The sequence below is a fragment of the Hyla sarda genome, chromosome 7 (genome assembly GCF_029499605.1).
Source record: "Hyla sarda isolate aHylSar1 chromosome 7, aHylSar1.hap1, whole genome shotgun sequence".
NCBI classification, from domain to species: Eukaryota; Metazoa; Chordata; class Amphibia; order Anura; family Hylidae; genus Hyla; species Hyla sarda.
Genome location: NC_079195.1, coordinates 214,918,521 through 215,206,878, shown reverse-complemented (window position 1 = coordinate 215,206,878; position 288,358 = coordinate 214,918,521). Strand labels below are relative to the sequence as shown.

Genomic DNA, 288,358 nt, shown 5'->3' with positions numbered 1-288,358 from the left:
ACATTAGATGGTGAATTCAGCTCTGCTACATCTGTTTGTTGTTTGGAGCTTCTAAAATGAATGCAAATCAGCCAGGCTGCGGGGGGAAGCAGCAGAGAAGGCATTGCTGCGGCGGAGAGAAGGCATTGCTGCGGCAGAGAGAAGGCATTTCTGCGGAGGAGAGGAGGCATTGCTGCGGCGGAGAGAAGGCATTACTGCAGCGGAGAGAAGGCATTGCTGCGGCGGAGAGAGGGCATTGCTGCGGCGGAGAGAAGGCATTGCTGCGGCGGAGAGAGGGCATTGCTGCGGCGGAGAGAAGGCATTGCTGTGGTGGAGTAGAGGAAGAATGTAGTAGTTGTAGGAGTAGTTGCACTGTGAATGTAACAGGTGAGGACAAACACAGAAGCACACTTTGACAGTTTTTACATGTATGTATTTATTGGTTACACCACAGTGTATGAAGGAACCACATTTAACAAGCATTGTTTATTTTTTATACCCTACTAGCAGAGGCGGTGCCCTCTCTTCATATCTAAATCTTGTGGGAGAGGATAAGCAAGAATTATATTCTTGTTCTCATATCCCAACCTCATATCCCATCCTTTTATGCTACCCTGACTTCATATCCCCACATTATATCCCGTCCTCTTATCCCGAATTTATATCCTTTCCTCATATCCCATCCTCATATTTCCACTTTTTATCCCATCCTCTTATCCCATCCTCATCTCCATTCCTCATATCCCGACCTCATATCCTGGCCTCATACCCAGTCCTCATATCCTGTCCTCACCTCCTCTCCTCATATCCCAACCTCATATCCCGACCTTATATCCCGTCCTCATATCCCGACCTTATATTCCATCCTCATATCCCGACCTTATATCCCGTCCTCATATCCCATCCTCATATCCCGACCTTATATCCCGTCCTCATATCCCATCCTCATATCCCGACCTTATATCCCGTCCTCATATCCCATCCTCATATCCCATCCTCATATCCCAACCTCATATCCCATCCTCATATCCCGTCCTTATATCCTGTCCTCATCTCCTTTTCTCATATTTTTCCACTTTATATTCTGGCCTCATATCCCGTCCTCATATCCCATCCTCATATCCCGACCTTATATCCCGTCCTCATATCCCGACCTTATATCCCATTCTCATCTCCTTTCCTCATATCCTGACATCAAGAGGCACCTCTTAGTAGTTGACTGATAGGAAACGTGCATGGGGGGTGGGGAGGGGGCTGGGGTAGCAATAAAGTGTACTTCTCTAGCCTTGTTGAATTATAGGTAGGGAGACACAGTCCTAGTACATTTTTCTAAATACATTTTCACCAGTTGGCTTCCATTTGGGTCATTTCCAGAAGTTGGGGTACTCATGGATGACAAGCTGCAGTGTCCTATGGAAGGATGCAGTTCTGCAGGACATGTTAGCCAAAAAGCTCTGGTCTTGGCCGGAGGCCTATACTAGGCACTAAAACAAGCAAAGAGGCCCTTGTGAAAGCTTCTCCCCTCTGATTAGATTCACTCCCACTCAGAGGTGGAAAATGTAGATCACTCCTTTGCAGAGCTGGCGGGATATTTTGTATTCTTTCAGCAAGGACTAGATTCGTGTCTGGGAGGATTAAGCTCCTTACAGGAGTCCATGATGTCTTTGTGCACTTCCAGATAAAATAATATGGAAGGTTTTGGGCCTAGTTGTGTAGTGAGCTAAGCTTGGCCCATATACACAGCCTGGAGACTGGCAGCAGATTTCTGCACACCGCGGGTGCTGGCCGCTTACTACATCGGGTACATGAACTTAACATCTACACAGCATGAAGGGCTGGAAAGTTTGGACTAAACTAGAAAAGCTCTGATAAGGCTGGGTTCACACTACGGTTTGTAACTACGGTTCCCGTATACGGCTGGGAGGAGGGGTGGGCGGGGCTTAATCGCGGCGCCCGCACTCAGCCGTATTCGGGAACCGTAGTTAATGTATGTCTATGAGCCGACCGGTCGATCACGTTTTTGTCTGCTGTCGGCAAACCGCATACGGCCGAAAACGCAGCCGACCGGAGACTGCGGTTCACTCCGGTCGGCTCATAGACATACTTTAACTACGGTTCCTGAATACGGCTGAGTGCGGGCGCCGCAATTAAGCCCCCTCCACCCCTCCTCCCAGCCGTATACGGGAACCGTAGTTACAAACCGTAGTGTGTACCCAGCCTAAGAAGGAGACTGGGCCCAGCACTCCAGCCATATGTTTTAGTACATTCTGTCATTAAAGTTATCAGGATCATTATAGCCTATAGTGTTGCTCGCGAATATTCGCAATGCAAATTTTATTTGTGAATATCGCATATTCGCGAATTCGCGAATATTCGCGAATATAGCACTATATATTCATAATTACGAATATTCGTTGTTTTTTTTTTATTATTATTATTTTTTTTTTTTTATACTTTATTTATTTATTTTTTTTTTTACAGATCACATCACAGTGATCATCCCTTCCTGCTTCCAGCTTGTGTGGTGTAACGAAGGCTCCTAATACTACTGTGTGAGACCGGTGTGCGTATTTTCGCATATACGAAAATTTGCATATGCTAACTTTCGCATATGCGAATTTCCGCATATGTTAATTTTCGTATATGCGAATGTACGCATATACGAAAATAAATCGCGAATATTACGAATATGCGAATATTTGCGAATATATGACGAATATTCGTCCATATATTCGCGAATATTCGCGAATTCGAATATGGCCTATGCCGCTCAACACTAATAGCCTATAGCAGTGTTTCCCAACCAGTGTGCCTCCAGCTGTTGCAAAACTACAACTCCCAGCATGCCTGTCCCAACGGCTGTCAACGGCTGTCCAGGCATGCTGGGAGTTGTAGTTTTGCAACAGCTGGAGGCACACTGGTTGGGAAACACTGGCCTATAGGACCTCATCTCTCAAGCACTTTACAGCTTTGCCACTAAGTGACGGCAAATAGAAGAAGAAATGTCCAGCACAAAATAGTGCAGAACGGAGCTATGTATTGCAAAATATAACCTCGGTACAAGGACATAGTAGACACCAGGGATGCGTTTTGGCCCTACTACTGGACCTTAGTCATGGTATGACTAAGGCCCAGTTGTAGGGCCAAAACGGATAGGGAATAAGATATCTGATCAAGAGGGTCCTGCTGCTGGGGACCCCCTGCGATCCTGGTTGCGGCATCCCAGACATCCGGTGCACGGAGCTAAACGTTGCTCCATGTCGGATGACTGGCGATGCGGTACAGAGGCTCGTGACATCATGGCCACACCCCGCTCGTGACATCACAGCCACGCCCCCTCAATGCAAGTCTATGGGAGGGGGCAAGATGGTTGTCATGCCCACTCCCATAAACTTGCATTGAGGGGGCGTGGCCATGGCGTCACCAGCCTCTGGCGCTGCACCCGATTCTCTAAACAAACACCGGGTGCAGCAGGGAGATCGCGGGATAAGGGGATAAGATGTCTAGGGGTACCTCTTTAAAGGAGAACTCCATCATCAGGTGCTTCCCCGAGGACATTGTGCTAAAACTGTAGATACCTGTTGGACTTAAAAAGATGGAGATTACAAGATAGAGAAATGTGCAACAATACCTGGAAGGGTTACCCTTTATTCATAGGGCCCCACGGTCCTCCTATCATGGCCCACTCTAGTAATATCCTGAATATCCTCTGACCTGTCACTATGACCCGTTAGCAGACAATAAAGGGTGGATCCCTCCTCCGGCCCTTGTGTTTTTGTCTTGTTTACATGGACAGATCTCATGATATCTCACATTACAATCTGTCAAGGTCACAAATAGTCTCTGGATACAAGAAATTCCTCATTATCCGAACACCTGCAGCCGGAGCCGGAGATCATGGATCCAGTTCATTCTGTGCTGGAAACAAGTAATAGATTTATCTGTCACACGGCAATAGATATAATCCACAGGGATAAGACGCAGACACTTAGTACCTGTTATTTCTTTGCACAATACTAACAGTTTCCAAGACATCCCGAGACATTGTGTATGGAACTTTATACAAGATCATTCTACAAGAAAAACACAATAATATTTTTGTACTACATAATATTGGTCTAAGGCCAACACTGCTTTTTTTTCTCACATGACGTTTAAGTTATCTTTCTATCTCTTTGTCTGTCTATCTAATGTATCTATCTATATCTATCTGTCTATCTATATCTATCTATATCTATCTATTGTCTATCTATCTGTCTGTCTATCCATTATCTATCTATCTCTCTATCTCATATCTACCGTATATACTCGAGTATAAGCCGACCCGAGTATAAGCCGAGACCCCTAATTTCAACCCAAAATCCCAGGAAAAGTTATTGACTTAGCCTAGGGTGGGAAATACCTCATCCCCCCCTGTCATCATCCAGACCCGTCAATAACATCCTCATCATCATCCCCTTGTCATCATCCCACACATCCCCCCTTCATCATCCCCTTATCATCCCACACATCCCCCCTTCATCATCCCCTTGTCATCATCCCCTTATCATCCCGCACATCCCCCCTTCATCATCCCCTTATCATCCCACACATCCCCCCTTCATCATCCCCTTGTAATCATCCCACACCCCCCCCTTCATCATCCCACACCCCCCCCTTCATCATCCCCACCCCCCTTCATCATCCCCACACCCCCCCCCCCCCCTTCATCATCCTCTTCTCATCATTCGCCCTCAGTGGTCTTCAACCTGCGGACCTCCAGAGGTTTCAAAACTACAACTCCCAGCAAGCCCGGGCAGCCATCGGCTGTCCGGGCTTGCTGGGAGTTGTAGTTTTGAAACCTCCGGAGGTCCGCAGGTTGAAGACCACTGCGGCCTTCAACATCATCCAGCCCCCTCTCACCCCCTTTAGTTCTGAGTACTCACCTCCGCTCGGCGCTGGTCCGGTCCTGCAGGGCTGTCCGGTGAGGAGGTGGTCCGGTGAGGAGGTGGTCCGGGCTGCTATCTTCACCGGGGGCGCCTCTTCTCCGCGCTTCCGGCCCGGAATAGAGGCGTTGCCTTGACAATGACGCAGAAGTACGTTGGCAATGAACGCACCTCTGCGTCGTTGTCACGGCAACGTGACTATTCTGAGGCCGGGCCCGAAGCGCTTAGAAGAGGCGCCCCCGGTGAAGATAGCAGCCCGGAACCACTATGCCACCGGACCACCTCCTCTCCGGACAGCCCTGCAGGACCGGACCAGCGCCGAGCGGAGGTGAGTACTCAGAACTAAAGGGGGTGAGAGGGGGCTGGATGATGTTGAAGGCCGCAGTGGTCTTCAACCTGCGGACCTCCGGAGGTTTCAAAACTACAACTCCCAGCAAGCCCGGACAGCCGATGGCTGCCCGGGCTTGCTGGGAGTTGTAGTTTTGAAACCTCTGGAGGTCCGCAGGTTGAAGACCACTGCGGGTGGGGGAGTTCACTCGAGTATAAGCCGAGGGGGGTGTTTTCAGCACGAAAAATCGTGCTGAAAAACTCGGCTTATACTCGAGTATATACGGTATCTATCTCATATCTATCTCATATCTATCTATCTATCTCATATCTATTTATCTATCTCATATCTATCTATCTATCTATCGCATATCTATCTATTTATCTATCTCATATCTATCTATCTTTCTCATATCTATCGATCTATCTATCTATCTCATATCTATCTATCTATCTCATATCTATCTATATATCTCATATCTATCTATCTATCTCATATCTATCTATCTCATATCTATCTATCTTTCTCATATCTATCTATCTCATATCTATCTATATATGTTCTATCTGTCCATATCTATCTATCTATTTATAAAAGAAAGGTGGACTGCAGCACACAGAGTATGGTGAAGTCAAGTAGTTTTATTCCATTCCAGAAAGAGCAACGTTTCAGCCGCCCATGCAGCCTTTTTCAAGCACAAACGCTGCATGGGCGGCTGAAACGTTGCTCTTTCTGGAATGGAATAAAACTACTTGACTTCACCATACTCTGTGTGCTGCAGTCCACCTTTCTTTTGCAGATATTTCAAGGCTCCTGACTTGGGCTTTAGACTACTTACACCAACCTTTTACTTTGACAGATGTGCTGCTCACCTTGGACTGTTTTTTCCATCTATCTACCTATCTATCATCTATCTATCTATCTCATATCTATCTATCTATCTATCTCATATCTATCTATCTATCTATCTATCTATCTCATATCTATCTATCTATCTCATATCTATCTATCTCATATCTATATATCTCACATCTATCTATCTCATATCTATCTATCTATCTATCTCATATCTATCTATCTCATATCTATCTATCTATCTATCTATCTCATATCTATCTATCTCATATCTATCTATCATCTCTCTCTCTCTCATATCTATCTATCTATCTATCTCATATCTATCTATCTCATATCTATCTATCTATCTATTTATCTCATATCTATCTATCTTATATCTATCTATCTCATATCTATCTATCTCATATCTATCTATCTATCTATCTATCTATCTATCATCTATCTCTCTCATATCTATCTATCTATCTCATATCTATCTATCACATATCTATCTATCTCATATCTATCTCATATCGATCTATCTATCTATCTATCTATTTATTTATCTCATATCTATCTTTCTATCTATCTCATATCTATCCCATATATATCTTTCTATCTATCTCATATCTATCTCATATCTATCTATCTCATATCTATCTATCTCATATCTATCTATTTATCTATCTATCTCATATCTATCTATTTATCTATCTATCTCATATCTATCTATCTCATATCTATCTATCTCATATCTATCTCATATCTATCTATCTATTTATCTCATATCTATCTTTCTATCTATCTCATATCTATCTATCTATCTCATATCTATCTATCTATCTATTTATCTCATAACTTTTTTCTATCTATCTCATATCTATCCCATATCTATTTTTCTATCTATCTCATATCTATCTATCAGCGGACGGCTGTTCGGGCATACTGGGAGTTGTAGTTGTGCAACAGCTGGAGGCACACTGGTTGGAAAACACTGATCTAAGGGCTCCATAAGATGTGCCATTTGTTTATCCTTCCCCTTCTGGTAGAAATACCAAATTAACAGGTACTAATCTTGTAGGTCATTTTCGTATGGAGAATAAATCACAGCTTGTATCCAGACCACATCACCTAATAAACAAATAGAAGATTTGTCATGAACTTTAATGTGTATGAGCTTCTACCCTGGAATACCTCCACAAAAACCATTCAAAGAAATAAACCCTGCTTGTAGTCTTCGGTCATAGACGGAGTTACATTAATATTGAATTTTTCTCAATCCTTTTGGTATAATACAAGTAATACAGAATACATACATTGTGGCTCGCTGTTTACCCTAATACACAAAATCCATTCCCCTCCTATTACAATTCTCCATCAGTGACTGGGCCTGGATCTCTTCCACCATAAATCCTCCTGCTCCCTTTATATTCTTAATAACCCTTTTATATGTCATAGTTTTCCTTCTGTTGTTAGAAATGTATCAATAATTCAACAAGTTTCTTTCTTGTACTGAAACCATTCAGCGATTTTGTAACAACCACCATATTCTTTAACTGCAAATATATTCAAAACACATTTCCTTGGTACCCATCATTCACACATAAGTCTCTAAATACACTTGAAGGGGTACTCCGCTGGCCCAGCGTTCAGGACATTTTGTTCCGAACGCTTCGAGCAGGCGGTGGGGGTGGGGGGTGTATGGGGGGCATGATGTCACGTCACACCCCCTCAATGCACGCCCCCTCCCATAGACTTGCATTGAAGGGGCGTGAGGTAACATCATGAGGGGCGTGGCCGTGCCGCCTGCCGCCCGCACCCAGTGTTCTAAACGAACAGATATCTGCGATCAGATATCTTATGCCCTATGCTTTGGATAGGGGATAAGATGTCTAGGGGCGGAGTATCCCTGTAAAAGAGTACTCCAGGATCTGAAAACTTATCTCTTATCCTAAGGATAGGGGATAAGTTTCAGGGCCCCTGCCAATTTAAAGGAGTACTCCTTTAAATTGGCACTGCCAGAATCAAAAACTTTTTATATGTTTTAAATCTTGGCAACATATTAACCTTTTTAGTATACTTCTCTAAAATCTCTTTTATATATAAAAAAAAAATAATGGCTTTTAATAAAAAGACCACTAGGGGTCTCCATACCATCCAGAACATAATCCTGTACGGCTGCAGCATGAACTTTGTCCCAGTAGAAGCACAGACAGAATCAAAGTCCAGGAAGTGTGGGTAGGACTAGCACTTCTCTATGCTCACTCCTGTCCTATCAGACTGCAGCATGAAACTGAGGGGAGGGGATTACAGAGCAGCCTGCAGTGATTGGATGAAGAGACACAACACAGCAGACTCAGGGAGGAAGTGAATGCATGGTGAGTGAGGGCGGGCTTAGTGCTTGCCTCGGACACGCCCCTTCCTGAGCAGTGGATGTCAGAATGAGGGAGCAGCAGAACAGAGGGATTTGTAAGCCAAATACAGACGCTTGAAACATACAAAAGACATGGAAAGCATCTGCATGACGTAGAGAGTAAATAGCATTAGCATGGAAGCATTATTTTTTCTGTGATATGACAGGTACGCGTAAACATCCCCTTATTAGAAATAATGAACTGACCTCAGCCCATATTGAGTCAAAATGTCCCCTTTTGTAATTTCTCCATCGCTTTCAAGGGAATGTTGTAAAATAGGTGCAAAAAGGATAGTGCTGTAATGTAATTTAGTGAGGTATCCAATAAAAAAGTATACTAAGGGGCTTCCATTAATCCTAACTGAATTGTGTCCGGTTCCCACATTACAGTTACTACAATTAAATGACACCAAGCGGTGGACAAGGAAGCAAAGTTCTGCTGGTAACAAGGCAGTGACCCTATAAACAATTGGTCCCTGCAGTAGCTGGAACCTGGGACTCTACCCTAAAAGTTCAAAGATAACAGAAAATTAGCTGTGGTCACATATAATTCTTCCCCTATTTTGGGGCAATTTTACTATTCAAAAAATGGTCAGAAAAACTGAAGACAAGAAATTCCTCATTATCCGAACACCTGCAGCCGGAGCCGGAGATCATGGATCCAGTTCATTCTGTGCTGGAAACAAGTAATAGATTTATCTGTCACACGGCAATAGATATAATCCACAGGGATAAGACGCAGACACTTAGTACCTGTTATTTCTTTGCACAATACTAACAGTTTCCAAGACATCCCGAGACATTGTGCATGGAACTTTATACAAGATCATTCTACAAGAAAAACACAATAATATTTTGTACTACATAAAATTGGTCTAAGGCCAACACTGCTTTTTTTGTTTCCTGTCTTATCAATTTATCTCATATTATCTATCTCATCTATCTATCTCATATCTATCTATCTATCTCTCATATTTATCTATTATCTATCTCATCTATCTATCTCATATCTATCTATCTATTTATCTCATATCTATCTATCTCATATCTATCTATCTATCTCATATCTATCTATCTCTCATATTTATCTATTATCTATTTCATCTATCTATCTCTTATCTATCTATCTATCTATCTATCTATCTCATATCTATCTATCTATATATCTATCTATTTATCTCATATCTATCTATTATCTATCTCATCTATCTATCCCATATCTATCTATCTATCTCTCATATTTATTTATTATCTATCTCATCTATCTATCTCATCTATCTATCTATGTATCTATCTCATATCTATCTATTTCATATCTATCTATCTATCTATCTATCTATCTCATATCTATCTATCTATCTCATATCTATCTATCTATCTCATATCTATCTATCTCATATCTATCTATCTATCTATCTATCTATCTCATATCTATCTATCTATCTATCTCATATCTTTTTTTATATAACTGTTTTTTTATTAAATAATTTTTCTTTAAAACAGATATTTGAGAATAAGAAAATAAAAGTACATAGAATAATAAACAGCGTCATTACATATTAAAAAGACCGGGTTACAATATGGTAACAAGGGGGGAGATTTATCAAAACCTGTGCAGAGGAAGAGTGGTGCAGTTGCCCATAGCAACCAATCGGATTTCTTCTTTCATTTTCCACAGGCCTCTTTAGAGGCCTGTGGAAAATGAAAGAAGCAATCTGATTGGTTGCTATGGGCAACTGCACCACTCTTCCTCTGCACAGGTTTTGATAAATCTCCCCCATAGATCCGGCTGTAAGGATGTTGTAAAGTGCAGATTATTTCAGGTCGGCTCTGTGAGTATCCGGGGAAGACCCCACATCAGAGACATGAAGCTTAGATAAAAGCCGTTATCTAACAGATAATAAAGAATGAAGCGAGGATAATATGAAGTGCTATTAGAGTCTATCTCTCATATCTATCTATCTATCTCATCTCTAACTATTTATCTATCTTTCTATCTCATATCTATCTATCTATCTCATATCTATCTATCTATCTATCTATCTATCTATCTATCTCATATCTATCTATCTATCTATCTATCTATCTATCTATCATCTATCTATCATTTATCTATCTCTTATCTATCTAATCTTAATCAGATCCTAAAGGGGTACTCCAGAGGGGGGAAAAAACCTTCAAATCAACTGGTGCCAGTTAATTATACAGATTTGTAAATTATTTCTATTTAAACATCTTAACCCTTCCAGTACTTATCAGCTGCTGTATGCACCAGAGGAAGTTGTGTAGTTCTTTAAGTCTGACCACAGTGTTCTCTGCTGCCACCTCTGTCCGAGTCATAAACTGTCCAGAGCAGGAGCAAATCTCATAGCAAACCTCTTGTGTTCTGGACAGTTCCTGACAGTGACAGAAATGTCAGCAGAGAGCACTGTGGTCAGACTGGAAAGAACTACACAACTTCCTCTGGAGCATACAGCAGCTGATAAGTACTGGAAGGATTAAGATTTTAAAAAAGAAGTAATTTACAAATCTGTGTAACTTTCTGGCACCAGTGGATTTAAAAACATTTTTTTTTCTACTGGAGTACCCCTGTGAGGTCTTACATCGGTATGCGAGTTCAGGGTGCCTTGTTATAGAGCAGGAAAGAAAGGTTTCAGGTTAACCCTCTCATAGGATGTAAATCACGTCAGTCCAGCTTCAAGTTCCCTTCACTGCTCACGTAGGCTTTCCTGCTACCAGCACTGGATCTTGTTCAACCTGCTGGCAGATTCCTCTCAGCTGCTGCGGACACTCTTTGAACACGGATCTCTCACAGATTGTCCCTCTCTTTCTCTGCTTGCTCTGTTGAAACTGAAAAAAAAAAAAAAAAACAAGATGGCTACTAGCACATGTCCACAAAACTCCTCCTTCCCCAGCTTTGGTCACTGCTCAGGTCTTTTGATTGTGCAGTTCGCCATCTACTGGACACTTCACGTAATTGCAAGATAATATAAGTCATGTTAGATAAATTTTAATGAAGATCAATACAAGCTAAATGGCTCCATCCTGTAAACCTCTATACCAGTGTTTCTCAACCCATGCGCCTCCAGCTGTTGCAAATCTACAACTCCCAGCATGCCTGGACAGCCAACGGCTGTCCGGGCATGCTGGGAATTGTAGTTTTGCAACAGCTGGAGGCACACTGGTTGGGAAACACTGCTCTGTAAATCAGGGCAATGATGTAAAAGCAAAGTATCAATGACTAAACTGGTAAAGCAATTAAATTTCTTTACCAGAAAGAAATTGACATATTCCTAATTATGGTTAATTCGCGTGTCGGGGAAGATGCGGTCATGCTGCGCTTCCCTGTGCAACGCGTTTTATGAATTCCAAGAAATTAAAGGAATTACAGGCTTAGGACAACTTTCTCACTTAATCTGGGAATAGTCCAAAACCAAAAAAAGCGAGCCAGTGTCCCCAGGAGAGACGTTTCCTGACAAGTCACTGGAAAACTGACAGAACAAAGTCCCAAAATATGTTATTCCCTTCATGCCGAATATTATACAGGGTAGGTTCATACACCAGTTCCCAGCAGGAGATTGTGGCTTCTTAGTATCATATTTGCACATGGATAAGGCTTCCACAATGTACCAGTCACACGGTTACACGTAGTGCTCCATTGGCTGGCTATTATCCTAATGGTGGTGTCCATATCATTAGATTAGGCGGACTGCCAGCACCTTAAGTGGGGCGTAATTGAGTTTCTGGGAACTGTATAAATGCATTCAGTAATCTCTTTCCAGAGGTGACTGCTGACATGTAACGCTATGTCTATGTCGTCACTGGGAGCCCGTTTTTGGAAAACCTTTCCACCCTATAGACAAAATTTTTATAGAAATTTACCCATTCTAAAGCAACTCTACGAGTCCTGTTTTCCAACTGCATGTGAAGCACCAAAGGGATTTGCATTTCCAGTATTTTTAATATAAAAAATACTGGCAGGGCGGCCAAAATACTGGCTGTGCCGGTGAAATACCGGCCAGGTTACAACCCTACCCCTGAGTAGGACCTCCGTACAGTAGTATAATAATACCCTCATCTGAGTGCATCCTCCATACAGCAGTATAATAAGACCCTCTCCTGAGCATATCCTCCATACAGTAGTATAATAAGACCCTCCCCTGAGCATATCCTCTGCACAGCTGTATAATAAGCCCCTCCCCTGAGTACATCCTCCATACAGTAGTATAATAAGACCCTCTCCTGAGCATATCCTCTGCACAGCTGTATAATAAGCCCCTCCCCTGAGTACATCCTCCATACAGTAGTATAAGACCATCTCTTGAGTATATCCTCCATATAGCAGTATAATAAGCCCCTCCTCTGAGTACAACCTCCATACAGTAGTATAATAAGACCATCCCCTAAATATATCCTCCATGCAGCAGTGTAAGACCATCACCTGAGTATATCCTCCATACAGCAGTATAATAAGACCATCCCTTGAGTATATCCTCTGCACATCTGTATAATAAGCCCCTCCTCTGAGTACAACCTCCATACAGTAGTATAATAAGACCATCCCCTAAATATATCCTCCATACAGCAGTGTAAGACCATCACCTGAGTATATCCTCCATACAGCAGTATAATAAGACTGTCCCCCGAGTACATCCTCCATACAGTAGTATAATAAGACCCTCCCCTGAGTATATCCTCCATCTAGCAGTATACTAAGCCTCTTTTCCTGAGTATATCCTCAATACAGTAGGATAATAAGACCATCCCCTAAATATATCCTCCATACAGCAGTATAATAAGAATCCTTTTAAAGGGGTACTCCGCTGCTCAGCGTCTGGAACAAGCTGTTCCAAATGCTGGAGCCGGCACCAGGAGCTTGTGATGTCATAGCCCCGCCCCCTCATGACATCCCGCCCGCCCCCTCAATGCAAGTCTATGGGCTTGCATTGAGGGGGCGAGGTGTGAGGTGGTGAGGGGGCGGGGCTATGACATCACAAGCTCCCGGCCCCAGTGTTCGGAACAGTTTTTTCCAAATGCTGAGCAGCGGAGTACCCCTTTAAGTCCAGTGATATTGCCTGACTGGGGGGGATTCAAGATACAGTTTCCAAATTAATGTACCACCTCTCCATCTTGATCCTGGTCCTTTTTCATAAACCATTACCCAAATGACCATAAACACAGGAGATATGGTTTTCAAAAGGCCACAGCAGCCATTTTATTGTGAACACAAATAAATACATAAATAAATAAATACATAAATAAATACATAAATAAATAAATACATAAATAAATACATAAATAAATAAAAATAAATAAAGGAACTATGTCACAAATAACCTTCAATACCACAAAACATCTGTATATATCATTTAATTGACATTTTAATAACATTTGATAAAACTTTTTTAGGAAGGATCCCAGGAGGTCACCATCATCTCCCAACACTACTCCACCATTTTACTCCATGCACTTAAGAACTCTTAACACTTGGTCCATCCAACTGACCCAAGGGCCCCCGTAAACTAGACCTAGTTCATGGCCACCAGTATTGTAACAGCCTGGGACTCCGGGCCGTATTTACAGCTTATACTGCCCTAGGTGCTGCCTAAATACACCCTATTAATAATGCAGTCACACAATCCAGTTGCCCATAGAAGTTCGTGTGACAAGTCCTCTTAATCGTTTATTCACACGTACAGTATTATGCGCAGATTTGATCATACTGTACGTGTGAATAGACCCTAAAAGATGTCATCTGATTGGTTGCTATGGGCAACTGCACTATTCTTCCTCTACACATGTATTGATAAATGTTCCCCTTGGTCTTTTCTTTATACACGTCCTTCATTTATTATTTACTTCTACCACACAACACACTACATATACTATGCATACAGCATATACCACAAACATATACCACACACTACATATAATACATACAGCATATACCACAAACATATACCACACACTACATATACTATACATACAGCATATACCACAAACATATACCACACACTACATATACTATGCATACAGCATACACCACAAGCATATACCACACACTACATATACTATACATACAGCATATACCACAAACATGTACCACACACTACATATACTATACATACAGCATATACCACAAACATATACCACACACTACATATACAATGCATACAGCATATACCACAAACATATACCACACACTACATATAATACATACAGCATATACCACAAACATATACCACACACTACATATAATACATACAGCATATACCACAATCATACACCACACACTACATATACTATACATACAGCATATACCACAATCATACACCACACACTACATATACTATACATACAGCATATACCACACACTACATATACTATACATACAGCATGCACCACAAACATATACCACACACTACATATACTATACATACAGCATATACCACAAACATATACCACACACTACATATACTATGCATACAGCATACACCACAAGCATATACCACACACTACATATACTATACATACAGCATATACCACAAACATGTACCACACACTACATATACTATACATACAGCATATACCACAAACACATACCACACACTACATATACAATGCATACAGCATATACCACAAACATATACCACACAACATATAATACATACAGCATATACCACAATCATACACCACACACTACATATACTATACATACAGCATATATCACAATCATACACCACACACTACATATAGTATACATACAGCATATACCACACACTACATATACTATACATACAGCATGCACCACAAACATATACCACACACTACATATACTATACATACAGCATATACCACAATCATACACCACACACTACATATACTATACATACAGCATATACCACACACTACATATACTATACATACAGCATGCACCACAAACATATACCACACACTACATATAATACATACAGCATGCACCACAATCATACACCACACACTACATATACAATGCATACAGCATATACCACAAACATATACCACACACTACATATAATACATACAGCATATACCACAATCATACACCACACACTACATTTACTATACATACAGCATATACCACAATCATACACCACACACTACATATAGTATACATACAGCATATACCACACACTACATATACTATACATACAGCATGCACCACAAACATATACCACACACTACATATACTATACATACAGCATATACCACAATCATACACCACACACTACATATACTATACATACAGCATATACCACAAACATATACCACACACTACATATACTATACATACATCATTCATCACAAACATATACCACACACTACATATACTATACATACAGCATATACCACAAACATATACCACACACTACATATAATACATACAGCATGCACCACAATCATACACCACACACTACATATACTATACATACAGCATGCACCACAAACATATACCACACACTACATATACTATACATACAGCATATACCACAAACATATACCACACACTACATATACTATACATACAGCATATACCACAAACATACACCACACACTACATATACTATACATACAGCATATAACACACACTACATATAATACATACACCACACACTACATATAATACATACAGCATGCACCACAAACATATACCACACACTACATATAATACATACAGCATTCACCACAAACATATACCACACACTACATATACTATACATACAGCATGCACCACAAACATATACCACACACTACATATACTATACATACAGCATGCACCACAAACATACACCACACACTACATATACTATACATACAGCATGCACCACAAACATACACTGCACACTACATATACTATACATACATCATACATAGTGTTGAGCGGCATAGGCCATATTCGAATTCGCGAATATTCGCGAATATATGGACGAATATTCGGCATATATTCGCGAATATTCGCATATTCCCGTTTTATTTTCGCATATGCGGAAATTCGCGTATGCGAACATTAGCATAAGTGAATATTGGCATATGCAAAATTAACACGCACGAAAATTCGCATATGCGAAAATTAGCACATGCTAATTTTCGCATATGCGAATGTTCGCACGCCAGTCTCACACAGTAGTATTACAGCCTTCTTTACACCACACAAGCTGGAAACAGAGAGGGGTGATCACTGTGATGTGTACTGTGAAGAAAAAAAAATAATAATAAAAAAAAAAAAGCGAATATTCGTAATTACGAATATATAGCGCTATATTCGCAAAATTCGCGAATTCGCGAATATGCGATATTCGCGAATAATATTCGAATTGCGAATATTCGCGAGCAACACTAATCATACACCACAAACATACACCGCACACTACATATACTATACATACAGCATACACCACAAACATATACCACACACTACATATACTATACATACAGCATGCACCACAAACATATACCACACACTATATATACTATACATACAGCATATACCACAAACATACACCACACACTACATATACTATACATACACCACCCACTACATATAATACATATACCACACACTACATATAATACATACAGCATGCACCACAATCATACACCACACACTACATATACTATACATACAGCATGCACCACAAACATATACCACACACTACATATACTATACATACAGCATGCACCACAAACATACACCGCACACTACATATAATACATACACCACACACTACATATAATACATACACCACAAACATACACCACACACTACATATAATGCATACAGCATGCACCACAAACATATACCACACACTACATATAATACATACACCACACACTACATATAATACATACACCACAAACATACACCGCACACTACATATAATACATACAGCATGCACCACACACATACACCGCACACTACATATAATACATACAGCATGCACCACAAACATACACCGCACACTACATATAATACATACAGCATGCACCACAAACATATACTGCACACTACATATAATACACACAGCATGCACCACAATCATACACAGCACACTACATATAATACATACAGCATACACCACAAACATACACCGCACACTACATATAATACATACATACAGCATATACCACAAACATATACTGCACACTACATATAATACACACAGCATGCACCACAAACATACACCGCACACTACATATACTATACATACAGCATACACCACAAGCATATACCGCACACTACTTATACTATACATACAGCATATACCACAAACATACACCGCACACTACATATACTGTACATACAGCATATACCACAAACATATACCACACACTACATATAATACATACAGCATATACCACAAACATACACCGCACACTACATATAATACATACAGCATGCACCACAAACATATACCACACACTACATATAATACATACAGCATACACCACAAACATACACCGCACACTACATATAATACATACAGCATACACCACAAACATATACCGCACACTACATATAATACATACAGCATACACCACAAACATATACCGCACACTACATATAATACATACAGCATACACCACAAACATATACAGCACACTACATATAATACATACATACAGCATGCACCACAAACATATACCGCACACTACATATAATACATAAAGCATACACCACAAACATACACCGCACACTACATATACTGTACATACAGCATGCACCACAAACATATACCACACACTACATATAATACATACAGCATACACCACAAACATATACCGCACATTACATATAATACATACAGCATACACCACAAACATATACCGCACACTACATATAATACATACAGCATACACCACAAACATATACCGCACACTACATATAATACATACAGCATACACCACAAACATATACAGCACACTACATATAATACATACATACAGCATGCACCACAAACATATACCGCACACTACATATAATACATACAGCATACACCACAAACATACACTGCACACTAAATATAATACATACAGCATGCACCACAATCATACACAGCACACTACATATAATACATACAGCATACACCACAAACATATACCGCACACTACATATAATACATACAGCATGCACCACAAACATGTACCGCACACTACATATAATACATACAGCATATACCACAAACATACACCGCACACTACATATACTATACATACAGCATATACCACAAACATACACCGCACACTACATATAATACATACAGCATATACCACAAACATACACCGCACACTACATATAATACATACAGCATATACCACAAACATACACCGCACACTACATATAATACATACAGCATACACCACATATAATACATACAGCGTGCACCACAAACATACACCGCACACTACATATACGCTGCTCAAAAAAATAAGGGGAACACTTAAACAACACAATGTAACTCCAAGTCAATGACACTTCTGTGAAATCCCACTGTCCACTCAGGAAGAACACTGATTGACAATCAATTTCACATGATGTTGTGCTACAACAGGTGGAAATTATGGGCAATTAGCAAGACACCCCCAATAAAGGAGTGGTTCTGCAGGTGGTGACCACAGACCACTTCTCAGTTCCTATGCTTCCTGACTGATGTTTTGGTCACTTTTTAATGCTGGCGGTGCTTTCATTTTAGTGGTAGCGTGAGATGGAGTCTACAACCCCCACAAGTGGCTCAGGTAGTGCAGCTCATCCAGGATGGCACATCAATGCGAGCTGTGGCAAGAAGGTTTGCTGTGTCTGGCAGCATAGTGTCCTGAGCATGGAGGCGCTACCAGGAGACAGGCCAGTACATCAGGAGACGTGGAGGAGACCGTAGGAGGGCATTAACCCAGCAACAGGACCGCTACCTCCACCTTTGTGCAAGGAGGAGCAGGAGGAGCACTGCCAGAGCCCTGCAAAATGACCTCCAGCAGGCCACATATGTGCATGTGTCCACTCAAACAGTCAGAAACACAGTGCAGAATGTTTGGCATTTGCCAGGGAACACCAAGATTGGCAAATTCGCCACTGGCGCCCTGTGCTCTTCACAGATGAAAGCAGGTTCACACTGAGCACATGTGACAGCCATGACAGAGTCTGGAGATGCCGTGTAGAACGTTCTGCTGTCTGCAACATCTTGTCTGCAATGGTGTGGCGTGGCATTTCTTTGGGGGGATGCACAGCCCTCCATGTGCTTGCCAGAGGTAGCCTGACTGCCATTAGGTACCGAGATGAGAACCTCAGACCCCTTGTGAGACCATACGCTGGTGCGGTTGACCCTGGGTTCCTCCTAGTACAAGACAATGCTAGACCTCATGTGGCTGGAGTGTGTCAGCAGTTCCTGCAAGAGGAAGGCATTGATGCTATGGACTGGCCGCCCGTTCCCCAGACCTGAATCCGATTGAGCAAATCTGGGACGTCTCGCTCCATCCACCACAGACTGTCCAGGAGTTGGCGGATGCTTAGTTCAGGTCTGGGAGGACATCCCTCAGGAGACCATCCTCATCAGGAGCATGCCCAGGCATTGTAGGGAGGTCATACGGGCACGTGGAGGCCACACACACTACTGAGCCTCATTGTGATGTTGAGTGTGACTCCATATCCAGACCTCCATGGGTTGATACATTTGATTTCCATTGATAATTTTTGTGTGATTTTGTTGTCAGCGCATTCAACTATGTAAAGACGAAAGTATTTCATACGATAAGTTCATTCATATCTAGGATGTGTTATCTTAGTGTTCCCTCCATATACTATAAATACAGCATGCACCACAAACATATACCACACACTACATATACTATACATACAGCATATACCACAAACATATACCACACACTACATATAATACATACAGCATATACCACAAACATACACCGCACACTACATATAATACATACAGTGTTTCTCCATTCCTGGATAACCCCTTTAACCTCATGAACAGATGTCAGGATGGTCATAGGTCGTCTTTTTGTAGTTTTGTAGCTTACTTTGGCCCTGGGTCCTGAATTTAAAATAAAATATATGAAATACATAAATAATCAGTAGAATTTAGCAAGCAAAAAAGACAAATATGGAAATAAAAATTTAGATGGTTAAAAGTTATGCAAAAAGTAAAATATATATGTATATATATATATATATATATATATATATATATATATATATATATATAGGATATTTATTTTTCTACTCTCCGAGAGATCATCTCTTTGAGAAAACCACTCTATCCTTAACAAAATGTTGGTTGTATGATTTTCTGTCTACTATACACTAGGCATAGTGATAATTTTCTTTGAGAAATTCACCCCCAAAATAATTTAGGTTTAACTTGCTTATAAATGTATTGTGCAGCTTGATCTACCTGCATTGCAGTCCAAGTCTCTTGATATTTTCCTTCTGTTTCAATTGAAACAATGGCGCCTGCACAAGGGGCATCTGGGGCTGGTACGGAGCCATGGTGCTAGACAACCCCAATGGTATATATGATTACAAGGAAGAGAGGTTACTTGCTCTCCAATGACATATGGCTCCATACAGATAGGACAAGATGTTAATTCATCATTATGTGTGAAAGGGTGAGAAGGGAGGCCTTCTATTCTCTTAATTCTCTTGGCCACCCTTGGTGGTAGTCGGTGGTTTGGCAATGGCTCACTAGACCTGGGCTCAGGGGCAGCAGGCACTGGGATAGAAGCTTCCCCCTCTGATGGTCCATGTTTGGTCCGGGAAGCTTCATGGACAGTATTCCTGCTGCTTCTCCTATCATTGCCCATTCCTGATGGTTGGGAGGGTCTAGCTGAAGATCGTGGAGATCGACTCCGTTGCCTGCTTTCCTCAGCTCTTCCACACGGCGGAGGATCATGGCATCGTCTTTCTCTTCTTTCCCGGAGAGGCATTGGGGATTCATTTTTGTCTTCTCTTTGACCAGGTCCACTTATTCCTCTTTCTATAACCCGTGACCTAAGTCTCAAAGGACCGAGGTACTGATCTAAAAGAAAATCATTGATATAGTCATTTAACTGAGTTTAAAGAAAGAGACTTGTACATGAAACTAAACACTATTCCCAAATGTCGTGGTCCACTGTAGATCCCATAACAATAATAATGAAACCAGAAAATTGTAAGACAATAAAGTGACAGGTTATAACATTTTCCTCAGGGAACCTCTGTCCTACTGCATAGAAGAGCTGGTATAAATACATTTTCTTACCTTGGTTTTGGGCTTCACTCATGGTCCAAAAAGAGGTGGAAGCTATGGAACAATGATATGTGTTATAGTGCCGTAGGACTCCAATGATCCCAATACAAGTGTCAGTGTAAGCACCAACTCAACAATGGCAGGGATATCAGCCTCTACAGGATAGTAATACCTTCAAATCGATGATGTCACGTAGAATGACTGGACCCCCGTTGTATCACTGTGACATCACCGCATTGTAGAAGCCATGTTACCTGTACATGTATGAACAAACTGTTCTCCTCACTTTGTGACATCGCTGCGCTCGAGAGGCCCTGCCACCTGCTGAAGTGTGAGCAACCTGTTTCTCCTCATAATGTTACACCGCTGCATTCTAGAGGCCACGCTGCCAGCACGTGTACGAACAATCTGTTCCTCCGCCTACTATGACATCACCGCATTCTTGAAGCCACATTGTGAGAACATGTATGAACAACCTGCTCCTTCTTCTATTATTATGTCCCTACTTTATAGTTGTCATATTTCTTTTTGGTGTATCACAGTCAGAAATGCATAGCCGGGCACTGCCTCCATTATAGTAGCCTAGGATATTCCTGTCAGGGACAGGATCCGAGAAACTGAACTATCGTGTATGTGTCTGGCTGCGGTGCTCACAGGGAAGAAACAGCATTAAGCATGTACACTGCAAGAAGCGGATTCTGGAGCACTCACCTCGGACACCAGTAGATGTTACCAAATACTTATTTTATTGACGGTGCAGATAATACAGCATAGCAGTGAGGTGGATGGATAACACCAAAACAGGTGGGTTCTGCCGGTGGGCGACGGTCTGTAACGCGCGGCGCTCTAAAGGAACCCCTGGTGCAGCATGAATGTCACGCCCCTTCCCATAGACTTGCATTGAGGGGGTGTGGTCGTGACGTCACGAGCGTGGTGTGGCCATGACGTCACTAGCTTCTGGCGCTGCACCCGGTGCTCTAAAGGAACCCCTGGTGCAGCAGGGTGATCGCAGGGGTCCCCAGCAGTGGGACCCCGCAATCAGACATCTTATCCCCTATCCTTTGAATCAGGGCAGATTGACAGCTTTAACACTCCCCACTTTTTTTAGAGGGGAGGTAAAAAAAAAAAAGGAAAATTAGCTTGGAAAAAGCAGCCTACAAGAAAAAAAATCTTACTTCAATTGTAAATTAAAACATTTTAAAATATAATAACTACATCACATTGTGTTTGAACGTTGCCATCATACAGAGATTGAGGAACTTGAAGCACCTGGGCACCTCCGAAAAAATTCTTAAAAAGGACCCCCAACTTTCCATGGGCCATTTGTAATACTGATGTCTTCTATAATAGCGAAGCTTTTAGGGGAATTTACAGTTAATGTCTGAGAATGATCAAAAGGGTCTGACCGATCTCAGTACCCCTTTAAGATATTTCCAATTCGGGAGCACAGGGATCCCAAGTGACCTAAGTGCATCAGAACGTGACTTGTAGCGACTGCAAAAGGGGCAAAGCTAGAATTCTCCATTTGTGGCCTGATGATGGGGGGAGCCCCAACTATCATACATTTACGGTATATAAAATGTCAATACTATTATATTATAGACATGTTGCAACTGTAACCTGCGTCATAATATGACCTACCCACTGCAAAAACTCCACAGTTAAAGGGGTACTCCGGTGGAAATTTTTTATTTTTTTTTAAATCAACTGGTGCCAGAAAGTTAAACAGATTTGTAAATTACTTCTATTAAAATAATCTTTACCCTTCCAGTACATTTTAGCAGCTGTATGCTACAGAGGAAATTCTTTACTTTTTGAATTTCTTTTTTGTCTTGTCCACAGTGCTCTCTGCTGACACCTGATGCCCGTATCAGGAACTGTCCAGAGCAGGAGAAAATCCCCAAGGTAAACCTATGCTGCTCTGGACAGTTCCTGACACGGACAGAGGTGTCAGCAGAGAGCAAGACCAAAGTGCTCTCTGCTGACATCTCTGTCCATTTTAGGAACTGTCCAGAGCAGCATATGTTTGCTATGGGGATTTTCTCCTGCCATGGACAGTTCCTAAAATGGACAGCAGAGGTCAGCAGAGAGCACTGTGGTTGTGAATCCAAAAAAGAAAATAATTTCCTCTGTAGCATACAGCTGCTAATAAGTACTGAAAGGATTAAGATTTTTTAATAGAAGTTATTTACAAATCTGTTTAACTTTCTGGCACTAGTTGATTTTTAAAAAAAAAGTTTTCCACCGGAGTACCCCTTTAATAAATAGAACTTCATCGTCTACCTTAGGAAACCTTTCTGCACACACAGCACACTTGTGCAATACCGACTATAAATTGCACAGGAAAAAATAATTATTTTCACCTTTCAGAGACACAAAGTCGCCTTTCATGTATAAATCTGGAATATGCTTGGATAATATAATACAATGTGATAAGCTCTAAATCAAATGCAATTTCTAAGTAATGAACTGTTCCCTTATGATTCTGAACCTTGACTTCCCATAGATAGAATTACCCGATGCTTAGAAAAGCTGGTTCTAAAGTCCGGATCTACGCGGTAGACAACAAGCTCCAAGGCACCTCAATGGTCACCCTAAATACTAACCGATAAAGGGAACCAGGGGTCTCTTGCTGACGCTCTCCTTTGACCCTCCAAATGTACCAGCTGGGCTAGGTTCACACTGTTTATCAGGGATTCGGCGGCCTCTGTTAAACACAAGCTCCAGGATAGTCCCTGTGCATGCTTTAAATGACATCTGTTTAACCCCTTAAGGACCGGAGGTTTTTCCGTTTTTGCATTTTCGTTTTTTGCTCCTTGCCTTTAAAAAATCATAACTCTTTCAAATTTACACCTAAAAATCCATATGATGGCTTATTTTTTGCGCCACCAATTCTACTTTGTAATGACGTCAGTCATTTTGCCCAAAAATCTATGGTGAAGCGGGAAAAAAAATCATTGTGCGACAAAATTGAAAAAAAAACGCTGTTTTGTAACTTTTGGGGGCTTCCGTTTCTACGTAGTACATTTTTCGGTAAAAATGACACCTGATATGTATTCTGTAGGTCCATACGATTAAAATGATACCCTACTTATATAGGTTTGATTTTGTCGGACTTCTGGAAAAAATCATAACTACATGCAGGAAAATTAATACGTTTAAAATTGTCATCTTCTGACCCCTATAACTTTTTTATTTTTCCGTGTATGGGGCGGTATGGGGGCTCATTTTTTGTTCCGTGATCTGAAGTTTTTAACGGTACCATTTTTGCATTGATAGGACTTATTGATCACTTTTTATTCATTTTTAAATGATATAAAAAGTGACCAAAAATGCACTATTTTGGACTTTGGAATTTTTTTGCGCGCACGCCATTGACCGAGCGGTTTAATTAATGATATATTTTTATAATTCGGACATTTCCGCACGCGGTGATACCACATATGTTTATTTTTATTTTTATTTACACTGTGTTTTTTTTTTATTGGAAAAGGGGGGTGATTCAAACTTTTAATAGGGGAGGAGTTAAATGATCTTTATTCACTTTTTTTTTTCACTTTTTTTTTGCAGTGTTATAGGTCCCATAGGGACCTATAACACTGCGCACACTGATCTTCTATGCTGATCACTGGTTTCTCATAAGAAACCAGTGATCAACGATTCTGCCGGATGACTGCTCATGCCTGGATCTCAGGCACTGAGCAGTCATTCGGCGATCGGACAGCGAGGAGGCAGGAAGGGGCCCTCCCGCTGTCCTGTCAGCTGTTCGGGATGCCGCGATTAGCCGCGGCTATCCCGAACAGCCCGACTGAGCTAGCCGGGAACTTTCACTTTCACTTTTAGCTGCGCGGCTCAGCTTTGAGCGCGCGGCTAAAGGGTTAATATCGCGCGGCGCCGCGATCGGCGCTGCGCGCTATTAGAGGCGGGTCCCGGCTTCACTATGACGCCGCGCCCGCCATGATATGACGCGGGGTTACTGTGTAACCCCGCGTTATATCGGAAGAGCAGGACCAAGGACGTACCGGTACGTCCTTGGTCCTTAAGGGGTTAAAGGGGTACCCCGGTGGAAAACATTTTATTTTAAATCAACTGGTGCCAGTAAGTTAAACAGATTTGTAAATGTATTTTATTTAAAAATCTTAATCCTTCCAGTACTTATCAGCTGCTGTATAATACGGAGGAAGTTCTTTTCTTTTTGAATTCCTTTTCTGTCTGACCAAAGTGCTCTCTGCTGACACCTCTGTCCATGTCAGGGAACTGTCCAGAGCAGAAGCAAATCCCCATTGCAAACCTATCCTGCTCTGGACAGTTCCTGACATGGACAGAAGTGTCACCAGAGAGCACTTGTGGTCAGACAGAAAATAAATTCAAAAAGAAAAGAACTTCCTCTGTATTATACAGCAGCTGATAAGTACTGGAAGGATTGAGATTTTTAAATAGAAGTCATTTATAAATCTGCTTAACTTTCTGGCACCAGTTGATTAAAAATTTTTTTTTTCTACCAGAGTACCCCTTTAAATGGCATTGGTCATGGCTATATGTTTGACGTATACATCTGGGACTCCCCCCCCCCCCCCCATGTATATGTCTTACGGACACTTGTGTAACCCTAGATTTACAGTGGACATTTATCAAAGTTATTTCATATGATAGGGGTTTCTCTTTTCATTTAAATTACTCTAGGAGGACCTAGAAGAAATTTATCCTGTTGCCTAAAAAATTATGTTTTGCACAAGTAAATTTTTTGGGGCTTCTCCAACTGTAAGGTGCTCAGATGGAGGATACCTTTGGATAGGGGATAAGATGTCTAGGGGCAGAGTACCCCTTTAAGAACATAGGGTTTGGAGGTCCTGTAAATTGTCCCTTTTATTATAGGCAAAGACTGGTCATATTTAGTGTGGAAATTATTTTTTCCCCCGGTAGTTGCTAGACCATTTCTCGATAAAGTGAGCTATGTTTTCATTTGTTGACCCGTTACCATTTTTACATTTAAGATAAAACGTTGTTTGAAATTGTATTTTTAAATGACAAATTGAAAATTTTGCTCAAAACCAATTTCACCAATTTACCTTTGGTCCAAGGGAATGGATTAGCCCCCTAAATTATGTTTCTAATTAGGATACCCAACAATACTTTCCAGGGCCGCAGTAATGCAGAAAGGCTAAAAATACACACGGGGCCATCAGCCATGCGGCTTTTATCAACAATACCCAGGTAATAGGAACTGAATGAAGACAATTACGCATGGTGAGAATTTGTCTCGCCCATTATTTCTGACCTGAGATTGGATGTAGTTTTGGCTGATTACAAGCAAAACAGACAATCTGATGTCACGCTCCGTCTAAATGGCGAACAAATGTGTCTGGATCTAATCATTTGGCCGTTTTATTTAGCAGATGACAAAAAAAAACTTTTTTCACCTTTTTGCACCAGATGCTTCAAAAGCATTTCTCTAAAAAAGAAGAGAAAATCACGAATCCTCCGATAAGTAAAGGAACCTTTGATAGCTTTTCAGATTTCGGTAAATAACGTTTTGCAAGACATTGTTCCGCCCCGCGCCTTTTCTGAACATTTTACACAACTGTTAAATGGGAAATGAATCAGGATTTAAATTGATATAAATATTATTATTATAATGATTGCAGCAATTTTGTTTTGTATGTCATTTAACAACATGATCTGATGTATTACTGTTTATTAGTGAGGAGCGGCATTGCCCATTTTCGAATTCGCGATATTTCGCGAATATATAGACGAATAGTCGTCCTATATTCACGAATTTCGCTTATTCGTTATATTTGCACATTCGAGGAAGAAAACAGTGAGGGGGGGTGAGCAACTTTACTATTGGTTGCTAGGGATGTTGTTGATAACCTTTCATTCTAATTGGCCCACAAGGGAAAAGAAGGAATATGCGAATATGTGGGAAAAAAGGGAATATTGTTAATTTTGAATATATAGCGAATATATTCGCAATATTTGCGAATTCGTGAATTTGCGATATTCACAATAAAAGTTCAAAATGTGAATATTCGAGCCCATCACTACTGTTTATATATTAAACCTAATAATAAAAGCATATACAATGAGCTCATGCAGGAATTTTCTAAAGCAAACGTGCACTTTACGGTAACTTTTCAGGATAAGCTATTGTGTGTACATGAAAAGTAGCACCATATCTGGCCATTATATAGCTTGTAAATGGCGTTTTTCAGCCTCTTAACTTTCTGCAGGCTCCATCTCTAATTTTCAGTTGTTCCTGAGCTACTGGGTGAAGCCTAGCTGCTATGATGTCTCCCATACACAGTACACACGGAAAAGGGGGTCCTGCTCTCCTATATCTCTATAGCACCTACAGAGGCAGCAGCATAGAGGACAGTATAGAGCAATATACTTTGTGAATCCATTGATGGGGTGAAGAGGCATAACACGTTTTTCAGCAGCTTTTCTGTGTGTCTCTCTTTTCTGGTCTCACTCTGCAGCTACCGCTTCCTCCCCTCTCCATAGACCCAGTGGTGTTACTGAAAGGGCATCTGTCATAAAATCTTACACCCTTAACCTAATACCAGTAAGTGAAAGATGTTTGCAATTGTAATGCAGTCATACATTTGGCTGCTTTATAGCAGTTTTGATTATTCTAAAACATATTTGACAAACAGGTCCTCAGCGCATGCGCCCTAAATCTGCGCATGCGTAGAAGCATCACATGTACCAGGAAGCATCGGAATGGGCATTTGTAGAGGAAGCGAGCACTCGCTTAGAGAACTCGCACGCACGTAGAGCAGATGGAGGGCGCATGTGCTGAGGACCTGTGTGTCAATCACACAGTGGTCTCAGCGCTGACGTAAAGGAGCGCTGGGGCATTGCGAACCCCTGACAACTCCACATAAAGGCAACTTTTAGGATGATCAAAACTGCTATTAAGTAGCCAAATGCATGGCTGAATTACAATTGTAAACATCTTTCACTTACTGGTATTAGGATGGGGGGTAAAATCTCATGATATTTACACTTTAAAGGATATCTGCAGCGGACAAAACTTACCTCCTTTCCACAGAATAGGGGATAAGTGTTTGATCACGGGGGGTCTGGCCACTGGTACCCCCCACAATCTCCCAAAAGGGGCCCCGCATTGCCGCTCTATGTGAGTGGCTAATGCGCATAGCGTCAACCTCTCAGAGGTCGACGGTACTCCCCCTCCATGCCCACTCCCCATACAGCTCTATGGGAGAGGTAGGTGTGGTGAACAACGGTGTATGGAGGGACCACGGGGTGTATCAGTGTAGGTGGAGGAGCAAGATGGTATTAACCCCCAGGGCAAGGAGTTGTTAACCCCTAATGTTCGTGATGCCAGAGTGGCTTTTGGTACCGGAACCACATGAACGGTATCTCCACTATCCCAATGGCTAGGCAGTGAAAATGAGAGTCCACAACCAGTTATGGTTTAACTGAGGCTTTACTGAGGTCAGATAAGTGTTATTATCTTCACAGCTAGGCCAGATTCTAAGAGGAAGTGGCCAGGAACACAGAAAGACCTTGCAGCTTGCTGGGACCAATTAGACTGGTAATAGACTTCAGATAATTATCTTGAGGCTTGACTTTAGACTGGACTTGACTATGGGTAGTGACACCAGACATAGACTTTTGACTTACTGGAATGACTGTTGTTTTGCAGCCTTCCAGGTGCTAGTCACTAGCACTGAGGTATCTGGTGTTTGCTGGTCTCAGTAAAGTGGTGGAAGAGAGAGAATTGTAATGGCCACCCCCTTATATAGAGGGGGTCTGAGCCAAAGCTTATTGGTCAAGCTGCGGGTCATAGGTTAAGCTGGGGCTCTCTGGGTAACATCATGTGACAACATAACAAAACGTGACATTCCACGGGTCCTTCCGACATCTCACAGGTCTTTTATACTATCTATACATTAATGCACTGACTATAATCCAATGACAATAAATGACACTTATAATAACAGCAGGGGAGACACTGCAGGAGAGCCTCCAGGTCACTGAGGGACTCAACCTGACAGGGCCTAAGGGTAGTACAGAACCATGTCCTGTACTGGGACATTACACAGGGAGACATGAGCACTACCTCCCCGCCTCTCCCATAGAGATACATGGAGGAGGCATGTAGGCCGCAACATCATGCTGCGGCCTAAACGCCTCCTGCACGGGAGAGCTGTGGCCCCGTCCAGGAGATCACGGGGGGTCATAGCGTTCGGACCCTCCACGATCATACACTTGTCCCCTATCCTGTGGCTAGGGGATAAGTTTTGTATGCTGCATATTTCCTTTAAAGATGGTAGGCCCCATTGCAAAAACTTTTACAGGGTCACCAGCTATAATGCTTTATTTATGGCACTGGTCTACTCCTATAAGAAAGAAAGACCTCAGAGGCCCCACAGACTTCTGGGACCATGTGCAACCGCACCTTCTGCACCCCATATAGTTACCCACCTGCATAGAACTCTATGGACAGCATGTAATCTAATTTCTCAGCTAGCTGATCAGTTTGGAGAGGGATGTGAGCAGTTAGGAAAGGGGGAAGAGAGGGAGCAGGAAAGGACCCCATGTGTGGAGAAAGATGTATTTTTCCTTGATAAGATACATTACAAGGCTTATTATATTTACTTTTACTATTGATTTATGCCAAGTTTTGTTTTATCCAAATTTATCATTTGACTTGCGTCAGTTTTATTGTGTACACAAACCAGAAAGGAAAGAAAGATATCTTGTACAACACACAATGTTTGCTTTTTCTGTGTACATGACGTAAAAGTCGCGTTATTATTTTTCTTTTAATAAGGTCAATTTGTATTTGATATATAATAGCTGCTCCGATCTTCAGAGGTCTCTTAGACTTGAACAACAAAGAAAACTCAATTTGCTTCTATTTAAGCTGCTGGTTATACATTTCGGCATCGATATTACAATGTCATGTTGATTTTTTTGCTGTTTACATTGATTTGCACTAAATGCAGACTGAGCCGTATATGTAACGAGTTTACATGGAAGCTGCAGAACAGAGTGTTGTTTTAATTATTGGCATTACTAAGATAAAGCTGCGCCGCCTGGTAAATCCCGCATTTGGAATGCATGTCGTGAAGCGACAATTACTCGTCCCGGGTCTTCTGTCGTGAACTGGCAGCGAAGGTTACAGACAGTGATGGTAATAATCAACTCCCAGACGTGTCTAATAAACAGCAATAATTTCCAGCAGCTGCATCATCAGTGTTAGAAAGTCAATAGCCATATATATATATATATATATATATATTTATTTATTTATATCAAACGGTGTTACAGTTATTTGGCCTCATGGCTCCTGACAACCAATCAGAATCCGGAATCTTTTTAATAAAAAAAAAACCTGTTTCAATCATTTCTAATTTCAATAAAGTCTCAATTGGCCAGATACCTCTGTAGGGCCCATAAGGACAGGACATAAAACAACAAGCACTCTGTAAAACATAAAAATGCTGAATATTAAAGGAAGGGACGTCTCCTTGTGCAAAGAGTTGACTTCATCCACAAAGAAACGGACAAAATGGACCCAAAAATAAGGCTTAAAGGGATAAAAAAAAATGTTTTCCACTGGTGACGAAAAGTCAAACAGATTTGTAAATTACTTTTATGTAAATTGCTTTTATTTAAAAATCTTAACCCTTTCAGCAATCAGCGGCTGTATGCTCCAGAGGAAGTTGAGTAGTTCTTTCCAGTCTGACCACAGTGCTCTCTGCTGTCATCTCTGAGTGTTAAGAAATGTCCAGAGCAGGAGAGGATTGCTATGGGGATTTGAACCTGCTCCGGACAATTCCTGACATGGACAGTGGTGTCAGCAGAGAGCACTGTGGTCAGACTAGAAAGAACTACACAACTTCCTCTGGAGCATACAGCATTCCTACTGGAAGGATTACGATTTTTAAACATAATTAATTTACAAATCTGCATAACTTAGGCCTTGTATGTATTCTGTTCCTAGGTGAAGCTGCCCTGACTTGCCAGTGTATCTACATTCAGTTCTAAGTGCTTAAAGTCAAACCTGAGTCAGCTCTGGGTCCGTCATGAGGATCATGGCACCGTGTGGCATTTCTGGAGGTTTCACCCAAGACTGACCCCAGTCCATGTTGAGAGGTCATTCATCTCTAAAATTATGCTCCAAGAGAGAGAATTTTCTAGTCAGAAGAGGAAATAGCTGAGCAAGGACTCCTCTACCAACACTTAACACTTTGTAAGCTTCCAGCCAGATTAAGTGCTGCGCGGCTTATACATCTTGATCATCTTTAGTGCAAAACCTGCAATAGGGAATCATGCAGAATTTACCTGTGATTAAAGTCTTTTCAATAGTGTTGAGCGGCATAGGCCATATTCGAATTCGCGAATATTCGCGAATATATGGACGAATATTCGTCATATATTCGCGAATATTCGTATATTCGTTATATTCCCGTTTTATTTTCGCATATGCGAAATTCACGTATGCGAAAATTAACATATGTGAATTTTAGCGTATGCAAAATTAGCATGTTCGAAAATTCGCATATGCGAAAATTAGCATATGCTAATTTTCGTATATGCGAATTTACGCACGCCAGTCTCACACAGTAGTATTAGAGCCTTTTTTACACCACACAAGCTGGAAGCAGAGAGGGGTGATCACTGTGATGTGTACTGTGAATAAAAAAAACAAAAAAAAACAAACAAAAAAAAAACGAATATTCGTAATTATGAATATATAGCGCTATATTCGCGAAATTCGCGAATATGCGATATTCGCGAATAATATTCGAATTGCGAATATTCGTGAGCAACACTACTTTTCAAGTGTCTTCACCACAGTCAACCAATTTGTATAAGCCCTTCTCAGTAGACAATCTTCTATTTAGATTGGACCTGCTTCTTCACTAGCAACACTAAACTGTGTAAAGACCGTATTCAGAGACCTTCTATCAGTATCACTGCTAACAAAACAATTAAAAAGGAACTGAGATAAATTTTCTATTACTTAAAGGGGTATTCCAGGCCAAAACTTTTTTTTTTTATATATATATATATATCAACTGGCTCCGGAAAGTTAAACAGATTTGTAAATTATTTCTATAAAAAAATCGTAATCCTTCCAATAGTTATTAGCTTCTGAAGTTGAGTTGTTGTTTTCTGTCTAACTGCTCTCTGATGACTCACGTCCCGGGACGTGACATCATCTTTTAGCAATCAGACAGAAAACTTCAGAATCTAGTAACTATTGGAAGGATTAAGATTTTTTTATAGAAGTAATTTACAAATCAGTTTAACTTTCCGGAGCCAGTTGATATATATATATATATATATATATATATATATATATATATATATATATATATATATAAAAGGTTTTTGCCTGGATAACCCCTTTAACTTTGCAACCCTGTTTACCGTCTGGATTTAGCACAACTCATTTTAATAGAGATACCTCTGTTTGCAATTTAGATCCGTGATCCTTTTCTGGATCATTGTAACTTGAAACAAGACTCAACATACAATGTACAGACAGTCCAGATCTGGAAAACATGTCAATGGCCGGAAGAACTGACCAATCAGAATGGACATTTACACCTGTACTACTGAAGCGCATGCACTGACTGGTGTCTGGTAGTGCCCCCTACAGTACATGGAGGTATTACATGTTCTGTACTCTTTACCTGTGCCAGGGTTAGCTGTTCCTTTGGACACCAGGTGAGGGCAGCTACATTTTGCGTGTACTGTACAGGACCCTGAAGAAGCTCCTGTCCTCTATATAGACAAGTCTTTCCCAACCAGAGTGCCGCCAGCTGTTGCAAAACTACAACTCCCAGCATGCCTGGAGAGCAGAAGGCTGTCCAGGCATGCTGGGAGTTGTAGTTTTGCAACAGCTAGAAGCGCCCTGGATGGGAAACACTGACATAGACAGTGATTACAGCTTCCAGCAGATCTTTATTACTTTTATATGTAAGGATTTGCTTTATCTATATTAGTTATCTACTTATTTTTCTTTAATCCTCACTTTTTCCTATTTTTGGATGACATTTTTGGGGCTTCAGAACCAATTACCAGGTTTCCATAGAGTTATGGTCTCAACATACAATGGTTTCAACATACAATGGTCGTCCTGGAACCAATTAATATTGTAACTTGAGGGACCACTGTACATAGATAGAAAGATATGAGGGACAGATAGATAGATATGAGATAGATAGATGGATAGATATGAAATAGATATAAATAGATAGATAGATTTAACCAGAAGGTTGAGTACAATTTTAATGCCCTAGTACCACTGTTCCACCTTCTTTCCAAAGGAAGTTGTCGTGTTAATGCATAGATGTGTATAAGGTATTGGAAATTGATTTGCAAATGCCTTTATTTGCATTAGACCACTTTAATAGCTTACACTGATGTCTTACAAATGTGCAAAGGATAAATATTTCTGCATATACTATATACAGATGAATGATGCTTTGGTCACATGACACTTCTGACCAATGGTTGTAGGAGAAGTCCCTAGTCCAACCTTCCTCTCCCAGGAGATGGCATGGACCTGTAATAATCATTCTAGGCCTGGATTTTACCAGAGCTGCCGCCTCCAAAAGCTTTTCTATTACTGGACATACCTACAACTAGACCACGTGCCCTTCCTGGGTACAATCCTGTCTGTGGTCAGGTCACAGTTCCTGTTCCTATTACACAGTGGTTTCAAACTGTAACCCTCCAGATGTTGCAAAACTTCAACTCCCTGCATGCCCGGACAGCCAACGGCTGTCCGGGCATGCAGGAAGTTGACGTTTTGCAACATCTGGAGGGCCACAGTTTGAGACCACAACTATTACACAATTTTCACCTTTATAAACTGAAGGAATGCTTTCATGAAAAAAATAAAATAAAAAATAAAAAAGGAATAAAATTCTCTATTCTGCTCCTACGCAGTATAGTACATTTTTTTTTCATACATCTTTAGGGGAAACATCTGCAGATAATTACAGCTACTTAATAAGAACCTCTTTATAGAATCTTCTATGATCACTCAGCTTCTGTTTTGTTCTTCAGTCTAATAAACGTCCAATTATTGACCATTAAACTCTACTGTTTATAATACAGCAAGGAACATTTTCATCTTGCGACATTCTGATACATTATCACTTAAGATCTTCTCTGGCGCACAGTCAAGAATGGTCAGATAATTAACGGACTGCGAGGTAACCCGCGATGGAGAGCGCAGATTATAGAGAGTCCACATAAATGATGTGTCCTCTGGTCATCTCTGCCCGGTGTTTCCTCATTCAGTTAGTGGTAGAAAATTAAATAGAATTGGTTCTACAATTTTAAAGCAACACGATATATAGGGCTCAAGTCCTGCAGGGACACGTGGGAACTGAGTTCCTGCACTTTTTCCACAGCAGGAACACAGTTCCCCTTAACAGGAGTCCTGCAGGAAATCAGCCCTTGAGTGGAAATCTTGGGTGAGTTCCCAAACTTTGTTTTCCCAGGACTTGTACCCTGAATAATGTTACATCCTGCGCTCCGACACGCTGGCCGTGAGCGCTCCCCTCCTCTGTCCACCTCTGCCGACGGGGCTGGGATTCGCATTGCAGGACGCTCCCACCTGTGAACCTCAGCCCGTCACTTACCTCCCATGTCTGCTGTCCTCTTGCAGTGTCGGCGCATGTGCCCCCGTCTCCTAGGGTGCGCGGCACTGGTGCTCAATGATTTAAAGGTCCAGTGCGCCTTTAATTATTAGTTACACCTGCACCTTTTCTATATGCATCTGCACCTCCCACTAATCCCTGCCGGATCTTTGTTTGCAATTTGTGCCTTAGAGAAAGGGTTTTGTCCTTGCCTTGCCGTATTCCTGTGCCCCCTGCCCTTTGACCTTCTGCCATGTTCCTGACCTTGCACCTGTGCCATCAGCGCTGACCTACTGCTATCCTGACCACGACTTACTGTATTCCTTCTGTGCTTCGTACCTCCTCAGCCACCTGTGTGGTCGAGTCATTCCAGAGGTAATGACCTGGGTGCCACCTGCTGCAGCAAGTACAATCCCAATTTGCATTGGGCTCTGGTCAAAACCAGCAGCACCATAGACTCCGCTCCCTGGCACGGCCCATGTCATCTACCACACAGGTTCAGCGGATCCACTACTTCCGTATAACACTGCTACTGCTGTGAGTCTGACAAATAAATTCATAACATAATTTGAGCCATAAGGAAATTCAGATGAGTAAAACTAGTGGTGCGGGTTCATACAGTAAATACAACCAAGAAAATGGCTGCTGCGCCTGGGATCAGTTCCCCCATCCACCTGATATTAGCAACCTATCACAAGGAAGGAGCATCAATATTGTGGAAGAGGGAAAACCTATAAAATAAGTGACAGCCAGAGATGAGCAAATCAATGTGACACCGATCGGATTTGATCCAAATTTGGTGAAAAATGTAGATACTTTAGAATCCAATGATACGACGATATGGGCCCCTCAATATAATACTGCTCCACACCGTGCCCTTATACAGTAAAAGTATAGTAAAATCCTGAATAAAATACTGTCACACACTGTGCCCCTGAATATAATACTGCCAGATACTTTGCCCCTAAATATAATACTGTGCCCTTTTACAATAATACTGTCCCACACTGTGCCCCTGAATATAAAACTACCCCACACTGCAGCCATGAACATAATGCTGCCACACATTGTGCCGCTGAATATAATACTGTCCTACACTGTGCCCTTATACAATAATATTGCCCTATGCTGTCTCCCTGAATATAATACTGCCCACACTGTGCACCTAAATATAATGCTGCCACACACTGTGCCCCTGAATATAAAACTACCCCACACTGCAGCCATGAACATTATGCTGCCACACACTGTGCCGTTGAATATAATACTGTCCTACACTGTGCCCTTATACAATAATATTGCCTCATGCTGTCTCCCTGAATATAATACTGCCCACACTGTGCACCTAAATATAATGCTGCCACACACTGTGCCCCTGAATATAAAACTACCCCACACTGCAGCCATGAACATTATGCTGCCACACACTGTGCCGTTGAATATAATACTGCCACACACTGTGTCCTTATACAATAATATTGCCCAATGCTGTCTCCCTGAATATAAAACTGCCCACACTGTGCCCTTATATAATACTGCCACACAATGTGCACCTAAATATAATGCTGCCATGCACGTCTTAGCCTATGAATATAATACTGCCCACACTGTGCCCATATATAATACTGCCACACACTGTGCCCCTAAATATAATGCTGCCATGCACATCTTAGCCCATGAATATAATACTGCTGTCACGATGCCGGCTGGCAGGAGGTGGATCCTCTGTGCCATAGAGGGATTGGCGTGGACCGTGCTAGTGGACCGGTTCTAAGTCACTACTGGTGTTCACCAGAGCCCGCCGCAAAGCGGGATGGTCTTGCTGCGGCGGTAGTGACCAGGTCGTATCCACTAGCAACGGCTCAACCTCTCTGATTGCTGAAGATAGGCGCGGTACAAGGGAGTAGACAGAAGCAAGGTCGGACGTAGCAGAAGGTCGGGGCAGGCAGCAAGAATCGTAGTCAATAAGGCAATAGCAGGAGGTCAAGTACACAGTATGGACAAACACAGTAACGCTTTCACTAGGCTCTAAGGCAACAAGATCCGGCAGGGGAGTGCAGGGACAGAGAACAGATATAGTCTGGGAGCAGGTGGAAGCCAATTAGACTAATTGGACCAGGCACCAATCATTGGTGCACTGGCCCTTTAAGTCTCAGGGAGCTGGCGCGCGCGCGCCCTAGAGAGCGGAGCCGCGCGCGCCAGCACATGACAGCAGGGGACCGGGACGGGTAAGTGACCTGGGATGCGATTCGCGAGTGGGCGCGTCCCACTGTGCGAATCGCATCCCCGACGGCCATGACAGTGCAGCGCTCCCGGTCAGCGGGACCGACCGGGGCGCTGCGGAGAGAGAGACGCCGTAAGCGCTCCGGGGAGGAGCGGGGACCCGGAGCGCTAGGCGTAACAGTACCCCCCCCCTTAGGTCTCCCCTTCTCTTTGTCCGGTAACTGCCTCCCCTGGGATGAGGACACCGGGAAAGAATGGAGGGTTTCCTCAACGGCAGGCAGTACAGCAGGAGTGGGAATGGGGAGGGAGGGCAGAGGGCGAGACCTGGCACGGGGCAGTGTGACACCAGGACGGGGGCCATGGGGAGGCACCGAGGCTTGCCTGACTGGACTGGGAGGGGGGGAGAGGCACTTCTTATGGCAGGCAGAGTCCATAAAGACCTTAGGGAGACCGGTTACAGGGGGAATCACAGGGTCACGGCAGGGAGTACTGGGAACCGGTTTAAGGCAGTCCTTGAAACAAGAGGAACCCCAGCTCTTGATCTCCCCTGTGGACCAATCCAGGGTTGGGGAATGGTGTTGAAGCCAGGGTAGTCCAAGGAGAATTTCGGAAGTGCAATTGGAGAGGACCAAAAACTAAATTTTTTCGTGATGAGGTCCGATGCACATTAGGAGGGGCTCCGTGCGGGAACGCACGGTGCAATTCAACCTGACTCCGTTGACCGCGGAAATGTAGAGTGGCTTGACGAGACGGGTCACCGGGATGCGGAATTTATTCACCAAGGAATCCAGAATGAAATTCCCAGAGGCACCGGAGTCCAAGCAGGCCACGGCTGAGAGGGAGGAGTTGGCTGCAGGAGAAATCCGTACGGGCATCGTGAGACGTGGAGAAGCCGACTTAGCATCAAGAGACGCCACACCCACGAGAGCTGGGTGCGAGCGTGCGTTTCCCAGACGTGGAGGACGGATGGGGCAGTCCACCAAGAAATGTTCGGTACTGGCACAGTACAGACAAAGATTCTCTTCCCTACGGCGATTCCTCTCTTCCTGGGTCAGGCGAGACCAATCCACTTGCATGGCCTCCTCGGCGGGAGGCCTAAGCGTAGATTGCAACGGAGACTGTGGGAGAGGTGCCCAGAGATCTAAGTCTTTTTCCTGGCGGAGCTCTTGATGTCTCTCAGAAAAACGCATGTCAATGCGAGTGGCAAGATGAATGAGTTCATGTAGATTAGCAGGAATTTCTCGTGCGGCCAGAACATCTTTAATGTTGCTGGATAGGCCTTTTTTAAAGGTCGCGCAGAGGGCCTCATTATTCCAGGATAGTTCAAAAGCAAGAGTACGGAATTGTATGGCGTACTCGCCAACGGAAGAATTACCCTGGACCAGGTTCAGCAAGGCAGTCTCAGCAGAAGAGGCTCGGGCAGGTTCCTCAAAGACACTTCGAATTTCCGAGAAGAAGGAGTGTACAGAGGCAGTGACGGGGTCATTGCGGTCCCAGAGCGGTGTGGCCCAAGACAGAGCTTTCCCAGACAGAAGGCTGACTACGAAAGCCACCTTATACCTTTCAGTAGGAAACTGGTCCGACATCATCTCCAAGTGCAGGGAACATTGTGAAAGAAAGCCACGGCAAAACTTAGAGTCCCCATCAAATTTGTCCGGCAGGGACAAGCGGAGGCTAGGAGTGGCCACTCGCTGCGGAAGAGGTGCAGGAGCTGGCGGAGGAGATGGTTGTTGCTGCTGTAGCTGAGACTGAAATTGCTGTAGCTGTGACTGAAGCTGCTGTAGCTGCGACTGGAGTTGCTGTGTCATGGTGGTCAAGTACGACAGCTGGTGATCTTGTTGGGCGATCTGTCGGGCTTGCTGGGCGACCAGTGTAGGGAGGTCGGCGACAACTGGCAGAGGAACTTCAGCGGGATCCATGGCCGGATCTACTGTCACAATGCCGGCTGGCAGGAGGTGGATCCTCTGTGCCAGAGAGGGATTGGCGTGGACCGTGCTAGTGGACCGGTTCTAAGTCACTACTGGTGTTCACCAGAGCCCGCCGCAAAGCGGGATGGTCTTGCTGCGGCGGTAGTGACCAGGTCGTATCCACTAGCAACGGCTCAACCTCTCTGACTGCTGAAGATAGGCGTGGTACAAGGGATAAGGCAAGAGCAAGGTCGGACGTAGCAGGAGGTCGGGGCAGGCAGCAAGAATCGTAGTCAATAAGGAATAGCAGGAGGTCAAATACACAGTATGGACAAACACAGTAACGCTTTCACTAGGCTCTAAGGCAACAAGATCCGGCAGGGGAGTGCAGGGACAGAGAACAGATATAGTCTGGGAGCAGGTGGAAGCCAATTAGGCTAATTGGGCCAGGCACCAATCATTGGTGCACTGGCCCTTTAAGTCTCAGGGAGCTGGCGCGCGCGCGCCCTAGAGAGCGGAGCCGCGCGCGCCAGCACATGACAGCAGGGGACCGGGACGGGTAAGTGACCTGGGATGCGATTCGTGAGCGGGCGCGTCCCGCTGTGCGAATCGCATCCCCGACGGCCATGACAGTGCAGCGCTCCCGGTCAGCGGGACCGACCGGGGCGCTGCGGAGAGAGAGACGCCGTAAGCACTCCGGGGAGGAGCGGGGACCCGGAGCGCTAGGCGTAACAACTGCCCACACTGTGCCCATATATAATACTGCCACACACTGTGCCCCTAAATATAATGCTGCCATGCACATCTTAGCCCATGAATATAATACTGCCCACACTGTGCCCTTATATAATACTGCCCCACACTCTGCCCCTAAATATAATGCTGCCACCCACTTAGCCTGTGAATATAATACTGCCCACACATGATGATCCTAAACATAATGCTGTCACACACAGTGCCCCTAAATATAATGCTGCCACCCACTTAGCCTATGAATATAATACTGCCCACACATGATGATCCTAAACAAAATGCTGTCACATGCTGTGCCCTTGAAAATAATACTGCAACACACTATTCTCCTGAATATAATACTGCCACACATTAAAAAGAAAAGTATTTTATTGCCATAAAGGAAGGACATTCTTTTTTCGGTGGCAGTTTCCCATAGCAACCAATCAGATGGCTTCTTTCATTTTTCAGGGGACTTTTCAAAACTGAAAGAAGCGATCTGATTGGTTACTATGGGCAACTGCTCCCCTTTTCCTCTGCACAGGTTTTGATAAATCTCCCCCTGTATGTTTACCTGATTATTTGCTCAGATGGATGGAGTTTAGAACTTCATTGCTACATATTGTCGCTTCTGTTCCTCGAAAGGAAAAGCGCCATAATCTGATTTATGGAGGAACATAAAAGATGCGGAGATCTTCTCGTTCAACTTTTCGTTTCATTTCCCATATAAAGCTAAAATTGTCATCCTTCATGAGTCATAGATAAAAGTGTTCCTGGTAAAAGAAATATGAGAAGAGTCGCCAGAAATAAAGAAATAAGAAAAGTAACAACAAAAACACAGTAAAGTACAGTAAAGCCGAGAGACATTGGCAGACAAAGGAGGAAAATGACGGCAATTTACACGAAAATGGTTCCTAACAGTATGAGCTATCATAGGCCCTCTGTGCGCCGGCTTGTAACTACTAGATAGATCAATGTAAAATAAGGCTTCCATAATACATACACAGTCTCCACATAGAGCACAAAATGTTCACGCTGATCCCTGAAAAGAATTAACCTCAAAATAATATGTTCTTACATAAACACGACCAAGCAATAGCAATTAACCCCTAGAGGATGCTGCAATTTTTCATTCTTGCATATCTGTTTTTTCTTCTCGCCTTTTAATAGCCGTAACTCAATTTTCAACCTACAGGGTCATATGAGGGTCTCGCTTTATGGGTTTTAAAGGGGCATTCCAGCCATAGCATAGGGGATAAGATGTCTGATCGCAGGGGGGGGGCCCCCGCAATCTCCGTGCAGCCCCCAGAATCCTCTGCCGGAATAATCTAGGGTACTATGTGCAAGTACTATTTGAAAGGGAATCCTCCCTATTATTTTTGTTCCGAGATAGCTGCTAGCGATGGGCGACAGCAATAATACTACCCTCGGAGGAGCCGAGGTGTCCCATATTGGGTTACTACTAAACACCTTTGATTTACAATACATTTGTGTGTACGAGAATTTGATTCAATTGTAGTATTGAGTGTGCACGTGCAGTAGGTCGATATTTTCCATGCACAACTCTAAGCTATTTTAATGTACATGGACATTTGACTATATTTTTCTATGTACAGACCTTACTGACTATTTATGTACACAGACACAAGGACATCTTTCTGTGTACAAAACCATATACATATTTACTATATATTTATGAACAGTCCAACATATTTCAGGTGCATTCACCCGATAAATGTGACATTTTTCATAAGAGTTCTTATGAAGCTGCTATTATATACATGAAGCAGGTGTGTAAGGATCAAGAGTCCACCTACACTAGGAATTCAATAGAAAGTGAACACGGCCTTAACCACAACTCGGCCGGGTACAGTCCTTGATGAATCTCCTACAGGCTAGGAGTCTCTTGACTTAATAGTCAGGCACAAGCTTAGGGGTTACATTGCTGAACTTTAAACTGGAACAACTTAGCACAGTCCTGCTAGGCACTTTTCTTGAACTTGGTTACTGTAAGACAAAATGGTTAGACAGAGAAAAAAAAACAATAAGACATTATTTTAGAGTCTCTTTAGAAGATGTTCTTCTTTACTCTTGTAGTGACTTTCTTGGTTCCCCTATATCTGCCAACATCAAGGGCAGGGTCAGACTTGACATAGCTTTGCCACACCACATTGGTGAGAATGGAGTTGTGGAAGGCATCACAGCCGGGATCACAGTGGGACAATAGGGCTTGAGCACCATCTCCAAATTAGGAGCAACCCATGACCCTTTCGTTGGTACCGTAGGAATTGGCAAACTCTCACTGCTCCGAGAGGGCCTTGGTACATCTGTGGGTACCCCAGGGTTAGACAAACTCTCACTGCTCCGAGAGGGTCTATGTACTGACTTGGGTGGCCACAATTTTGGCCTGTTTTCTTCACCCTGTGTAGAACTTGACTCTCGACGGTATGAAGAAGATGAGGAACTTGACTCTTTGCTGTACGTAGAGGATGATGCACTTGACTCTTTGCTGTACATAGAAGATGATGAACTTGGTTCTTTGCTGTACACAGAAAATGATGAACTTGACTCTTTAGGCTCCTCCTCCTTGGGTACGCTGGTGGAGGCTTTAGGAGCAGACCTTGCCGGCCCCAAGTTGAAGGGATTGGACTCCCAATCTGTTGACGGGAAATATTTGAAAGGAAGCTGTGTTGGGGCTGCTGGTCTGGTGACTGCTGCAGCCCATTCTCCACAAAGGCTCTGGACGGGGATGTACTCCCCAATTTCACCCACCTCCAAGGTATTGAACTTCTTATGGAGATATGGCCTTTGCACTGCTCACCGGTTTAAGAGGATGGTCTGCCCAGTGTGGCAGTCAAGGAGTGTCCCATAACCTCTGACCTTGTCGAACTTGGCCACAGTTGCTCTTCTCCTTTCTAATGGCTCCTCCCCTTCTCGGGGGTGATCCCATTAGGGATGTACAATGCCTGCATTTCTTTGGTATTTTCTTGATACCGCACTCTTTCTTCGTAAGGCAAATGTACGTGCTTTGGAGCATAGAGTTCTTTGTATTGGGCCTTTAACTTTTCAATCAATTCGGCCAGCTCGGCTTCTTGACGGGCCCTTTCCCTTTCTGCAGTTGGGATTGGTGGGAGTGTCTTCCCAGGTAACGGTTGAAGTACTCTGTGCATGTACTTGATCAGCTCCGGCTCATCTCCGAACACCCATTGCGGCAATTTTGGTGAGCACGGTCGTGCACTTGGCAAGCTTGATCAAGGAGTGACCTCAGGGCTGAAGGAGGAGGAATAGGCCGCCTCTGGCGGGGTACTCACTGCAGACTCCTCCGATGGGATCTCGGCCCACAAGCCCCAGGTCCTGTGGTGAGGGGAAAATCTCACTGGTGACGCTGGGCCTCATTTACTAAGGCTTTTCCAAGTAGGTTTTGCAGGGGTTTTTTCTGTCGTATGTGTCGTGCACCAGAATTTCCAACAAAAAATCCAAAACCAGGGACCAGGGAGGCTCACATTATAGGGATATGAATATAGGGATATGATTTTACATTTCATGGCTGCTTCCATGGGGACAAATTTGCCGTAAGTCCCAAAGATTTGCACAAGACTTGCAGGAAATGTTTCTCCAGGTTGTGATAGTTTCAAAGCAGGTCACAGGATCGAACCCATTTTCCATCCCCCCTTCCTTTTACCAGTGAAATGCAACCTCCAGAGTTAGACTGGGACTGCTAGAGTATTCAAGAATCCTTAAAGGGGTATTCCAGGATATTTTTTTTTTGACTATGCTACAGGGGCTGTAAAGTTAGTATAGTTCATAATATAGTGTCTGTACCTGTGTGTGACGGTTTTCTCACAATTCTTCTGTTATTTTCATTTTTAACAGCATACAAAATGACTGTTGTCTCGGATTTTTCCCAGGTTGCAATGCGGCCGAGACCCGACTCACAAGTCAGCTGATGAGAGGGAGCTGGTCTGATTCAATGGGTGGAGCGATCGCTTGGTGGGAGAGAGATCAATCTGCAACTAATGCAACAGCTGTAGGCACCCTGATTGAAAAACACAGGTCTTTTGAATGGATGCAGCTCATTTATGTTTCAGTGGTTGGGGTGGCTGATGTGTGGGAGGGATGAAAAAGAAATGATGAGATTTGTAGCCAAAAGAAGAAAACTCAAACAGGAAATACCAGTTCACAAAAAGCTAGCCACAGTGTTATGGTAATCTCACAACATAGCCATTTAGCCCCAAGACAAGCGCAGATCCTTCCTAAGCATCCCCATTACTGCCTGCCAGGTATGTACTAAAATTACCTTATGGTGGAGAACCCCTTTAACTGGGTCTTACAGAAGACAACCCAGTTGGGAACTTACTTTGGAGCCAATCATTTGCAACCAATTATTTCTTAATGTAGATGGGATCCCAGAATTTTGTTTTTTGGTGGGTCATACAAGGCTTAATCTGATACTGTCTGCCTTTGTGGTAAATATTCCATTTGGTCATTTGAAGGAATTAGAGGGCACAATACAAAGAAGATGACAAGTCAAAATAAACAATCCACTATACTTCAAAAATGGCACAAATAGAAAGAGCAGTGTATCGGCGGCACCAGTGCACCTGAAGAAGGAGGGATCAAAAGAGCAGGGGCTCAAGCCCCCTTTCTAGCAGAGTCCAATAGGGATTGACCGATATTGATTTTTTAGGGCCGATACCGATGATCTATGACCGATAGTTGATAACTTATACCGGTATTCCGGTATACGTTATCGGCTATAAGCCCCTGCAGAAGCCGCTGCAGATCAGTGATTTAAAGTGGGCGCTTTAAATTAATGAACTGCAGTGGCTTTTGCAGGGCCAGAGACCGCCGCCGCCACCACCCGCTACTCTCCCCCTGCCAATCCTGGGGTCCTCCCTAGTCCAACCACCACCGCTGCCGCTGCCCTATTGCCTACACCATCCCCGGTTTTTAATTACCTGTTCCCGGGTCCCGGGGTTCGCGCTAGTTCTGGCTACGGCGGCGTCCTGAGCTGTCACTGTGCGCACTGAGGGTGACATGGCGTTGAGGACGTCACTCGTCATTGCGCTGCTCAGCGCAGTGCACAGCAATAGCGCAGGACATTGCAGGAGCCAGAAGTAGCGCGGGCCCCGGGAACAGGTAAATATAAAACCGGGGATGGGGGAGGCAATGGGGCAGCGGTGGCAGTCTCTGGCCGGGGAGGCAAGGCGAGGCTGGGCGGGGCATTATCGACATATTGGCAAGGTAATAGTCCAAAATCGTGAATATAATATCAGCCGATAATATCGTCCAAACCGATAATCGGTCGATCCCTAGAGTCCAGCCGCACCAGGAGATAGGCAGAAGGTCAGGGCCCGGCAGGAGAATTGTCAGCAAACAAGCTGGGCCAGGACCTTGAAAACACTTCACGAGGAATACATTGCTGTTTATTCAGAACAAAAAAAACTTTATTGGACAGGCAATGGATTTTAGGGGAAAAGGCTGGGAATGGTAACCTCTCACAAGTAATTACCATAGGACGCTATGTTTAAATATTTTGACAGTCCGCTTCTGATCTAAGCACCATCTGCGAGTCCAGATCCTTACAATATCCAGAATAATTCATTTACGATATAATCATTTGCATACCATTGTACACTGCACCCGGATCGTCTATCGCTGGTTGAGGGACCGGACTGGGAATGTTTATCTCCTACTGATGAGAGTTTTGGCTCAGACCAAAATTCTCTGTCATTATCACTTTTTCTCATACGATAAAGCGAATTTTTATTATTCATTGAGCATCTGGATTATTTCTTTCCTGTAAACTCAAATCTTCCAGTGAAAATATACATTCTCATTGACCTACTCATCTGCCATCAACTGGCTGCAGAAAGTTAAACAGATTTGTAAATTACTTCTATTAAAAAATCTTAATCCTTTCAGTACTTATGAGCTTCTGAAGTTAAGGTTGTTCTTTTCTGTCTAAGTGCTCTCTGATGACACACGTATCTCGGGAACTGCCCAGTTTAGAAGAGGTTTGCTATGGGGATTTGCTTCTAAACTGGGCGGTTCCCGAGACACGTGTAATCAGAGAGCACTTAGACAGAAAAGAACAACCTTAACTTCAGAGGCTCATAAGTACTGAAAGGATTAAGATTTTTTAATAGAAGTCCTTTAAAAATCTGTTTAACTTTCTGGAGCCAGTTGATATATAAAAAAAATTTTTTTTCCTGGATAACCCCTTTAAACAGATTTGTAAATTACTTCTGTGGTAGGGTATATTGGTGTTAACCCTGAATTGTCGTGATGCCAGGGTGAGGTTTCCTCAATGTAATGGTCCTGCCCCCAACCGTCCGACAAACGGCAGAGAGAAATAACGGAATGCCCACAGCAGATTTTATGAAGTAAACTTGAAGTAACTTTACTGTATATTTTATGCAATGGCATGTAACACAACAGTCTTTGAGAGAGAACCGTGATACAGGTTCCTCACAGGTTTGCTGGGACTCCGGGATCAATGAGCTTTGATGTTAGCCACTGTGCTACTATTTTTAGGAGATTTGAGTTTCTAGTAGTCACACAGAATTTAGTAGTTTGAGCTTGGATAACTCACGGTTTTGTGGCTGCTAGGTATTAGGCTTCAGGCCTAGCTTGAATTGATGCTGATGAGATGATGAGATGTGCTTGCTTTCATGTACAGGTCTCAAGAGAGTGAATTTAGTGGCTGCAGACCCTTATATATTAAGGGGGTGGCGCAAAGCTCATTGGTCAGTAGAACCTGTCAGTCCTGACCCAGTGAACTCTGGGTATCATATGACCTAAAAGTCGTTAAACCATTGTACAATTTAATGAAAGGCACGTGACCTCTAAGGTCCTATACAGAGGTATTCCTATATAACATATATATATATATATATATATATATATATATATATACATTAAGTACCATTTATATGAGGAGACTAGGGGTTAGTCCTACAGGAGAGCCCTATTGACATGGAGCATGGAGGGACTCTGGCTGAGGGGACTTTAGACAAAGGGACAGGACCAGGTCCTGTACCGGGACACCACACTTCTATTTAAAAAAAAATCTTAATCCTTCCAGTACTTATCAGCTGCTGTATACTACAGAGGAAGTTCTTTTCTTTTTGAATTTCTTTTCTGTCTGACCACAGTGCTCTCTGCTGAAACCTCTGTCCATGTCAGGAACTGTCCAGAACAGGAGCAAATCCCCATAGCAAATCTCTCCTGCTCTCGACAGTTCCTGACACGGACAAAGATGTCAGCAGAGAGCACTGTGGACAGACAGAAAAGAAATTTGAAAAGAAAAGAACTTCCTCTATAGTATACAGCAGCTGATAAGTACAGGAAGGAGTAAGATTTTTTAATAGAAGTCATTTACAAATCTGTTTAACTTTCTAGCAACAGTTAAATAAAATAAAAATAAAAAGAAAGAAAAGTTTTCTAGCGGAGTACCCCTAGGAATAGATGACAAGGGGATCCATAATGCTCGAACCTGTACTGAATATTGTGAAGGCATAATATATGCCCTGATGGTATATACTGTATATCATGTAGTTGCGGACAAATCATGTACTTGCGGCCCAGTACAGAATCTGCAGCTGCTACCCATAGGATTAGTCGGGTGGCTGAGTTTAAACAAGGTTTACTGGATGCAAAGTGTACTTCTCACATCTTGTATGATCATGCAAAGTGTGTTATTTTTCTATTATTATTTCTAATGTATTTTCTGTATGGCATTACATGTCAAATCATACAGTTCTACAGTGTGCAGGGGGTTAATTTGTTTGCTCATTGCACTGCAGTTCTTGTACAGATGAGCTGGTATCTAGTCACTAGTAGTGTTGCTCGCGAATATTCGCAATGCAAATTTTATGCGCGAATATCGCATATTCGCGAATTCGTGAATATTCGCGAATATAGCACTATATATTCGTAATTACGAATATTCGTTGTGTTTTTTTTTTCGCAGTACACATCACAGTGATCATCCCTCTCTGCTTCCAGCTTGTGTGGTGTAAAGAAGGTTCTAATACTACTGTGTGAGACTGGCGCGCGAATTTCGCATATGCGAATTTAGGTTTGTTAATTTTAGCATACGCGAATTTTCACATATGCGAAAATAAAACGTGAATATTACGAATATGCAAATATTCGCGAATATATAACGAACATTCGTCCATATTTTCGTGAATATTCGCAAATTCGAATATGGCCTATGCCGCTCAACACTAGCCACTAGTGTTGCTCGCGAATATTCGCAATGCGAATTTTATTCGCGAATATCGCATATTCGCGATTTCGCGAATATAGCGCTATATATTCACAATTAGTGTTGAGCGGCATAGGCCATATTCGAATTCGCGATATTTCACGAATATATGGACAAATATTCGTCATATATTCGCTAAATTCGCATATTCATAATATTCACGTTTTATTTTTGCATATGCGAAAATTAGCGTAAACTATAATTACCATAAACAAAAATTCGTATATACGAATATTCGCAAATATGAAGATCTATATACACCAATATTCGCATGTAAAAATTAGCAAATGCGAAAATTACATAAACCAAAATTTGCATAAGCGAAAATTCACATATGCGAAAATTAGCATATGTGAAAATTCGCACGCCAGTCTCACACAGTAGTATTAGAACCTTCTTTACACCACACAAGCTGGAAGCAGAGAGGGGTGATCACTGTGATGTGTACTCTGAAAAAAAAAAAACACGAATATTCGTAATTACGAATAGTGTTGCTCGCGAATATTCGCAATGCAAATTTTATTCGCGAATATTCGCGATTTCACGAATATGCGACATTCGCGAGCAACACTATTCGTAATTACGAATATTGTTTTTTTTTTTTTTTCACAGTACACATCACAGTGATCATCCCTCTCTGCTTCCAGCTTGTGTGGTGTAAAGAAGGCTCTAAGGCTCTAATTTTGCATATGCGAATTTTCACTTATGCTAATTTTTATATGCTAATTTTCGCATATATTAATTTTCGTATTCACGAATTTACGCATATGCGAAAATAACACTGGAATATTACGAATATGCGAATATTCGCGAATATATGACGAATATTCGTCCATATATTCGCGAATATTCGCAAATTCGAATATGGCCTATGCCGCTCAACACTACTAGTCACCTGTAGGACATCTAGCCAATGAATGCTGGAGCCAGTCCCAACTTCACCCCCTAGCCTGGAAATAGAAGTGGATCTTGATCTTTTCTAGTTGATCCAACCATGGTCATAGCTGGGTGCAAATGTTAGTCCCTCAGTTCTGTCATACCACTATCTTCCTGAGGAGACTAAATTCTAGTGAGCCTAGATACTGCATACCTCCTAAGTATGGTTAGTGTTGCTCGCGAATATTCGCAATTCGAATATTATTCGCGAATATCGCATATTCGCGAATTCGCGAATTTCGCAAATATAGCGCTATATATTCGTAATTACGAATATTCTTTTTTTTTTTTTTTCTTTTTTTTTTTTTTTCTTCACAGTACACATCACAGTGATCATCCCTCTCTGCTTCCAGCTCGTGTGGTGTAAAGAAGGCTGTAATACTACTGTGTGAGACTGACGTGCGAAAATTCGCATATGAGAAAATTCGCATATGCTAATTTTCGCATATGCGAATTTGCGCGTATGCTAATTTTGTATTTGCTAACATTCACATATGCTAATTTTCGTATACGCGAATATTCGCATATGCGAAAATAAAACGAGAATATAACGAATATGCGAATATATGACGAATATTCGTCCATATATTCGCGAATATTCGCGAATTCGAATATGGCCTATGCCGCTCAACACTAAGTATGGTCCAAATAGTCACTAGTCCTGTTTGCAACAAAGCAGTTCCTGAGCCTAGCCAAAGCCCTGCTGTGAGCTTATTTCTGCACTTTTGTATTTCTTCAAGAGGTTTAGCAAGGAAAGAGCTGAACAAGGGCCTTGCTTTCATTTAATTGGTTTCTCTAGTGGTCTCTGGTTGAAGTGACCTCTGCCCCATGATGAATTTTGTGCCGCAACTGGTTAATCCCAAGCTAGTGCAGCAGGTTTGGTGCAAAATCTGCACTCATGATGAGTCCCCCCTCCCACAGGTGTTAAAGGGGTTGTCCAGGAATCGAAAAACAGACCTATTTTCCTTCAAAGACAGCTCCCTGTCTGTCTCCACTTTAGGTGTGGTATGACAACTTGGCTCTGTTCACTTCAGTGGAACTGTGCTGCAGAACCACACCCAACCTGGAGACAGACAGGGAGTGGTCTTTAAAATAAATTATCTCTGTTTTTCGATTACTGGATAACCCCTTTAATGAGTAAAAGACACTTGGAAGAATGTATGTCTGCAGGATCAGACTACAAAGGGCATGTTTGCAGATAGTTACTATGGAAACCTATTTGTCTGCATTGCAGCTGTGTGCACAAAACAGTACAAGATTTTAATCAAGATTTTTTTCGATGCATGGGAACAATAAAAATGGTGGACATGCCCTTTAAGAAGTACAGTACAAAACAAAGTTACTGCAGACAACACCTTATCTGATGGGTTGGAATGGCTGAAACTACAATGTTTGTAACGCCAATAAACACAGTTAAAGATTCATCTGTAGACAAAATCTTCACGACCTAACATCTTCTTCTGAAAGGCCCCCTGGATGTGTCATCTTCAATGGAACAGCTCATTTTCTACAGTAAAGTATCTGATACGCTACACGCTTTGGATCAGTATTTGGCATTGTGTCCTGAGCATCAAACACCAATGTTTACATTAATTAGAGTGTGGGGTTTGATTTGTTATGACTGTCTAATTGTAATGGCGCTGGCATCCGACACTGGCGATCTCTACAGCATGTTTCACTTTACTCACTGGAAAATTCAGGGAAAATTTGTCAGTATTTTTTTTATTTTTATTATTATTAAAGGTTATGAATAAAAATAATGTTCACGGTTGGGAAGAGAGAGGGACCTGACGAGAAGGTGATGAAGGCTGGTGAGACACTTTAATCATCTCATAACAGGAATAGAAGAGGGATGGATTTTTATGGGAATTCTTGCGCGACACTCTTTCAAACAAGGCAACTATTAAATGGCAGATTATTTGTGTTTTGTGTTGGGTTCCTAATTTTAATGTACAGAATTATAGAAAATACACTCAGATAAGGCTCTGTATCTACGCCACTCACTGGTCATTAATGGAGGGGCAGTCCTCCACCGTTTCCTGGAAAATGTATTAGCCTACAGACACTTAAAGGGGTACTCCACTGGCCCAGCATCCGGAACATTTTGTTCCAAACGCTGGGTGCGGGCTGCGGGGGTCGTGGCGTCACGGCCACACTCCTTGTGATGTCAAGTCAAACCCCCTCAATGCAAGTCTATGGGAGGGGGCGTGGTGGCTAGTGTTGAGCGGCATAGGCTATATTCGAATTCGCGAATATTCGCGAATATATGGATGAATATTCGTCATATATTCGCTAATATTCGCATATTCGTAATATTCTCGTTTTATGCGTATGCGAAAATAACATATACGAAAATTAGCATATACAAAATTAGCATAAACAAAAATTCGCATATGCGAAACTTAGCATATGTTAATTTTCGCATATGCGAAAATTCGCACGCCAGTCTCACACAGTAGTATTAGAGCCTTCTTTACACCACACAAGCTGGAAGCAGAGAGGGGTGATCACTGTGATGTGTACTGTGAAAAGAAAAAACGAATATTCGTGATTACGAATATATAGCGCTATATTCGCGAATATTCGCGAATTCGCGAATATGCGATATTCGCGAATAAAATTTGTATTGCGAATATTGGCGAGCAACACTAGTGGTGGCTGCCACGCCCCCTCCCATAGACTTGCATTGAGGGGTGTGATGTGACATCACAAGGGGTGTGGCCGTGACGTCACGACCCCCGCACCCAGCATTGGAACAAAAATCGTTTGGAACAAAATGTTCCGGATGCTGGGCCAGTGGGGTACCACTTTAGAGGGGTACTCCATTGGAAACATCTTATCCCCTATCCAAAAGATGCAATCTCCGCAACGGCAAAAAGAAGCGAACTCCGCTCCGTGCCCAATGACTGGCAATGTAAGCCGCAAAGCCCCCTCCATTCACTTCTATGAGAGGAGGCATGACAGCTATATACTAGTCGTCACAAACGCGGAAGCTGCATCCTTTGGATAAGGGATAAGATGTTTCCAATGGAGTACCCCTTTAAAGGGAAAGTTTCACCACATGTTATGCCCATAGTCCACCTTCATGCCATTATGCCTGACAATAATTGGTATCTAACTCTGTATAAACCCTGTTACAGCATAAATTATAAATTGAAGTTATACAATAGCCTGCACTACATGCAAATTAGTAAGGAGTCATAGGGGTGGTGCTGCTCTCCTGAAGAGTCTCATAATGCACCATATGGCTTCATGTGCCACATGCTGGGATATATCACTACAAGCCAGTTCCAATGGCTATTCCAGAAGGCCATCAGTTAAAGGGGTACTCTTGTGGAAAACATTTATTTTATTTTGTTTGTAAACAAAACAGATTTGTAAATGACTTCTATAAGAAAAAATCTTTACCCTTCCAGTACTTTTTAGCAGCTGTATGCTGCAGAGGAAATTCTTTTCTTTTTGGATTTCTTTTTTGTCTTGTCCACAGTGCTCTATGCTGACACCTGATGCCCGTATCAGGGACTGTCCAGAGAAGGAGAAAATCCCCATAGCAAACCTATGCTGCTCTGGACAGTTTCTCACACGGACAGAGGTGTCAGCAGAGAGCACTGTGGACAAGACAAAAAAAGAAATTCAAAAAGAAAATAATTTCCTCCTGTAGCATAAAGCTGCTAAAAAGTACTGGAAGAGTAAAGAATTTTTAATAGAAGTAATTTACAAATCTGTTTAACTTTCTGGCACCAGTTGATTTAAAAAAAAAAAAAAATAATGTTTTCCACCGGAGTACCGCTTTAACTGATTACCTTCTGGAATAGCCATTGGAACTGGCTTGTAGTGATATCTTCCAGCCTGTGGCACATCAAGCCATATTGTGCATTATTGGAAACCAGCTAATTAGACTCTTAAGGAGAGCAGCACCACCCCTATGACTCCTAAGTCATTTACAAATCTGTTTAACTTTCTGGCACCAGTTGATTTAAAAAAAAAAAAAAAAATTCCACCGGAGTACCCCTTTAAGCCGCAAATGAACTGGCCAGTGGAAACACTTCAAGAGAAAGGTACTTCCCCCATGACTCTTTAGGCTGCTTTCACACTATAAGGACACTTCCGCTATGAACGCCCATTAGGAAATCGGCAGTTATACGGACGGTACAAAATCACTAAAGGCCGTTAGAAAATCCCATTATAGTCTATGGGATTTTTCTTATAGCCGTTTTAACACGTTATCGCCCGTTATTAATAACGGACGTTATTTTGTGACTGGCGAATGAATGGGAGAAATAGAGCATGCACTAAATCTCCCGTTACTATCGCCCGTCACAAAATAACGGCCATTATTAATAACGGGCGATAACATGTTAAAACGGCTATAAGAAAAATCCCATAGACTATAATGGGATTTTCTAACGGCCTTTAGTGATTTTGTACCGTCCGTATAACTGCCGATTTCCTAATGGGCGTTCATTACGGAAGGGTTTTTTTTATAGTGTGAGAGCAGCCTTACAGATAATTTGCATGTGGCATGTGTTAGATGAAAACTGCATTTACAAGTGATTTCAACAAGAAAGAATAGAGAGGGGAATGTGTTAATAAACATATTGTTGGTGATGTAGGGGAGGAAAATATTGCCACAGGTTCCCTTTAATTCCCATTTATTGCAGCTGCCATAAAGCACTTACAGCGTGCCCAGAAAATACAGAAAAGATGCATATGTCTCCATATGGCCGCCCCTGGCAAACAGTTTATTACCATGTATATCTGTGTCTATGCAGGAGGTTTAGAGTTCTGTATCACAAAGCTCTGACCACCATAAAGATACATTAAGAAAACATTATTTTTTTTTCATTTTTTTCAATTTCAGAAGTCATAACATGACTGTGTAATGTCCCAGTACAGGACATGGTCCTGTACTACCTTTAGGCCCTGTCAGGAGGAGACCCTCAGTGACCTGGGGGCTCCCCTGCAAGGTCTCCCCCTGTTATTCCATAATGTTGTGTATATCACTTTAATGCCTAGACTGCATCCTTATGTATAGGTAGTACAAAGGACCTGTGGGAGGTCTAAAGGACCTGTGTAAGTCTGTCACATGTTATGTTATGCAGTCACATGATTTGTTGTCAGATGTCCTCCTAGAGAGCACCAGCTTAACCTATGACCCGCAGCTTGACCAATGGGCTTTAATCCAGACCCCCCACTATATAAAGGGGCGGCCATTACAATTCTCTCTCTGCTCTTACCACCTGCTACCTGACTGAGCACAGCAAACACCAGAGATCTCAGTGCAAGTGATCAGCATCTGGAAGACCCCAAAAGCTACAGTCATTCCAGTAAGTCTCAAGTCTGTCTCTGCTGTCACTGAAACTAGTCAAGTCAAGTCCAATCTCGAGTCAAGTTAAAGGATATCTGTAGTGCAATATAACTTCGGATAGGGGATAAGTTATAAATCTCGGGGGTCCGAGCGATGGGGCCCCCCAGGATCTCCTGGATGGGGCTGCGGCAGTATGCTGGAAAGGGGGCATTCCGTCCCTGCATGACGCAGCGGCCGACATGCCCCCTCCATGTACCCCATAGAGATACATGGAGGGGGCTTATCTGCCACAGCTTTCTGCTTGGGACGAAACTGCACTTCCTGCAGACTGTCACAGCCCCATCCAGGAGATCCCGGGGGGCCCTAGTGCTCCGACCCCGCTGCGAAGTATAACTTATCCCCTATCTTTTGGATAGGGGATAAGTTATGTTGCGCTGGAATACTTCTTTAATTACAAGTATATTGGTCCAGCAAGCTGCGAGGTCCTTCCGGGTCCTGGCCACCTCTCTGGGAAATCTGGCCTTAGCTGTGAAGATAATTCCATCTGTCTTATACTCAGTAAAGCCCCCGTTTGACCATAACTGGTTGTGGATAGAGATGAGCGAACTTACAGTAAATTCGATTCGTCACAAACTTCTCGGCTCGGCAGTTGATGACTTATCCTGCATAAATTAGTTCAGCTTTCAGGTGCTCCCGTGGGCTGGAAAAGGTGGATACAGTCTGTATCCATCTTTTACAGCCCACTGGAACTCCTGAAAGCTGAACTAATTTATGCAGGATAAGTCATCAACTGCCGAGCCGAAAAGTTCGTGACGAATCGAATTTACTGTAAGTTCGCTCATCTCTAGTTATGGACTCTCATTTCACTACTAGCAACTGGGATAACGGAGAAACCGGGCGTGTGGTGTTCCGGAACCCTAAAACCACACTGGCGTCACGAACACTAGTGGTTAACAACATCTTTCCCCCGGGGTTAATACCATCTGATCCCAAAACTCATACCGCTACCCCCGTGGTCCCGCCATACACCCGTGGGTCCCCACAATTGTGCGTTTTCACTTTCTGACTCTTCAGATTTTTATTGTTCATGAAGTAATCACAATATTTCGACTGGGAATTCTCTTAATTTAAGCCAACCCTGTAGAGAGTGTTTCCGTGCTGTGTGTTATATGTAAAGTGATACATATGTATGACGGGCACATAAAGAACGCAAACCGCATGTGAAATTATATTTCAGAGAGAAAAAAAAAAAAAAACTCATCTATCCGGGATCTCATAGAAGATTTACAATTAACTCCAGAAAGTCTGAATGTTATGCAATGGTCATTACGTTACTTCAAAGGACAGAATGTGGTCAACGTGGCTCAGTCTATTTTAAATGCTCGGCCTTGACAGCACCATCGTGTTCAAGGGTCAGGAGGACATCTGGGACGAAGGCTAAATATGGTTCAGATAATGAAATCCGCACTCACAAAGATCAAGAGACGTTGGCAATAGTTGCGTAAACTTCTTCTGAGACTATTTAAAGGGGTACTCCACCCCTAGACATCTTATCGGAAGTCCGTGACGTCACGACTCCGCCCCCATGTGACATCACGCCCCGTCCCCTCAATGCAAGTCTATGGGAGGGGGCGTGACGGCCGTCACGCCCCCTCCCATAGACTTGCATTGAGGGGACGGGGCTTGATGTCACACGAGGGCGGAGTCGTGATGTCACAAACTTCCGATCCCATGGACGGGACCCAGACCCTCCAGCGCTTCCGGACAAGAAACAGGTGGTTGCCGCATGCTATATTGTGAGGGTGCCCAGCGGCGGGAACCCCGCGATCAGACATCTTATCCCCTATCCTTTGGACAGGGGATAAGATGTCTAGGGGTGGAGTACCCCTTTAAAGAGTTGTACAGGAGTAGAAAAACATGGCTGCTTTCCCTTAGAAACAGTGACCCACCTGTCCACAGGTTGTGTCTGGTATTGCAGATTTGCCCTATTGAAATCAATTTGTCGCCATGTTTGTCTAATCTGACAGGGCATAAATGGAATGACTGAGACTGAAACTGAAACGAATTTGAGCCCCCATATGAAAAGGCCGTAATCTTAAAGGGGTACTCCAGTGGAAAACTTTTTTTTTTTTTTTAATCAACTGGTGCCAGAAAGTTAAACAGATTTGTAAATTACTTCTATTAAAAAATCTTAATCCTTCCAGTACTTATTAGCTGCTGAATACTACAGAGGAAATTATTTTCTTTTTGGAACACAGTGCTCTCTGCTGACATCTCTGTCCATTTTAGGAACTGTCCAGTATAGGAGAAAATCTTCATAGAAAACATATGCTGATCTGGACAGTTTCTAAAATGGACAGAGGTGTCAGCAGAGAGCACTGTGCTCGTGATGTCAGCCGAGAGCTCTGTGTTCCAAAAAGAAAAGAATTTCCTCTGTAGTATTCAGCAGCTAATAAGTACTGAAAGGATTAAGTTTTTTTTAATAAAAGTAATTTACAAATCTGTTTAACTTTCTGGCACCAGTTGATTTAAAAAAAAAATTTCCACCGGAGTACCCCTTTAAAGGTGGCGTCGAGGGGTTGTGACGTTACGTCACGCCCCCTCAATGCAAGTCTATGGGAGGGGGCATGGCGGCTGCCATGCCCCCTCCCATAGACTTGTATTGAGGGGGTGTGGCGTGACGTCACGAGGTAGTGTTCTAAATGAACGCCGGGTGCTGCACAGAGATCGCGGGGGTCCCAGTGGCGGCACCTCCGCAATCAGACATCTTATCTCCTATCCATTGGATAGGGGATAAGATGTCTAGGAGCCAAGTTCTCCTTTAAGGTAAAGACTTTGTGTATATGGACTTAAAGGGGTATTCCAGGAAAAAACTTTTTTTTCATATATCAACTGGCTCCGGAAAGTTAAACAGATTTGTAAATTACTTCTATTGAAAAATCCTAATTCCTTTCAGTACTTATGAGCTGCTGAAGTTGAGTTGTTCTTTTCTAAGTGCTCTCTGATGACACGTCTCGGGAACTGTCCAGAGTAGAAGCAAATCCTCATAGCAAACCTCTTCTACTCTGTGCAGTTCCCGAGACAAGCAGAGATGTCAGCAGAGAGCACTGTTGCCAGACAGAAAACAACAACTCAACTTCAGCAGCTGATAATTATTGAAAGGATTAAGATTTTTTAATAGGAGTAATTTACAAATCTGTTTAACTTTCTGGAGCCAGTTGATATAAAAAAAGAAAAAAAAAGTTTTTTTTCCTAGAATACCCCTTTAACCTACTGCAGTGTTTTCCAACCAGAGCGCCTTGAGCTGTTGCTCTGGACAGTTCCTGACACGAACAGAGGTGTCAGCAGAGAGCACTGTGGACAGACAGAAAATAACTTCAAAACGAAAAGAACTTCCTCTGTAGTATACAGCAGCTGCTAAGTACGGGAAGGATTAAGATTTTTAAATAGAAGTAATTCACAAATCTGTTTAACTTTCTGGCACCAATTGATTTAAAATGGTTTTCCACCGGAGTACCCCTTTAAATTATGGACCTCCTTGAATAAGGAAGTAGCAGGTGAACTTTGTGACATTATAAAAAGCAGTAGATCAAGTTAATCGGGTATAACCATCAAAGACACGTATGACATATCTAAGGATGGGCCATAAATGTCTGATAGAGGTGGGTGCCTGTGCCTTTGTAAAAAGAAGTCCTTATTTTCCTGGATGTAGCAGCCCATGACCCCCTCATCTAATGGGTCGGGGGTTATGAAGACCCGCATTTTCCATACAGGTGTGTGTTCAAAAGGTGAAACCTTAATTTTATAGGCTTTTATACCATATTCATTGGATGTGATGTGAGTAACCTGTTAGGCTCCGGGGCACAGAAACAAATTCCATAACAATGTTCCCCAAAAACCAAACTCCTGGTTTCCTTCTATGGGACAGAAGATCTTTTGGACCCCTTCATGTTCTAGAGCCTGGGTGGAACGCAATCCCTGCACCCCCAATGCCAATGCTGTTTTGCTGATGCCGGTTTCATGCGCTGACCTTTGTATCCTTTTTTTTCTTTTAAGAACATGTAAACTGTTATGTTCCGTGCTCCGGCCGCACACGCAAGCTCTTTGTACCCGTCCAACGGACAGGTGGAGAGGGTTAATCAAATTATTGAGACTTATCTCTGTCATTTTGTTTCAGCTCCCCAAGATGATTGGGTCGACCTTCTTCCTTGGGATAAATTCTCATATAATCAGAAGGATTCCGAGTCCACAAATTTGTATCCCTTTTTTGTTGTCTATGGACTCCATCTCCGTTCTCCTCTTCCACTCCCAGTTTCCACCGGTGTGCCAGCTGTTGAGCTGGTCCGAGACTTCTCTACCATCTGGCAACAAATTCGACAGTCATAATAAATTGGTTTTCTCAAAAGAATCTCGTCCCCACGCCAGTCTCCGGCTCTTTTGAAATCTACAAGGTTAAAGAGATTCTTGCCACAAAAACCGTGAGAGGTAAACAATTTTTTCGGGTGGACTGGGAGGGTTTCGGTTCTGAGGAGAGATCTTGACACGCCCGCATGCTAATCCCAGCCCGTCACACGCCTAGTGCTCCTTCTGCCTCCTCATCTGGTGCATGTGCCGGAGCTCAGAGATTTAAAGGGCCAGTATGCCCAATAATTAAGTGAACACCTGTGGCTCAGTTATAAGTTCCACCACCTCCCACACTTCCCTGCCAGATCTTTGTTGCCCTAGTGCCTGAGAGAAAGCATTCCTGAGAGTTGCCTTGCCATGTTTCTGACCCTTAGTTACGTGACCTGACCTTGCTCCTTTGCCGCCTGCCTACTGACCTCCTGCTACATCCCTGACTTCACATCTGTGCCACCTGCCCTGACCTTCTGCTTTCCTGACCACGAGTTGCCATATCCTACCTGTGCCTCGTATCACCTCAGCCGCCTGTGTGGTCGAGGCATGCCAGGGGTAGCAGCCTGGATGCCACCTGCCACAGCAAGACCATCCTGCTTTGCACCTTAGACTCTACTCCCTGGTACGGTCCGTGTCACCTGCCACACAGATCCAGTGGATCCACTACCACAAGTGTTCCTTTCTACTGAACCCTGAGTGTTACAGGAACTTTAGCTATCTTACGCCAAATACCATTCATACGACATGGAATGCTTTACATTGCCGAAACATAAATCATGTGGCATTAAATCTCGCAAAAGTCTTTGCAAATGGAGTCAACAAAACAATTAAAAATAATGGCAATGACATGTAGCTTTCTTCAGGTTTTTATTTAGATAACACATGGGAACCATCTGCAGATTGCAACATTTTTTTTCTTGGAATTTCAGAAAATTGGGATAGTTTCCTCTGTAGGATTCTCCAGAAATAGTTTTGAGATGAGAAGAGCTTTCATCCTGCTCACCGGTGTCTGTACAAAATTTATCTGTTAACTTCAGTCACGTTGAGGAACTGGCATGGTGCTCAATGTTCAATACCGTGCAGAAAGCAGAGCTTGTGTTCATATGCATGTGTAACGTGACTGAAGCTGGGGAAGGTGGTAGGGCTCGAGAAGGTTATGGGAGTCTGGCAGAAACCTCTCAGCAGTAGTAATGGCTCAGTAGAAATCATAGTTCGAGCTCAAGTTTGCTCAATGCAATATCACTTGTACTTCAACTTGGTGGTTTAAACATTTATGAGATTTGGCGGGTCTCAAGATAAAGTAGAGTTATGAAATAGCTCTTTCTAAGGCAGCATGTCTCCTGTCTCACATACAGCGTTTTACTCCATGGGGGAGGCTCTTCTCAACCCTCTCCGGTCTCTAACCAGCTTCCCACAGTTCACCCTTCTGGCTCTGACTCTCAACTCTTATCAAGTCCCAATACTATCTCTACTCTGGCAGGCTTTGACAGCAAATAACCATGACACCCCTTCTATGGGTCATTATAGAGACCCATGGCTCTAATGCTGGTCATGGGGACCAATACTCCGGCCCCTTTAAAGAACTTGCGGCACTTCTTTGAAAAACTAGAGGAAGCCCACCCCGCTAGTTGACATAAGTGGCGGTGTGGCTAGTCCAGAGACTCTATAGTCTGGAGTGTAACTATAGAGAGTGTAGAGGCACTTGAGTCCTGTGACTGAAAGGGCCCAAGGCACCTTTGCCCCATAAGAAGACACCAGTAGTATAAATGACACATGGTAGACATGGGGCCCTGTTACAGATATTGCTTTGGGCCCACAAGCCAAAAGTTATGCCTCTTTCTAAAGCAACATGCCAGCCCCTTTTGTATCCTGGGTGGGTACAATTATGGAAACTGGAATGAGCCAGGTGAGTAGAAGACTTACTCCAGCTGAAAGTACCCATCTCCAGGCCTGTAGTAGTGGCTGCTGCAACAGGTATTTCAAAGTAGAAAATAGTCTATCTTATAAAGTCAAGATCTGCTGTAATAATGCCAGGCAGCCCCTGGAAGTCAAAAGATAGGTGCACGATGAGAACAAGTCTCCATCTTAAATGTGAGCCAGGCATCCCCAGAAGAGAAGAAAGTGTGAGAAGAGAGTCTCATTCTCACATGAGCCAGAACAAGCAGAGGTTCCTAGGGAGGGACAGGGTTTGAAGGACACTGTGGCCAGATGTCGGTCATAGATATAACATGCAGCTGAGCATTAGTGTTGAGCGGCATAGGCCATATTCGAATTCGCGAATATTCGCGAATATATGGACGAATATTCGTCATATATTCGCATATTTGTTATATTCTCGTTTTATTTTCGCATATGCGAAAATTAGCATATGTGAATATTAGCAAATGCAAAGTTAGCACAACCGAAAATTCGCATATGCGAAAAGTAGCATACACTAATTTTCGCATATGCGAATTTTCGCACGCCAGTCTCACACAGTAGTATTAAAGCCTTCTTTACACCACACAAGCTGGAAGCAGAGAGGGGTGATCACTGTGATGTGTACTGTGAAGAAAAAAAAAAAAAAAAAAAAAAAAAACGAATATTCGTAATTACGAATATATAGCGCGAAATTCACGAAATTCGCGAATATGCGATATTCGCGAATAATATTCGAATTGCGAATATTCGCGAGCAACACTACTGAGCATGGGAGGGGAAAGGGTCTCCCTACCACAGGTGTGCCAATGAGGGAAATGGCTTCAGATGTGTCAGCTGCAATGAAGACCATTGGTGGAGCTATCTGCAAAGGAGTACCCCACCAGAGAAGTCGTTGAGAAGTTGCCTACTGGAGGGTTGAGCACATGCAAGGTCAACAGGGGAAGCATGACTGACATGCTGCAACTAGAACTGAACCACACTGGCCTAGTAGAAGCCGTAGCATCACCCCTGCAGTTGGGACGGTCCTCTTAGGATTTACAGACTATATGTGCAGTGAAGAATGGCCGCCATTCTAAATAAACTTTTTCTGTGCTGGCTGTGTGGTCTGTTGAGCTGTTTGCAGTAACTTGAAATGTTTTTACAGTCTCATTTCATTACAGAGACAACATAAGGAAGGACATGGTTATCCAATTTGCCTTTCTCTATTATTAGCCACACACAGACTTGAGCTGTATACAAGACATTCCAAGGAAATCAAGTGAATTTCTGGTTAAAAAGTAAAGTAATCATTATATCTTGGAGCATATTACTTCATTTGGGTTGTAGAAGTGGACATTTTTTTGCCTTCTTTTCACTTGCTTTAGCTAATTCATGACATCATCAGAGCATTTGGCGAGTAAGACCAAGGACTATATTTTTTTTATGGATTATTTAATATGTGGGAAGAGGTGTTTATTTTTTGCAAGAAAAAAAAAGGTCAAACGTGGTATCACATAAAACGTGCACAAGGTTGTGGCCTGCCACAAGCCCTTCCGCCCCCACAAACCTTCCTTCCCCTCCAGGCCAGAAGGCACCTACAAGGGTTCAGGATTAAAGTCCCCTTTCACCAAAGCATAGGAAGGACCAATGATGCTCTTGGCTAACATCTAGGCACCAACCAAATTGAGCCAAAGAGCTGACAATGGGGCATTCCTTATGAAGCAGGTATCTGGAGTTGCAGGGAGGTGAGGAACCTAAGTGCCACATACACTTTACACCGCATATTTACTCCTAACTAGGGATGAGTGAATCAAATCTGACAAATCCCAATTTGTTACGAATTTCAGGAAATCACTTGAATCGCTCCATTAAACTCCATTTAGTGTGGTCCAGGCTCCAGGGCATATAATATGGCAGATCCACAAGTGAGGACATGGGGCAAGGAATCCTGGGAAGGGGAGAACAAGGGTAGGTGGGATGACCCTGAATCACATGCAGCATGCAGCCTATCAGCAGCCAGCCACCCCTGTGATGTCACAGCTCTATATAATTGGCAGCCATATTGCAGCCAGTCACTTCAGCCTTTCACTGCAGAGAAATAGATAGGGACAGACAGTATGTGTTGCACAGAAAAGCTTTTTTACAGCAGCAATTTACCTCCTAGTCAAGTCAGTGTTATGTTGCACAGAGAGAGGGACAGAGAGTAGCATGTGTTTCACAGAAAAGCATTCTTACTGCAGCAATTCCCCTTCCAGTCACTATCTACAGCATTCTATTACAGAGAGGGACAGAGAGCAGTGTGTTGCACAGAACGGCAGCGATTCACCTCAAGCACAAATCCTGCCTAGAAGCACTGATAGAGAAGGGAGTGAGATTGAAAGCGAAAGTGCAATTTTGGTTGTAGTACACAGCAACTGGGTGCTGCAGCACTGATGTGTACTGCTGGTGTTGTGCACAAATACTTTTTTAAGCGTACTGTAGCACATTTTTCTCCCCTCATAAGTGCATACCACATACGTACATCTAAGTGGTGTACTATTTTGTACCTGTTAAAGTCTCAAGGGCCTAGATACTGTGAAAGGTCGGGCAAAAGTACTCACCGGATGGTGTTGTACACAAATACTGTTTTAAGCATACTGGAGCGCATTGTTCTCCCCTCATAAGTGCATAACACATACATACATCTAAGTGGTGTACTGTGTTGTTCCTGTTAAAGTCTCAAGGGCCTAGATACTGTGACATGCCAGGCAAAAGTACACACTGGTTGGTGTTGTACACATATACTGTTTAAAGCGTAGTTGAGCGTATTGTACACCCCTCATATACGCAGGCAGAGAAGTGCCAGGATGTGCACAGAGGAGTGGCAGAGGGCTAAATTCATCAGGCAGCGGTCGCAGTAAACTAGGGGTGAGTGGCAGCAGGAGTCGCAGCGAGAGGTCTGAGCTCCCGGTATCAGCTAGCGGTCGTGTCTCGACCAGCAACCCGTCTGCCATCATTAATTGGTTAACTCGGTCATCCACTTCATCCCAAGTGACATCTGACACTCACAGTCAACAGTCAGTGGTTTGTATAGCAATTATTTGTTTAAATTATGTTAAATATTATTTTAAAATGTACAAGTCATATGCAGATTACAGGCATCGCTATTAGAATCACTGCCACAGAGCATCTGGATGTGGCAGCAGGGTCGGGAGACCATATGGCGTCACAATTGAATAGATTAAAAAGATTTTTTTATTTAATTTTTATTTAATTAAGTTTTTATTTATTTTAACTTTTTTTTAATCCTTTTTTGAGGACCCATTGGAGGGCAAGTCTGGTGCCAGCAGCCACGGTTATTCCAGCTCCAAGTAGTGGAAATGTTAAGATTTTTAAGTATAAGAAAATAAAAAATCTGGATAAAATTTTTTGAAACCAACTGGTGGCAAAACATTAATCTCAGAGTTCCCCTCACTCAGGTTTATGGAACATACTGTTGTAGAAATTTCTACAACTTAAACTGCCCCCCTTTTAAATCCATCCTTGATGACCTTGTCACATATTTTTTTTTTTTTAGGGGCGTTTTAGGGGGGGGGGGGAGGCTGTGCAAAGGAAAAGTTGCCCATAGCAACCAATCAATTTTCTTATTTCATTTTGCAAAGGCCTTGTTAAAAATGGAAGAAGTGATCTGATTGGTTGCTATGGGCAACTGGGCAACTTTTCCTCTGCACAGGTTTTAATAAATCTCCCCCTTTGTGCACTGTGGGAAGGCTGGTGGCATTGTGTTTGGAAGAGGCTGGAGTAATTTGTAGGGAAAACGGGAGGATAATGCTGGAAAAGTGCATAGCCTAACACTGACATGTTTGTGTTGCAGGTTCTGCCAAAGAGTTTTGGCTGGAACAGATTATCATGATGTCCTGTGCCAGATGGGGAAGAAGAAAATAAGAGAATGACTCTGATCAGTGAATATGTAATTTGTGTCGCTGCATAAAATTGTACTGTAATCTACATAAGAAACATATTTAAAAAAAAATATTTGGTATGGGTGTCCCGCTATTTTTTTCTCTCCAAGGGGTGCCCCAAGCCAAAATTGGTTGGGGGAGGGGCACAATTTTTTGTTCTCGCCTCAGGAGCAAAAAGAGCTAGCTACAGCTCTGTCTGTAATGCACATCACATCATGTAACAATGTTTAGCACTTATCTGGTCGCTCTTATTGGGCGTTGTGGGAAGGCTGATGGCATTATGTTTGGAGGAGGCTGAAGTCAATTGTAGGGAAAAGGGGAGGATAATGCTGGAAAAGTGCAGAGCCTAATACTAATATGTTTGTGTTGCAGGTTCCATGATGTCCTGTGCCAGATGGGGAACAAAAAATATATATATAGAATGACTCTGATGGTGTCCCGCAAATTTTTTTTTTCCAAGGGGTGCCCCAAGCCAAAATGGGACAGGTGCGGGGGGGACGGGGGGAGGGGGGGCACAATTTTCTGTTCTTGCCTCAGGAGCAAAAAGAGATAGCTACAGGTCTGTCTGTAATTCACATCATGTAACAATGTTTAGCACTTATCTGATCACCTTGTAGTTTGCAGAATTTGTTTAAAGACTTTTTATAATTTATGAAGAGTGACTTGTTTAAATTTTTAAATACAATTGAATAGAATTTAAATAAATAATTTTGATCCATAAAAGCCAGGCAAGAAGTCCAGAATGGAAGGTAACTCGTGTCACTACATTCTCATGGCATGAAGGACATTTCCAAAAGAATCTGCATGTCATACTGAATAACAGTATTATTTCACTAACCCAGCACACACCCTATGCGTGTTACAGCAAGTGTTCTACACCCCTATTGCGGCTCTATGTAGGCCAGAAATAGCCGTTTTTAATAGCGACTCGCCGCAAATAAATTCAGAACAAAACACATTTTGGGGGAAAATTTGCCGAATCGGCCGAATAGAATTTTTTGAAAAATTCATAGGTAGAAAGTAGCAATAACATCGGCAACTCACCAGGTCTTCTTTCTTGGATTTTATTCAAACATACTCACACATTACATTCATATAACGGGATGGACGGGTTCTGGGGGGGTGGAGGGTACGGTAGGTGACAACGGGCCGTGTTTCGCACGAGTGTTGTGCTTCGCCTGGGAGGCCAGATGAAGCACAACACTTGTGCGAAACACGGCCCGTTGTTGCCTACCGTAACCCCCCCCCCCCTCCCGGGAACCCGTTTATGTTTGAATAAAATCCAAGAAAGAAGACCTGGTGAGTTGCCGATGTTATTTCTCCTTTCTACCTATGAACTATTGCTTGTTTGCTGACGTCAGAGCACCACCGAACTTCACAAATCAGTACTTCATTACACTCCACTGCAGTACTAAGGGTGAACAGAAGTAAGTAATGATCTTCTTTTTTTCTTAACAGAAGTAAGTAGTGCCGAACACCTTTGATTTTGCCTATAGTTTTTCAAAATTTTGCTCATATCTACTCCTAACCATAGGAATGTGTTAGTTTGAATGTTTAATTTTTATGTCCAAATGCTTCCAATGTACAGGGTGGGCAATTTATATGGATACACCTTAATAAAATGGGAATGGTTGGTGATATTAACTTCCTGTTTGTGGCACATTAGTATATGTGAGGGGGGAAACCTTTTAAGATGGGTGGTGACCATGGCGGCCATTTTGAAGTCGGCCATTTTGAATCCAACTTTTGTTTTTTCAATAGGAAGAGGTTCATGTGACACATCAAACTTATTGGGAATTTCACAAGAAAAACAATGATGTGCTTGGTTTTAACGTAACTTTAATCTTTCATGAGTTATTTACAAGTTTCTGACCACTTATAAAATGTGTTCAATGTTCTGCCCATTGTGTTGGATTGTCAATGCAACTCTCTTCTCTATATATTGCTATATACTACTATATACACCGCAGGAGAAATGCTAGAACAGGCTTCCAGTATCCGTATACACTGCTATATACTACTATATACACCGCAGGAGAAATGCTAGCACAGGCCTCCAGTATCTGTATACACTGCTATATACTACTATATACACCGCAGGAGAAATGCTAGCACAGGCTTCCAGTATCCGTATACACTGCTATATACTACTATATACACCGCAGGAGAAATGCTAGCACAGGCCTCCAGTATCCGTATACACTGCTATATACTACTATATACACCGCAGGAGAAATGCTAGCACAGGCTTCCAGTATCCGTATACACTGCTATATACTACTATATACACCGCAGGAGAAATGCTAGCACAGGCTTCCAGTATCCGTATACACTGCTATATACCACTATATACACCGCAGGAGAAATGCTAGCACAGGCTTCCAGTATCCGTATACACTGCTATATAGTACTATATACACCGCAGGAGAAATGCTAGCACAGGCTTCCAGTATCTGTATACACTGCTATATACTACTATATACACCGCAGGAGAAATGCTTGCACAGGCTTCCAGTATCTGTATACACTGCTATATACACCGCAGGAGAAATGCTAGCACAGGCTTCCAGTATCTGTATACACTGCTATATACTACTATATACACCGCAGGAGAAATGCTAGCACAGGCTTGCAGTATCCGTATACACTGCTATATACTACTATATACACCGCAGGAGAAATGCTAGCACAGGCTTCCAGTATCCGTAGTTTCAGGTGCTGCACATCTCGTATCTTCACAGCATAGACAATTGCCTTCAGATGACCCCAAAGATCTAAGGGGGTCAGATCGGGAGACCTTGGGGGCCATTCAGGAAACTTCATTTAGGAATAGTGTTGAGCGGCATAGGCCATATTCGAATTCGCGAATATTCGCGAATATATGGACGAATATTCGTCATATATTCGCGAATATTCACATATTCGTTATATTTTCGTTTTATTCTCGCGTATGCGAAAATACGCGCACGCGAAAATTATCATATGTGGAAATTCGCATATGCGAAAATTAGCATATGCTAATTTTCGCATATGCGAATTTTTGCGCGCCAGTCTCACACAGTAGTATTAGAGCCTTCTTTACACCACACAAGCTGGAAGCAGAGAGGGGTGATCACTGTGATGTGTACTGTGAAGAAAAAAAAAAAAAAAAAAAACGAATATTCGTAATTACGAATATATAGCGCTATATTCGCGAAATTCGCGAATTCGCGAATATGCGATATTCGCAAATAATATTCGAATTGCGAATATTCGCGAGCAACACTATTTAGGAATGCTCGGACCTGACACCCATAATGTGGTGGTCACCATCTTGCTGGAAAAACTCAGGGAAGGTGCCAGCTTCAGTGCATAAAGAGGGAAACACATCATCATGTAGCAATTTCGCATATCCAATGGCCTTGAGGTTTCCATTGATGAAGAATGGCCCCACTATCTTTGTACCCCATATACCACACCATACCATAAATTTTTGTGTTCCAACAGTCTCGGAGGGATCTATCCAATGTGGGTTAGTGTCAGACCAATAGCGGTGGTTTTGTTTGTTAACTTCACCATTCACATAAAAGTTTCCACATCACTGAACAAAATCTTCTGAGTAAACTGAGGGTCCTGTTCCAATTTTTGTTTTGCCCATTCTGCAGCACCTGAGACTACGGATACTGGAAGCCTGTGCTAGCATTTCTCCTGCGGTGTATATAGTAGTATATAGCAGTGTATACGGATACTGGAAGCCTGTGCTAGCATTTCTCCTGCGGTGTATATAGTAGTATATAGCAGTGTATACGGATACTGGAAGCCTGTGCTCGCATTTCTCCTGCGATGTATATAGTAGTATATAGCAGTGTATACGGATACTGGAAGCCTGTGCTAGCATTTCTCCTGCGGTGTATATAGTAGTATATAGCAGTGTATACGGATACTGGAAGCCTGTGCTAGCATTTCTCCTGCGGTGTATATAGTAGTATATAGCAGTGTATACGGATACTGGAAGCCTGTGCTAGCATTTCTCCTGCGGTGTATATAGTAGTATATAGCAGTGTATATGAATGCTGGAAGCCTGTGCTAGCATTTCTCCTGCGGTGTATATAGTAGTATATAGCAGTGTATACGAATGCTGGAAGCCTGTGCTAGCATTTCTCCTGCTGTGTATATAGTAGTATATAGCAGTGTATACGAATACTGGAAGCCTGTGCTAGCATTTCTCCTGCGGTGTATATAGTAGTATATAGCAGTGTATACGGATACTGGAAGCCTGTGCTAGCATTTCTCCTGCGGTGTATATAGTAGTATATAGCAGTGTATATGGATAAAACGTGCACAAGGTTGTGGCCTGCCACAAGCCCTTCTGCCCCCACAAACCTTCCTTCCCCTCCAGGCCAGAAGGCACCTACAAGGGTTCAGGATTAAAGTCCCCTTTCACCAAAGCATAGGAAGGACCAATGATGCTCTTGGCTAACATCTAGGCACCAACCAAATTGAGCCAAAGAGCTGACAATGGGGCATTCCTTATGAAGCAGGTATCTGGAGTTGCAGGGAGGTGAGGAACCTAAGTGCCACATACACTTTACACCGCATATTTACTCCTAACTAGGGATGAGTGAATCAAATCTGACAAATCCCAATTTGTTACGAATTTCAGGAAATCACTTGAATCGCTCCATTAAACTCCATTTAGTGTGGTCCAGGCTCCAGGGCATATAATATGGCAGATCCACAAGTGAGGACATGGGGCAAGGAATCCTGGGAAGGGGAGAACAAGGGTAGGTGGGATGACCCTGAATCACATGCAGCATGCAGCCTATCAGCAGCCAGCCACCCCTGTGATGTCACAGCTCTATATAATTGGCAGCCATATTGCAGCCAGTCACTTCAGCCTTTCACTGCAGAGAAATAGATAGGGACAGACAGTATGTGTTGCACAGAAAAGCTTTTTTACAGCAGCAATTTACCTCCTAGTCAAGTCAGTGTTATGTTGCACAGAGAGAGGGACAGAGAGTAGCATGTGTTTCACAGAAAAGCATTCTTACTGCAGCAATTCCCCTTCCAGTCACTATCTACAGCATTCTATTACAGAGAGGGACAGAGAGCAGTGTGTTGCACAGAACGGCAGCGATTCACCTCAAGCACAAATCCTGCCTAGAAGCACTGATAGAGAAGGGAGTGAGATTGAAAGCGAAAGTGCAATTTTGGTTGTAGTACACAGCAACTGGGTGCTGCAGCACTGATGTGTACTGCTGGTGTTGTGCACAAATACTTTTTTAAGCGTACTGTAGCACATTTTTCTCCCCTCATAAGTGCATACCACATACGTACATCTAAGTGGTGTACTATTTTGTACCTGTTAAAGTCTCAAGGGCCTAGATACTGTGAAAGGTCGGGCAAAAGTACTCACCGGATGGTGTTGTACACAAATACTGTTTTAAGCATACTGGAGCGCATTGTTCTCCCCTCATAAGTGCATAACACATACATACATCTAAGTGGTGTACTGTGTTGTTCCTGTTAAAGTCTCAAGGGCCTAGATACTGTGACATGCCAGGCAAAAGTACACACTGGTTGGTGTTGTACACATATACTGTTTAAAGCGTAGTTGAGCGTATTGTACACCCCTCATATACGCAGGCAGAGAAGTGCCAGGATGTGCACAGAGGAGTGGCAGAGGGCTAAATTCATCAGGCAGCGGTCGCAGTAAACTAGGGGTGAGTGGCAGCAGGAGTCGCAGCGAGAGGTCTGAGCTCCCGGTATCAGCTAGCGGTCGTGTCTCGACCAGCAACCCGTCTGCCATCATTAATTGGTTAACTCGGTCATCCACTTCATCCCAAGTGACATCTGACACTCACAGTCAACAGTCAGTGGTTTGTATAGCAATTATTTGTTTAAATTATGTTAAATATTATTTTAAAATGTACAAGTCATATGCAGATTACAGGCATCGCTATTAGAATCACTGCCACAGAGCATCTGGATGTGGCAGCAGGGTCGGGAGACCATATGGCGTCACAATTGAATAGATTAAAAAGATTTTTTTATTTAATTTTTATTTAATTAAGTTTTTATTTATTTTAACTTTTTTTTAATCCTTTTTTGAGGACCCATTGGAGGGCAAGTCTGGTGCCAGCAGCCACGGTTATTCCAGCTCCAAGTAGTGGAAATGTTAAGATTTTTAAGTATAAGAAAATAAAAAATCTGGATAAAATTTTTTGAAACCAACTGGTGGCAAAACATTAATCTCAGAGTTCCCCTCACTCAGGTTTATGGAACATACTGTTGTAGAAATTTCTACAACTTAAACTGCCCCCCTTTTAAATCCATCCTTGATGACCTTGTCACATATTTTTTTTTTTTAGGGGCGTTTTAGGGGGGGGGGGGAGGCTGTGCAAAGGAAAAGTTGCCCATAGCAACCAATCAATTTTCTTATTTCATTTTGCAAAGGCCTTGTTAAAAATGGAAGAAGTGATCTGATTGGTTGCTATGGGCAACTGGGCAACTTTTCCTCTGCACAGGTTTTAATAAATCTCCCCCTTTGTGCACTGTGGGAAGGCTGGTGGCATTGTGTTTGGAAGAGGCTGGAGTAATTTGTAGGGAAAACGGGAGGATAATGCTGGAAAAGTGCATAGCCTAACACTGACATGTTTGTGTTGCAGGTTCTGCCAAAGAGTTTTGGCTGGAACAGATTATCATGATGTCCTGTGCCAGATGGGGAAGAAGAAAATAAGAGAATGACTCTGATCAGTGAATATGTAATTTGTGTCGCTGCATAAAATTGTACTGTAATCTACATAAGAAACATATTTAAAAAAAAATATTTGGTATGGGTGTCCCGCTATTTTTTTCTCTCCAAGGGGTGCCCCAAGCCAAAATTGGTTGGGGGAGGGGCACAATTTTTTGTTCTCGCCTCAGGAGCAAAAAGAGCTAGCTACAGCTCTGTCTGTAATGCACATCACATCATGTAACAATGTTTAGCACTTATCTGGTCGCTCTTATTGGGCGTTGTGGGAAGGCTGATGGCATTATGTTTGGAGGAGGCTGAAGTCAATTGTAGGGAAAAGGGGAGGATAATGCTGGAAAAGTGCAGAGCCTAATACTAATATGTTTGTGTTGCAGGTTCCATGATGTCCTGTGCCAGATGGGGAACAAAAAATATATATATAGAATGACTCTGATGGTGTCCCGCAAATTTTTTTTTTCCAAGGGGTGCCCCAAGCCAAAATGGGACAGGTGCGGGGGGGACGGGGGGAGGGGGGGCACAATTTTCTGTTCTTGCCTCAGGAGCAAAAAGAGATAGCTACAGGTCTGTCTGTAATTCACATCATGTAACAATGTTTAGCACTTATCTGATCACCTTGTAGTTTGCAGAATTTGTTTAAAGACTTTTTATAATTTATGAAGAGTGACTTGTTTAAATTTTTAAATACAATTGAATAGAATTTAAATAAATAATTTTGATCCATAAAAGCCAGGCAAGAAGTCCAGAATGGAAGGTAACTCGTGTCACTACATTCTCATGGCATGAAGGACATTTCCAAAAGAATCTGCATGTCATACTGAATAACAGTATTATTTCACTAACCCAGCACACACCCTATGCGTGTTACAGCAAGTGTTCTACACCCCTATTGCGGCTCTATGTAGGCCAGAAATAGCCGTTTTTAATAGCGACTCGCCGCAAATAAATTCAGAACAAAACACATTTTGGGGGAAAATTTGCCGAATCGGCCGAATAGAATTTTTTGAAAAATTCATAGGTAGAAAGTAGCAATAACATCGGCAACTCACCAGGTCTTCTTTCTTGGATTTTATTCAAACATACTCACACATTACATTCATATAACGGGATGGACGGGTTCTGGGGGGGTGGAGGGTACGGTAGGTGACAACGGGCCGTGTTTCGCACGAGTGTTGTGCTTCGCCTGGGAGGCCAGATGAAGCACAACACTTGTGCGAAACACGGCCCGTTGTTGCCTACCGTAACCCCCCCCCCCCTCCCGGGAACCCGTTTATGTTTGAATAAAATCCAAGAAAGAAGACCTGGTGAGTTGCCGATGTTATTTCTCCTTTCTACCTATGAACTATTGCTTGTTTGCTGACGTCAGAGCACCACCGAACTTCACAAATCAGTACTTCATTACACTCCACTGCAGTACTAAGGGTGAACAGAAGTAAGTAATGATCTTCTTTTTTTCTTAACAGAAGTAAGTAGTGCCGAACACCTTTGATTTTGCCTATAGTTTTTCAAAATTTTGCTCATATCTACTCCTAACCATAGGAATGTGTTAGTTTGAATGTTTAATTTTTATGTCCAAATGCTTCCAATGTACAGGGTGGGCAATTTATATGGATACACCTTAATAAAATGGGAATGGTTGGTGATATTAACTTCCTGTTTGTGGCACATTAGTATATGTGAGGGGGGAAACCTTTTAAGATGGGTGGTGACCATGGCGGCCATTTTGAAGTCGGCCATTTTGAATCCAACTTTTGTTTTTTCAATAGGAAGAGGTTCATGTGACACATCAAACTTATTGGGAATTTCACAAGAAAAACAATGATGTGCTTGGTTTTAACGTAACTTTAATCTTTCATGAGTTATTTACAAGTTTCTGACCACTTATAAAATGTGTTCAATGTTCTGCCCATTGTGTTGGATTGTCAATGCAACTCTCTTCTCTATATACTGCTATATACTACTATATACACCGCAGGAGAAATGCTAGAACAGGCTTCCAGTATCCGTATACACTGCTATATACTACTATATACACCGCAGGAGAAATGCTAGCACAGGCCTCCAGTATCTGTATACACTGCTATATACTACTATATACACCGCAGGAGAAATGCTAGCACAGGCTTCCAGTATCCGTATACACTGCTATATACTACTATATACACCGCAGGAGAAATGCTAGCACAGGCCTCCAGTATCCGTATACACTGCTATATACTACTATATACACCGCAGGAGAAATGCTAGCACAGGCTTCCAGTATCCGTATACACTGCTATATACTACTATATACACCGCAGGAGAAATGCTAGCACAGGCTTCCAGTATCCGTATACACTGCTATATACCACTATATACACCGCAGGAGAAATGCTAGCACAGGCTTCCAGTATCCGTATACACTGCTATATAGTACTATATACACCGCAGGAGAAATGCTAGCACAGGCTTCCAGTATCTGTATACACTGCTATATACTACTATATACACCGCAGGAGAAATGCTTGCACAGGCTTCCAGTATCTGTATACACTGCTATATACACCGCAGGAGAAATGCTAGCACAGGCTTCCAGTATCTGTATACACTGCTATATACTACTATATACACCGCAGGAGAAATGCTAGCACAGGCTTGCAGTATCCGTATACACTGCTATATACTACTATATACACCGCAGGAGAAATGCTAGCACAGGCTTCCAGTATCCGTAGTTTCAGGTGCTGCACATCTCGTATCTTCACAGCATAGACAATTGCCTTCAGATGACCCCAAAGATCTAAGGGGGTCAGATCGGGAGACCTTGGGGGCCATTCAGGAAACTTCATTTAGGAATAGTGTTGAGCGGCATAGGCCATATTCGAATTCGCGAATATTCGCGAATATATGGACGAATATTCGTCATATATTCGCGAATATTCACATATTCGTTATATTTTCGTTTTATTCTCGCGTATGCGAAAATACGCGCACGCGAAAATTATCATATGTGGAAATTCGCATATGCGAAAATTAGCATATGCTAATTTTCGCATATGCGAATTTTTGCGCGCCAGTCTCACACAGTAGTATTAGAGCCTTCTTTACACCACACAAGCTGGAAGCAGAGAGGGGTGATCACTGTGATGTGTACTGTGAAGAAAAAAAAAAAAAAAAAAAACGAATATTCGTAATTACGAATATATAGCGCTATATTCGCGAAATTCGCGAATTCGCGAATATGCGATATTCGCAAATAATATTCGAATTGCGAATATTCGCGAGCAACACTATTTAGGAATGCTCGGACCTGACACCCATAATGTGGTGGTCACCATCTTGCTGGAAAAACTCAGGGAAGGTGCCAGCTTCAGGGCATAAAGAGGGAAACACATCATCATGTAGCAATTTCGCATATCCAATGGCCTTGAGGTTTCCATTGATGAAGAATGGCCCCACTATCTTTGTACCCCATATACCACACCATACCATAAATTTTTGTGTTCCAACAGTCTCGGAGGGATCTATCCAATGTGGGTTAGTGTCAGACCAATAGCGGTGGTTTTGTTTGTTAACTTCACCATTCACATAAAAGTTTCCTCATCACTGAACAAAATCTTCTGAGTAAACTGAGGGTCCTGTTCCAATTTTTGTTTTGCCCATTCTGCAGCACCTGAGACTACGGATACTGGAAGCCTGTGCTAGCATTTCTCCTGCGGTGTATATAGTAGTATATAGCAGTGTATACGGATACTGGAAGCCTGTGCTAGCATTTCTCCTGCGGTGTATATAGTAGTATATAGCAGTGTATACGGATACTGGAAGCCTGTGCTCGCATTTCTCCTGCGATGTATATAGTAGTATATAGCAGTGTATACGGATACTGGAAGCCTGTGCTAGCATTTCTCCTGCGGTGTATATAGTAGTATATAGCAGTGTATACGGATACTGGAAGCCTGTGCTAGCATTTCTCCTGCGGTGTATATAGTAGTATATAGCAGTGTATACGGATACTGGAAGCCTGTGCTAGCATTTCTCCTGCGGTGTATATAGTAGTATATAGCAGTGTATATGAATGCTGGAAGCCTGTGCTAGCATTTCTCCTGCGGTGTATATAGTAGTATATAGCAGTGTATACGAATGCTGGAAGCCTGTGCTAGCATTTCTCCTGCTGTGTATATAGTAGTATATAGCAGTGTATAAGGATACTGGAAGCCTGTGCTAGCATTTCTCCTGCGGTGTATATAGTAGTATATAGCAGTGTATACGGATACTGGAAGCCTGTGCTAGCATTTCTCCTGCGGTGTATATAGTAGTATATAGCAGTGTATATGGATACTGGAAGCCTGTGCTAGCATTTCTCCTGCGGTGTATATAGTAGTATATAGCAGTATATAGAGAAGAGGGTTGCATTGACAATCCAACACAATGGGCAGCACATTGAACACATTTTATAAGTGGTCAGAAACTTGTAAATAACTCATGAAAGAATACAGTTACGTTAAAACCAAGAACATCATTGTTTTCTTGTGAAATTCCCAATGAGTTTGATGTGTCACATGACCCTCTTCCTATTGAAAAAACAAAAGCTGGATTCAAAATGTCCGACTTCAAAATGGCCGCCATGGTCACCACCTATCTTGAAAAGTTTCCCCCCCCCTCACATATACTAATGTGCCACAATCAGGAAGTTATCACCAACCATTCCCATTGTATCCATATAAATGGCCCACCGTGTATTACCAGGCATATGTCTTTTAATAAGTTTGGTGCTAATTACTCTAATTTCTTTATTTAGACTGGTGTAAGATATGAGGATCTTAAAGCAATGCTGTAAATTCCAAAACTTTTGACATGTCATGCAGATATTTCAAACGTTTTGATTGGTCGGGGTCTCAGTGGGATCCTTAGATATAGCAGGGTGAAGCATGCAGCAGCCCACATCGCTCCCTGGCTCAGTGCTCTGACTCTCTATAGGTGATGGGCTCTATAGAATATAATGGAGACCGTTTCCTGAGTCGGAGCACGCGTAGATTTCTTGAGTAGGATTCTGTAGACTCATGCAGTAAATTTGCAGTTATTTTCTTTTCAGCGTAAGGTTATAAGAGCTGTATAAAGTGTAACCTCAGCCTGGTATGGCAGATTTATAGTCGGAGTGAATTTACTGCTTGGATAGAACAATCTGCTAAGGTGAAGTTTATGTAACGTGCAGTTGTGTCTGGGTAATACATTGTGTCCTATGTCTGAATATTTTTCATGCCAGAATAGGTGAAATTGATTTTGTAGACCTGCTTGGTTTCCCAAATTCACTAGTAGGATTCAGAAACAGCAAATCTCTTTGATATACTGCCATAGCGAATTCCTTTACTGCATTACACATAAAGGTTTTACATGTACAGTGGTCCCTCAAGTTACAATATTAATCGGTTCCAGGACGACCATTGTATGTTGAAACCATTGTATGTTGAGACTAGTGTTGAGCGGCATAGGCCATATTCGAATTCGCGATATTTCGGGAATATATGGACAAATATTCATCATATATTCGCTAAATTCGCATATTCGTAATATTCGCATTGTATTTTCGCATATACGAAAAATGCGCGTATACGAAAATTTACATATAAAACTACAATGAAAGAAGTTCGCATATGCGAAAATTAACATATGTAAATTTTCGCATATGCAGATTTTTCGTATATGCGAAAATTCCCTCGCCAGTCTCACACAGTAGTATTAGAACCTTCTTTACACCTCACAAGCTGGAAGCAGAGAGGGATGATCACTGTGATGTATTCAGTGAAAAAAAAACAAAAAAATAAACGAATATTCGTAATTACGAATATATCGTGCTATATTCGCGAATATTCGTGAATTCGTGAATATGCGATATTCGCGAATAAAATTCGTATTGCGAATATTCGCGAGCAACACTAGTTGAGACCAGAACTCTATGGAAACCTGGTAATTAATGATCGACCAATTATCAGTTCGGCCGATATTCACGATTTTGGACATCATCGGTATTGGTAATTACCTTGCCGATATGCCGATAATGCCCCGCCCCTCCACGCCTCCCCAGCCAGAGACCACGGCTGCCACCACTGCTGCCGCTGCCCCATTGCCTCCCCCATCTCCGGTTTTATAATTACCTGTTCCCGGGGTCCGCGCTACTGCTGGCTCCTGCAACGTCCTGCGCGCTGCGCAGCGCAATGACGAGTGAAGTCCTCAACGCGACATCACCGTCAGTGCGCACAGTGACAGCTCAGGACGCCGCCGGAACCAGAAGTAGCGCGGACCCCAGGAACAGGTAATTTTAAAACAGGGGATGTGGGGAGGCAATGGGGCAGCGGCGGTGGTGGTTGGACTAGGGAGGACCCCAGGACAGGCAGGGGGAGAGAAGCGGGAGGCGGCGGCGTTCTCCGGCCCCGAAAAAGCCGCTGCAGTTCATTCATTTAAAGCGCCCGCTTTAAATCATTGATCTGCAGCGGCTTCTGCGGGGCTGGGTGGGGGGGAAATAGCCGATAACTTATACCGGAATATAGGTATAAGTTATCGGCTATCGGCCTGAAAGGTCACAGATTATCGGTATTGGGATCGGCCCTAAAAAATCGATATCGGTCCATCCCTACTGGTAATTGGTTCTGAAGCCACCAAAATGTCATCAAAAATAGGAAAAAGTGAGGAAAAAAGAATAATAAGTAGATAACTAATAGAGATAAAAGTAAGAAAGATCTGCTGGAAGCTGTAAATCACTGTCTATTTCAGTGTTTTCCAACCAGGGTGCCTCCAGCTGTTGCAAAACTACAACTCCCAGCATGCCCGGACAGCCTTTGGCTGTCCGGGCATGCTGGGAGTTGTAGTTTTGCAACAGCTGGAGGCACCCTGGTTGGAAAACACTGAAATAGACAGAGCTTCTTCAGGGCGAGCTCAGGGAGGACAAAAACCTCCCGTGGAGCAGAAGGGCAATACACGAAATGTCCTTAAAAAAAGTAAAATGGAGCCGCCCTAACATGGCATAGGTTAAAATTAGTACAGAACATGTAATACCTCCCTGTACTGTAGGGGGCGCTACCAGACAGGAATTCAGTGCTTGCACTTTAGGAATACAGGGGTTTTACCAGTGAATGCCCATTCTGATTGGTCGGTTCTTTCAGCCATTGACATGTTTTACAGATTCCATAGCATTGTATGTTGAGTCTGATTTCAAGTTACAATGGTCCAGAAAAGACCATTGTATGTTGAAACTATTGTATGTTGAGGCCATTGTAAATTGAGGGATTACTGTATATCTATTTCATATCTATCTATCTACCTATCTATTTATATCTATTTCATATCTTTCTATCTATCCATCTATCTCATATCTATCTATCTATCTATCTATCTATCTATCTATCTATATTATCTATCTATCTATCTATCTATCCCATGTCTATCTATCTATCGATCTATCTCATGTCTATCTATCTATCTGTCTATCTATCTATCTAGATAAGCAAGAAAGCAGCACTCCTGGAGCTTAGATGTAAGGGTGCCTGCTATTGTAAACCTGGGTCAGAGGTCCGTCTTGATATATCCGAAAAGAAACAGTGGCACTCCTGTATTTTCAGTCCAAAGTGATGTCTTTATTTCACTCCACTGTGAGCTACGTTTCGGCAGCTTCACGCTGCCATTATTGATAATGGCAGCGTGAGGCTGCTGAAACGTAGCTCACGGTGGAGTGAAATAAAGACATCACTTTGCACTGAAAATACAGGAGTGCCACTGTTTCTTTTCGGATCTATCTATCTATCTCATATCTATCTATCTATCTCATCTATCTATCTATATATCTCATATTTATCTATCTCATATCTATCTATCTATCTATCTCATATCTATCTATCTATCTATCTCATCTATCTATCTCATATCTATCTATCTATCTCATATCTATCTATCTATCTCATATCTATCTATCTCATATCTATCTATCTATCTATCTCATATCTATCTATCTATCTATCTATCTATCTATCTATCTATCTCATATCTATCTATCTATCTATCTCATATCTATCTATCTCATATCTATCTATCCCATATCTATCTATCTATCTCATATCTATCTATCTATCTCATATCTATCTATCTATCTCATCTATCTAGTAATAGAAGAAGAACAGCACAGCCAAATTGAAGAAAAAAATAATAATCGTAAGGGGGTGCACGCAGCTCCTGGATCCTTGGTTAGGGGATCATCGTTCAAACAGAAGAAAAATCTTGTCCACAGCACCAAAGTTCATGAAAAAATATGTGTTTTTATTCCATAAAAGGTGTCATTACAACAGCGACGTTTCAGTCAGCTCAACCTGACCTTTCTCAAGCATCACACAACCAGTGCTAACCATATCTTTATAGAGGCACCAATTACAAATGGTACCAATTAATGTGCAAAACCAATCATTAAATAAAGTGCAAATGCATAGTGTAAACAATCCAAAAAATATATGCACATAAGTAATAAAGTACAAAACCAAAAAAAATACAAAAGTGAGACTTATACACAATACAGTGTAATAAATATATTAGGATAAACACTAATTGTGTTTAATGAATAAAGTGACACACATGTGTAATCAGACATACAGGGTTAAAAAGGTGGGGGAACACACACTCACCGGATGACAAAGTATATCCACGCTATTACAGTATTCGGCATCAGGAAGTAACAACAGCGCCTGCGCGCCTCGTTCTAAGAGCGTCTCGTGTGGCTAGTAGATCTAGGCCAATCAGCGGATGGCGTCCAGGTGTCCATGGCGACGCGCCGCGAAATCCAACGCATGCGCACATCGCCACGAGACGACCTGCGCCATCTTGAGTGTGGGAAACCAGCCTCTCATATCTCAAAAGGGAATAAACTGAGAAAACAGTAAATCTCTATCAAATACGACTACCAGGTGGCGGTATAAGGTCCTAGTCCCCTGCAGCCATCGTATCATACACACTCAGGAGGTCTGCACTTATGTGTATCGCCAGCATCCGGCTTTCGGAGGCCAGAAACGCACAGTGTGCACGCGACCCACATCTCCACACTTCGTATGAAGGTGTGCGGTCACAGCACCCGGTTACGCCGACCACCCTAGGACCCTCTTGGTCCATAAACCACACACAAGATCACACAGTCAGGGACATTTGGACCTACCTGGTGTCTAATGTCAAAAATGATAACCAAAATGAACAGAACAAAATAAAAAAATAATATAATAAAATAATATGAAAATAAAAAATAAAAGATAATAATAACAAAAAGTATTTTATAATAAAAAATATAAATTATATGATAAAAAATAAAAAACAAAAAAATAAAAAAATGTTTTAAAAAAATATAAAGAGAATTTTTAATTAGACTGGAGGCTGTACCACAACGCCACACTACATCGCCACATAAGAGACTCAAGAAACTCACATAAATAATCAATCTACAATGTTTTATTAATAAAACTATAACAATTATTATAGTCATCAGGTGAGTGTTCAGTATATCCCAAAGTCCACCTAAAAAACAAGAGAGAAGACAAGTTAAAAAGATAGAATATAGAATATACATTTTTATGCTAGCACTGATAATGTAAAGTTACCAAGTACTTATAAATCCAGATATCAAAGGAACAGGATTACTGATTAACTACTCTGTGTGGAGTTTTAAATTCTACATTCAAACCAGCCGGTTTGAGAGACCCCAATTTGAAGATCCATTTAAGTTCAAGTTTTTTCAGCATCGCCTGTCTGTCCCCACCTCGTTTGAGTGGAGGGACATGATCGACGATGATGAACCTCATCTATCTCATCTATCTATCTATATATCTCATATTTATCTATCTCATATCTATCTATCTATCTATCTATCTATCTCATATCTATCTATCTATCTATCTATCTCATCTATCTATCTCATATCTATCTATCTATCTCATATCTATCTATCTATCTCATATCTATCTATCTCATATCTATCTATCTATCTATCTATCTATCTATCTATCTATCTATCTATCTATCTATCTCATATCTATCTATCTATCTATCTCATATCTATCTATCTCATATCTATCTATCCCATATCTATCTATCTATCTCATATCTATCTATCTATCTATCTATCTCATATCTATCTATCTCATATCTATTTATCTATCTATCTCATATCTATCTATCTATCTATCTATCTATCTATCTATCTCATATCTATTTATCTATCTCATATCTATCTATCTATCTATCTCATATCTATCTATCTATCTATCTCATATCTATCTATCTATCTCATATCTATCTATCTCATATCTATCTATCCCATATCTATCTATCTATCTCATATCTATCTATCTAGCTATCTCATATCTATCTATCTATCTATCTATCTATCTATCTATCTATCTCATATCTATCTATCTATCTATCTATCTATCTATCTATCTATCTATCTATCTATCTCATATCTATCTATCTATCTATCTATCTATCTCATATCTATCCATCTCATATCTATCTATTTATCTATCTATCTATCTATCTATCTATCTATCTATCTCATATCTATTTATCTATCTCATATCTATCTATCTATCTCATATCTATTTATCTATCTCATATCTATCTATCTATCTATCTATCTCATATCTATCTGTCTACACTTCGCAGAAGAGCAGCACAACCACTATTATTGTCCGGGTGCTGGCTTTTGGACCCAGGTTAGTGGTCCTCCACTATACAAAGAACCATAAAATCAGCAGCACTCCGTTCCTTCAGATAAATCAGTGCGTGGCTTTATTCATCTAATCTTACAAGCAGCTGCATCTATCTATTAGTGTTGAGCGGCATAGGCCATATTCGAATTCGCGAATATTCGCGAATATATGGACGAATATTCGTCATATATTCGCGAATATTCGCATATTCGTCATATTCTCGTTTTATTTTCGTGTATGCGAAAATACGCACATGCGAAAATTAGCATATGTGGAAATTCGCATATGCGAATATTAGCATATGCTACTTTTCGCATATGCGAATTTTTGCACGCCAGTCTCACACAGTAGTATTACAGCCTTTTTTACACCACACAAGCTGGAGGCAGAGAGGGGTGATCACTGTGATGTGTACTGTGAAGAAAAAAAAACAAAAAAAAAAACCGAATATTCGTAATTACGAATATATAGCGCTATATTCGCGAAATTCGCGAATTCGCGAATATACGATATTCGCGAATAATATTCGAATTGCGAATATTCGCGAGCAACACTACTATCTATCTATCTATCTATCTATCTATCTTTTTATGTCCCATATATACAGGCATATATTATATACTGCATAGTTTAAAGGAGTAGTCCAGTGGTGAATAGTGTTGCTCACGAATATTCGCAATTCGAATTTTATTCGCAAATATCGCATATTCGCGAATTCGCGAATATAGTGCTATATATTCGTAATTACGAATATTCGTTTTTTTTTTTTTTTTTCTTTCACAGTACACATCACAGTGATCATTCCTTTCTTCTTCCAGCTTGTGTGGTGTAAAGAAGGTTCTAATACTACTGTGTGAGACTGGTGTGCGAATTTTCGCAAATGCGAAAATTGTGCATACGCTAATTTTCGCATATGCGCATTTTCACGTATGCTAATTTTGTAGATGCAGATTTTCGTATATGGTAATTTTAGCATGTGTAAATTTCCGCGTATGCGAAAATAATCGCGAATATTACGAATATGCGAATATTCGCGAATATATGACGAATATTCGTCCATATATTCGCGAATATTCGCGAATTCGAATATGGCCTATGCCGCTCAACACTAGTGGTGAACCCAGTGGTGAACAACTTATCCCCTATCCTAAGGATAGGGAATAAGTTTGAGATCGCGGGGGTTCAACCACTGGGGCCCCCTGCGATCTCCTGTACGGAGCCCCGACAGCCCGCGGGAAGGGGGCGTGTCGACCTCCGCACAAAGCGGTGGCCGACTCACCCCCTCAATACAACTCTATGGCAGAGCCGAAGTGCTGCCTTCGGCAATCTTCGGCTCTGCTATAGAGATGTATTGAGGGGGCGTGTCGGCCGCCGCTTTGTGCGGAGGTCGACACCCGCTATCTGACCGGAGAGCCTGGCCCCCGTACAGAGAGATGGCAGGGGGCCCCAGCGGTCGGACCCCCCGCGATCTCAAACTTATCCCCTATCCTTAGGATAGGGGATAAGTTTTTCACCACTGGACTACTCCTTTAAGCTAGAAGGAGAAGCACTTTGGTGAAGTAAATTATTCCTTGGCCTTGATCCAGAGTCCTAATAGCTATAAATTGAAGATATTGCGAAACTCCACAAATTCCAATAAATATAAGTGATATATTGACTCATGTAATCCATATGGGTGAATAAATCACTTAAATTCAATTCAACCATCTGCTGTATATACTGCCAGCCTTATCTTTGTAACATTTCAGACACTGACGGGTAAACCATTGATAGATTTCCCCATCGCCATTTATGGGGTGTGGCAAATCGTCAGTTAAATTGTACATATATATATACAGTATACACATCCATGCATCCATAACACAGATCTTATTGGATCTTATCACTGTATGTTTCAACCTGTTTAATTGCTCACAATGGGGGAGATTTATCAAAACCTGTCCAGAGGAAAAGTTGCCCATAGCAACCAATCAGATCGCTTCTTTCATTTTGCAGAGGCCTTGTTAAAAATGAAAGAAAGGATTTGATTGGCTGCTATGGGCAACTTTTCCTCTGGACAGGTTCTGATAAATCTCCACCATTGAATGATAAACAAATAGGACAAAAAAAAAAAAAAGAAATGGACAAAAAAGATTGTAAATACTTACTATATGCCTGCTGGATAACATTTTTAGACATATCCCGATTAGATTATTTTTTTTTTGCATAGTCTTTCATACAAATTTATGCCATCCATTTGACAAATGCAAGAATTGCAACAAGAATGTGGCCTTAGTGACGAGACGCGTCCAGATTTTATCAAAACCAGGCCACGTTCTTTCATTTCTTCATGGCGCAATTCTGTTGCTTATGTGTCTTTTGTACACACTTTAAAGGGGTACTCTGCTGCTCAGCGTTCGGAACAAACTGTTCCGAGCGATGGAGCCGGCGCCAGGAGCTTGTGACATCATAGCCCTGCCCCCTCATGATGACACATCCCACCCCCTCAATGCAATTCTATGGGAGGGGGTGTGACGGCCTCTGCCTGATGAATTTAGACCTCTGCCACTCCTCTGTGCACGTACTGGCATGTCTCTGCCGGACATACTTAGTGCGTATATGAGGGGAGTACAATACGCTTCACTATGCTTGAGGGTGCATTCACACGGGCATATTTGTCAGCGGATCCGCAGCTGCGGATCCGCTGACAAAGGCCCCTAGAGTGCTGCCCTCTTTGTGCCTGCTAATAGCTGCAATCCGCCGCTACCAGCAGACACACTGTGATGTGCGAGTTACTCTGCAGTGTACTCGCGGGATGTGCGGATACACAGCGACTCGCACTTCACAGTGTGTCTGCTGGTAGCGGCGGATTGACGCTATTAGCAGGCACAAAGAGGGCAGCACTTTAGGGGCCTTTGTCAGTGGATCCGCAGCTGCGGATCCGCTGACAAATACGCCCGTTTGAATGCACCCTGAAACAGTATTTGTCTAGAACAGCAGCAGGTGTGTACTTTTGTCTGGCCTTTCACAGTATCTAGGCCCTTAAGACTTTAACATGAACAAAATGGTACACCACTTAGATGTACATATGTGGTATGCACTGATGAGTGGAGGACAATGCGCTCCAGTACGCTTAAAACAGTATTTGTCTACACAACCAGCAGGTGTGTACTTTTGCCTGGCCTTTCACAGTATCTAGGCCCTTAAGACTTTAACAGGAACAAAATGGTACAACATTTAGGTGTACGTATGTGGTGTGCACTTATGAGGGGAGGACAATGCGCTCCAGTACGCTTCAAACAGTATTTGTCTACAACGCCAGTAGGTGTGTACTTTTGGCTTGCCATACTATCCACAAGTCCCAGTAAGGCAACAGGGCTCCGAAAGGGTTACACTGCATACTCTCCACTCTGCACCAGACTGTCTGTGTAATACCATCTGTACCCTGCTCAGTAAAGACAGTTATCCGTAACCTATACGTCAGTGTGTTCCTTTACTCCCTGTGTATGGCCCAGGAGAAGCTGTCTACAACCTCGGACCGTGTATAGGTTAACGGTGCCTTGGCATCACAAAGTGATAAGGTTTTTCCCTAAACCACCCGTGGTACCACATTATTATATTCTAATTCTTATGTATTGAAAAATTTACAGTCTACAAATTATTGATCGATATCCAGGAGCATGTTACTGTTTTTCCGAGCCACATCCTATAATTGTTTTCTTACTGGGACATACTAATTGAAACCATGTTGGTATTATATAGCTAGTCATGGATGGCAGAATGTCCAGAACGTACAATGCCCAGGGTTCTACTGAGGTTTTGGCTTTCATCACCGGAGCGGCTTTCCGGACCCGTTTTCTTTGGTTTTGTATTGTGCGGCTTATATGACATGGAAAAGGACAGAACTGGATGTCATTATATGACGAGATGGTTTTATGGCCTTGTGTCTAATGAACAAAACTTGCAGCCTTTAATTGTGGTTTAGACATTACAGAGAAGTCATGGATGTACTTTTCATTCTGCTTTATGAGTCTTGTAAACTTATTAGTGAAAACATTATGTAACATTAGATATAACGTTGTTTTTTGTTTTCCAACCCGTTTCTTTTCCTTCGGTCAAAAGTCGACTAATTCAAAATAAAATTTCGGATACTAAAGTAAAATATTGAAAAGTAGGGTTTAGAACAGTGGTTTCAAACTATGGCCCTCCAGATATTGCAAATCTTCAACTCCCAGCATACCCGGACAGCCAACGGCTGTCCGGGTATGCTGGGAGTTGAAGATTTGCAACATCTGGAGGGCCATAGTTTAAGACCAGTGGTTTAGAACAATGGACAATGTATAAGAGGAGGTCCCTGTCTAGCTTCATACCTGGTCAATGTAAAGTTGTCTTAGGTTCACCACCTCTGCAGGTACCACCATCACCAAACAATGACAAATGGAGCCAATGGCCTTGCCACCATTATCTCCATCGCCAATGGAAAAAATGAGAGCCTTCTGTCGCAGGACAAGGAAATCTGTATAAGCAAGTGTCCTTCTTGTAGTTACATACCTTGAATGTTGTGAAACCGTAGAAGATTCATTATGACACATCTCAATTACACTGCATAGACTAAACTCACTTGGCACTTTATTAGGTACACCTTGCTAGTCCCAGGTCGGACCCCCTTTTGTCTTCATTCTTTATAGCATACTTTCTACAAGGCGCTGGAAACATTCCTCAGATATTTCGCTCCATATAGACATGATGACATCACACGGTTCCTCCATATGGACATGATGACATCAGACAGTTCCTCCATATGGACATGATGACATCAGACAGTTACTCCATATGGACATGATGACATCACACAGTTCCCCCATATGGACATGATGACATCACACAGTTCCCCCATATAGACACGATGACATCACACAGTTCCTCCATGTGGACAGGATGACATCATACAGTTCCCCCATATGGAGACGATGACATCACACAGTTCCTCCATATGGACAAGATGACATCACACATTTCCTCCATATGGACATGATGACATCAGACAGTTACTCCATATGGACATGATGACATCACACAGTTCCTCCATATGGACATGATGACATCACACAGTTCATCCATATAGACATGATGACATCACACAGTTCCTTCATATGGACATGATGACATCACACAGTTCCTCCATATGGATATGATGACATCACACAGATCCTCCATATGGACATGATGACATCACACAGTTCCTCTATATGGACATGATGACATCACACAGTTCCTCCATATGGACATGATGACATCACACAGTTCCTCCATATGGACATGATGACCTCACACAGTTCCTTCATAAGGACATGATGACATCACACAGTTCCCCCATATGGAGACGATGACATCACACAGTTCTTCCATATGGACATGATGACATCACACAGTTCCTCCATATGGACATGATGACATCACACAGTTCCTCCATATAGACATGATGACATCACACAGTTCCTCCATATGGACATGATGACATCACACAGTTCCTCCATATAGACATGATGACATCACACAGTTCCTCCATATGGACATGATGACATCACACAGTTGCTGTAGATTTGTTGGATCCATGATGAGAATCTCCGGTTCCACCACACCCCAGCGGTGATCTATTGGATGAGATCTGGTGACTGTGGAGGCCATTGGAGTCCAGTGACCTCATTGTCCTGTATGAGATGATGTCATGTGACATGGGGCATTATCCTGCTGAAAGTATTTCATTGTCTAATATTGTTGAGCCTGTGCAAATCATAGCCTCAGATTCCTGTTCTTAGCTGACAGGAATGGCACCTGATGTGACCTTCTGCTGCTGTAGCCCATCTGCTTCAAGGTTGGATGTGTTTTGTGTACCTTGGTTGTAACAAGTGGTATTTGAGTCACTGTTATCTTTTTGTCATCTCAGTCTGCCCATTCTCCTCTGACATCAACAAGGCCGCCCACTGGATTTTTTCCATTTTTCGACCATTCTGTAAACCCTAGGGATATTGAGCATAAAAATCCCAGTATATCAGCAGTTTCTGAAATACTCAGAACAACCCACCGGGCACCAACAACGATGCCATATTCTTTCCAATTCCGACGCTCTGTTTGAGAAAGTTTCCTTGACCACATCTACATGCCTAAATACATTGAGTTACTGCCCTGTGATTGGCTGATTAGCTATTTGGGCTTACAAGCAATTGTACAGATGTGTCCAGTGAGTGTAGATCTCATTATTCAGCTTACCCCTGATAGTAACCTAGTCTGACTAATAAGGAGATTATAGCTTCATACAAGACATTGTAACTTGCTGGAAAAAACATATATACACTGCTGTCTATTCGGCTCCAAACGTTGTAGGATTTCACTACATGGGGTTGATTAAAAGAGTCTAAGTACGACAAATTTACAGCCGATTTTATGTGTTAAGGCCTTTCGGAAAGAACATAATTTATGTAAATTTATAAACATTTAGAAACTTATTTACTCAGTATTAAGAATCCCCTTAAAGGGGTACTCCGGTGGAAAACATTTTTTTAAAATCAACTGGTGCCAGAAAGTTAAGCAGATTTGTAAATTACTTCTATAAAAAAAAATCTTCATCCTTCCAGTACTTTTTAGCAGCTGTATGCTACAGAGGAAATTCTTTTCTGTTTGAATATCTTTTTTATCTTGGTGCTCTCTGCTGACACCTGATGCACCTATCAGGAACTGTTCAGAGCAGGAGAAAATCCCCATAGCAAACCTATGCTGCTCTGGACAGTTCCAGACACAGCCAGAGGTGTCAGCAGAGAGCACTGTGGACAACACAAAAAAGAAATTCCAAAAGCAAAGAATTTCCACTGTAGCATACAGCTGCTAATATGTACTGGAAGGATAAAGATTTTTTAATAGAAGTAATTTACAAATCTGTTTAACTTTCTGGCACCAGTTCATAAAAAAAAAAAAAAAAAAAACAGTTTTATATCGGAGTACCCCTTTAACCCCTACAGGACCCATGACGTACCGGTACGTCATGAGTCCGCTCCCGTTCTATAACATGGGGCCACAGCGGGTCGGGCCCGGCCTCTAACAACGGCCCGTGGCTAATAGCACATGACACTGATCGCGGTGCCGCGCGCTATTAACCCTTTAGACGCGGTGTTCAAAGTTGAACACCGCGTCTAAAGTGAATCATTGCCGGTTAGCTCAGGGGGCTCTTCGGGATGTCCATTTCGAAATAGTGGCATCCAGAACAGCTGTTACACAGCAGGAGGGTCCCTTACCTTGCCTCCTGGTGTCGGTCGCCGAATAACTGCTCAGTGCCTGAGATCCAGGCATGAGCAATCAAGCAGGAGAATCATTGATCAATGGTTTCCTATGACTGTGTAATGGTTTCCTATTACTGTGTAAATAGAAATATGTGGTATCGCCGCTTGCGGAAATGTCCGAATTATAAAAATATATCGTTAATTAAACTGCACGGTCATTGGCGTACGGGCAAAAAAAATTCCAAAGTCCAAAATAGTGTATTTTTGGTCACTTTTTATATCATGAAGTCCTATTAATACAAAAATGGTACCGCTAATAACTTCAAATCACGGCACAAAAAATGAGCCCTCATACCGCCCCATATGCAGAAACATTAAAGTTATAGGGGTCAGAAGATGACAATTTTAAACGTATAAATTTTCCTGCATGTAGTTATGATTTTTTCCAGAAGTACGACAAAATCCAACCTATATAAGTAGGGTATCATTTTAATCGTATGGACCTACAGAATAAAGAGAAGGTGTCATTTTTACCAAAAAATGTACTGCATAGAAGCGGAAGCCCCCAAAATTTACAAAATGGCGTTTTTTTTTTTCAATTTTGTCTCACAATCATTTTTTTTCCTGTTTTGCCGTAGATTGTGGGGTAAAATGACTGATGTCATTACAAAGTAGAATTGGTGGAACAAAAAATAAGCCATCATATGGATTTTAGGTGCAAAATTGAAAGAGTTATGATTTTTTTAAATGTAAGGAGGAGAAAACGAAAATGCAAAAACGGAAAAACCCTGGGTCCTTAAGGGGTTAAATCTTTTTTGAATGCAGACGGGTGTACATGATCTTCAGGGTATGTGTAACAAATAAGTAGAGTTCCCATCTGCTTTGATTTATCCTATAATTCTCCATAGCCATAAATCACTTGCTAATATGTACTGCACTCCGGGTTATTTCTCTGTGTCACCGTTTCCTAAAAATAATGAACAAAACAGATCGGGTTCCTAAAACTGAAATGAGATTTTATAGAGAAAAAACAATGGCGCCCTTGAACGTAGGGTCCCCACCCCCAATAAATAGGGACCGCTAGGCCAAGGGTTGGTGTCATGTTGACAAATTGGCCCTGGATGGAAGTTTCACACCCAACATCCTGCAACTACGGTGGACAGTCCCGTCTGGTCCTGAAGTATAATACTTGGCGTCCCGGGAGTAGAAGCACATATGGTAAAATATTCATATTCTTCATCTGACAAAACAATGGCTGTCATAGACGGTTAAAGTAGACTTTTTAGAAGGAAACAGCTGCTGCCGGTAAGTTTCCATTTTTTTTATTTTTTTTGAGGACGAAAGAAGGTGATCCTTATAGCTAAGGTCACGAAGTACAAGGGAAAATGAGAGTAACAGCTTGTATGGGCTTAAAGGGGTACTCCGGTGCTTTTGAAGCCGGAGGCCGTGATCCTGACATCACACCACGCCCCCTCCATTCATGTCTATGGGAGGGGGCGTGTCGGCAGACACGCCCCCTCCCATAGACATGAATGGAGGGGGCGTGGTGTGACATCACAAGGGCGTGGCCGTGATGTCACCACCATTGCCGCAGGAATCTGGCATTTGTTAAGAATGCCAGGTGCTGCAGGAGATTGCAGGGGGCCCCAGCGGTCAAACCCCCCGCGATCAGACATCTTATACCCTATCCTTTAGATAAGGGATAAGATGTCTAGCAGCGGAGTACCCCTTTACAGAATAGTTAAAGGGGTTCTCCTTTGGATCAGAATAAGACTATTGTTTAGTACCGTGGGGTGTGATGTACATATATATATATATGTGGTGTCCCGGTACCGTATTGCATTCAGTACCTAGTGTAAAGGTCCCCAAAATCAGAGTAACTACGTTCAGGTAGGGTTCCTCAGGTGGGACAGCCCCTAGTCGCCTCTCCTTAAGTCTAGCTTTAACGTTGATAAATGTATATATTTAATAATTATAGCTATATTGTATAGAAATGTATAGTACTTACCTTGTTTAGCGTCGCAGGACCTTCGGTCATGTGACCATGCTAGTAACCTCTATGGTATGTTGCAGGACCTTAGGAGGTCCTTGGGTCACGTGTTACCCAGAAAATTCAGTAATGGTGATTGACATCCGTATGGACCAATTAGCGTTAGTCCAGCCCCTGCCCATATAAGGGAGCTGCGTCCAATTATCGCTCTCTTGGGTTGCTGCTCTCGTGGATGCCGGACTAACAGGACGGTGTGCTACGCAACTTTCAAAGACACGCTAGGCCTCAAAAACCTACGGCCTCAGAAGAACCAAAAATCGTGAGTTTTACTCTAATTTCTGCTAATGCTAGCCTGACTACTGGACCGCAACTAATTCCCCTAAATCCAGTGGAACAGCGCAATAGACTAGAGACTCAAAGCTAAAGTCCCGACCATTGTCAATCTCCAAAAGGAAGCTGTATTGATGAGAGACTGTTATGTTAATGAAGTGTACAGAAAATCTTCAGTAAAGTTAACGCTGAAGCTTTCCGGTTGTGGACAATCCATTATTACCCTCTACTTAAACTCATTATCATCTACCTGCCTATCGTTCCTGAGAAGGGCGGCGGTAGGAAAAGCTTTATTGAGGAGCCCTCACCCTAGCGTCACAAATAGCAAGGGTTAACAAACACCCTTTAGTACCAGCACAGCTACACTCCCCATACCCTACACCCCCCAAGCTACCACATATATTTATGTATATACATTTTTAACCAAGGAATATATTAAAGGGGTTATCCAGGAAAAAACTTTTTTATATATATCAACTGGCTCCAGAAAGTTAAACAGATTTGTAAATTACTTCTATTAAAAAATCTTAATCCTTTCAGTACTTATGAGCTTCTGAAGTTAAGGTAGTTCTTTTCTGTCTAAGTGCTCTCTGATGACACCTGTCTCGGGAAACGCCCAGTTTAGAAGAGGCTTGCTATGGGAATTTGCTTCTAAACTGGGCGGTTCCCGAGACACGTGTCATCAGAGAGCTCTTAGACAGAAAAGAACAACCTTAACTTCAGAAGCTCATAAGTACTGAAAGGATTAAGATTTTTTAATAGAAGTAATTTACAAATCTGTTTAACTTTCTGGAGCCAGTTGATATATATAAAAAAGTTTTTTCCTGGAATACCCCTTTAATGATTACTGAAAATTGCACAAAGTTATGTTGAAAACTTTTTCTGCAATCCTGGAAATGAAATGTATGAAATGCTATTGTCAGCTCTGTTGTTGTAAATACCCCCAATTCATCAAGGTGTCAATTATAGATGCAAAAAAAAAAGGATCCATTTTCCCTAAAAGGCATATTCTCAGCCTGTATCCATTGAGGATATTCCAATCTATGGGGCACTAGCACTGTGGGGATACTTGACACAATACTTTCACTTTCACTTTCATCATGCTGTACTTTTAGTAGGCAGCAAAGTTAGGCCTTGTTCACACCACAATTCGTGCCTCCGAGTACAAATAGGTCAGGAAAATGATATGCCAACATATCCATGCTTGATCAGGCCCCATCCATTTCAATGGCCTGAGCATAGTCAGCTAGTGACTACATTCAGGTCTTTCCCAAATGTGTATAGAAGGTTTAGCTCGGATTGAGAAATGTGGCTTGCAGCACTTTTTAATCTGAAACAAAACTCGAATATGTTGAAAAATTAACCAGAACATAGTCACTAGCTGAGTAGATGGCTATGCTTGGATCATTGAAATGAATGGGGCCTGTGCTTGTCCGAGCACAGATATGCCAGAATGTCATTTTGACAGTTTCCCGACGTATCCGTGCCTTGGAGGCACAAAGCATGGTGTGAACCTAGCCGTAGGCTATATTCACACTACAGAATGTCCCCCTGGAGAAATTCTGGATGGACATTCCGTGCACAGCAGGTGCCGACTGATTCACTGATCAGACAAGCACCGTCACCATTGATGGTAATACATACCTGAGCGGATTCCGCCGAAAAGAGTAAGTCCGGAATTAGAAATTCCCCAGGCGAATTTCCAATTAAGCAGTGTGCACGGTGCAGTAGAATTCCATCGAAGACGATGGAGGACTACTGCACCAGGATGTTCCGCCTCGGCCGGTGATAGGTTGAGCGCACTGTCATGTAAAAAGCCCGGCTTCTTACATGACAGTGCGATCAACCTATCACCGGCCGAGGCAGAACAACGCTGCGGTGATAGGCTGACGGCTCAGGAAGCAGGTGAAAACGGTACCAAAGGGGAGTTAAAGTTTATTATGTTTATCTTTTGCAGCCCGAGCATAGGGATACAGCATACAGTACAGAGTTCCAGCGCCGGCGGCCCGCAACAAACAGGAGGACAAGGAGGGCAGTGCTTGCGGGTGACATGTGATTAGTTCCCCCCGATAGGGACAGCGCAGCGCTGGGCTAATAATTAATTGGGGGGGGGGGGGGGGAGAAGAAGCAGAACAGCGCTTGCGGGTCACATGATTTGGGGGGGGGGGGGAGGGGAAATACCTTTATATACCATGGAGCCGCCATAAGTTACAAAAATACCGTCATACACATTTTTGGTCATGTCGCCCAGCTCTACCATATGGACCTGCAGAATAAAGATAAGGTGTCATTTTTACCAAAAAGTGCACTACGTAGAAACAGAAGCTGCCAAAAATGACAAATTTTTGGGGGGTTTTTGCCATAGATTTTGTGGTGAAATGACTGATGTCATTACAAAGTAAAATAGGGAGTGCATAAAACAAGCCTCATATGGGTCTGTTGGTGCAAAACTGAAAGCGTTATGATTTTTGAAGGTGAGGAGGAAAAAACTAAATTAAAAGGGTTAAAGGGGTACTCCGCAGCTCAGCGTTTGGAATAAACTGTTCCGAACGCTGGAGCCTGCGTTGGGAGCTCGTGACATCATAGCCCCGCCCCCTCATGACGTCATGCCCTGGCCCCCTCAATGCAAGTCTATTGGAGGGGGCGTGACAGCCGTCACGCCCCCTCCCATAGACTTGCAATGAGGGGGCGGGGTGTGACATCATGAGTGGGTGGGCTATGACATCACAAGGTCCCAACACAGTTTGCTCCAAACGCTGAGCAGCGGAGTACCCCTTTAAGTCACCCTGCATACAAGAGATAGTAGTAGGTCTCCTCAATAAATAAGACTTTTTACAGATCTCAGGTGATGTAACTACAATTCCCTATTATATTGATTGGTTTCTCTCAGAATCTGCTGCCTCATCAATACCTTCTGTAATCCCTCACTGACTGTGTATTAGAATCGACTTTACAATCAGGTCAGTAAATTATCGGCACTAATAGGGTGTTATAAGACTCTATTATGAGAGAAGATAAAACTTTATCGATACATAAAACTATAATCGAAAAGCTGGACTGCTCTTCTATTCCTGCTATATTAAGGACACAATTTATCTTTGTAATTGTGATGAACACACCGAATCTTGTATCTTTAAATGTTGGAGTTTGCAGAAGCTGGAGGCATGCTGGTTGGGAAACACTCATTTATAGGTTATAGACAGAGATTAACAAATCAGTTTGATTCGCCATTGTTTCTCAGGTGGTTTGCTTCCTTATTAAGGAGTTATGTTTCCCCATACTGTATAGATAATAAAGCTGAATGGGATTTGTATTAGAGGGGTACTCCGCCCCTAGACATCTTATCCCCTATCCCCAGCGGCGGGACCCCCGCGATCTCAGCTGTGGCACCCCAGACATCCGGTGCATGGAGCAAACTTCGCTCCGTGCCGGATGACTGGCGATGTGGGGCGGAGGCTGTTGATGTCTCGGCCATGCCCTCTCAATGCAAGTCTATGGGAGGGGGCGTGACGGCAGAGTACCCCTTTAAAGCATGCTGTGGTCAGGGCCCTCTCTCTCTCTCTCTCTCTCTCTCTCTCTCTCTCTCTCTATATATATATATATATATATATATATATATAACAGTTGTAATATGCAGCACACCGAAATGTCAAGCAAAGTGCTTTATTCCATGTAGTACAAAAGTGACGTTTCGCCGGCCTCACGCGAGCATTCTCAATATATAAAATCAGTCTGTCACTCTGTTTCATGTTCATTGTACTTGCGTTTGTGTTTATGTATTTGAACCCTTATCATATGTACAATGCCCTGGAATCACAATCCTAGAATTTAATATGCATAATATGAAACAATACAGTCAGCTCTGTTGTTGTAATTATCCCAATTCCATCAAGCTGTCAATTATAGATTAAAAAAAGAGGATTTTATTTCCCTAGAATCCAGATTTTTAACCTGTACCCATTGGGAACATTCCATGTCTTTAGGGGGCACCTGCACTGTGGAGGTACATGGCATGATACTTGCACTGTGGGGTACATGGCATGATACTTGCACTGTGAGGTACATGGCATGATACTTGCACTGTGAGGTACATGGCATGATACTTGCACTGTGGGGTACATGGCATGATACTTGCACTGTGGGGTACTTGGCATGATACTTGCACTGTGCTCACACTGTTTCCTTTCCTTCCCCTTGTAGATTGTAAGCCCTCATGGGCAGGGTCCTCTCTCCCTTTATAGTAATCACTTATAGAGTTTAGCGAGCTTTCCGAATGTTCGGCTCACCGGGCTCACTGAACTTTCCGAAAGTGTTCAGTTTGCATCAAACAACTTGCTGCACAACACATTTTAACTCTTTTGTCATAGTACACCAGCGAATCTGCATCGACCTTCCAATACCTATCAGCTCCGAGATGGTAAGTATCGCTCTCTTCATTGAATACATTATGCAGCCATATGGAGTTAACTAGCGCTGCTCAGCAGCATTAATTTACTCCTTCCTTGCTAAGCTGAGCTGTTCTCAAGGACCGTCCGCTGCAAGCACAGCTTAGCCAGGTCCCGAAGTTCGTATAGAACCTGAGATTAAAGTGTGTGTGTGTGTGTGGGGGGGGGGGGGATCGGGGGAGGCTCGGCTCGTTCAACTCTAGTCATTTACTGTTTCACATTTATTGTACTTGTGTTTGTGTTACAGATGAAAAGAAAGGTCAGACATGGGATTTTTGTCAAACAATCATAGACGCTTTATTGTACACCTTGAGATACAGGTGGTGAATAGCTGTTGTTCAAATATCCATAAATACACTTTAATCACAGTGAGATTTACATTAATTCTGCATATTTGTGTGTAGGGGTTCTTATCGCTTTTCTGGAAGTATTAAAATTTATTGTACCTGAGAGAGGGAAAAAAAAATAATAATGCAGAACTGCATTCATCTCATGTATCCTTCATCTCCTGACAATTACACAACATGGATTCTAAAATAAATGATCTGTAACAAAACTATGGAAAATAAAGTATCTGTCCGTCCGTTCCTAACATTCCACATATGCAGCGCTGCGGAGATGTCTCCACTGACCTCCTTTATACTATCACTCCCTCGGACTCCTGTACGTTTATATTCCCTATAATGGTCTCATAAGGAGCCTTATATTCAGCGATCTATCTCTCTAATGGTGACTTTATGCGCACATTTTACTGTGATATTCAATGTCCCAAGTGAGATCCTGATCAAATATTCATGACCATTTATTTTTATCTCCTCCCAAAATATAAGATTGGTGCAGAAGGCCGCGCACGAGGAGCTCACTTATTCCTAATTCCAGACCCTGTGGGGTTTTTATGAGCTGAATTAACTAGATGCATAAAATCCCTCACGGTCGCACAAACTGCTTTATTGATCTGTGGGGACTATAGGTGACCCCACTATATGGAGGCACACCGACCTCAATAATGTATTAAAGGGAAACTCTGGTTGTTGCTTCATTGTACATAGAAAAAAATCTATGATGTCTCCTTGTATAAGGAAAGAGACTTAAAGGAACATGTCAGCTAAACATTATACATGGTGTAATCCCTAATGCATAGACCAGTGTTTCCCAACCAAGGTGCCTCCAGCTGTTGCAAAACTACAACTCCCAGCATGGAGGCACCCTGGTTGGGAAACACTGTCATAGACTGAAGGGATGGAGGGATTAATATAAGTTTTTCCAGATGGTTATTTTTTTAAACAATTGACAAATCTCCTGATAAAATGAAATAAGTGTCAACATTTCTATCGATCCGTATCAAATGTATTTGTGTATGCAGTTGCAAGACTCAAAAACTTCACCCGTCTAACCAGCCCAATTATCAATACCCTCACAAAGGAGCCTGTAAAGGACATTCTCACCAATGCCACATGGACTCGTCTCCAGTTATTTGTTATTCATTCCTCAGACCTAAGAAGGACATTCGGTATCAATGCCCCAGGAACTGTTTATGTTTTCTCCAGGCCCCAGTGGTCACTTTCTGTTGTCTGCCCTCCAGGACTGGGTGCCGAGGACAGCTGTTGTTAAGAGGGGGGGTTTGTGGTGGCCCAGTATAGGAGTTGCACCCCTGTACCCTAGCTGCCCTGTCCTGCAGACTCCATACAGTGACCCCTGCCCCCCCCCTCCTGCACTTATGTTCTTCCTACTCCCTTAAGTGCCTATGTTATGCAGTATGATGTACATAAAATGTGTTATGGCCTGTTGTCATGGGATTAACCTGTTGTCATGTGATTGTAACCCAGTGAGGTATTAGTGACCATGTGACCTAAGGGTGACCTATAGGACCCCTCCTAGTCTCCCCCATATAAGCCCTGGGTGGAGCTAGCTCGCTCTTTTATCCTCTTTTCTGCTTAGCTGAGTTGCAGTGAGGTCAAGTCCTAGGTGAGTGTCTGGAGTCCAGAGGAGGCCTAAAGTAAGTCCATTGCCCCACGGGTCAAGTCAGAGCCTGGTAAGCTACAGAAGAGGTGAAGTCAGTCATAGTCAGTCATAGTCAAGTCAGTCCAAGTCATCCTGTCTAAAGTCAGCGTGTCCTGCATCCAAATTGTCCAAGTGCACTATAAGTCCCAGCAAGCCCTAAGGTCTCTGAAGTTGCAGGTCACCTCCGTGGGCCTAACTAAGCTGTATAGACTGTTACACCTGTCTGACTCAGTAAAGCTGCGGTTGTTCCGTAACTTGGCGTCGGAGTCATTATTTGCCCATGTGCCTAGCCCAAGATCCAGCGGCCTATCTTCGGGTGGTGAAGCGGTTAAACCATGCCCTGGCATCACGAACACAAGGGGTGAATGCCATCTGCCCCTAGGGTAATTCCATCTGCCCTGCATCACACCCTCACCACACTGATACTGAATACTAGTATGTACTTCATAGGACAAGCAATGTTATACAGTATGTGCAATTGGCAGTACAGCGAGGAGTGTGTCACCAAACTATGCACCATTAAAAAGACAGTTGCCAAAATGAAAACTTTGGAAAGCTGTGATCTAGGGCTCTGCTTTCACTGAAAAAGATGCAAATTCACCATAATAGAACAGGAGCCGTGTAGAAGTGATGCTTATTTTAATGGATGCAATACGCTTACAGGTCTGAACGTAGGGCTGAGGTAAACGTATAGAGAAGTCCAGATGTTTGCGCTGATTAGGTTAAACAATGGCGCCCTCAAGTGGTTGAAAGCTAGATAGTCTGGTTTCAAAATAGTATTTTCACTTGCAAATCCGATGGATTAAGTGTGATGATTATTTCAGAATTTCTTTGTATCAATTTATTCATTTTAGTTTTTTTTTTGTAATATAGGAATTTAAAATAAATCCCATCCTTCCGGAAATCCCATTGACCCCAATGTTAGCTTCATGCAGTGGAATTTACGAGTGGAATTTCTAAACGGAATTCTGCTTGGAAATACCGTAGTGTGAATGGGCACTAATTAACCGACACCTTTGGCAGTCCTGGGATGCTGGGAGTTGTAGTTTTACAACAGCTGGAGGCACCCTGGTTGGGAAACACTGGTCTTAGCTAAGGAATTTATTGCAGTGATTTGCACCAAAGTTATTAAAAGGGTTATCCAGGATTAGAAAAAACTGTGTGTGTGGTATAGCAGCTCAGTTCCATTGATGTCGATGGTGCCAAGCTGTAATACCACAACAACCTGAGGAGATGTGTGGCACTCTTTAAAAACAAAAATAAGTTTATGTATTCCATGACAACCCCTTTGGCATACATGTGTTAATAAATTTGGCGCATCTGGAACTAACAGCCTGAAAATCAAATATACGTCTGTTATATCTATGTTTGATATGCCTCCTAGGGGACTAAGCACACTTTTTGTTGCAATTTTTTTGTGCAACAATTGTTGCCTGTCTAGCACAGTTTATATCAAAAACTGACATTAAAGGGGTTCTCCGGTGCTTACACATCTTATCCCCTATCCAAAGGATAGGGGATAAGATGCCTGATCTCGGGAGTCCCGCAGCTGGGGACGCCCGTGATCATGCACGCGGCACCCCGTTAGTAATCAGTCCCCGGAGCGTGTTCGCTCCGGGTCTGATTAAGATCGACCGCAGGGCCGGCGGCGTGTGATGTCACGCCCCCGCCCCCATGTGACATTAGGCTCCACCCCTCAATGCAAGCCTACGGGAGGGGGCGTGATAGCTATCACGCCTCCTCCTGTAGGCTTGCATTGAGGGGCGGATAAGATGTCTGATCGCGCGCGCGGGGGGGGGGGGGGGTCTGTCACTGGGACACCCCGTGATCTCCCTGCAGCACCCACATTCTATGCCGGAGCTGTGTCTCCAGTTTCGGAAACCTCTGGGTTTCCGGGACTTGGGATGTGACATCACGCTACACCTCCTCCGTTCATGTCTATGAGAGGGGGCCTGATGGCCGTCACGCCCCCTCCCATAGACATGAATGAAGGGGCGTGGCGTGACGTCCCCAGTCCCGGAAGCCCAGAGGTTTGCAAAGCTGGAGACGCAGTACATTTTGGGCCTAGGAGTCCATTGGGCGGCCCTAATCAGTGATTGACAGCTTCTCAGTTGTCAATCACTCGGTGAGACTGCCCTCTGGACTCCAATATCTACAAGGATTCTGACAGGTTCTCTGTAAACACCAAGGACCCTACCCCATAAAAAGATGGCCATAAAATAGGTGTAAAAAACTGCAGCATTTTAAAATCTAATAATGTGTTATATTAAAGGGATATTCCAGGGTTTCTTTTTATTTGACTACGCTACAGGGGCTGTAAAGTTAGTGCTGTTCATAAAATAATGTCTGCACCTGTGTTTCATTGTAGTCTCACAATTCTGTTTTTAACAGCATACAAAATTTGTGTTGTCTCAGGTTTTCCTAGGCTGCAGTGTGGCCCGAGACATTTCATCACTAGACAGGTGTTCAAAGAGAGTCTGTCTTTGCTTCAGTGCGTGGAGTGACCGCTGGGTGGGAGGGGGATCATTCTGCAGTGAATTGTAGGTTTGCAACAGATGGAGGCACCCTGGTTAGAAAACACTGGTCTATTGCATTAAAGGGATCACAGGTGGGTTTCAATAGGTGGGGTGGCTGATGTGTGGAAGGCAGAAAAATGACCTCACACTAACAAACAAGGAATTATGGAACTTGTAGTTCGAGGGAGGGAACACCAACAGGAAATAGCCAGTTCAGAAATAGATAGCTATAGCATTATGGTTGACTCAGAACACAGCTGTATAGCTCCAAGACGAGCGCAGATCCTTCCTAAGCATGTCCATTACTGTCTGGCAGGTATGTACTAAAATCACCTTATGGTGGAGAACCCCTTTTAAGTCTATAGGAAAGTGACACATATTATGGGGGGATTAAGTTTGTGCATCGTTTGTTGGGGATATGAAAAAGTGAAGAAACATCTTCCCCCAAATCGCACTTTGCTGCTGTTTACCTACAAACTACCTTATTTTTCGCTATAGGCATATAAGACGCACCCAATTCTAACCCCTTAAGGACCGGGGTTTTTTTCCGTTTTTGCATTTTCGTTTTTTGCTCCTTGCCTTTAAAAAATCATAACTCTTTCAATTTTGCACCTAAAAATCCATATGATGGCTTATTTTTTGCGCCACCAATTCTACTTTGTAATGATGCCCAAATCATTTTGCCCAAAAATCTACGGTGAAATGTAAAAAAAAATCATTGTGCGACAAAATTTAAAAAAAAACGTCGTTTTGTAACTTTTGGGGGCTTCCATTTCTACGTAGTACATTTTTCGGTAAAAATGACACCTTATCTTTATTCTGTAGGTCCATACGGTTAAAATGATACCCTACTTATATAGGTTTGATTTTGTCGTACTTCTGGAAAAAATCATAACTACATGCGGGAAAATTTATAGGTTTAAAATTGTCATCTTCTGATCCCTATAACTATTTTATTTTTCGGTGTATGGGGCGGTATGAGGGCAAATTTTTGGCGCCGTGATCTTAAGTTTTTAACGGTACCATTTTTGCATTGATAGGACTTATTGCACTATTTTGGACTTTGGAATTTATTTGCACGCACGCCATTGACCGAGCGGTTTAATTAATGATATATTTTTCTAATTCGGACATTTCCGCATGCGGTTTTACCATATATGTTTATTTTTATTTTTATTTACACTGTGTTTTTTTTTTCATGGGAAAAGGGGGGTGATTCAAACTTTTAATAGGGGAAGGGTTAAATGATATTCATTCACTTTTTTTTTTCACTTTTTTTTTTGCAGTGTTATAGCTCCCATAGGGACCTATAACACTGCACACACTGATCTTTATCATTGATCACTGGTTTCTCATAGGAAACCAGTGATTAGTGTTGAGCGTCATAGGCCGTATTCGAATTCGCGATATTTCTCGAATATATGGACGAATATTCATCATATATTCGCTACATTCGCATATGCGTAATAATCGTGTAAATATTCGCATATGCGAACATTCTCATATACGAAAATTTGCACACGAGAAAATGTGCATGTAATAAAATATGCACATGCGAAAATTTCTATAACAGAAAATTCGCGTATCAAAAAATTTAGAATGTGCGAAAATGCGCATATACGAAAAATATCTCACCAGAAAATGCGCATATAAGAAAATTAGAATATGCGAAATTTTACTTGGAAATTCGCATGTGAGAGAATTAGTGCATGTGAAAATTCGCATATGCGAAAATCTTCATAGGAGAAAATCCGCACATAAGAAAATTAGCATATGTAAAAATGAGCATATGCTAAAATTTGCATAAGCAAAAAAAAAAACAGAATATTCGTAATTGCGAATATATAGTGCTATATTCGCGAATGTGCGATATTCGAGACTAAAATTTGAATTGCGAATATTCGCGAGCAACCCTACCAGTGATCGATGATTCTGCCGCATGACTGCTCATGTCTGGATCTCAGGCACTGAGCAGTCATTCGGCGATCGGACAGCGAGGAGCCAGGTAGGGGCCCTCCCGCTGTCCTGTAAGCTGTTCGGGATGCCGCGATTTCGCCGCGGCTATCCCAAACAGCCCACTGAGTTAACCGGCATGGTTTCACTTTCGCTTTTAGCCAGCTCTGAGCGCGTGGCTAAAGGGTAAATAGCGCGCGGCGCCGCGATCGGCGCCGCGCACTATTAGCGGCAGGTCCCGGCTTCACTATGACGCCGGGCCCGCCGTGATATGATGCGGGGTTACCGTGTAACCCCGCGTTATATCACGGGAGCAGGACCAAGGACGTACCAGTCCTTGGTCCTTAAGGGGTTAAAGGTGCAAAATCTAGAAAAAAAAGATTCTGAACTCAACAGTGATCTTCAACCTGCGAACCTCCAGATTAGAGATGAGCGAATTTACAGTAAATTCGATTCGTCACAAATTTCTCGGCTCGGCAGTTGATGACTTTTCCTGCATAAATTAGTTCAGCTTTCAGGTGCTCCGGTGGGCTGGAGACTCTTTCCTAGGACTGTATCCACCTTTTCCAGCCCACGGGAGCACCTGAAAGCTAATTTAAGCAGGATAAGTCATCAACTGCCGAGCCGAGAGGTTCGTGACGAATCGAATTTACTGTAAGTTCGCTCATCTCTACTCCAGATGTTGCAAAACTACAACTCCCAGCATGCCCGGACAGCCAACGGCTGTCCGGGCATGCTGGGAGTTGTAGTTTTGCAACATCTGGAGGTCCGCAGGTTGAAGACCACTGGTATAGGAGGTAATACTCACGTGTCCCCGCCTCTCCGGACCCATCACCGCTGCCCTGGATGTCGCTCCATCGCTGTCGCCGCGTCCCCGACGCTCCGGACGTCTTCTTCCCCGGGATCCACGCTCTCCGTCGCCGTCATCACATCTCTACGCACGCCGCTCCTATTGGATGACAGGACGGCGTGAGCGGCGACGTGATGACGTCGAAGGAGAGCGCCGGCCATGCAGGGGATCCCGGCACGGAGCAGACCCCGAGGAGGCAGATAAGGTCCCTCCCGGTGTCCTGTAAGCTGTTCGGGACGCCGCGATTTCACCGCGGCGGTCCCGAACAGCCCGACTGAGCAGGCGGGTTAGTGTCACTTTCCCTTCAGACGCGGCGGTCAGCTTTGATCGCCGCGTCTGAAGGGTTAATACAGGGCATCACCGAGATCGATGATGACCTGTATTAGCCGCGGGTCCCGGCCATTGATGGGCGCAGGGACCACCGCGATAGGGGTGTATTCGCCATATAAGACGCACCAATTTTTTCCACCCCCAGTTTTGGGGAAGAAAAAAATGCGTCTTATACGGCGAAAAATACGGTATATCCCAGACAAACTCATCAAGGCCAAAAATCCATTTTCCCTCTTTCTATTACCCTCCAGTATTTCTACTTGTATATAAGCCTTGGAACTAAAAGGACATTATTATCAAAGTAATATATTCTTTTTGAAAACCTGAGTTCCGACCACCTGCAGCTCTATATTGTGCGTTGTTTGGGAGGCGTCTGTGATTTTAAAGCAAAGTGAAAGGATGAAAGCGCCAGGGCGATATGACAGCCGGATGAATATAATGTTATAGTGCATCTGACAAAACAGCAAAACTCTTTGACCTTATGCTTAATATATTCCAAGCTGGATATGGATTGATCGCCATGAAATCCATTCACTTTCCCGCATTATGCCGACTGTTCTGCTTTTTTCTTTTATTAGAAACTGTATCCGTGTGAGTATTTGGCAAATAAATAGCCCCCGAGCTATAATAAAAAAAATAATAAAATAAAAAAATAAAAAAATAAATAAAATTGTAAATACTTTGAAAATTAGCCCAGCTAGAGTTTGGCTTTTGCAAAGGTTTTCTATAGAAATGGCAGCGGATGAAAAAATTCCAATACATGAGAATGAGGGACACGGTCGAAACTGATTATATGCCTCCTGTGGAAAAGGGCAAAAACAACTTATACAGTCACGTCAGCAAATGACAGGTTACCTGAGGCTTGGCGGAGCGGAGAGGATGCAGAACATGCTGGAGATTTACCCAAAATGGTCACATTACTGGAGAATTCGACACTTTCACGATTGGAGCCTGTATGGAGATTAAAGGGTTACTCCGGCCCTAAGAGATCTTATCCCCCCCCTATACAAAGGATAGGGGATAAGATGTCTGATCTAGTGATGAGCAGCAGGGGCCATATTCGAATTTGCGATATTTCGAATTGGAATTTGCGATGTATTGACGATTATTCGTCCTATGTTCGCGAAATCCGCATATTCGCTATGTTCATTCACTTTTTTTTTTCCATGCGAAAATTCGCACGTGGAAAAAAAAAAAGAAAGAAAATTGACATGGAAAATTTTCATTAAAAATTTGCAAAAAAAACAAAACAAATATTCATCATTACAAATACTGTGTTTCTCCGAAAATAAGACCGGGTCTTATATTAATTTTAGTCACAAAAAACACACTAGGGCTTATTTTCAGGGTAGGGCTTATTTATTTACAGTATGTACGTTGAACAACATGGAGGGCTGTAGCAGTGTGGAGGATGCCGCACCCCCCCATCTTCCACACTGCTACAGCCCCCCATCCTTCCACATTCCCGTAGCCCCCCATCCTCCACACTGCTACAGCCCCCATCCTCCCCTCTCCCGCAGCCTCCCATCCTCCACACTGCTACAGCCCCCCATCCTCCACACTCCTACAGCCCCCCATCCTCCACACTGCCACAGCCCCCCATCCTCCCACAGCCCCCCATCCTCCACACTCCCACAGCCCCCATCCTCCACACTCCTACAGCCCCCCATCCTCCACACTGCTACAGCCCCCCATCCTCCCACAGCCCCCCATCCTCCACACTCCCACAGCCCCCATCCTCCACACTCCTACAGCCCCCCATCCTCCACACTGCTACAGCCCCCCATCCTCCCACAGCCCCCCATCCTCCACACTCCCACAGCCCCCATCCTCCACACTCCTACAGCCCCCCATCCTCCACACTGCTACAGCTCCCCATCCTCCCACAGCCCCCCATCCTCCACACTGCTACAGCTCCCCATCCTCCCACAGCCCCCCATCCTCCACACTCCCGCAGCCCCCATCCTCCACACTGCTACAGCCCCCCATCCTCCACACTGCTACAGCCCCCCATCCTCCACACTTCTACAGCCCCCCATCCTCCCCTTCCCCCTTTGTCCTCCACATTCCCCTCTGCCATAATAAACCTTACTGGCGGGCATTACTGGTGGCCGCGGTCCGGATCTGGACCGTGGTCTGCCAGTTGATCACCCCTGGCCTAGGTCTTATTTTTGGGGTAGGGCTTATATTGCAGCCCACCCTGCTAGGGCTTACTGTCGGGGTAGGGTTTATTTTCGGGGAAACACGGTATATACACTATATTCTAAATATTCACGAAATCGGGAAGTGCTGATATTCGCGATAAAAATTTGCTAGTCTGATCACGGGGGTTCCGCCGCTGGGTACCACTGCAATCTAGCACTGCAACTGTGAGCACTGCAGGAAGCGCTGGAGGCTCTAAGTCTTATGCATTTCGACCACGGGATGGAGTATCGTGATGTCACGACTCTGCCCCCGTGTGACGTCACACCCCACCCCCTCAGTGCAAGTCTATGGGAGGGGGCGTGACGGCTGTCACGCCCCCTCCCATAGACTTGCATTGAAGGGGCGGGGTGTGACGTCACACGGGGGTGGAGTCATGACTTCAAGTGGCACTTCTGCTATGAGGCCACTTGAATTAGTTGCCTCAGGCAGAAGGGGGCAGCAGAGAGGTGACAAGAAAAACCTAGCCAAGGACATGCCACCGACCGCGACACATCTGGGGCTGATTTATTTTCTGTAAGAACCTGGAGGAATGGCGGGGAGCTATTCTGATGCTGGCTGGGTCTACGCAACACCACCCACTGCCTGCTGATAAGGTAGAGGATAGACTCATAAACTTTAAGTTCATACATTCCTGATTCAGTACAATCTAAATGCCCCAGAGGTCAGATCCCCAGCGATCAGACACTGTGGAAGTGGATGCTGTGGAAGGGGGATAAGTTTCTGATTAGTTCAGTTCCCTGGAGTTTACCTTTAAAGGGGTTATCCCAAGATCACAAGTTATCCCTTATGCTCTAGCTGATCATGGGGGTTCGACTACTGGAGCCCTCACCAATCATGAGGACGGAGGTCAGTTGTCCCCTGGGAGAATGGAGAAGCGCTGGCTTGGCCACAGCTCCATTCACTGTCTATGGGTTAAATCCAGCAGTCAGCAATGTTGATGAAGATGACAGGAGCTTATAGTGAGCATAAGATATCACCCCAGTGCTTGATTCATCGCTTACACTGCTCAATACTGCTCTATAAAGTCATCCATGCTCCTGCTTCTGAGAATGTTATATAGGGAACTTGCAGAGCAGCCTACAGCCACTAGCTCAAGGATAACAGAAAATTTGAGAAGGCGCAAAATTCCATGCTGGGAGTTGTAGTTTTACAACCGCTGGAAGCACACTGGTTGGGAAACACTGCAGCGCAATATCGCAGCTGTGCAGTAAAGCGACAACCAGCAATCTCCACATTTTACAGACATGTTTGCTATATGATCAATATATTAGAATCTTCTTCTTATTAGAACTGATACTAATATAAATATATAGCAGTTGCCATCAGTACGTATACTGATTATCGCCGAGACTCACTAATATATTTGCTTATCATGCCCTTCTATGCACTTAGCAATAGAATTGCGCGCTAGTGTGACCCTGGCGCCATACTCACCTAGACTAGCGCGACGTCCGTAACACGGTGCGCCCTACATTGTATATAGGATTTTTTGAATATGACATTTTTACATCATATTTTTCCTTCCTTCCTTTTTGTCCTTTTTTTTTTTTCTTGCTCACTCTATCGGCAGTGGAGAAAACCAATTCGGAGTTCCCCTCCCCATCTTCCCCCCCTCCCCCTTCCTCCGTTAAACCTTATCTAAAAACAAATATCTTCCAAGGCCGCTAAATTATTTATCTGCCCTCTAGTATTAGAAAAACAAATATGTATATAACTCCTCTACACATTTCTCTATATCTGGAAAATAAAAAATAAAAAAAATAAAAAAAAAATTAAATAAAATAAAGAAATAAATGCACTTGGTTTCTGACAGCGAGGGGTAAAAAATAAAATAAAAAGAAATTGTCAAAACTATGATCCGCACACAAAGGCGTTTATGAAAAAATAACACATAATGCATATGGAAGCTACAGGCTCTGCTAAGCCTAAGGGTCCCCTACCACCCTCCCCTGCCCAGCTCCCCTCCCTGTCCATGTAATGCATCTGTAATTCTGTATATTCTTGAGATATGACAGCAGTATAATCCGCACCCCCTGCCGAGGCGAAGCAGCCGGGGCTGCAATGTTCTGCCTCCGAGATATACAGACACATTACACTTGTCACCGCTACGAGAGTCATTTGCAAACTGCCAGTTGTAAGAATTGAACTGTAACCAAACTGTGATCCTGCTGTGAGCTACAGATGTGTGAAAATAAAAAGAAGTCTTGTATCGGAGGTATTCTCCCGGTAAACGCTAATGTTCCGTAACAAACTTGCTGTAGCGGGTGACAGCAGGCGATGGATCGCGGCGCACAAAACTTGTAACGTATTACATCATTTGAATTTTGTTTCTCTTGCAAGGAGAGAGCCGCTAGTAAATGTTAAGTAATCACGGAGGCGCTACATGTTTTCAATTACCGACCTTCTGTCAGGTTACCTGATGTTTATTGTTCTCACGGCGCAAAACCGGTTTCCGCCATGTACGGAATGCAAAAAGAAAAAACGAAAAAAAAAAAAAAAAAACGTAGAAGGGCAAAGACCTGATTTTCCATAAATTAATTGGAGAGGATTTTCTTTTTGCATTGGAATGTAGCAGGGCTGGGGCTGAGTTTGAGGGATGCAGCAGAGAGGTGTTAGTCCCCGATGCAAGCCATTGGAATGAATGGAATGGTACAGTGAGCTTCGTGTACAGAAAGGAAATGCTTAAAGGTATACTCCCGTGCCCTAGCCTTCTGAACATCCGGTTCAGAAGGCTTAGAACAGCGGTTGTGACGTCACAGCCACGCCCCCCTTGTGACTTCATGCCACGCCCTCTCCATTGATGTCTATGGGAGGGGGCGTGACGATGTCACGCCCCCTCCCATAGACATCAATGGAGAGGGCATGGCATGACGTCACGAGGGGGGCATGACCGTGACGTCACGACCGCGGCCGCTGCTCTAAGCCCTCCGAACCGGATGTTCAGAAGGCTGGGGCACGGAAGTATCCCTTTAAATAGTCACCGTGTTATTTCAATGAACTTTGCATAGATCAGTAGTACAAGCGAATGTAAGAAACTTTGTAATAGATCTTATGAGACAAAGAAAAAAAAATTTCTCCCATTATCAGACTTCTTCCCTTTTCCCCCACCCCTCTCCTGTCAGACTGTATTCCACTCTGAAAATCAGCTCAGCTTTGTCCTGTGTCTGCAAGACAAGCAATACAAGTCTATGGAGAGGGGGAGGAGTGAGCTCTGTCCACCAGCTCTGGGAGAACTGCTAATTATAGATAAAGCCTGCAGAGAAGAAATCTACTGGAAAATACCATATGGAAGTCATATAATGGGCAGAAATAGGGCTGCTCCTTGTGTACACACATAGGGCAGCTAATCCTGAAAATATACCTGAAATGACAGTTTTTTTTAGGGTTTTGTGTTTTTTAATGCCTATGTGTATTTTTTGTTTGCTGGAAAATATAAAACAAGAGAAGTCCTACTTTAGCCTTACTCTAATTCTTTAATTGACAAACAGAGCTCTAAGATCACTAAGGGTCTATTCACACGGCAGAATTCCGCCTTTAATTTGAGGCAGAATCTGCATGCGGATTCCTCCTTAACTTAAAGGGGTACTCCACTGGAAGAAAAAAATAAACAATTTTATCAACTGGTGCCAGAAAATGAAACAGATTTGTAAATGACTTCTATAAAAAAAAAAATCTTAATCCTTCCAGTACTTATCAGCTGCTGTATGATCCACAGGAAGTTCTCTTCTTTTTAAATTTCTTTTCTGTCTGACCACAGTGCTCTCTGCTGACACCTCTGTCCATTTTATTAACTGTCCAGAGTAGGAGCAAATCCCCATAGAAAACCTATCCTGCTCTGGACAGTTCCTAAAATGGACAGAGGTGTCAGCAGAGAGCACTGTTGTCAGGCAGAAAGGAAATTCAAAAAGAAAAGAACGTCCTGTGCATCATAACAGCAGCTGATAAGTACTGGAAGGATTAAGATTTTTAAATAGAAGTAATTTACAAAACTGTTTAACTTTCTGGCACCAGTTGATTAAAAAAAAAAAAAAAAGATGTTTTACAGTGGAGTACCCCTTTAAAGCCCAATAGACTTCTATGGGTTCTGCACTCCGATTCACAATTTTTAAATTTCCGTATGCGGATTCCGCACAAGCCAGAAACCACCCCAATGAATGCAGAAGCAGAAATGCTGCCATGTTAATAGACCCTAACTGTGCACGTTGGGTGAGACAGTGAAGCTACCGCTACAGCCATCAAGCTCACTGTGGCGCCATATGGATGAACGGGCGCACGTCTGAGAGCCTTGGATATCAATCTTAGAAGGAGAGGTGCGGAAAGAATGGAGAAGCCAAGAGGTGTTGCATCCTGGGACACTGACACCCCTCTTTGACTCTTCAGACAGGCAAATAAAACATTTTTTTTTTCGATATTGGGGCCACAGGCAAGCTAATTACAGATATCTCTACTCTCATTGTCACCAGTACAGTGGTCCCTCAAGTTACAATATTAATTGGTTCCAGGACGACCATTGTATGTTGAAACCATTGTATGTTGAGACCATAATTCTATGGAAACCTAGTAATTGGTTGTGAAGCCCCAAAATGTCATCCAAAAATAGGAAAAAGTGAGAATTAAAGATAAATAAGTAGATAACTAATATAGATAAAGCAAATCCTTATATATAAAAGTAAGAAAGATCTGCTGGGAGCTGTAAATCACTGTCCATGTCAGTGTTTCCCAAGCAGGGAGCCTCCAGCTGTTGCAAAACTACAACTCCCAGCATGCCCGGACAGCCGTTGGCTGTCCGGGCATGCTGGGAGTTGCAGTTTTGCAACAGCTGGGGCCACCCTGCTTGGGAAACACTGGTCTATGTAGAGGACAGGAGCTTCTTCAGGATCCTATACAGTACACAGTGTCCTAAAAAAGTAATGGAGTCGCCCTCATCTGGTGTCCAAAGAAGCAGCTAACCCTGGTACAGGTAAAGTGTACAGGACATGTAATAACTCCCTGTACTGTAGGGGGCGCTACCAGACAGGAATTCAGTGCATACACTTCAGTAATACAGGGGTTTTACCAGTGAATGCCCATTTTGATTGGTCGGTTCGTCCAGCCATTGACACGTTTCCCAGATCTGGACTGTCTGTACATTGTATGTTGAGTCTGGTTTCAACTTAAGATGGTCCAGAAAAGACCATTGTATGTTGAAACTATTGTATGTTGAGGCCATTGTAAGTTGAGGGATCACTGTATTAAATAACCGTGCTATCAGCTGTATAGGGGATTGCTAGCTGACAGATTGCCTTTAGGAGATAATGTTTGTTAGCACCGTTCCTGGGGGGGGGGGGGAAGGCACCTAAAGGGGCACCTCTAAGGTTACTAGTAGGAGTCAGTACAAAGTTGCTGTCTCAAGTCACACCTGATTCAGAGACGGACTGGGAATTGCTCCCCCACAAGGTTAAAGGGGTACTCCGCTGTTCAGCGTTTGGAACAAAATGTTCCCAATGCTTAGAGCCGGTGTCGGGAGCTTGTGATGTCATAGCCCCGCTCCTTATGATGTCATGTCACGCCCCCTCAATGCAAGTCTATGGGAGGGGGCGTGGCAGCCATCACGCCTCCTCCTATAGACTTGCATTGAGGGGGCGGGGCGTGACATAATAAGGGGCGGGGCTATGACGTCACAAGCTCCCGGCGCCAGCTCTAAGCATTCGGAACATTTTGTTCCAAACGTTGAACAGCAGAGTACCCCTTTAAACACCCTCTGGGTGAGCTGCTCATGTGTTTTGGTTTTATGAACGCCAACCGGTTCCAGTTTTCGGAAAGAAGGCAGGCACTATAAGACCCAGCAGACTCTGGTCTAAAACCTTGATCAACCTGAATGACAGAAAACAGCGTTATAGTTGGTAGTAGATAATAAGTAATCACAGTGGGGAAATTTATCAAGACCTGTCCAGAGGAAACGTTGCTGAGTCGTCCATAGCAACCAATCAGATCGCTACTTTCATTTTTTAGAGGCCTTTTCAAAAGTGAAAGAAGCGACCTGATTGGTTGCTATGGGCAACACAACAACTTTTCCTCTGGACAGGTCTTGATAAATCTCCCCCAGTGTCCGTACATTTTCCCTGACCAACCTCAGGTACCTCACGTATCGTTCTAACAGCGCAAACCCAGAAATCAGCAAAGACTTGTTTTTTCATGAATAAATTTGTTTGAAATATATTTTTTTATTTGAATGCACATTGTGTTTGTGACGTATAGCAGAGCTGTTCTTGTCATTTTGCCATTGGGACACCACGATGGATTTTTGGTGGTAGACATGCTAGATTACCGTATCTTCTATGCCTGAAAATGAAGATTTCGGCTCTGCTACATCTGTGTTGTTATACTTTGGCGCATTCTTCTGTGCACACACAGCTGGTATGAGCCTCCACTTCTTTAATGAGGTCTTCTGGTGATGACACTTTGGGGTTAGCCTGCCAGTCCTCCAGCCTCATTGCTGATTCTAGGAAAGAAAATATAGGTCAAAATGTATCGGAAGAGATTTTTATTTTTTTTTTTTTTTTATTGCAAAAAAAAATAAAAAAAGTTATGTATGGTTTTCTATGATTTATGTGTATATACTGTGGCCGACATTTATCATTGTTTTTAGACTGTTTTTTTTGTGTCTACAAAAGGCACGAAAAGGCGCAAGCAGGGTATATTTGCACCTTTTTTGCACCTTTTTGTTTACACATTTCTGCTGATTTTGAGTTGCAATCAACTGATTTTGGCAATACACATGATATAGAAGGGATTTATGAACTGCGCCTTTTTGTAAAAAGGCGCAAAAAAGGCGCAAAGCCACTGAAAAGTCTCTAAAATGATACCATCTCAGACCTGGCGTAGCTTTTTGGTGTATGTGAAGAGAGAAATTTCAGAAAATGTTTACCTGCACAAATTTGGTGCTCCTACACATTACCAACACACAAAAAAAAAGGGTGTAAATGCTTCACTTACACCTACAATGATAAATGTGGGCCTATATGTTTATGTGTATAGGAATAACTAGATGACCAGCCGGGGTCGGAATACTGGGACTCCACTAATTATGAGAACAGAGGGCGATGGTCCCTGAGAGTGAATCATGCGGCAGAGAGCATGCTCGGCCACTGCTCCATTCATTCTCTATGGGGCTTCCGAACATTGCCAAGCGTTGAGCAGAACAATGTCCAGAAACCCCCTAGAGAAGAAATATATAGCCCTGTCACTGTGAACAAAAGGATACGGCAATTGAAATTTAACACACCTGCCCCCACACACATGAGATGGTTGGCCAATTAGCTTGTAAATAGTAGTGTTGAGCGGCATAGGCCATATTCGAATTCGCGAATATGCTAATTTTCGCATATGCGAATTGTCGCCTATGCTAATATTTGTATATGCAAATTTTCGCATATGTCAATTTTCGCACGCGCGAGCGAATATTCGCTTATGCGAATATGACGAATAATCGCGTATATATATGGGCGAATATTCGCATGTTTGTAATACTGCCGTTTTATTTTCGCGCATGCGAATATTTACATATGCGAATATTTACATATACGAAAATTTGCATATACAAATATTAACATAAACAACAATTCGTATATGCGAAATTTAGCATATGCAAATTTTCGTTTATGCGAAAATTCGCACACCGGTCTCACATAGTAGTAGTAGAGCCTTCTTACACCACATAAGCTGGAAGCAGAGAGGGATGATCACTGTGATGTGTACTGTGAAAAAAAAACAAAAAAAAAAAACGAATATTCGCAATTACGAATATATAGCGCTATATTTGCAATTCGAATTTTATTCACGAATTCGCGAATATGCGATATTCGCGAATAAAATTCGAATTGCGAATATTCGCGAGCAACACTAGTGTGGAGTAAAGAAGGTTCTAATACTACTGTGTGAGCCTGGCGTGCGAATTTTGGTCTATGTTAATTTTTAGGGGTATGTTAATTTTCGCATATGCAATTTTTATGCGAATTATGATTTCTGTTAATTTTCGTATATGTGAATTGAGGGTATACTAATTTTCGTATATGCGAATTTAGGGTTATGTTAATTTTTCGTATATGCACATTTTTGCTTATGCTAATTATGGTTTATGCTAATTTTTCGCATATGCGAAAATAAAACGCGAACATTTTGAATATGCGAATTTAGCGAATATATGACGGATATTCATCCATATATTCGCGAAATATCGCAAATTCGAATATGGCCTATCCGCTCAACACTAATTTTTATGGGATTAAAGGGGTGCTCCCATGGAAAACTTTTTTTTTTTTTTAAATCAACTGGTGCCAGAAAGTTAAACAAATTTGTAAATTACTTCTATTAAAAAAATCTTAATCCTTCCAGTACTTATAAGCTGCTGAAAACTACAGAGGAAATTGTTTTCTTTTTGGAACACAGAGCGAGCACAGTGCTCTCTACTGACATCTCTGTCCATTTTATGAACTGTCCAGAGTAGGAGAAAATCCCCATAGAAAACATATGCTGCTCTGGACAGTTCATAAAAGGGACAGAGATGTCAGCAGAGAGCATTGTGGTCATGATGCCAGCAGAGAGCTCTGTGTTCCAAAAAGAAAACCATTTCCTCTGTAGTATTCAGCAGCTAATAAGTACCGGAAGGATTAAGATTTTTTTTATAGAAGTAATTTACAAATCTGTTTAACTTTCTGGCACCAGTTGATTAAAAAAAAAGTTTTCCACCGGAGTACCCCTTTAAAGGCAGGTTTGATAGTGGGGTCTTTCATCCCCCTCCTGGGCCATTTTTTCACACCGGCCCAGATTAGCTCAGGTGCTGAAGACAGCTCATCACTTGGCTTTAAAATTAGGTAAGAGTAAATCTGCAGGGGAGGCTGTGAAAAACCTGGAGCATCATTGAGAGTACAAATCAGGAGGTTTGCAGCCTCAAAAGGGAACTTTGTAACCTGTTGGATTAACACATTTGTTGACTGTTGTGTTGGGTGACTGGTAGTAAGCCACCTGTGTAGACAGACAACAAGCAGGATTTATTTTGTGCGTTTTTTTTTTTTTGTTTTTTTTTCGGTTTGCTGGAAAATAAAAACAGGAGAAAGGGTGTGTTCACACTACGTTTGTAGAGTATGGTTGCTGGATCCGGTTGGGAGGGGCAAAAACCGGCCGCTCCCGTATCCCAGCTGGATCTGGCCCAAACCCCATTCATTTTAATGAGCCGACCGGAGTCAAACGCTGACTCTGGTTGTCTTATTTTTGCCCCGTATACGGTTTTCTTACCGGACCTAAAACCGTGGTATACCGTGGTTTTTGGTCCGGTCAGAAAACCATATACGGGGAAAAATGAGACAACCGGAGTCAGCGTTTGACTCCGGTCGGCTCATTAAAATGAATGGGGTTTGGGCCAGATCCAGCTGGGATACGGGAGCGGCCGGTTTTTGCCCCTCCCAACCGGATCCAGCAACCGTACTTTACAAAAGTACTGAGCAACTCTTCTACAATACATATAAGCCTCAGTGATACAAACCTCCCATCCACCATTTTACCAGCTGCTTGTTTACAAAGACCATAGGGGGGGTATTTATCAATTTTGCCTGTTTCTTTTTACCCTTTTTTTTTTTTCACTTTGGTTTTCGTGGACATGCACCAAATTTATCATTTGGTGCAAGTTGTTAGTAATTTTGGCTCAAATGTTGAAATCAGCCGTTCACAGCGCCTTTTACACAGAACTTACCGCCACAGAGGACGCGTATTTTACCCTGTAGAGCAGCCATTTCGGAGTCCCTCCTGCAGTATATCAGCAAGCGATGAGTTATTTTCTTTTGTGGTGTTTATAGCCGCCATGTGAAATGGATTTTATTTTCAACTTGAGTATTTATTATTATTATTTTTTTTTTGTTACTTTAGTGCAGTGGTCTTCAACCTGCGGACCTCCAGATGTTGCAAAACTACAATTCCCAGCATGCCCGGACAGCCAACGGCTGTCCGGGCATGCTGGGAGTTGTAGTTTTGCAACATCTGGAGCTCCGCAGGTTGGAGACCACTGCTTTAGTGCTTTACCTTTCCTGAACCTGTGCGGCCATGTCCAATGCTGGCTCAACGGAGGGTGAAGGTCCCTCCGAGACAACTATGTCGCAAGATATAGTATTGCGCAGCCCCTGGAGGCGTCGCTGCTTTCACAAAAAAAAAAAAAAGTTTCAATGTATTTTGACGCCTTTACATTTTCTGACATTGCTAAGTGTGTTTTCCATGTGCAACATTTCTTGGCGGGGATTTGCGCCAAAATTGCGCCAAAGATCGATTGGCGCAAATGATGAATTACTGACTAAAGTTAAAATCACACACAGAAGCGTGTGATTTTGAGAAAGTTCTAAAAATGACAGAGGAGAAGATGCGCCAAACTTTGGCGCAAAAAAGACACTGCGCCAAAGTATTGCGCCAAAGTTACGTAAAAAAACAAACAAACACATAAATCCTTTGATAAATACCCCCCAATACTATATATAGCGTGTATGTATATAGTTAAGTGCGACACATATTGTACGTCAATCATAGCCATAACAGCACAATTATTAATGTACGGCCATGGTCATTGTGGTGCCATAGTAGAACCTATCAGACGGATCTCTAATCCCCGGTGACAGCTGACCTTATTCAGTGGGCTCAGGAGGGGCTTAAGGGGAATAAATTTAGTATATGAGGTTTAGGGAGACATCTCACGGCTGGAACGGAGAACATCTATGTCATAACAAGTGCCAGCAGACCAGCTGGTGCCACCCATCATAGGGACCGTAATGGCCATCACTCCCGCTCAAGGACTGAGCGGTCATATTAATGATGCTTTATACTTTATTTATATCATGTATAAGAATGCAGAAAAGTGAATTTCCCTTCCAAATATGTAAATCTAGAATCAAACAGCCCAGCGGCAGGCGGCTGCAGCCATGTTGATGTTCCAGCAATGAATCATCCGGCACGCTTCAGCTTTCTTTACTTGTGTCCCAGTTTTTACACCTGAATACCCTTGTACGTCTATTAAGGTTGTGTATCTCTCTTTACCTCTATGGGAGAAGGATGAAAGCGCCGAGATATAGAGCCAAGATCCTCTACCTGTGTATTATGTGCACACACAACGGGAAGGTTTTATCACTTGTTGTGCCCCCAAATAGTGGCGTGATGTGCTGCCAATTTTTTGCGCAAAAAAAATTATATGAAAAATGTGAGAAATTCATCATTCATCTTGTGACAGTAGGATAAATTTGGCAGATATGATATTGGCATAAATAAAAAAGAACAAGCTAGCAAAATGGATCGAAAAATAGTTGTGTTATGGAAGTGATGTGTCTAGTTGTGTTATGGAGGTGATGTGTCTAGTTGTGTTATGGAGGTGATGTGTCTAGTTGTGTTATGGAGGTGATGTGTCTAGTTGTGTTATGGAGGTGATGTGTCTAGCTGTGTTATGGAGGTGATGTGTCTAGTTGTGTTATGGAGGTGATGTGTCTAGTTGTGTTATGGAGGTGATGTGTCTAGTGTTATGGAGGTGATGGGTCATGCTATGTTATGGAGGTGATGTGTCTAGTTGTGTTATGGAGGTGATGTGTCTAGTTGTGTTATGGAGGTGATGTGCCTAGTTGTGTTATGGAGGTGATGTGTCTAGTGTTATGGAGGTGATGTGTCTAGTTGTGTTATGGAGGTGATGTGTCTAGTTGTGTTATGGAGGTGATGTGTCTAGTTGTGTTATGGAGGTGATGTGCCTAGTTGTGTTATGGAGGTGATTTGCCTAGTTGTGTTATGGAGGTGATGTGTCTAGTTGTGTTATGGAGGTGATGTGTCTAGTGTTATGGAGGTGATGTGTCTAGCTGTGTTATGGAGGTGATGTGTCTAGCTGTGTTATGGAGGTGATGTGTCTAGTTGTGTTATGGAGGTGATGTGCCTAGTTGTGTTATGGAGGTGATGTGTCTAGTGTTATGGAGGTGATGTGTCTAGCTGTGTTATGGAGGTGATGTGTCTAGTTGTGTTATGGAGGTGATGTGCCTAGTTGTGTTATGGAGGTGATGTGTCTAGTTGTGTTATGGAGGTGATGTGTCTAGTTGTGTTATGGAGGTGATGTGTCTAGTTGTGTTATGGAGGTGATGAGTCTAGTTGTGTTTCGGAGGTACAGTATCTAGTTGTGTTATGGAGGTGATGTGTCTAGTTGTGTTATGGAAGTGATGTGTCTAGTTGTGTTATGGAAGTGATGTGTCTAGTTGTGTGATGGAAGTGATGTGTCTAGTTGTGTTATGGAGGTGATGTGTATAGTTGTGTTATGGAGGTGATGTGTCTAGTTGTGTTATGGATGTGATGTGTCTAGTTGTGTTATGGAGGTGATGTGCCTAGTTGTGTTATAGTGGTGATGTGTCTAGTTGTGTTATAGAGGTGATGTGTCTAGTTGTGTTATGGAGGTGATGTGTCTAGTTGTGTTATGGAGGTGATGTGTCTAGTGTTATGGAGGTGATGGGTCATGCTATGTTATGGAGGTGATGTGTCTAGTTGTGTTATGGAGGTGATGTGTCTAGTTGTGTTATGGAGGTGATGTGCCTAGTTGTGTTATGGAGGTGATGTGTCTAGTGTTATGGAGGTGATGTGTCTAGTTGTGTTATGGAGGTGATGTGTCTAGTTGTGTTATGGAGGTGATGTGTCTAGTTGTGTTATGGAGGTGATGTGCCTAGTTGTGTTATGGAGGTGATTTGCCTAGTTGTGTTATGGAGGTGATGTGTCTAGTTGTGTTATGGAGGTGATGTGTCTAGTGTTATGGAGGTGATGTGTCTAGCTGTGTTATGGAGGTGATGTGTCTAGCTGTGTTATGGAGGTGATGTGTCTAGTTGTGTTATGGAGGTGATGTGCCTAGTTGTGTTATGGAGGTGATGTGTCTAGTGTTATGGAGGTGATGTGTCTAGCTGTGTTATGGAGGTGATGTGTCTAGTTGTGTTATGGAGGTGATGTGCCTAGTTGTGTTATGGAGGTGATGTGTCTAGTTGTGTTATGGAGGTGATGTGTCTAGTTGTGTTATGGAGGTGATGTGTCTAGTTGTGTTATGGAGGTGATGAGTCTAGTTGTGTTTCGGAGGTACAGTATCTAGTTGTGTTATGGAGGTGATGTGTCTAGTTGTGTTATGGAAGTGATGTGTCTAGTTGTGTGATGGAAGTGATGTGTCTAGTTGTGTTATGGAGGTGATGTGTATAGTTGTGTTATGGAGGTGATGTGTCTAGTTGTGTTATGGATGTGATGTGTCTAGTTGTGTTATGGAGGTGATGTGCCTAGTTGTGTTATAGTGGTGATGTGTCTAGTTGTGTTATAGAGGTGATGTGTCTAGTTGTGTTATGGAGGTGATGTGTCTAGTTGTGTTATAGAGGTGATGTGTCTAGTTGTGTTATAGAGGTGATGTGTCTAGTTGTGTTATAGAGGTGATGTGTCTAGTTGTGTTATGGAGGTGATGTGTCTAGTTGTGTTATGGAGGTGATGTGTCTAGTTGTGTTATGGAGGTGATGTGTCTAGTTGTGTTATGGAGGTGATGTGTCTAGTGTTATGGAGATGATGTGTCTAGTTGTGTTATAGAGGTGATGTGTCTAGTTGTGTTATGGAAGTGATGTGTCTAGTTGTGTTATGGAGGTGATGTGTCTAGTTGTGTTATGGAGGTGATGTGTCTAGTTGTGTTATGGAGGTGATGTGTCTAGTTGTGTTATAGAGGTGATGTGTCTAGTTGTGTTATGGAGGTGATGTGTCTAGTTGTGTTATAGAGGTGATGTGTCTAGTTGTGTTATGGAGGTGATGTGTCTAGTTGTGTTATGGAGGTGATGTGTCTAGTTGTGTTATGGAGGTCATGTGTCTAGTTGTGTTATGAAGTTGATGTGTCTAGTTGTGTTATGGAGGTGATGTGTCTAGTTGTGTTATGGAGGTGATGTGTCTAGTGTAATGGAGGTGATGTGTCTAGTTGTGTTATGGAGGTGATGTGTCTAGTTGTGTTATGGAGGTGATGTGTCTAGTTGTGTTATGGAGGTGATGTGTATAGTTGTGTTATGGAGGTTATGTGTCTAGTTGTGTTATGGAGGTGATGAGTCTAGTTGTGTTATGGAGGTGATGTGTCTAGTTGTGTTATGAAGTTGATGTGTCTAGTTGTGTTATGGAGGTGATATGTCTAGTTGTGTTATGGAGTAGTGTTGCTCACGAATATTCGCAATTCGAATTTTATTCACGAATATCGCATATTTGCGAATTCGCGAATATTCGCGAACATAGCACTATATATTCGTAATTATGAATATTCATTTTTTATTTTTTTATTTTTTTTTTCACAGTACACATCACAGTGATCATCCCTCTCTGCTTCCAGCTTGTGTGGTGTAAAGAAGACTCTAATACTACTGTGTGATACTGGTGTGCGAATTTTCGCATATGCGAAAATCAGCATATGCTAATTTTCGCATTTGCGAATTTTCGCTTATGCTAATTTTTGTATATGCTAATTTTTGCATATGTACATTTTCGCATACGCGAAGTTTCGCATATGCGAAAATAAAACTAGAATATTACGAATATGCGAATATCCGCGAATATATGACGAATATTCATCCATAAATTCGCGAATATTCGCGAATTCGAATATGGCCTATGCCGCTCAACACTATTATGGAGGTACAGTATCTAGTTGTGTTATGGAGGGGATGTGTCTAGTTGTGTTATGGAGGTGATGTGCCTAGTTGTGTTATGGAGGTGATGTGTCTAGTTGTGTTATGTAGGTGATGTGCCTAGTTGTGTTATGGAGGTGCTGTGTCTAGTTGTGTTATGGAGGTGATGTGTCTTGCTGTGTTATGGAGGTGATGTGTATTGCTGTGTTATGGAGGTGATGTGTATAGTTGTGTTATGGAGGTGATGTCTCTAGTTGTGTTATAGAGGTGATGAGTCTAGTTGTGTTATGGAAGTGATGTGTCTAGTTGTGTTATAGAGGTGATGTGTCTAGTTGTGTTATGGAGGTGATGTGTCTAGTTGTGTTATGGAGGTGGTGTCTAGTTGTGTTATGGAGGTGATGTGTCTAGTTGTGTTATGAAGTTGATGTGTCTAGTTTTGTTATGGAGGTGATGTGTCTAGTTGTGTTATGGAGATGATGTGCCTAGTTGTGTTATGAAGTTGATGTGTCTAGTTGTGTTATGGAGGTGATGTGTCTAGTTGTGTTATGGAGATGATGTGCCTAGTTGTGTTATGGAGATGATGTGCCTAGTTGTGTTATGGAGGTGATGTGTCTAGTTGTGTTATGGAGGTGATGTGTCTAGTTGTGTTATGAAGTTGATGTGTCTAGTTGTGTTATGGAGGTGATGTGTCTAGTTGTGTTATGGAGGTGATGTGCCTAGTTGTGTTATGGAGGTGATGTGCCTAGTTGTGTTATGGAGGTGATGTGTCTAGTTGTGTTATGGAGGTGATGTGTCTAGTTGTGTTATGGAGGGGATGTGTCTAGTTGTGTTATGGAGTTGATTTGTATAGTTGTGTTATGGAGGTGATGAGTCTAGTTGTGTTATGATGGTCATGTGTCTAGTTGTTTTTCGGAGGTACAGTATCTAGTTGTGTTATGGAGGGGATGTGTCTAGTTGTGTTATGGAGTTGATTTGTATAGTTGTGTTATGGAGGTGATGAGTCTAGTTGTGTTATGATGGTCATGTGTCTAGTTGTTTTTCGGAGGTACAGTATCTAGTTGTGTTATGGAGGTGATGTGTCTAGTTGTGTTATGGAGGTGATGTGTCTAGTTGTGTTATGGAGGTGATGAGTCTAGTTGTGTTATGGAGGTGATGAGTCTAGTTGTGTTATGGAGGTGATGTGTCTAGTTGTGTTATGGAGGTGATGTGTCTAGTTGTGTTATGGAGGTGATGTGTCTAGTTGTGTTATGGAGGTGATGTGTCTAGTGTTATGGAGGTGATGTGTCTAGCTGTGTTATGGAGGTGATGTGTCTAGTTGTGTTATGAAGGTGATGTGCCTAGTTGTGTTTCGGAGGTACAGTATCTAGTTGTGTTATGGAGGTGATGTGTCTAGTTGTGTTATGAAGTTGATGTGTCTAGTTGTTTTATGGAGGTGATGTGTCTAGTTGTGTTATGGAGGTGATGTGTCTAGTTGTGTTATGGAGGTGATGTGTCTAGTTGTTTTATGGAGGTGATGTGTCTAGTTGTGTTATGGAGGTGATGTGTCTAGTTGTGTTATGGAGGGGATGTGTCTAGTTGTGTTATGGAGGTGATGTGTCTAGTTGTGTTATGGAGGTGATATGTCTAGTTGTGTTATGGAGGGGATGTGTCTAGTTGTGTTATGGAGGTGATGTGTCTAGTTATGTTATGGAGGTGATGTGTCTTGTTGTGTTATGGAGGTATTGCGTCTTGCTGTGTTATGGGGATACAGTGTCTAGTTGTGTTAAATTGGAATATAGATTTTTTTTTCTCCCTTTATTTTTTCTCCCTTTGAGAAGACTAACCTACCCTCAATGTTCACTTCCACGTATAAAGGAAAGGTGCTTAAACCCTTTATCCCTGGTCCCTGTCCTTGGTATATGAAGTACACCTGTCAATTGTAAGTACCTCCAGGTCAGGTGACAGAACTGGGAAAGGACATGCCTAACACACTTCTGTTCTGTCCTTGTGAGCGGTCAGGGTCTAAACACTCAAAACTGATCAAAATTTATGATATGCCTCTATGACATATTAAAAAATTTTAAACATTATTTTGGGTTATTATAGCCATTCCCCAGCCACATCCAGCACACAGTACCTTTAGGAAGGCAATGAAATGCCATGGTCATCTGCACTGACGTTTCGGGATGACATCCCTTTACACAGGTTAATACTGGCTCTGCCGAATAGCAAGTTGACTGCTGGTCCTCAATACGCTCATTTTCCAACATGATATATTGCTGGCCCAATGCACAACCTACAAGATAATAAAATATGAATAAATATAAAATATGATAAATATGAAATTATATCCATGTTTTATATGCAGGCTCAAGGTTGACATTTTGGTTATCATTACTCTCTGAATATTATTTTCGGTGGGCTTACACATATCAGGCTTACTGTACAGCTACAGGACATTTGTGTTTGGGGGTCTGCTCACTTACAGATGGCAGAAAATATTCCTATGCATGCAGTCGCTGTTGTCCAAAAACCCACAAAAACACGACAAGTAATGTGCAAATACAATGACAAATTCTAGTTAAAGGGGTACTCCACCCTTAGGCATCTTATCCCCTATCCAAAGGATAGGGGATAAGATGTATGATCGCGGGGGTCCCACCGCTGGGGACCCCCACAATATAGCATGCGGCACCCACCATTTTCTTGTCCGGAAGCGCTGGAGGGTCTGGGTCCCAACCACCGGAACGGAAGTTCGTGATGTCACGACTCCGCCCCCGTGTGACGTCACGCCCCGTCCCCTCAATGCAAGTCACACGGGGGCAGAGTCGTGATGTCACGCCCCCTCCCATAGACTTGCATTGAGGGGACGGGGCGTGACATCACACAGGGGGCGGAGTCGTGACATCACGAACTTCCGTTCCGATGGTCTGAACCCAGACCCTCCAGCGCTTCCGGACAAGAAACAGGTGGGTGCCGCATGCTATATTGTGGGGGTCCCCAGCGGTGGGACCCCCGCGATCAGACATCTTATCCCCTATCCTTTGGATAGGGGATAAGATATCTAGGGGTGGAGTACCCCTTTAAATGGGCACTCTCATTAAAACTAATTTCTGCCATTGCACTCCTTATGGTAAATAAAAAATCTTTCTAATGTACTTTGATTAAAAAAGAAAAAAAAAAGTTTTCTATGTTTTATTTGTGTCTAAAAAAAGCTGCCGCTAGGTGTCTCCCTATTTGTCCAGAGCACATTTCCCCCCCCCCCATCTCTTGCACAGACTTTGGACTCCTGCTGGTCTGTCAGAAGTCCAAGATCAGGAAATGCAGTCTGGAGTGCTGAGGGGTGTGTGCGCAGCCTTATCCAATCATAGCTCATCTCACACACTGAACTGCTCTGGGCTGTGTGTAGCAGAGTGAGGGAGGAAGTTCTCCCCTGTATGGCTTCAGATGATGTCACGCCTGCTGGGGAACACCCCTTCCCAGTCTGTGAATCTGACTGAGCAGAAAATACAGAGCAATATCAAGGTAGAAAAATAAAAAATAATAAAAATATAGGCAGGGGGTGGTTTATCATGATGGGGGCAGTGAACTGGAAGGATTATAAAATTTAACAAGATCATGAAAGGTACTCTTTAAAGGACACCTATAGTTTTTGAAAACTTTTGACAGGTCATAGTGACACATCAGTCAACTTGATTAGTGGGGGTCCCGCGGCCGTGACCAGGGCCGCCATCTGTACTGATCCCTTGCTGCAGGCTCTGCTCCGGCAGTATGGGGTTTAAACATTTCTGATGGTGGTCCTTACTGTGACCACCCCCCCCCCCCCCCCATGGTGCTAGAACCAAAGGGCAGAAGCCCCCAGAGTGCCGTGCCCTTTCATTTCTGATCAGAAAAGTGAGTACATGGTATATGGCCAGCATGGTAGCTCAGTGGTTAGTACTGTTGTCTTGCAGAGCTGGAGCCCTGGGTTCAAATCCCATCAAGACAACAGTTGCAAGGAGTTTGTATGTTGTCCCTACATAATGATTTTGGAATTTAGATTTTGAGCTGCAATGACAGTGTTTCCCAATCCAGGATGCCTCTAGCTTTTGCAAAACTACGACTCCTATCATGCCTTCGGCTATCCGGGCATACTGGGAGTTGTAGTTTTGCAACAGCAGGAGGCAAACTTTTTGAAAAACCCGAATTAAGGAGACAGGCAGACATGTCATTAGTATATAGAAAATACATACAGAATTGTGCAATATACTAATGCATTATGTAGAATGTATATGCAATAAGTCTTACTTGATCCACATGAATTTTCCGGCAACATCCATGAGTGAACTAGACCGACACAACTCCTGGCCACATCATGGTTTGGCTTTTGGAAATCGTTTTGTTGAAGTAGATCGGCATTCCCGCAAAGGCCACAGATTTTACCATGCATCAGTGGAGAAAGCTGAACCTGAAACATAATCGGTATAACGGCTTAAAAAAGTTTTCCAGGATTTGAAAAAAAGAGCTGATTTCTTTCAGAAACAGCGCCACCCTTGTCCTCAGGTAGTGTGTGGTATTACAGCTCAGTTCTATTGAAGTAAAGTTGTCATACCACATACAACCTAAGGACAGGGGTGGTGCTGTTTTGGAAAGAAATGAACTCAGTTAAAGGGGTACTCTGGTGGAAAACTCTTTTTTTTTTTAATCAACTGGTGCAAGAAAGTTAAACAGATTTGCAAATTACTTCTATTAAAAAACCTTAATCCTTCCATTACTTATTAGCTGCTGAATACTACAGAGGAAATTATTTTCTTTTTGGAACACAGAGCTCTCTGCTGACATCACGAGCACAGTGCTCTCTGCTGACATCTCTGTCCATTTTAGGAACTGTACAGAGCAGCATATGTTTGCTATGGGGATTTTCTCCTACTCTGGACAGTTCTTAAAATTGACAGAGATGTCAGCAGAGAGCACTGTGGTCATGATGTCAGCAGAGAGCTCTGTGTTCCAAAAAGAAAATACTTTCCTCTTTAGTATTCAGCAGCTAATAAGTACTGGAAGGATTAAGATTTTTTAATAGAAGTAATTTACAAATATGTTTAACTTTCTGGCACCAGTTGATATAAAAAACATTTTTTTTCCACCGGAGTACCCCTTTAACTGGGGACTGCTTTGTTGTGCAAAAACAAGGTTATATATAAAAAATAATAATAATAATGATATATATATATATATATATATATATATATATATATATAGTATTGGGCTGATGCAGATCCTTTCAATTGTGCTAAAAAATGATCATAAACATTTATATTTTTTGTAAATTATCTTAAAGGGGCATTGCAGCCGGGGGATAAGTGGCTGATCGTGGGGGTTGTCTGACTGCTGGGACCCCCCCGCAATCTCTGGGATGGGACTCCATCTCGCTCAATGAGGAGCATGTGTTATCTTCCGCTAGACGTCACATGCTCCCTTTATTTCTATGGGAGCCCCAATGATTGTTGAGTGCTTGACTCAGGTTTTTTCGAAGCTCCCATAGAAATCAATAGAGCTCGTGGCGTCTACTGGCACACACTCTTTAGTCAGGGCCGGGCCCCGGTGGTTGGACCCGCCATGATCAGCTACTTATCCCCTATCCTATATGGATAGAGGATAAGTTAATTTCTTCTGCAGCACCCCTCTTAAGATATATTGTAAAGTTGTAAAAACTGTAACAAGCCATCTTTCAGCAAAAGAATTTCATGGACTTATCCAGACCAGTTCCGGCGCCATCTCCAGCATCTTCTGTTGTCCTAATTGATCATGCCTTCCAGTGGCAAAATATTAAACTGCTCTATCTCTCCAGCCTGTGCCCATGATTGTAGTTAATACCCCTCACATGCATTTTAATCTCTAAACCTTTTCCCTGTATTCTGACCTGCTGTGACCTGATCTATGCCTGTATTCTGACTATTCTCCTGCATGCTGATTTTGTACTGCGTCTCTCTCTAGGTTTGAACCTTGCTTGTCCTGACTGTTTCTGACTCTGGTTCTGTACTACGCTACCCTCTAGGTTTTGACTTTCTAGCTTGTTCCTGACTAATCCCTTGTCTGCTGGGTTTTTACTTCTTTGCCCATTTGTTGCTGACACCCCTCTGCATTTATTTCAGTGTAGGGACTATCACACAGTAGGGGGGCTACCATTTAGGGCAGATTGTCAAAGTAGGCAGGGACAATGCTTTGAGCGAGCCCTGGTCTGCCCCGCTCCCTCCTGACTAACCCCTTGTCTGTTGGTTTTGTACTTCTCTGCCCAGGTATTTCTGACCTGGCCTGTCTGACTTCCCTGACACCCATATGCACTTATTTCAGTGTAAGGTGGATCGCACAGTTGGTGGGGGAAGGCACCAGTTAGGGCACATCGTCCAAACAGGTAGGGACAGTGGTTGGGGCAAGCACTACTCTGCACTGCTCCCTACCTGACGTGAAAGAAGTGCTAAATGTGGCATAGTCTTAATATAATGGACAACCATTTCGGTAATCTTAGGATTCCTTACTAGTGTTGCTCACGAATATTCGCAATTCGAATATTATTCGCGAATATCGCATAATATATGCAAATTTTCGCGTGTGCTAATTTTGTATGTTAATATTCAAATATGTTAATTTTCGCATATGCGAAAATAAAACGGGAATATAACGAATATGCAAATATTCGCGAATATATGACGAATATTCGTCCATATATTCGCGAATATTCGCGAATTCGAATATGGCCTATGCCGCTCAACACTATTCCTTACCTTGGCTGATTGTCCATCGAATGAAATCTGCTCAACACCATTCTTTGGCGCCTTTAATGTCAGAGTTGCTGCGTTCCTATGAATTCTGATACAATCTGAAACATATGCAATTTCCGTAAAGTGAAATATTTACACCCCTTTGGGAAAAATGTACAAATAGGTATCCATTTTATCCTATGTATGATAACAACTGAATCAAACTTAGATCAATAAGGAACATGTGTTACAGCCTGGGATGCTAACATTAGATTGTATTATGGCCATATGAAACCGTCCATAGACTAACTGAATATCTATTTGTAGTTTGCACAAAGTTTCTAGATAACCCTTTATAAATACTGTATTAAAGGCTTTGAAACTGTGAACAGTGTTTTTTAACCAATGTGCCATTAGGTGTTGCAAAACTACAATTCCCAGCATGCTGGAAAAGCCTTTTGCTGGAGTCCAGACCTGAAGGAGGAAGAGGCCTTAGCCTGGGAGCGGAGGGAAGGTGAGTAGGATATTATTTATCTTTTCTTGGAGGGGTCCTATATGGGTGGGGGGTGTGAGATTCCATACCTTCCTACTGAAGTATTCCCTACCTACCGAGGGGGTTCCCTGTCTACCTACCTACTGAGGGATTCCCTACCTACCTACTGGGGGCATTCCATACCTATCTGCCTACTTGGGGGATTCCCTTCTTACCTACTGGGGGCATTCCATACCTATCTGCCTACTTGGAGGATTCCCTTCTTACCTACTGGGGACATTCTCTACTTATCTACCTACTGGGGGATTCCCTACCTATCTACCTACCTACTAGGGGAGGGAGAGATAATTACCTATCTACTTATTGGAGGATTCCATACCTATCTACCTACTGGTGGTATTCCCCATCTATCTACCTACTAGGGCATTCCCTTCCTTATTACCTACCTAGGGGGATACCTACCTACCTACTGGCGTTTTTTGTTTTGAAGAATGAAGAAGATACAATTCTGTCATATATCCTAAAATATTCCCTAACATATTTTTGGTTTTCAAGGTGGGTCACCAAGATGTTGCATATGCCAGCAAGTTCACAGTCCTTTACGAAGATAACTCTTATGTCTGGCAGATAACAATTGCCATAGCTGGGGTCCTGCTATAGTGGAGATGCCATTGTGCCTTGTATAGAGGTCACCATAGAGGTCAACAACAACCTGAACTTAAAAGCTTCCTGGCTACTTGTTGCCTACTCAGAACATGCCTAGGGTTGGCAACTTTTACAATGTACTCAATGCACATGTACACCTAGTCTTAGTCAGTACCCGAAATGACAGCAGTTAGTGGGTTAACGTCTGTCTACATCCTCAGTATTCAGCTACAATTCTTTTTCTGGATTTCAGAAAGAAAGGAAAGTTAACCCTGGGAGATACAATGAATGTTTCATGAGATAAAATGGTCATGTCAATTTGCTGGTCTTCCATTCGTCACACTTTTATCCCAATATAACTGCTCGGCGATTCAATCTGCTGCTTTTATCTGAGCCGCAGTCTGCGCTAAGCTTTGTGTTCTGTTATTTTGACCCTTGTGTTACTGTTACCTTTTTCATTTGTGTACGTGTCGTTCTTTAATAGCAACCACATTCCGTTCAGCAGAACGCGGAATTCCTCTGAAGTGTCAGAATAGATTTTAATATTGCTAAGAAATAATAAAGAAATCAGGGAATTAGCCGGAGAGAAAAAATGTATTTATTAGTATTAAAACATTATATAAAGTAATAAAGAAAAAATTCAAAAACATCCTGGGTCAGAGGGTTATAGAACAAACGCAGGCCCATACCCTATGATTACCCAATAAACCCTCATTGATTATAGTGGAACTCCGGTACTTAAAGGGATCATCCAGGTTTTATTAACATTTCCCTATTGTGCCTGTGAAGCCACGTTATGTATCCAGCGATTTACTTACCTTACATTTGTGGGGTGGATCGACCTCTTTTTTGTGATTTGATGGTCCCCAACAGGTTCAGCATTTCTCAGGTGTCTGGATGACTGTTGACTTGAGCCTTTCTCAGGATCCTGTTCGGCTCTAAGTGTCTGATTGTTGGGGGTCCGAACACTGCAACCCCCGAAATCTCCTGCCCAGTCCCCCGGCTCTCTTCATGCACGGAGCAGTGTCATACACCACACAATGCGGAGATACAGCGCTCATGTATTTCCAGCTCTCACATAGAGATGCATAGAGGAGGTGTGTCGACCGATGCTCCGTGCTGTGTTCGCTCCGTGCATGGGGAGAGCCGGGGCACCAGGGATGGAAACTGGGGGGTTCCAGCAGTTGGACTGCCCGAAATCAGACACTTATCCTCTATGCTGCGAATAGGGGATAAGTTATTAAATACTAGTGTTGCTTGCGAATATTCGCAATGCGAATTTTATTCGCGAATATCACATATTCGCGAATATAGCACTATATATTCGTAATTAGGAATATTCGTTTTTTTTTTTTTTTCCATTTTTTTTTTCACAGTAAACATCACAGTGATCATCCCTCTCTGCTTCCAGTTTGTGTGGTGTAAAGAAGGCTCTACTAATAATTAATACTACTGTGTGAGACTTGCGTGCGAGTTTTCGCATATGCGAAAAGTAGCATATGCTAATGTTCGCATATATGAAAATTAGTATATGTTAATTTTCGCATATGCGAATTTTTGTCCATGACAAATTTGTTTTATGTTAATTTTCGCATATGCTAATTTGCGCATACGCGAATTTGAGCATATGTGAAAATAAAGTGCGAATATTAGGAATATGCGAATTTAGCGAATATATGACGAATATTCGTCCATATATTCGCAAAATATCACGAATTCGAATATGGCCTATGCCGCTCAGCACTATTAAATACCAGAGTTAAAATAAAGACAAAAACAGGTGTCCTGCACTCACCGCTTCAGTTCTGATTATGCGGCTCCCATCTCGGGCTGCTCCTCCGGATCAGGGGCTGACGGTCGCGTGGGGCGCTCAGAGGCTCTGCCTCTGAGCGCCCCACGCGACCGTCAGCCCCTGAACCGGAGGAGCAGCCCGAGATGGGAGCCGCATAATCAGAACTGAAGCGGGGAGTGCAGGACACCTGTTTTTGTCTTTTTTTGGTCACTACATTGATTGCTGCATATTTGTCCTAGCACCGCCGCACCTGAAGTCTCTGGTTTCTGCCCGAGTATCGCCATTGTCCATCTCGCTGTGCTGCGTGGAGAAGGTATCGGTGCCACTGGTTCCTTTTTCTTATGTGCAAATACCAGAGTTCCCCCATATTCCAGGGCCCCTAAACAAATCTGTTTCTTTGTGAACCTCTGGTTGGGCCAGAGAAACATGTCCTTTTGGGAACCAACATGACACACTTGGAGTTCTCCAAAGTCTTCAGGGATTTTACCAACTCAGGAACTGCTCAAGTCATCATCTACACTCCACATGGACCAACTCTTTTTGTCCCATCCACCATCTGCCATCATCTGCCTCAGGTACTGTGTGGTTGGAACTGTTCAACATCTGTGCCTCCACTTTGTGGGAGATATTCATTAAAAGTCACCCATTATGCTGAAACACCCTCTGAGTCCTGAAACTATAACTGGCCTTCCACACCCCACCAGCCAGAACATCATCACAGAGAAGGGCCCCAGGAGATATAGACTGTTTTAAATCAGCACAGCCCCTCACCCTTGACAATCACCATCACCCCTCTCACCACTAGTGACTTAAAGGGGTACTCCGGAGGGGAAAAAAAAAACATTTTCAAACCAACTGGTAAATTACTGCTATTTAAAAATCTTAACCCTTATAGTACTTATCAGATGCTGTGTGCTCCAGAGGAAGTTGTGTAGTTTTTTCCAGTCTGACAACAAACTGTCCAGAGCAGGAAAGGTTTGTTATAGGGATTTGCTACTGCTTCGGACGGTTCCTTACACGGACAGAGGTGGCAGCAGAGAGCACTGTGGTCAGACTGGAAAGACCTACACAAATTCCTCTGGAGCATACAGCAGCTGATAAGAACTGGAAGGGTTAAGATTTTTATATTGTATAACTGTATAACTTTCTGGCACCAGTTATTTTGAAAATGTTTTTTTTTTTTCTCCGTCAGAGTACCCCTTTAACCGTGCCATTCTCTGCTCTGGGACGAGTGGGAATACAACCCTACCTCGCAACTGTATCCTTTCCAGGTCACCACATTTTCCTTAAAGGGGTATTCCGCCCATAGACATCTTATCCCCTATCCAAAGGATAGGGGATAAGATGTCAGTACGCAGCGGTCCAGCTGCTGGGGAGCCCCGGGATCCCTGCTGCGGCACCGCGCTCTCATTACAGCACAGAGCGAGATCGCTCTGCACGTAATGATGGGCAGTACAGAGGCCAGAGCATCGTTATGTCACGGCTCCGCCCCTCGTGACGTCACGGCCCGCCCCTTTCAATACAAGTCTATGGGAGGGGGCGTGGCGGTCGTCACGCCCCCTCCCATAGACTTGCATTAAGGAGACGGGCCGTGATGTCACGTGGGGCGGCGCCATGACGTCACGCTGCTCCGTCCCCCGTATCGCCCGTCATTACGCACAGAGCGAACTCGCTCTGTGCTGTAATGATAGCGCGGTGCCGCAGCGGGGATCCCGGGGGTCCCCAGCAGCGGGGCCGCGGCGTACTGACATCTTATCCCCTATCCTTTGGATAGGGGATAAGATGTCTAGGGGCGGAGTACCCCTTTAAATGTTAAGGTAAAGTATAATTGAGTCTACTTATAGAGAATAACACTTTTTAACTATTTTTATTTTGTTGTATTAAGATCCTTTCCTTCTGTCTCGCACAATATGACATAGAGCGACCAATCACTATATATCTACCCTTTAAATTTTATTAAAGGGGTACTCCGGTGAAAAACTTTTTTTTTTTTTTTAAATCAACTGGTGCCAGAAAGTTAAACAGATTTGTAAATGACTTCTATTAAAAAATCTTAATCCTTCCTGTACTTATTAGCTGCTGAATACTACAGAGGAAATTATTTTCCGTTTGAAACACAGAACTCTCTACTGAGATCACGAGCACAGTGCTCTCTGCTGACATCTCTGTCCATTTTTAGGAACTGTCCAGGGAAAAAAGGAAATCCCCATAGCAAACATATGCTGTTCTGGACAGTTCATAAAATGGACAGAGATGTCAGCAGAGAGCACTGTGCTCGTGATCTCAGCAGAGAGCTCTGTGTTTCAAAAAGAAAATAATTTCCGCTGTAGTATTCAGCAGCTAATAAGTACAGGAAGGATTAAGATTTTTTAATAGAAGTAATTTACAAATCTTTTTAACTTTCTGGCACCAGTTGATTAAAAAAAAAATTATAATAAGTTTTTCACCGGAGTACCCCTTTAAGCCTTTAAATTTCTAGGACTTAATAAATTCCTATCAGCAGAAAATAGCTCCTTAGCATCTGTTGATATCTGCACCCAGTACCTCTATTGCAATGACAGACCCCTTAATAATGACGGGGGCAGAGCGTGTTACACAGCTCCGTTCTAGTGCGCGGAGTGTCAGAATAACCTTTTCAAGCAGTTCTAGTTCATTAGTAGGTGCACTTACGAGGAGCCCAGGATGACATTCATTTCAAAGGTTGAAAATCCTTGACCCATCTTTCTCATCGCGATCAGGAACCGTAATTGATTGGTGCAGTCTTGTGCGATCACCGTGTAGCAATTTGTCGGGGACAGGGAGCAGCCCAGATCTTTTCCGTCAAATGTTACAATTTTTTCAAGGTCCACTTTACATTCGACTGCAAAATAAATGCAAATACATAAATAAAAACATATGGAAATACTAAATATTGACAACATGGCCAAAAGTGAGCAGGTGCTAGAACGCGAACTTCTCATTCTAAAACCATGGGCGTCTATGTGTAGAGGATGGTGGCCTCCATTCTTCCTGGGAGACTTTTCACCAGAGTTTGGAACATGGCTGTTGGGATTTGCATCATTAAAGGGAACCACACATCAGATTTTACCATATGTGACACATGGCATTGCATTATATATGGTAAAATAGTCTTCGTATTAGGGCTGGGCGGTATGACCAAGTGTGTGTATCACAGTATTTTTTTTAGTTTTGGCGGTTCCACGGTATATAACGACAGGGACGTGCACACATAGGAGTGAAAGGGGGCTGCCCTTTTCCTCACCTGCCCCTCTAGTGCCCTCACAAAAGGAGCTGCAGACTCAGGGTGACAGGTCCAGTAAAAAAGGATCCTCTCCCTGTGATAGCCAAACTGAGACTGCTGTGCGCGTCGATGCGTGACGGTTAAGCATGTCACGTGACAAGTGTGAGCCAATAGGATGTGATGGAGGCGGAGCGTCTCATCCAAAGGCAAATCTCATTCTATTGTAATGCACCGGCGGCGTGTGACGTCACACCTCCACCCCCGTGTGACTCCGCCCCTCAATGCAAGCCTACGGGAGGGGGCGTGATAGCTGTCACGCCCCCTCCCGTAGGCTTGCATTGAGGGGCGGAGCGCGACGTCACACAGGGGCGGAGGTGTGACGTCACACGCCGCCGGCCCTGTAGTCGCCCGTAATCAGACCTGGAGCGAACACGCTCCGGGGACTGATTACAAACGGGGTGCCGCGTGCAAGATCACAGGGGGTCCCCAACGGCCGGACTCCCGCGATCAGGCATCTTATCCCCTATCCTTTGGATAGGGGATAAGATGTCTAAGCACCGGAGAACCCCTTTAAAACATTTGCAGAGGAAAATCCTTCTGCAAAATGAAAGCAGCGATCTGATTGGTTGCTATGGACGACTGCACCGCTCTTTCTCTGCACAGATAAATCTCCTCTATAATACAGTATATTATAGGGCAGCTGTCACATGTTTTCTGTAAATAAGACTAGTTGCACAGACAAAGTGTATATACACATGGCGGACCTCAGAGAAACTGTTCTTGACTATATTTTACAAAAACACCAACTTTTATGGGGATAGGAATGTCAAGGAGGCTTGGTGGGAATCCACTGTGTCCCTGGGCCGCAGCACATCTGCCCATTAAGTCTGGCAGACGTTTTTTAAATTATGAGAAGTGCCCTCTTTTTTTACTTGAGCCCCTGCCCTTCAAAATGTCTGTGCACGTCCCTGTATAACGGTATTTCCTAGTCGCCCCCCATATTAATTTTCAGTCCACATCCCCATCGGGGTAAATACTCACATATCACCCGCAAGTGCTGCCCTCCTCGTCCTGTTTGTTGCGGCCGCCGGCGCTTGCACTGTATACTGTGCGTTATCCCTATGCCCGGGCTGCAAAAGGTGAACAAAATAAACTAAATAAACTTTAACGCACCTACGTTGGCCTATCTGACGTTCCCGTCCCCAGGAAACAAGTGAGGCCGGTACCGGGCCAAAGGGAGGTGAGTTAAAGTTTATTTTGTTTATTTTTTGCAGCCCGGGCATAGGGATACCGCACAGTATAGAGCAGTGGTCTCCAACCTGCGGACCTCCAGATGTTGCAAAACGACAACTCCCAGCATGCCCGGACAGCCAACGGCTGTCCGGGCATGCTGGGAGTTGTAGTTATGCAACATCTGGAGGTCCGCGGGTTGGAGACCACTGGTATAGAGTGTCAGCGCCGGCGGCCGCAACAAACAGGACGAGGAGGGCAGCGCATGCGGGTGACAAGTGAGTAGTACCCTGATGGGGACTGCGCTGGGCTAACAATTAATTGGGGGGGGGGGGGGCAGAACAGCGCTCGCAGGTCACATAGGATTAGTTCCCCAATGTGGGGACAGCGCAGCGCTAGGCTGATTCATTCATTAAAGAGGGGGAGGGGCCAAACCGGTATTGCGGTATGGGTTAAAATTCATATCGTGCAGCACAAAAATGTCTATATTCGGTATGAACCGATATACCGCCCAGCCCTACTTCGTGTCTTCCTCCATCCCCGTGGATGGGGAGGATATGAAGTTAGTAAGTCTCTCCCGCTTGTCTATATTTACCTGGGCGGTTAGCTATACTTACCTAGTCCTGTTGGCTGCACTGCATTCATACCCCCTTAACATGATTGAAATCCCGCTTCACCATTCTGTTCTGTCATCTTAGCGAGCAGAGCAGTGACGCGGGCTGTCCATCATTCTGAGAGATTACAACACAGCCGATAGGACTTGGTGAGTATAACTCCCTGCCCAGGGGACTACTTACAGCCGGCGGGGGGAGACTTACTAACTTCATATCCTCACCATCCCTGCGGGCAGGAACGTCCACCAGAGATGCCAAATGTTACATTTGGTAAAATCTGATGTTTGGTTCCCTTTAAAGGGGTATTCCGCTGGAAAACATTTTCTTTTAAATCAACTGGTGCCAGAAAGTTAAACAGATTTGTAAATGACTTCTATTTAAAAATCATAATCCTTTCAGTACTTATCAGCTGCTGTATGCTCCACAGGAAGTTATTTTCTTTTTGAATTTCCTTTCTGTCTTACCACAGTGCTCTCTGCTGACACCTCTGTCCATTTAAGGAACTGTGAAGAGTAGGAGCATATCCCCATAGAAAACCTCTCCTGCTCTGGACAGTTCCTAAAATGGACAAAGGTGTCAGTAGAGAGCACTGTGGTCAGACAGAAAGGAAATTAAAAAAGAAAAGAACTTCCTCTGTAGTATACAGCAGCTGATAACAGTGGCGTCGCTAGGGGGGGGGGCAGAGGGGGCCATGGCCCCCCCTAGATCAGGCTGTGCCCCCCCTTGGGCCCCCCCAATTTAAAGTAAATAGGGATGTCCCGATACATTGATGGCTCCGCCCCCAGCACAGGAGAGGACTGGCCGAGAGGTGACAGGTCACACAGCAGAGCATCCGCTTCATGTGAGGTGAGTGATGTCCCGTGTCCTCCCTCTCTCCCCCTGATCAGTATATCCTGGGGCTGGGTCCCGTGTCCTCCCTCTCTCCCCCTGATCAGCAGTATAACCCGGGGCTGAGTAATGTGTATAGTAGCAGTGCAGAGGGGTCACTTTCCCTCCTCCAGTGTCCACAGGTCACCAACAGGCCACATTATCACAAACATTTTTGGGAAAAATCGCGGCAAAAATTGCGCGCTTTTACCGCGATTTTTCGTAAATCGCGGTAAAACAGCGCAATTTTTGCCGCGATTTTTCCATAAATTGTTCTGGTAATGTGTCCTGTTGGTGACCTGTGGACACTGGAGGAGGGAAAGTGACCCCTCTGGAAGGACAAAATGTGAACACATTAACCCCTCATTAACCCCTCAAGGGTACATTCACATGTACAGGATCTGCTGCATATTTTTGCTGCATATTTTGTGCAGCTGATTTTGCAACCCATTAGCTTCAATAGGTAGCAAAATCAGCTGCAGAAAATATGCAGCAGATCCTGTATGTGTGAGCGTATCCTAAGGGCTTATTCAGGGATGGATCCACAGTGTATTTTACGCTGCGGATCCGCCGACAATGGACCCTACAGTGCTGCCTCCATCTGTGCCTGCTCATAATGGCAATCCTCCGCTACGAGCAGACACGCTTTGATGTGTATACTCGCGCACATCATGGCCGCTCCTGCTTTCTGAGCTAGGCCGAGAGCAGGCGCTATGTGTGCATTGTTGGGGGATCCGCAACGTAAAATATGCTGAGGATCCATCCGTGTAAATGAGCCCTAAGGACACAAGGCGTATGTGTACGCACGGTGCCTGCTCCCACTGTGTTGTATAAATCATTAGCTAGAACCCTCAGCTAATGCCAGACATCACCAATCAGGCTGATGTCCAACATTAACACTTTAGATGCCGCTATCAAAGTTGATGGTAGTGTCCAAAAGTTTTAACGCCTTAAGGTCCGAGCGTTTTTCCGTTTTTGTACTTTTGTTTTTTCCTCCTTACCTTTTAAAAATCATAACCCTTTCTATTTTGCACCTAAAAGTCCATATGATGGCTTATTTTTTGCGCCACCAATTCTACTTTATAATGACATCTGTCATTTACCCAAAAATCTATGGCAAAAACGGAAAAAAAATCATTGTGTGTTTATATATATCTATATATAAATATATATATATATATGTGTGTGTGTGTGTGTATATATATATATATATATATATATATATATATACACATACACACGTTTTAAAATTGCCCCCCCACTTTTGTCACTGGCCCCCCATGTGCCCCCCCTAAATTTGAATGCTGGAGACGCCACTGGCTGATAAGTACTAAAAGGATTAAGATTTTAAAATAGAAGTAATTTACTTATCTGTTTAACGTTCTGGCACCAGTGGATGAAATTTTTTTTTTCTAGTGGAGTACCCCTTTAAGAACTTTAGTGAGGTTGACTCTGATGTCAATAGCTTGACTTACAACTGAGGTTCAGGTTCTTCTCTGAACTGGGTTGAGATCAAAGCTCCTGCTACGCCGAGCGCCCCGGGTCCCTGCTCCTCCCTGGAGCGCTCACGACGTTCTCCTCTCTGCAGCGTCCCGGTCAGACCCGCTGCACTGTCACTGCCGGCGGGGATGCGATCCGCGTAGCGGGATGCGCCCGCCCGCGGGTCGCATCCCAATCTACTCACCTGTCCCGTTCCCCGGCTGTCACGTCCTGGCGCGGGCGGCTCCGCTCTCTAGGGCGAACACGCGCCGGCTCTCTAACATTTAAAGGGTTGGTGCGCCACTAATTGGTGCCTGGCCCAATCAGTGTATTAGATTCCCTGATCCTTGTATATAAACCCACTTCCCCTTCCTGTCCTTGCCGGATCTTGTTGCCTCAGTGCCTAGTGAAAGCATTTTGTGAGTGCCCTTACCAGTGTTACCAGACCTTCTGCCGTTGCCCTTGACTACGAACCTTGCCGCCTGCCCTGACCTTCTGCTACGTCTGACCTCGCCTCTGTCTAGTCCTCCTGTACCTCGCCAGTCTCAGCAGTCAGAGAGGTTGAGCCGCTACCGGTGGACACGACCTGGTTGCTACCGCCGCAGCAAGACCATCCCGCTTTGCGGCGGGCTCTGGTGAAAACCAGTAGCAACTTAGAACCGGTCCACCGGTACGGTCCACGCCAATCCCTCTCTGACACAGAGGATCCACCACCAGCCTGCCGAATCCTGACAGCTCCTCAGATCAGACAAATTACCCCACATCAAGGTCAGGATATCTTTTTTGTGATGTCCCACTACGGGATATGCTCAGGGGTCTCCTGCAGTATTCCCCCATATTGTATATAGGTTGTATATTTAGTGTAAAGGACCTTTGATATGGTCACATGATTGTTAGTCACATGATAATGGTTGTCACATGTTTAAGTCATATGTTTTGTTACCCAGAGATCACAGGTGACCAAATGACCCACAGCTAGCCTATGGGCTCCTTGCTCAGCCCCCCTTTATAAGAGGGGGAGGTACTACAATTGCTCTCTTTGATCCTGAGGTCTAGTCCAGTCCAGATGTCTCAGAGCCAGTGTCCAGCACATTTGGAGGCCTCAAGCCTGAAATGAAGCCACAAGTCAGTAAGTCAAGTCATCTTTGTCTGCTGTCACTATCTTTAGTCACAGCAAGCTGCGAGGTCCCCTGTGTTACTGGTCCCCTCTCTGAGATCCTGGCCGAGCCTAACCCTGCCAACCTAGGACTAGCAATGCTACCTTCGTTTGGTTACATAGGCAAACCACGCCCTGGCGTCACGTACACTAAGAGGTTGACACCCTCTACCCCTGGGCAACATCATCTGCCCCCACACCTCGCACCCCGACACAACAACTCTTTTGATTCGGGTGTGTGCCATATGCCACAAAGCCACAAATCCTCCCCCCCAAGTCTGAACTGTGTCTAAGAAAAATCGCAGGCCGATACGAAAAAGTTTGCACCAGAAAACTGTATGGGACTTTGCCATTGTAATGTGTTTCTATTGTGGTGCTGATAAAGTAGAGGGGGTGATGAAGAAAACTGTGCTGTCTATTGTTGAAAAGTCTGTGAAAGTTGCAGTGATAATGTGTAAAATTAGGACTGCTGCATTCTGCTAAATCGGTACCTGAAAGGGTTAAGGAGGAGCCCGAGGAGTGCCCGGAAATGTCCCGCACTGGTCAACGTCCCACCCCTGGGCATTGTAGTCAAGTCATAGTTCCTAGTCCAAAGAGGAACTTGAAAGGTCTGCCCCTTGTTACCGGGGGAAGGGGGGGGGGGGAGCGGAAGAAGAGGATGCCCCGCTGAGTCCCTTCCGGTCCTAGGCTCGGCTGATGACGCAGTTTCGTCCGGCGGCCATTTTACTGGGGCCCGTTGCTGAGAGGACGAAAACAGGAAGTTCCCGGGGCGCAGCCATACTACAAATCCCAGTGTCTGCATCCGGCTCCGCGAATTCTGTGAGAGAGACCGCTGCAGTGCAGACTCCGCAGACATCATCAATTGCAAGTAAGTCTTGCCGGTGGCGAGTCACATTAACCCCTTAGTGCCCAGCAGTGTTCCCGGGTACTTGCCGTTATGTGGGGAATCACCAACTGGGTTATGTCAGTCAGGTCAGACTAAGCCACTGCAGCACCTCCCCAAGTATCTTAAAGAGTTAGTACTCCCCAGTTTGCTGGGGGGCCCAGTTGTAAAAAAAAAAAGAAGGACCAGAATTAACGTGCAGGTGCATGGGAAGACTACAGATGGCTGCCTTCTCCGTTGGCTGTCCGGGCATGCTAGGAGTTGTCGTTTTGCAACATCTTAAGGGCCACAATTTGGGTCCTCTGATGTATATGGAGAATGGGGCACAGCTAGAATAAAGTAACTATATGTAAGCAACATAACAAAAACTATTTTGCTAGGGATGCGATAAAAATATCACATACTTACCTACCCTGGTCCTCTGCCGCTCATGGTGCGAGGACATCTGGGTCCTCATTCCTAACCGCTTCTTTCTGATTCTGAGATAGACTCATCACTGACTGAGACAGGAAAGGGCTGCAACAAGTAATGGGCTGTGCCGGTACTTTCTACTGAGATGAGTCTGTCTGGGTGCCAGGAAGAGGGGTAACGAACACTGGGAGCTGGGGGAGTAGGTAAGTATGCCTTTTTTTTATTTATCACGCCCCTAGCAAAATATGAAAAAGCAGAATGGTCCAGACAACCCCTTTAACCGTTACAGTACTTTGCTTCCATTCGGTAGAAGGGGACCAAGGGTAAGGGTGGAAGGGTAAGGCTGGACTTATTGGTGCTGCCTCAAAGTTGAAAGCAAACAAAGGTTTATCTTCTCTGGAACTAAGAAGCTTACCCCCAACTCATGAAACACAAGGGCTAGGCAATACCTCCATTGACACAATACTCCGCACTGCACGACAGGAGGTGCTCTCCCGAAAAGTGTCCGACCCAGATTCACTGACCAGTCTTCCCGATGGCGAAACATGATACATCACATCAGTCTCTATTACTTCAGAATGCAATGATGAGCTTTAGACCACTCCAACAGCCACCTGGTAGTCTCAGGTTTCTGTGATCATCCATGGAAACCAAATCTAATAGTTCTTGTGCTAATATTATTTCTCGGACAGACATACCATATCCACAGCTGCACAAGCAACGGGGCTCCACTTGTATCTACACTTATTCCCATCCATCTCCATGTTACTGGTGGATTGGGATATCACTGAGGGCTTTTTTCCAGAGAGTCCTGACTATGGTCATCTAAGGGGCCATATGCTTGCCCAACGACCCCCTGGTTATTGGTGTCCACCTTGTCCTAAGGGCAGGTTAGAGGTGTGAGTGGCCATCGTAAAAGTGATTAGAGACAGACAAGGATGTTATCTGCAAACAAAGATAGTCTGGTCCGCGTTATTCATAAGGTTGCTACAATAGCCTGGACTACATTGGGACACATACATAAAAACATCATGCCCAATTAGGTTCACATTTTCATTATCCGGTAGATTAGGGGTGCCTTTTTTCCTGGCCCTTGTAATTTAAATATATTAAAATTTTATATATACCGTATATACTCGAGTATAAGCCGACCTGAATATAAGCCGAGGCCCCTAATTTCACCCCAAAAACCCAGGAAAAGTTATTGAATCAACCATAAGCCTAGGGTGGGAAATACATCATCCCCCCTGTCATCATCCCCCCCTGTCATCATCCAGACCCCCGTCATTGACACCCCATCATCATCACCCTGTCATTTTCACCCCCCCGTCATCATCATCCCGTCATCATTCCCCCCCCCCCTTCATCATCACCGCCTGTAAATCTCTTCATCAGTGGTCTTCAACCTGCGGACCTCCAGATGTTGCAAAACTACAACTCCCAGCATGCCCGGACAGCCATCGGCTCTCCAGGCATGCTGGGAGTTGTAGTTTTGCAACATCTGGAGTCCCGCAGGTTGAAGACCACTGCGGGCCTTCGTCATCATCCAGACCCCCCTTTAGTTTTCTACTCACCTCCCCTCGGTGGGAAGGAAGGGTGAGCTGGTCGGGCCCTCTATGCTGCAAGGACCGTTCGGTGGGGAGGGTTCGTCATTCCGGGCTGTCCATTTTCACCGGGAGGCCCTTTTCTCCGCTCCGGGCCGGCCCCGGACTAGTGGCGTTGCCTTGACGACGACGTACAGGGACGTCTGTGCACAGCAGACGTACCTGCGCATGAACGTCCCTGTGCGTCGTCAAGTCAACGTCACTAGTCCGGGGCCGGCCTGGAGCGGAGCGGAGAAGAGGGCCTCCCGGTGAAGATAGACAGCCCGGAACGACTCACCCTCCCCACCGGACGGTCCCTGCAGCATAGATGGCCCAACCAGCTCACTCTTCCTTCCCACCGAGGGGAGGTGAGTAGAAAACTAAAAGGGGGGTCTGGATGATGACGAAGGCCGCAGTGGTCTTCAACCTGCGGACCTCCAGATAATTCAAAACTACAACTCCCAGCATGCCCGGACAGCCGATGGCTGTCCGGGCATGCTGGGAGTTGTAGTTTTGCAACATCTGGAGGTCCGCAGGTTGAAGACCACTGAGGAGGGATTGAGAGTTCACTCGAGTGTAAGCCGAGGGGGGCGTTTTCAGCACGAAAAACTCGGCTTATACTCGAGTATATATGGTAAAAAAAAAATATATATATATATATATCCAGACTATTTCCTAAGATTTCGGAAACTTTCTTTTTTCTTTTCTGCTACGAAACCTAAACTCCTGTCTTCTAATGTCATTAGGTGGCAGTAGAAGCAAGTGGAGAAATTTGCTTCAGACTTTTCCATTATAAAATTTCTTCTTAAATAAGTACCTAATGAAAGCCTGCTCTCCGCTCCTCAGCCGGCCATGCATGGATGGACTCTTATTTAACCCAGTGCTTCAGTAACAGTATTTAACTATTCACTTGGGTCTGGTCAGGCCTCAGGGTAATTGTGATCTCCAGTGCAGAAACTGTGCATAGTCCAGAGGTGAAAACATACGGTATACAGCCTGATATGGGCCATTAATGGTCACCTAGAAACCTCTTTTCCCATCTTGAAATACTTAAAATGTGCGGATTTACCTTTAGTTCACTTTTCAACTAAAATATGAGAAAATTGTGTTCAGATTGCATAACGTTGTATTTGAATCACTCCCTTTAACTAGGGCAAAGGGGTCAACTGCCCCAGGGTTTCCGCACCCTACGCCCCCCCCCCTCGTTCCACCACCATGTCCTCAAGGTACCTCTTGCTGTCTGTCGCGGTATTATTTAGGAGCTTTACCATTACATATATACTTTACTTTACAAAGATCTGTTTTCTTTTGCAATGTATGGAAATGGGTTCTTTTCATGTGTTGCAAAAGTACAAGTTCCAGCATTCCCAGTAGTTTTGCACACTGTTTTTTTTTTCTGTTTTGGCTTTATTACTGTGGTGGCCCAGTACAGACTGTGTTACCCCGTACCCTTGCTATCCTGTCAGGCAGCCTCCCTACAGTGTCCCCCCCCCCCCCCCCCCCATGTAAATATGTTTTTTATGTATTATACTGTGTAATGTGTGAAGAAAGCGTTGTTACTTTAAGACTGTTTACCATGTGACTTGTCATGTGATTGTTACCCAGGAGGTACCAGTGACCAGATGACCCAAGGGTGGCCAATGGGTTCCCTGCTAGTCTCCCCCATATAAGCCCCGGGAGTAGCTAGCTCGCTCTCTTTCCCTGCTCTCTTGCTTCCCGCTGAGGTCCAGGGCAGTCGATTCTAGGTGAGTGTCCAGAGTCATCGGAGGCCTCAAGTCCAGTCTGCAGCCACAAAGCAAAAAGTAAGCCACAGTCTCAGTATTATCAGTCAAGTCAAGTCAGCGTGGGCTGCATTAAATTGACCCCATCTACTACAAGTCCCAGCAAGCCCTTAAGGTCTCTGAGTCACTGGTCACCTCCGTGGGCCCTGGCTAAACTGTATAGATCTGTAACTTGGCGTCGGAGTCATTATTGCCCCGCGCCTAGCCCAGGATCTAGCGGTATACCTTTGGGTGGTATCGAGGATAAACCACGCCCTGATGTCACGAATACAAAGGGGTTAATTCCATCTGCCCCTAGTGTAAAATCTGCCCTCATCACGCCCTGTTACCACATAACTATATGGGGGCACAGGAGGTCATTATTACTCTACAAGGGCACAGGGGGCATTATTACTATATGAGGCACAGGGGGCATTATTACTATATGGGGCACAGAGGATATTATTACTATATGGGGCACAGAGGACATTATTACTATATGGGGCGCAAGGGGGATTATTAGTTTGTAGGGGCACATGGGACATTATTACTGTATGGGGGCACAAAGGGCAGTATTTGTGTACGGAGGCACAGGGGCATTATCATATGTATGGGGGTATTGTAGGACCATTACACGGGGGCACAGGGAGTATTATTAGGGAGTGGGGGCACAGTAGGGGCATTATTTGTGAATTGGATCATAGCTGAGGCATTATTAATAAGGAAATTATTACTGTATGGTAGACAAGTCACATTTGGGAAAAGTCATCATTGCCATCTATGTCAGATGGAGAAGAGAAGTTTCTATTGCTTTTTATTTTTTATTAGGGGGAGGAGAGGTTGGGCAAATCATCAATACAATACAAGCAGAGGTCTCTTGGAAACCATAGACAATTAATCCAAAAACTATATTGGAAATTTTTATAACTTTTCATTATGCTCTTTAAGGTGGATTGAACCTTGGTACATATATGGTTTTAGCTATTATCCTTTTCTAATACTGGGAAAAATCCCAGAAGAAAAAACTCCTCGAGTGCTAACGTACAAAGTTTCATCATTAAACAATATATTTTACTTTTACGATTTTTACTTTACTTTTACTTTCACTTTTTTACGATTAAGCCTCCTTTATTTTAGCAGTTTTCTTCATTTGACAATAAATTCCTGAGACGCATATGAACACAACAGTTTTCTGACACCCTGACTGGTAATCACAGTCTATGAGTTTCCACAAGCCTTTTATGATTTAATATTATTTTGGAAAAAAATATAAAAATAAAATAAGCGGGCTCTACCTCCATGGCTACCTCTGACCATCGATGATACTTTTGGAAGATTTGTGAGTTCAATTAGATGAAGGTGTCTGAGCCAGCGAGTGCCAAGCGCGAGATCCCACGGGATGGGTACAGCCTGTTTATAAAATGTCATCTGAAAGAGAAGGAATAACACTTCTTATTAGGTTATAATTCTTGGAAATATTTTGTTGTTTTTATAAATTCTGGTCCTGTGATCCTCAGATGACTGTCAATATTCCGTGACCCTGAGTTTTGAGAATTGGTTTCAACATTTGAGAAGCAAAGAAAGGACAAGAAGAAGGCGAGAATTCTATCTATCTGTCTCTTATCTATCTATCTCATATCTATCTATCTATCTCATATCTATCTATCTCATATCTATCTATCTCATATCTATCTATCTCATATCTATCTATCTATCTATCTATCTCATATCTATCTATCTCATATCTATCTATCTATCTCATATCTATCTATCTCATATCTATCCATCTATCTATCTATCTCATATCTATCTATCTCATATCTATCTATCTATCTCATATCTATCTATCTATCTATCTATCTCATATCTATCTATCTATCTATCTATCTCTCTCATATCTATCTATATATCTATATATCTCATATCTATCTATCTATCTCATATCTATCTATCTATCTATCTATCTATCTATCTATCTATCTCATATCTATCTCCTATCTATCTATCTCATATCTATCTATTTATCTCATATCTGTCTATCTATTTATCTCATATCTATCTATCTCATATCTATCTATCTATCTCATATCTATCTATCTATATATCTCATATCTATCTATCTATCTATCTCATATCTATCTATCTCATATCTATCTGTTATCTATCTATCTATCTCATATCTATCTATCTCATATCTATCTATCTCTCTGTCTATCTATCTCATACCTATCTATCTATCTATCTATCTATCTATCTATCTATCTGTCTGTCTGTCTATCTATCTATCTATCTCATATCTATCTATCTATCTATCTCTATCTATTATCTATCTCTATCTATTATCTATCTATCTATCTCATATCTATCTATTATCTATCTCATATCTATCTATCTATTTCATATCTATCTATTATCTATCTATCTCATATCTGTCTATCTCATATCTATCTATCTCATATCTATCTATCTCCTATCTATCTATCTATGTCATATCTGTCTATCTCATATCTATCTATCTCATGTCTATCTATTATCTATCTCATATCTATATCTCATAGCTATCTATCTATCTATCTATCTATCTATCTATCTATCTATTATCTATCTATCTATCTATCTATCTATATCTATCTCATATCTATCTATCTCATATCTATCTATCTAATATCTATCTAAACAAGAAAAAAGATGACCACAGCACTCAAAAAATTGTGAAAAGAGGTGATGTAGTTTTATTCCATGCCAAAATACAGATGCAACGTTTCTGCTGCCTGTGCAGCCTTTCTCAACCATACAAAGTGACCAATATCAGTGGTATATAGGTGGTAGACAATTCAATCAGGTGAAATAGCAATGTAATAAACAATTAATAAAAAACAGTAATAACAAGACATAAAATAAACTGCATCAATATCAAAGTGCAAAGCATATGAGGCAAATCAAAATGCCATGGTTACACACAGTGTACACAGTGACTAGTGACAGGTGCTAGGTTAAAAACGTAATATTAGGTTTAATTGATCATTAAGAATCATATAATATATATTGAAGGGGGCAGAAAACACTCACCGGGACTAAGATGTGTACATAAACATGGAGGCTGAACACCACGATAGTGTATAGATATCTTATATCTATCTATCTAATATATATATATATATATATATGTTCAAAGCTGCAGAGCCAGCCTCAGGCTGTGCTCATGTGTTAGCTCAGCTATCCACATGGGGGGGCCAAAAGATTTTCCTGTCTCCTGCCTGTGAGCACATGAACATGTTATGGACTCCTGTGAAGAGTAAGGTCTGTCTTTTGGTCACTGTCATTTTATAGCCTATGTAGGGCTTACCATATGCCTTGTGCAGGAGAGAATGTGAGCTGTGTACCTGCCAGTTGAGTCAGTCTGCAGGCTGAAGATGTTCCACACTATTCCTGAAAGGTAAATCAAGGCTTCCCTTTCATCTAACCTCCCATAAAGCTCAGGGCAGCTGTCACTTGTGCAAATAACAGTGAACTTACTACTGTATGTGCACAGGGCTGCAGTGCAATGTCTCCATCTCACTTTAGCTACTGAGCAGAACCAGCAGTTCAGTGCTTAGTGTTACCCTTTCCTTTACTTACTGTTTCTTGGCATTTCTGCTCAAACAGCACTATGCAAACCAAGTGCATCAGTTACTGCGCCTCCCCCACGTGCCATCTATATTAATGTACGGTGTAAATCATCCTACAACCTGTTCAGTCCAGTGCACTTTCATGAGCACTGTCATGGCATAGCAGAGAGGAGGTTGTGCTGTGATTTGCCAGAGATGTGAAGAAAAGAAAGCAATTGTGTGTGCACTGCCAGCAAATAGTTCAACTCTGGTCCCATCAAATGTAGGAGTGGAGTCTAAGTACCCTCTAGGTTTTCACCCTCTTTCCTGCTGCAGCATGTGGGAGATGGGTTTCTGCTACCAGTGGGTATCAGGTTGCTTCCTGAAAGAGGTCCCAGAGTTGATGGTGGCTGGCCAGACAGACTAAATGGTCCTGGGTCCAGGCACTGAGAGATGGGAAGAGCTAGGACTGGTGCCGGCGTAAGTAGAAGACTGTCAGCCAGGTAATGGAGTCAGGTTCAGGCAGAAGAGTAATGGCTGGAGAAACAGGTTCAGCATCAGCTTCTAGTAGATAAACCATGGCAGGTGGCACAGGTACATGGTCAGCGGACTGGATCATGTACAGGAGGGTCAGCAGAGTACACAAGGGTCAGCAGAGTACACAAGGGTCAGGCAGAGGCAACATCAGGTAAACAGGCACAGGTCAGGATACAGAATAGCAGATCTGGAGCATGCATTTTTGCTATGGTAATGTTCATGCAATGTTTCACTGGCAGAGCAGCCTTAAATAGGTATTGCCAGGCAGGGATAGGTAGAGGATACATTAAAGATACCTATTAGATTCTTGGTCGATCTTAGGCTGACTTTGCCCTTGTGTGTATGGGCGCCATTAGTTGTGTAATTATTCCCTTGTTGAGAATCTATAAGCTACTCCATTTATACAATATGTGACAGCTCTGGCTATAAATAGGTTTTCACTAGAGTGTATCCATATTTGCCTACTTGTGATATTGTTGCTGTTTCTGTGGTGTCCCGGTACAGAAAATGGTTCTGTATAGTTCTAAATTCCCCTCAGGTAGAGTCTCCCCTAAGTCATGATATGGTTTTGTCTTGTATATTAAAGGACAACTGCAGCGGTATGACACTTATCCCCTATCCACAGGATGGGAGATAAGTGTTTGATTGCGGGGGGGGTCCGACCGCTGTGACCCCCCCGCGATCACCCTAACGGGGCGCCGCCATTAGTGCTCATGGTGAGCGCTAAGGCGCATAGCGTCGACCTGGAGGTCGACGTTGACGCCCCATCTCCTCCCCGTCCCCATACAGTTCTATGGGGGAGACGGGGAGGCACGAACGCTGCCTCCCCGCCTCTCCCATAGAAATGTATGGAGGAGGCGTCCCGGCTGCAACGTCATGCTGCGGCCGGCACGCCCCCTGCACAGGACAGCCGCGGGCCCCGTACAGGAGATCACAGGGGGTCCCAGCAGTCGGACTACCCGTGATCAAACACTTATCCCCTATCCTGTGGAGGGGATAAGTGTTAATCACGCTGCAGATGTCCTTTAAGTATGTACATCTATTGTATGTATTGTACAGTGAATGTGAGTAATATATGAAGGTTGTTAGGACGTTTACCCTGTATAGGACCTTCCTAAGGTCATTTGATAGGTGATCACATGATATACCCAGAGTTCCAGTGACATAGGTAACCCAGGCAACCAGCTACCAATGGGCTTTAGTCCAGCCCCCTGATATATAAGAGGCTGTAGTCGCTATTCTCACTCTCTTATCTCCTGGACCCAAAAGCAAGCACTTGTCCTGTACAAGTCAAGTCCAGCATATCTAGGCCAAAGCCTAAAAGTCTGCAGCCACGTCAAATCTGTGAGTGCAAATCAAGTCTCTACTGTCCAAGCAAGCCTGAGAGGTTCCCTGTGTCCCGGTCACCTCTGTGGAGTTGGCTATCTGTAATGATTGTTTTCTGCCTTCTTCAGTAAAGTTCCAGTTGCATCAAAACTCTGTTTTGGACTCTCATATACTATATGCCGTTTTAGGTTGGTTGTCAGCGGTACTCTACACCATACAACCACATCCTGGCGTCACGAACACTAGGGGTTAACAACATCTTGCCCCAGGGGTTAATACCATCTGGTCTCGCTACCTATACCGCTTTTCCTTATGGAATTATCATTTGCAAAGTAAAAACCTTACCTCTGGTGTCTTCAGGATGGTGTCATACATGTCTGGAGAGGTGGCTGCCACTCTTACAGTGACCTGGTGAGATGGATTTGAATGGAACCCTTGTGAGAATCCCATTGTGTACGCTACACCTGGCACATAGGTCATGAGCCTGTATGAATACAAGAACATTAGTTTTGTGACCATTTAGATACCTATGTTATAAAAGAGACTCAGTAATAATACTGTTACCTCCCAGCTGCACTCTTCAGCCAGGATGGTAGCCTATCCCACTGCCAGGAGAGCTGCATTGCTGGAGATCCGGCTAGCTTCCCGGTGGAGAGTTGACTTGTGATCTTATAGTCTTGGCAATTTTCACCCCATCTCAGCATTGCCTGGAGGATTCATCAAAAAATCATTACTATAAACTGGATAAGGATTAAAATATGCAATTTTGACTTATCATATAGGTTTGACTCTGCAAATAAACCCATTACATTTGGATAGGCCATGAGTGTTCCTCCTTTATTGCACATGATGTATTCTGCCTGTATTATCCTAAAGATAACACCCACAACCTGCTGTGAATCTACACAGCATGATGGGAAACCCTTGAGAAGAATGCAATGCCTCACCGAGGCACCTTAAAGTGTACCTGTTGTCAACAAAAACTTTTTAAATAATGTAGATAATACAATTATATGTATATTTGTAATATTCATTAGATAAAAAATGTGTATATTTATGGGTGAAAAAAAGTGCGGTCCCTGCAGCTATTGTCTGTGAGGAGTCCAAATACAGGAAGTAAGGACAGGACAAGCAGGACTCTGCGCAGGCTCCTTGCTTGTCAATGATCATCATGTGTGAGCCTGTAGCATGTCACAGAGCCCTGCTTGTCCTCAGTGTACAGAGCCTTGCTTGTCCTCAGTGCACAGAGCCCTGCTTGTCCTCAGTGTTCAGAACCCTGCTTGTCCTCAGTGTACAGAGCCCCGTTTGTCCTCAGTGTACAGAGCCCCACTTGTCCTCAGTGTACAGATCCCTGCTTGTCCTCGGTTTACAGAGCCCTGCTTGTCCTCAGAGTACAGAGCCCTGCTTGTCCTCAGTGTACAGAGCCCCGCTTGTCCTCCGTGTACAGAGCCCTGCTTGTCCTCAGTGCACTGATCCCTGCTTGTCCTCAGTGTACAGAGCCCTGCTTGTCCTCAGTGCACAGAGCCCTGCTTGTCCTCAGTGTACAGAGCCCCGCTTGTCCTCAGTGTACAGAGCCCCGCTTATCCTCAGTGTACAGATCCCTGCTTGTCCTCAGTGTACAGAGCCCTGCTTGTCCTCAGTGTACAGAGCCCTGCTTGTCCTCACTGCACAGAGTCCCGCTTGTCCTCAGTGTACAGAGTCCCGCTTGTCCTCAGTGTACAAAGCCACGCTTGTCCTCAGTGTACAGAGCCCTGCTTGTCCTCAAGGTACAGAGCCCTGCTTGTCCTCAGTGTACAGAGCCCTGCTTGTCCTCAGTGTACAGAGCCCTGCTTGTCCTCAGTGTACAGAGCCCCGCTTGTCCTCAGTGTACAGAGCCCTGCTTGTCCTCAGTGTACTGAGCCCTGCTTGTCCTCAGTGTACAGAGCCCTGCTTGTCCTCAGTGTACAGATCGCTGCTTGTCCTCAGTGTACAGAGCCCTGCTTGTCCTCAGTGTACAGAGCCCTTCTTGTCCTCAGTGTACAGAGCCCGCTTGTCCTCAGTGTACAGAGCCCCGCTTGTCCACAGTGTACAGAGCCCCGCTTGTCCTCAGTGTACAGAGCCCTGCTTGTCCTCAGTGTACAGTGCCCTGCATGGCCTCAGTGTACAGAGCCCTGCTTGTCCTCAGTGTACAGAGCCCTGGTTGTCCTCAGTGTACAGAGCCCTGCTTGTCCTCAGTGTACAGAGCCCTGCTTGTCCTCACTGCACAGAGTCCCGCTTGTCCTCAGTGTACAGAGCCCCGCTTGTCCTCAGTGTACAGAGCCCTGCTTGTCCTCAAGGTACAGAGCCCTGCTTGTCCTCAGTGTACAGAGCCCTGCTTGTCCTCAGTGTACAGAGCCCTGCTTGTCCTCAGTGTACAGAGCCCTGCTTGTCCTCAGTGTACTGAGCCCTGCTTGTCCTCAGTGTACAGAGCCCTGCTTGTCCTCAGTGTACAGATCGCTGCTTGTCCTCAGTGTACAGAGCCCTGCTTGTCCTCAGTGTACAGAGCCCTTCTTGTCCTCAGTGTACAGAGCCCGCTTGTCCTCAGTGTACAGAGCCCCGCTTGTCCACAGTGTACAGAGCCTCGCTTGTCCTCAGTGTACAGAGCCCTGCTTGTCCTCAGTGTACAGTGCCCTGCATGGCCTCAGTGTACAGAGCCCTGCTTGTCCTCAGTGTACAGAGCCCTGCTTGTCCTCAGTGGCCCAGTATGGTTGGTGTTACTCCGTACCCTTGCTGCCCTGTCCGGCAGCCTCCCTTCAGTGTCCCCTGGGCCCCGTGTGCTTGTTTCCCCCCTGTATATATGTTTTGCTATATATTATAATATATAATGTGTTGTTGCTTTAAGAAATGAACCATGTGATTGTTACCCAGGTGGTACCAGTGACCAGGTGATCCCAGGGGGTTACCTATGGGCTCCCTGCCAGTCTCCTCCATATAAGCCCTGGGTTGAGCTAGCTCGCTCCCTTGTTATTGAGGTCCAGTGCAGTCAAGTCGAGTCTGAGTGTGTGTGTCCAAAGTCATTGGAGGACTCAAGTAAAGTCTGCAGCCACAGTCAAATGCAAGTAATCTACAGTCATAGCTTTGTCAGTCAAGTCAGCGTGGCCTGCATTAAATTGTCCAATCCTACTACAAGTCCCAGCAAGCCCTTAAGGTCTCTGAGTCACTGGTCACCTCCCTGGGCCCTGGCTGAACTGTATAGACTTTACCAACTGTTTACCCTTAGTAAAGCTACTGTTGTCCGTAAATTGGTGTAGGAGTCATTATTGCCCCCGTGCCTAGACCAGGATATAGAGGTTTACCTTCGGGTGGTATCGAGGATATACCACACCCTGGCGTCACAAATACAAGGGGTTAATTCCATCTGCCCCTAGGGTAACAACCTCTGCCCTCATCACACCCCGTTACCACATATCTATTTATCAATCTTGCCATCTATCTTTTCTTTCTCTAGCAGCAGGGAGGAAGTAAAGCACTGCTGTAATTCAAGTCTCTTCCTACTATTCCTCTTAGCCTTATAAGCCTATTTTTAAGTGGAACATGGTGGGTACGCTTTGACTCATTATTAACTTGTTAAAATAGAATTTTCATTGGCGTTTTCATACAAGTTTCTTACTGATGCTTTGTAGAATCTAGAAACGGAGGCATCAAAACATGTCTTCCAGGAACTTTTGTGATCCAGAGGAACCGTGATGACCCGTGCTTTATGCCTGATCGGATCAATGTAAGCCGCAGCCTGAAACCCTTCGTACTTTGTATCAGTCATGAAGGATTTCACCAAAAGAACCATCGTAGGGGGAGTTTCGTTAGGTAAGTTCTGCAGAAATACACAAACACTATTAAATGGGTTTTAGCTCCTGAATAATGGCCTGTATTAATAATCTATTGTTAAAACCCAGAACACTCTAGTATAGCACATCTTAGTAATTTAATAAGATAACAGGTTTATAAAATGTATTCTGCTGCAGCTCTGTTTTTCCCAATTGGCTTCTATTGCTTAACATGTGCTTACCCTGAAACCAAAGGAGATATTTCATGCCAAAAACGTATCATAAGTTTTAGATCGTGGGGGGTCCGACCGCTGGGACCCCCATGATCTCCTGTACCGGTCCACGACTCTCCCCGGTAACGAAACGTGTTGACCCTGGCGGCCGACACAACCCCTCCATATATCTCTATGGGAGAGCTGAAGAAAGCTGAATGGCTCTTTCATAGAGATATATGGAAGGGAAGTGTCTGCTGCCAGGGTCGACAAGCCCTGTTCCCAGAGAAAGCCTGGGCCCCGTACAGGAGACCGTGGGGGGTCCCAGCAATCAAATCCCTCCAACAATCTAACATTTATCCCCTATCCTGTGGGTGACTAATTTTAAAGTCAGCTTGTCTTCTACTAGACCTTTTGGGTCTTCTATTTTGGGTACATTATTGTGTCACAGCTTGTCCCCTTGGAGGACCTTCTTTTGCTCTAGTGGGCCAGTTTGACCCTGTGTCTACTTATATGCCCTTTGGATGCTATGATGTGATCTTACAATGTGTTTAACAAGCATACGAAAAGACCATGAGTGCATTATGAATCTAAGTTAACAAACCAGTATTATGGATTTATTTTTTTAACAGCATTCATCAGACCCCACTGACATATAATGGGGTCCATAAATGTTTCCTTTGTTTTCCATGGTAGTCCTGCACTCTGTGTTCTTATTGTCATCAAAAAATGATGAACTTGGTGGAAGTGTGAACAAAGCTAAAGATTTATCCATCAAATTATGGGAAAGATTACTATGATGTACTGTAATCCAAACCTCGAATGGCAAGGAGTCCATTCCACTGCCACTGCTACTGCTACTACTACTGCTACTGCTGCTGCTTCTTTGTGAATTCTATAAAATTAAAGAGATAAAAAAACGGAGTTAGAAACATTAAGACTTTTTCCCATTAATCCCATAAACAAATTAATACCTATGTACTCAGCTCTCCACATTCAATGGGAGAACAGTTGAGCGAGGTGGAAACGGTTCCTCCGATAATCACCCCATTTAAAAGGATTTCAATGTTCTGAAGATGTAACAACTACATTAACTTCATATAAGATTTCCACCAGTGAAGTTTTACATCACCTGCTGAAGACTTTGATCCTTTTACAAAATATAGATAACCATTCACTAAAGTCTGGCCATCTTCAAACCCCCCAATGAGATGCACTCTACCGGTGTTGTCCCAAGACTGATACTTTTCACCAACCAACAGGACATGTGATAGGTGTCTGACTGCTGGGAGCTGCACCAATCATGAGAACAGGGGCCCATGCCCCCCATTTAAATTGTGCAGTCTATGGGACTGTTGGATAGGGGATAAGTGACAGACATCTATGGAACCACTTGAGTTCGGAAACCATTGGTTAGCAAGACCTAGCAAGAAAAGGATAAAGGAAGAGCACTAAACGCATAAATGTCTTCTTGTACTTAATTCCTTAGTTCGGAGTAGCGAGATGGCATAGATAGACACAGGTGGGGCGCTCTGAGCACCCCACCTGCGTCTATCTACGCCATCCCGCCATCTTTTATACCTAGATTTCACAGTAGAACTTAAATGGTATGTGCCATCCGAAAATTCCCTATTGTATTTTTGTTAATCAAATTTTTTAAAGAATTTATGGTGATGTTTTCTAACTTTCCATTTTACTATCTATATTATAAAATTATCCTGACATCTTGCAATTTCCATTTTGGCCACTAGGCCTAAAACTAAGCTGAGACTCCCTGTTCTGTACAGATCATTTCCCAGCAGTCCCTCTCCTTATCATCAAAGACAGGAGTATGGTGGATAGAACAGTGTATTGGTAAGACAGGATCTTTACAATAGATGAAGCTCACAGTTCAGCCTCCCTCTCCCTGGGGAATGACCCCCCCCCCTGTACAGGTCAACAAGCACACCCAGAAACCATTCCCATTCATGTCAGTGGGACAGCTCCCATCTATTGTTGTCTATGTTCATGGGTCAGTGAGAAAATATTTACTTTTCAAGTTAAAGTCCATCTTTTATCAAGTCCAATAATCTGTGTTGCTGGGCTGCCCTCCTAGGCGTTATCTAATCATCAGATCAGATCTACTAAAAATGATCTAAAATTCATCTCTTGCTAAAATTATTTGTTTTATTAATCCGCTACTGTGGGGGTTCCCTACCAAATTTTTGCTCATGGCCTTTATTAACCTTGATCCCGCCCACCATGCACCCGTGCCATCATTTACTTATTGTATTCATCAGGTCTATTAAATTATTATGCTATAACATGTAAATATTCTAAAAAGTAATATAGAAAAAATCATAATAATAATAATAATAATAATAATAATGAACTACATACCAGAAGAGAAGATGTTGATGTGAACTTAGCAGTGTGAATTTGGGGGGCAAAAAATTCCTGAAAAAATAAAGAAAGTAAAATAAAATATTTAAGAAAATAATAATAATATTAATAATAATAATAATAATAATAATAATAGTAATAGTAGTAGTAATAATAATAATAATAATATAATACAATGATAATAATTGTTGTTGTTATTATTATAAAATATAGTAACAGTTATAATAAATAAAATAGTTACCATGTAGTTTGAGTCGTACTGGGACTGGGATTCCGGAGACATACGGCTGCTCTCACCACAATCTGTACAATTGCCTCTATCTGCAAATTTAGGGTTGTTTTTGCTGTTTTTTCTTATAGTTTTCCAGGGGACTGCATGTTTTTTTTTGTGGTCATTTTTCTGTTTATGACCTTTTTTGGTCCCAGAGCTGTCCTTGATACTTTCCCAGTGATTTTTTCCATGCTTCTTGCCATGCTTCTTATGACTTGAGCTACTTATTTCACTGCTACTTTGCAGCTGTTTTCTTGGATGTTGTTGTCTGTCTTCTTTCCTGGAGTGTGCCCGTTGCACGTTGTGACTGCTGCTCTCGCTACTATTACTGCTGCTGCTCTTCTCACTGCTTTGGAATTTACATTTTTCCTCTTCGCTTTTCGTCTTGCCATGTTCTTGAGAATGTTGACATTTGTGAGGCTGCTGGTCTTTCTTAGCATGATGTCTTCTGCGATGGTCTACTTTAGGTCTACGCCAGCAAGTACAGTGACGTTTTCTACCTTGTGGTTCATGGTGACCACCTGCCCGATCAGAGTGTTTTTTAGTGTTGTGATGGTCATTATCCTCCCCCCAGTTGTCATCTTCTCTTTCACCTTTATGTTGATGTTTTTCGTTGCTACTCTCAAGCTTATCTTTGTGATGTCTGCCATTCTGTTCTTCCTTTCCATGTGGGGCCTTCTGTTGATGTGTACGCTCTTTTCTCTCATTTCTTTGGTGATGCTGATGTTCTTCTACTTTCTGCTCATGTCCTTCATGTTGACCTGCATGATGTTGGGCCTTGGGTTGATGTTTATGCTCTTCTGGCTCATCTCTTTGGTGATGCTGATGTTCTTCTCCTTTCTGCCCTCTCTTGTGATCATGTCCTTCATGGTGACCTGCTTGATGTTGGACTTTCTTTTCTTCATTTCCATTTTGGGCCTTGGGTTCATTTCTATGGTGACCTGCATGATGTTGGACTTTCTGTTCTTCACTTCCATTTTGGGCCTTGGGTTCATTTCTATGGTGACCTGCATGATGTTGGGCCTTGGGCTGATGTTTATGCTCTTCTGGCTCATCTCTTTGGTGATGCTGATGTTCATGTTTCTGCCCTTTGTTGTGATCATGTCCATGATGGTGACCTGCCTGATGGTGGTCTATTTCTTGGGAGTCCTTATGTATGTTCTTGTTTCCTCCTTTTTCATGTGGGTTTTTGAGATCACTTTCATGTTCATAGGCGTCACGCTGGTGTTCTTCCGGCCAACACTTGCAGTGGATTTCCATGCCTTTTTCTTTAATGTGATGACGTTTGTGCCCATGGATTTCTTCATTTTCATGATGTCCTCCTGAATGTTGATGCTCTTTATTTTGGTTTCTGTGATGGTGTTTGCTTTGATGTTTCTCATGTTGTCTATGCTTTTTATGTTGTTTATGCTTATTTCCTTGCTTTGATTTCTCAGGAGTATGTCCAGAACTAGATGAACTATTACTAGATGACGCACTTGAGCTGTTCATCAATTCATTCTGGAAGAAAAAACAATACAATATTAAATATTTTTGCAATGTAACTCATGTGACTCTGTACTAAGTAAAAGTTCTTTAATTTAGCTTTCATTACACCCATCAAGTTTTAGATTACCAAGCAAGACCAGGCAAAGCGGTGAGGCACAGAGGCTGGCAACAGGAAGGCAAATGACAAATCGACATTACTACTGGCAAGGAAGCATTGTGACCGAGAAGGCGCATGGCTGACAGGGTGCCATTGTGGTTTACAGGTACATTTGACACGGTAGCAGCAGGCACTATATTTGGGGCTCAAGGCTAGCTCTAAGGTGGAGGAGGATGGTACTGTTAAAGAGAGGAAAATCGTAACAGGCGGTGGAGAAATGCTGCACAAGTCACACATCAATTATGTGAACAAGTGTAAATATACAATTCAACATACATAAACAATATACTTGCACTATAATAAATCACATCATAACCATCAATCCCTCCAAAATCATACATCACCCTTAATAGGGTCCTGATTGTGACTCAAGACATATGTGCACGCGACTAAAATCATTTAAAAACACAATATTACAGTTAGCAAGGGGAAATCACTCACCCGAGCAAGTATGGAAAACTAAGCCTGTGTAAGCATGCGTGCCGGAAGTGCGTCATCCTGAATGCAATACATGGTCTGAGAGCGTCTGTGTAGTTATGACAATGTGTTAAAATCTCTCTGCAGCACAACATCTATGTGATTGTAGTGACGTGCTCCATTTAGTTTGTGCACGCTGACAATCTAGGGCGTGCGACACCATCTTACATTAGGGCAAGCAAGTATAAACATATTCGTGGACAAACAATAAAAAAAAATACATATTAACTAAAATGATATAAAATATAAAGCAGCAGGTCAGGTAAGTGGTATGTACTTGTATAACCATACATACATACATACATACGTTCTCAGCCCCCTTGTTAAATCAGTATAGCGGTGTCTGTCAGGATCTGGAATCCAGCACCATGAAGTGTTGGACTCTCGTATCCCTGGAGCCAAGGACCCCGAGCACTCCGCCAAATAGGTGGAATCTCTGGGAATCGGCTCATTAACGCACCATCTGAATAGATCCTCACGGTCAGTGCAATATGGAGGCATATTTGACCACACAGGTATGCAGAGATTACCATTACATTGTTAGACCCATATGCTGCATACTGCAAAAAATAAACTATAAAAAAAACATAAGAAATGCAAAAAAATTATAATAAAGAAATAAAATAATCATAATGATAATATTAATAAGGAAAATGTATTTTAAAAAATAAAATGAAAAATGATTTTTTTTTAAATGTGCTAGAATAAAGAAGGTGCATAAATCCTATGTTCCCATGTATCCACTCAGTAATGCGCAAGACCAAAATTATAATAAATCAGCATCACATTTATAAAAAAAAACAAAAAACATATCAAAATTATAATGTCCGGTGAGTGATCCTCTCCCCCTTTATAAAAACTGCAAGAAAAAAAAAGAGAAAGAACAATATTATCATATAAGCAATATTCTTGCCAACATCATGCAACATAACATTTGTACTAATTACACTGACACGACTGTTTCCCCAATACTGGCTGTCCTGGACAATTACCACTTCCCAACAACCCTATGCAGTTTTAAAATCTGCGTTCAAACCAAAAGGGTTTCAGCTTATTCAGATTAAAAATCCATTTTAATTCACATCTCTTAAAGTTACCTTGTCTGTCACCACCACGTCTCATTGGGGGAATGTGATCTACCACCTTTTTCTTTTTCACTATGGGCCATCTCCGTGAAATGCTTAGATAGCGGGAGATCCATTTTTTATTTTTTTTTTGCGGATTGTGTATCCGTGCTGGTTCAATCTGTTTTTTCAGTCCCATGTGGTCTCTTCAACATAGAGAAGACCACATGGGCACCACAGCACATATACAACAAAAGATGAACTGCACGTCAAAAAATATTTCATGGGATATATTACAGCAGTGGAAGGATGTACAAACTCACTCCCTTTGTACATGAGTCCACAGTTAATGCAACATCTACACAGGTAACTGCCTTTTCTAGGTGTTGTCAAATATCGTTGTGAACTATCCGTCTTCAAAGAGATATCCGCCTTAACCAATCTATCCTTAAGTCTAGTGGGACGTCTAAAGTAGTGTTGCTCGCGAATATTCGCAATTCGAATATTATTCGCGAATATCGCATATTCGCGAATTCGCGAATTTCGCGAATATAGCGCTATATATTCGTAATTACGAATATTCGTTTTTTTTTTTTTTCTTTTTTTTTTTTCTTCACAGTACACATCACAGTGATCATCCCTCTCTGCTTCCAGCTCGTGTGGTGTAAAGAAGGCTCTAATACTACTGTGTGAGACTGGCGTGCGAAAATTCGCATATGAGAAAATTCGCATATGCTAATTTTCGCATATGCGAATTTGCGCGTATGCTAATTTTGTATTTGCTAATATTCACATATGCTAATTTTCGCATACGCGAATATTCGCATATGCGAAAAATAAAACGAGAATATAACGAATATGCGAATATTCGCGAATATATGACGAATATTCGTCCATATATTCGCGAATATTCGCGAATTCGAATATGGCCTATGCCGCTCAACACTAGACAGGATATAGTAGGGGGTCACATACTTTCTGTATATGATGTATGACAGGATATAATAGGGGGTCACATACTTTCTGTATATGGAGTATGACAGGATATAGTAGGGGGTCACATACTTTCTGTATATGGAGTATGACAGGATATAGTAGGGGGTCACATACTTTCTGTATATGATGTATGACATGATATAGTAGGGGGTCACATACTTTCTGTATATGGAGTATGACAGGATATAGTAGGGGGTCACATACTTTCTGTATATGATGTATGACAGGATATAGTAGGGGGTCACATACTTTCTGTATATGGAGTATGACAGGATATAGTAGGGGGTCACATACTTTCTGTATATGATGTATGACAGGATATAGTAGGGGGTCACATACTTTCTGTATATGGAGTATGACAGGATATAGTAGGGGGTCACATACTTTCTGTATATGATGTATGACAGGATATAGTAGGGGGTCACATACTTTCTGTATATGGAGTATGACAGGATATAGTAGGGGGTCACATACTTTCTGTATATGGAGTATGACAGGATATAGTAGGGGGTCACATACTTTCTGTATATGATGTATGACAGGATATAGTAGGGGGTCACATACTTTCTGTATATGGAGTATGACATGATTTAGTAGGGGGTCACATACTTTCTGTATATGATGTATGACAGGATTAGTGTTGCTCGCGAATATTCGCAATTCGAATATTATTCGCGAATATCGCATATTCGCGAATTCGCGAATTTCGCGAATATAGCGCTATATATTCGTAATTACGAATATTTTTTTTTTTTTTTTTTTCTTTTTTTTTTTTCTTCACAGTACACATCACAGTGATCATCCCTCTCTGCTTCCAGCTCGTGTGGTGTAAAGAAGGCTCTAATACTACTGTGTGAGACTGGCGTGCGAAAATTCGCATATGAGAAAATTCGCATATGCTAATTTTCGCATATGCGAATTTGCGCGTATGCTAATTTTGTATTTGCTAATATTCACATATGCTAATTTTCGCATACGCGAATATTCGCATATGCGAGAATAAAACGAGAATATAACGAATATGCGAATATTCGCGAATATATGACGAATATTCGTCCATATATTCGCGAATATTCGCGAATTCGAATATGGCCTATGCCGCTCAACACTAGTCTAAAGGACATCAAGGGAGGGGAAATCAATTCAGGGATATGACCGTATCTGCTTAATATCTGCGGACCACTCTCCCAATCTCAGGAGAAAGATTGTTATATGTAGTCACAAAAGCAATACGTGTCTCCTCATGTTGTTTCCTACATCCCATTGTCAAATTCCTGTCTTGTGTATAGACCCTCAGTTTTTGTCTCTCAACCAAACCTTGCGGGTAGCCCCTGTCCCTGAAGTTAGTCACCAGTTTATTCAAAGCTCTGTCCAATTTATCTGGTGAAACCGTGATCCTCTTTGCCCTCAGCACTCTACTGTAGGGCAGGGAGTTGACCATAAATCTAGCATGACAACTGTCGTACCTCAGCAGTGCATTATAATCAGTCTCCTTTGTAAATAAGACTATTGTCAAGCATCCATCTTGTACTGTCACAAGGACATCCAGGAAGCTCACCGAATGTGTAGAGTGTGTCAATGTAAAACAGATATCAGGATCCGTGACATCTCCAGTCCAAATCAAGAAAATATTGTCTATGTACCTCCACCACTCCAGTATTTTACTGGAGTAGTGGGATACATAGACGTACAGTTGTAGTTTGCCATAAATTTGCCATAAATGTATTTGCATAAGTTGGTGTGACATCACTCCCCATCGCGGTTCCACACTTTTGTAGACAAAAATAATTGTTAAATACAAAATAATAATTTTCTAATACCAATTCCAGTAGGGACACAATGAATTGGATTTTTTCATCAGGATAGTTAGCCTGTTGTAAACTCCTGGTCACTGCCTCCACACCTCCATTGTGTTGGATGGAGGTGGAGAGGCTAATCACATCAAAGGAGGCTATAATGGATATGCATCATGGCAATCTTGTTTAAAAAATCCAAAGTGTCCCTAATATAAGAAAATAGAAATTCTGGAAGTTATAGAGTTCCTGCCGGACACTATCCACCGGCTGGGGGGATTGACTTGATCTTTATGTATCTTTGGTAGAAGATAGAGGAGTGGTGTAACTGGGTAAAGAACAATCAGAAATGTCCTTACTTCTTCATCAATCAGATCTGCATTTAACCCCTCATCAACAGCTGTTTTAATTTTCTTTTCAATGGAAAACCTCGGATCACTTGGTAAACACACACACACACACACACACACACATATATATATATATATATATATATATATATATATATACACAGACTATACTGTATATATGTTTACCAAGTGATCCAAGGTTTTCCATTGAAAAGAAAATTAAAACGGTTGTTGATGAGGGGTTTAATGCAGATCTGATTGATGGGGAAGTAAGGAAATTTCTGATTGTTCTTCTCCAGGTTACGGAAGATACATAAATATCAAGTCAATCCCCCGTGCCGGCCGATAGTGTCCGGCAGGAACTCTATAACTTCCAGAATTTCTGTTTTCCTTGACAAAGTGTTGATGCCTTTTGCTGTCAACACAAGGTCTTATATTTGGGAAACCGGATTTTTTAAACTAGATTGCCATGATGCATATCACAGAAGGATCCATTATAGCCTCCTTTGATGTGGTTAGCCTCTACATCTCCATACAACATGATGGAGGTGTGGAGGCAGTGACCAGGAGTTTACAACAGGCTGACTATCCCGATGAAAAAATCTAATTCATTGTGTCCCTACTGAAATTGTTATTAGAAAATAATTATTTTGTATTTAACGATAAGTTTTTTCTACAAAAGCGTGGAACCATGTTGGATAGCAAAATCGCACCAACCTACGCAAATATATTTATGGTGAACTTTGAACAACTGTACGTCTATGTATCCCACCACTCCAGTAAAATACTGGAGTGGTGGAGGTACATAGACAATATTTTCTTGATTTGGACCGGAGATGTGACTGATTTACTATCGTTTCAGGAATATTTGATATCCTGATATCCGTTTTACATTGACACACTCTACACATTCAGTGAGCTTCCTGGATGTCCTTGTGACAGTACAAGATGGACGCTAGATGACAGACTTATTTACAAAGGAGACTGATTGTAACACATTGCTGAGGTACGACAGTTGTCATCCCAGATCTATGGTGAACTCCCTGCCCTACAGTCAAGTGCTGAGGGCAAGGAGGATCACGGATTCACCAAATAAATTGGACAGAGCTTTGAATAAAATGGTGACCAACTTCACGGACAGGGCCTACCCATAGGGTTTGGTTGAGAGACAAAAACTGACAGGAATTTGACAGTGGAACGTAGGAAACAACATGAGCAGACACATATTGCTTTTGTGACTTCATACAACGATCTTTCTCCGGAGATTGGGAGAGTGGTCCGCAAATTCTGGCACATAATAGGAGGATGCAGTCATATCCCTGAATTGATTTCCCCTCCCTTGATGTCCTTTAGACGTCCCACTAGCCTTAAGGATAGATTGGTTAAGGAGGACGTCTCTTTGAAGACGAATAGTTCACAACGATATTTGACTACACCTAGAAAAGGCTGTGTAGATCTTGTATTAACTGAGGACTCATGTACAAAGGGAGTGAGTTTGTACATCCTTCCACTGCTGATTTTACTTGCAAATTGAGCTGGACTCCATCTCCTGCATTTTCCTGTTCTCTGTGGTGTTGTCCAGCGCCGGAGTCCGTGCTCCATATGTCCAGGCGGGGTGAGCTGGTTGGACTGCTTTTCTCTTCTGTGCAAAAAGAATGGATCTCCCTGTATCTAAACATTTCATGGAGATGGGCCATAGTGAAAAAGAGCTAAGATTCCTGGTGGTAGATCACATTCCCTCTATGAGACGTGGTGGTGACAGACAAGGTAACCTTTAGAGATGTGAATTAAAATGGATTTTTAATCTAAATAAGCTGAAACCCTTTGGTTTGAACACAGAGTTTAAAACTCTGCATAGGATTGTGTGGAAGTGGTAATTGTCCAGGACAGGCAGTATTGGGTATCCATTCGCGTCAGTGTAATTAGTACAAATGTTGCATGATGTTGGCAAGAATATTGCTTATATAATAATATTGTTCTTTCTCTTCTTTTTTCTTGCAGTTTTTAAGAAAGGGGAGAGGATCACTTACCGCACATTATAATTTTTATATGTTTTTTTAAATAAATGTGATGTTGATTTATTATACCGTAATTTTGGTCTTGCGCATTACTGAGTGGATACATGGGAACATAGGATTTATGCACCTTCTTTATTCTAGCACATTTAAAAAAAATCTTTTTTCATTTTATTTTTAGTTATTTTTATACATTTTTCTTATTAATATTATTATTATGATTATTTAATATCTTTAGAATTTTTTTGCAGTTTTTATGTATTTTTTTATTTTTTGTAGTTTATTTTTTGCAGTTGTAGTATATGGGTCTAACAAGGTAATGGTAATCTCTGCATACCTGCGTGGTCAAATATGCCTCCATATTGCACTGACCGTGAGGATCTATTAAAATGGTGCGTTAATGAGCCGATTCCCGGAGATTCCACCTATTCGGTGGAGTGCTCGGGGTCCTTGGCTCCGGGGATATGAGAGTCCGACACTTCATTGTGCTGGATTCCAGATCCTGACAGACACCGCTATACTGATTTAACAAGGCGGCTGAGAATGTATGTATGTATGTATGATTATACAAGTATATACCACTTACTTGACCTGCTGCCTTATATTTTATTTTATTTCATATATATATATATTTTTTTTATTGTTTGTCCACGAATATGTTTATGCTTGCTTGCCCTAATGTAAGATGGTGTCATACGCCCTAGATTGTCTATAACGTGTGCGCAAACTAAATGGAGCCGTCACTACAATCACATAGATGTTGCATAGCAGAGAGATTTTAACATGTTGTCATAACTACACAGACGCTCTCAGTACCATGTATTGCACTCAGGATGACGCATTTCCGGTGCTGAAAGAGGTCAAATGTTTTTAAGTCTTCACAAGGTTTTCATACACTGTTGCTGGTATTTTGGCCCATTCCTCCATGCAGATCTCCTCTAGAGCAGTGATGTTTTGGGGCTGTCGCTGGGCAACACAGACTTTCAACTCCCTTCAAAGGTTTTTTTTATGGGGGTGAGATCTGGAGACTGGCACTCCAGGACCTTGAAATGCGTCCTACGAAGCCACTCCTTGGTTGCCCGGGCGGTGTGTTTGGGAACATTGTCATGCTGAAAGACCCAGCCACATTTCGTCTTCAATGATCTTGCTGATGGAAGGAGGTCTTCACTCATAATCTCATGATACATGGCCCCATTCATTCTTTCCTTTACACGGATCAGTCGTCCTTGTCCCTTAGCAGAAAAACAGCCCCAAAGCATGATGTTTCCACCCCCATGCTTCACAGTAGGTATGGCGTTCTTTGGATGCAAATTTCTTCTCCTCCAAATACGCCGAGTTGAGTTTTTCCCAAAAAGTTCTACTTTGATTTCATCTGACCATATGACATTCTCCCAATAGTATTCTGGATCATCCAAATGTTCTCTAGCAAACTTCAGAGGGGCCTGGACATGTACTGGCTTAAGCAGGGGGACACGTCTGGCACTGCATGGTTTGAGTCCCTGACGGAGTAGTGTGTTACTGGTGGTAGCCTTTGTTACTTTGGTCCCATCTCTCTGCAGGTCATTCACTAGGTTCCCCCATGTGGTTCTGGGATTTTTGCTCACCGCACTTGTGATGATTTTGGTGAGATCTTGCGTGAAGCCCCAGAACGAGGGAGATTATCAGTGGTCTTGTATGTCTTCCATTTTCTAATAATTGCTCCCACAGTAGATTTCTTCACACCAAGCTGTTTGCCCATTGCAGATTCAGTCTTCCCAGCCTGGTGCAGGTCTACAATTTTGTCTCTGGTGTCCTTCGACAGCTCTTTGGTCTTGGCCATAGTGGAGTTTGGAGTGTGACTGTTTGAGGTTGTGGACAGGTTCCATTAATACAGGTAACGAGTGGATGACAGAGGAGACTCTTAAAGAAGAAGTTACAGGTTTCCTCATTCTGTCTCTCATAGTTGAGGTATACCTATGATGAAAATTACAGGCCTCTCATCTTTTTAAGTGGGAGAATTTGCCTGACTAAATTGCCCCACTGTATATTGTATCTATCTATCTATCTATTATCTAATATATTTCTATTTTTGTATCTATCTATCTCATATCTAGCTAAAATATATCTATTTTTGTATCTATCTATCTCATATCTATATATCTATGTATACATGTATTTAATGTCTATCTATTTATCTATCTATCTATCTTGCATCTATATAATGATATAATAGAACACATTTCCATACCTCTTCCAACCTAACATCGCCGCTACTGAGAATTTTCTTCAGCTTTGAAAGAGCCATGTTGTCTATTGGGTTTTCCAACTCGTGACTTTCACCATCAGTTCTCCGTACGTTTACTGAACGCACCATTTTCATGGCTGCCCCGGGCCCTGCTTGAAATTCTATTTGTATTTTCTCGACTGAGGCATCCGTGTGCGCTAAAAAAATAAATAAAAAAAAGAGCACTTACTACTTTAATTATTGAAGAGCCTGAAATTCAATACACCTTTGTACGAATCTGTTTGGCATAAAAGCAAATCTCCTGAAAATTAGGTATTTCGGTTCTGAGTCGCTGCTCCACTTTGTGTACTTACTTACTCTTTCTAAACTTTCCCATAATTGCTTTGTAACACATTATCTTGCATTAAATTGCAACGTATTAAGCAAATGGATTTATTACTCATTTTGTTGGAGAAGTTTGTTATCTTCTGTGTCGATGTGATACGCCTATGCCTGAAAAATGGCCTAGATGACTCGTATATATCGTAGATTATTATATGAAACTTTCTTCAAGGTCATGCTTTAAACTGTATAAGATATCTACAGACATATTGAAGGTTAAAGGGGTATTCCGCCCTTAGACATCTTATCCCCTATCCAAAGGATAGGGGATCAGATGTCTGATCGCAGGGCTCCTGCCGCTGGGACCCTTTCGATCTCAGTGCACTACTCGGCATTCTGTGCCAGGTGCTGATCCCGAGACGGAGACATGACGTAATGCCACACCCCCTCCATTCATGTCTATGGGAGGGGGCGTGACTGCCGTCACGCCCCGTCCAATAGACATGAATGGAGGGGGAGTGACGTCATGTTCCCACAGTGGACGTTCCGCCACCAAAAGAATCAGCTCTACAGACACAGCCATCTAAAGGGATGGCAATGTCCATGCGGCCTACTGGTCGCACTCGGAATCTCCGGCTGGATTTTGTTCAGTAGGAAAATCCAAAGTGTGAATTCAGCCTTATAGTCTCCTCGGGGAAAGAGAAATGTGACAGGATTTGAGGTACTGACATGTGCTCTTGGCTAGGCCAAGGCTCTGACTGAACTGACTAGGGCAATGTTTGGTTCTACCCTATTTTCCAGATGAGGAGGGCAGACTTGGGGCAGGATACTGCATTCATTGGTAAAAAAATCCACTTGTAACTAGATGCAGGGCCGGCTCTGCCTATCGGCAAAATAGGTAGCTGCCTACAGAGCCCTCTTGATGGGGGGGTGCCGCAAGAAAGTTATATATCCAGCATCCGAACCACTCGCTCAGCCTACAGCATGAGGAGGAGGTTTGTTATAGTGTGTCACCCCAGTAGTAAGCTAATGATATAAGGAGGGTGCTTGTTACAGTGTGTCACCCCAGTAGTAAGCTAATTATACGAGGAGGGGGCTTGTTACAGTGTGTCACCCCAGTAGTAAGCTAATGATATAAGGAGGGTGCTTGTTACAGTGTGTCACCCCAGTAGTAAGCTAATGATATAAGGAGGGTGCTTGTTACAGTGTGTCACCCCAGTAGTAAGGTGGGGTGTGTCAAAGGCTGTGCCAACAGGCAGAGTCAAGAGGGCAGAAAAATTAGCTTTTGCCTAGAATGAAGCAATACAAGAAAAAGCCATTAACCCTCTGCATTCTGTAGATCTCTGATGATGCTTAGACTTGTGATGCTTAGACTTGTGATGCAAAAATAAATGTTATGCAGAAAATAAGAAACGCACTTTGCATCCAGCAAACCTTTGTATAAGCTCCGCCACCCCTGACTAGTCTCAGAGTAGCAGCTGAAGATGCTGTACTTAGCCACCACACAATCAAGTTTCTATAATATTAATAATGGATTACCTGGCTTAAATATAAGCTTGAAAGAATGTTCCCCAAGCACATGATAAAGCGGGCAGTTTCTGGCAAAACCGGCGGTCAAGCTATTCCTCTCCAAGCAAACTTGGTAGCCAAAATGACTTGTCCGAGCACAAGCGGAAAAATCCTGGGAAAATGCGCGTCTGTGCGGCTGATAGGACCAATATTCCTTCTCTTCGCTCAGAACTTCTGCTGAAAACGTTCCCTGTGAATAGGTGGAATAGATGTCATTATTTCAAGGCATCAATATGGCATTAAATATGTTTTGAATGAAACCTGGTACTTTTTAAATGAAATCCTTCTAAAATACACGCAGGATCCCCTGCCGATACTTTGTGTTTTTTTTGTGTTATTGAGATATGTTTTTTTTTTTTTTTTGCTAAGTGCTTTTCAGTCTCCAGTTCTTCACAAGTCTATTATTATTCCCTGGAGAAAACCGAATGTTTTGTTCATGGAGATTGATTGAAAATATGTTCTTAAAAACTCTCTAAGAAGCAAAACCTTTGTTAGCATTACTCGCGGCCCAAACCCGTATAAAATCCCCACCTACCGCTTCCTAACTGAGCTCTTAAAAATACAGTCTCCCATCCATATCATTTATAAAAAAAAATCTAAATCAGATATTTACTTAAAAATAAATAAGCTAAACAAGCTCCTTCACCGACCTTCTTATGTGGAGATTTGCTCATGGGCCATGGACTTGTATAAAAGTTATGATTACATTTTTTTCCTTTATTCTTTACTCTTTTTTTAGCTTTCTATTTTGTTTAAACAATTTAAACAAACTTTTTTCCTAGTTGCTGTGTTAAAGGGGTACTCCACCTCTAGACACGACTCCGCCCCCCCGTGTGACGTCAGGCCCCTCCCCCTCAATGCAAGAATTTGGGAGGGGGCGTGTCACGCCCCCTCCCATAGACTTGCATTGAGGGGGTGGGGTCTGTCATCACACGGGGGCGGAGTCGTGACGTCACGGTCTTCAGTCCCTGTGGTCGGGAGCCAGAACCTCCAGCGGTTCTGGAAGCAGATACGGTGGGTGCTGCATGCTATCCAAAGGATAGGGGATAAGATGTCTAGGGGTGGAGTACGCCTTTAATACTCGTGCTTGTTTAGCCATGGCGTAGTAAAAGACCTAACACGTTTTGAGGGGGCACCCCTCTTCGTCAGGTTCATCAATGAACATCGATGAACCTGACGAGGAGGGGTGCCCCCTCGAAATGCGTTGTTCTGCACCTGAAATAAAAACTTCAAACTCCACACTGCTTCTGTGGTACCTCGGGCGTGCACCAACCTAGCCACTTAGTCGGATTTCCACCGGACATCTGGATAGCCCTGCCGGGCAACCCAGACTCCACATCTGTACATGGCTTCCAGACCGCTTGCTAAGCGGGACTGACGGCCGGCGGCCTCCCAATACACTCATTCAAAGCGCGCATCAGTGCTGTGCCTGCTCGCACAACAGAAAAAGGTGAGCATACTCTGATTTCTCCTAAAATCCCTTTTATCTCGATATACTTCACCATTGGAGCGCCTTCTCTGCTTTTTTTTCTCTCCCTCCTTTCCCTTTAGGTGGGTTGACTACACAACTGCTTTTCAAATCTCTTACTAGGCCATGGAGGTAATAGATGACAATGTAGGCAACTGGCCATTGGGGTAAAGAATTTTTTTTCTTTAATGTCATAGCTCACTGATAGATCAGATACATTGTAAACTAGTATGTTCCCATACACTAACTGTAAACAGCCATCTTGCAATAGGTAAAGTATTAAAAGACAACATCCACTGACTTTTTATTCCTTGAGTCTTACTTTCATAGATGTGGTAGGGAAGCAGTTGCCGGACCGCCTAGCTCCCATTTTACCGTCATAGGTCTTGCCAAAGTCCCAATAAATTACCTACAGCATTAGTCATCTTCCCGCCTGAGCCAATACAGTAGGGACTACATAAATGTTGCAATAATTATATTACTACGGTCACAATCATGCCGCTTCTACTTCCTTTTTGTACTTCCTTTTATAAAATGATTATTACTATTTTTGGAATTTCGCCCATTTGCCCATTTTCAGTCTTCTGGAAAAAACAGAACATGAACTAGTAGACTATAGTCCTTTTTTAAAGTAAATTTACAACTATGAGAGTCCCTATAACTTTCTTCATCTTTTATTAGTACAGGTGTACAATTATAGTAATTTTTTATGACATAAAAGTCTTATTACATAATTGCCGCTCACTGTTCTTTCTTGCAAGTTTCCTGAAGCTCTTAATGGCCTCATGCATATGGCAGTGTTATGGCTCTGTATAGGCTCTGAAATGTAGGGAGCTGTTATATGAAGTACATGGTGGCCTATGGTGCCCCTATGTATCTCCATTTGAGCAGCAGTTTCCCAGCCAGTGTGTCTCCAGCAGTTTAAACCCCAGAAATTAGCTGTCTTCAGCACCTGTGCTGATCTGGGCTAATCTGAAAAGCCAGAGTGTCCAAGGAAGGGGATGAAAGGCCCCACAACAAATCTGCCTTTCATTCCATCAAAATCTAGGTCCAATAACAGGACTGACCAAATTCCAAAGCAAGCTAAGTCTCGCCAGGGATCTAGCTATTTCTAGATTTCCTATATCTCACCCATTTTTCTCTGGATGAGATATAAACCTTCTAAATCCTGGTATCCACATATAACAGGTACCTTGGGGAAATATATCAATCCCCGACCACCATTCCTGTGACTGTCTCATAGCCTATAAAAGTGTTTCCCAACCAGGGTTCCCCCAGCTGTTGCAAAACTACAACTCCCAGCATGCCCAGACATCTAACGGCTGTATGGGCATGCTGGAAGTTGTAGTTTTGCAAAAGCTGGAGGAACCCTGGTTGGAAAATACTGCCCTATACAGTTGAACAGAGTGCTGATTGGATAGTGTAGGGAAACACCTCCTTGACAAGTGGAATGGTAACACCCAGTGGTTAAAGGAGTTATCCACATAAGATGACTTTAGTACTTACCTGCAAAACAGTAATGGACATGCTTAGGAAAGATCTGTGGTTATCTTGGTGCTAAATGGCTGTGCTGTGAGTCCACTGTAACACTGCTTTATTTTTGTGAACTGGCTATTTCCTGTTGGAGTTTCCTCCCTCCAACTTCAAGTCCCAGGATCCCTTGTTTGTAAGTGTGAGGTCACTCCTCTCCCTCCCACACATCAGCCACTTCACTCATTGAAGCACACCTGGGACAATTCCCAGCAGCCCTGTGGGGAATGATCTCCCTCCCACCCAGCTGTCCCTCCACCAATTGAAGCACAGACAGGCTCCCTTTCAACACTTGACTCGCGATGTAATGTTTCAGGCTGCACTGCAACCTGGGAAAACCCGAAACAACACTCATTTTGTATGCTGCTAAAAATGAACATCGGGGCAAAGATCACATAAAAATTTGAGAGATCCACCATCAAACACAGGTACAGACACTATATTATGGACTACTCTAACTTTACAGTCCTGGAATAACACTTTAATTTCATTCATACTTTCCAAGAGGAGTAACAGAGGAACGGTTAAAGGGGTACGCTGGTGGAAATTATTATTATTATTTTTTTTAAATCAACTTGTGTCAGAAAGTTAAACAGATTTGTAAATTACTTCTATTTAAAAATCTTAATCCTCTCAGTACTTAATAGCTGCTGTATACAACGGAGGAAGTTATTATGTTATTTTCTGTCTGACCACAGTGCTCTCTGCTGACACTTCTGTCCGTGTCAGGAACTGTCCAGAGCAGGAGCAAATCCCCATAGCAAACCTCTCCTGCTCTGGACAGTTCCTGACATGGACAGAGGTGTCAACAGAGAGCAATGTGGTCAGGCAGAAAAGAAATTCAAAAAGAAAAGAACTTCCTCTGGAGCATATAGCAGTTGATAAGTACTGGAAGGATTAAGATTTTTAAATAGAAGTAATTTACAAATCTGTTTAACTTTCTGGCACCAGTTGATTTAAAATGTTAAAACATTCTACCGGAGTATCCCTTTAAATGCCGAATTACTGGTAAAAGTTGCTTCAAAATATAAGTATTTACTAAAACGGACGTGATCCTTCTTGACAGATGGCAGCAAGTAGTTTTATCTAACAAAGTGCAATACAGACTAATCCTGAGCAATGAGATGACGGCACTGTGTCAAATCACGAGCAACTGCGCAGTACCGCATTCCATCATCACTTGCATGGTGGTTCGTCCCTAGTGTTGACGCATTCTAAATGACCCAGATAGGTTGAAACGCGCAGTATAAACGTTTGCTTTGCTCTTTTGTAGCCCCGGCCACCTTGATCCCAGTCTGAGCAATATACAATATACAATATATATGTGACGAACTGCAGGCAAGCTGGAAAAAAAAAAAGCCGGAGTCTATATTTTTTTCTATGATACTGAGATGAATCCCGACAGCGAAAAGTACATTTCTGGGATGATAGTGAATTCTCTTTACCTCGGTCCTTGGCGTGTCCCCCGCTGACAAGTCTCTTGGATTAAAGGTCTGCTTCAGTACATTTGGTTCTGTTCCAGCAGCTACAACCGGAGTCATTTTAGCAGCCGCTAAATTCTCCACACTCCTTGTTATAGCAAAAGCCTTTGACCTGAGCATAAAATATTGTACGAATCGTAACAAATAGATAAAGTTTCATTTTCCGACATGTTTACAGCATTTTTGTACTTTTTTTTGAAGATGACTCTTACTTTTATTTTGTGGTTTGGAGCGACCTTATAAATATAAGCACCATGTCCATAGACCTGCTACATTACTGTAAACCGAGAAAGATCAATGCAGAATGATCACAAATGTGCAGGGCTGAAGGTCCCCGTTGTTGCAGAAGATAAGAAAGTTTAGGCACCTTCCTACTTAATATTGGGGTTGTCCAGCAAAAGAAAAAAACCTGTGTATGGTGTAAAAAATTATAATAAAGCGACTTTGTTATATAATGTTATCAGCCATAGTAAAGAGATCTTTCTATATCAGCTGCTCTTTCTGATCCCACCTCCCCTCCTGTCTGTTCAGGAAGAGACCAGTAATGTGAAGAGGGGAGCTCATATAACTGCTCATTATATAAGGCAGCTGGAATCCTTTCTCAGTCACAGTAGTTTCAGTCAGTACAGGCTCAATGCTGACTGAGAAAGGATTCCTGATGCCTTAAAAATGAGCAGTAATATGAGCTCCCCTCTTGATATCAATGGTCTGGTCCTAAGCAGACAGGATGGCGGGAGAGGGGAAGGGATGTCACAGCTACAATAGAGACAGCACAGCTGATATTGGAAGATCTATGGCACTTGTTGCTTTTTGACACCATACACAGGTTGTTTCTTTGACTGGACAATCCCTTTAAAGAAGATGTCCAGTGGTAACAAATGTATTCCCTATCTGCAGGACCGCTGGGACCACCGCGATCACCCTGACTCAGCCGAGCTGCTGTGTGTGATGTTTTGCACACAGCAGGTCAGCTGGTACAAACACGCCCCCTCCATTCATCTCTATGGGAGAGGCGGAGACACACCGTGTCTCTGCCTCTCCCATAGAGATGAATGGAGGGGGGGGGGGGTGTTTGTACCAGCTGACCTGCTCGGTGAGAAACGTGCTTCTAGCAGCGCCGAGCCAGGACGTACCCCCCGCAATTAAACATTTATCCCTATCGGGGATACTATCACATGTTACTCCACTCTCCCTCTTCTCGCCAACCTATAGACTTTAGTTGCTTTGATATAATGGGGTAACCAACCTTATCGACAGAACTTCATTTTCTTGTTGAGCTGGAATAAAATCTATTTTGTAGCGGTTTTCATCCACATTAACAGCAGCTTCCACATTTCCGGGAAGAATTAGATGGACTTGTGTTCGGATTTCCATTCCAGCCTGGATAAGATCGGTGTTCACCCCAATCATAAACACAATATCCTTGGTCATGCTAAGTGGTAGGGACAAAAAAAGAGGCAAATTCTATTATTATTTCTGTTTTTAAATGTAGGCTCCTCCTGCCACCCCTGTTACTCCCACCACTTCTTGGTTCCCTTTTTTTAAGGATTTCAGATTGATAGTAGTCACTTCCAATGTATTTCTCTCCTGGTGCTGATAAATAAAGGGATTGTCCAGTTTAGAAAAAAATATTTTCGTACACCCTATTGGTGAATTCGGAGTTAATAGAGGGTTCCCAAGGATCCTCAGCTCTTGGGCAGAACAGAGTGTCTCTTGCGCTGGAGGACCTATCCTGTTCTGCATTACACAGACAGACCATTGATATAAATGGGCACAATGCAATGCTTCATTTCTCCTGTGGTGGCGCTACAGGGAACTTGAACGCTTACTGTCAGGTTTCCCTTACAGCTGATCTCTAGGGTTTTAGCTGTCAGGGGGGGGGGGGGGCACATTTTGAGCTGCTTATTGTCATGGGGCCCTTGTAAAAACTAAGGGGAGAAGTATAGACACAAAATTAAAGGGGTACTCCGGTGGAAAACTTTTTTTTTTTTTTTTTTTTAAATCAACTGGTGCCAGAAAGTTAAACAGATTTGTAAATTACTTCTAATAAAAAAATCTTAATCCTTCCTGTACTTATTAGCTGCTGAATACTACAGAGGAAATGGTTTTCTCTTTGGAACACAGAGCTCTCTGCTGACATCATGACCACAGTGCTCTCTGCTGACATCTCTGTCCATTTTAGGAACTGTCCAGAGCAGCATATGTTCGCTATGGGAATTTTCTCCTACTCTGGACAGTTCTTAAAATGGACAGAGGTGTCAGCAGAGAGCTCTGTGTTCCAAAAAGAAAATAATTTCCTCTATAGTATTCCACAGCTAATAAGTACTGGAAGGATTAAGATTTTTAAATAGAAGTAATTTACAAATCTGTTTAACTTTCTGGCACCAGTTGATTTGAAAAAAAAAAAAAAAAGTTTTTCACCGGAGTACCCCTTTAAATGCAAGGGGTCACATACTATTTCAGTCCAAACTAGCACATGTTACAAAAAGGAGATGGTCTGAAAGCAAGAAAGGGTATAAGAAGGAAGGGAGGGTTATACAGTTACCTTATAGAAAATTTCAATTTCAGGTTCATGTCAGATTGAAGCAACTGGAAAAAAGTTGGGTCCTTTGGTTCAGGAGTGAATTGAGCTTGACCTGTCAAATCGAAAAAAAAAATCCCTAAAATACATTCTGTTGGAAATCCTTTACACAGCCTCTTATTTTTCTGTAATTCAGTTTACTCTGCTGAGTGAAACCATTTACCATCCCTTTGGTATCCTTAAAGGGGAACTCCGCCCCTAGACATCTTACCCAATATCCAAAGGATAATGGATAAGATGTCTGATCTCGGGAGTCCCACTGCTGGGGACGCCCGTGATCTCTCCTGCAGCACCCCCCTTTCATCTGCTGCTCGGAGTGAACTTCACTCCATGTCTGATGAGGGGCGATGCAGGGACCGGAGTATCATGATGTCACGGCCCCGCCACCTCAATACAAGTCTATGGGAGGGGGCATGGCGGCATCATGCCCACTCCCATAGACTTGCATAGACTGCAGGTTAACTGGCTCTGATGTCAGCGCCGCTTATGAATATTCATCCTCCTCCCTTCAGTTAGGAGCGGCGAAGAGAGGGAGAGCTGGAGGGAGGGCGGATGAATATTCATAAGCGGCGCTGACGTCAGTGCCAGTTAACCTGCAGAAGCCCCGCCCATGCCAGTTACAGCAAGATATACACATACAATAAAACTACAATTGCGGGCGAACGGCCAGGCGGATCCGGGCAAGGTAGGGCTCATTTTAATCAGCGTCTCCAGCACTATCCACCAGTAGTGTGGATAGTGCGGGAGAAAATTTCTGACAGTTTTCCTTTAAAGAAGAACAGTATCCAATGAGTGACACCTCTATGGCCACCAATAATTACGACGGGTTAGTTGTCAACCCCAATCTATCAGAAATGTATTGCATAGTCAAAAAATTTTTCCAAATATACCCTTCCTAAGGGGAAATCAAAACAAAATAATCTTTTGAAATTTAATGGGTACATATCAGATGATCCAAATGGTAAAGTCTGGGATCTTAGACCACTAAAAGGAAAGGACTATTAGGGGATATGGAGGTAATAGCAGTGCCCTTTCCCTTTAACTAAGGGCCACTCTGACAGCAGGAAACATGAACTTTGGTCACTCTCTGTTTTTGGTAAACACAGCTGAGCACAGGGGACCCCATCATCATCAATGGGTAAGTTGCTGGTTATACCTTGTATCTCAGCTCTTGTGACAGATGCATAGTACAAACTGGTTTCCAGCGGGAGACCCACACAGGTTGGTACGACAAGACGATTTTCACTTGATAGTAAGGGTTTAGACCAATTTATATCCACGCCATCCTGAAGAGCTTTCACAGCAGAACTTAATGCAGTATACTTGTCACTGGGAAGAAACTAGACAACAGAAACAAATGAATCTATAGTAATAGCAAGTAAAATGTGCAGTGTCTGGAAGAATTGACTTTTGGCATGTGGCAACCAATAAGGTTTGTTAACTAATCCTGATGTATTATAGGGTGCACTATAGAGGCCCTTGGATATACAGGGCCCCTGGGTTGTATGATCCTTTTTCTCATAGGTACTACTGTTTTAGCAAACTAGAGTGTAAGGAGTCACAACTAGAGATGAGCGAATTTTTTGAAAAAAACTTGGTTCGATCCGAATTTATTTGCGACAAATCTGTATTAAAAATGGCTATTTCTGGCCTACAGAGAACCTCAATAGAGATGTAGAACACTTTGCATTGCTGTAACATACATAGGGAGTATGCTGGGTTAGTGAAATAATACTGTTATTCAGTATGACATGCAGATCACAGGGGTCGCTATTCGAATTACTGTCACAGAGCAGCACAATGACAGAGCCTGGAGGTGGCATCAGTATGAGGAGACCATATAGTGGCTGAACGACACAGCGTGGAGGTGGCGGCAGCATGAGGAGACCATATAGTGGCTGAATGACCCAGCCTGGAGGTGGAAACAGCCTAACGAGACCATTGGGCTTCACAATTCAAAAGATTAAAGATATTTTTTTACATTAAAATGAAGATTTCAAATAGATGAAACTAAAAAGTTTTAGTTAATGTGCCAGCAGCATGAGGAGACCACATGGCGGTACAGTGCCACAGAGTGTAATTGGCAGAAGCATGAGGAGACCATATAGTGGCTGAATGACACAGCCTGGAGTTGGCAGAAGCAAGAGCAGACCATATAGTGGCTGAATGACACAGCGTGGAGGTGGAGGCCGCATGAGGACACCATATAGTGGCTGAATGACACAGCGTGGAGGTGGAGGCAGCATGTGGAGAACATATAGTGGCTGAATGACACAGCCTGGAGTTGGTGGCAGAATTAGGAGACCATATAGTGGCTGAATGACACAGCCTGGAGGTGGAGGTAGCATGAGGAGACCATATAGTTGCAGAATAAGACAGCCTGGAATTGGCATGAGGAGAACATATGGTGGCAGTATGAGACAGCCTGGAGATGGCATCAGCATGAGGAGAACATATGGTTGCAGAATGAGACAGCCTGGAGGTGGCAGCAGCAGCATCAAGAGTCCTGAAAGTGACCCGGTGACAGAGTTGTGCGGTGGGTGGCAATACCAGTACCTGGTGATGAAGGTGGGTGAAAAAAGGAGAACTTGGCATCAGATGTGTGGCAACAGGCAGGTGGCAGGATCAGAATAGTCCCTGAGGCAGGTAGGCAGAAGAAAACGGTCTCTTTCGTAAAAGTGTTAGTGTGCACAAGTAAGTATTGAGGATATGCATTACAGAAAACTTAACTTTTAACAATATTGTTAGGATAAAATATATGTACCCCAAAATTCAATCAAACAAAAGGAAAGGTGTGCAAAAAACACCATGTGCCACCTACACCACCAAGTATTGATGGGATGCAAAGACCTCTAAAAGGTGGAAGGGAACAACGTATGGTTCATTTTAACCGGTGGGGGTAAAAATTCCCCCTGAAAGGCCCTACTCTCGCATTTTTAATTCCCTTCTTGGCAAGTGTTACTCACCCTAAAAAAGGATGGCCCAACACAGAAAACTCTTCCTATTTCCACCTAAAAACCCTGGGAAATGGCAGTGTTTGTAGGGGGACATAGGGAGAAGTTCCTTTGTTGAGTCGCCCTTTTTAGGGTGAGTAACACTTGCCAAGAAGGGAATTAAGTTTTTACCCCCACCGGTTAAAAAGAACCAAACGTTGTTCCCTTTCACCTTTTACAGGTCTTTGCATCACATCATTGCTTGGTGGTGTAGGTGGCACATGGTGTTTTTTCCACACCTTTCCTTTTGTTTGATTTCAAAAAAATTTTGGGTACACACATTTTATCCTAAGAAAAGTTAAGTTTTACGTAATGCATATCCTCAATACTTATTTGTGGTCTGATGCGGAGGAATGTCTGTAACTGGGGAGCAGCACCTTAAATCTGTTTGGCACTATCCATATTTGTGAAGTGTTTGTGTGGCACCATGGTCAATCTACTCTGATGCATCAGGCATTGGTGTGTGGAAATCCTGGCTGATCCATGCCTGATTCATCTTCACAAAGGTCAGTCTCTCCACATTTTTCATGGACAGATGAGTTCACCTTGGGGTGACTATGGCCCCCACCGCACTAAATACCCGCCCTGATGGCACACTACTAGCCGGGCAGGACAGCTTTTCCAGGGAAAACTCTGCTAGTTGCAGCACAAAAATCAAGTTTTGCTGCCCAGAAGTCCAGCGGATCTTCAAGGTGTGTTGGCATGGTCATGTCAAGGTATGCCGTCACCTGCTGGTTCAGGTCCTGCTCCAGGTGTACCTGCTGCTGATGAGTTGCTTCACTATGCGGGTGAAGAAAGCTACTCATCATCGACTGTAGACTCAGGCTGCTGCTGATGGAGCTGGTACTGCTTTTCAGTTGTTGTTCACACCAGTGCTGCAGCACACAGTCGCTGTGTACTACACCCAAAATTGCACTCTCTCTCTCAATCTCACTCCCTTCCCTATCAGTGCTTCTAGGCTGGATTTGGGCTTGAGGTGAATCACTGCTGTAAAAAAGCTTTTCTGTGCAACACACACTGCTCTCTGTCCCTCTCTCTGCAATAGAACGCTCATGTGACTGGGAGGTGAATCGCTGCTGTAAAAATGCTTTTCTGTGCAACACACAGTGCTTTCTATCCCTCTCTCTCTCTGTAATAGAACGCTGATGTGACTGGACACAAGATGGCTGCCAGTCTATATAGGGCTGTGACATCACAGGGGTGACTGGCTGCTGAAAGGCTGCATGCTGCATGTGATTCAGGGTCATTCCACCGACCCTTGTTCCCGCTTTCCCAGGATTCCTTGTCCCATGTCCTCACATGTGGATCCGCCACTAAATGGAGTTTAATGAAGCGATTTGCGCGATTGAATCGCGGTGATATTCGCATTCATTACAAAAGGAATTTTTCCGAAATTCGTAATGAATTAGGAGTCATGAGAATTGATTCACTCATCCCTAATCACAAGAGACCCCCCAAATTGTTAAGCTTACCTCGAGAATGCTCTCTAAGGAGTTCTTGTTCAGCCCATGGTAGATAATCTCTTGTCCAAACATTTTCAGGTAAACTGATGCAAGAGCTTCGCTGGAAGAATGTGGTTTCCAGTGGTGGAGCTATATTAAGACAAATGTCATGTTAGACTTAGTGAAAAGGTCTACAAAACTTAAAACATGCATGTCAAGGTTTTGGTTCATCATCATACATCAAAAAGAGGAATGCAAAATAGGTAATGTGTAAGTCAACATCTGACCTCCTATAACAGCGCACCAAGAAGGGTTCTCTGGAACCCAGTTTGAGGTTCTGAGAAGACAGCAGCACATGATATTACTAAAAGGGGTACTCCGGCCCTAATAAATCTTATCCCCTATCCAAAGGATATGTATGATCGTGTGGGTCCCGCCGCTGAGGATCCCCGCAATCTGTCATTGCGCACCAACCTTTGTGAGCGCTCCACAGTGCTGGAGGCTCCGAGTGTGTATCCACAGGACCGGAGTATTGTGATGTCACGACTCCGCCCGGTGTGAAATTAGGCCCCCTCAATGCAAGTCTATAGAAGACTGTCCGTCACGCCCCCTTCCATAGACTTGCATTGAGGGGGTGGGGCATGATGTCACGCTACACACTCGGAGCCTCCAGTGCTGCAGAGAGCTAACAAAGGTGGGTGCGCAATGACAGATTGCAGGGGTCCCCAGTGGCAGGACCCCCGGAATCATACATCTTATCCCCTATCCATTGGATAGGGGATAAGATATATTAGGGCCGGAGTACCCCTTTAAAGATGGCAAAATAATTTCAGCACAAAAATGCTTTACACAAGGTAGGAAGAGCAGTCAATAAGTCATGGTCAGAATATGGCCATCCATAGATAGGACTGTAGAGACACTTTTTTTCTTTCAGAAGAAAAGAATACATACTTTCCCAGGAAGCAAAGATTTCTTTTTTTTTTTTTTATCATATACAACCTCTTCAGCATTAGAGCATTTATCAGAAAGTAAGGGAAGTATTACCTTTCCTTGCTCCCCAGGGCTCCATATCCACTTCTGTGTCATCTCAGAAGTATAACCATCGCATGTGGGTGAAACCATGCATATACAGTGACCAATGGCTGTACAATGTTGACACAACATTGTACAGCCATTGGTTATCAGCATGCGATGATCGCCATACCCGGCCGCTGTCTCCAAAGTATAGCTTCATGACGAAAGTGGAGCGCTGGAGAGTGAGGTAAGGTAAGAACCTCCCTGCTCATAGATAACCCCCTTTGAAGCTCTTGTGGTGATAAGCTGATCCCATGGCCAAAACAATCAGCAGACGTTGTCATCTGTGTAATGCATGGAATGACTTGAGCTACCAATGCAGAATCCCATTTGTTAGCATCTCTCCACTCTGGATCATGGCGGGTGATTGTTATGATTACTTACCCACGTTAAAGCATTGCTCCCCCAACCTGTAACCCTCTAGCTGTTCCAATACTACATGCTGGACGTTGTGGTTTTGCAACTTGCAATCCAAGGTCTTCCTATCTTTCTGGGTCTTTGTAAAGAGAATCTGTTCAATTTAGTTAGACATATATTCATCTCTCTAGATGAGCAGTACCATGCTGTGTACTTACAAGAACTAAGAACTTCAAAACAGCTGTCTTAAGATGGGGACTCCTTCCTTTGTAGGACAATTTTCGAGGACAGATAATTTACATACTTTTTCCCATGAACTTTTGTCTAAAAATGTCTCCATATACTACTAGGTCTCTTCATTGAGGATCCACACCCCTCTGAGGTTTAACCATAGAACAAAAAACATGCATACAATAATGGCAGCACTCACATTTGTGAATGAAAGTGGCCCCGGGGTTCAAGGATCCAATGGGGGAGATTTATCAAAACCTGTGCAGAGGAAAAGTTGACCAGTTTCCCATAGCAACCAATCAGATCCCTCCTTACATTTTTCAGAGGCCTTTTCAAAAATGAAAGAAGCGATCTGATTAGTTGCTATGGGCAACTGGGCAACTTTTCCTCTGCACAGGTTTTGATGAATCTTCCCCCAAATGTCTATAAGCAATGCAATGTTACATTCAGGAGCTGAGGATAGATCTGATGGTAAAAACATCTTATTGTTAAATAATAACAAGAGAATGGTTGTTTGACTTTGTTTTATAATGTGAACAGGAATGTCAGTGTAGCATGTGGTATGATGCATTGGGTATTTTCTACTGTTATGCTATCTATGGTAACTATTCATTTATTATGAGCTGCTTTTTAGCTTGTGCTACGTTGCAGTACATTGTATGTATGTTTTTGATGACTTATTGCTAATAAAGTTATTTTCAATAAAAAAAAAAAAGGTAAGAGAGGAATAATAAAAAATCAGCATGGTTTTCAGATTCAGGAAAGGAGTTCCATACACTGACAGGCTGTACGGAAGAAATTATATCATTATTGTTATTATTATTATTATTACTACTACTATTATTATACCTTGTATACTCTTCAATTATTTCATTTTGACAGCTCCTAGCACTAAGAACTTAAATGAGTTGATTACATATATTTATTTTTGACATCTCTCAATGCCTAGTAAAATTGTACTATTTTCATGGTAATATATTATCACTAAAAAGTTTATATGTTTAAGAATTTGCTGTCATTTGTAGCTAGTCATATATAGCGGGACTGTCATATAATTGAAAAAGCGGGGAATTATTGTAATGCAGGAAAGAATGTCAGAAATGCATTTGTATAACAGTTTGTGCGGATTGTAGGGTAATGTTGGGTTTGGAAAGATTGGAAAAATTAAAAATCCTATTTTTTTTTTTAACATAATCGAATGAATATATTGAAACCAAACGCCGACGCGTTTCGAACCATATAGTTCTTAGTCATGGCTATGCTTTTATACTTCACCTTAGTGGTTTAAATATATTCATTTTAATTATGTGAAATACATTTTTGGATTTTCCATTTTTCCATTTTTTTGGGAGCTGGAATTTTGCAACTCTTTTTTTTTTTTTTTACCTATTTACACAAAGCATGTGGCTTGGATCATTTCCGTGCCTCCCATGGGACATTTGAAGGTTCTCCTCTAAAGATATCTACAGGGTGGTAAGCTGTTTTTTTACTTTCTTCCCATTTTTGTTGTTTTGTAAAGATTGTTACTTGCGAAATGGACCATTTTGGCGGAAGATTCGATCACTGGGTGGTACAATTGTTTTCCTAGGGACATACACACAGGGACATTATCTGTGTTCACACTGTGTTTTATAATGTCCACTTAGTGTCTACACCGGAAAAGTTTTTGACATACATGTTAAAGGGGTATTCCAGGCAAAAACTTTTTATTTATATATCAACTGGCTCCGGAAAGTTAAACAGATTTGTAAATTACTTCTATTAAAAAATCTTAATCCTTCCAATAGTTATTAGCTTCTGAAGTTTTCTGTCTAACTGCTCAATGATGATGTCACGTCCCGGAAGCTGTGCATGATGGGAAAATTTCCCCAAAGGAGCTGCACAGCTGGGACATGAGTCATCAGAAAGCAGTTAGACAGAAAACAGCAACTCAACTTCAGAAGCTAATAACTTTTGGAAGGATTAAGATTTTTTTAATAGAAGTGATTTACAAATCTGTTTAACTTTCCGGAGCCAGTTGATATATAAAAAAAAAGTTTTTGCCTGGAATACCCCTTTAAGCATATCCAAAGAGCTCCATTACCAAACGGATGCAAAACAGGGGGGGGGAAGTTGGTGCGTCTTATACCGCGAATACCCACCTATCGCGGCGGTCCCTGCGGTCATCAACGGCCGGGACCCGCGGCTAATACAGGACATCATTGATGGCGGTGATGCCCTGTATTAACCCTTCTGACGTGGCGATCAAAGCTGACCGCCGCGTCTGAAGCGAAAGTGACACTAACCCGGCTGCACCAGGAGGGACCTTACCTGCCTCCTCGGTGTCTGCTCCGTGCCGGGATCACCCTTCATGGCCAGGGCTCTCCTTCGTCGGTATCATGTCACTACGCACGCTCTCCGTCACCGCCATCACGTCACTACGCACGCCGCTACGCACGCCGCTCCTATTGGATGACGGAGCGGCGTGCGTAGCGGCGTGCGTAGTGAAGTGATGGCGGCGACGGAGAGCGGTGACAGAGAGCGAGGATACCGGGCAGCAGAGACGTTCCGGAGCGACGGGGACACCCCGAGGACGCGGCGACAGCGATGGAGGGCGACATCCAGGGCAGCGGTGACAGGTCCGGAGCGGCGGGGACACGTGAGTATTACCTCCTATACCAGTGGTCTTCAACCTGGGAGTTGTAGTTTTGCAACATCTGGAGGTCCGCTGGTTGAAGATCACTGTGACCTATACTTTACATTGTATTCTATATTTTCCTCATTTAAAATTGGGTGCGTCTTATATGCCGGAGCGTCCTATAGGGCTAAAAATACGGTAATAATGGGCCCCCCAAGCACAGTGGGTCATGGCTTCTAAGTTGCCAAAAAAAATGAGGTGTACCATTAGAACACGGCCTAATCCTTACAATCAATATCCCTTTAAAGTACCTTTAAATACCCTTTAAATTATTATTATAATTTTTTTTTTTGCAAGTTCATTTATCTAAACTTGACATCTATTTGTACATTAAGGTTCCTTGGAGGCGTCTTCAAAGGTTTTCCATCCTTCCGATGCACGGCGCGTTTGTTGCTGCTCCGTTAACGAATAAAGTTCTTACCTTTTTAAGCATATCCATAATTCCCTTTTGATTCTGAAGCCCGCTTTGAGGCGAGTACAAATGCCTGTTCATTAATAATTCCTGAAGTCCTTCAGCGTGATAGCCGATCTATATGTCACAATGAAATGCAAACATTCAGTGAGCAAAATAAGGCTGTTTTCTTTCCATAGATGTAAAAAGAGGTTTTATTTATTTTTTATTTATTTTTATTTGTTTTACCTCAAACAGATCAGTAAAAACCCCCATGAAGTAGGCTTTGAGTCTTCCGAGAGCCGCTACGGGGAGAATGTCGGACGGGTTGTGTATTATATTGAATGTGCTTTCAAACCCAGACATAAGGGAATCTGAGGGAAGAAAAAACAAAAAGAGAGAACTTTTGTTACTGAAACAAAAAAAGTCAATAGACCTAAATATATAAAAAAAGTCGACACTTAAAGGGGTACTCCGGTGAAAACCTTTTTTCTTTTAAATCAACTGGTGGCAGAAAGTTAAACATATTTGTAAATTAATTCTATTGAAAAATCTTAATCCTTCCTGTACTTATAAGCTGTTGAATACTACAGAGGAAATTCTTTTCTTTTTGGAATGCTCTCTGATGACATCACGGGCACAGTTCTCTCTGCTGACGTTATTATAATAATAATAACACTTTATGCATTGTTGTCCTTAGTGGGATTTGAACCCTAGTCCCCAGCTCTGCAAGGTAGCAGTGCTAACCACTGAGCCACCATGCTGTCCTTAGCATACATCTGCTGTGCACGGTTGCTAAAATGGAAAGAGATGTCAGCAGAGAGCACTGTGCTCGTGATGTCATCAGTGTTCCAAAAAGAAAGGAATTTCCTCTGTAGCATTCAGCAGCTAATAAGTACTGTAAGGATTAAGATTTTTTAATAGAAGTCATTTACAAATATGTTTAACTTTCTGCCACCAGTTGATTTAAAATAAAAAAGGTTTTCACCCCTTTAAGAGTACCCCTTTAACCCCTTAAGGACGCAGGACGTAAATGTACGTCCTGGTGAGGTGGTACTTAACGCACCAGGACGTACATTTACGTCCTAAGCATAACCGCGGGCATCGGAGCGATGCCCGTGTCATGCGCGGCTGATCCCGGCTGCTGATCGCAGCCAGGGACCCGCCGGCAATGGCCGACGCCCGCGATCTCGCGGGCGTCCGCCATTAACCCCTCAGGTGCCGGGATCAATACAGATCCCGGCATCTGCGGGAGTTCGCGATTAAAATGAACGATCGGATCGCCCGCAGCGCTGCTGCGGGGATCCGATCATTCATAACGCCGCACGGAGGTCCCCTCACCTTCCTCCGTGCGGCTCCCGGCGTCTCCTGCTCTGGTCTGTGATCGAGCAGACCAGAGCAGAAGATGACCGATAACACTGATCTGTTCTATGTCCTATACATAGAACAGATCAGTATTAGCAATCATGGTATTGCTATGAATAGTCCCCTATGGGGACTATTCAAGTGTAAAAAAAAATGTAAAAAAATGTAAAAGTAAAAGTAAAAAAAAAGTGAAAAATCCCCTCCCCCAATAAAAAAGTAAAACGTCCGTTTTTTCCTATTTTACCCCCAAAAAGCGTAAAAAACATTTTTTATAGACATATTTGGTATCGCCGCGTGCGTAAATGTCCGAACTATTAAAATAAAATGTTAATGATCCCGTACGGTGAACGGCGTGAACGAAAAAAAATTAAAAAAGTCCAAAATTCCTACTTTTTTAATACATTTTATTAAAAAAAAAATTATAAAAAATGTATTAAAAGTTTTTTATATACAAATGTGGTATCAAAAAAAAGTACAGATCATGGCGCAAAAAATGAGCCCCCATACCGCCGCTTATACGGAAAAATAAAAAAGTTATAGGTCATCAAAATAAAGGGATTATAAACGTACTAATTTGGTTAAAAAGTTTGTGATTTTTTTTAAGCGCAACAATAATATAAAAGTACATAATAATGGGTATCATTTTAATCGTATTGACCCTCAGAATAAAGAACACATGTCATTTTTACCAGAAATTGTACGGCGTGAAAACAAAACCTTCCAAAATTAGCAAAATTGCGTTTTTCGTTTTAATTTCCCCACAAAAATAGTGTTTTTTGGTTGCGCCATACATTTTATGATATAATGAGTGATGTCATTACAAAGGACAACTGGTCGCGCAAAAAACAAGCCCTCATACTAGTCTGTGGATGAAAATATAAAAGAGTTATGATTTTTAGAAGGCGAGGAGGAAAAAATGAAAACGTAAAAATGAAATTGTCTGAGTCCTTAAGGCCAAAATGGGCTGAGTCCTTAAGGGGTTAAGAGTTCACCTTAATGTATAAAAAAAAAAAAAAACAATTCTAGAACATGTAGAAGGTATCATCTGCCTCTATTCATGTAGATGCATTTACAAATAAACATCTGAAGGAAAAGTCAAATTGGAATGGAGTTGGAGTTGTTCTATCAGTAGGTGATGCATTATACTGTATTAGCAGAAATCTACCAGTCTGGAGTTTATAGCAGGCAACAAAATTCTTCCAAAAAGTTGGTACAAATGAGTCCCCTCCTACGTCCCATCTGAAGAAGTTATGGCATATCCCAGTGTTTTCCAACCAGGCTGCTTACCGCTGTTGCAAAACTACAACTCAGTTCACTGGAACTGAGCTGCAGTACCACACACAACCAGGGGTGGCACTGTTTTTCTGAAGAAATCAGCTGTGTTTTTCAAATCTTGGATAATTCCTTTAAAGGGGTATTCCGGCTTCATACATCTTAACCCCTATCCAAAGGATAGGGGATAAGATATATGATTGCAGGCGTCCATTTGGGACTGCCATGATCTCTGTGCAGCCCCCAGAATTCTGTGCAGGGCGCTGCCTCTGAGACGAGGATGTGATGTCATGGCCATGCACCCTAGTGACGCCCCGCCACGCCACTCCATTCATGTCTATTCATGCCATCACGCCCCCTCCCATAGACATGAATGGAGGGGCATGGTCGTGACATCACGTCCCCGTCTCGGAGGGAGGCAGCACCCAGGCCGGGGGCTGCACCGAGATCGCGGGGGTCCCCAACGGCGGTCACACATCTTATCCTTTGGATAGGGGATAAGATGTATAAAGCCGAAATACCCCTTTAAAGGGGTACTCCTCTGCTATACATCCTATCCTCTATCCAAAGAATAGGGAATAAGATGTCTGATCACTGGGGTCCCGCTGCTGGGGGCCCCCACGATCTCCCGCAGCACCTGGCGTTCTAAACAAATGCCGGGTTCCTGCGGCAGTGGTCGTGATGTCCTGGCCACGCCCCCTCGTAACATCACGTCACACCCCCTCCATTCATGTCATTGGGAGGGGGTGTGGTGTGAAATCACAAGAGGCGTGGCCCAGACATCACGATCACGGCCTCCGGCTCCGAGCATTCTGAACAAAATGTTCAAAATGCTGAAGCACCGGAGTACCTCTTTAAAGGAGACATCATGTGGAAAAACATATTCCCTATCTGCAGGGGTCTGACTGCCTGAACCCCCCGCGGTCTCCTGTTCGGGGACCCAGCTCTATGGGAGAGCCTGTTGGCTATCTTAGGCTCTCCCATAGAGATATATGGAGGGGGCCTGACAGTCGCAGCTTCGTGCAAGGTTCGTGAAACGCCACTCACGGGGGCGGCGAGGCCCCGTACAGGAAATACAGGGGGCAGTCCGGGTGGTCGGACCGCCGGCAATCTAAAACCTAAAGAATAGGGGATACGTTTTTTTTACCTAACCTATAAGTTTTTTTTTTTTTACCTTACCTGAAAACGCGTTGTAAGAAAATCCACTGCGAAATGCGTTTCTAGTAGCTTCGTATTTTGACCTCAGAATTGAGGTTACCATATTGCAGACAGCAGCCCTATAAACAAATTGATATTATCCCTGTAAGTAATTACAATATATTTAGAAACAAAAAGAAGATGTTAAACGTAACTTTTTGAATTGAGCCCCTTTGAGGGACATCATCCAGTATGAATCTAAAAGTGTATCTTAAATCTCTAGGGGAGGAAGGAATTAAAGTGGTACTCCGGTGGAAAACTATTTTTTTTAATCAACTGGTGCCAGAAAGTTAAAGAGATTTGTAAATTACTTCTGTTTAAAAATCTTAATCCTTCCAGGACTTATCAGCTGCTGTATGCTCCACAGGAAGAAATTATTTTTGAATTTCTTTTCTGTCTGACCACAGTGCCCTCTGCTGACACCTCTGTCCATGTCAGGAACTGTCCAGAGCAGGAACAAATCCCCATAGAAACCTTCTCCTTCTGTGGACAGTTCCTGACATGGACAGAGGTGGCAGCAGAGAGCACTGTGGTCAGACAGAAAAGAACTATACAACTTCCCCTGGAGCATACAGCAGCTGATAAGTACTGGAAGGATTAAGATTTTTTAAATAGAAGTAATTTACAAATCTCTTTAAAGGGGTACTCCGGTGAAAACCTTTTTTTCTTTTAGATCAACTGGTGCCAGAAAGTTAAACAGATTTGTAAATTACTTCTATTAAAAAATCTTAATCCTTCCTGTACTTATTAGCTGCTGAATACTACAGAGGTAATTCTTTTCTTTTTGGAATGCTCTCTGATGACATCACGAGCACAATGCTCTCTGCTGACGGTATTATAATAATAATAATAACACTTTATTTATTGTTTTCCTTAGTGGGATTTGAACCCAAGTCCCCAGCACTGCTAACCACTGAGCCACCTTGCTGCCCTTAACATGCATCTGCTATGCATCTGCTATGCACGGTTGCTAAAATGGACAGAGATGTCAGCAGAGAGAACTGTGCTCGTGATGTCATCAGTGTTCCAAAAACAAAGGAATTTCCTCTGTAGCATTCAGCAGCTAACAAGTACTGGAAGGATTAAATATTTTTTAATAGAAGTAATTTACAAATATGTTCAACTTTCTGGCACCAGTTGATTTAAAAGAAAAAAGGTTTTCACCGGAGTACCCCTCTAACTTTCTGGCCACAGTTGAATAAAAAAAAATAATTGTTTTCCATCGGAGTACCCCTTTACTATTGTGTTGTGCAGATTGTAGTAGATCAGTGGTCTCAAACTGCGGCCATCCGGATGTCGAAAAACTTCAACTCCCAGCATGCCCGGACAGCCGTTGGCTGTCCGGGCATGCTGGGAGTTGAAGTTTTACAACATCTGGAGGGCCGCAGTTTAAAACCACTTTTGTAAGTTAGGTCAAAAATTGTAAACCCAGAACCTTTTATCATTATGAAGGTCGGAGTGCTTAAAGGGGAACATTTTTTTTTTTAAATCAACTGGTGCTTTAAAGTTAAACATATTTGTAAATGACTTCTATTTAAAAATGTTAATCCTTCCAGTACTTATCAGCTGCTGTATGCTCCAGAGGAAGTTATGTAGTTCTTTCCAGTCTGACCACAGTGCTCTCTGCTGCCACCACTGTCCGTTTTAGGAACTGTCCAGAGCAGGAGCAAATCCCCATAGCAAACCTATTCTGCTCCGGACAGTTCCTGACACGGACAGAGGTGTCAGCAGAGAGAGCACTGTGGAATGAACTACACAACTTCCTCTATAGTATACAGCAGCTGATAAGTACTGGAAGGATTAAGATTATTAAAAATAAGTTATTTACAAATCTGTATAACACCAGTTGATAAAAAAAAGGATTAAGATTTTTTAATAGAAGCAATTTACAAATATGTTTAACTTTCTGCCACCAGTTGATTTAAAAGAAAAAAGGTTTTCATTGGAGTACCCCTTTAAATAGGATTAAAGATAAAAAAAAAAAATAATATATATATATATATATATTTTTTTTTTTTTTTTAATCTTTAATCCTATTTAAAGGGGTACTCCAATGAAAACCTTTTTTCTTTTAAATCAACTGGTGGCAGAAAGTTAAACATATTTGTAAATTACTTCTATTAAAAAATCTTAATCCTTCCAGTACTTATTAGCTGCTGAATGCTACAGAGGAAATCCCTTTCTTTTTGGAACACTGATGACATCACGAGCACAGTGCTCTTTGCTGACATCTCTGTCCATTTTAGCAACCGTGCATAGCAGATGTATGCTAAGGGCAGCATGGTGGCTCAGTGGTTAGCATTGCTGCCTTGCAGTGCTGGGGACTTGGATACAAAGGACAACAATAAATAAAGCGTTATTATTATTATAATAACGTCAGCAGAGAGAACTGTGCTCATGATGTCATCAGAGAGCATTCTAAAAAGAAAAGAATTTCCTCTGTAGTATTCAGCAGCTAATAAGTACAGGAAGGATAAAGATTTTTTAATAGAAGTAATTTACAAATATGTTTAACTTTCTGCACCAGTTGATTTAAAAGAAAAAAGGTTTTCACCGGAGTACCCCTTTAACAACAGTGCCTACAACAGTCCTACCATCCCACGGACTGTCTACATCATGTGACATAGTAGCCTATAAGACATAGCGAGCGCCCCAGGATTGTGCAAAGCCAAAACTTACACATCTTGAAGATCCGGAGTGACACTTTTACTCTGCCTCTTCATTAAGTAATACACAAAGCTGCCCACTTGCCCGTCGTCTTCCTTCATCAGAGACTTGGCCATGGCCATCACCGTAGCAGCCGGAGGCTTGTTGTCCATGACCAGCCCTGCGGCTATCATTCGGATTACTGGGTGTTGCTGCGTGTCCATGAATAACCGTAGGCAAATATCCAAAATCTGTTTGGAAGAGAATTACAAAAATAAAGAGGGTTTCTTTCACTTATTTTGGTAACATTTCACCAGGTATATGTATTGAAACAAGTTAATTTGTTTGTGAGCTATGCCGAGCTGGATTTATCACTGGGCACAGTAGGATGGTGCCCACAGGTGGCGCAGGTTCAGAGGCTGCTCGCTTCCAGCACAGCGTGGATCCAGAACTTATTTTCTTTTACTGGCAAAGAAAAATGAGTAGAGGGAATGTGAAGATCAACTGATTCTAGGCTTAAAGGGGTACTCCCGTGGAATTTTTTTTTTTTTTTTTTAAATCAACTGGTGCCAGAAAGTTAAGCAGATTTGTAAATTACTTCTATTAAAAAAATCTTAATCCTTCCAGTACTTTTTAGGGGCTGTATACTACAGAGGAAAATATTTTTGGGATTTCTCTTATGTCACGATCACGGTGCTCTCTGCTGACCATTTTAGGAACTGTCCAGAGCAGGAGAAAATCCCCATAGAAAACATATCCTGCTCTGGACAGTTCCTAAAATGGACAGCAGAGGTCAGCAGAGAGCACTGTGGTCATGGCATAAGAGAAATCCAAAAAGAAAAAAACATTTCCTCGGTAGTATACAGCCCCTAAAAAGTACTGGAAGGATTACGATTTTTTTAATAGAAGTAATTTACAAATCTGTTTAACTTTCTGGCACCAGTTTAAAAAAATAAAAAAATAAAAGTTTTCCACGGGAGTACCCCTTTAACTCTGCTGGGAGGAATTGAATCGGGAGGTTGCACTATATTCTGTTCTCTAAAGAGATTTTAAAAAGTCTACCAAAAAGTTTGAATGGCCTATGTACCAGGACCAGCATGGAGTAGGGCTTAAAGGGGTACTCCGGTGGAAAACATTTTTTTTTTTAATAAACTGGTGCCAGAAGGTTAAACAGATTTGTAAATGACTTCTATTAAAAAATCTTAATCCTTCCAGTACTTTTTAGGGGCTATATACTATAGAGGAAATGCTTTACTTTTTAGATTTCTCTGATGTCATGACCACAGTGCTCTCAGCTGACATCTCTGTCCATTTTAGGAACTGTCCAGAGCAGCATATGTTTGCTATGGGGATTTTCTCCTGCTCTGAACAGTTCCTAAAATGGACAGCAGAGGTCAGTGGTCATGACATCAGAGAAATCTAAAAAGTAAAGCATTTCCTTTGTAGTATATAGCCCCTAATAAGTACTGGAAGGATTACGATTTTTTTTTAATAGAAGCAATTTACAAATCTGTTTAACTTTCTGGCACCAGTTGATTTAAAAAAAAAAAAGTTTTCTACGGGAGTACCCCTTTAAGGTACCAAAAGTTTTAAGTTTTCTTTCTCAAGTGACTTAAATCTGGCCCTGCTGGAATACTTATATTCCAAACAGGAGGTGAAGAAATCCAAAGGAGCACCAATAAACTCCCTAAAGTCAACTCTACAACAGAGGTCTACCGTTTCTTTAGCTAGTGACCTACATCCAAATTTTTTGGGACTGTATTCGGTGTCATATAGGAAAGGTGTCATATATGAAGACCTTAAAGGGGTACTCCGCTGCTCAGCATTTGGAGCAAACTGTTACGAACGCTGGAGCCGGCGCTGGAGCTCGTGACTTCATAGTCCCGCCCCTCATGACATCACGTCACGCCCCCTCCCATAGACTTGCATTGAGGGACGGGGCGCGACGTCATGAGGGGGGCGGGACTATGACGTCCCGAGCTGCCGGCGCCGGCTTCAGCGTTCGTAACAGTTTGTTCCAAACGCTGAGCAGCGGAGTACCCCTTTAAAGGGGTACTCCAGGGGAAATCTATTTATATATATATATATATATATATATATATATATATATTTACTGGCTCCAGAAAGTTATACAGATTTGTAAATTATATATTTACTGGCTCCAGAAAGTTATACAGATTTGTAAATTACTTCTTATAAAAAATCTTAATCCTTCCAGTACTTATAAGCTGCTGTATGCTCCACAGGAAGTTCCAGTCTGACCACAGCGCTCTCTGCTGCCACCTATGTCCGTGTCAGGAATTGTCCAGAGCAGGAGAGGTTTGCCATGGGGATTCGCTCCTGCTCTGGACAGTTCCTGACAAGGACCGAGGTGTCAGCAGAGAGCACTGTGGTCTGACAGAGAAGAAAAACTCAACTTCCTCTGGAGCATACAGCAGCTGATAAGTACTGGAAGGATTAAGATTTTTTTTAATAGACGTCATTTACAAATCTGTTTAACTTTCTGGAGCCAGTTGATATAAAAATCAAGAGTACCCCTTTAAAGAGAATCTGACAGCTAGTGCACCTGCACTAAACCCAGCATTCTGAATTATAGTGTGGGTGAAGAGCTGTAAAATAAAGGGGTCACTTACTGAAATCCGTTGCTTAGGTGCAGCATTACTCGATGGGGAAGTGAGGTTGGAGGTGGGGAACTGGCTGTCCAAGCTCTCCTGCCTCATCTATATTCTCCCATTGACCCCGTCATCTTCATGATTATGCTAATGAAGGCCACAGTTAAGCGCACTGCGCAAATTAGCATAATAGTGAAGGGGAAAGGGCCGACAGGAGGCTCCACTGCGCACTAGGAGCATTAGGAATAAAACTGTCTATGGGCTTAAAGGGGTTATCCAGGAAAAAACTTTTTTTTTTATATATATATATATATATATATATATATATCAACTGGCTCCAGAAAGTTAAACAGATTTGTAAATTACTTTTATTAAAAAATCTTAAACCTTTCAGTACTTATGAGCTTCTGAAGTTAAGGTTGTTCTTTTCTGTCTAAGTGCTCTCTGATGACACGTGTCTCGTGAACCGCCCAGTTTAGAAGCAAATTCCCATAGCAAACCTATTCTAAACTGGGCGTTTCCTCAGACAGGTGTCATCAGAGAGGACTTAGACAGAAAAGTACAACTCAACTTCAGCAGCTCATAAGTATTGAAAGGATTAAGATTTTTTAATAGAAGTAATTTACAAATCTGTTTAACTTTCTGGAGCCAGTTGATATATATAAAAAAGTTTTTTCCTGGAATACCCCTTTAAGCCCATAGACAACATTTTTGTGATGACAAACAACTCCTTTAATCAAAAAAACTAGGCATGGATCATCATACTGGTTTAGTGGTAACCCTGGAGGTTTGTATCCTCTTAAAAACAGACTGATAGGTTCTTTAGCCTTTCTATAAAAAATAAGTAAGTTATATATTGAGCCCCATTGGGACTTGACGGTGTTTGGCACCAAAAAGATTCTCAAAGGAATAAAATGTCAACAAATCTAATATTTTCTTGACAAGAGATGATTTTCTGCCATCCTGTATGAGATGGGAAAAGGGGCCTCATAAAAATGTTTAAGTTTCAGAATTTTCCCTTATGGGATCTTGAGTCAGAGGCTATGTCCTCAGATACAGTTCTTAGCTTACTCCCATCTGTCATCAAAATAAATTTAGTAAACTAACTCAGATTATATTCCCTAACTACTCCTAACACCCCTCCTGACTCTTTAAAAAAAAAAGAAATTTCGAGCTTTAAAAAGCTCTGTATCATACAATTCCCCTTGCTCACATTGTGTGAGCTCCCGGCAGGAGAAAGTGGGCGTTCCCCAACAGGCGTGATGTCACTGAAGCCTGCGAGAGCTGTGCCTCCCCATGCCCCGCACGCACTTCCTGAGTTTAGGCTCCTGCCAGGCCGAGAGGAGACCAAACTAACTGTTTGACTTGCACAGAGAACAGAACAGAGCCACCTAGTGGCCATTTTTTAAATCATATTAAAAACATATAATGGTTGAGAATTTTAACAGCAAGTAAACAGCAAAGTGTCTTATAATCACATAAGGAACAATGAATTAAAGGGGTACTCCACCCCTGGACATCTTATCCCCTATCCAAAGGATAGGGGATGAGATGTCTGATCGCGGGGGTCCCGCCGCTGGGGACCCCCCACAATATAGCATGCGGCACCCACCTGTTACTGCTTCGGAAGCGCTGGAGGGTCTGGGTCCCGACCACGGGAACAGAAGATCGTGACATCACAACTCCGCCCCTGTGTGATGCCATGCCCCGCTCCCTCACTGCAAGTCTATGGGAGGGGGCGTGACGGCCGTCACGCCCCCTCCCATAGACTTGCATTGAGGTGGCGGGGCGCGATGTCACATGGGGGCGGAGTCGTGACGTCCTAGCGGCGGGACCCCCGCGATCAGACATCTTATCCCCTATACTTTGGATAGGGGATAAGATGTCTAGGGGTGGAGTACCCCTTTAATAGTTTAGTTTGGTGACAGGTACTCTTAGGTTAGTGGCTAATGGCCAGAGGATGTCAGTTTGATGACAAATCTATGTAATGTTTTGCCATCCCTGTGTGACATCGGTGAACGGTATCATCAGCTACCAATGGCCGGTGTGCCACATGCAGAAGGAAAGTTTACCGAAGATGTGTTGTTACCTTTGTGGGATGGTTCGTGGCGATATTTCTCAATGACATTACAGCGGCAGCCTGGACAGGTAGCGGTAGGCTAGAGGCCATGGATGAGAATCCTGGAATATACTTGGTGATGCGCTTTATACAAACTACTTGTCCTGCGTTCCCAAGAGACTTCAGGGCCAAGATGATGTCTTCTTTATGCACCGTCTCAGTAGCTTCAGACAGAAGATCGTGTAGAGGCTACAAAAAACAGAAAACAACCAACATATTTTCATTGTGCAACCCACTTGGCATTTCCCATGCATCAACTGGAAACACAGTATTGTATGGCGGTGTCTTAAAATATTGGCTGTCAATGTAATACAAGGTTGACCAAAGTCTGACAGAATGATAGTGGCTTTTACTCCTGGCTCCTGGGGTGGGGTGTTGGGGCAGGGGGTTCCTCTATTGTGTCCATTTGCACTTATAGGGCATATGGGCATGGGTTGTCTTCTTGTGACCCTCCCTCTAAATTTACTTGTCCTCTAAGTGAGACAACCCCTATATGGAATGGGCAATAGTAAAGTAGACAAGGGGATCTGGCACTGTCATACAAGGCCACTGTTCACATAGGGTCGGTTTCCATGCGGTAGCATGCCCACTTACTACAGCTATCTGGGTGCTCACTCTGACAAGGCAGTTCATATATGAAACAAATCCAGAGGAAAGAAGAGGGCAACTCACCCGCTGTAGTTTATTTTCTTTGGTGCGTACAATTCATAGCAGCGGGGTTGGATATACAGCGTGCGGGCAGGGGAGCTGCAATCAGACGACAGCTGTTTCGGACGCTGCTACGTCCTTTCTCAAGCCTTTAGAAAGGAAGTAGCAGCAACCGAAACAGCTGTTGTCTGATTGCAGCTCCCCTGCCCGCACTCTGTGTATCCCCGCTGCTATGAATTGTAGTGATGAGTGGCATATGCCATGTTCGAATTCGCGATATTTTGCGAATATATGGACGAATATTTGTCCTATATTCTCGAAATTTGCATTTTCGATATATTATATTCGCGGTTATTTTCGCATTGCGTAAATTTTCATGCGCGTGCGGATAACTATCTACCTATCTACCTATCTATATTATATATCTTTGTATATTATCGATCTATCTCGTATCTATCTATCTATCTATCTCATATCTATCTATCTCATATCTATCTATCTATCTCATCTATCTATCTATCTCATATCTTTCTATCTCATATCTACTCCATCTATCTATCTATCTATCTATCATCTATCTATCTCATATCTATCTATCTATCATCTATCTAGAAATCAGATAGAAATCAGTGTAATGTGTTCTGTGGGGGAAAAAAAATTACAAATATTCGTAATTGCGAATATTTAGCGCTATATTCGCGAATATGCAAATATGTGAAATTCACGATAAATATTTGAATTGCGAATATTCGCGCTCAACACTAATGAATTGTACGCACCGAAGAAAATAAACTACAACTGCACTACAGTGGGTGAGTTGCCCTCCTTCCTCTGGATTTGTTTCCCATATGGAATGGGTCAGGCTGGGTTAACATCACGTTTTCGCCATACTGTTTTCAATCCGTTTTTCTGAATGACAAAAAAACGGATGGAACAGTATGGGGAAAAGTAAACCGTATGCGTTTTTAAACTGTATACTGTTTTTAAAAGTGCATACTGTTCTGTCCGATTTATTTTTTTTTTTAAACATACGTTTTTGAAAATGTTGTCCATTTTTAATGGGAGGGGTCTTGGGTGGGGACTTTAGGATGCAAATGCGCATGTGCAAAGTAAAAACCGTATACGGTTTCCCGTATGGAACCTCATACATGTGCGTTTCCCATTGACGTCCATGTTAAAAAAAACGTATGCGGTTGCAGTACGGTTTTGAAACGAGACAAAACAGTGGTCAACTGCGGTTTTGAGTACGGGAGAAAACCGTATTGCAAGCAAACCGTACGCAACCGGATGCATCCGGGTGCATACTGTTTTAAATTATTTGTCTATGTATACGGTTTTCAATACGGTTCCATACGTTTTCAATAATGAAAATCTATACAGGAAACGTACTTGAAAAACGTGGTGTGTACCCACCCTAACAAAAGTTTGCTTATGATATCTCATTCGTTTTTATTGGTGTAACGTGACGCCTACAGTCAGTTGTTTTCCCTAATTTGTTAACTTGTCAATCTGTATAATCAATAAGAAGAATATTCTAAAATAAAATAGCAGAATAGCCTTCCTTGCCCTTGAGGACCCAGCACATCCATATACAGTATTACACTGATTTCACTTTGAGTGATGTAATGCTTGAGCTCACCTGCGGAGGCACTGCAGGGAGGCACTGCAGCAATTGCTGCTGAGTTCTATAAGGATTACAGCCTTTTTGGGCGGATTGTCTAAAGCGCATTTAGTTTCCTTAATGCATAAAATGCTGTAATATTTCAAATGACCCCCATAGCTTATACATATATATAAAAGACTTAGCGAGAAATGAATAGTACAATAGAGCAGCCCTGCCATTCAATATTCCTTTATCTCTCCTGAAAGAAAGCAATTTGAATATAGAATATAGCGGCTTTGAAGTCACCAGAAGTCTATGACATCGCATAAGTGAAATAATACTTAATTTTTTTTTTTGCTGATAGTGAATTAAACCTGACATTCTCATTTATATAAGCATTATGCTGTCTAATCGTATAGCATTCTCCTTTGTAAACGTATTAGCTTCAATAAGACATGATATGATTATATTGTGGGTGGGAAGGAGAGATCACTTTGGATTCATTCTACCGCCGGTGAATTCACAAATATACCACGTTTACTTCTAGATAAAGCTGATGTTTTCTTTCCAGTCTCGGCGATTGAAAAGACGCCATTCTTTTCTATTCCCGTATTCCGACATAACTTCATCTTCAATGCTAAAGTTTTATGGGAACTGAGGCTGACAAATATTTTCGATAGCAAAGAGAAAGTTTACCTGGGAAGGCTATTTAACATTATTCATTAAAAGGGTACTCCGCCCTAGGTACACCTAGCTAAAGGATACAAGATAAGATGTCTGATAGTGGGGAGGGTGTGCGCTAGGATCCCCACGATTTCTGGGCTGGCATTGTGTTCAGAACGCTGGGTTCGGGCAGGCGTGGTCGTGATGTCATGCCACACCCCCTCCACTCATGTCTATGGAAGGGGGCGTGTATGTATGTAGCTTACCAGGTTTTAACTTTCACCTGTGGGGCACTTGGTTGGTAGAAGCGTGGCTGTGTGGTAGGCCTTGGGTCTCCTTAGGACAATAGTCACTCTCTCAGGTCTTGACTGTTCCTCAGCGTGCATAGAACTAACTAGCTAGCTCCTCCCAGGGTTTATATGGGGGAGACTCTGGAGGGGTCCTATAGGTCACCCTATAACTCACCTGATCACTGGTACCTTCCTTGGTTACAACACTTCGTAACAACATTTAAAGGGTACCTCTCATCAAAAAAACTTTTGATATATTATAGATTAATGTATGCAGAATAACTTTACAATTACATGTTATTAAAAAATATGCTTCTTTCTATTTAATGTTCCACTTTGAAGAAATGACCACTAGGGGTCTCCCTACCAGTCCTGGCAGCAAGCATTTCAGACTCATGCTGGAGTCCTAAACACTACGAGCTGCCAGTCTGCTTTGTTCACAAAGGAGAACACTCAGAGCTGCAAGCCTGTTTTGTTCACAGCCTGTTTGGCTGTGAACAAAGCAGGCTGGCAGCTCTGAGTGTTTAGGACTCCAGCATGAGTCAGAAATGCTTGCTGACAGGACTGATCGGGAAAAATACAATAGAAAGAAGCATATTTTTCATTAACATGCTATTGGAAAGTTATTCAACATTCATTAATCTAAAATATATCAAAAGTTTATTTGATGAGAGGTACGCTTTAAAGGTACATAACATCATATATACATTACATTAAATAGTACAAGGAACTTATTAACCTTTTATAACACACAGCTTAAGGGAGGACACTGCAACAGAGTCCGTCAGACAGGACAGCAAAGGTACAGGGGTGCAACTCCTATACTAGGCCACCACAAATGGTAGACATGTATTATGAGAAGTTGTGGTAGATACCTGCAGAGCTTCTTCTGGGCAGACATTCTCTTTGCTGCAGAACTTATAAACCAATGATCCATAGGCAAGATAAGTAACCTTCCGTAGCAGAGAACTCCTTCTAGACTTTATAACCTCCAGCAAAGACTATAATAGATATAAAAAAAAAAATATTAAATTTTATACCTATTGGGAAAGGTCAGATAAAGAGAAGGGGAACATATTCTAAAATCTTCCATAAAAATGGAAGATATTCAACTGTATAGTGAAAAAATATAAACTGTTCAGAACTCAAGAAGACCCATCAGCTGTGGCTGCCTAGATTGGACAGAAGCTTTGGGGCGGCTTAAATACTATATACAAACCATTATCATAGATGGATTATTTACTGTAAGAGGAGTTAGATTGTTAAACTCTTTGCTATAGGATGTTGTGATGCTTGACTCACAATGAAAAACATTTTTTATTCTAAATTAAAATATACATATATATATATATATATATATATATATATATATATATATATATATATATAATAAGTCATGCAGATCAGAAAAAACAGGATCTGGCTCTAATCAGTATAAACAAATCTATGCAACATTCCCTTTAAGGCACTGTTTTCCAACCAGTATGCCTCCAGCTGTTGCAAAAGTACAACTCTCAGCATGTATGTGATCAGGCTGCCCGGATCACACACCTTTTTATGGTTTCTTGATTCGTCCTTCCTTTCCCGAGATACGTGGGTTTATAATTTGTCAGACAATTCAGGGAATCAGTCAGATGGGCGTGAACTTAATTCTAAAAAATGGGAGTGACTATCAGGTGATAGGTGTGGTTTTAGTCGGCAGTGTATGACTGTTGTACAATGAGGGGCGTGCATGCCAAATAACACCCTCTGACAGTATAGCCCCGCCCATCACCCCATGATTAACATTAAAGGGATACTCCGCCCCTAGACATCTTATATCCTATCCAAAGGATAGGGGATAAGATGTCTGATCGCAGGGGGTCCCGCCACTGATCTCCCTGCTGCACCCGGCGTTCTTTTAGAGCGTCTGTTGCAGCGCAGGAGGATCGTGACAACACGGTCACACCCACTTGTGATGTCTGACCTCGCCCCCTCAATGCAAGTCTATGGGAGGGGGCGTGATAGACATCACGCCCCCTCCCATAGACTTGCATTGAGGGCGCGTGGTCTTGACATCACGAGTGGGCGTGACTGTGATGTCACGAGCCTCCGGCCTGCATCACCAGTCATCTGGCATGGAGCGAAGTTCGATCCGTGCACTGGATGTCTGGGGTGCCGCAGCCGAGATCGCGGGGATCCCCAACGAAGTGACCCCCCGCGATCAGACATCTTATCTCCTATCCTTTGGATAGGGAATAAGATGTCTAGGGGCAAAGTACCCCTTTAAGTTCACGCCCATCGGACTGATTCCCTAAATTGTCAGACAAACTATAAACCCTCATATCTCTCGAATAAAAGGCTGTATCAAGAAACCGTAAAAAAGGAGTGTGATCAGGGCACCATAAACTATTTATGCACAATACAATTACATTTTTGGGAATTGACAACAGGAGTGCTCATGTTGCAGATGAAGGAATAAGGAATAATGTCTACTGCAACTCTCATCGTTTCCTTTTCTGGCAGCGATGCTGTGATTCAGCGGCAGGCAGAAAGTAGAGAGAACTGCAGCGCGTGCCTTTCAAGTATTCAGTTTAGATGAACTATGACCCGATGTTCAGTACCTTCGCTTCTGCGATTGCTTCCCGATCCGCTTTAATTAAATGTAAAGCCATCAGTACAGACTGTGCTGCCTCAAACTCGCTGAGTTCTCTGAGCTTCACCTTTAAAAACCTCAGTGACAAATGATTACCGATGGAAGGAACTGCGTCTAAGAACCAGCGCCTGCAAACAAAAGACGGAAACAAAAAGGACACCAGAGTGAAATACATATATATATGTAGTAAAATTTCATAAATTCCACATCAAAGGGACTGAATAGGTGTCAGTTTAACAGGTATTTGAGATTTTCAGTACATAACACTTATTTGTCAGAACAGTGAAGCTTCAAGCGAAAGGTGGATAAAAAATGCTAGAGAAGTTTTATTGTAGATAAAATAAGAAATTATGTAAAGACTGGGACCGGAGGAAATAAAAAAATAAATAAAAAAACTCTCCCCCCTGCTTCGCTGCCAATATGGTGGATGCGGCAGATTATGTTATACATATTGATCAACTCTCCCTCCGTGCTGCATGATCAGAGTTCGCATAGAGCGGTAGTCGTGCGTGCACTTTCAGTTTAAAGGGGTACTCCGCCCCTTGACATCTTATCCCCTATCGAATGGATAGGGGATAAGATGTCTGATCGCGGGGGTCTCGCCGCTGGGGACTCCTGCGATCTCCCTGCTGCACCCGGCATTCATTTAGAGCACCGGGTGCAGTGCTGAGGCCCGTGACGTCCCGCCCATGCCCCCTCAATGCAAGTCTATAGGAGGGGGCGTGATGGCCATCACGCCCCCTCCCATAGACTTGCATTGAGGGGGCACAGCCGTGACGTTTGCTCCGTGCACCGGATGTGTTGGATGCCGCAGCTGAGATCGCGAGGTCCCCAGTGGCAGGACCGCCGCAACCAGACATCTTATCCCCTTAGAGGTGGAGTACCTCTTTATATGGGGCAATCATACATTATCCTGTGGATAGGCAAAAAAAAATTTTATGGGATAGTCCAGTGTAGGTAGGATCCCCTTGTAAGTAGTTGGCACCTACGTGTAGGGCCCCCTGTAGATACTTTACTTCTGTATGTGGGACACCGTTGTAGGAAGTTTGCTCCCTGTAGGTATAACTCTTCTGTAGGTAGGACCCCTACTATGCATACAGCACTGTTTGTAGCATGCCATATGGTCACTCGCATAATCCCATTATAAGCTGTTACACTGCAATAAAACAAATAAGGCACTTACTCATATAGTGCACCGTGTTAGCAGCTTCCTTCTCTGTAAAGATGTAGATCCGATGTCTCATTGTCTTGCACCCAGGTGCTGACTGGATGGCTTCCCCATCCATAAAATAGCCTCCTGCAGAGGAGCAAGTGACAATACATGCCACTCAGCTCCTCCACTGTGCCTGGGCTCCTTGCTTGATCACAGTGTAATGCGATGGAGGACGCAGAGTGATGTGTATCGTGACATGCTCCTCCATAGGATGCCATCTTAAGAAAAGGGAAGCCATCTAGCCAGCACACATGCACTATAAAATGGTGAGTTGAAGCTAAATTTTTACTAAGAATGGGGTGCAGACAGGGGTGTAGTGCGGAGCCGTAGCTTGTAGCTTCTGGGCCCCGATGCAAAATCTGCAACAGGGCCCCATATGTGAATTATAATACTGATCCACCAATACACTTGGTTTATTGAAAAAATGGCAGCAATGCCTTTTCTGGACATAGATGTCCATGCATGTCCATCGCTTCTCGGCCTTTTGACTAAGATCAAGTGTAGTATCTGTTCTTATAAATGTTTGAGATCAGCAGCCATTGAGACTGGATCTACACATGAAGGTAAGCAGGTGTACTGGGGTATTCTGGTGTTGTCTCTTCCCAACAGCTGCCCTGAAGCGACCTGCTTCTCCAGATCTGGCTATTATAGTTATATATTATAATACCATAACTCACTGGGGATTGTAAACCCACTGAGTGAAAGAACATAGTACGAGCTTTGCTTTCACTGGGTCACTGTGTCCACTTGTGTGTGTTGTTTTGTTCAAAAGGATTTTTCAGGGTGAGGTGCTCTTTTGGGTGTCCCTACTGGAGGTCTAGGAGAGGTGTGTGGCCATTGGGTTCCTCACCTTCCTGCAACCTGGATCCCTACTTTGGCAGGAACTCCACACATACGGCTCTTTGGCTGAACTTGGGTTGGCGCCCAGGTGGTAGCCAAGAGCATTTGATGATTCCTGAGAAGGGGTACTCTGCTGCTAGACATCTTATCCCCTATCCAAAGGATAGGGGATAAGATATCTCCGCGATCTCCTGCAGCAACCAGCATTCTAAACAAACGCCGGGCTACTGCGGCAGTGGTCGTGAAGTCATGGCCACGCCTCCTTGTGACGTCACGCCATCCCCCCTCCATTCATGTCTATGACATGAATGGAGGGGGTGTGGCTTTGACTTCGATCACGGCCTCTGGCTCCTAGCGTTTTGAACAAAATGTTTAGAATGCTGGAGCACCAGAGTAGCCCTTTAAGGTTAGTTGTGATCTGGTCAGAAAACTTTTAATTAAAAAAAAATGTTGATTCTTTAAGAAAAGAATGAAGCAAAAGAGTTAGTCTGGGAAATGTAAGTACAATAAGAAGAACATTGATGCACAAGAAGAAGAACAAGTTATCCATTAAAGTAAACAGTATGAAGCTGCAAATACATGAAGGGTATATGGGAGAAGTAAAGATGTTCTCTTTGTCCAATGAAATTATGGCAAAAATAAGGAAAGGTCAAAGTTCAAGGTCATTTTAACTAATTAATACATGGTTATAATTTGTCTTACCAAATTACAGTATGTAATTTTAGCCATGAAAACATTTAAGAAAACAAAAAAACAAAAAGATCATTGAATCTTAACAAAAATATATCCATACTCATAGATTACCTTCAAGTGTCTGGTATAGTTTGTATTAAGATATAGCATTTAAACCAAAACCAAAGGGGTTGTGCAGGATAAAAAAAAACAGCATCACACATATATGGTGCTCTTTTTGGAAGAATGGATAATCTTTTCAATCATAAATAATTTTTTTTTAAAGGGGTACTCTGCCCCTAGACATCTTATCCCCTATGCAAAGGATGGGGACCCCTGCGATCTCCCTGCTGCACCCGGCATTCGTTTAGAGCTTCGGGTGCAGCGCCGGAGGCTCGTGATGTCAAGGTCACGCCCCGCTCGTGACGTCACAGCCACACACCCTCAATGCAAGTCTATGGGAGGGGGCGTAGTGGCCATCATCATGACATCAAGAGCCTCCGCCCCGTAACGCCAGTCATCCGGCATGGAGCAAAGTTAGCTCCGTGTACCAGATGTCTCGGGTGCCGCAGCCGAGATCGTGGGGGTCCCCAGCCGCGGGACCCCTGTGACCTCGGCTGCGGCACCGCAAGATAAGAGATAAGATGTCTAGGAGTGGAGTACCACTTTAAAGCCTACTTTATTTGCAGATCCAGCTCCACTCCATAGACCTCATTTATGCCTGGTTTTGCAGTCCCATTCATGTGAATATTGAACTACTAAGTGTAAACCATGGAGAGCTGCGCTATTTCTAAAATAAAAACACCTTTTTCCTTATTCCTGGCCAAACCCTTACTTGAAACAGCTTAGAATTTTTTTTCAGAACGTTTAACGATTTTATGTAACTTGGTCCAGTGATGCTAAGACTGTTCTTTTTTACTGCCATCTTAGTGGTTTATGACACCAATCCTTGCACACAGGAGTATCATGAAGTATAGCAGTTCATTATTTTCAAAAATACACATTGTAATCCCTTCTATATTAATATTATCTCTTTTTATCTTGAAATTAATTATTTTTTCAAGTTTACAGCAGAAGCAGCATGGAGTACATTTTAGAGCAGTACTGATCAGTGCAAGCTGGAATTAGATCTTATAGTTACCGTAAACGTGTTTCTTTTTGCAGTCTCTCTATCCTGGCTCTCTCTAATCACTCTCCCCCTCCCATCTGTCTCCTTGCTCCTCCCCTCTCCACTAGTATGGGCAACATGCGCTGTACTTGGCTATCTCAGGTGGCTCTGATGGAGAAGGAATTGAGCATCAGTACATATGTGTGACTGCTGCTCCATTTTTATGGGAGACTGTGGTCACTTTTCCCAAGTTTGTGTGGTGTCCCAGCCGTCAGACCTCTCCATGAAAATACACTTATCCCCTTTTCTGTGGATAGTATAGACACATGCCCAGAACCTCCTATCATTTTAAGGAAAAGATTAGAAGGATCCTTGGGGCAGTCCTAGCTTGCCCTGTGCTGCTGGTGTTGCATTGTCTTTGGAAATGTGGGAATTACAGGGGTAAGTGGTGCTCTACCACTGACAAGTAGCTGTTCAGGGCATCTGCATAATATATATTGTTCTTTTTACATAACATTAAAAAATTGGTCGTAATGGAATATCTGGGTTAAAACGGACCAACATAGATTTCTATTTCTGTTGAATGATGGCTGACGTTTTTTTTTTTTTTTTTTTTACCACATTGAGAATACATATTCCACATTTTACCTGTAATGAGTCCTCTCTGAAAATTGTTTCCATATACTTTCAATGTTTTCATATTCTGTCATTCGCAAAAGTTGCACCAGTTCCATAAACCTCTCCGGAGATCCCTTAGACAATGGTCCTACATTATGTTGCACTAAATGATGCAGAAGGTCACTGATCTGTAAGAAAACAAACAAACAAAAACCTTCAAGGGGATCCTCTGTGATTTTAATGGATTTAAAGGGGTACTCCGGTGAAAACCTTTTTTCTTTTAAATCAACTGGTGGCAGAAAGTTAAACATATTTGTAAATTACTTCTATTAAAAAAAATCTTAATCCTTCCAGTACTTATTAGCTGCTGAATGCTACAGAGGAAATTCCTTTCTTTTTGGAACACTGCTGACATCACGAGCACAGTGCTCTCTGCTGACATCTCTGTCCATTTTAGCAACCATGCATAGCAGATGTATGCTAAGGGCAGCATGGTGGCTCAGTGGTTAGCAGTGCTGGGGACTTGGGTTCAAATCCCACTAAGGACAACAATCAATAAAGCGTTATTATTATTATAATAACATCAGCAGAGAGAACTGTGCTCGTGATGTCATCAGAGAGCATTCCAAAAGGAAAAGAATTTCCTCTGTAGTATTCAGTAGCTAATAAGTACAGGAAGGATTAAGATTTTGTAATAGAAGTAATTTACAAATATGTTTAACTTTCTGCCACCAGTTGATTTAAAAGAAAAAAGGTTTTCACCGGAGTACCCCTTTAATAGGTTACATTTTAAGTTGTCTATTGCTTTATTTGCCTTAGTGGATACTGTATGTGGCACCTGGAGGTATCTGGCGGTCACTTATCTTATTACCCCTAAAAACATATCTTCCGAATTGGCATGTTTATGTGGGAAATTAAAGAGAATAGACAAATTATAATTCAACTGTTATCTATTGTAGCATAAGAGTAAAGATCACAGCTGGACAAGTTCCATAAAAGTTCTTCTTTTATTAGAATATCTTAAAACCATATCCACACAGCTATGACAAACATAAATTCTGCCACGTTTCGGTCTTCTCTGACCTTAATCATAGACCAGGCTGATCTATGAATAAAGGAAAACTGTCAGCAAAGTTACCCGCACTGATCAGTGGTCCCGGCTGGAAGTGGAGGTGACACGTATTAAAATGCTGCCTAATATTCCCGGATCAGTTGCGGCGTTCCACCTTTATGTTCCTAATTGCGATTATACAAGTAACCAGTCACTGACAAGGGCGGAGTTACAATGGTGGCCTTGGGCACTGTGACGTCTCAGCGCTTGACTCACTCATACATATTCATAAAATCCCCTCCGCTGCTCCGCTCTGTATTTACTCCTACTGCGCATGTGCCGATGATCCAAGATGGCCACGGCCATCATCAGTACATGCGCAGTAGGAGTAAATACAGAGCGGGGAAATAGAGGGTATTGTATCAATATGTATGAGTGGGCCAAGTGCTGAGACGTCACAGTGCCTGAGGCCGCCATCATTACTTTACCCGTGCCACTGACTGGTCATTTGCATAATCACAGGGAACATAACGGAGGAACGCCGCAACGGATCCAGGCATGGTAAACAGCATTTTAATCAGTGTCACCCACACTACCAGCCAATACCACTGGTTAGTGTGGGTGACTTTGCTGACAGTTTTCCATTAAAGGGGTACTCCACCGCTCAGCCCCTCATGCCATCACGCCCTCTCAATGCAAGTCTATGGGAGGGGGCGTGATGGCTGTCACGCCCCCTCCCATAGACTCGCATTGAGGGGACGGGGCGTGACGTCATGATGGGCGGGGCTATGACGTCACGAGCTCCCGTCACCGGCTCCCGCGTTCGGAGCAGTTTGTTCCAAACGCTGAGTAGCGGAGTACGCCTTTAAGGTCAGAGAGGACCTAAACGCGTCAGAGTTTATGTTTGTTGTAGCTGTGTGAATTTGCTTTTAAGAGATTCTAATAAAATAAGAAGTTTTATGGGAAATGTCCAGCTGGAATTTTTTCTCTTTTGCTGCTTGTTGATACAAAACCCCACTCCGGGCCATCCGTGCAGGACTTTGATCCCATGAAAGAGATGAGAACTGGTTTATGTACATTTTGTGCATTTGGTTTGTGTCAGCTATTGTATGTGTATGGCCAACAACCAGTGCCCTTTTGTCTATATCTGTTATAAACCTTTATCAGCTTTAAACAAACATGTAAAATTCAGATTTGCCTGAATAGGAAAGATTTGGGCTTTGTTTTAGGGGAATTGCTCAAAACAGGGGCCACAATTTTTAGTGATCAAAAGGGTTAGGTGTTAGGGATAGGTCATGCTATTTTTGCATTAAAGGGATATTCCACTGGCCATCATTCAGAAGTAAATGTTTCGATCGCTGTTTTTGCAATGCGGGGGTCGGCCACGCTCCTTGTGACATCACGGCCATGCCCCCTCAATGCAAGTCTATGGGAGGGGGCGTGGCGGTCGTCACGCCCCCTCCCATAGACTTGCATTGAGGGGGTGTGGCCGTGATGTCACGAGGGGCATGGCCGACCCCCGAAGAGCGAAAACAGCATTCGGAGCATTTACTTCCCAATGCTGGCCAGTGGAATACCCCTTTAAAGACCTTGAATCGGGTTGGATACATTACTAGGAAACCTCATTTTAGGGCAATTGGGGTATTTTTGAATCTGAATCAAAACTGGATGTTGATTCTATTGAATTGGGTTTAAAATATTTTTGGGGAAATTTGCTCATCTTTACTCTAGACGAAAATGTGAGATCACCTGCCAGACTACATAATAACATAGTTCATTAGGTCAAAATAAGACCAGAGTCCATCAAGTTCAACCTATATTCCTAATGAGTCTCTACTGAGTTGATATAGATGTAGAATCCATAACTTTAATGGTATTATTCTCCAAAAATACATCCAGGCTCCTTTTAAATAATTTTACAGAGTTCACCATGACCACCTCCTCTGGCAGAGAATTCCACAGTCTCACTGCTCTTACAGTAAAGAACCCCTGTCTGTGCTGGTGTAGAAACCTTCTTTCCTCAAGATGTTATAGATACAGTCCTGGGTATAAATAGATCATGGGAGAGATCTCTGTACTGTCCCCTGATATATTTATACATAGTTCTTAGGTCGCCCTTAAAGGGAAGCTCCCACCAAGTACTATATAATCTAATATGTCCCTACCTAGTAGTAATCTAGGCCTAACCCCCTACCTGGCTTCAAAAAAATTTTTAATCGCTTTAATAGTGCAGATTTAGTGTTTCTAAATCTGCTCTATAAAGCAGGGCAGGAAGCAGCGCTTCCCAACAGGCGCGACGTCACTGATGCCTTGCTGGGCGCTCGCTTCTGCCCTCAAATCGTCTATGCATGAGTGTTATTTATCTAATAGGGTGCCTCCAGCTGTTTCCCAACTACAACTCCCAGCATGCCTTGATTGTTATTAGCTGTCAGGCCATGCTGAGAATTGTAGTTGTGAAACAGCTGGAGCTACCCTATTGTCTAATGTCATTGTGTCACAAGAATGCCTCCCGCGAGCGCGATCGCTACCATCACCGCTAGCGGGGTCCCTGTGCCCACTAGCGGTGTCAAATGTGCCCCCCGCGAGCGCGAGCGCTACCATCACCGCTAGCGGGGTCCCTGTGCCCACTAGCGGTGTCAAAAGTGCCCCCCCCCCGCGAGCGCGATCGCTAACATCACCGCTAGCGGGGTCCCTGTGCCCACTAGCGGTGTCACAAGAATCCCGAGCGCGGCTCTGTTCCCCGTCCCTGTCAGCTCTCAGGGTACGGGAATAGATTTAAAAGCCTCGCGCGCGGCTAACGTAGTACTGCGCAGGCGCAGCACTACGCAAATGGCGTAGGGCTAACGTAGGCAGCGCTAGGAGCCTGGCGTTAGCCCTACGCTATTTGCGTTGTACTGTGCATGCGCAGTACTACGTTAGCTGCGCGCGAGGCTTATAAATCTGTTCCCATACCCTGAGAGCTGACAGGGACGGGGAACAGAGCCGCGCTCGGCACTCTTGTGACACCGCTAGTGGGCACAGGGACCCCGCTAGCGGTGATGGTAGCGATCGCGCTCGCGGGGGGCACATTTGGCACTAGTGGGCACAGGGACAGGGTAACGGAAGCGGGCGGGGCCGTGCGCGAGGCCAGTGGAGCTGGCCAATGGGAGCAGCCCCAGCTATCAGCGTGCTCGCTCTCGCCTGTTTGATTGACAGGCGGGTGCGAGCACCGCAGTGCCAGGCTTAAATGAGTCGAAATTCAGTAGTGACGTCACTGCCGAATGCATTCGGCCACTAGGAGGGCGACCCCTAGTGGCCGAATTTAAAAGTGATTTTAAACTTGTTTAAAATCACTTTTTTTAATTAAAGTATATTAGAGATATGTTGTAGTACTTAAGTACTACAACATATCAATTTTTTTACTTCATGACAGTGCCCATTTAAGCCTTCTTTTTCTAAATTAAATAACCCTAATTCTAATAATCTTTCTGGGTACTGTAGTCCTCCCACTCCCAGTATTACTCTGGTTGCCCGTCTTTGAACCCTCTCCAGCTCCACTGTATCTTTCTTGTACACTGGTGCCCAGTACTGTACACAGTATTCTATGTGTGGTCTGACCAGTACTGTACACAGTATTCTATGTGGGGTCTGACCAGTACTGTACACAGTATTCTATGTGTGGTCTGACTAGTGATTTGTACAGTGGTAGAATTATTTCCTTGTCGTGGGTATCTATGCCCCTATTGATGAACCCCATGATTTTATTTGCCTTGGCAGCAGCTGCCCGACACTGGTCACTACAGCTAAATTTACTATTAATTAAGACTCCCAAGTCCTTTTCCATGTCAGTTGTCCCAATTGTTCTCCCATTTAATACACAATCCCATTTTTCTTCCCCATGTGCATTACCTTACATTTATCAGTGCTGAATCTCATCTGCTCCTTCCCAGCCCAAACCTCCAACCTATTCAGATCCATTTAAACAGTGCACTGTCCTCTATTGTGTTTACCACTTTACAGAGTTTAGTATCATCTGCAAAGATTGCTACTTTACTATTCAACCCCTCTACAAGGTCATTAATAAATATATTAAATAGAAGAGGGCCCAAGACTGACCCCTGTGGTCCCCACTAGTAACAGTCACCCAATCAGAATAAGTACCATTAATAACCACCCTCTGTTTCCTATCACTGAGCCAGTTACTTACCCACTTGCACACATTCTCCCCCAGCCTCATCCTTCTCATTTTATTCACCAACCGTTTATCTGGCATCGTAGCAAATGCTTTGGAAAAATCCAGATATACGACATCCAGCCATTCCCCCTGCTCCAGTCTGGAGCTCACCTCCTCATAAAAGCTGATCCGGTCAGTTTGACAGGACCGATCCCTCATAAAGCCATGCTGATATGGAGTCATACATTTATTTTCATCAAGATACTCCAAAATAGCATCCCTTAGAAAACCCTCAAAAATATTCATATATCGGAGGTTAAACTAACAGGTCTATAATTCCCGGGGTCACCTTTTGACCCCTTTTTAAATATTGGCACCACATATACCATGCACCAGTCCTGGGGAACAGTCCCTGTTACCATAGAGTCCCTGTATATAAAAATAGGGATCTGTCTATTACATTACTTAATTCCTTTAGAACACAGGAGTGAATGCCATCTGGACCTGGTGATTTGTCTATTTTGATTTTTTGTTTGTGGTATTGTACTTCTTCCTGGGTTAGACAGGTGACCTGTACCGGAGAGTTTACCTTATCTCCCTGTATTTCACCTGGCATTTCATTTTCATTGGTGAATACAGTGGAGAAGAATTTGTTTAATATATTTGCTTTTTCCTGATCCCCGTTTATAATTTCTTCCTCATCATTTTTTAAAGGGCCAACACTTTCATTTTTAACCTTTTTGCTACTGTATTTATATAGTTAAAGAACATTTTGGGGTTAGTTTTCCTCTCTTTGGCAATGAGTCTTTCTGTCTCAATTTTTGTGACTTTTATCTGTTTTTTACTTATTTTATATTTTTTTCTATAGCTTTTTAATGCTTCTTCACTGTCATTCTGTTTTAGTAGTTCAAATGCTTTATTTTTGTCATTTCTTGCCCCCTTAACATTTTTATTCATCCATATTGGTTTTCTTTTATTTCTGACCCTTTTATTCCCATAAGGTATATGTTACGCCGAGCGCTCCGGGTCCCCGTTCCTCCCCGGAGCGCTCGCCTCATCCTCGTTGCTGCAGCGCCCCGGTCAGATCCACTGACCGGGTGCGCTGCGGTCCCGCCTCCATCCGGGATGCGATTCGCGATGCGGGTGGCGCCCGCTCGCGATACGCACCCCGGTCCCCGTACCTGACTCGCTCTCCGTCGGTCCTGTCCCGGCGCGCGCGGCCCCGCTCCCTAGGGCGCGCGCGCGCCGGGTCTCTGCGATTTAAAGGGCCAGTGCACCTATGATGGTGCCTGGCCCAATCTTCCAATTAGCTTAATTAGTTTCCACCTGTGCACTTCCCTATATCACCTCACTTCCCCTGCACTCCCTTGCCGGATCTTGTTGCACTTGTGCCTAGTGAAAGCGTTCCCTTGTTTGTTCCTAGCCCGTGTTCCTGACCTCCTGCCGTTGCCCCTGACTACGATCCTTGCCGCCTGCCCCCGACCTTCTGCTACGTCCGACCTTGCTTCTGCCTACTCCCTTGTACCTCGCCTATCTTCAGCAGCCAGAGAGGTGAGCCGTTGCTAGTGGATACGACCTGGTCACTACCGCCGCAGCAAGACCATCCCGCTTTGCGGCGGGCTCTGGTGAAAACCAGTAGTGTCTTAGAACCGGTCCACTAGCACGGTCCTCGCCATCCCTCTCTGGCACAGAGGATCCACCTCCTGCCAGCCGGCATCGTGACAGTAGATCCGGCCATGGATCCCGCTGAAGTTCCTCTGCCAGTTGTCGCCGACCTCACCACGGTGATTGCCCAGCAAGCCCAACAGATTGCCCAGCAAGCCCAACGGATTGCCCAGCGAAATCTCCAGCTGGCATACTTGACCACCGTGACACTGCAACTTCAGTCACAGATACAGCAGCTGCTGCCACAGACACAGCAGCTACAACAACCATCTCCTCCGCCGGCTCCTGCAACTCCTCCGCAGCAACCGGCCGCTCCTAACCCCTGCTTGTCCCTGCCGGACAAATTTGATGGGGTCCGCAATGATCCTGCCACAGCCACAGTCCAGTCCTACTTCGCTGAGGTCCGTGGTGTCTTCGAGGAGCCTGCCCGAGCCTCTTCTGCCAAGACTGCCCTGCTGAACCTGGTCCAGGGTGTTTCTTCCGTTGGCGAGTACGCCATTCAGTTCCGTGCTCTTGCTTCCGAGTTGTCCTGCAATAGTGAGATTCTCTGCGCGACCTTTAAAAAAGGCCTATCCAGCAACATTAAAGATGTTCTGGCCGCACGAGAAACTCCTGCTAACCTGCATGAACTCATTCATCTTGCCACTCGCATTGACATGCGTTCTTCCGGATGGCGTCTGGAGCTCCGCCTGGATATGGACTTTGTTCGCACGAGGCGTTTTTTCTCCCCGGCTCCTCTCTCCTCTGGTCCTCTGCAATCCGTTCCTGTGCTTCTCGCCGCGGAGGCTATGCAAGTTGACCGGTCTCGCTTGACACCTCAAGAGAGGACACGACGCCGCATGGAGAATCTTTGCCTGTACTATGCCGGTACCGAACACTTCCTGAAGGATTGTCCTATCCGTCCTCCCCGCCTGGAAAGACGTACGCTGACTCCGCACAAAGGTGACACAGTTCTTGATGTCAACTCTGCTTCTCCACGCCTTACTGTGCCTGTGCGGATATCTGCCTCTACCTTCTCCTTCTCTACTATGGTCTTCTTGGATTCCGGATCTGCAGGAAAAATTTTTTTGGCCTCTCTTATCAACAGGTTCTACGTCCCTGTGACCAGTCTCGCCAGACCCCTCTACATCTATTGTATTAACAATAAAAGATTGGACTGTCTCATGCGTTTCCGCACAGAACCCCTCCTAATGTGCATCGGACCTCATCACGGAAAAATTGACTTTTTTTTCCTCAGGTTCTTTGGCCCCAAGAAGAGGGGGAGACCCAAGGGGGGGGGTACTGTTACGCCGAGCGCTCCGGGTCCCCGTTCCTCCCCGGAGCGCTCGCCTCATCCTCGTTGCTGCAGCGCCCCGGTCAGATCCACTGACCGGGTGCGCTGCGGTCCCGCCTCCATCCGGGATGCGATTCGCGATGCGGGTGGCGCCCGCTCGCGATACGCACCCCGGTCCCCGTACCTGACTCGCTCTCCGTCGGTCCTGTCCCGGCGCGCGCGGCCCCGCTCCCTAGGGCGCGCGCGCGCCGGGTCTCTGCGATTTAAAGGGCCAGTGCACCTATGATGGTGCCTGGCCCAATCTTCCAATTAGCTTAATTAGTTTCCACCTGTGCACTTCCCTATATCACCTCACTTCCCCTGCACTCCCTTGCCGGATCTTGTTGCACTTGTGCCTAGTGAAAGCGTTCCCTTGTTTGTTCCTAGCCCGTGTTCTGACCTCCTGCCGTTGCCCCTGACTACGATCCTTGCCGCCTGCCCCCGACCTTCTGCTACGTCCGACCTTGCTTCTGCCTACTCCCTTGTACCTCGCCTATCTTCAGCAGCCAGAGAGGTGAGCCGTTGCTAGTGGATACGACCTGGTCACTACCGCCGCAGCAAGACCATCCCGCTTTGCGGCGGGCTTAGTGAAAACCAGTAGTGTCTTAGAACCGGTCCACTAGCACGGTCCTCGCCATCCCTCTCTGGCACAGAGGATCCACCTCCTGCCAGCCGGCATCGTGACAGTATATACATCTTACAGTGAGAATTTAAGCTATTGTTAAAAGTCTCCCATTTAGTGTCAGTATTTTTGTTTTTGAGGACATTATCCCAATTAATATTGTTAAGGACTTCTCTGAGTTGATCAAACTTTGCCTTCCTAAAGTTCATTGTTTTTTTGGCACCTCGAGATATTCCCTTATTGAAGAACAAGTTATAATGTATTATATTATGATCACTATTTTATACTATATTAACTATTCTAACCTTTCCCTCCGCTCCACCCCCAAGTACATTAATAAGTCCCCCCTCTCTATCTATGCTATCTTCCCCCTCTGCGTTGTAGGTTCCCTCTCCCCAGTCCCTAGTTTAAACACTCCTCCACCCTTCTAGCCATCTTCTCCCCAAGCACAGCTGCACCCTCCCCATCGAATCCGCTATCAGACAGCAAAGTCAGCCCAGTTCTCCATGAACCTAAACCCCTCCTTCCTTCACCAGCTTCTGAGCCACTTGTTTACCTCCCTGATCTCCTGCTGCCTCTCTGGTGCGGCTCGTGGTACAGGTAATATTTCAGAAAATATTACCTTGGAGGTCCTTGCCTTAAGCTTGCGGCCTAAGTCCCTGAAATCATTTTTAAGGACACTCCACCTACCTCTTTCTTTGTCATTGGTGCCAGTATGTACCATGACTGCTGGGTCCTCTCCAGCCCCACCCAGCAGCCTGTCCACGCGATCCGCAATGTGCCGAACTCGAGCGCCAGGAAGACACAAACTTGTTGTGGTGTGCCAGTTCAGGAATAGCCTTCCTGACACTTTTCCCTCTACCCCGTTTTCTAACTGTAACCCAGCTAACTGCCTGACTGTCCTGCACCTTCATCCCACTATCCCCCCCACCTCTACCCCAGAGAGTAATTGCTCAGTGAGCAGGAGACTCCTCTCCAAGTTGTCAATGCATTTCAGTGTTGCCAGTTGCTCCTTTAGGTCCAGGATCTGGGCTTCCAAATGAACATCTCGCACACATCTCGCACAACAATATGCACCCTCAAACTGCTGTTCAAGGATTGCATACATTGTGTAAGATGCACACTGGACTGCCTTTTCCAACATGGAGGCCATACTAGATTTGGGGATTGCAAAAATTAACAGTAAAAAAAAAAAAGAATCAAATATTTCAATTAAACTCCCTGAATTTAAAGTCCCTTAATTTTAAGTCCCTCTCACTTTTATACGTACACTCACTTGTATACTTCACACTCTTGTATACAGACACACAATCACTAGCTAAGACAATCGCTTAGTGCACTTGCTTTTATAGTTACCAGATATCACCTCTCTCTCTTCCACTGCCTAGAAGTAAATGCAGACTACTTTAGGTGGAGATGGGGGTGGTAGAGACCCCTAAATAGTGGAGGTTCAGGGTCGGTGCCCCTTTTGTTCACAATGCCTATTTTTAATTCTCAGATAAGAAGAATATTCTGCGCATGTATAGCAGGTTTCATTTATCGCTTTCTATTCACAACTATATGTCAGCAACTTCTCAGAACCCGACCTTCCCAGGCAAGATGTGATGACACTTTATAAAGATGACAATTATATTTTTTTTTATGGAAGAAAATGCTTTCTAAAATGCAAGGTACATTGAAATACAAAGAATTGTCAGAATATTCTCGACAGTCACGTACCTGGCTCTCTGTGTTTTTTGTTCTTAACAAGTGAATAGGAGTTTGAATCAGTTTCTTCTCAAAGTGATAGCGTAGTGACTCTTTGGTAATATAGTCATTATTCTCTGGGGTCGAATGAATCTGCTCTTGAACTGCTTGTAACACAAGTCTCTGCCTGCGAACAGTAACAATGATATGAATCGTGTACAGTATTATATAGGAATTTGTACACCTTGAATAAACCCAGCTCCTCGGCTGCACAGTGGTGGATTTGCTTCTTTGTTAGAGAACGCTGTATTTTCCATTTAAATATGGGCTGCTGCTAAACTAGAAGTGTGCTTTATTCTATTCTAATACTATCTAGGGCAGGATTTATCCAAAGTGCTTTGCACGGCATTAATCTTCGATTTTTTTTGCTAAACTGGGTTAAAGTAGATGATGGGCACTCGGATATTTTTGCTTTAAGTCATGTATTGTGGATGGTCTTCTCTAAATATCTTTTGTATTCATTTATCTATTTTAAGCTCTATTAAGCTGCAAAGGATAGGGGCTAAGATGTCTGAACGCAGGGGTCCTGGCTGCGGCACCCCAGACATCCGGTGCACAGAGAGAACTTTACTCCATGCTGGATGACTGGCGATGCGAGACGGAGGCTTGTGATGTCACGGCCATGTCCCCTCAATGCAAGCATATGGGAGGGGGCGTGATAGCCGTCACGCACCCTCCCATAGACTTGCATTGAGGGGGCACGCCTGTGAATTCACGAGCCTTCGGCGCTGCTCGAAACGAACACCGGGTGCAGCAGGGAGATCGTGGTGGGACCCCTGCGATCAGACATCTTATCCCCAATCCTTTGGATAGGGGATAAGATATCTAGGGGCGGAGTATCCCTTTAAGCTATTGAGCACTAGTGATGAACGGCAGGGGCCATATTCAAATTTGCGATGTTTCGCGACTATATTGATGATTATACCCCCTATGTTTGCGAAATTTGCGTATTCGCTATGTTCGTTCACTTCTTTTTCCAATGTGAAAATTCACATGGAAAATTAGCATAAAATTTGCCGATATTCATGCTCAACACATTGTGCACTACTCAGGTTCAAGGGCGTGCGTGTCATACAGACAGATCATGCAGCTACTATGGGGTCTGTAGAGAAAAGGGGGCCACCTGGGGTTCATCCTATCCACTTTGCTATTGTATTCTCTATAGTAATTGTAATATTAGCAAAAAAGAGGGTCTATGGTGGAGAGAAAAAATCAACAGGCCCTTTTGTCTTGGATGGCAAAACCCAGTGCTAGAGATGAGCGAATCAATTAAGTTCATGTTGGCTTTTTTTCTTTTGTGATTTGCTCTGGGCAGGGACTCCTGTCAAAGGCAAGAGACCCTGCTCTTGTTTTTACCCAATTTGGCCTCTCCAGTCCAGCAAGTGTAGGGATGAAACCGCATTTGCCATTGAATATGAATCGAATCAATGGCAGATTTGCTGAAAGTTTTGGGAAGTTTGCTTGTTTCTTCCCAGCACCATAATGGGGACTCCAGTATGTTGTTTGCTATGGAACCCTCTTAATCCTGTGTATGCCATTGCTTATTAACAAGAGACTCCCACTTAAAGCTCTCTTAGGACATATGGACATCAAAAGAATTGGTCCTAGACTTAGAACCTTCATGCACCAGAGCAGAAAATCATTTGGTAAGAGTGGTAATAACTTTTGCAGAGCCATTCTGTCCATACATTATATGTTTTGTCCTTAAAGGGGTTATCCAAGAATAGAAAAACACAGCTAATTTATTTCAAAAACAGCTCCACGTCTGTCTCAAGGTTGGGTGTGGTTTTACGACTTGACTCCATTCATTTCAATGAAACTGAGCTGCAGAACCACACCCAACCTGGAGACAGACGGCGTGCAGTTTTAAAAAGAAAGTAGCTCTGTTTTTCTATTCCTGGATAACTCCTGTAAGCTACATTTCAACCATGCAGAAGAATGTATGGCCACATTGTTGGGCGTTAGACAAGTAAGACCCATGAGGAATAAAGTGTCATCAATAAGATGTCTTTGTGAACATTTTGGTGAACATTAGAGAGAAAATACATCTTCTATGTCCTCTATAAACTCTAGATCTAGGCATTATTATTAATGCAACACATATTATTATAAGATGTAGCACGTTACAGATCATACCTTGCTTCCACCACCATAGAACCCTGGATTTCATTGAAGGGTGTGAACTGGTGGACTTCCTTCACCTCCGCCTCCAGTAATCGGCCTCCCGTCCCTGTACCCTTCACCTTATAATTATAGGTGGCTACCGCTCGAGTATTTTTGTTTCTCTCAAGAAAAAAGTTAGAGACACAATTGTCATTATAAAAAATAAATAAATAAATAAAAAGAAACAAGAAAAAAAGCTTTGAAAATTATTGAATAGAACTCTATAGGACCTACCTGCTTACAGTTGGTACAAGTGTGGAAATACGCATTGCCGGTGACCATCTGTTGTCTCTCCTCACAGTTACTTAGGTCTATGGATTTGGTAATAAGCAATTGGTTTGGTTTTTGGTTTTCTTGAATCAAGTAGTTGTTATAACAAAAGCCTCCGATGCCATTCTGTTGTATGAAAGAAAGAAAATGACACCAGTTTCACAATGATGTCCCACTTAGATATATACGACATATAAAAGATGTCATCTATATAGCGATCCATAACAAAGCCTACAAAGAAAATATTTTGCCTATAGTGGTAATGCTGTAATGTTGTACAGAATTAAAAATATACCTGCTTTCTTAAACAAATAGTGACACATTCACCTCTTGGTTATGTTTTTTATTGAGGCTTAACTCCATTGAAGAGAATGTGGCTGAACTACAATACATCACACAACCTGCGAAAATGTATGGTTCTGTTTCTGGAAGAAATTAGCCATGTTTTTTTAATCCTGTACTTCCATATATATCTCTACACCAGGAAACTTTAACATGGATAGACATACAACAGAAAACAGAAGGGGATCTGCGTATAGGAGACCTGTGATCATTTTCATGCTGCCTGAACCACAAACAGCATGAAACAGGGACAGACTACCTTGTTACAATGGTGTATAATTTCCTCTGAATAATAGTTATAATACTGGCCAGGAATGGAGCTCAGTGGTGGTGCATCGGAATTGATTTATAGAATCTTACAGGGTGGAAGGAAGCACTGGGGATCAGATGACGCAGAGCCACGTTCTGGACCGGTGTTATAACTATGATTCTACTGAAATGCTTCAACATATTAGAGGGAATCACAGATCATTGTTATATTTTCCAACCTCAGGGACCCATTGTGATCTCCAGAACCGGGCCCCAAAACTCCAAACAGCATGGGGTTGGCACACACTCCATGCATTCTCCGCATAGAGAATGCAACGAGCCTGCACAGCTAGGCGATTCGAGGCCCCATTCTTGAGATCACAATGGGTCCCAGAGGTTGGATCCTCTGCAATTATACACTTATCCTTTGTCCTGTGGGTAGGTGATAAGTTGTTTAATGCTGAAGTACCACTTTAACCCCCACTCTTTATCATCAGGGGGAAACTATGTTGATTCATCCCTGTAGCATTTCGAAAGAATGGCTGACCATGGAAATAGTCAACCATTAGTCATAGAAATGGTCATTGAAATGGCACAGGGTGACATGTTGTTGTATCAAGGACAGTATCTGCTGTATTAGTTTACATAAAATTCTATTTGCTTTTGTCCTACACATAACATTCATATTTATTGCTTTCTCAAGGGATTTACTCACTAAGTAGAGACTCCATCATTGATAGCTAAAACATATACAACATATCCTCATTCACTTCAATTGAGTTGTGATGTAAATCTCTGCACAGACAATGGACAGGTGCAACACTGAGCCAGAGAAATGCCCAAGGGACCACCATTCTGCATACAAATGGGGAGTCCAATGGCCAGCAAATGTGCCATAGCACAAAGAGAGGAACAGCCCTTTATTATATTGTGTTAAGTAGTTTGACCTAAATATATACAGGAAAGTTGTCACAATGAATAATAATAATAATTATTACTATTATAAATAATAATTATTATAAATAATAATAATAATTATTATTATTATTATTATTATTAATAATAGTTTAAAAAAAAATCCCTAACACTGTCTAAAGATACCGACCCTTTAAATTAGGGTGATGCAGATTAGAAATTAAAGAGTTAAATAACTTCACAGTGAAGGCCATCGGTCCAGACTGACCCTTTGTATCCCAGCAGAATCCTGTATAGTTTATTGTTCATGATAAAGCAGAGAGAACGGATCATCAGTCTGGGAAGGATTGGAGAGTTTCGCCTAAGGCCTTCAAGCCAGAGCCCCTGGCAAGTGCTATTTCAATGGGACAGTCATAACTAGACCTTCCCGGGGGAATACCGCGCAGGACATCCTTGAACACTGTGTAGAATATTGAGTCCCTTTTGTCTGCCATTATGAATATCCAGACTGTGGAGTTGTGGGCTGAGTGCTAATAAACTATTACTGGATAAACAAGTCCCAGTATCTATGCCAACTTACTGTATGGCCAGTGTTATCCTACAAGATTAGAAATGGACTCTATTCATTACAGGGACTGATGAATGTTTTTGAGTAGTCTTGGTCTGAACAGGGAGAGGGGGGGGGGGGATCAATTTATATGAATCATATTTGTTCTAAATTTCTCAAAAACATAATATAGGGCTTGTCTGAATATGAAACATTTGACATTCGTTTTGGATGAACCTCTCAAAATGGTAGCCACTACTACTAGCCTACACAGTCTCACATCTCCTGCCTTGTCTATCATGTTCCATACTGGACTGCTGCTACTACTACTACTACTAGTCTTGCACAGACACATATCTCCTGCCTTGTCCATCATGTTCCATGTTCCTCTGACTAGTTTGTCTCAGCCCTCTGGGGGAGAGAGGGTTGAAATTGGGGACTCCTCCTACAGAACTTTCTATTAGCTTCTAGCGGGAACAGAATGGATTGAGTGACCTACCTCTCATACACTTAAAGGGTATTCCGCTGTTTAGCGTTTAGAACAAACTGTTCCGAACGCTGGAGCCGGGAGCTTGTGATGTCACGCCCCGCACCCTGAATGCAAGTCTATGGGAGGGGGGCGTGACGGCTGTCACGCCCCCTCCCATAGACTTGCATTCAGGGTGCGGGGCGTGACGTCACAAGCTCCCGGCTCCAGCGTTCGGAACAGATTGTTCCAAACGCTGAGCAGCAGAGTACCCCTTTAAATATATTCCATATACATTTTTTTTGTTTTTCATTACAATATATGATACAATAAATGGTACAATATACCATTAAAGAAAAAAAATATTCTGCTTGCAAAAGAGAGGATCTCCAATAGGATAAATAAAAAAGTTATGGCTTTGAAAGGCGTAATGAAAACGAAAACACCGTCCCCTGAAAAAAAGCTGGGGCGGGAAGGGGTTAAACAAATTAATGGTCTTACGTTATTAAAGGGGTATTCCAGGAAAAAAAACTAATATATATATATATATATATATATATATATATATATATATATATATATATGTATCTATATCAACTGGCTCCAGAAAGTTAAACAGATTTGTAAATTACTTCTATTAAAAAAAATCTTAATCCTTTCAATAATTATCAGCTGCTGAAGTTGAGTTGTTCTTTTCTGTCTGGCAACAGTGCTCTCTGCTGACATCTCTGCTTGTCTCGGGAACTGCACAGAAGTAGAGTAGAAGAGGTTTGCTATGGGGATTTGCTTCTAAACTGGGCGGTTCCCGAGACACGTGTCATCAGAGAGCACTTAGACAGAAAAGAACAACTCGACTTCAGCAGCTCATAAGTACTGAAAGGATTAAGATTTTTTTTTTTAATAGAAGTAATTTACAAATCTGTTTAACTTTCTGGAGCCAGTTGATATACACATTTTTTTTTTCCTGGATAACCCCTTTAATCACAATGGATCAAGGTTTCTTTGTATCTGTATCTCACTTTGTATCTGTATTATAATGTCCTTCTATCGTCACACCTTTGTTCTGGCTGACACATATTTTACGCTTCCTTTATAATACGTAAACTTAATTCTAACTATTACTGAGTAGTGACTGTATTGTCTACTGTTCACATATCGTAGAAGACGTCAGATCTTCAGAGAACACGACTCTCCATTCAGCCGTCTACCGCACTTCTCATCCAGATGTCCTTGTCCATATTTTGTCAGTGAGGGAACAAAATAATACTGAGCCCTGTTGTCCCAGACACAAAGCGTCTAGAGATGGATTTACTAAGGAGAAGGGATATTCACCGATCAGGATGAGAATACATCTTATATATATTGCAAATAATAAAAAATAAATTGTCCAGTTATATTTGATTTTGGGATACGCCAAATGGAAAAGGATTTAGGCAAACTAGAGGATGGTCAGAACTCTGGATACTGGTATTTAAGGTGAATTTTGTGCAAGAAAATGCATCTTAGGTGTAAACACCCAAGGGCATAGTATAGAATATGTGATACAGTCCTAACCTCAGGGGAAAGGGATTTAGGGGTCATTATTTCAGAAGACACAAAGGTAGGCAGACAATGTAGCAGCAAGAAATGCTAACAGGATGCTTGTATAGGGAGAAGTATTATTAGTAGGGAGAAATGCTCATGGGTGTATAGGGAGAGATATTAGCAGTAGAGAGATAAGTGCTCATGGGTGTATATGGAGAGGTATTAGCAGTAGAGAGGGAAGTACTCATGGATGTATATGGAGAGGTATTAGCAGTAGAGGGAAGTGTTCATGGGTGTATAGGGAGAGGTATTAGCAGTAGAGAGAAGTGTTCATGGGTGTATAGGGAGAGGTATTAGCAGTAGAGATGGAAGTGTTCATGGGTGTATAGGGAGAGGTATTAGCAGTAGAGAGGGAAGTACTCATGGGTGTATATCAAGAGGTATTAGCAGTAGAGAGAGAAGTACTCATGGATGTATAAGGAGAGGTATTAGCAGTAGAGGGAAGTGCTTATGGGTGTATAGGGAGAGGTATTATCAGTAGAGAGAAGTGTTCATGGGTGTATAGGAAGAGGTTTTAGCAGAACAGATGGAAGTGCTCATGGCTGTATAGGGAGAGGTATTAGCAGTAGAGGGAAGTGTTCATGGGTGTATAGGGAGAGGTATTAGCAGTAGAGAGAAGTGTTCATGGGTGTATAGGGAGAGGTATTAGCAGTAGAGATGGAAGTGTTCATTGTGAGACCTCACTTGAAGTATTGAGCATTGGAGCAAGTTCAGAGAAGATACTAAACCAGTCTATGGATTTCAGGATAAAACTTACCAGGAAAGGTAACATGTATAAAAGAAAGACGAGACAGAGGGGATATAATAGAAACTTTAATATCCATAAAGGGAATCAACATGGTAGAAGTGGTTACTGAAGATACAGTGAAGGAGTTTAAGTATGAATGGGATAGGCATAAGGCTATCCTTTATATAAGATAGAGATAGATATAAGGTTATCCTTTATATAAGATAGAGATAGGCATAAGGCTGTCCTTCATATAAGATAGGGAAAGGCATGAAGTTATCCTTCATATAAGATAGGTATAGGTGTGGTGGCCCAGTACAGGAGTTGTCCTCCTGTACACTAATTCATCCTGTGTGGCAGATTCTCTGTCAGTGTCCCCTGGGTCCACATCCCTCTTATGGACTGTCAAGTGTTAAATATGCCATATTTCTTATGTTATGTATTGGTTAATCTTTTGAGGCATTTGTGCCTTTAAATATTGTTGCTAAGCCTGTGTAACCAGGGAAGGTGCCAGTGAGCAAGTGACTTGTTGGTGACCTATGGGACCCCTCCAAATTACTCCCATATATACTGGGGAGGAGCGAGCCTAGTCAGTTGAGATTCTGCTGAGCTACAGTCAAGTGAAGATCTGAGAGTGTCTGGTGTTCCTGAGGGAGACTAAGGCCTAGTCACACAGTCATGAAGTCACGCAGCCACTTTCGGTGGAACCCCCTACAGGTGAAAGTCAAAGCCTGGTAAGCCTAAATACAGGGGAGAAGTCTAGTCAGCATAGTCAAGTCTGTCAAGTCTAAAGTCAGAGTGGGACTGCATAATTGATTCCAAGTCCACTACAAGTCCCAGCGAGCCCACATGTCCCCTTAAGTCCACTGTTCATCTCCTTGGGCCTAAACTGAGCTGTAAAGGCTTTAACATCTGTCTGCCTCAGTAAAGTGCCATTGTTCCGTAACCTTGCATCGGAATCATAATTTGCCCCACGCCTGGCCCAGGAACCAGCGCCATACCTCAGGTAGTGTAGAGGATAACCACGCCCTGGTGTCACTAAGGGGTAATAACATCTGCCTCTCATCATACCCCTCACCACATAGGTATAAGGCTATCCTTCATATAAGATAGGGATAGGTATAAGGCTATCCTTCATATAAGATAGAGATAGATATAAGGCTATCCTTCATATAAGATAGGGATAGGTATAAGGCTATCCTTCATATAAGATAGTGATAGGTATAAGGCTATCCTACATATAAGAAAGGGATAGGTATAAGGCTATCCTTCATATAAGATAGAGATAGGTATAAGGCTATCCTTCATATAAGATAGAGATAGATATAAGGCTATCCTTCATATAAGATAGGGATAGGTATAAGGCTATCCTTCATATAAGATAGTGATAGGTATAAGGCTATCCTTCATATAAGATAGAGATAGGTATAAGGCTATCCTTCATAGAAGATAGAAATAGGTAAAAGGCTATCCTTCATATAAGATAGGCATAGGTATAAGGCTATCCTTCATATAAGATAGGGCCAGGGACTATTTATAGTATTCAGAATATTGGGCAAGATGAGCCGAATGTTTTTTATCTGCCGACACATTCTATGTTTCTGGTAGATATCCACATTGCTATTACCCAAGCTTTAGGTTGAGTATTGTAGTTGTATATATTATATATAACAATTTAGCAACTTCTCTACGTAGAAGCGGCATACACCATCAAATCTCAGGAATTACCTTTAGATTCATCGAAATATGTTACCTCTGCAATAAAATAAAGCTCTTTCCTTGTATTTATTCTATTAACATCTCCTAATAAAAAAATGAAGGTATTCAGGATGTGCATCGACCATCAAGTCTCCTTGGAACAACAACTCTCTTCATGTGCATCTTAACATATATATATATATATATATATATATATATATATATATATATATATATAATACTCTGCTAGAATCAGTGAACCTATCCTTTTTTATACATCTTACAAAGCCCTCGTGTTCCTTTGTCATCTCTTCAGCTGTCTCGGCCCCATGATGACCCCATTTGCACAAATAACACTTTCTTCTTCTGCGAATTAAAGCTCCTTGCCCGGAATCTGAAGGATGGACCTCTGCGCTTGCCGTAGACTGATCCATCTCAAAGATAATTCCGATGTAAAGATCATACTCCTACTTAAGTTACAGATTCTCATTACAATATTTCCGCCTCTCAAGACAAAGCCTTTTCTTTTTCTAAGCAATCATTCACATTCTGCTGATAACATCTGTCTCCGAGCAGTCACAAATCCTTCTTTATGGGGAACCGTCTTGAATATATGTCAATGTTTTCTTGCGACAAAAGATTCATATATCCACCAGTGCATATCATTAACAAGTGTTCCCCCCGCTTCTCATCATGACCCCATATGGTGCTCCGCAAATGTTTACCATGGGGCTCAATCAACTCTGCCATCTGACAAACAAGTCAAGATGGCCGCTCTCTTTTCCGGTGACTTATGACTTTCTATTTAAAAAAACAGATTGTCGCTTTTGATGGAGTGTCCAAAGACACAGACCCCCTTTTTAGGGTACTGCAGCCCCCCGCAATCTCCTGTAAGGGGCCACAGCTCTCCCCATGCAGGAGGTGTGTTGGCCGCAGCAGCGTGACGCCGTATCACTATTGGAGAGCTGAATAGAGCGGGGCGTGTCTGTTGACCTCTTAGCGAGGTCAACGACACAAGCATTAGCTGCGCAGAGCCGTGGTAATACTGGGTCCCTATATGGGATATCGTAAGGGGTCCCAGCGGTTGGACCCCCTGCGATCAGACACTTATCCCCTATCCTGCTGAGAGGGGATAAGTGTTCTGTGGCTAAAGTACTCCTTTAAATAGAAAGTCTATTCCTTTGAACAATCTAAGAGAAACCTCAGCGATCGCCTGTGATCTTTGGAGAAACTGTCAGCAAGTGTTCATTGTCCCTGCAGCACCACCACAGGGCAAATTAAGTATTACACATGGTCTACTGTAACCAGTGAGCCTATCCATTCAGCCTCCATACTGCCAATGTTCATATGAGGGTCTTGAATAGGGGATCTCTACCTATCTATTCAGAATTCTCTAATAGCATCCTAGTGCCTGTGGGGGTCCAACAGCCCTTTTACCACCTAAGAAGACACTAGTGTTTTTAATGGATACGTGGGGGACAATTAGGGCTAGCCTTGGGGTAAATTACCTGCCTGGGGCATGATTTCCTGTTGTCCCCTCTTCCCCCACCATCATAAGAAAAAAAATCTAGAAGTTGGAGCAAACAGTCAAGAGTTATCTCCACATGGACATTAAATTAAGTGTCAGGGTGCCTTGAAATACTATGCCCATGGAGACAAAGGTTCTAAACTCACCCCCTCTTACAGAAAAGATCTGAACAATTCTTCATACACCAAATTATAACTCCCTCCGGTTCAATAATCTCTGATACAGATTCCATAACTAAAGAATTTCTTCCCTTTTATAGCTCCCTTTACAATCTACCACATCCTCCGGACACAGACTCGTTGATATCACACTTCCTAGATTCCATCTCCCTCCCTTCCATCACAGAAGAAGATAGGCCGTAATCTCTCCTTTCACAGTAGAGGAAGTATCTGAAGTCCTTTCTTCCATCCCCTCAGGCAAGAGCCCTGGGCCAGATGGCCTACCCATCTCGTCCCATAAAACATTTTGTGATCCTCTCCTAGCTAAATTTGCTACCCTGTGTAATACTCTCCTGCCAGGTGCTACTCTACCACCTCAAGCTCTTTGCCACATTACCCTCCTACCGAAGGAAGGTAAAGGTAAGCTGGAATGTGGCGGTTACCGCCCAATCTCACTCCTGAATTCTGATGTTAACTGGTGGGCTAAACTCTTGGCCTCTCGTCTGAAACCTATTTTACCGAAACTGATTGGTCCCGAGCAGGTGGGTTTTATACAGGCTAGAGAAGGTAAACATAAGACTTCACGCCTTATCTCCCTTGCATGCATATGTATCCCATTCCGATCTACTCTTATTAGGCACAGACGCTGATAAAGCATTTCGATAGAGTCTTGTGGTCCTAACAAAATGTAATTTCCCATAATTATTTTCCTCAGCCATATACTCTCTATACTCTTGCCCCACAGCCAGGCTACAACTAAATGGTACACTTACTCCACATTTCGACATCTGGAATGGGACACGCCAGGGCTGCCCATTGTCCCGCTCCCTTTTTATCCTAACAATAGAGACTCTGATCCTAAAGATTAGGTAGATTGACACTATACAGGGCGTTCAGATTGGCAATTATGTCCATAAAACAGCAGCCTTTGCTGACGACTTGCTCCTTCTTATCTCTAACCCAGATGTAGCGCTCCCCCAAGTACTCGATAATTTTAACTCATACGGTTTAGCTTCTAACTATAAGATAAATTTCAGTAAATCTGAAATCCTTAACATAACGCTTCCTGACATGGCTATACTCCCCAGAAACGCCAACCCCCTGACCATTGGGACCATTAGAGTTTATAGACAGTACTTAAAGGGGTATTCCAGGCAAAAACTTTTTTTTTTATATATATCAACTGGCTCCGGAAAGTTAAACAGATTTGTAAATTACTTCTATTAAAAAATCTTAATCCTTCCAATAGTTATTAGCTTCTGAAGTTGAGTTGCTGTTTTCTGTCTAACTGCTTTCTGATGACTCAAGTCCCGGGAGCTGTCCAGCTCCTATGGGGATATTCTCCCATCATGCAAGGGATATTCTCCCATCATGCACAGCTCCCGTGACGTGACATCATCATTGAGCAGTTAGACAGAAAACTTCAGAAGCTAATAACTATTGGAAGGATTAAAATTTTTTAATAGAAGTAATTTACAAATCTGTTTAACTTTCCGGAGCCAGTTGATATATAAAAAAAAGTTTTTGCCTGGAATACCCCTTTAAGCTCCCTTAGAGACAGGCATAGTATCTCCCCAGTTGCTCCCTTGGAGAATTTACCTTTATATTTAGGTCTAGATAATAATCACTTTCCTGATGCATGGAAGGAATTCCGGAACCTTACAATAAAAGACTTTTACTCAGGTGAGTCCATTGATCCATTATCATTGCTCCCCTCATCCCCCAGATCCACCCACAATTCCTTGTCTCGGTTACATTTAAGGCAAGTGTTCAGGCGACTGAAATCTCCCTTACATCTTACCCCCTCTTTCTTGGCTGGATGGTTTTTATTTGCTCCCACAACTTCTGAATGGCATGATATCACATCTTTCTGAAGCACTAATCCCTATTGATGAGTGCACTGCTGAAAAATTGTTTCTGGGAGTTTCATGCAAATTAAACATCATATTACCCCTTTTCTTTTTGTCCCTTTCCTTGCAGGTCCATGTGTTAAGAGTTAGATGGTGATGTATACAATCACCACTTATCTCCATAGGCCATACAGTAAGCAGCGATGCAAAGCAAACCCTTGCTTACTGTCAACGAACTGGGACCCTTGTCAAAATGACATGAGTCCCTGCTCCTCTACGTAGTTTCTGTGGTGCCCTTGGCTGTATGCCTTCTGCTGGGGAATGCATAGCATTGCCTCTTACCTCCGTAGGCCATAAAGTGAATACTTGCTTTGCTGCTCATTAAGTACAAGAGCAGGGACTCCTGTCTTTGACCAAAGAATCAAAAAAGTAAAACTACCTGCTTGAGTCAGCAAGCATCCTCTTGTTGTTGGGAGAGTCACAGACATATACAGCTTGCCTAATTATGTAAAATTAAAATTTTCAGAAATAAAAAAAATAATAATAATTTCAGTGCTGGATGTTGGTCTCACTATTTAATGAAGCTAATTGCAGCCTTCAGATATTACAAAACTAGAGTTGTAATTTTGCATCTTCTCGAGGGCCACAGTTTAGAGACCACTGCTTTAGAGCAATAAAACCAACGACCTCCAAACCAGTGGAACATAAGGCGCTGAGGGACCAGGCGATGGAAAGAGCAATCAGTTTATTCCCAACATGCAACGTGTTTCGCGCAAAAGCGCTTCATCAGGCATATGCCTGATGAAGCGCTTTTGCACGAAACGCGTTGCATGTTGGGAATAAACTGATTGCTCTTTCCATCGCCTGGTCCCTCAGCGCCTTATGTTCCACTGGTTTGGAGGTCGTTGGTTTTACTGCATTTATTGTGGAGTGGCAGCAGAGGGATCCACACATATGCCCTTCTCCAAGTTATGCTGGCCTTTGCACAACTCATATTGGTAAGCACATTTTTTACCATCAACATTTCCTTTATCATCGTTTATCTGCACCATGGAGCGCTCCTCTTTGTCGTTTTTATAGTTCGTTTGCACTGCTTTAGAGGACATTGATATAAGTTAAATTAAACGGATACTCCGGTGGAAAACATATATATATATATATATATATATATATATTTTTTTTTTTTTTTTTTTTTTCCAGATCAACTGGTGCTAGAAAGTTAAACAGATTTGTAAATTATTTTTATTAAAAAATCTTAATCCTTCCAGTACTGTTCAGCTGCTGTATGCTCCACAGGAAGTTTAGTTATTCTTTTCAGTCTGACCACAGTGCTCTCTGCTGACACCTCTGTCCATGTCAGTAACTGTGCAGAGCAGGATAGGTTTGCTATGGAAATTTGCTCCTGCTCTGGACAGTTCCTGACATGGACAGAGGTGTCAGCAGAGAGCACTGTGGTCAAACTGGAAAGAACTACACAACTTCCTGTGGAGCATACAGCAGCTGATAAGTACTGGAAGGATTAAGATTTTTTAATAGAAATAATTTACAAATATGTTTAACTTTCTGGAGCCAGTTGGTATGATTTTTTTTCCCCCACCGGAGTACCTTTTTAAGGTTTTCCTTTAATCTCTGACCACTCATAAACTTCTGGGCAGCTGTCCCTTGTGTAAATGCCAGTGTTAGTACTACTGTATGTACACAGTGCTGCCTCCTGAATGTCAATTTCACTGTGTGCCCAGTGCAGCAAAATCCTATTGAAAACAATGGAACTCTACTGCAACAGAATTTGTAAGCTGATTTTTTTCCACCAGATTGTGCTCATAAATTCTATTGTGTGAACGAGGCCTAAAGGTTGTACAAGCACCATGACCCCTTCAATCAGGTTTGGATACCGGGGGTTCATCTGATATTGATGGCCTATATTGAGGCAAACAAAACTAAATACATCAACACCCTCTATAACTCACCTCTTTCACTGTATAGATGTTCTGGGTTTTCCTTATGGTGAGCTGCAGAATGTTCACAATGCCTCTCAATATATTCACAGTAGTCTCCGATAATCCCTTCGGTATGTGCAAATCGCCAACCTGACCGCGGTTGTACTCAAACTTAATAGGCTCAGCCAGCTGTTTTTCCAATAATCTAGTGAGTTTACTGGAACTTGTAAATTTATCGGTGGGCCAAATGCCGTTAAATTCCTGGATTTCAATATCGCGAATCTAAAGAAAAAAACACAAAAAAAAACTAAAGTATAAATAAAAACATGAAGAAAAACATAAATATATACTTTTTTCTTTAGGACACTTAGAAAGGATTTTGCAATAATTGGTTCAATTCCGACCTTGTGTTCATAAGATTTCCCAAAGTAGGAGTTATTTTCGAGAAATCTGGAAGTATTTTCCACCTAGTACATGTTGATAGACATCTCCATATATCACTCCGTACCCCTGGGCACAAGGAAAACCTGCTTTACTCCATAATTAGAATATGTACTGTATGTTCCATAGACAGAGAACAGCAGAGCGCTGAGACTTTTACCATTAAATCTGCCTGCCAGGTAACATGAGGTCATTCAGTCGTAATACTTTACACATTTCTATTCAGTCGCTCTACAGAACACCGGCTTTCTATTTCTGCTTTCCATTCCTATCAACAATATACACGACTGTGTCAAAGGAAATGTATAGGAATAGAACGACATGGTCGATTTCTTTCGAAAACAGTGCCCCACCTGACTACAGGCTGTGTGTTGTATTGCAGCTCAGCCTCGTTCATTTCAATTTAGCTCAGTTGCAATACTTGGCACAACCCTTAGACAGCTGGGGCACCAGTTTTTTTTGTTCTTTTATTTTGTACATCTTCGGGATGTGTTCACACATTCAGGTTTTTAATTGTACTTATTGATCATAAAGCTGGGAATGGAAATGGAGAAAATACTCAAGCTCCTCCTCTTTTCTTGCGGGTCTTGGCAGTTTTAACCCCAAAGGGTGCAATGGTCAGTACTGACCACTGCATCTATAGGATTAACAAGGGAGGGGATCCCCCTGTCCCCATTGGGGACCACACAATGCCATCATGGGGTCCCGATGGTTGCCGAGCCTGTAAGGTTCTCACAAACGAACTATTAATGTATACTATGTTATACTATGCTGCTTTTCTGTCAATGTTTAAAATACTACTAGGAATCATTAACCAAACCAGACCAAACCAGTCAGCTGTTTCAGGGTTCCTGCCACCTGTCAGTGCAGATTTGGGTGCCGGCAGAGAGGCCATTATCATAGGTCTGAGGGCATAATATGAAAATGTAAATAAAAACTGCAGCATATGAACCCTGCCTTAAAGGGGTTATCCACTCTAAGGGGATTTTAGTACTAAATGGCTGTGTTGTGAGTCCATCATAAAGCTCCTTCTTTTTGTGAAACGGATATTTCCTGTTGGAGTGCCCTCACTCCAACTTCAATTGCCAGGACCCCTAGTTTGCAAGTGTGAGTTCCCACACGTCAGTCACGCCACTCATTAAAGCACACCTGGGAAAATTCCCTGCAGCCCTGTGGAGAATCATTCACATGGTCCACCCCCCCCCCCCCCCCACTCACCCAGTGGTCACTTCACCCATTGAAGGAGACAGGCTCCCTTTCAACACCTGACTAGTGATGTAATGTCTCAGGCCGCACTGCAACCTGGGAAATCCTGATGCAACACTCATTTTGTATGCTGTTAAAAATAAACATTGGGGCAAAGATCTCAAAAGAATTGCAAGACCACCATCAAACACAGGGACAGACACTATATTATGAACTTCACTAACTTTACAGCCCTTGTAGCATAGTCCTAAATAAAAAAAATCGTGGAATACCCATTTAACCCCTTAAGGACCAAGCGTTTTTCTGTTTTTTGCACTTTGGTTTTTTTTTCCTCCTTGCCTTTTGGAAAAAATCATAACTGTTCTTTTCTGACCCCTATAAAAAAAATTGTGATCTGAAGTTTTAATCAGTACCATTTTTGTTTTGATTGGACTTTTTGATCGCTTTTTATTCCTTTTTTTATGGTATGAAAATTGACCAAAAATACGCTATTTTGGACTTTGGAATTTTCTTGCGCATATGCCATTGACCGTGCGCTTTAATTTAAGATATAATTATATAGTTAGGACATTGACGCATGTGGCGATACCATATATGTTTATTTTTATTATGGTTATATATTTTTTATATGCAATTTGGGAAAAGGAGGGTGATTTAAACTTTTAATAAGGAAGGGGTTAATGTGTGTGTTTTTAAACTTTTTTTTCAACTTTTTTTTTTTACACTTTTAGTCTCCTTAGGGGACTTTTAGGAGGAATCATTTGATTCCTCCTACAGATTAATGGGGTCACATACAATCCCATTGATCTGTGTGCTCTGCGCTCGATTGATAAAGCCTGGTCCTGCTAGGCTTTATCATTCTGACCACCGGAGCAGCCTCAGCAGGCTACCTCAGGCTACCTCGCGCTGCCGGTTGGTGATCCACCCCACTGGACCACCAGGGACAGGATACAGGCACCTTTAGACGCCACTGTCAACCTTGACAGCGGCAAACTAAAGGGTTAATAGCCGGCAGCGGCGAACGCCGCATGTGGGCTATTAACGCCGGCCCCCAGCTTCAGGAATAAGCTGGGGGCCAGCCGGTATGATGTGGGCTCGAGTCGGGAGCCTGGGTCATACCCCGTTAACGGCCATTGGACCAGCATAGACGTCCATGGTCGTTATTGGGTTAAAGGGGTACTTCAAAGGATGGGGGATAAGATGTCTGATCGTGGGGGTCCCACAGCTAAGACCCCCTTAATCTTTGTGGAGCACCCGGCATTCCTTTAGAGCGCTGGGTGCGGGCAGTGGGGGTCGTGACATCACGGCCCTTGTGACGTCACACCACGCCCCCTCAATGCAAGTCTATGGGAGGGGGCTTGGTGGCCACCATGCCCCTCCCCTTGACTTGCATAGAGGGGGCGTGGTGTGACATCACAAGGGGCGTGGCTGTGACATCACGACCCCCGCCGCCTGTTCCAAGCGTTCTGAACAAAATGTTCCAAACTCTGGGAAAACGGAGTACCCCTTTAAGGTGGAACTATGCATTAATAAAGTTGTGCAGTATGGTAGCAGTAAAGGTATCGCACAGTGTCACCAACACACATACATGCGCACACCTCCCCGCATTAGTTCACATTTTAGCTCCGCAATTATGGTTTGCAGCCATGCAGCAGATGAGTGAATAATAGATGATGAAATTATAGTCTGCTGTTCAGTTTCTCAGCAATTGCATTGATCCAATAAAGGTTTTGTTGTTTAGTTCAAATTATTTTCTTTTGTGTTGCCGAGCAGAAAGCAGAACAAATCCTTTAAGTCCATGACTGGTTGATAACTATCTGGCATATGTTTGAAATTGCATCAAGAGCACTTCCTAAAATAATAGATGTAATTGCATCCTGCTCAGGCAAGCAAAGCAGAAAATTAAAGTTTTCTCTTCTAGCATAGCCGAATGAAATACAAAACTTGTGTTTTCCTTTTCCTTACCTTAAGGAATCGGAGCCGGGCAGCCGCCCCGCTGATCTCCGCTCTGCATTTTAGCCTCAGTCCTGACTTTGCAAAGCCTTGTTCTTGGAGACCACTCAAGACCAGACCCTCATAGTAATAAACGTAAGTCTTACTGCTCGCAAACTCCAACTCTGAAAAAGAAAAGTTTATTTTGTCATTTCCATTGCCTTCAAAGCTAATTTTTCCTTCTCACTGTAAGGCGACACTTCGTCAATGGGAAGCTTCAATTTTGTTGTTGTAACCAAGACCCTTGAGGCCCTTTATTATACTTTTCTGTCACATATAAAGGTAACTGATTTAATGTATCTAACTAAAATGTAATAAATGTGTAATAAAAAGTTTTGCAACTTTCCAATAAACTTTGTCAGTCCCTACGCTTTTCTCCCACTTGTTGTTTAATCATCAGGGGACTTAAATTGGGGCGCAACAGGATGATCAGACACATGTTTATGGAGGTAGAACATGGCTAATGTTCTTCAAAAACTGCACCGCACCTGTCCTTGACTTGTGTTTGGTATTGCAACTGAGCGCCACTTAGTCACTTTCAAGAGATTTTTAGGGTGAGCTGTCCTGTGTGTGTACATTATATAACTTGTATAATGGCATATTTCACCAGATTTCTTCTCTGCAGGCTTCATTAATTTTTAATTGTATGTGAGCAAGTGGGTGGAGACTAGCTTCAATTATATCTCCCTAACACTGCGCGCGACCGCGCACACACACACACACACACACAAGAGGTAATCCTGCCCTACCTAATATCTATTACACACCCTACTAAGTAGCAGCAGCAGCATGAAGGACATTATAGAGCATTATTAAGCAGTGTAAGCTGTGAATCCTCCACTGGGGTGATATATAAGACTTACCAGAGCATTCAGTGTATGTCTCTGTCTCACTTTACAGCTAAGTCCCCCCTCTCCTCTATAGACTTTTATGGACAGCATGAAACCGATCTCTCTGTGAACTGATTCTACTTGAGGCTTTTATTTACTTTTTTTTTTTTTTTTTTTTACTGTGCACGATAATCTTTGGAGGGCGAGCGAGGGGGGGCAGGAAAGGAGCATGGTAAGTGGAAAAAAGATAATTATTTTTCTGATAAGATATATTACAAAATGTCTTATATTCGCTGAGGGCTGGGGTTAAACTTCATGGCACTGTTGGTTGTCTGTAATGCATGCAGATTTACCCATAGGGCAGTGTTTACCAACCAGAGTGCCTCCAGTGGTTGCAAAACTACAACACCCAGCTTGCCCGGACAGCCTTTGGCATGATGACATGCTGGAAGTTGTAGTTTTGCAACATCTGGAGGCGCCCTGGTTGGGGAACACTGAGGCTGCAAGCTACAGTAGGTCTATACAGAAACCTTTCTTGCTCCTGTACTCTCTCCCTCATCTTTCACATATGACCTGAAGGGGAAGGGTGTCACCTTATGGAGACAACTCAGCTGGCCACCTAGAGTCTTGTAGGCCAAGCAATGCTACCTGGGAAAAAAATGCTAATTATCCCTTCACCAGAAAACTTGCTCTCTGGTGCCACCAGTTGGAGGTAACTTTCCTGTAAGGCAATGCATAGTCTTAAGCCTGGTTCCCACTATGGAATTTCTACCCGGATATATTTTAGATGGTCAGATTTTGAGTCGGCACTAGGACCTCACGGACATTACCAGTCCCCACTGATGGCATTGTAGTCCGCCAAAGAATGAGGCTGAGAAATCTCTGAGGCTGAAATTCCATAGTGTGCACTGTGCAATGGAATCCTATTGACAAAAATGTAGTGTGAACTGGGCCTTAAAGGGGTACTGTGGTGAATTAACCCTATGTATCATCAGCTCAGGGAGGGGAAAGTAAAAAAAAAGACAACAATTCTCTCTTGCTCTTCTCGATCCTGCGCTCCTTTTTTTATCCATGTGATATTCAGTGATATGACCTGACCCGGCCTTTGCCTGCTGACTTTGGACTATGCTACCCTCTTAGTTTGACTCTTGCTCATTCTGACTGTTTCTGACTTTGTACTGCACACCCCTCTAGGTTTTGACTTTCTAGCTTGTCCCTGCTTAACCTCCTGTCTGCTGATTTGGTACCTATTTGCCTGTGTGTTGCCGACCTGGTCTGCCTGACATCCCTTTTCACCCTGTGTAGTAACCGTCACCAAATTGTGGGGCCTTTGTCTACGGCGGAGTGTCCATGTAGTTAGGGGCAGTGGTTTGGGCTAGATTCTGGTCTGCCCTGATCCCTACACTGGACATGTCCAAAAGAAATGCAAATTTAGTAATTTGGTTTTATATTATATAGTTATTTTTTGAAACACGCATATCGATATATATATATATATATATATATATATATATATATGTGTGTGTGTTTTAATCACCATTGGGCAGAGGTTACAGTGAGGCCAGATTTTCTTGTACTTTGATTTCATACTGTTGTATTACAGATTCTGAGGTTGATTATGGTGATGGCGGAGCAGTACGGATGGGGTCACTGAGTGACCTGGCTTCCACCCTTGTGGCCTCAGAATGCTTAGAGAAGTCACCTTAGTTCTTTGTTCTAGTCATCATGATGTAGTATTGAGTTTCATATCTGTGCTATACCTTAAGGCAATAGTACAGTTGTCCCTCAAGTTACAATATTAATTGGTTCCAGGATAAACATTGTAGGTAGGAACCATTGTATCTTGAGATCATAACTCTAGTAATTGGTTCCAAGATCTCCAAAATGTCAACGCATATCAGAAAAACCTAAGATTAAATTAAAATGACAAGATAACTAATACAGATAAAGCCAGTCGTAAGTAGCTGCTAGAAGCTATAAATCACTTTATACATACAGGGTAGGAGCTTGTTCAGGGTCCTGTATAGTATGCACAGTGCACCAGAGATACAATATGGAGCCCTCACCTGGTGTCCATAGAAGCAGCTAGTTCTGGCACAGGTAAAGAACAGTGCAGTACCACACTATACTGAAGGGAGGCGCTACTAGACAGAAAATCAGTCTACACATTCAGAAATACAGGTGTTTTACAAATGAGGCGCCACTGATTAGCAATAATATAACACATAGCAAAATATGCATGTGTGAACATAGCCTAACAACAGAAAAATGGTGTAAAAAAAAGTTGCAAAGTTTTGCATAACGCTCTATTTTTTTTTTTTGCAAAAACACAAAAAAGTCACAAAACAAGGCTAGCTCAAAAATGTGGGACTTTTCTTTACACCAGATAACTCGCAAGCAATCCTTGATAAATTCTCTCATGTTTTTTTTGTTTGCTTTTTATTATTATTCTTTTTTTTTTTTTTACATGCAAGGTAAATAAACAATCAATAAAAAAATTAATCTAAAAACAAATAAATAGAGAACCAGCCAACTAACACCTAAATAAACAAATATACATGCAAAATATGCAAAATAAATAAATAAATGAATACATAAACAACCAACACATTAATAAATATATAAATAAATATGCAAGTGAAAAAAATTAATAAATAACCAACAAAGAAATGATAAAAATCAAATAAATAAATACATAAACAATCAACACATAAATAAATAAATACATAAATAATAAAAAAATAAATATACAATCGGAAAAAAAATGTATAACCAACAAAGAAATAAATGAAAAAATAAACAACCAACACTTAAATAAATAAATAAACAACAACCAAATATTCAAGCAAAATACAGTAAATAATCAACAAAGAAAAAAATTGAAAATAATAAATAAATAAAATAAATAAATAAATAAAAATAACCAGCACATAATTAAATAAATAAGTAAATAACCCGAACATAAATAAATAAATAAATAATCAGCACATCATTAAATAAATAATTAAATAACCAAAAAATAAATTAATAAATGAATAACCAGAACATAATTAAATAAATAAGTAAATAACCAGAACATAAATTAATTAATTAATAACCAGAACATAATTAGATAAATAAGTAAATAACCAGAAAATAAATTAATAAATGAATAACCAGCACATAATTAAATAAGTAACTAACCAGAACATAAATAAATAAATGAATAAACAAATAACAAAGATAAACCTATAGTTTAATGAGACATAAGTCTATGTTCACACATTCAGGTTTTAATCGCAATTATTGCATAAAAAGCCAGGAATGGATCCCAAATAGGGGACATCTGGGGATTCTTTTTTCTGATCCATACTTGCCATTGTGTTTGATAAAAACCTGACTGTGTGAACACAATCTAAAGGTAGCTGACTGTATGCCATAAAGAGCTACAGATAATAGGCAGTGTTTCCCAACCAGTGTGCCTCCAGCTGTTGCAAAACTGCAACTAACAGCATGCTGTCGGGGCATGCTGGGAGTTGCAGTTTTGCAACAGCTGGAGGCACACTGGTTAGGAAACACCATAATAGATATTGTGAAAGCAAAAATACCAATACTTACCATACTGTAGATGGTGGTCACCTATAAAAGAAACATAAAGCCATTAATATTAATTATTCCTTGCTTCTTTTCTATTTGGATGCTGCTGTTTTTTTTTATAGTATCTATACATTACATATGATTATTGGTAAATCCATATTTTATATAGGATTTTTAACATTTATCATTAAACATTTATTTTCCTCAAAAAAATTTTGGGAGAAAAAAAAAAATTTTCAACCTACCAGCCGCAGCCAAAGTAACACATAGGGCCAGTATGATGCCCAACATGGTGGCGAGTGACTGAGGTCGATCCAAAAGAGTCCTCTTTTATATGACAGGTCATCTGGGTCATGTGAGGGTTTTTTGGACAGCGAAACTGATGAGCAAACGAGATTTTGTACCTGCCAGAATTAAAGCAAATAGCTGAGAAAAGTCAACTCCACCATTTGGAAACATTACAAAAACAAACTTTAACCCCTTAAGGACGAAGCCCATTTGGGCCTTAAGGACGCAGAAAATGTTATTTTTACATTTACGTCCTTCGTCGTTAAGGGGTTAAGGCAGTGTTTCCCAATCAGGGTGCCTCCAGCTGTTTCAAAACTACAACTCCCAGCATGCCCGGACAGCCGTTGGCTGTCCAGGCATGCTGGTAATTGTAGTTTTGCAACAGCTGGAGGCATCCTGGTTGGAAAACACTGCTCTGCCAGCATTTTTTTTTTTTTTTTTGTGTAATACCATGTCTGGCCACCAGTTGTGCTATGGCGCATGCGTGATGTACAGAATGTTCAGGGAAGCTTGTATAACTTTCTATACATTTTCTTTTAAGGAATTCATGAACATAGTTGGAAGTGATAGTTTTGCAACAGCTGGAAACAGCCTGGTTGGGAAACATTGCCTCGGCCAGCATATACATGTATATTGTTTTTTTTTTTGTGTGTGCGATACCATGTCTGGCCACCAGTTGTGCTGTTGCACAGGCCCAATGTACAGCACTATGAAGAATACATTTTCTATTGAAGAATAGGCATAGTTGAGAGTTGTGGATTTGCAACAGCTTGGGACACACTAGTTGGGAAACACTGGTTTAAAGGGGTACTCCTGTGGAGAAAAAAAATAAATCAAAATCAACTGGTGCCAGAAAGTTAAACAGGTTTGAAAATTACTTCTATTTAAATATCTTAATCCTTCCAGTGCTTATCAGCTGGTGTATGCTCCAAAGGAAGTTATTTTCTTTTTTAATTTCTTTTCTATCTGACCATATCAGGAACTGTCCAGAACAGGAGAGGTTTGTTATGGGGATTTCCTCCTGCTCTGCACAGTTTCTGAAATGAACAGAGGTGTCAGCAGAGAGCACTGTGGTCAGACTGGAAAGAACTACACAACTTCCACTGGAGCATACAGCAGCTGATAAGTTCTGGAAGGATTAAAGGGATACTCCTGTGAAAAACTTTTTTTTTTAATCATTTGGTGCCAGAAAGTTAAACAGGTTTGTAAATTACTTCTATTAAAACATCTTAATCCTTCCAGTACTTTTTAGGGGCTAAATACTACAGAAGAAATGTTTTTCTTTTGGGATTTCTCTGATGACATGACCACAGTGCTCTCTGCTGACACCTCTGTCCATTTTTGGAACTGTCCAGAGCAGGAGAAAATCCCCATAGAAAACATATGCTGCTCTGGACACTTCCTAAAATGGACAGCAGAGGTCAGCAGAGAGCACTGTGGTCATGACATCAGAGAAATCCAAAAAGAAAAGCATTTCCTCTGTAGTATATAGCCCCTAAAATGTATTGGAAGGTTTAAGATTTTTTTAATAGAAGTAATTTACAAATCTGTTTAACTTTCTGGCACCAGTTGATTTAAAAATAAATTAAAATGTTTAAAGTGTTGTTACCCAAATGCCCCTTTATCATCTAAGAAGGTCATTGGTATAATCTATGGTGAAAACAAACAGATAAATATTTAAAAATAAAACATAAAGTTTTATAAAGTGAAAAAATGTTGGGAGTGTGATGGTTAATCATGTATATATATATATATATATATATATATATTTTTTTTTAATTTATTTATTTATTTTTTTTAAAACACATTTATATATGTATATACCATACGTATTGCCGGACATCCTCCTCCATACGACACCTTAGGAACTGTTTCATTTTGCGGTGGAGCGCTGGAAGTGAAACACCTATAAACTTTTTTTTATAGTATTTTACGCTTTTCTTTTTGATGACTTGATATTCTTTTCATAATGACGATATTCAGAGTTGGAATAAGATGGAGGTTATAGCACCCTGGGCACACTTAACCCGTTCAATAAATCACTAGCTTAAGGCGAAAAACAGATCATTATGTTAATTACTAGCAGATCCATATGTTGTGAGCGCACCTTGACCGCTGTGTGCTGAATACTCTAAAGCAGTTACATTACAAAATAATATACATATATTTTGTGCATTCAGAAAGTCTTCTGACCCTTTCGCAATTTCTTAGGTTGCGACCTTGTGCTAAATTTAAAGGGGTATTCCAGGAAAAAACTTTTTTTTTTTTTTGTATCAACTGGCTCCAGAAAGTTAAACGGATTTGTAAATGACTTCTATTAAAAAATCTTAATCCTTTCAATAATTATCGGCTGCTGAAGTTGAGTTGTTGTTTTCTATCTGGCAACAGTGTTCTCTGCTGACATCTCTGCTTGTCTCGGGAACTGCACAGAGTAGAATAGGTTTGCTATGGGGATTTGCTCCTAAACTGGGCGGTTCCCGAGACACGTGTCATCAGAGAGCACTTAGACAGAAAAGAACAACCCAACTTCATAAACTCATAAGTACTGAAAATATTAAGATTTTTTAATAGAAGTAATGTACAAATCTGTTCAACTTTCTGGAGCCAGTTGATATATATATATATATAAAAAAGGTTTTTCCTGGATAACCCCTTTAAACCCCCCCCCCCTCTCTGTCACTCTGCACTCAGTACCCCATAATGGGAATGTTAAAATAGAATTGTAGAATTTTTTTTTAATTCGTTAAAAAGAGAAAACTAAATTTTAACATAGACATAAGTATTCAGACCCTTTACTAGGACACATAAATTTAGCTCTGGCTCCTCCCATTTTTCTTGATCATCTCTGAGATGTGATTTCCCCCTGATTGGTGTCACTTCAGCTTATTGGACAGAATTAGTAAACACTCAGCCCTGTCTATATAAGGTTTCACAGCTGACAATTTATATCAGCGCAAAAAAAAAAAAAACCACAAGCCATGAGGAGGAGAGAACTGCCTGTAGAGCTCGGAGTCAGGATTGTGTGGAGGCCCAGATCTGGAGAAAAGGGACACAAACATTTCTGCTGCAATGAAAGTTCCCAAGAGCTCAGGGACCTCCATAATTATGACATGGAAGAAGTTTGGAACAACCAGGACTCTTCCTAGATTTGCCGCCCCACCAAACTATGTAATCGGGGAGATGGGACTTGATAAGAGAGGTGATAAGGCCCAATCACCTCAAAGTGGTAAAAGTGGCATAAAAATAATGCCAGAAAACTGATGTAAAGCCAAAATAACTCCCTTTCCCCCTTGCCCTGTCTCCAGATGACCATTACCCCTTGTAGAGTGCACCTGTTGTAGAGGGGCACCACCAAACCTTATGGTTTGGCGGTGCCCCTCTACAACAGGTGCACTCTACAAGTTCAACAATGGGGACCCTTACAGTCATTATATGGGATTTTGTGGGTTTCCCTCTTAGACTGGGTTCCCATATATCAGGCATCCAGCCGTTTCCCTCCGGCCTGCACCGGAGGGAAACTGATACTATAACTGATCCCATTAATTTGAATGGGGCAGTTCACAATCCGGATGGTTGGACAAGCCGGAGGGCACCGGACAGGGGAATGCAGCTTGCTGCGTTCCCCTGTCCGCTGCGCAAAAACAATGGACACCAGATGCCATACAACTGATGACAACTTGTCATCAGTTGTGGCATCAGTTGCATCTAGATTTAGGCTGAGTTCACCTATGCCGGATGCCAGACATATGGGTATCCAGCCTTACACATGCACCCTTGCCTCGTGACGTCAATGGCTTGGATGTAGGTAAACAAGTCCTTGAGATCCGTACTCCGGAGCCAAGAAAGGTCGATTGTTAAGGCTGAGATTCCAGATACACCACAACCGTAGCAGATACTCAGAGATTGTTCAATCCAGTTGTGGCCAATCTGTTTTTTATCAGTGCCGGAAGGTCTCCAGGGTCTTATCCTACCCAGAATTACACCTATTAAAATTATTCTAAGATGGTTACGAGCATCTTAAAGGGGTATTCCAGTTAAAAACATTTTTTTTTCATATCAACTGGCTCCAGTTAAACAGATTTGTAAATTACTTCTATGAAAAAAATCTTAATCCTTCCAGTACATATCAACTGCTGAAGCTGAGTTGTTCTTTTCTGTCTTCAGTTTAGGGCGGCCCTGAGGGGCTTGTCCCTAAAATTGTAAATAAATTAATTGCCCTACGACGCCTAAGGGGAATTTTGGTTTCTTATGTTCTTTTCTGTCTGACAACAGTGCTCTCTGCTGACACCTCTGTCTTTCCCAGGAACTGTCCAGAGTAGGAGCAAATCCCCATAGCAAACATCTCCTGCTCTGGACAGTTCCTGACATGGACAGAGGGGTCACCAGAGAGCACTGTGGTCAGACTGAAAAGAACAGCTCAACTTCCGCAGCTGATAAGTACTGGAAGGATTAAGATTTTTTCATAGAAGTAATTTACAAATTTATATAACTTTCCGGAGCCAGTTGATATAAAAAAAATAGTTTTTTACTGGAATACCCCTTTAAGAGCCCTTTACTATAAATAACAAGAGGGAGCGATCCAGAAGGTATTTGCGCATGCTCACCACTGGTGTACAACAATCAGCGCGGCTGATGACGGGTAATACGGCCCCCGTCAGTCGTACGGCAGCAGCCGGCGCTTTTAATGGACTGTTGTATCTTAGGCAAAGCAGAAAAACCTGGGCTAATAAATAGCATCGACTACGTACTGCAAACTATGGAGTTATGGTAAAGAGCTTCTCAAAGGGGAAGATAATAATGGATTATTTCCAAGATATCTCGGGTAGAAGGAAAAGGAGCAGTCACTGTAATACAATTGAAAGAATGACGGCGGGCCAGATTAGGCTTGACTGCGATGAGGAGGATGTTTTGATTGCATCGGCTGCTTTTAGCATAAATGGAGCATAGAAAGAGCCTGATTAACATGATTAGGACGACTGTGTCTCTCGCTTGATTTTATAGTTCAAGCACAAGGCTGCGATGATGATGGGAAATGCTATATGGCTGCCAGAGTTTACTTTCTGCTCTCGAGTTATTTAATTCTGCTGATGCGACTCTTTATCTGGTAACATCTCTGCTCTGACACATAATGTCCTATCTGCTTCAGAAAGATTCTATGTGCCGAGGGTGTAGGGTGAGGAGAGAAAATGATGGTGTCATTAGATTACTTGTGATTCTGTCATCTTAAATGAATAATAATAATAATTCTAAAAAATCTTCTAATAACTTAATAATAATAAATAATAATATTATCATCATTTCTATCTATATAATATTTTTTTTAAATTAATTTATTTATCTCTCTATCTATCTATAGATATCTATCTATCTCATATCTATCTATCTATCTCATATCTATCTATCCCATATCTATCTATCTATCTATCTATCTATCTATCTATCTATCTCATATCTATCTCATATCTATCTCTCTATCTCATATCTATCTATCTCATATCTATCTATCTCATATCTATCTATCTCATATCTATCTATCTATCTCATATCTATCTATCTCATATCTATCTATCTCATATCTATCTATCTATCTCATATCTATCTATCTCATATCTATCTATCTCATATCTATCTATCTATCTCCTATCTATCTATCTCATATCTATCTATCTCATATCTATCTATCGATCTCTCTATCTCATATCTATCTTGTATCTATCTATCTATCTCATATCTATCTATCTCATATCTATCTATCTCTCTATCTCATATCTATCTATCTATCTATCTATCTATCTCATATCTATCTATCAATCTCATATCTATCTCATATCTATCTATCTCATATCTATCTATCTATCTCATATCTATCAATCTAATATCTATCTATCTACTATCATTTATCTAAACATATGTGTGTAAATATATGTAAAAATATGTTCCAGCATAACTACTTAACCATGATGTTGGTCCAGTGGTGCTTGTGGTTCTGTAATTTATAGTCAACAATAACAATAAAAAAATAGACACTACTAATAATTGAATTATAATGAATATATTATAATATCTATCTATCTTTCTATGTATCTATCTGTCTATCTATCTATCTCATATCTATCTATCTCATATCTATCTTTCTCATATCTATCTATCTATCTCATATCTATCTATCTATCTATCTATCTATCTATCTATCTCATATCTATCTATCTATCTATCTCCTATCTATCTATCTCATATCTATCTCCTATCTATTATCGATCTTAACTAATGTATGTAAATATGTTAAATAGTATGTCCCAGCATAACTACCTTACCATGATGTTGGTCCATGGCAATCCCTGCAGCCAGAGAGTAACGCAATCAGGAGATGTAACTAAAGCCCCATCTACTCACCATGTTACTCTCAGGCTGCGGAGATTTAAATTGGCGCTGTCAGAATCCAAAACTTTTTATATGTTTTACATCTTTACAAAACATTAACTTTTCTAATATACTTCATAAAAAAGTATCTCCTTTTTATAGAAATCATGGCTTATAAAAAAAAAAGACCTCTAGGGGTCTCCGTTCCATCCAGAACATAATCCTGTCCGGCTGCAGCATCATCTTTGTCCATGCTAAAGCACAGGCTGGGACAAAGTCCAGGAAGTGAGGGCGGAACTAACACTCCTCTGTGCTCACTCCTGTCCTATCAGACTGAAAACAGAGAGGAGGGGGTTACAGAGCAGCCTGCAGTGATTAGATGAAGAGACCCAGCACAGCAGACTCAGGGAGGTAGTGAACGCATGGTGAGTAAGAGCTGGCTCTGTGCTTGCCTTGGACATGCCCCTTCCTGTACAGTGGATGTCAGTATAAGTGAACAGCAGAACCAAGGGGTTTGGTACAGAAGCTAGACACATAAAAAAAGACATGCAAAGCATCTGCATGACCTAGTGAATAACATAAAGAAGCATTCTTTTTTTTCTGTGATATGACAGGTTCCCTTTAAGCATCCTACCAATGTCATGGTAAAGTATGATTTAACTGTCCAGCAGGCAGTTTTTGAGAATAGTTAGTGCAAAGGCAGAGAGAGGAGATGAGGCTGGTGGTGGGGATAAAAAAGATTTATTGTGGGCTGAGATAAGAGGAAGGGATGAGAAAAGGCATTATTTCAGGGGCTGGGAGAGGGCATGATGGCTCCAGGACACTGGGAAAGCTGGGTGGCACATAGTATGCATTCACATGTTGAAAGCAGCTGCAAGTTTCACCACCACCATTCACCTAAATGAGTTAGCCGACAATCTACGAACCAGCTGTGAGTATATCCCCATGTTAACATACCCTTAAACTTATTTAAAGGGGAACTCCGCCCCTAGACATCTTATCCCCTATCCAAAGGATAGGGGATAAGATGTCTGATCGCGGTGGTTACCTATAGCAACCATTCAGATTTCAGCTTTTAATTTGGTTAATTGCTATGGGCAATTCTCGTCCTTCCTTTGATAATTCTCCTAAATTTGGCGCACACCATGCACTTCTTTTTGTGGCGGAGCAGCGCATTTTTTGGTACAAATGTTGTTGCTTTGTCCTCATTCTAAATAAATATAAAGGATTTTCATGTAATAAGATTGACAGAACCCTCCAAACTCTTACACAGTAATCCTATTATATCTACCTTAAACATTCACACGCACTCGCTTAAGTATTCTGATCTCTGATGAAATTGGTTTTACATAATGTCACAGATCCATGGAAATGCTTGAACAAAATTGGAATTGTCTGCGTCTCCGGCTGATTTCAAAGCCATATCCATGGCGGTACAGAGATTTTTTCTCCAGTGCTTGTTTAAAGATCCTCTCGGCTTTTGTGGGATCTGTCTTAGATGAATTTCAGTCTGTGAGTCTTACTGCGCATCTGGACCTAATAAACGGCATTAAGTGAAAATAAATTAACTTCTAGCCTCATAGAATGAACCTGTCACTGTCAATCACAGAGAAATGAGCAGGTTGTGCTATAGTGATCACATAGGGCTGGAAAACGCAGGCCAAAAGGGTATACACTGATCTTCCATAACTTTAAAACCAGCCTGATATCATATAGGTCCTTCTCATGCACCCGACCCAATGGAGTGCGGACACCATTGACCTAAGAAGGTGTTCCTCTCATGCACTGGACCCAATGAAGTACATACAACATAGACCTAAGAAGGTGTTCTTCTCATGCACCTAATCAGATAAAGTATGGACACCATAGACTTAGGAAAGTGTCCTTCTCATGCACCTGACCCAATGAAGTGCGGACACCATTGACCTAAGAAGGTGTCCTCCTCATCCACATGACTCAATGAAGTATGGAAAACATAGACCTAAGAAGGTGTTCCACTCATGCACTGGACCCAATGAAGTACAGACAACATAGACCTAAGAAGGTGTTCTTCTTATGCACCTGACCCAATATAGTATGGACACCAAAGACCTAAGAAGGTGTTCCTCTCATGCACTGGACCAATGAAGTACACACAACAGAGACCTAAGAAAGTGTTCTTCTTATGCACCTGACCCAAAAAAGTATGGACACCATAGACCTAAGAAGGGGTCCTTCTCATGCACCTGACCCATTGAAGTATGGACACCATAGACCTAAGAAGGTGTCTTTCTCATGTAACTGACCAAATGCAGTATGGATACCACAGGCCTAAGAAGGTGTCCTTCTCAGACACCTGACCCACTGAAGTATGGAGAACAGAGACCTAAGAAGGTGTCCTTCTCATGCACTGGACCCAATGAAGTATGGACACCATAGACCTAAGAAGGTGTCCTTCTCATGCACCTGACCCAAAAAAGTATGGACACCCTAGACCTAAGTAGATGTCCTTCTCATGCACCTGACACAATGAAGTATGGACACCATAGACCTAAGAAGGTGTCTTTCTCATGTAACTGACCAAATGCAATATGGATACCACACGCCAAAGAAGGTGTCCTTCTCAGGCACCTGACCCACTGAAGTATGGTGAACAGAGACCTAAGAAGGTGTCCTTCTCATGCACTGGACCCAATGAAGTATTTACACCATAGACCTAAGAAGGTGTCCTTCTCATGTATCTGACCAAATGCAGTATGGCCACAATAGGCCTAAGAAGGTGTCCTTCTCATGCACCTGACCAAATAAAGTATGGACACCATAGAGCTAAGAAAGTGTCCTTCTCCTACACCTGACACAATGAAATGTGGACACCATAGACCTAAGAAGGTGTCCTTCTCGTGTATCTGACCAAATGCAGTATGGATACCACAGGCCTTAGAAGGTGTCCTTCTCATGCACCTGACCCAATGAAGTATGGACATCATAGACCTATGAAGATGTCCTCCTCATGCACCTAATCAAATAAAGTATGGACACCATAGACTTAAGAAAGTGTCCTTCTCATGCACCTGACCCCAAGAAGTGTGGACACCATAGACCTAAGAAGGTGTCCCTCTCATGTATCTGACCAAATGCAGTATGGACACCATAGGCCTAAGAAGGTGTCCCTCTCAAGGACCTCACCCAATGAAGTATGGACATCAAAGATCTAAGAAGGTGTCCTTGTCATGCACCTAATCAAATAAAGTATGGACACCATAGACCTAAGAAGGTGTCCTTCTCATGCACCTGACATCTACTGTGTTTATACTGTTTTGGGGCCCTCCTTTACTTTATCTTCATACACATGGGTTAAGGTTTCGGTCCCCTGAATGTTTTAAGCAGAACTTTGACACTAAATAGCACCCTCGGCCTATTCCCAGTAAACCCGCACCTCATTGCAACCCTATAATTTAATACACAATCTGGCCGCGTCTACCTCTTTTCATTCCGGAATACTGTATATTAACACGTTGCCTCCCATTAATCCAACCCTATCACGACTCGCAATAATGAAACAGAAGAACTTTCGGAGCTTCCTACCAGTCAACGCAAAGCAAAAAAAACTAAAAAACTAAAGACTGATAAAAGGGATTGTTTTCAGCAGAGTAAATTATAGCCGCTCACATTTTATAATATTCATTTAGGACACGATGACATTAGGTCACTGGACAAATAAGATAAGGGATTGGTAAGTCCCATAAGTTGTAAATAGAGGGATAGCAGGTATTGTGGCTGCCAACATAAGCAATACTCCCCGAATAATTAACTTCACCTTTTCCCGCTGCCAATTTATCCTTGTGACAATTGGAAGACTTTCATTTCAGCTCCAGGTTTGCGGCCGCGAGAAAAAAACCTCCACATCCTACTGGTAAATAATAAGTCCGAGTGCTGTTTACATTGTGCATTACATTTATTTCTGTAATGCAGTGTTTCCCAACCAGTGTGCCTCCAGCTGTTGCAAAACTACAACTCCCAGCATGCCAGGACAGCCGAAGGCTGTCCTGGCATGCTGGGGGTTGTAGTTTTGCAACAGCAGGAGGCGCCCTGGTTGGAAAACATTTAATTAGATTAAAGGGGTTTTCTAGGATGAGCCATAATACTCCGATCAGTGCGGTCCAACCCCCTCCGATAGTCGCAGTAAAATGAGTTGCAAGCAGACAGCGCCGTACATTGTGTAGTGGCCATGCTGGGGTACTGCAGCTCATTTCCTATTCACTTGAATGGGAACTGAGCTGCAGTAACCGAGCATGGCCACTACACAATGTACGGCGCTGTCTGTTTCCGGGTCCATTCACGGTGCATGTTGACCCCCTAATAATCTTAAAATTGATGATCTATTATACAGATTTGTAAATTATTTCTATTTAAAAATCCCAACTCATCCAGCACTTGTATGCTCCAGAGGAAGTGGTGTAGTTCTTTCCAGTCTGACCACAGTGCTCTGTCTGACGCCACTGTTGCACAGCAAACACCTACAGGACGCACTCATTTGATCTCTGTGGACCTGAGGAAGGCGCTTGTTAGCGCCGAAACGCGTCGTCCTATCATTTCTATTTTCAATAAATCTTTTGTCCTGTGCAACCATGGCTTTTGAGTCCTATTCTTCACAAGCAGAAGCGCTCCACCCAAAATCCCCAGTTTTTTCTGTTCACTTCGCTGTATGTGTCAGGAATCCTCATAGCAAACCCCTCCTGCTCTGGACAGTTCCTGACATGGACTGAGGTGTCAGCAGAGAGCACTGTGGTCAGACTGGAAAGAACTACACAACTTCCTCTGGAGCATACAGCAGCTGAAAAGTACTGGAAGGATTAAGATTTTTATATAGAAGTCATTTACAAATCTAGAAGTGCTCAAAAATAAGTGGAATCACCCTTCTAGGTGTGGACAGGAATTAAATTGCTCTGAATACAGGGTTTAGAAAATGCTATCAGAAAAAAAACGAAAAAATTTTTTTTAACAATTTTCAAATATTTTTAAAATTTTTAGAAGAAAAATGAGGATGTAACAGGTTCTCTGTCAATAAACGTATATTTAATAATTGAATAGATTTATAAAATAAGCATATAAGACTAGAAGAGCCCTTACTACAGATTCAGATGGTTAAAGGGGTACTCCGGTGGAAAACTTTTCTTTTTAAATGAGCATGTGGTGACTAGGTGGTGCAGGTAATAGTGTAGGGTATGTTGGTATTAACCCTATGTTGTTGTGATGCCAGGGTGCAGTTTCCTTAGAGTAATGATCCTACCGCCAACCATCCCAGAAACGGTAGGGAGAAATAATTAAATGTCCACAGCAGATATTTGATGAAAACCGGAATAAACTTTACTGCATATTTTATGCAACTGCAGGTAACAGAACAGTCTTTGTATAGAGGACCGTAGTTCAGGTTCCACACAGGTTTGCTGGGACTTCTAAGTACAATGAGCTTTGATTTGCTAGCCACTGTGCTACTGAATTTAGGATAATTGAGTTGCAGTAGTCACACAGGATTTTAGAAGTTTTGAGCTGGATGACTCACGGTTTAGTGGCTGCGGAAGATTAGGCCTAGCTTGAATTGATGAAGAGCTGTGAGATGTGCTTTCTCTGATAGTCCGGCAGGAAGAGAGAGAATTTAGTGGCAGAAGCCCCTTTTATATTAAGGGGGTGGGACAAAGCTCATTGGTCAGCAGAACCTGTCAGTCCTGACCTCTGGAATTCTGGGTATATCACATGACCCGAAAGTCCTTAAACCATAGCATAACATAAATTACAGGCACGTGACCTCTAAGGTACTATGCAGAGGTATCCTATATGAATTAAATATATAAATATACACATTAAATATCAATATATTAAGAGGCGACTAGGGGTTAGCCCTTCAGGAGAGCCCATAATCATGAAGGGACAAAAGGGACAGGACATGTCCTGTACCGGGACACCACAAACTGGTGCCAGAAAGTTAAACAGATTTGACGGCGTCACACCCCCTCCCATAGACTTGCATAGCAGGGGCCGGGGGTGACGTCCCACGGGGGCGGAGTCGTGACGTCACGATTCTCCGGCCCCATGGTCGCCACCCGGCTGTTTGTGAGCTGGCACCGCGGCGTGCAGCTCAAACAGGTGGGTGGCGAATACAAGATTGCGGGGGTCCCCAATGGTGGGACCCCCGCGGTGAGACATCTTATCCCCTATCCTTTGGATAGGGGATAAGATGTCTCAGGGCCGAAGTACCCCTTTAAGTTCAGTAAGATGGCAGATTGCATTCACTAAACAGCATATTCATTGCATTTTATTATATGTTTTATTGTGATATTAACCATCTGAATCTGTAGCAAGGGCCCTTCTAGTCTTATATGCTTATTTTATGCTTATTTTATAAATCTATTCAATTATTTCCAATAAGATATGCGTTTAATGACATAGAGCCAGCTACATCCTAATTTTTTCTTCCAAAAATGTATTTTTTTTAAAGGTCTTTTTGAGAAAAACCGTCCGGTGGGTAAGGTTAGTCATTCCAGGCTGTCCATCTACACCGGGAGGCCCTCTTCTCTGCTCTGGGCCAGCCACAGACTAGTTACATTGCGTTGACGACGACGCGCAGGGACATAAGTGCGCAGCACACGTCTGTGACGTCCCTGCGCATGAATGTCCCTAGTTTGGGGCTGGCCCAGAGCGGAGAAGAGGGCCTACTGGTGAAGATGGACAGCCCGGAACGACTAACCCTCCCCACCGGTTGGTCCCTGCAGCATAGATGGCCGAAGATGGATGGCCTGGCCCATCCCCTCACAGCTAAGCCAGAAGCGGTTTTTGTTCACTCGAGTATAAGCCGAGGGGGGGGCGCTTTCAGCACGAAAAATCATGCTGAAAAACTCGGCTTATACTCGCGTATATACGGTATATATATAATATTGTATGTATAACTGTACTTTTGTATCTCTCCATGCCAATTGTCAGATCAGGCAAGAGAATGGAATTATGATGACACTCTAAAGCTGGAGCGTAGGACTTGCATGAAAATGTACATAATATGCAATTGTGCGTCATTCATGCAGTACGAGTCTGATGATGATTATTCCCAAAGGCCAGACAGGTGTTATAAGGCTGATAATATAAGTATTACAATTCGGAGATGGAGAATGATGACAACAGCAGGAGAAGAGTGTGATGATCTTGTATGAGGCAGTGACCTGTGCACTCATAGAATCACCAGATAACAAGTCTGACATACAGGGAATACATACAAGTTTTCTTCTTTGAAGGGGTTATCTGGTTTAAAAAAATATATATAATCTCCATTAACCCATTCAAAAATTCAGATTCACATAGAGGGTTCAGAGGCGCCATACGAGAGAAAATACAGAGAATGTCCTTTTTTGGAGGACTTAGGTCAAGGGTCTCCAAACTGTGGACCTGCAGATATTGCAAAACTACAACTCCCAGCATGCCCGGACAGCCACGGCTGGGAGTTGTTGTTTTGCAACATCTGGAGGTCCACAGTTGTGAGACCCCCTTACCTAGAGAATGTTCGTGCATTACACAGCCCCACTAGGGACTCTGTAATACTCAGATTTTACCTGTAGTGGCGCTGCAGAGGAATTTTTAAGGTTTCCCCACATATTTCAGATATAGGGATAGCAGCAGCAGTATACTAATGGAGCTGGAGGGGAGGTGTAAAACTACTATATATCCTGATCCCATAGAGATAGCAGCAGCAGTATACAGGTAGAGCTGGAGGAAAGGTGTATAGCTACTATATATCCTGATTCCATAGTGATTGCAGCAGCCGCAGCAGTATACAGAAAAAGCTGGAGGGGAAGTGTAAAACTGCTATATATCCTGATCCCATAGTGATAGCAGCAGCAGTTGTATATGGATAGAGCAGAAGGGGAGGTGTATAACCACTATATATCCTGATAACATAGAGATAGCAGCAGTATACAGATAGAGCTGATGGGAGGGGGGTAAATAACTAAAAGATATCCTGATCCCCTAAAGATAGCAGCAGCAGTATACAGAGCTGGTTGGGGATGGGACTGTGAGCTACCAGAAGCTAGTTCACAGGAAGTCAGCTAAACCAGAACTGACCACTACCTCTGATACATTAAAGGGAAACTCCGGGGTACTAAATCCATAGCCCATCCTTTCCCTCTCACCAACCTATGTATTTGTCTAAATATCATTAATTAGCTATATACAGCAGTTTCCCTCTTTCAGCTGTCACTTACAGGCAGGAAATGAGAGAAAAATGTAATTCTCAAATCCACCTTGTCTTGGTGTAAACCCCTCTGGGAAACCTAGCCCCCACCCTTCAGGACAACACCACCTGATTTCTGTCTGATTTCTGTTTGGTCTAGAGCTCTGGTTGTACAGACACACCTCCTCTCCCTGTGTGAGAGCTTGTGAGCTGTGAGAGAAAAGCAGTGAAGATTTTCAGTCACAACTGAGCACATAGCTGCAGTTTTTCTGCTGAATATCTAATCACTGACTTCTGCTTTCAGAGAACAGCATGATTTATTGCTGGAGGAAGGATAGTCTGAAAGAAAATACCTGTACAGTGTGTGTGAGCTGCAATGTAAGCCTGCACACATATAGTGAAAACAGTTTGCTGGCAGCCATTACACAGAGCTGCACTGACTTCTGGGAGTTGTAGTCTGTGCTGCAAACAAGGAAAAAGTATTTAGGAGACATCAGGGGCCAAAGGAGCTGCAAAAACCACATGAATAACTACCGGGGACACAGAACAGGTATTGTGGTGGCTTTGGGGCATTTTTTTTTCTTAACTTCCCTGGAGTTTAATCACTGTGATTTGTTATGGGTCAGACTGGTGATCACATGACCCAGTTACAGAAATATAATGCATGTTTACAGCTGTGCTGGAATGAAACAGATGGCACTGTAAGACTGTGCATGATATGGGCATTAAAAAAAAAGAACGCCTGGAGTCCTTCTTTAACCAGTTACAAGAACTCAGTGGAAGCGTCAGCTGGAGCTCTTGTAGAATCAGTTAACATCTTCATACGTCTTTTTTCTTCTTATTCTCTTACTTCCTCCTGATGCGATGATTGACATCTTCAGCGGCGTCTGCCGTCCCATAAATCACGGCGTTAATGCACAGCCCAATGTGGCTTTTGTTTGGGAGAAATGGCTTGTACTAGGATTTTTCTTCTTCATCAATGTCAGGAACGCGGTGATTAATAACGTCTTGTGAAATGCAAAGTGGTTTCTACGCACAATTATAATAATTCATTTTTGGACGGATGGCGTGTGTCACCATCAAAATAATTGATATCTCTTGTTTACTCCAGATTCCCTGTCGGTCAGGGTTGTAATGCCTGCCTCAGCTATTTTACTCGTGCCAACAAGGTCTTGGCCTACCACTTCAGTTGCCCCTGGATCAGCTCTTCCTGGATCTTCTCCGCCTTAAAAAAACAAAGAATCACTAGTAAATATACCGGATTTTTTGCCGTATAAGACGCACTTTTTCTTCCCCAAAACTGTGGGGAAAAAGTCGGTGCTTCTTATACGGCGAATACACCCCTATTTCGGCGGTCCCTGCGGCCATCAACGGCTGGGACCTGCGGATAATACAGGACATCACCGATCGCGGTGATGCCCAGTATTAACCCTTCAGATGCGGCGATCAAAGCTGACCGCTGCGTCTGAAGGGAAAGTGACACTAACCCGGCTGTTCAGTTGGGCTGATAGGGGCCGCCGCGATTTTACCACGACGGTCCCGAACAGCCCTACTGAATTGCCGGGTTAGTGCTTACAGGACACCGGGGGGGGGGGGGGGGGGGACACACCTTACCTGCCTCCTCGGTGTCTTCTCCGTTCAGGGATCCCCTGTATAGCCGGCGCTCTCCTTCCTCGTCATCACGTCATCGCGTACGTGGGTCGGCGTGCGTAACGACGTGATGGCGGCGACGGAGAGCAAGGATACCCGGCCGGCAGCAGAGACGTTCCGCAGCGACGGGGACACGGCGACAGCGATGGAGCGGCATCCAGGGCAGCGGTGACGGGTCCGGAGCAGCGGGGACACGTGAGTATTACCTCCTGTGCAGTGGTCTTCAATCTGCAGACCTCCAGATGTTGCAAAACTACAACTCCCAGCATGCTGGGAGTTGTAGTTTTGCAACATCTGGAGGTCCGCAGGTTAAAGACCACTATTGGGTTCAAAATCTTAATTTTTTTTCGATTTTACACCTATAAATCGGGTGCGTCTTATACGCCGGTGCGTCCTATAGGGTGAAAAATACGGTAAGACCATAGTGCCAAGCTTATTTTTTATTTGTTTGTTTAGTTATTTCCTATATATTTATGTGTTTTATTTCCTGTTTATTTCCTATATATTTAATTATTTCTTATTTATTTATTTCCTGTTTATTTATTTATTTCTTATTTATTTATTTTCTATTTACTTATTTATTTAGTTCTTCTAGGAAAACTCCTGGAAAAGAAACCATTGCAGCTCTTACTATGGTTGTCTTTTTTAGGCTCCTAATCTTCCTAAGGGATTATTCTCACACACACAGGATCCGCTGCAGATTTTACAGTCACTAATTCTTATGGAATCTTGATCGCCTTATTAAAGGGGTATTCCACTACCCCAGTGTTCGGAACATTTTGTTCCAAACACTTGGAGCGGGCGGCAGGGGTCGTAGCGCCACGGTCACGCCCCTCAATGCAAGTCAATGGGAGGGGGCATGGTGGCTGCCAAGCCCCCTCCCATAGACTTGCATTGAGGGGGCGTGGCTTGATGTCACTAGGGGCGTGGTCGTGACATCACGATCCCCGCCGCCGGCACCCAGTGTTCTAAATGAATGACAGGTGCTGCACAGAAATTGTGGTGGTCCCAGCAGTTTGACCCCAGGGATTAGACATCTTATCCCCTTACCCCTTTAAATCGGCAACTGGTTTTGCAACATCTGGAGGTCCACAGTTTGGAGACCACTGGTGTAGGTGGTGCAATGCATCAAAGTGCAACATAGTCAGACATGTGCAATAAAGTTAGGGGCCCTGTTGCAGATTTTTGCCTAAAAAAAGTCACTTTGCTTTTTGCCCAGTGCCCTATTATCTCTAAATCCATCCCTGCACCAAGCTTTCCCGGGATTCTGAAAGATAATCTTCCTCATATTGTTATACAAACCCCCTATATCTAGAATGCTCATATACTGGAATAAAAGAACCAAATATACGACATATCAGAGATGAGAATCTGGAGCCGCCTTTCCAAATTACCTTCATTTTTAGCCCATAATCAGCCTAATATTCTCAGACAGAAAGGCTAATATGTATGGCGGCAGCCATAGCTGTGTAATGTCAGAGCTGACTTCACACACACATCTCCTCCATAGTGCGGGCCGCACAAGACGCAGGACGGGGCAACTAATGACTGGAACATATTGTAATGGACCCATTTAACCAAGGCTGAGACCAGAATTACAGAGACAGCAAGAATTGGTTATGCTGAAGAACACAGAATCTGCTGCTTTATTTTTCCTGCAATACATTGGATTGTTCTGTCTAAATAGCAAATCTTTATTGTATTCCTGCTCTTTGTGTTGCCGAAAGGTGGCGCTGTTGTCCTGTGCAATCTCCAGTCTATTCTTATACTGTATATAGTCCTTGTCTTTGTTTAATGTTTTAGACTATAAAACTTGGGCTCTATCTATCTCATATCTATCTATCTATCTATCTCATATCTATCTATCTCATATCTATCTATCTGGAACAGGAACGGGAAAAAAGGATCCTCAATAGGCGCAATGGACAGCAGTGAAGAAGAGTTCAATGGTCATCCATCATTGATATAAAGGTATTTATTAAGCACACAGTAGCAACGCGTTTCTTGCCCGGATCGGGCACTTCCTCAGGCAAATGTGCATGTCACAAGCACATTTGCCTGAGGAAGTGCCCGATCCGGGCAAGAAACGCGTTGCTACTGTGTGCTTAATAAATACCTTTATATCAATGATGGATGACCATTGAACTCTTCTTCACTGCTGTCCATTGCGCCTATTGAGGATCCTTTTTTCCCGTTCCTGTTCCTGATATCTCTGCAAGCCGGCCAGCCACGCTGATACCGGAGGATCCAGGCTGCATCCAGCACACTCTATCATCACTCGAGCTCATCTAGGTGTTGTGCCCATAGCGCAACACCATCTGGTAAGTGGAATACCAACCCCTTCTGTTACGCCTAGCGCTCCGGGTCCCCGCTCCTCCCCGGAGCGCTCACGGCGTCTTTCTCCCTGCAGCGCCCCGGTCAGTCCCGCTGACCGGGAGCGCTGCACTGTTTTGGCCGTTGGGGATGCGATTCGCACAGCGGGACGCGCCCGCTCGCGAGTCGCATCCCAGGTCACTTACCCGTCCCGGTCCCCTGCTGTCATGTGCTGGCGCGCGCGGCTCCGCTCTCTAGGGCGCGCGCGCGCCAGCTCTCTGAGACTTAAAGGGCCAGTGCACCAATCATTGGTGCCTGGCCCAATTAGCTTAATTGGCTCCCACCTGCTCCCTGGCTATATCTAGTCTCCTCCCTTGCACTCCCTTGCCGGATCTTGTTGCCTTGTGCCAGTGAAAGCGTTTAGTGTGTCCAAAGCCTGTGTACCTGAACTTCTGCTACCCATCCTGACTACGAACCTTGCCGCCTGCCCCCGACCTTCTGCTACGTCTGACCTTGCTTCTGCCTACTCCCTTGTACCGCGCCTATCTTCAGCAGCCAGAGAGGTGAGCCGTTGCTAGTGGATACGACCTGGTCACTACCGCCGCAGCAAGACCATCCCGCTTTGCGGCGGGCTCTGGTGAAAACCAGTAGTGGCTTAGAACCGGTCCACTAGCACGGTCCACGCCAATCCCTCTCTGGCACAGAGGATCCACTACCTGGAAGCCGAATCGTGACAGTAGATCCGGCCATGGATCCCGCTGAGGTGCCGCTGCCAAGTCTCGCTGATCTTCCCACGGTGGTCGCTCAGCAATCGCAGCAGATTGCCCAACAGGGACAGCAGCTGTCGCAGTTGACCGCCATGTTACAGCAAATTCTGCCTCTGCTACAGCAGCAACCATCTCCTCCGCCAGCTCCTGCACCTCCTCCGCAGCGAGTGGCCGCTCCTAACCTCCGCTTGTCCCTGCCGGACAAATTTGATGGGGACTCCAGACTCTGCCGTGGATTTTTGTCTCAGTGTTCCCTGCATATGGAGATGTTGTCAGACTTGTTTCCTACTGAACGGTCTAAGGTGGCATTCGTAGTAAGTCTTCTTTCAGGAAAGGCCTTGTCTTGGGCCACACCGCTCTGGGACCGCAATGATCCTGCCACAGCCACAGTCCAGTCCTTCTTTGCTGAAGTCCGAAGTGTCTTTGAGGAACCTGCCCGAGCCTCTTCTGCTGAGACTGCCTTGCTGAACCTGGTCCAGGGTAATTCTTCCGTTGGCGAGTACGCCATACAATTCCGTACTTTTGCTTCTGAACTATCCTGGAATAATGAGGCTCTCTGCGCGACCTTTAAAAAAGGCCTATCCAGTCGCATCAAGGATGTGCTGGCCGCACGAGAGATTCCTGCCAACCTCCAAGAACTCATCCATTTGGCTACCCGCATTGACATGCGTTTTTCTGAGCGACACCAAGAGCTCCGCCAGGAAAAAGACTTAGATCTCTGGGCACCTCTCCCACAGCATCCTTTGCAGTCTTCGCCTGGGCCTCCCGCCGAGGAGGCCATGCAAGTGGATCGGTCTCGCCTGACCCAGGAAGAGAGGAATCGCCGTAGAGAAGAAAATCTCTGTCTGTACTGTGCCAGTACCGAGCATTTCTTGGTGGATTGCCCTATCCGTCCTCCACGCCTGGGAAACGCACGCACGCACCCAGCTCACGTGGGTGTGGCATCTTTTGCTTCTAAGTCTTCTTCTCCACGTCTCACGGTGCCCGTGCGGATTTCCTCTACAGCCAACTCCTCCATCTCAGCCGTGGCTTGCTTGGACTCTGGTGCCTCCGGGAATTTTATGTTGGAGTCCTTTGTTAATAGATTCAGCATCCCGGTGACCCGTCTCGTCAAACCGCTCTACATTTCCGCGGTCAACGGAGCCAGATTGGACTGCACCGTGCGTTACCGCACAGAACCCCTCCTGATGTCTATCGGACCCCACCACGAAAGGATTGAGTTCTTCATTCTCCCCAACTGTACCTCTGAGGTCCTCCTCGGTCTGCCTTGGCTCCGGCTTCATTCCCCCACCATTGATTGGACCACCGGGGAGATCAGGAACTGGGACTCTGCCTGCCACAGGAAGTGTCTCTCCCCCCCTCCCAGTCCCATCAGGCAAGCCTCTGTGCCTCCCCATGGCCCCCGTCCTGGTGTCACACTGCCCCGTGCCAGGCCTCGCCCTCTGCCCTCCCTCCCCATTCCCACTCCTGCTGTACTGCCTGCCGTTGAGGAAACCCTCCATTCTTTCCCGGTGTCCTCATCCCAGGGGAGGCAGTTACCGGACAAAGAGAAGGGGAGACCTAAGGGGGGGGGTACTGTTACGCCTAGCGCTCCGGGTCCCCGCTCCTCCCCGGAGCGCTCACGGCGTCTTTCTCCCTGCAGCGCCCCGGTCAGTCCCGCTGACCGGGAGCGCTGCACTGTTTTGGCCGTTGGGGATGCGATTCGCACAGCGGGACGCGCCCGCTCGCGAGTCGCATCCCAGGTCACTTACCCGTCCCGGTCCCCTGCTGTCATGTGCTGGCGCGCGCGGCTCCGCTCTCTAGGGCGCGCGCGCGCCAGCTCTCTGAGACTTAAAGGGCCAGTGCACCAATCATTGGTGCCTGGCCCAATTAGCTTAATTGGCTCCCACCTGCTCCCTGGCTATATCTAGTCTCCTCCCTTGCACTCCCTTGCCGGATCTTGTTGCCTTGTGCCAGTGAAAGCGTTTAGTGTGTCCAAAGCCTGTGTACCTGAACTTCTGCTACCCATCCTGACTACGAACCTTGCCGCCTGCCCCCGACCTTCTGCTACGTCTGACCTTGCTTCTGCCTACTCCCTTGTACCGCGCCTATCTTCAGCAGCCAGAGAGGTGAGCCGTTGCTAGTGGATACGACCTGGTCACTACCGCCGCAGCAAGACCATCCCGCTTTGCGGCGGGCTCTGGTGAAAACCAGTAGTGGCTTAGAACCGGTCCACTAGCACGGTCCACGCCAATCCCTCTCTGGCACAGAGGATCCACTACCTGGAAGCCGAATCGTGACACCTTCCCTTACCCCAAGTCTTTTGAAGTATCACACTAGGGGCGCGTGTCTCTTTTTCTTTTTATCTTGCATATCTATCTATCTATCTCATATCGATCTATCTGTCTATCTAGCTCCTATCTATCTATCTCATATCTATCTATCATCTATCTATCTATCTATCTATCTAAAGGAAAAATTGAAGCAGCACAACCCAGAAAAAGGAGATGGTGATGGATGGCAGCAGGTCGTTGCCCAGGTTACAGGTCAAGTGTAGGTAACCAAACAGAAGAAATCTGCAGCACTCCAAAATAAGGTGCTAAAATGGTGGATTTATTAGCCTGACGGCATAGCGACGTTTCGGCTGCCCACTTGCAGCCTTTCTCAAGCTTGAGAAAGGCTGCAAGTGGGCAGCCGAAACGTCGCTATGCCGTCAGGCTAATAAATCCACAATTTTTGCACCTTATTTTGGAGTGCTGCGGATTTCTTCTGTTTGGTTATCTATCTATCTATCTATCTATCTATCTATCTTGACTAGAGGAGCGTAAAGCTCCACTATACCAGCATCACCCCTCCCCACTAAACCCCTTAACCTTCTACCTCCCTTTCAATAACCACAAAACTCTTATATATGGTAGAAAGGCACAGCGGACCACTTTATTAAATAACAAATTCTCATATTCAAACATTTCCATAAATAAGCAGTATCAAAATATAACAGTGCAAATAGTGCATATATAAATGTATAACATTCAAAGAGGAGGGGGACTCAGAGGCCACGTGACCTTCCAGATCTCCTACTTTGCCCTGGGTCATCCGGAACCTTCACCCCAGGACACCTCCTTCACAGACCTTCTCCTCCCTTTGGGACCATGCCCGCAGGGGTTTTCCAAACCCAGCTGTGTACCATCCCCAGCTTCACCACACCAATTGCTCAATTCCACAACCTCCTTTTCCTTATATGCCCCCAATTCCCCCTCCATCTCCTGCCACGACGGACGTGTATGAAACCTTACACGCACCCGTCAGCCCACAAACGAACCGCTCTCTCCACCGCATCCCAAATGGACAAGGACCACAAGTCCATGCAATTCACATTCAAGTGCACACCATCTCCATTCAAGAAATCAGGCAAATGCACCTCAAGATCCCCATGCCTCACCACTATCCCCCCCATTCGTAGCAACATACTTCCCAGCAACTTTGTTAACCCGCGCCCTCGCCCTATTCAAACAATGAACAGACCGTGCGTGACACAACACCAAGCGCGCCACTATATCCGACCTGATTAGGATTAAATCTGGGAACAACGAACACAATCTAAGCATGTCCGACTTGATGTCTCTCATAAGAGACCAAGAGGTACGAAGCCTCAAGTCGTTACCCCCCACATGCACAACAAGGACATCAGGAGCCCTGTCCAAATCAACAAAGGACTGAATAAACAGAAGCAAGCCCGACCAAAGCAATCCCCCTTTACCCAGCCACCTTACCTGCGCCTCCGACCGAGATAACCCCAGCTGCCGCCTTGCCGGGCGAACATCCACACAGCGACTGCCCATCTTCACATATGAGTGGCCAACGATCCACACTAAGCAAGGAGCAGCACATGCAAAACACAAGAGAAAAGAAAAAACATAACACACACCTACAACTTCCCACAACAAAGCCCACTTCTCTCCAATAAATGAGGCCTCACATAAAGCTTAAACCTATCTGACTCCAACCTCCCAATGCGCTTCAACATCTCTGGCCCCAGACCCCACCTGGAAGCCTCCGTGGCAGCTCCTATCTGACACGAATGGGAACTTAATACACCCGTCTCCTGCCCAACCTTCCCCAAACAATGGCAAAACACTTGAGTAAACTGACACCGCCACAGGAACTCACCATTCTCATACACTAGCAATAGCTCACCCCCAAGCGCCACCTCATATTCCCAAAACACACTCACCGGGCACATACTGGACCTCTCCAAAGTAGCAAGCCGAACCAAAACTCCTTTGCCAAGCTGATCAGTCTTGGAACTCTGAAGACATCATTCTAGGAATGACCCAACCACCCTAACATCCACACACCGCAAGCCACCTTCCACCCGCTGGAGAAACCAACTCACTAATCCTAAACGCCCCAAAGAAGGCCAGTGCAAACGCCAAATGAAACCAGACAACTTCAAAAGCAGACTTACACACACCCGGCAACACCTCACCCAGGCTCAACACCAACGGGTATGACACTGGATGACAAGAATCCCGCGTCCCAACCCCCTGCCTAAAACCCTACACTGCCTGACGGACCAAAAAGGATTTAGTAACATCAGGCAGACCGCGAACCGTAAACCAAAAGGCTAAAGCCGTCAACCAGAGAGACAACCCACACGGAGAAACCCTAGCACAAAACAGGCGCCCAACAAAAAAACTGTAAAACCACCGCCCAATCCTCCTGCATGGACACTCCCCCAACCTCACACACAACTGCCTCCCATTCATGTCAACAGGCACTAAAACCAGCCCACGTAGCATCACTCACGGACCGCCTGACCAGACCAAACGCAGCTCTCAGACCAGCGTCCACATTCACTCCGGACAAGAAACTCCACGGGCCTCCGCATCCGGTGCCAGCTCCCGAAACCGGTCCCACTGAAAGTGAGAAAAAGTGTCAGCAATAGCATTGTTAACCCCAGGCAAATGCAAAGCTACAAATTGCACATTCAATTCTAAACATCTAAGTATCAGATGTCTCAACAAACGCACCACCGACGGTGAGTGCGCCGTTTGCGAGTTAACCGCCTGCACAACCCCAAGGTTATCACTCTGAAAGTAGATCTTGCGATTACAGAGCCGGTCCCCCCAGATCTCCATCGCCAGCAGTTCCAAAAGTGCAAGATTTCGCACCAAACCCTCTGTCCTCCAGGAATCCAGCCATGCCCCGCAACACCAGCTCCCCTGAAAGAAAACACCATAAACCACAGCTGCCCGAGGCATCAGTAAAAAGTTTTTAAATCGACGTTCGACATCTGGCGCTCCATGACCACCGACCGACCATTATAGTGCTCCAAAAATTCCTGCCACACACTCAAATCCGCCTCGACATCGGCCGACAGCAGCACATAATGCTGGGGCCTCCGAACCCTTGCCGATGCAGCCGCCAACTGCCTATAAAAAACCCTGCCCATTGGCATATTGCGACAGACAAAATTCAAACGCCCCAACAGAGATTGCCACTCCCACAACTGAAGATTACGAGCCCGCACAGTCACCTTAAGATGACTAAGCTTATCCTCTGGTAAGCAACACTCCATCGCCACCATATCCAGGAAAATACCTAGAAACTTCAGCTCCGTCATCGGGCCCTCCGTCATCAGGCACCACCCGCTCCATAGTGTGTAACAACACTGCACATAGCGCAGATCCCTGTGGGCCAATAAACAAAATATTGTCGAGACTCTGACCGCAACCACCCACTCCAAAAACGTGCTAAAGTACTCAATGTACGCACCCCATGGGCAAACACTTATCCATGAAAAACTCTCCCCCCCCCCCAAAAGCAACCCAACAAATACAAACTATCAAGGTGCACTGGAAGCAACCGAAACGTTGCCTCAATATCGGTCTTGGCCAAAAGGGCTCCTACCCCATACCGCCGGACTCAGGCAACAGCTGACGTATCAAAGGACGTATAAGACACCACACACAACTCAGGGTTGATCCCATCATTCACCGACTTCCCCACCGGATGGGAAAGATGGTGAATGAGGTGGTACTTGTTAGGTTCCTTCTTAGGAACCAACCCCAACGGGGGAAAGCGCAACCCCTCCAACAGAGGAGACGAAAACGGGCCAGCCATGTGCCCCCAACTGAACCTCCTTACTCAACTTTTCCAAAACCACGGCCGGATGCCACAACGCCGAAGAGAGGTTATGCACCTCCCCCGCTGGCTGAGGCGACACACACGGAATCCTGAAACCGAACTCAAAACCATCAGCCAACAATAAAGCAACCCGCCTATTTGGATAGCGGTCGCGGAACGGCCGCATCTTTGCTACATCCACTGGCGTCGCCCCTCTTTTGGTCAGAATCAACCCCTCTCGCTATGCCCTGGCGAAAACATTGCGACAGGCCGTGAGCACCCCCACACCCGGAGCACTCATGTTTGAAGCAGCAGTCACTGTCAAATATGCACTGCCCTTCGTTAAATTGCCAACAGTAGCCCTTGGCTGCTCCATCCAGCCGCCCGGACTCTCGAACCGCCAGCACCATCTTGAAACGACTGCTGACCCCCAAACCTGTGAGGCGCCGTCATCAGCCGCATCCACGGGCTGATATTCTTGTGGTCCCACCGCAGCAAAGACCTCACTGCCTTCCTCTGCTGAAACTGCTGATACATGCAGTAGACCTCCCCCACCGAGTCAACATAACAAAAAAGACCGGAACAATTCTCTGGCGCCTTTTCCCCTATCACGCTACCCAGAATGGCGAACGCTTGCAGCCAATTAGTGAACATCCAGGGTATCAGGCGATACAGCCAATGCTCCTCCTCCTCTTTCATGGATTCATCAGGCTTAACCCTCTCCAAGTAAAATGTTTCCAAAGGAAGCAGGGAAAATATCACCACGTACTTCCCCCTTCCAAATCATCTCCCGCACCTCTGCCTTCAAATGTTCCGCCAAAGGCCCCTCAAAACACACATACACAGCTCCACGTGCCAAGTCTGCCATCCTAACCTCCTCACCTCCACACTCCGCCGCCAAAACCTGCACCAACGCACCCAAACTGGAACCCCCACTGCAACTGCTGGAGAAGCAACCACCGCGGCACCAGGTCGCTTCGCCCCCATTTCCCCCTGGAAGCCCCCCATACAGCCGTGGGCGACCCTGATGGACCTGTGCGCTCCTGCAACAAACCCTGCACATCCCACAACAAAGCATGCAATCCCTCCCAAAGCCTGCCCTCTACCCCACCCGAACTGGAGAATGTGGTGCACCTCACTGCGGCCGGCAGCCCAGCAGTCATCTCTCCAGGAGCTCCAGTGCGAACTCCAGCTCCTGCAGATGACTCCCGACTCTGGGACTCTTGGCCCCCAGCCGCGACAGAAACCGCCTCAACGCGGCGTGCCACAGACCATGGTCTGGAACCACGTCTGCGCTCTTCCTCCACAGTCTCCAGCTGCCTGAGACGGGTCATCTCCCCCATCACCACTGCAGCTCCCCCCCTCCGTCCGGTGTCACAGTCCACTGAAGAAGACCACCGACCCCACTCTCCGGGCGGGCCGCGGTGCCGGAACGGCCCCTCACTTGGTCCTCCTCATTACTGCTGCTGTCCTGCTGTGCACAACGCCGGGCCACAGGTGATGAGCGCTCCAGCCACACACCGTCGTGGGCTGGGCCGGGGCCTGCCTGCTCCCTCGCAGGCCTGCCCGATCCAGTTCTCCTGCCACCATCATGCCCGCTGCTCCCGCTGTCACCATCCGCCTGACAGGCCGCAGGTGAAACACTCTCCCTCCGATTGTCGCGCCGGACGCATCTGGCCCCTGGCTCCTCTGCGCGCACCCGAACCGTTGCACTCCTATGACGTCCTCCGCCCTTGCCGGAAGTAGAAGGCCGCAGCTCAGGCTCCACCGGACCAGACCGCTGTGCAAGATTCCTCCCGGCCCCACCAGCCATAGTCCAGGATAAAGACTGGCCAGAGGGAGCTGGAGGGTCCCTGGTGGGGCTCCCATAGCACCGCCTCATCCACTTCGGGGCTCAGCCGCTCCAGCCGGCGGGAGCGCCGTCCACTCACCCTCCGTTCCACCGCCACGGCTGTCCCAAAAGCTCCAGCGGCTGACCTCAGGCACTCTTCAAGCCAGCTTGGGCTTCTCTACACTGCCTCCTCTCGCACACAGTGTAAAAGCTCCTCCAGCTCCGACATGGTCAGTCACTGAGGTGAGCGGTCGTCACGAATCTCTCCCTGCTCCAGACTGCCTCTTCCTGCCTTCTCCTGGCCTTTTATCACCTCCTCTCTGTACCGCCCCTTTCACCTCTTACTGACCCCACCAGCTCTCACTGACCCAGACCCCTCTGTCTATTAACCTCTTCAATGCTGCACTTACTGCTCCCATGCTGTCTGCTCCAGGCCCTTTCTATCTATCCATCTATCTATCTATTTATCTATCTCATATCTATCTATCTTATATATGTCCATCTCATATGTATCTAGCTATCTCATATGTATCTATCTATCTATCTATCTATCTATCTCATATCTATCTCTCCATCTTGTCTTATCTATCTAATATTCTTCCCAACCCCTTAAATATTATTTTTATATTGTTAGCAACATATTGTATAAGCAGCAGATTATTAATTGTTCAGCCCCTGCCTTTAAAGGTGTACTCATATATATTTTTTTTAATCAACTGGTGCCAGAAAATTAAACAGATTTGTAAATTACTTCTATATATAAATCTTAATCTTTCCAGTACTTATCAGCTGTTGGATGCTCCACAGTAAGTTTGTTGTTTCCAGTCTTACCACAGTGCTCTCTGATGACACCTCTGTCTGTGTCAGGAACTGTCCAGAGCAGGAGCACATCCCCATAGCAAACCTATCCTGCCCTGGACAGTTCCTGACATGGAGAGAGGTGTCAGCAGAGAGCACTGTGGAAATAAATTAAAAAGAAAAGAATTTACTGTGGAGCATACAGAAGCTGATAAGTACTGGAAGGATTAAGATTTATATATAGAAGTAAATTATAAATCTGTTTAACTTTTTGGCACCAGTTGATTTAAAAATATCAGCCAGCAGAGATCTAATGGTGATGAGAGAAAGTAAATGCAGTAAACACATTTCATAACTTCTCATTACACAACAAACATGTTTGTTGTGATCGGCATAAATCTGAAGTGAGTGCGCTGGGACCACCAAAATGTATCACTGTCGTCTTCCACTGATTCCAAATCCTCTTTGAAGTTTTGTCGCGGAACTTCCCATGTGTGAACTGAGCATTGCAAAACCCATTAAAATCAATGTCGGAATCCGTGTGGACTTTTCATATTCCAGGCAGATTTGCAATAGTGTGGATGGGGCCTAAATCTTCCCCATAGTATTTCATCATTGAATTCATTGCTTGTAATTTTTGCCACTGCTGGTCCAATGCTGTCTGGGTCCCCATTGATGTCCAGACATGCTGGGAGTTGTAGTTTTGCAACACCTGGAGGCTCGGAGGTTGGGAAACACTGTTACAAGCATTGACTCAAATGGGAAACACTGCCTTTAACAGTCTACAGTAGGTGCCACCTAGTGGCGGCCGCAGACTCCACTTTGCCATTCTTCAGACCGCAACAAAATTGCACTGCACAGTGGAATTGAAAAAAACAACAAAACTCCTCCCCCCACTCCTTTTGCACACAGACACAAGAAGAAGGTAGACAGGCAAAGCCAAATTTGTAGCAGTCAATTAACAAGTTGCTTGCCTTCACCAAATTTCTTGCATTAGCTCCCTCCGCTGGTCAACAGTGGTAAATATGACAAGTTATTATTTATTTATTTTTATATTTTGTGACAAGTAATTTTTTTTTTAAGACGTAAATGTTTCCAAATTTTTTTTTACAAATGTGAAAAATGTATTTAACCTCAAAAAAAAAAAAAAAAAAATGGTGACACATTGCCTTTAATTAATCAACTTTACCTATAAATAAATGTATTTAAAAAAAAAAACACATTACTGGACATGCTGCAACTCAGTATGGATCAGGTTAAAAATTCTCTGTATTGTGGAACCTAAGGTGATGTATTCAGCCCAGAGGCGCAGGTTCAGTAGCTCTTGTTTGTATTCTCTACCAGCACGTAAGATCAAGCTTTTCCCTTTCAAACGAAAAATAAAAAAAATTGAAAAAATTTTGAAGCTTAGTTCAGAACCTTCACCTACCCAAGACCACATTTACCGCCAACTAAGTCCTGATTATACTGCGCTCACAATGGAGGTGAGTTATATGATGTGCTCAAACTCTACCCAGACCTTTATACTCTTTGTGCCGTCGACTGAGCTGTAACAAAAATTTCTTTATTCTGTAGGCTGAGACGACGAGGACAATGTACGTTATAGAAATTCCACGTACGTTAGAAATTGCAGAATAGGACATATCCAAATGATAGTTTTGCGTATTCATCAAAAAATGCTTCATGGCCGGCAGTACAATCCTTTATATACACCGGCGGGCATTGCGGCAAATGCTAAATCAGTTCAATGCGTTAAGGACATAGGGCATACTGGTACGCCCTGACATCATGGTAGTTAAGGACACAAGGCGTACCTGTACGCCCGTGGGAATTCCGGTCCCCGACGCTCGCCGGGCAGGAACCACATGCAAACCCTTGGTGCCAGCCCCCATAGTGCCAGAACAATGGACCCCCCCCCCCCCCCACATGTGACCCCATTTTGGAAACTACATCCCTCACGGCATGTAATAAGGGGTACAGTGAACATTTACACTCCACAGGTGTCTGACAGATTTTTGGAACAGTGATCCGTGAAAATGAAAAATTAAATTTTTCATTTGCATAGCCCACTGTTCCAAAGATCTGTCAAATGCCAGAGGGGTGTAGGGGTGCCTTTTTACATTCTGTGAGGGGTGTAGTTTCCAAAATGGGGTCACATGTGGGGGGGGGGGGGTCCACTGTTCTGGCACAATGGGGGCTTTGTAGATGCAAATGGCCCCCGATTTCTCTTCCAAACAAATTCTCTCTCCAAAAGCTCAATGGCACTTTTTCTCCTATTACCCCTTGTGAAAATGAAAAATTTGGGGTAACACCAGCATTTCAGTGAAAAAAAATCAAATTCTTCATTTTCATGTCCAACTTTAACATGTGGGGTGTTAAGGCTCACTGTACCTCTTGTTACATTCCTTGAGTGGTGTAGTTTCCAAAATGTTTTTTTTTCTTTGCTGTTCTGGCACCATAGGGCTTCCTTAATGCAACATGCCCCCCAAAAAACCATTTCAGCAAAACTTGCTTTCCAAAAGCCAAATGTGACTCCTTCTATTCTGAGCATTGTAGTGCGCCCGCAGCGCACTTGACATCCACACATGGGGTATTTCCAAACTCAGAAGAGATGGGGTTACAAATTTGGGGGGTCATTTTCTCCTATTACTCCTAGTAAAAATGTACAATTTGGGGAAACAACAGAATTTTAGTGAAAAAAAAAATTTACACATCCGACTTTAATGAAAAGTTGTCAAACACCTGTAGGGTGTTAAAGGGTTTATCCAGGAAAAAACTTTTTTATATATATCAACTGGCTCCAGAAAGTTAAACAGATTTGTAAATTACTTCTATTAAAAAATCTTAATCCTTTCAGTACTTATGAGTAACTTCAAAAGCTCATAAGTACTGAAAGGATTAAGATTTTTTAATAGAAGTAAATTACAAATCTGTTTAACTTTCTGGAGCCAGTTGATATATATATATATATATATAAAAGTTTTTCCTGGATAACCCCTTTAAGGCTCACTCTAACCCTTGTTACGTTCCTTGAGGGGTGAAGTTTCCAAAATAGTTAGCATTTTCTGCTCTTCTGGCACCATAGGGGCTTCTTAAATGTGACATGCCCCCCAAAAACCATTTCAAAAAAACTCATTCTCCAAAATCCCATTGTTGCTCCTTCCCTTCTGAGCACTCTAGTGCACCCACACCACTTTACATACACATATGAGGTATTTCATTACTCTAGATAAATTGGGTTACATATTTTGGGGGGCTTTTTCTCCTATTACTCCTTGTAAAAATAGACACAAGAACATGTTAGTGTAAAAAATTGAGATTTTGAATTTTCTCCTTCACTTGCTGCTATTCCTGTGAAACACCTAAAGGGTTAAAAAAACTTTCTGAATGTCATTTTGTATACTTTGAGGGGTGCAGTTTTTACAATGGGGCCATTTATGGGGTATTTCTAATATAAAGACCCCTCGAATCCTGCTCATCATTCCCCCCCGCTCATCATCCCCCCTGCTCATCATTTCCCCCCTGCTCATCATCCCCCCCTGCTGATCATTCCCCCCGCTCATCATCCCCCCGCTCATCATTCCCCCCTCTCATCATTCCCCCCTGCTCACCATTCCCCCCCTGCTCATCATTCCACCCCCTACTCATCATTCCCCCCTTGCTCATCATTCCCCCCCCTGCTCATCATTCCCCCCCCTGCTCATCATTCCACCCTCTGCTCATCATTTCCCCCCTGCTCATCATTACCCCCCCTACTCATCATTCCCCCCTGTTAATTAATCCCCCCTGCTCATCATTACCCCCCCCCGCTCTTCATCACCCCCCCTCTCATCATTCCCCCCCTCTCATCATTCCCCCCCTCTCATCATTTCCTCCTGCTCATCATTCCCCCCCACTGCTCATCATTCCCCCCCCCACTGCTCATCATTACCCCCCTCATCATTACCCCCCCCCCCGCTCATCATTACCCCCCCCCCGCTCATCATTACCCACCCCGCTCATCATTGCTCCCCCTGCTCGTTATTACCCCCCTGCTCGTCATTACCCCCCTGCTCGTCATTATATATTTACTTACCTGGCCGCGCTCGGCAGGCTCAGGTAGTGTCGGGTCTCGTGGGCTGTGACGAGTTACGTCTCCTGCGGCTCCTCTGCACAACGTCACTCGTCATTTCCTGCAGCACTGGGGTGTAATGAAGAAAACTTTGCCCTGTAGCGGCGCGGCTGCCGGAAATGAGGAGTGACGTCCCTGACACTGTGCAGAGGAGCCGCAGGAGACGTCACTCGTCACAGCCCACATGACCCAACGCATCACCTGAGCCTGCCGAGCGCAGCCAGGTAAGGAAATATGAAATATAGAAAATGCAGGAGTCCGGGGCGGGCCCACAGGAGCCGCCGCTGGTCACTGTTTTAAAGTGACCGCAGCAGGGCTATCGGGGGGCCCCGATCCACTACTGAGCAGCCCGCAGGCATGTCCCGAATGTGACAGGGCCTCCTGCGGGCGCGGGGCCCGGAGCAGGTGCTCCATGAGCGCCAATGATGATCCGGCCCTGAATCCACTTCAAAACTGAACTGGTCCCTGAAAAATTCAGATTTTGAAAATTTTGTGGAAAATTGCTGCTGAACTTTGAAGCCCTCTGATGTCTTCCAAAAGTAAAAACATGTAAACTTTATGATGGAAACATAAAGTAGACATATTGTATTTGTGAATCAATATATAATTTATTTGGAATTGTCTATTTTCCTTACAAGCAGAGAGCTTCAAAAATAGAAAAATGCTACATTTTAAAATTTTTCATGAAATTTTTGCATTTTTCACCAAGAAATGATGCAAGTGTCGACGACATGTCATTGAAAAAAGCAAAACAAGAATTTACATTCTTCGTGTAGATTTTTAAATTCACAGTGTGTAAAGCTGCTTCCAAAATCTAAGTATGATGTAGAATTCCTATTGAAACCAATGAGACTGGGATTTAATAAAGTATTTTGGGAAATATTTTATTTTGCATATATAGAGCAGCCTTGGCTATTATAAGATATTAATGTAGAGGTTCTTGTGTATGCCTTGTGCTTACCTGTTTTAGTTGATGTGGCAGGCATGGGTTTTCAGGGATCTTAATTACTATTTCATCCATGATATGGTTTCCTACTTTCGCCTACATTTCTCATGATGCCTCTGACTTTAGAGAGAGATGAGGGGAAGGTCTTCACCGCACTTGCAATACCTGGAGCCGGCATATAGTATTCCAAAAGTACCTTATAAAACTACAAATCTCCATAATACACCTCAATTGTGATTATAGCTCTAATCATTTTCTGGCAGTATTTCTCTAAAAAATGCACAAAAAGTGCACATAATGTAAACTTATACCAACCCACTTATATGAGTCTAATGATTTCACTTAATTCAAGGTTTCCCAACCAGTGTGCCCCTAGCTGTTGTACAAATATATCCTCCTGATCACAATGAGATAGCAGCAGTATACAGATAGAGCTGGAGGGGAGGTGTAAAACTGCTATATATCCTGTTCCTATAGACATAGCAGCAGTATGAAGATAGAGCTGAAAGGGAAGTTATATATCCGGATTCTATAGAGATAGCAGCAGTATAAAGTTAGAGCTGAAGGAGAGATATATAACTACTATAAATCCTGATCCCATAGAGATAGCAGCAGTATACAGATAGAGCTGGGTGGAGGGTCTGGGAGCTAGCAGGAGAGATCTGAACACTTCCTGAGACATATAAACCAATGTCATTGGGTGGCACAGCAGGAATAGTGGTAGTGGTAAGTGTGCATAAACTGGGCAACTGGGCTTCTTTATTTTGGTTTTTATAAGTGTGGTAGCTTGGGGGAGAAGGGTATATGGGGGTGTAGCTGTGCGGTTACTTAAGAGTGCTTGCTTAACCCTTTCTATTCGTGAGGCCAGGGTGAGCGCTATTCTCTGTATGCTTGTCCTACTGCCACCCTTCCCAAGAGCGATAGGGAGATAGGAACTAATTGATTGTCCACAACCGGAGATTTGCAGAAACTTGTCGGAACTTTTACTGAAGATTTCAGGCAATAATGAACAGGAACAGTCCATATAACAAAGTTTATGGGAGCTTGACAAGTGGTTGGGACCTCATGAGTCTATTGAGCTTAGGAAGGTAATTGTTGCGCTGATCCACTGGATTTAGGGGTTTAGATTCGGTCCAGTAATCACGCTAGCTTTAGCAGGGATTGAGATTTTAACTCACGGTTTCGTTTCAGGCTGAGGCCGGCAGGTTTCTGGTCTAGCTTGTCTTTGAAAGTTGCGCAGATCCATCCTAAAAGTCCGGCATCCACGAGAGCAGCAACCCAAGAGAGCGATCATTGGCTACAGCTCCCTTATATGGACAGGGGCTGGACTTAAGCTCACTGGTCCATACAACTGTCAATCTTCTGTACAATGAGTTATGAGTGACCATGTGACCCAAGGACCTCCAAAGGTCCTCCAACATACATAGAGGAATTAACATAGTCACATGACCAAAGGTCCTGTGACGTTACCAAGGTAAGCATACTAATATACATTATATTAAATATATACATTTAAACATTATAGAAATAGAGAAGAAGGAGGCGACTAGGGGCTGTCCTACCTGGGGGACCCTACCTGAACGTAGTAACTCTGACTTTGGGGACCACCACACAAGGTACGGTATGCAATATGGTATTGGGACACCACATAAGGACTTTGGCTCATAATCTGCATCAAAATCAATGTGCACAAGGCTTTACAATGCCTCCTTTATTGGTTGTCATCCAGCTTTCCCACAAACAAATGTACAACTGTGTAGACAAGGACGACCTGATGGTGGCTTTCTAATGTTTTTTTTTTTTGGGGTGGGTCGTTGCTCTTTAAATGTCCCATCAATGTTTCGCTCTCGCCTCTGACCAGTTATATCAGGTTAATGTCATGGTTTTTATCGTCTTTGCATGCGGCACTAATGTAAGTAATAGCGCAGTAAAAGGTTAAGGCGTATGCGCCTCGTGCCTCGGAGATCCTCCTGTAAATATAAATGTGCGCCGCCTCGTCGGTGTCTCTCTCCGGTTTCCATCCTATTCAGTTATTAAGCGAAGGATATTCCTATAATTAGACATATAAAAGCCCTGACGGACGCCATGTGGAGGTTTATGTTGGGAGACGGCTGATGTATGAGTAAGTACATTATATTTAGAGTCAATGGCCAGCAGAGAATGCATTATGTTTTCCAGGCTAATGAACTGCTTCATTAAGAACGTGTCCCTAATTCTCATGGCTAGACCGCGCCGTTCTTCTTAATAGAAACATGGCTCTGTGCCCTGCTTTGAGTTAAAGATGCCATTACGTATATATGTTTGGTTTATGGAAAAAAAAAAAAAGTTACATTTATTTATTTATTTTACGCATAAATCATCCTTAGTTCAAAAAAGAATTATTCTTTTCCAAAATTTTTTTTTTTTGCTTTTTTCCAAAAACATCACCACTCCTGTCACCAGGCTGCATTTGGTATTGCAATATAGTAATAATCAAGTAAAATGGCCCATACACCTGGCTATAGTTAAAGGGTACCTCTTATCAAATAAACTTTTGATATATTTTAGATTAATGAATGTTGAATAACTTTCCAATAGCATGTTAATGAAAAATATGCTTCTTTCTATTGTATTTTTCCCGAGCAGTCCTGTCAGCAAGCATTTCTGACTCATGCTGGAGTCCTAAACACTCAGAGCTGCCAGCCTGCTTTGTTCACAGCCAAACAGGCTGTGAACAAAGCAGGCTGGCAGCTCTGAGTGTTCTCCTTAGTGAACAAAGCAGACTGGCAGCTCGTAGTGTTTAGGACTCCAGCATGAGTCTGAAATGCTTGCTGCCAGGACTGGTAGGGAGACACCTAGTGGTCATTTCTTCAAAGTGGAAAATTAAATAGAAAGAAGCATATTTTTTAATAACATGCAATTGTAAAGTTATTCTGCATACATTAATCTATAATATATCAAAAGTTTTTTTGATGAGAGGTACCTTTTAAAGAGGTAGTCCAGTGTTCGAAAACTTAGGGGATAAGTGTCTGATCGTGGGGGACCCCCTTGATATCAAGAATGGGGCCCCGAATCTCCTAAGTGCATAAAGCGGGGGTTGGCATATGCTCCATGCATACTCGTGACCAATGTACGTGACCAATGTACGTGGGTATGAGACACGAATGATTGGAGCACATGCCAATCCACCACTCTATACACTGTTCTGGAGGAGTCAACAGAGACGTTGTTCCCCCCCCCCCGCAATCAGACACCTTTTGCCTACCCTGTGGATATAAGTTTTTATGCACTGGAGTACCCCTTTAAGAGTAACAGGAATCATTCTACTATTCCGTCTTGTCATGCCATGCAGCTGTCTCACAGTTGATCTCTTACTCTGGATCAGCTGATCACGACTGCTCAGCTTAGGGCTAGTTTGGACTGGAGTCCCTAATTGGTTAATTGCTTTTTATAGATCTCTGGCTTTTGCAGTGTGATGTGGATTATAGGGAATGCTTTATTTGTTTGTTTTGTGTTTTCTGTTGGTTTGTTCTGGTCTAGTTTTTTTTTCTAGTTATATGTGTGTATTTTAGTCCATCTTAGTGTAGTCTTTGCGTTTTTATTCAGTAATGTAGATTTTTTTTTAGTTCTTTGATTCAGTTTCTGTTCAGTTTTACTCTTGTTTCTTGGTCTAAGTGCAGTGTTCCTCAACTAGTGTGCCTCCAACTGTTGCAAAACTACAACTCCCAGCATGCCCGGACAGCCAAAGGCTGTCCGTCCAAGCTGGGAGTTGTAGTTTTGCAACAGGTGGAGGCACCCTGGTTAGGAAACACTGTCCTTATGTATACTTGTTGATCTGCTAGGGTTAGTTTGCAAATCAGGGAAACCATAGGGATATTTGTAGGGACAGTGAGATTTATTGTAGTCTGGTATTTGGGAAAAGATTAGGGACAGCGAGCTAGGGTCAGTTTTTGAAGCTGTTTCTGTTTATCGTCTTCTGCTTCAATTCTATCCATCCATTCATTCATTATGATTAGGTTTCTTCATCTATTGGTTTTAACTTCCAGCATTGATATTTGCTTTGTATATTTTTTCTGCTGGTTGTATGCCATTCAGCTCTACTGTAAGTCCTGGGGGCATCTGAGTATTGGAAGCTATAGTTTGCTCTAGTTCTGCCATCTTGTGACCAGCTGTCTTCGCTACAAATTAGATTCCTTCATCTATTGTTGTTAATTTGCAGCATTGATCTTTGCTTTGTAAATTTTCATCTGCTGGTCATGTACTATTCAACTCTACTGTAAGTCCTGGGGGCATCTGATTATTAGGAGCTATAGTTAGTTCTAGTTCTGCCATCTTGTGACCAGCTGCATTCACTACAAATTGAGTTCCTTCATTTATTGTTGTTAACTTCAGCATTGATATTTTCTTTGTATATTTTTCTGCTGGTCATTTACTTATTCAACTCAACTGTAAGTCCTGGGGGCATATGATTATTGGGAGCTATAGTAAGCTCTACTTCTGTCATCTTGTGACCAGCTGTCTTCACTACAGATTAGGTTCATTTGTCTATTGTTGTTAACTTCAGCATTGATATTTTCTTTGTATAGTTTTCTGCTGGTCATTTACTATTCAACTCTACTGTAAGTCCCGGGGCATCTGATTATTGGGCGCTATAGTTAGCTCTACTTCTGCCATCTTGTGACCAGCTGCCTTCACTACAGATTAGGTTCCTTTTTCTATTGTTTTTCACTTCCAGCATTGATATTTGCTTTGTATATTTTTTTCTGCTGGTCATTTACTATTGGTCAGTATTCAACTCTACTGTAAGTCCTGGGGGCATCTGATTTTTAGGTGCTACAGTTAGCTTTAGTTCTGCTAACTTGTGACCAGCTGCTTCACTACAGATTAGGTTACTTTGTCTATTGTTGTTTACTTCCAGCATTGATATTTGCTTTGTATATTTTTTTCTGCTGGTCATTTACTATTGGTCATTTACTATTTAACTCTACTGTAAGTCCTGAGGGCATCTGATTTTTTTAGGAGCTTCAGTTAGCTCTAGTTCTGCTATCTTGTGACCAGCTGCCTTCACTACAGATTAGGTTCCTTCATCTATTGTTGTTAACTTCAGCATTGATATTTGCTTTGTATATTTTTTCTGCTGGTCATTTACTATAAGTCCTGGGGGCATCTAAGTATTGGAAGCTATAGTTAGCTCCAGTTCTGCCATCTTGTGACCAGCTGCCTTTACTACAGATATCCCATTTCTAAACCGATTTCCAACCTCAACTACATCCCACTGTATGTTCATTTAGAAACACCTGCTCAGTGAAGAACCCATTTCTGAATCTCAGACGATTGCTATTATCGCGCACAATTTCAGTCGCCACAGGATCTCATTGCTGGTAATTTAGTTTTTTCAACAAAACCAAAAATTTTCATCTTTGCTAAACCATTGTTTTCTGCACATAGGTGTAGAATTAAGACCTTTCTAAGCGCCGTCAGGAAAATACTTCAGAGTCTGCTCCATGGAGAGACTGTATTATGTGTTAGATAGCTGTAATTGGGTTGAAACAACATTTATTGTGATAAAAAAAAAAAAAAAAACTCAATGTTTTGGAGAAGTACTAAAGATGTCTCGGCATTGAGTTTTACCCTGGCCCCTCCTCTTAGCTCTGAGTCACTAGGCACCATGTAATGCCTGATTCATCCTGTGGAGGTGCTGTAGGACAACTGCTTATGTTGTGTTCCTTCACAGATTACAACTGGTTAGACATACACGTCACAGGAAATCCCTGATTTCAGTGGCATCCATATATACTGTATGGTCCCATAAAAAGGACTTATACCATTTGATAAATGTTCTTTTACTACATCCAAGTCAATGGAGTAGGGTAGAGATCTGTGCTCTTCTATCCAGCAGACCCTGCCTCATATGTCCCTATTGGAGGCCAAAATTACACACTTTTGGCCTCCCTAGGAAATATGAGTGATGTCATTATTGTGTGTGCCTGAACCAGGGGTAGGGCAAAGAGGTCCAGTCCTTTTCCCGGCACCCTGTAGACCTGAGGAAGCTTGAGGCCTACAAGGTAAACTTTCACCTGAAAGCACTATTCAAGAACGCACAAGCAGTTGAAAGTTGGGCTCACTAGCCTGGCAATCTTAATCCTAGCGATTGGTTAATCTCTATTTAAAAAAAAAAAAAAGATCTCTGGCTTTTGCAGTGTGATGCGGATTATAGTGAATGCTTTGTTTGTTTTATGTATTCTTTTACCTTGTTCTAGTCTAGTTTTTTTCCTAATTCTTTGGTTGTATTTTAGTCTATCTTTGCGTTTTCATTCAGTTATCTAGCTGCTTAGTTCTTTCATTCAGTTTCTCTACAGTTTTGCTCTTGTCTTTTGGTCCTTCATGCATGGGCCTGAGCCAGGGGCAGGACAAAGAGGTCCAGTCCTGTTCCTGTCACCCTGTACACTGCAGGCCCAAGGAAGCCTGAGAGCTATGGTAAGCTTTCACCTGCAAGCATATTCTAAGGATTCATCAGCAATTGAAATTGGGGCTTAATTACCCGGGGATCTCAATCCTAACGATTGGTTAACCTCTTATTAAAGATCTCTGGCTTTTGCAGTGTGATGCGGATTATAGTGATTGCTTTGTTTATTTTGTGTTTTCTATTGCCTTGTTCTATTCTAGTTTTTTCCCAGTTCTTTGGTTATCTTTTTGGTCCATCTTAGTGTAGTCTTTGGGCAATGTTACAGATATCCAGTTGCTTAGTTCTAGGATTCAGTTTCTATTCAGTTTTGCTCTTGTCTCTTGGTCCTTGGTGTTTGAGGTCCTGCCCTGCTCCTGACACCCTGTAGACTGCAGGCCCAAGGAAGCCTGAGGCCTACATGGTAAGCTTTCACCTGTTAGTACATTATAAGGACGCACCAGCAGTTGAAAGCAGTGCCCATTAGCCCGGGGATCCCGATCCTAGCGATTGCCAGCAATTGCGCCCCTGCAGGCAAAATAGTCAGTAGCGTAACTTGTAGCTTCTGGGCCCCAATGCAAAGTCTGCAATAGGGCCCCATGTGCCATTTCTAATACTGGTCTCTTATGGAGCATATATGCCTTGGGGTCCCCTTAGGGACCAGGGCCCTGGTATGACTGCTACCTCTGCACACTCTAAGTGGCAGTCAATATATGCCTACCCTTTGTCCTGGCCCTGAGGTTGAGCTGCTAAAATTGCAAGCATCGAAAGTGATTGTGGTCCAGCAGGTTTGGATGTCTACAACTTTGGTGTTATGGTTGTGGTAACTTGCAGGTAATAACACAACCATATTTACATTACTTAGTGGAAAGATGCTGTGTTAACTAGGTGACCCTGTCTGCCCAATGGAAACCCCTAAATTGACCTGTATATAGTGTAGTGGGGAGGAGTTGCCCCAGTTCTAGTTCAGTCTAGCTCCAGGCTAAGTTTTAGTGTGTGCTGAGCTCCAGTGTGGAACGGTGGTGGAAGTCGTGTGTAAAGGATCCTGAGGGAAGCCTAAGAAAATATCTTCTCAAGTCAGCCTGCCCTTCTGCAAGTGTTTCCCCATACAGCTGTCAGTAAAAGAAAGTTATCCGTAACCCGAGGTGTTTTCCATACCCCCCGTGTCTGGCCCAGGAGAAGCTGTCTCCAACCTCGGACCGTCTATAGGCTAGTCCCCCGTGTCTGGCCCAGGAGAAGCTGTCTCCACCTCGGAACGTATATAGGCTAACAGTGCCCTGGCATCACGAAGTGATAAGAATTCCTTGCACCCCTGTGTCACCCCATTAGTATGTAGCAATGTCCGGGCATGCTGTAAGTTGTATTTTTGCAACATCCAGAGGTACACAGTTTGGGGACCACTGCCCTATGACCTATGCACCTCCAAAATGATGTCATCCTTTGGAATAATGGAACCATCTAGCTGGTTGAGCTGGAAGAGTTGGCGCAGATGGTGTATTTTTTCAGTCTACTGTATAATAATATGTGATCTCCAGTATGGTTGGTTTTTATCTCATGCTGGGATACCATGGGAGTTTATTTTACACAGGATAATTCGATGTACGCCCGTGATGAGCTCCACTCCGGGCTCGGTCCTCAGTTTCCGCTCAGGAAACAGCAACATCTTTATCAAACATTATTTGTGGTTCTTGATTAAATTGACCTTTTTAATTCAATTTTTTTTATGTTGAATAAAAGGGTAGGATGAAAAAATTACAAGAACAGCAAGAACTAAAGTTAATAGGAATATTAAGTTTACAAATGTTCGGCTCTAATCATTTTATATGTTACATAGAACGCATATGTAAGAGAGCGCATTGCAAGTTACATATCCCAACTTTATATTCTGACCTCATATCTAGTCCTCATATACCAACCTCATATCCTGACCTTATAACCCCTCCTCATATCCCAAACTCATATCCTGACCTCATATTCCGACCTCATATCCCAACCTCATATCCCGACCTCATATTTCGATCTCATATGCCGGCCCTTATACTCCGACCTCACATCCCGACCTCATACCCCATCCTCATACCGATCCACATATCTCGTCCTAATATCCCGTCCTCATGTAGGGCTGAGCAGTGAAGACATTGTAAGCTAAAAATCGAAGGGGACATGGTTTTGTGGGGCGTGGCTTGTGTGAGGGGCTTGGCTTGCAAGCCAGACTGCCACATTCACCCGAAGATGCGGAGCATGGGTAGTATGGTGGGGCTGAGCTGTGATAAAGAGATTGCAGTTGAAGGGCCTGTGACTTGGGTGCATTGGGCAAAAGTTGGGTTTTCAGTGAAACAAAAAATAGGGACAAAAATATAAGGAGTGTGGTTTGCTGTAGGGGGCGTGACTTGAATGCTGGACCGACACACTCACCAGGAGATGCAGAGTGGAACTTGTGGTGTAAGATACTGGAGGTCCTATAGGCTTCCATGGGACTTTACACACAAACCCCGATTCTTACAAATGGGAGTAGGTTAGGGATAACCTAACTATCCGATATTTTTTGTTAACTTATAAGTAACATGATCAAATTTTATCAAAATATCTATAACTATATTGATTGGTGATGCTTGAACATACATACACACACTGTCTTGGTGGGCTGGTTTAAAGTTGCAGTGATATTTCTTTGCCTGCGGGCATGTAGTCTGGCTAGCTAGGCCTGAAGTGTGGCCTAGTTAGTGGGTTGGGTCCCCTGAGAGTAGAGTGTGGTGGCATGGGGGTGCAAGGAATTCCGATCACTTAATGATTCCAGGGCACCGATAACCTATACAGGGTCGGAGGTGGAAACAGCTTCTCCTGGGCCAGACACGGGGAGTAGGAAAAACACTGACGTCAGGTTACGGATAACTGTCATTTTACTGAGTAGGTGCAGATGGTATTACACATACAGTAAGGAGCAGAGCAGAAGGGATGCAGTGTAACCCTTTGGGAGCCCTGTTGTGTTGCTGGGACTTGTGCTTTCACCCACTTGAATAAAACTTGACTTGAGATTAGAGACTGTAGATTTTCCATGCTAGCTAGGGTTCTGACAAGGTCCAATTTCTATCACCGCCATGGCTTCACTTTCTGCTGTATGGAGGAACACTTACAGAATAGCGGAGCAGACTTGAGAAGAGATTTGTTCTTAGGCTTCCCCCAGGATTTCTCCACACACCACTTCACCTCCTTTCCATACTGTAGCACAGCACTGATCTTGGACAACTCCTCCCACACTAAACTATATACTGACCAATGTAGGGGTTCCCATTGAGCAGACAGGGTCACCTGGTTTACACTACTCCTCTTGCTCTTAAAGGTACAACACATACAACATATTATACGGGGCATACGGAAAATGTAATAAAGTGCATTAACATATTATACATAACAGACATCTTTACAGGGGCCCAACACATGCGCAGCAGGCATGCCCGAGGAGATCCGCAGCCCACAGGACAGTCTTTGGTGCTGAGACACCACAGGGCACATAGAGTTGAGACTTCCTTTTTGTCAGTGTTGAGAGGACATCACGAGGAAGACATTGGAGAGGCCTAGTGGTGCCAGTACAAGGCTATACTCTATTGCGCAGTGCCATAGTGGGAGGCAGTGTTGAGGAAAGAACCCTTGAAATCAGGGTCCAAAAGAGCAAGTCACAGTTGCCAGATTGACAGTATGAAGTATAGAATGGGTATGAACCTGGGTAAAGTAACACAGACCTAAGAGGGCTCCTCTAAAAAGAACAGGGGTATTGTCTTTCTATGTAACATTAAAGCTGTAGTGCTGACTGGGAATGTAACCACTAAGTTACCTGAATCTCAACTGAATACTGTAGCTACCGAGACTGTACGGATGGTCAACAAAAAAGACATCCATCAATCTCCTAACAGAGACGACATAGCTGAAACTTTTGCTCTGGGTAAAAGGGGTTATCCAACCAACGTAATAAAAAAATAAATAAAATAAAAACAACTTTTGCCCTCCTGCTTGTTCCCTTCCCTGCACGCTGTCTTTAAACTACAGGTCCCAGCATTCTTTGCTGCCGCTCTGTGCTCACTTCCTCCTAACTGCCGTGTTCTGCCCCTGTCACCTGACCAGCTCCAGCACTCGGAATGTTACTAAGCAACCATTCCCATCCTGCTTTCATCTGCTGTACTGTATAGCCATGATTCACAAAATGGGGGCCTCCGTCTGTTACAAAACTACAACTCCCAGCATAGCCAAAAAGTCAAAGTTCATCTGTGCATGCGTGGAGTTAAAGTTTTAAAGTTTTTAAACAACTGAAGGCACCCTTTTTGGGAAACACTGCTACATAGTATATATATATATATATATATATATATATATATATATATATATATATGTATATAGACAAAGATATATCTCCCCAAAAAAGCTCTACTAAAACATAAAGGGGGAGATTTATCAAAACCTGTGCAGAGGAAAAGTTGTCCAGTTGCCCATAGCAACCAATCAGATCGCTTCTTTCATTTTTCACAGAGCTTTTCAAAATGAAAGAAGTGATCTAATTGGTTGCTATGGGCAACTGGACAACTTTTCCTCTGGACAGGTTTTGATGAATCTCCCCCAATATATATAGTTTGTATATGTGCATTTTTCCCAACCAGGGTGCCTTCAGTTGTTTCGGAACTAAAACTCCCAGTATGGCAAGGCAACTAGAGGCTGTCCGGGCATGCTGGGAGTTGTAGTTTTGCAACATTTGGACGACCACAGTTTGGAAACCACTGTGCAATGGTCTACAAACTATGCCCCTGCAGATGTTGCACAACTACAACTCCCAGCAAACCAAGACAGTCCATGCATGTTTGGAGTTGTAGTTCTTCAACATTTGGCCCTTCCCATGTTGCCGAACTACAACTCCCAGCATGCATGTACAGTGTGGACATGCTGGGAGTTGTAGAATTGTAACATTTGGAGGGCAAAAGTTTGGTGACCACTACACAGTGCTTTCAAAACCGTGCACTTCCATCTGTTGCATACATAAAACTCTCAGCATACACTTCAGCTGTGCATGCTGGGAGTTTTAGTTTTGCAACATCTGGAGGGCAACAGCTTGGAGACCACTATGCAGTGGTCTACAAAATGCACTCCTCCAGATGTTGCAAAACTACAATTCCCTGCATGCTCAGACAGTACAGGCATGCTGGGAGTTGTAGTTCGGCAACATCTGGCCCTTCACATGTTTCCAAACTACAACTCCCAGCATGCCTGGACAGTCTGAGCATGCTGGGAATTGTAGTTTTGCAAGATCTGAAGGATAGAGTGTGGATTCCAAAATGAGCCCTTCCAGCTGTTGCATAACTACAACTCTCAGCATGTTTGGGAGTTGTAGTTTAAAAAAAAAAAAAAACTTGGGTAGGCAGCAGTTCCCCAACATTAGGGGCATAGTTTCCGTACATTAGGATCATAGTTTCCCTACATTAGGTAGCATAGATTCCCCATGTTAGGTAGCATAAATTCCCCACATTAGGAGCATAGTTTCCCCACATTAGGTAGCATAGATTCCCGACATTAGGAGCATAGTTTCCCCACATTAGGTAGCATAGATTCCCCACATTAGGTAGCATAGTTTCCCCACATTAGGTAGCATAGATTCCCCACATTAGGTAGCATAGTTTCTCCACATTAGGTAGCATAGTTCCCCACAATCACATTAGGTAGCATAGATTCCCCACATTAGGAGCATCGTTTCCCCACATTAGGTACCATAGATTCCCCACATTAGGTAGCATAGTTTCCCCACATTAGGAGCATAGTTTCCCCACATTAGGTAGCATAGATTCCCCACATTAGGTAGCATAGTTTCCCCACATTAGGTAGCATAGATTCCCCACATTAGGAGCATAGTTTCCCCACATTAGGTAGCATAGTTTCACCCCACATTAGGAGCATAGTTTCCTCACATTAGGTAGGATAGATTCTGCACCTTAGGAGCATAGTATCAACCCCCAACACACCCCATCCCCCAACCATATTATAATACGCTGTCCCCATATAATGTCCATATATAACATATATAAGTGTTCCAATATGTAACCCCTTAAGGACACAGGTTTTTGTTATTTTTGCATTTTCGCTTTTTCCTCCTTCCTTCTAAAAATCATGACACTTCCCATTTGTCACTTGCCATTTGTTTTTTTGCGCCACCAATTGTACGTTGTAATGACATCAATCATTTCACCACAAAATCTACGGCGGAAAAAATAAAAAATAAAAATTGTGGGGCAAAATTAAAAAAAATAAAAAATACTTCATTTTGTAACTTTTGGGGGCTTCCATTTCTACACAGAGCAATTTAAGGTAAACTTGACACCTTATCTTTATTCTGTAGGTCCATACGGTTACAAGATACCAAATTTATATAAGTTTTATTTCGTTTTACAAAAAAATGTAAAAAAATTATAACTACTTATATGAAAATGGGCGTGTTTAACCCCTTAAGGACACATGACGTACTGGAACGTCATGTGTCCACTCCCGATCTATAACGCGGGGCCACGGCGTGGCCCCGCGTCATAGCGGTTCGGGCCCGGCCTCTAACAACGGCCGGGACCCGTGGCTAATAGCGCGCGGCATTGATCGCTGTGCCGCGCGCTATTAACCCTTTAGACGCGGCGTTCAAAGTTGAACGCCGCGTCTAAAGTGAAACCGAAAGCATGCCGGCTAGCTCAGTGGGCTGTTCGGGATAGCCGCGGTGAAATCGCCGAATGACAGCTCAGTGCCTGAGATCCAGGCATGAGCAGTCATGCGGCAGAATCATCGATCACTGGTTTCTTATGAGAAACCAGTGATCAATGTAAAAGATCAGTGTGTGCAGTGTTATAGGTCCCTATGGGACCTATAACACTGCAAAAAAAAAGTGCAAAAAAAAAGTGAATAAACATCATTTAACCCCTTCCCTATTAAAAGTTTGAATCACCCCCCTTTTCCCATAAAAGAAAAAACACAGTGTAAATAAAAATAAAAATAAACATAAATGGTATCGCCGCGTGCGGAAATGTCCGAATTATAAAAATATATCGTTAATTAAACCGCACGGTCAATGGCGTGCGCGCAAAAAAATTCCAAAGTCCAAAATAGTGCATTTTTGGTCACTTTTTATATCATGAAAAAATGAATAAAAAGCGATCAATAAGTCCTATCAATGCAAAAATGGTACCGTTAAAAACTTCAGATCATGGCGCAAAAAATGAGCCCTCATACCGCCCCATACACGGAAAAATAAAAAGTTATAGGGGTCAGAAGATGACAATTTTAAACGTATTAATTTTCCTGCATGTAGTTATGATTTTTCCAGAAGTCCGACAAAATCAAACCTATATAAGTAGGGTATCATTTTAATCGTATGGACCTACAGAATACATATCAGGTGTCATTTTTACCGAAAAATGTACTACGTAGAAACGGAAGCCCCCAAAAGTTACAAAACAGCGTTTTTTTTTTAATTTTGTCGCACAATGATTTTTTTTCCCGCTTCACCATAGATTTTTGGGCAAAATGACTGACGTCATTACAAAGTAGAATTGGTGGCGCAAAAAATAAGCCATCATATGGATTTTTAGGTGTAAATTTGAAAGAGTTATGATTTTTTAAAGGCAAGGAGCAAAAAACGAAAATGCAAAAACGGAAAAACCTCCGGTCCTTAAGGGGTTAAAACTGTCCTCTTCTGATCCCCACAACTTTTTTATTTTACTGTATATGGAGATGTATGAGTGCAAATTATTTATTTTTTTTGCACCGTGATCTTTAGTTTTTATAGGTACCATTTTTGTTTTGATGGGACTTTTAGATTGCTTTTTATAAATTTTTTGAGGAATTACAAAGTGACCAAAAATATTCTGGGCTTTGCTACTTTTTCAGGTATACACCATTGACAGTGCAATTTAATTAATGTTATATTTTTATAACTCAGACATTTGTGCACACTGCAATACCACACGTTTATGTTTATTTTTGGTTATACATATATATATATATATATATATATATATATATATATATACCGGTATATACAAAAAAAAAAATATATATATATATATATACAGTAACCCCCCGACCTACGATGGCCCCGACATATGATAAAATCGACATACGATGGCCTCTCAGAGGCCATCGCATGTCGATGTCAGCATCGACATACGATGCTTTTATATGTCGGGGCCATCGCATTAACTGTTATCCGACAGCGCAAAATGCTTAAGCTGCTGTCGGATAGCAGTGTAATGTGCCCCAGCAGGTTCACTTACCTATTCCCGATGCTCCGGGTCCACTTCGCGATCCTCCGGTGTCTTGCGCATCTTCTCCAGGGTCCGGGCCTTGCTTTCCAGCGTCGTTATTACGTCACTACGCACGCCGCGCCGGCGCAGCAGAGTAATAACGTCACCGGAAAGCAAGGCCCGGACCCTGCAGAAGATGCGCAAGACACCGGAGGATCCCGAAGAAGACACTGGAGCAGCGGGACAGCATAGGGAGCCCCTGGAACAGCAGCGGGAGTGGTGAGGACCTGGTCCGGAGCGACGGGGACAGGTGAGTACAGATGCCTATACTTTACATTGCACGGATCCCTCAACATACGATGGATTCGACAAACGATGGGTCGTTTGGAACGAATTACCATCGTATGTTGAGGGACCACTGTATGTATATATATATATATATATATATATATATATATATATTTATATATATATATTTTATTTTTATTTTTTTATGGGAAAAGTGGGGTGATTCAAACTATTAGGGAAAGGGTTAAATCACATTTATTTACTATGGGGGACATTTAGAGGGAGAGTTATCAAAACCTGTGCAAAGGAAAAGTTGCCCATACCAACCAATCAGATGCTATGGGCATCTGCACCACTGTTCCTCTACACCAGTTTTGATAAATCTCCCCCTTGCACAAAAAGTTGCACAAAAAGTCAAATGTGTGCCTAATCAAATTTTTGTTCGACTTTTGTGGGTGCGCATAAAGTTGCAAATAGCCATACTAAAGCAATTATCAGTTTTCACTTTGCAGTGGTCGGGAATTTATCAAGTGCGAGAACCGTCCAGGTCTCATAAACAAAGAGGAGGGAGAGAAGCCCGCAGCTGCCTGCTTCTCTCCTTGCTCGGGGTCTGCACACTCAGGAGGGTATAGATGAAAAGTGGAGTAGGTGAATGTCTCTTTACTCCAATAATTCATGTAGTGGAAACTGTGTACCTGCACCAAATTGATCACATGGTGCAGCACATGTGATAAACCTGGTACTGATCTCATTTCTTACATCGGTACTCCACTTTGTATCGTGTTTCATCTGTGACTTTTTCTGCAACTTTTTAACCTGTGCGACAATTATGCTACTTTTTAATAACGCTGTCCACAGTCAGT

At 43.1% G+C, this 288,358-nt stretch overlaps 1 protein-coding gene, 2 long non-coding RNA genes and 1 pseudogene across 5 annotated transcripts; 2 read left to right on the top strand and 2 right to left on the bottom strand.

Moving 5' to 3' along the window:
- Positions 1-3,979: 3,979 nt before the first annotated feature.
- Positions 3,980-21,908, bottom strand: LOC130282227 (uncharacterized). The gene is made up of 5 exons (XR_008846291.1): positions 21,769-21,908; positions 20,923-21,546; positions 20,459-20,562; positions 11,086-11,332; positions 3,980-4,052 (listed from the first exon to the last, which is right to left on the bottom strand). It is a non-coding gene; the product is annotated as an uncharacterized LOC130282227 (long non-coding RNA).
- A 90,453-nt stretch (positions 21,909-112,361) lies between these two features.
- Positions 112,362-128,999, top strand: LOC130283310 (uncharacterized). Its single transcript, XR_008846646.1, has 3 exons — positions 112,362-112,442; positions 128,118-128,214; positions 128,749-128,999. It is a non-coding gene; the product is annotated as an uncharacterized LOC130283310 (long non-coding RNA).
- On the bottom strand, positions 112,431-251,417 carry LOC130283309 (vitellogenin-1-like). 3 transcript variants are annotated; one of them, XM_056532611.1, is made up of 36 exons: positions 251,350-251,417; positions 239,405-239,563; positions 239,181-239,201; positions 234,727-234,878; positions 231,145-231,396; positions 219,078-219,239; positions 218,817-218,965; positions 216,654-216,807; positions 206,162-206,319; positions 201,649-201,808; positions 199,921-200,046; positions 195,812-196,030; positions 191,144-191,361; positions 188,447-188,544; positions 184,880-185,004; positions 184,661-184,768; positions 179,931-180,050; positions 176,622-176,805; positions 175,430-175,520; positions 174,131-174,316; positions 172,849-172,996; positions 168,376-168,595; positions 166,519-166,712; positions 155,922-157,451; positions 155,678-155,734; positions 154,116-154,193; positions 152,933-153,133; positions 149,869-150,011; positions 149,650-149,788; positions 145,150-145,282; positions 133,301-133,490; positions 129,289-129,386; positions 127,725-127,819; positions 125,251-125,410; positions 123,101-123,259; positions 112,431-112,808 (listed from the first exon to the last, which is right to left on the bottom strand). In XM_056532611.1, the coding sequence occupies exons 2-36, from the start codon at positions 239,448-239,450 to the stop codon at positions 112,687-112,689; spliced, it is 6,396 nt and encodes a 2,131-aa protein (XP_056388586.1). In that variant the 5' UTR covers positions 239,451-239,563; positions 251,350-251,417; the 3' UTR covers positions 112,431-112,686. The 3 variants fall into 3 exon arrangements, with proteins under 3 accessions (XP_056388586.1, XP_056388587.1, XP_056388588.1); XM_056532612.1 differs by lacking the exons at positions 231,145-231,396; positions 234,727-234,878; positions 239,181-239,201; positions 239,405-239,563; positions 251,350-251,417 and having other exon boundaries at positions 112,433-112,808; positions 218,817-218,963; positions 219,078-219,230; XM_056532613.1 differs by lacking the exons at positions 216,654-216,807; positions 218,817-218,965; positions 219,078-219,239; ... (3 more) ...; positions 239,405-239,563; positions 251,350-251,417 and adding an exon at positions 215,625-215,654 and having other exon boundaries at positions 112,434-112,808.
- On the top strand, positions 203,362-203,434 carry LOC130283600 (U2 spliceosomal RNA; annotated as a pseudogene).
- Positions 251,418-288,358: the final 36,941 nt, after the last annotated feature.

Excerpts from the sequence above, each read along its gene's own strand:
- LOC130283309 (XM_056532611.1), bottom strand. The coding sequence starts at position 239,450 with ATGTTGGGCATCATACTGGCCCTATGTGTTACTTTGGCTGCGGCTG. Across the intron at positions 149,789-149,868 it reads CTGAAGAGTGCAGCTGGGAG|GCTCATGACCTATGTGCCAG; the intron begins GTAACAGTATTA and ends GTATTCATACAG. Across the intron at positions 145,283-149,649 it reads CCATCCTGAAGACACCAGAG|ATGACATTTTATAAACAGGC; the intron begins GTAAGGTTTTTA and ends CTTCTCTTTCAG.